Consider the following 243,639-nt stretch of genomic DNA (forward strand, 5'->3'; position numbering starts at 1 on the left):
AAAGATAAATAAGTGAAAAATGCATACTGTATCAAGTTGTGATAACTGCTATGAAGAAAAATAAATCTGGAAAAAGGATTAGAGAGTATTGGGGGGCAAGGAATTTGCCATTTTCATTAGGTGAGTAAAGGACAGTTTCACTGAGAAGGTGACTGGATTCAAGAACTGAGAAATTGAGGAAGTGATATATCCATAGATATGGGGGGAGGGGGAGAGATCTTCCAGGCAAAAGAAAAGAATGCAAAAGCCCTGAGATGGGCTGTGCCTGGCCTGTTTGAGGAACCACCTGGAGGCCTTTGTGGCTAGAGCAGAGTTAGGGAGAGGAAGATATGGAGGTAATGTTGGCATATCAAGCGGGGCTTTGTGTGCCACTGTAAGGACATCAGCCTCTCCTCTGAAGTAGATGGGAGCTATTCTGGGGTTCTGAGCAGGGGATTGACATAGTCCAATAGAATCCCTCTTTCTGCGGGTTGAGAATAGACTACGAAGCAGGGAGCCTTGAGGAGGCTAAAGGTCATGGTCAGAGATGCTGGACTGCATCAGAGCACAGCACAGCAGGTGGTGAGATGTGTTTGGATTCTGGATCTATTCTGAAGGAAAAACCTAAAGGAATTGTTTTTTGTGGTTTTTTAAAATTTACTTTTACTTATTTATTTTTAGATGTGTTGGGTCTTCGTTGCAGTGCACGGGCTTCTCATAGTGGTGGCTTCTCTTGTTGTGGAGCACGGGCTCTAGGAGCGCGGGCTTCAGTAGTTGTGGCTCGCGGGCTGTAGAGCGCAGGCTCAGTAGATGTGGCGCATGGGCTTAGTTGCTCTGCGGCATGTGGGATCTTCCTGGACCAGGGCTCGAACCCATGTCCCCTGCATTGGCAGGCGGATTCTTAACCACTGCGTCACCAGGGAAGCCCAGGAATTGTTCATGAACAGAATATAAGGTACATAAGAGAGGAGTTAAGGATGATGCTAATGTTGTTGACTTATTGACTCTAGGTGGACGGTATTCAGGTATTCACTATATTACTCTTTCATCATTTCTGTATGTTTGTAATTTATCAAATTAAAAAGCTGTGAACAGGGCTTCCCTGGTGGTGCAGTGGTTGGGAATCCGCCTGCCAATGCAGGGGACACGGGTTCGAGCCCTGGTCCAGGAAGATCCCACATACCGTGGAGCAACTAAACCTGTGCGCCACAACTACTGAGCCTGCACTCTAGAGCCCGAGAGCCACAACTACTGAGCCCACATGCCACAACTGCTGAAGCCTGCGCGCCTAGAGCCCATGCTCCCCAACAAGAGAAGCCACCGCAATGAGAAGCCCGCACACCACAATGAAGAGTAGCCTCCACTCGCTGCAACTAGAGAAAGCCCATGGCCAGCAACGAAGACCCAACACAGCCAAAAATAAATAAATAAATAAATTTATAAAAAAAAAAAAAGCTGTGAACAATAAACATACCCCTATCTACAGCAGGAACCTCACTGCCAAGCTAACCTAACAACAGTCCTCCTCTGTAGGCACTCCCAGGCTAGCAGGAAGCCTAGAATAGGGAGAATGGACCATGTATGCTAGGGGTGGAAAGATTAGTGACAGGATCAGGATTGGGATCAGGAAGTGAGTGGGCCTGACTGGTGCAGAAGGCGCCAGGGGAGTGGAAGGGGAGTGGAAGGGGAGTGGAAGGCAAGGAGGCTGGGGCAAGGCCCAAAAGCCTGTTTACTCTGTGTTACAGGCTTTTTCTAGATGGGGATGGGGAACCATGGAAGAATTTTAAGCACAGTGTTGACATGATCAGGTTTGTTTTAGAAAATCTATTTTGGATGGATGAATTTGTCTTGGGAGAGAATGGAAGCAGGGAGACCAGTTAAGGGAAAATTACAGTGGTGCAACGAGAGGCAGTAAAGGCATTAACTGAGCCTGGTGCTCATCGCTGGATTGGTGATGGTAATGGGACCATGTTTATTTCACTTGTGACTTGTAGCACTCCAGCTGCAGAAGAGGATCTAATTTAGAGTCAATCTGCAGCTTCAGGAAGAGATGGTGTTTGTTATAGAACCGCCCTCCTGATAAACACTCCTGGTAAACCTGGTAAATCCTCCTGGTAAACCTCGACAGACCTGAATGTGGACTCCACTGAAGCTCACCAGCTTCTATTAAATCCTCATAGGATAACTGATAATCCACTAAACAAATGGTCTTCCTGCTTCTTCATCTGATAAGCCTTACACACAGCTAGAAAACTCATCTGAAATTTAATTTGACTGTGTCATTCCCTGGCCAAAAAACCTCTTCAGCTCCTCATTGCATCAGAATAAAATATAAGTGGTTCAGGGGCAGTCAAGGTTTTTCACAATTTCATGCTAGCTTACTTCTTCAACCTTATTTTTCCCTAGACTGTATCTTCCTCTCTGAGCAAACTGAGCTTCTACTGGTTTACCACACAGACCTGTTACTTAACTGACCTCATCTCCCACCGCCGACAGCCAGGCTTTTACATATCTTGTCTCCTTCAGCACAGAGTATCCTTCCTCTCCCCACTCCATAACACACTGATGCAGGAGATGGATACCAAGTTGCCCATATGCTAGACATTGTCCAACCTGTGGTTCTTAGCAATTTTGGGGGTGGAGAATTCCTGGCACCCTCTCCCCAGAAAAATGTACACATGCATATGCACCTCCAGGTTTGCTATCAATTTCATGAGAACTTGAAGCTATCCTTGGACCTCATATGAGAAGCCTTGTTCCTAGACCCTGGGAATCAAACATGAATGAGAGGGGCCTCCCCTTAGGTCACACCCTTCCCAAGACAGGCCACACCCAGTGACTGAGCAAGGTAGGGATTTAATGCCTGACCAGTCTGGTCTGGCATCAGATACTCTGACAGGCAATATTCACTCCAGTGTTCTCTGCTAGGTTGGCGGCAGTTTCATTGGGCCTGCAACACAGTTTAACTTCTGCCTTTGCCTAATTCTGCTTCCCGGGCTACCCCGGTGGTGCAGTGGTTAAGAATCCGCCTGCCAGTGCAGGGGACACGTGTTCGAGCCCTGGTCTGGGAAGATCCCACATGCCGCGGAGCAACTAAGCCTATGCGCCACAACTACTGAGCCTGCACTCTAGAGCCTGTGAGCCACAACTACTGAAGCCCATGTGCCACAACTACTGAAGCCCGTGTGCCTAGAGCCTGTGCTCTGCAACAAGAGAAGCCACCACAATGAGAAGCCCGCGCACCACAACAAAGAGTAGCCCCCTCTCATCACAACTAAAGAAAGCCCGCACGCAGCAACGAAGATCCAACACAGCCAAAAAATAAATAAACAAAATAAATATATAATTCTGCTTCGCTTTACATATGTTGGTCCCTAATAAATATCTTGCTCCCCAAACTCCATCTCAATATTTGCTTCCAGAGAGTCCAACCTGCAACAGTAGTGTTCCACATCATTCCTTAACAAAAACAAAATAAAACCAAAAGCAAAAGAACATAAAACTGTAAACTTAAGATTTGAAATAGTCCGCTCGGCTGCCTACAGCAGAGAATTGAAGAGAAAACTCCCGAGGGCACTCCGTTGTCTTCTCCTGGAGTGACAACGCTGCTTTCCTAGTTGAACCCCGTCCTCCTTTGCGATCCGCTGAGGGCTGCAGTGAGCATCGCTTATCCTTTGGAGCCCTCTGCCAGGAAGAGCCAGTTGTGTGTGGCCCCTGGTGCCTGGCCATTCCCATCCAGGCTGGATTCTCCAGAGTTCCCCAACCAGGGATCAAACCTGGGCCCTCAACAGTGAAAGCGCAGAGTCCTAACCATTGGACTGCCAGGGAATTCCCCACACATGCACAGATTCTTGTAAGCTCCACACAAACAGGATATAGAACAATCCCCAAACTCTTGCCAAATTCCTTCTTACTGCGCAGGAGATAGTCACTCTCCTCTCACAAGTAAGCCTGAGTAAGTACCTAGGAACCAGATGTGATAGGTGTATGTTTAACTGCCAGATGTTTCCAGAAGAGCTGTTCTAGTCTGCATTACCACCAGATATAATGTTAGAGCCGTGTGGCTGACAGGGTCTTGGTGCTCCGGCCGGGTGTCAGGCCTGAGCCTTGGAGGTGGGAGAGCTGAGTTCAGGACACTGGACCACCAGAGACCTCCCGGCCCCATGTAATATCAATTGGCGAGAGCTCCCCCAGGGATCTCCGTTTCAATGCTAAGACCCAGCTCCACTCAACGACCAGCAAGCTCTAGTGCTGGACACCCCATGCCAAACAACTAGCAAGACAGGAACACAACCCCACCCATTAGCAGAGAGGCGCCTAAAATCATAAGCTTACAGACACCCCAAAACTCACCACCGGACTCAATCCTGGCCACCAGAAAGACAAGATCCAGCCTCATCCACCAGAACATAGGCACCAGTCTCCTCCACCAGGAAGCCTACACAAGCCACTGAACCAAACTCACCCACTGCGGGAAGATACCAAAAACAATGGGAACTACAAACCAGCAGCCTGAGAAAAGGAGACCCCAAACACAGTAAGTTACGCAGCAGATGAAGGAGCAAGGTAAAAACCCACCAGACCAAACAAATGAAGAGGAAATAGGCAGTCTACCTGAAGAAGAATTCAGAGTAATGATAGTAAAGACGATCCAAAATCTTGGAAATAGAATGGAGAAAATACAAGAAATGTTTAACAAAGACCGAGAAGAACTAAAGAGCAAACAAACAATGATGAACAACACAATAAATGAAATTAAAAGTTCTCTAGAAGGAATCAATAGCAGAATAACTGAGGCAGAAGAATGGGTAAGTGACCTGGAAGATAAAATAGTGGAAATAACTACTGCAGAGCAAAATAAAGAAAAAAGAATGAAAAGAATTGAGGACAGTCTCAGAGACCTCTGGGACAACATTAAGCCCACCAATATTCAAATTATAGGGATCCCAGAAGAAGAAGAGAAAAAGAAAGGGATTGAGAGAATATTTGAAGAGATTATAGTTGAAAACTTCCGTAATATGGGAAAGGAAATAGTCAATCAAATCCAAGAAGTACAGAGAGTCCCATACAGGATAAATCCAAGGAGAAAAATGCCAAGACACATATTAATCAAACTATCAAAAATTAAATTCAAAGAAAAAATATTAAAAGCAGCAAGGGAAAAACAACAAATAACATACAAGGGAATACCCATAAGGTTAACAGCTGATCTTTCAGCAGAAACTCTGCAAGCCAGAAGGGAGTGGCAGGACATATTTATTTATTTATTATTTATTTTTTATTTTTATTGGCAATTTCTTTCTTTTTTTTTGAATTTTTGAATTTTCTTTGTTTTTTTATACAGCAGGTTCTTATTAGGTATCCATTTTATACATATTAGTGTATACATGTCAATCCCAATCTCCCAATTCATCACATCACCACCCCCACCCCCCCACCACTTTCCCCACTTGGTGTCCATACGTTTGTTCTCTACATCTGTGTCTCTATTTCTGCCCTGCAAACCAGTTCATCTGTACCATTTTTCTAGGTTCCACATATATGCGTTAATATACGATGTTTTTCTCTTTCTGACTTACTTCACTCTGTATGACAGCCTCTAGATCCATCCACGTCTCTACAAATGACCCAATTTTGTTCCTTTTTATGGCTGAGCAATATTCCATTGTATATATGTACCACATCTTCTTTATCAATTCATCTGTCAATGGGCATTTAGGTTGCTTCCATGACCTGGCTATTGTGAATAGTGATGCAATGAACGTTGGGGTGCACGTGTCTTTTTGAATTATGGTTTGCTCTGGGTAGATGCCCAGTAGTGGGATTGCTGGGTCCTATGATAATATTATTTTTAGTTTTTTAAGGAACCTCCATACTGCTCTCCATAGTGGTTGTACCAATTTACATTCCCACCAACAGTGCAAGAGGGTTCCCTTTTCTCCACACCCTCTCCAGCATTTGTAGATTTTCTGATGATGCCCATTCTAACTGGTGTGAGGTGATACCTCATTGTAGTTTTGATTTGCATTTCTCTAATAATTAATGACACTGAGCAGCTTTTCATGTGTGTCTTAGCCATCTGTATGTCTTCTTTGGAGAAATGTCTATTTAGGCCTTCTGCCCATTTTTGGATTGGGTTGTTTGTTTTTTTAATATTGAGCTGCATGAGCTGTTTATATATTTTGGAGATTAATCGTTTGTCTGTTGATTCATTTGCAAATATCTTCTCCCATTCTGAGAGTTGTCTTTTCATTTTGTTTGTAGTTTCCTTTGCTTTGCAAAAGCTTTTAAGTTTCATTAGGTCCCATTTTTAAATTTTTATTTCCATTACTCTAGGAGGTGGATCAAAAAGATCTTGCTTTGATTTATGTCAGAGTGTTCTTCCTATGTTTTCCTCTAAGAGTTTTATAGTGTCCGGTCTTACATTTAGGTCTCTAATCCATTTTGAGTTTATTTTTGTGTATGGTGTTAGGGAGTGTTCTAATTTCATTCTTTTACATGTAGCTGTCCAGTTTTCCCAGCACCACTTATTGAAGAGACTGTCATTTCTCCATTGTGTATCCTTGCCTCCTTTGTCATAGATTAGTTGACCATAGGTGCGTGGGTTAATCTCTGGGCTTTCTATCTTGTTCCATTGATCTATGTTTCTGTTTTTGTGCCAGTAGCATATTGTCTTGATTACTGTAGCTTTGTAGTATAGTCTGAAGTCAGGGAGTCTGATTCCTCCAGCTCCGTTTTTTTTTCCCTCAAGACTGCTTTGGCTATTTGGGGTCTTTTTTGTCTCCATACAAATTTTAATATTTTTTGTTCTAGTTCTGTAAAAAATGCTACTGGTAATTTGATAGGGATGGCATTGAATCAGTAGATTGCTTTGGGTAGTATAGTCATTTTCACAATATTGAGTCTCCCAATAGTGGCAGGACATATTTAAAGTGATGAAAGGGACGAAACTACAACCAAGATTACTCTACCCAGCAAGGATCTCATTCAGATTTGACGGAGAAATTAAAACCTTTACAGACAAGCAAAAGCTATGAGAATTCAGCACCACCAAACCAGCTTTACAACAAATGCTAAAGGAACTTCTCTAGGCAGGAAACACAAGAGAAGGAAAAGACCTACAATAACAAACCCAAAACAATTAAGAAGATGGTAATAGGAACATACATATTGATAACTACCTTAAGTGTGAATGGATTAAATGCTCCAACCAAAGACATAGGCTCACTGAATGGATACAAAAACAAGACCCATATATATGCTGTCTACAAGAGACCCACTTCAGACCTAGGGACACATACAGACTGAAAGTGAGGGGATGGAAAAAGATATTCCATGCAAATGGAAATCAAAAGAAAGCTGGAGTAGCAATACTCATATCAGATAAAATAGACTTTGAAATAAAGAATGTTACAAGAGGAGCCTCCCATCAAGCCTCTTAGATAGCCTCAACCACCAGAGGGCAGACAGCAGAAGCAAGAAAAACTACAATCCTGCAGCCTGTGGACCAAAAACCACAGTTACAGAAAGATAGACAAGATGAAAAGGCAGAGGGCTATGTACCAGATGAAGGAACAAGAAAAAACCCCAGAAAAACAACTGAATGAAGTGGAGATAGGCAACCTTCCAGAAAAAGAATTCAGAATAATGATAGTAAAGATGATCCAGGACCTCAGGAAAAGAATGGAGGCAAGGATCGAGAAGATGCAAGAAACGTTTAACAAAGATCTAGAAGAATTAAAGAACAAACACCTAGAAGAATTAAAGAACAAACAAACAGAGATGAACAATACAATAACTGAAATGAAAAATACACTAGAGGGAATCAATAGCAGAATAACTGAGGCAGAAGAACGGATAAGTGACCTGGAAGACAGAATGGTGGAATTCACTGCTGCGGAACAGACTAAAGAAAAAAGAATGAAAAGAAATGAAGACAGCCTAAGAGACCTCTGGGACAACATTAAATGCAACAACATTCGCATTATAGGGGTCCCAGAAGGAGAAGAGAGAGAGAAAGGACCAGAGAAAATATTTGAAGAGATTATAGTCGAAAACTTCCCTAACATGGGAAAGGAAATAGCCACCCAAGTCCAGGAAGCGCAGAGAGTCCCATACAGAATAAACCCAAGGAGAAACACGCCGAGACACATAGTAATCAAAGTGGCAAAAATTAAAGACAAAGAAAAATTATTGAAAGCAGCAAGGGAAAAACGACAAATAACATACAAGGGAACTCCCGTAAGGTTAACAGCTGACTTCTCAGCAGAAACTCTGCAAGCCAGAAGGGAGTGGCATGATATACTTAAAGTGATGAAAGGGAAGAACCTACAACCAAGATTACTCTACCCATCAAGGATCTCATTTAGATTTGATGGAGAAATCAAAAGCTTTACAGACAAGCAAAAGCTAAGAGAATTCAGCACCACCAAACCAACTCTACAACAAATGCTAAAGGAACTTCTCTAAGTGGGAAACACAAGAGAAGAAAAGGACCTACAAAAACAAACCCAAAACAATTAAGAAAATGGTCATAGGAACATACATATCGATAATTACCTTAAACGTGAATGGATTAAATGCCCCAACCAAAAGACATAGGCTGGCTGAATGGATACAAAAACAAGACCCATATATATGCTGTCTACAAGAGACCCACTTTAGACCTAGGGACACATACAGACTGAAAGTGAGGGGATGGAAAAAGATATTCCATACAAATGGAAATCAAAAGAAAGCTGGAGTAGCTATACTCATATCAGATAAAATAGACTTTAAAATAAAGAATGTTACAAGAGACAAGGAAGGACACTACATAATGATCCAGGGATCAATCCAAGAAGAAGATATAACAATTATAAATAAATATGCACCCAACATAGGAGCACCTCAATACATAAGGCAACTGCTAACAGTTATAAAAGAGGAAATCGACAGTAACACAATAATAGTGGGGGACTTTAACACCTCACTTACACCAATGGACAGATCATCCAAAATGAAAATAAATAAGGAAACAGAAGCTTTAAATGACACAATAGACCAGATAGATTTAATTGATATATATAGGTCATTCCATCCAAAAACAGCAGATTACACGTTCTTCTCAAGTGCGCACGGAACATTCTCCAGGATAGATCACATCTTGGGTCACAAATCAAGCCTCAGTAAATTTAAGAAAATTGAAATCATATCAAGCATCTTTTCTGACCACAACGCTATGAGATTAGAAATGAATTACAGGGAAAAAAACGTAAAAAAGACAAACACATGGAGGCTAAACAATACGTTACTAAATAACCAAGAGATCACTGAAGAAATCAAAGAGGAAATAAAAAAATACCTACAGACAAATGACAATGAAAACACGACGACCCAAAACCTATGGGATGCAGCAAAAGCGGTTCTAAGAGGGAAGTTTATAGCTATACAAGCCTACCTAAAGAAACAAGAAAAATCTCAAGTAAACAATCTAACCTTACACCTAAAGAAACTAGAGAAAGAAGAACAAACAAAACCCAAAGTTAGCAGAAGGAAAGAAATCATAAAGATCAGAGCAGAAATAAATGAAACAGAAACAAAGAAAACAATAGCAAAGATCAATAAAACTAAAAGTTGGTTCTTTGAGAAGATAAACAAAATTGATAAGCCATTAGCCAGACTCATCAAGAAAAAGAGGGAGAGGACTCAAATCAATAAAATCAGAAATGAAAAAGGAGAAGTTACAACAGACACCGCAGAAATACAAAGCATCCTAAGAGACTACTACAAGCAACTTTTTGCCAATAAAATGGACAACCTGGAAGAAATGGACAAATTCTTAGAAAGGTATAACCTTCCAAGACTGAACCAGGAAGAAACAGAAAATATGAACAGACCAATCACAAGTAATGAAATTGAAACTGTGATTAAAAATCTTCCAACAAACAAAAGTCCAGGACCAGATGGCTTCACAGGTGAATTCTATCAAACATTTAGAGAAGAGCTAACACCCATCCTTCTCAAACTCTTCCAAACAATTGCAGAGGAAGGAACACTCCCAAACTCATTCTATGAGGCCACTATCACCCTGATACCAAAACCAGACAAAGACACTACAAAAAAAGAAAATTACAGACGAATATCACTGATGAATATAGATGCAAAAATCCTCAACAAAATACTAGCAAACAGAATCCAACAACACATTAAAAGGATCATACACCACAATCAAGTGGGATTTATCCCAGGGATGCAAGGATTCTTCAATGTACGCAAATCAATCAATGGGATACACCATATTAACAAATTGAAGAATAAAAACCATATGATCATCTCAATAGATGCAGAAAAAGCTTTTGACAAAATTCAACACCCATTTCTGATAAAAACTCTCCAGAAAGTGGGCATAGAGGGAACCTACCTCAACATAATAAAGGCCATATATGACAAACCCACAGCAAACATCATTCTCAATGGTGAAAAACTGAAAGCATTTCCTCTAAGATCAGGAAAGAGACAAGGATGTCCACTCTCACCACTATTATTCAACATAGTTCTGGAAGTCCTAGCCACGGCAATCAGAGAAGAAAAAGAAATAAAAGGAATACAAATTGGAAAAGAAGAAGTAAAACTGTCACTGTTTGCGGATGACATGATACTATACATAGAGAATCCTAAAACTGCCACCAGAAAACTGCTAGAGCTAATTAATGAATATGGTAAAGTTGCAGGATACAAAATTAATGCACAGAAATCTCTTGCATTCCTATACACTAATGATGAAAAATCTGAAAGAGAAATTATGGAAACACTCCCATTTACCACTGCAACAAAAAGAATAAAATACCTAGGAATAAACCTACCTAGGGAGACAAAAGACCTGTATGCAGAAAACTATAAGACACTGATGAAAGAAATTAAAGATGATACCAACAGATGGAGAGATATACCATGTTCTTGGATTGGAAGAATCAACATTGTGAAAATGAGTATACTACCCAAAGCAATCTACAGATTCAATGCAATCCCTATCAAATTACCAATGGCATTTTTTACGGAGCTAGAACAAATCATCTTAAAATTTGTATGGAGACACAAAAGACCCCGAATAGCCAAAGCAGTCTTGAGGCAAAAAAATGGAGCTGGAGGAATCAGACTCCCTGACTTCAGACTATACTACAAAGCTACAGTAATCAAGACAATATGGTACTGGCACAAAAACAGAAACATAGATCAATGGAACAAGATAGAAAGCCCAGAGATTAACCCACGCACCTATGGTCAACTAATCTATGACAAAGGAGGCAAAGATATACAATGGAGAAAAGACAGTCTCTTCAATAAGTGGTGCTGGGAAAACTGGACAGCTACATGTAAAAGAATGAAATTAGAATATTCCCTAACACCATACACAAAAATAAACTCAAAATGGATTAGAGACCTAAATATAAGACTGGATACTATAAAACTCTTAGAGGAAAACATAGGAAGAACACTCTTTGACATAAATCACAGCAAGATCTTTTTTGATCCACCTCCTAGAGTAATGGAAATAAAAACAAAAATAAACAAGTGGGAACTAATGAAACTTCAAAGCTTTTGCACAGCAAAGGAAACCATAAAGAAGACGAAAAGACAACCCTCAGAATGGGAGAAAATATTTGCAAATGAATCAACGGACAAAGGATTAATCTCCAAAATATACAAACAGCTCATTCAGCTCAATATCAAAGAAACAAACACCCCAATCCAAAAATGGGCAGAAGACCTAAATAGACATTTCTCCAAAGAAGACATACAGACGGCCACGAAGCACATGAAAAGATGCTCAACATCACTAATTATTAGAGAAATGCAAATCAAAACTACAATGAGGTATCACCTCACTCCTGTTAGAATGGGCATCATCAGAAAATCTACAAACAACAAATGCTGGAGAGGGTGTGGAGAAAAGGGAACCCTCTTGCACTGTTGGTGGGAATGTAAATTGATACAGCCACTATGGAGAACAATATGGAGGTTCCTTAAAAAACTAAAAATAGAATTACCATATGACCCAGCAATCCCACTACTGGGCATATACCCAGAGAAAACCGTAATTCAAAAAGACACATGCACCCGAATGTTCATTGCAGCACTATTTACAATAGCCAGGTCATGGAAGCAACCTAAATGCCCATCAACAGAGGAATGGATAAAGAAGTTGTGGTATATATATACAATGGAATATTACTCAGCCATAAAAAGGAACAAAATTGAGTCATTTGTTGAGACGTGGATGGATCTAGAGACTGTCATACAGAGTGAAGTAAGTCAGAAAGAGAAAAACAAATACAGTATGCTAACACATATATACGGAATCTAAGGAAAAAAAAAAAAAAGGCCATGAAGAACCTAGTGGCAAGACGGGAATAAAGACACAGACCTACTAGAGAATGGACTTGAGGATATGGGGAGGGGGTGGGGTGAGATGTGACAGGGTAAGAGAGTGTCATGGACATATATACACTACCAAATGTAAAATAGATAGCTAGTGGGAAGCAGCCGCATAGCACAGGGAGATCAGCTCGGTGCTTTGTGACCACCTAGAGGGGTGGGATGGGGAGGGTGGGAGGGAGGGAGATGCAAGAGGGAAGAGAGATGGGAACATATTGTATATGTATAACTGATTCACTTTGTTATAAAGCAGAAGCTAACACACTATTGTAAGGCAATTATACTTCAATAAAGATGTTTAAAAAAAAAAAAAAAAAGAAGTTGTGGTATATATATACAATGGAATATTACTCAGCCATAAAAAGGAACAAAATTGAGTCATTTGTTGAGACGTGGATGGATCTAGAGACTGTCATACAGAGTGAAGTAAGTCAGAAAGAGAAAAACAAATATCGTATATTAATGCATGTATGTGGAACCTAGAAAAATGGTACAGATGAGCCAGTTTGCAGGGCAGAAGTTGAGACACAGTTGTAGAGAATGGACATATGGACACCAAGGGGAGAAAACTGTGGTGAGGTGGGGATGGTGGTGTGCTGAATTGGGCGATTGGGATTGACATGTATACACTGATGTGTATAAAATTGATGCCTAATAAGAACCTGCAGTATAAAAAAACAAACAAAACAACTAATACTAAACTTTCATTGGGTTATTTGTATGGAAATATGTTAATATAAATGTTTCAGACATTACATGAAATTTCTAAAAATCTTATATTTGTATTTGTATGGAAATATGTATGGAAATATGTTAATATAAATGTTTCAGACATTACATGAAATTTCTAAAAATCTTATATGTTCTGGTATAATGTTATAAGTAATAATCCTAGTTATTACCTTAAAATGTATATCTCAGAAATAACTAATTTTCTTGTCAACTGCATTATTATGAACTTTCATCAAATCTTTAACCATGGTCATTTTTAAGTCTTTTGTCATTTACAGACAGTTCTGGGTGTACTCTGATGATTTTGCAAATATGTTCCTATAAAAGGGTTTCATCTTCAAGAAATTCATGGAAAAGACTCTGACAAGTACAGGTTTCTGGTAACTGACTGTACTGCTGAACTGAATGAATAAGCATTTTCAGAACTCTAATGAAAAACTGATGAACTCATAAAAGTGCTAACAAAAGATCAAAAAAAAAAAAAAGATTTGAAGTAAACACCCTTGTAATAGACAAAAAGTAACTACATTTTTTTTTTTTTTTTTAATTTATTTATCAGTAATAGTGGCTCACGGGCTTAGTTGCTCCGTGGCATGTGGGATCTTCCCAGACCAGGGCCCGAACCCGTGTCTCCTGCATTGGCAGGCAGATTCTCAACCACTGCGCCACCAGGGAAGCCCTACATTTTTTTTTAAAGCAAACTAGTAACTACCATATTTTTCTTAGCAAAATTATTTAATGGTGAAATATTAGAAACTTTCCTATTAATGACAGGAACAAAGGTAAAGATGTTTTTTAATCATGATTACTGCTTAACGTTTTACTGGACATGGTAGCTAATGCAAAAATACCAATAGGAAGGGAGGGAGGGAAGAAAGTAGGAAAGCAAGGAAGAAAGAAAGGAGAAAAGAGGGAGGTGGAAAAAGAGGGAGAAAAGAAAAGGAAGAAAATAAATTAAAAAATTAAAAATTAATAGTCCAAAATATCCCTATTTTCAAATGATCCAAATGCTCACTTTGAAAATTGAAGAGAATCAGTTGAAAATCCACTAAAACTAATAAGCAAGCTAAGTAAGGAGACAGACACAAGAACAATGTTGGAAAGCAATAACGTTTTGATACTTTAACAATAACTAATTAGAAAACATGAAGAAAGAATCCTGTTCAGAATAATAGCAAAACCCACAATGTATGCAAGACTAAACCAAAGATCCATGTGACTAAAACTATAACAATTCAAATACATAAAAGAAAAACAAAATAACTGTAAAGAAATACTATATTCCTTGGATGCAAAGACTCAATATTGATACTACCCTTAAGTTATTCTTAGAAATTCAATGCTCTCCAGTGAATTTTCAAAAGTGAAAACACATCATTCTGAATCTAAGGTTTATACAAAAGAAAAATTGTATGATATTAGCTAAGAAATTTTAGTCTTCTAGCTGAGGCCCCAGACATCAAGGGGCTAAAACAAATCATTCCTACTGTAGCCTGTCCAGATTCCTGTGCCACAGAAACCAAGAGAGACATTATATTTTATATTTATATATCTTATGTGCAAATTTATTTTGAAAACAGAATACTACACACATCATTTCATATCCTATTCATATCACAGATACCTTTCCTTGTTAATAGATGCCTCAGTACAGCCTAATTGTTAATGGTTTTCTTTATTGTATATTTTACTATAATTTAACAAACCTTTACTTTTGGACACATGGGATGCTGCAAACTTTTTCCTATGGAATCACCATTCTAAAGCACATATATGTGCACATAATTTTGTCTGTATCTTTAAATGTTTTGGCCTAATTTTTAAATCTTTATTTCCTGGGGAGAAATTGTCACTAGTTAAAAATAATGGTATTAGCATCAGCCCAATAAACGGCTATTTAATAGAGTAATATTGAAAACAAGGTTGGATCTGTGCCCTTAAGAAACTCAGCTTTAAGAGGGGCAAGACAGGAGAACAAGTAAGGATTGTACATTGGATTCCAATATATTGTACATACACCTGTGTACTTGATATGTGAATGACCTCATTCTCTATTTTGCAAATGCAATAATTATACAGAAAAACTGATTGTTCCCTTTTATTCACTGGAGAGGATTTATTACCAGTGACCCAAAGTGAAGGCTTCTAATTAAAGAGATTTCATTAGCAGAAAATATATTTTGGGTCCTTAGCTAGTGTCATGATGTAAAGGGATTATATGTTTTGTTATAACAAATAAGTACACTGGATTATAGATAGACTTTTACATTGTTAATGCATAAAACTCACAACCCTACAATATGTTACTCATTACTATTAATTTTCACTCCAAATTAATGTGGGGCTTTCTAGTATTTGAATGCACCTGACTTGGGTACAGGCTCTGAATTAAACAGGAAGCTGAAAATCATGTATAAGAAATACACGAATACATGCAAGAAGCAAGAACTAAAAATAAGAGAGCCCATTACACAACGATATCTTGAATATCTTGAATATCAGTGTATACACGACTCATGTATGGGTGGAAATGGTTTGGGTTATCTACGGACTTGCACAGCGAGGAGGCTCCCTAACATCACTGGCTTCACACAGGCGTTTCCACGTTGTGCAGCAGCAACTTGAGTGGGGCTTCACGGCTCTATCTATTCACAATACTTGACAAAAGCCCTAGAAGGTACTTAAAGTCATAATGGCACTTCCTATACTGTTTGAAGAAACTGTGCAACAAGGCAGTTAAGATTCAATCTTGGATGAATGGGAAGGCAAAGAATTAGGCAGCGAACTAGGCCGCGGAGAGGGAAGCGGAAGCCTGGCGTGGTCCTGTGAATCGGCGGCCACCAGGCGACGGCCTCAGAACGTACGCAGAAATTCCCGGCCCTGTGCGCTGACCCGAAGACCCAGCTCTCCTTCGACTAGATAGCGGCAGGGAAACAACAGGCCTTTATCCACTCCACGAACGTCTGGATGTCTTTTCGGTGCCGGACACCGATTACAAACAGAGAAGTGAGGAGTCCGACAGAAAAACCCTGGTTTAAAGTATCCCGGCGGGAGGCGCTGGTAGGCAAAAGCCGGAAGAGATGCCGTGACCACTCTCCAATAAGCCGAATCCTCTCCTCTGCTGCCTCTCGCAGCCGTCGGCACCGGCTGTGCTCTCGGCCCACTCTGGGTCGCAGCGCTGGGCTGTAGTGAAGTGTCCGCAGAGAGGCGTTACTGCCCAGCGCCTGCCGCGACCCCGGCGACCGCGGGTCGACCCCGGGCCGGAAGTGACGGAACTGCTCTGAGCACTTCCGGAGCTGCTGAGACGGCTTCGCCGGAGGAAGCAGTGCGGGTCTTGACCGGCGTTGGCCCGCCGCCTCCGCCGCCGCCGCGCCTGGACCCGGTTCTTCTGGCCCGGCTCGACACGGTCTGGCCCGCCCGGGCTCAGCGGCCGCGGGGCCACGGCTCCCGGTAAGTGCGCGGTGCGAGTCTAGGCCTTGTTTACCCCGGCGGGCCGGGGGAGGGGGTGGGCTCTCCGCGCGCCTCCCTAGCCCGGCCGGGGCTCCGCCTTCGTCGCTGCCCGCGAGGTCCCGGCGCCCTTGGCAGCTCTTCCACTGTTTCAGCGCACTCCGCCACCCGCCGAGGGGCGGCTGAAGGCTGAGGCCAGGGCGAACTGGCGCCTGGCGTCTCTCCGTTATTCCTCCTCCCGCCGCCTGCTCAGCTCGCAGTGAGGTCGGAGGCCAGCGCCTCTGACCGACTGGCGCCGGCGCATCTGGGCCCTCCCCGCCGGGCGCGCCGGCAGACGCGCTGCCTCCGGGGCTCCCCACTCGAGTCATCGTTGGGAGCTCTAGCAATGCAGCCCGCGCGGTTAGTTAACGCCCGTTGGTGAAGGGTCCCGCAGCGCGTGGGCTCCGTGTCCTCGCGGATATCCCGGAGCCTCGGACGGGACAGGCGGCCCAGGAGCTGCGTCGACCTCGCCCGACGCTGCTATGCTAGCGGCGGCAGAGGCGACCGTGTTCTGGGATGACTTCACCTCAGTACTGATTGTTACCCTGTCCCATAGAACTTTCTGCCGCAATGGTCATCTTCTGTATCTTTGCTGTTTAAGTAGGGTAACCACTATCCACATGTGGCCATTGAGCATTTGACTTATGGCTCGTGCAACTGAAAAAGCAAATGTTAAATTTTACTTAATTTTTAAGTTAAGTTAAATTTAAATAATCACATGTGGTTAGTGGCTACCGTATTAGACAGGGTTCATATTTTTGTATCAAGTAATTTTCTTCGGATTTGTAGACTTAGTAAATGACCCTACAGTGCTAAATATTACGTCTGGAGTAAACGTTGTCAGACCCACCAAAAAGTCCGTGTTTTGTTCTTGTCATCTTTAAACTGAGAAGTCTTCCGTTTGAATTCTTTAGCCCAGGGTGGGCGGCAGGTCTTCTGAACACGTGACTTTGATTGGGGGAAGGGGGAGGAGTAATTTCTGTTACTCCTTTTCTGTTTGGGATGTAAGGATAATATTTAATATCCAAAGGAAATCAGAGCGTTATCATCAGTTCTGTTAATAAAGTAATAACATACTGGCCCCTTTAAGCAATGTCAGCATTCTTTCAAATAGAGTATGGATAATTAACTTGGAAAAGATTAAAAACTAAGGTTTTATTTAAATTTGGACCTAGAACAGCCAGTAAGCATGAAATGACATTCTCTTTTTTGGAAGGCAGCTTGAAATTTTCCCCTGTTTCTTGAATATTTAGTTGGTGAGAAGGCTATGGGCAACCTGTAAGCCCAAATCCTGGAGAAAAATGCAGAGAAAGTGAAAACGGTGCTTTTTTTGTTGTGATTCTGGAGGTAGCTTTGTGGATAGTATGAGGCTCTCTGGGAGGGTGATGGGGCATTATGAGTCCTCATAGGCCCTGGATCTGGTGAAAGTATTATGCTGGACTCTACTGGTTGGCAGCAGTGTGGTCCTGGGCAAGTTGCTTAATCTTTTTGAACTCTAGTTTCCTCATTTGTAAGAAGGGGATGATAGCCACTTTGTAGGGTTTATAAACATTTAATGAGAATGAGTCTGACCTGAAATTGGCTCTCATTAAATGAAAGCTATTATTGGTAGTGGTATTTTGTAGATGGGAGCAATATTTATAATGCTCTTTATGCAAATTTGCCTAATAAGCAGTATCATACATAAAAATGCAGATAAAAGAAAAAGAATAAAAAAATCAATTATTCGTCTTCTATTTTGGAAATTATCTTCCACAATCATTGTTCGGACTTTGATTTTCATTTAGTTTAAATTTGCCTGTTTGTGTTTGAAGTATTTCTTTGAAAGTTATAAGCTCTGGTTTTCCAAGAAATTCAAAAGGATAAAGAAATGGACATAAAATTTCTAATTAAGTAAGCAAATAGTACTTATTTAGTCTTGGATAGCGGGATCTGTAGTTCTGAGACAGTCAGGTAGCCCTTGAGCATGTCAGAAGAGAGGTGGGAAATGGGTGTTAATATTGCCTAGTGGGCATTCTACTGGAGACATTGTTTTTTGCTTTTTGAGCCGAAACCACTGGACCGCCAGGGAATTCCCTCTGTTTTCTCTCTCTCTCTTTTTTTTGTTTTGTTTTTTGTTTTCTTTTCTTTTGGGGACTTTTTTATTTGAAAATATTTTTTCATGAATAAAGTGAGATCTGAAATATTGGCAGTATTCTATAAGTGTTAGTGGAGATGACTTCATGGCAAAAGTCCAGTTTAAGTCAGTTATGATTTGCTTTGTCAACCTCTGTGTAACATTTAAGATTGAAATTGTGGTAGTTAATTTAGGAAATCTTAACAATAAGAGTGAGGTGTTGCCCAACATTGTAAATCAACTGTACTCCAATAAAAATTTAAAAAAAGTGAGGTGTGGTGGGCTTTCAAACTGAGGGAGAGAACTGGGTATCCATTTCTCTCACCAGTACCCCAGGTTAAATTATTGTTAGCTGTTTATTTATTTAAGTCTATTTATTTATTTATTTATTTATTTAAGTCTATTTATTTATTTATTTATTTATTTATTTATTTATTTATTTATTTATTTATTTATTTATTTATTTATTTATGGCTCTGTTGGGTCTTCATTGCTGCGCTCAGGCTTTTCTCTAGTTGCGGTGAGCAGAGGCCACTCTTCGTTGCGGTGCACGGGCTTCTCATTGCAGTGGCTTCTCCTGTTGCAGAGCACGGGCTCTAGGCACGCGGGCCTCAGTAGTTGTGGCACATGGGCTCAGTAACTGTGGCATGTGGGCTCTAGGGTGCAGGCTCAGTAGCTATGGCGCTCGGGCTTAGTTGCTCTGTGGCGTGTGGGATCTTCCTGGACCAGGGATTGAATCCGTGTCCCCTGCATTGGCAGGTGGATTCTTAACCACTGTGCCACCAGGGAAGTCCTGCTGTTTACTTTCAATACTTTCTTTTTTTAGAAGGCCATGTAACTCTTGTCAGTATGTAATTATGACATATAGATTTCTATGGGACTTAAAATAAGAAAATAATTTTCTGGTCCCTTGCTGCTTGTCCTTTTAAATGTCTTTACTTTTTAAAAAATAAATTTGCAAACTCAGGGTACCAATTTTAAAATATATAAATAGAACTATCTCTTTTCATTTTAGATGGAAATTATATGATATAGACTATTTGGGTGACATCTTCCTGAAAGATCTTCAAGAATTACAGGTATTTTTAATTTAATCTAAAGATTAATTTTTTCTCCTAAAGGAAAAATACCATAGTTACGTTCAGTTGTGATGAGGTGGTTCTAGCATACAAAACAATTTGTTAAAAGTCAAACTGCAAGTATTACATTACTGCCCTCTCATTAATGTGACCTTTTTTTTTTAATTTGAGCATTTATAGGTAACATATCAGAGGTAGAGTCACTGATATTTTTATGATATCATTAAAATGTGGCTGTATAATCCCTTAGACTGGTTACATATTCAGCACACATTGATTTTTTTTAAATATTTATTGATTTTATTTTTGGCTGCACTGGGTCTTTGTTGCTGCGCGCGGGCTTCTCATTGCGGTGGCTTCTCTTGTTGCAGAGCACGGGCTCTAGGCGCGGGCTTCAGTAGTTGTGGCTCGCTGGCTTCAGTAGTTGTGGCTCGCTGGCTTCACTAGTTGTGGCACACGGGCTTAGTTGCTCCGTGGCATGTGGGATCTTCCCAGACCAGGGATCGAACCCGTGTCCCCTGCATTGGCAGGCGGATTCTTAACCACTGCGCCACCAGGGAAACCCCCACACACATTGATTTTTAATCTTTGTTTTAATTTTTTTTTTTTTGGAGAGATTATCTACTTCAAATAGGTTTTAAATTTACTTTAGTATTTAATCCAGATTTGGTTATGTAAATTATTTATGTACTATTCAATCCAAATGCTCTTGCATTTTAAGGTCCTATTAGTTTTAGATTTAAATCACTATTTGATACTGTTCCTTGGAAATGATCACTTGAAATAGTTCTTGTGCAGAGAAGTTAATGGGTATTTGCCAAAGCCCTCTCTGAGAAGAAGTTAAGACTGTGACTGTTTTGCTTTCTCAACTAGTATTCTCTTTTCATTTATATGTAATTGAGTAACATTTTGATCTGTGAGGATTTTTCAGTAGCTGGTTATATTTGATCTCTTGTTTCTTTACCCTAAGTAGATTCTAGCCTTGATCCTGCTAAGGCAGAATATCTATAGTTTTCCTTCACTATTGGGTCAGTTTCTTTGCCTTTTAAGTACCTCTTTTAAAGGATTAGTAGAACCCTTTAAAATGGAAAAATCAGTTAACTTTGCAGACTAGAGGAGGATGTTGAAGAGCTATGTGGTTTTTATTTTTTCTTTACTATGCACCTTTTTTTCCATTTATCTGAGAGTGATGTCTGTAAAACAATGGTATTCTTTCCCTAGATATTATAGTGGGAAGGAACTGTGTCCCTATTTATGTACTGTCTGTGTCACCACTCAGTGGAGCATGATTAGCTAAGAGATTTTAAACTTTGGTTGTTTAGCCTTTAGGATGCTTCTTCTATGGGCAGCCAGCTGTGGTAATGTGCTTCTCTCTTAAGGACCCTGGCAGGAAGGACAAATCTATGGGAATTTAACTCCGTGACATAGAGCAGATAGCCTTACTCTTTCATGCCAGACCCTTCATGTGAAGTTACCATTGTTAACTGCTTCTGCCCCTCCAGGAAAGGGTTTCCCTTTGAAAGGCCTGGGCATAGAGATGATGGTGATGTTTCTTGTATGAGGGGAGAGTTGGAATAGGCCATAGTGGAGGTAGGACCAGGGCTATGCCATTTTGACTCTTGAATGGTTTTTGTTACAACTTCTCATATTGAAAGTAAGTAACACTTATTTTTTTCTTTTCTTCCCTTAGAAGACAAAAACACTAATGCATCTGAGAAAGTGGTAAAGTTTGTGGGGAGGGGAAAAAAACTGCTTTCCTGATCTACAACTCGTCTGGATGTTAAGATGTCTGTGGACATGAATAGCCAGGGGTCTGACAGCAATGAAGAGGACTATGACCCAAATTGTGAGGAAGAGGAAGAGGACGAGGACCCTGGGGACATAGAGGACTATTACGTAGGCGTAGCAAGCGATGTGGAGCAGCAGGGGGCCGATGCCTTTGATCCTGAGGAGTACCAGTTCACCTGCTTGACCTACAAGGAGTCCGAGGGTGCCCTCAATGAGCATATGACCAGCTTAGCCTCTGTCTTAAAGGTGAGCAGTATTGTCAATTCCCAAGTGTAATTCCTGCAATTAAATCTAAATAGGAGCTGTTGCTAACGTCTCCTCCAGACTGATCGAATGGCCTGTAGCTTGAAACCAAATATAAGTGTATGTTGCATCATCCGGACACATTTGATGCATTTACTTTGTTTGCTAATATGTGCATATCTAAGGTCCTCAGCTTCCCAGACTACTAGGAATTAGAAAGGAAGGGTGGGGTGGATTCAGGAAAAATAGACCAGAAGTACACAGAAAGCAGAACTGCATAGATTAACACTTGTTTCAGAAAGTCTTATGAAACTTTATGAGGTAAGATAGGATAAGCATCAGAATCACCATCTTCAACACAACAATGTGTGGGTGACTGATAAATGTCTTAAGAGAGGTACCTAGATCTCCTGGTTTGCTGTGAATCATCAGTGCTTCTGGGCTGATGAGCTCATTTGTTTCATATACTGATGACTAATGTCTGATGTTCAAAGAGATTTTAGCAATAACTAAGAATAAAGCAAGTTCTCATAGCTTGTATTTCATTGATTTTGGGGGGTGTTAAATTGAAATTTTAAGTAATTAACAAAATTGGTTATTCTAGCAAGCACCTTATTTTTAACACTTAAACTAGCATACTTTTCAATATTTTGCCCCTCAGGCCAGTTACTGTCCTCACTATGTACCTTTTGTACTATGTAATATTACACTAGTACATAGCATAGCCACATAGAACACCATGTACTGTGAATGTGAATATTATTATAGTCATTTAGACAATTTCCCAGCATGTTTCTTTCTCCTCTAACATTGGCCATTATGTGAAAATGGGGAAATTTCTCCTACTTTACTGTTTTCCCTGACCTTCCTTTCAGGAACTGTTACATGGATTTTGTTGTTTGCTAAAATTGAAGATCAAGAGCACATTGGAATGATTTCAACCGAATAATTTTCATGTTGGTATTTAAATGGAAATAACTAAGGTGTGCCATGGGTCATTACTATAAAAGTTGCTTTATCTACTAGTTCAGGCAATTTTTTTTTCCAGGTGATCGGCAAAGGCTAACTAATACGTTGGATTTGGACACTCAGGGCTTTATTAGCAACTAGCTGGAAGCTGAAAGCTAAAGCTTTTTGTGTGACTCACTCCTAGAAGTGTGCACATTTCCTCTCTTGTGCTCAGCAGAAAACTCTGAAGAATGGAGACCCATTGGAACCTCTGGGTTTGGGATTTCTCCACCATAACGATAACAAAGCTGCTGGGACCTCTGCTTTCCGAGGGCATTTCCCTGGTAGAAGAGAGGCATCAGATCTTTTCCTTCCTCGTTATTCACACCTCTCCCTATCTGGTCAACTAGTTTCTTTTACTTTAACCATATTATACATAGTCTTGGTATTTAAAATTACAAAAAAAATTGTCAGGTGTGTGGTTCTGGACGGTATCAATTGACTAAGTTCATCAGGATGTTCCCATGTGTGCGTAGGAATTCTCAGTTTGTCCAGCCCCTTGTGCTGACTTCCTGACCTGCTAGAGCGGGGCACAGCTGAGGGGCACAGGCCCTTTCCTCCTTTTTTTTTTTTTTTTTTGTAGTAAAATCCATAAAATTTACCATTTTACGTCCTTCCTTTTTATTAGGCTGTCATATTGTCGGCCCCCTGGAAAGCCTTCCCTTCATCTCCTCACCTTTTAGTACCCTCAGGGCTCCTTCAGAGTCTACCTTGTGATTTCCCTGAGTGAGCCTCCTCAAGACCCTCTAGAACACAGTGGTTGTCTCTTTTGGTCCCAGTGTCCAAATGTTACAGCCCATGTTTATTACATCGTATAGTGCAGTCTTCTGACTGCTCCATGTTGTTTTACCTTTTCACGTGTTTTTGCATGTTCTCTCCAACTAGATTGTTACTTCCTGGAGGGCAGAAACTACATTTTACCTTATCTCTCCCATCATCCCTATCACAGTGTTTCATCCATAATAGGTATTGAATAATTTTGAGATACTTGTGGATTTTGTCAACTTTTGATGATGTAGCTGATGTTACTGGTCTGAGCTAGATTCCCTAGTCCCTGCTGTACATTCTCTACTGTCGTAAAAGGGCATTATTCTGTCCTTCAAGATCATGAAGAGTAGAACAAAAAGAACTTGGAACAGAGATGAAGGAACAAAGAGAGATGGAAGAAAGTTGAAACCCCAGGAAAGGGTTAGAGAGAAAATGAAACAAAGAGGAAAATAATCCATGAAATTTTAGATGATGGTAGAAGTAGAAGATGGATTTCTTTTCCCTCCCTCACTGAGGAGCATGTTAACACCATTTCCTTTCTGGGGCTGGGCAGCAAAGGTCCTGGCTCATTTGGTGGCTTGGCTGCACATAAAGGGACTCAGTGGTGTTTTAAGTGGTTCAGGAATTTGACCAAAGACGACAGGCAGAAGTAGCTTGGTTAAGAGTAAGGGAGAAGGAATCACACACAATCTTCCTCTCTCAGGCTGGCTAAAAACTAGCATTGGTTTTATTTTGTATTTAAAAGTTCTTTGAGACAGGAGGAAATAATTTAAGTGCTAAGTTTACAGAATGGTGTTCACAGGTGCTTTGGCTACTCTCACTCCCCTGTTGCATGTGTCTCTGAGAATGGAGCTCAGTAGTCATCACCCAGGTCAGTACTGATTTCCCTCATTGGTCATGGTGCTGTTTGCACAACTCTGTGACTTATTGAGATATTTAATTCTTTCATATGATTTAGGTGTTATTCAGCTAGTAGGAAATGTGATATGTACGTAGTTTAAAATTAGAGCCTTATGAGCAGCTGTCCATGAACAAAAGCTAAGTTTGAGGAGTGGCATCAATTTTCCACTGATCTGTGTTACTCATTTTGTTGTGTTCTGGCAGTTGCCTATGGGTGAGCCGTAGCCTAACAAAATTAAGCCTTCTGTTACCTTTTGGGATTTGAAGTCTCTTAAGTAGAAAATTGCCATTGCCTGGGACACTGGGCTTTTGGTTTAGTGAGGGCCCTTGGTGTCAGAGAGTCTTCCTGTATGTATTCTGGGACCAGTCCTTGAGTAAGATCATTAATTGAGAAAGGAAAGTGCCCAGAAAATCAGATCCCGGGCTGAGGATAGACAACAGAGAAAATGCTTATCTGTTATAGGGTCGTGGGGGGGGGGGACTGCTGATGTTCAAATAATGGCAAAACAGAAGCATTGTTAGAGAATGAGCTATCATCCTATACAAATGGAATAGTCGTGAAAGATGAAATGATTGCCAAGTGAGGTGGATTGTGTTGTAAGAGAGGGAAAATCTCTGACGAATATTTCAGATATTTTAGTGATATTTCAGTCTTTAAAGAAAACAAAGTTACCTCTTTAAAAAAAATTTTTTTTAATTTAATTTTATTTATTTTTGGCTGTGTTGGGTCTTCGTTGCTGCGCACAGGCTTTCTCTAGTTGCGGCGAGTGGGGGCTACTCTTCGGTGTGGTGTGCGGGATTCTCACTGTGGTGGCTTCTGTTGTTGCGGAGCATGTGCTCTAGGTGTGTGGGCTTCAGTAGTTGTGGCTCACAGGCTCTAGAGCGCAGGCTCAGTAGTTGTGGCGCATGGGCTTAGTTGCTCCACGGCATGTGGTATCTTCCTGGACCAGGGCTCGAACCCATATCCCCTGCATTGGCAGGTGGTTTCTTAACCACTGTGCCACCAGGGAAACCCTACATGCTGTATTTTTATATGAAACTTACACAAAGATTATTATTGCTGTTATAGATGAGGGGGGGCCTTTTCTAGTAATAACAGGCATTTTTATTGCAAAATGTGCTATGATTAACTTAGAATAATTTTGTCATTCAGTGAATCCTGTTGGTACTGTTCCCTGAATTGCATGAGGCATTTGCTGTCAGGCTGCCTAAGAAGGGGATTAGGCATGGTTAAGCCCCAGAGAGAGCCCAGGCTGGCTTTCATTGGTGATGGGCTGGAAGCGTCTCCCACGTTGTGTGCTCTTTCTCTCAGCAGCATGTCAGGGCTGTGGGCGGGAGAGGCAGAGTGTTGCTGCTCAGAGCCCTGCCCATGCTTCAGAAAGGAGAAGAAATAGTACATTTTGGGCTAGATCTAGTCCATGGAGCTACTGTGATCCATCTGAGCTTTCTGTTGATAGGATAAACTTCAAGATAGGGTGCAACAGCAGTGCAAGTAACCGAAGTCCACAGGTCGATTAAGCATGGGGATGGGGAAGTTACCTTCTGGGCTGGAGTGGGAGACTAAGATGTATAGGTAAAAAGGAATAAAATGTAGAGGATCATGAATGAAGCCTAAGGTGTCTTTACTGTTGGAGGGAAGAATTTGATTTTTTAAACTTCAGTGCTGAACTGTGCTGCTCATTTTCTCAAGCCTGGTTTTCCTCAAATAGGGTTAGAGAAGTAAACTGGTTATTAATGAGTGTTTTTACTACAGTTCTTGCTTTACGAATTGCTGTATTAACTGTAGTAGAGCTGGGAAAATGTTCCCTAGAACACTCTATTCTGCCACCCTCTTGCTTGAATTTGTTTTAAGATCTAGTGCTTGCTATTCAGCAAAATATGGCTGGAAAATCTCTCAAAGTTCTTTTGCTGTGGATCATTTTTCCCTTTCGTGGATGAATCATGAGTTTTCAGGACTTCTGACTTTAAATGCAGAAGTCTTTGTAGTCCCTTGTTCAAAACAACCTGGTTTCTATGCATTGTCATTTGTAACATAAGCAGTTAATATTCTTAAGAACAAATACCTTATATTTATTCTTTCTCTCAAGTGGCACTAAGGTTTTGTATAATATCTGGAAAAGACTAACTTTATTTATTAAATCAACTTTCTTGTGTTCTGGTATAGCTGAATTTTAAGAACATTTTACTTTTATTTATACATTCATTAATTAACCAAGTAATGGTTGTTTTCTTGTTACTACTCATGGAAAAGTATCTTTAAGCTGGGCCTAGTAACACTGAATGTTTGTGTGCTGAACAGCCATCTGATTTCTATTTTTATGATCTGATGTCAGGTTTCTTTGCATGCCTGTATCTCAGAATCTAGATTAAATTCCTGTGTTTCAAATAGTTGGTTGTTAGTGGGTGTGTTGACGTACTTCACCATGCTTTAGTCTGGAAGTCTGATTTGTGTTTTACTGGTATATAAATTTATTTTTTAAAGGGAGATGAGAAATGTCCAGAGTGACATTGAGAATTGCCTAAGTACAGCTAGTGCTAGAGTTGTCCCTGTCTTGCCAGTTTAGAAAGGTTATTGTTATCATTGGCTTTGTGTCCTCACTGTGTACCTGGCATCACACACAACATGCTCACTGCCTTCCAGAAAAGAAGCTCTTCATCACATTCAAGGCCAGCTTTCATTCTGGTCTTTTCTTGTACTTTCACACTACCTTAGGAACCGTGTAAACCATTTGTAAGGGCAGGAAGAGAGAGATTATTAAAGAGCATGAGGTAAATATGGAGGCGCTCCTCCATTTTTAAATAACCATGAAAATGAAAGTAAAGGCATATATATGTTATAAACACAGATGAACAAAGAGAACATGTGGGGGGAGCATGTGGGACATCATTGCACGTGGGAGCCAGTTTGTCCAACATGTCTTTGAAGAGGTTGTGGGCTCTGATTTGACTGACAAAGACTGGGAAAGATAAGTGTGCTGCAGATGGGGGGATTAATTAAAGGTCTGTATGGAGAACAGTCAGCCCTGCTCTCACTTGGTCTCTCGGCAAAATAATCAAGGGGTGATTCTAATTCCACAGTTGTCCTAAACCTGAACTTATTTATATTTAAATGTTTATTGTTGAGATGTTACTACAGTTGAAGAATATCATTCATAATTGATGACTGATTAAAAAAATTAAAAAAAAAAGAATGTCATTCATAATTCCATTAACGTAAAATAAAAGTTTTCTTCCTTGCTTATTATCCTTAGGTCTTGTCCGTATTCATAGATAATGTTACTGTGCTGCAATTCATTCATTCATTCAACCAATATTTATTGAGCACCTACTATGTTCCAGGCACTGGGAAAATAGCTGTGAACAAAATAGACAAAAATCTTTGATCTGGGCAACAGTACATTCTATTAATCATTATGTACATGTATTTATATATTCTATTTTTTAATGTAAATTTCAAACATTTCCTCTTGTTTATACTTCATCCTCATTAGTTATTTTAGGGATAACATACCATCTTGTTCTTGAACCATAATTTGCTCAAGCTTTCCCCATTGGGCATTTAGGTGAGTACTTATGTGTTACAGTTATGGGGACTGGTTATATTGCTGTGAGTATTTTCATGGATGTGGCCTTTGTGTTGTTGAGCCTGGGCTAGTGGTCAGATAACTAGGTTCCAGTTCCTTTTTTGCCATTTAATGTAACATGACCATGGGCAAGTTTCTCAACATCTCTAAGCTTCAATTTTCTCATCTATAAAATAATGACAATTAATACCTTCTTCACCGCATTAAGTGAGATGATGCATATAAAGTGCCTGGCACATGAGTGTTCAAACATGGTCATGGTAGAAGCAGGGCAAGAGTTGAATAAGGAGAATATTGCTTTCACTTGTTTGCTGTGGTTCCTTAAAACATTCTCAGGATTGTGCATTTTAAGTCATAGGGTAGGAGCCACATTGTGGAAGGTTCTGGGTGACATATTACCGACCTCTGCTTCTGAGTGTGCGTGTGGTAGTTGGATCATGTACCTTGGACTCTTTTGCCTTCGTCAAAGCCTCTAGTGTCCTTCTCCTGGGGCCTACTGATAAGAAAAGTAAAAAGAACACAAGTTGAATTTTGAATTGGGACTAGGAAAAGATTATAGGGGAATGTAGCCTGTCTTTTGTTCCTACATTTCTTTTTTTTTTTTTTAACTGAAAAACATTATTGTTCCTACATTTCTGATGAACTGCAGCGGTTGGTCTTGTGCCTGCATTGACAGCACTCCTTAATGAAGTGCTTAGCTTAGTTGATTTTGGGATCCTTGTTACTAAGGCACCTCCTTACCTTTTTTTATTTTTTCCCCCATGCCACATGGCATGTGGGAATCTTAGTTCCCCAACCAGGGATCGTACCTGTGCCTGCTGCAGTGGAAGTGCGGAGCCTTAACGACTGGACTGCCAGGGAATTCCCAAGCACCTCCTTACTTTAACTTTTGCTCTGTTCCAATATCACTCCCCTACTGCTCTAGGAAAAATTTAAAGGATTAGAGTTCTCTGCTCGAAAGAGTGAAGAGTTGTAGGAAAGATTTGAGAAAGGTGCAGACTGAGACAGCAGGAAGCTTCTCATCTTGCTCGTCCTGAAATGTGTCTGCCTGTGGCTTGATTAATTAAACTGTCATGAATTGTCAGCATTTGAAGCTTATGTTGTGTTCTCTTTTCTTTAAACTATCACAAGCTTTTATAAACATGAAATGGTTTTACTGTGATAACCACAAGTTATCAATCATAAATAGAGGAAAGTACAGGCAGGAAGAGTGAGAGGTTTGTTTGGAGATTTTAACAGGAGAACAGAGCTGTTCTTAAAATCATGAACAAAGAGTGGTCTCTATCTGAGAATGTTGCTCTCTGTGACTAGCAGTTTCTTTCCTGGCCAGTACATGCTCTACCCACTCATTTCCTTTTTCCGTTGTTTTAGGCTTTTACTGGTTTCTTCAATGCTCTCACTATCATTTTCCAGTCTGTATATAGCCTTGCCACTTTTTACAAGAAATATTCCAATGCCATCAAACGTGGCTTTCTGGATTCTGTATCTTAATTGGTGATACCACCATCTACCAAGCTGGAAACTGAGGATTTACCCTTGACTCCCTTCTCCCATGAAGCCCTCTCTGATCTCCAGACAGAGTCAGACACTCTTGCCTCTATACCACTTTGTGGTACATGTTTCTTTCTTTGTTCTTTTTTAAGTTTATTTATTTATTTTTGGCTGCATTGGGTCTTCGTCATTGAGTCTTTGTTGCTGCGCGTGGGCTTTCTCTAGTTGCGGCGAGCAGGGGCTACTCTTCATTGTGGTGTGCAGGCTTCTCATTGCAATGGCTTCTCGTTGCAGAGCACAGGCTCTAGGCGTGCAGGTTTCAGTAGTTGTGGCATGCGGGCTCTAGAGCGCAGGCTCAGTAGTTGTGTCGCACGGGCTTAGGTGTTCCATGGCATGTGGGATCTTCCTGGACCAGGGCTCGAACCCGTGTCCCCTGCATTGGCAGGCGGATTCTTAACCACTGCGCCACCAGGGAAGTCCCTGTACATGTTTCTTGGTATGTACTTATGCTATTTGGAAAATTAGTTGTTTGTAAGCCAGGGATTGAACTCTTTGAGATAGAGGTCCATGTTTTCTCTTTGTATAACAGCATCTAGCAAAAATGCCAGGTTATGTTTTGTTCTCATTAAGTGTTGCTTGTTGTTGATCTGACTGTCTATGCCCAGGCCAATAATTGCAAAAGTTGAGAATCTAACCCCAAGGCTCTACTCTGTGTGCTCATGTTTGTAAATAGAAGACATGCTTGTTGAAGAGCTTCCGTGAAGCCAGCTGACTTTTAAGTACAGATATATATATCTAGTGGACGTGTGGTTCCCAGCTTGGTGTGCATGTCAGAATTAGTTTTGGCAGTTCTCATACAGAAGACTGAACTTCGTGCAGATGTAATAAAACAGAATCTTCAGAGGTGAGGTGAGGTATTTTACATTATATTCATGTGGAAGTACAAAAAAATTATGAAATTATTCAGGTTATCAAAATGAAGAGAGAGGAGTGCATCCTTTCTTTGGCTGCTGAAAAGATATGTCCAACATTGAGTGTACTGGTTTTTTAACCAGAATGGGAGTAGGATGTAAACTGCCCACCTATACTTATAAATTGGGTAGGTTTCCTGTAATATTTTTGATGTCTAAACATTACTTCATATTTCCTTATCAAAATAAAAGTGGGTCCTTATGTCCATGTTGATGATGAGTAGCTGTAAAACTGACTAATAGTATCTGCAATCATAAATACAATGTGAATGTTTTAAAGGGTTTTTATTTTATGACACTAGTAGAACACCTGAAGTCTTCGCTTCAAGATGGTTGGCTGCCCTCACATATGTTTGTCCCTTCTGCATTTGTTTTTGTTTGTTTGGTATTCAGATGTCTGTAACAGTTTTATTTGCAATAGCCAAAAACTGGAAACAACCCAAGTATCCACAAACAGATGAATGAACAAATAGTGGCATACCCATAGAACAGCGTACTGTCATCAATATAAAAAGAGTGGGCTGCTCATATAAACATCATTGATAAATCTCAAAATATGCTGCATGAGGAAGCTCAGGGGGAAAAATAAACAATTTATTATTTCAATCATATACAATGCTAGAAAATGCAAACTTATCTGTTGTAAAGGAAAGTGAATTAATGGTTGCCTGGAGAGCTGGGGGGAGGGCAGGAAGAGAGAGATTATTAAAGAGCATGAGGTAAATATGGAGGCGCTCCTCCATTTTTAAATAACCATGAAAATGAAAGTAAAGGCATATATATGTTATAAACACAGATGAACAAAGAGAACATGTGGGGGGAGCATGTGGGACATCATTGCACGTGGGAGCCAGTTTGTCCAACATGTCTTTGAAGAGGTTGTGGGCTCTGATTTGACTGACAAAGATTGGGAAAGATAAGTGTGCTGCAGATGGGGGGATTAATTAAAGGTCTGTATGGAGAACAGTCAGCCCTGCTCTCACTTGGTCTCTCGGCAAAATAATCAGGATAATCTGGGGAGATATAGGGCACTTAGAGAATGTAAGATTTGGTTCTCTTCATTTGTCATTTTGGGAGCCCTTGAGTCTTGAATAATTGCTGCCCCTGATCAGTCACCCTAAAGAAAAGCCTGTCATTTGGCGGGTCTGTTCATGTACACAGAGCTAGCATTCATTTCCTGAAGCCCCCTTTTTGAAAATTGTAACATTCACATAAAATTCACCATTTTAAAGTATACAATTCAGTGGCATTTAGTACGCTCATAGTGTTGTGCAACCATCTTCTCCATCTAGTTCCAAAACATTTTCATCACCCCAAAAGGAAACTTGGTACCCATTAAGCAGTTACTTTCCACTCCCCCCATCTCTGGCAGCCACTAACCTGCTTTCTGTGTCTCTGGATTTACCTATATATGCTATATAAATGGAATCATGCAATATGTGACCTTTTGTGTTGTTTTCTCTTAGCATAATGTTTTTGAGGTTCATCCAAGCTGTAGCATGTATCAGTACTTCATCCCCCTTTTTGGGTGACTCTTTATTTTTTAATGTGAATGGCTAACCAAGAATTACCAGACATTTCAGGAAAACATGCAAAATGAAAGAGAAACAGAAAAATTGACCTTAGCTGAAACAGACCAGTAGGTAATTTTGCTTGTTTTTAAAAGTGCACTATTTAGTATTTGCCAAGATACTCAAGAAGATGTGGCATCTATAAAACAATCAGAGATGCCATCAGGAAGAAAATCAAAACAAAAAGAACTTGTGGAGATGAATTATGGGTTTGTCAAGTTAAAAAATATTCCGTAGATAGGTCAGAAGATAAAATCAAGAAAATCTCTCAATGTAAAGCCAACATGCAGGCAAAAAATGTATGTGAAAAAACAGAGATATGGAGGTTCAATCCAGAGATCCAGCGTTTACTAGGATTTGTGGGAAGTGAGAACAAAAAATTGAAGGAAAGAAAATATTAAAAAGTATAGGAAGGAAATTTCCAGGAGCCAAAGGGAGGAGAGTCTTCATATTGAAAAGGTCTATTCTTTGCCCAGAAGAATAAGGAAAGACCCATTGCCAGAACTGTCCCTGTGAAATTTCAGAAAAACAAGGATAGGCAGAAAACTCTAAAAGTTTCCATAAAGATATACCAGGTGTTCTAAAAGAAATGGGAATCAGATGTCTCAGCAGCAGCAGTGACAACCAGAAGACAGTGGAGCAATGGCCTTCAAAGTCCTGAGGGAAAATAGTTTTGAATCTAGAATTCTGTCCTTGAAAAATAAACTCGTTTTCAGATGTGCAAGGACTCCCAAAATTTACTTCCCTTGTACCTTTTCTGAAGTAGTTACTTCAAGATGAAAATCAAAAAAGAGAAAAATAAAATTCAAGAAATGATTGAGGACTTACCTGGTGGTGCAGTGGTTAAGAATCCACCTGCCAATGCAGGGGACACAGGTTCGAACCCTGGTCTGGGAAGATCCCACATGCCGCAGAGCTACTAAGCCTGTGTGCCAGAACTACTGAGCCTGCGCTCTAGAGCCCACGAGCCACAACTACTGAGTCCACTTGCCACAACTACTGAAGCCCGTGCTCCTAGAGCCTGTGCTCCACAACAAAGAGAAGCCACCGCAATGAGAAGCCTGTGGGCCGCAAAGAAGAGTAGCCCCAGCCTGCCTCAACTAGAGAAAGCCTGCGTGCAGCAACGACAACCCAAAGCAGCCAAAAATTAATTAATTAATTAATTAATTTTAAAAAAGAAAAGAAATGATTGAACTAACCTAGTAGTCCAGTGAAAAGTCTCATGTTCAGCTGTGTAACAGGCCTGGAAAATGGTCAGCCCAGATTGGAACAGAAACTTGGTGGGATCCAAGAAAAATTTCTTCAGGAATGGGAGTGAGGTGGATTCCAGCAATAGATAGAATGAAGAAACTGGAAGATGGTTGGGATGTGGTGAAGAAGCCATAGGTCTCTTCACAAGAGGCAAGGGAATTAGAATTCCCATGCAAAGCGGAAAAACTACGCACAAAAAATCACAAGCCAAATAAATATAAAGCAAACCCTCCATATGGCACAAGTATGAGTGATTGGCAGCGACTAATAATGATAATTTATTTGTGCCTGATGTACGAACATTCTTCTTTGAGTGGGCCAAGGATCGTGACATTGGAAGCTCAGGGTAGAAAATGCAATTGTGGTCCTGTAAACAATGTCTTAAAATTACAAAGGCTGCAGATAGAGGAACTGAAAATAGTGATTTTAATATCAGAAAGTTGGGGCTTGGATGGGAGTGGGTAGGGAGTGGTATAAGTAAGCTAAGTCTGGTAGAGAATTACAGGCCCACTCAGCGATGTTGGTAACAACCAGAAGAACCCAGACGAATGACTGGGAGAGATTTTTCCTGGATGGGAAGACTGGGAGGATGGGGGTGGGGCAGGACAGAGGGGCAGGTGTTGTTCCTTTTCATCAAAGTGCTTTTTATGAACCATTTGATTTATTTTTTGTTCAGTGGTAATTGGGATAGGTAAAGAATTTGTTGATTCCCAATAAAAGAAATGTTTCTGAGTGTCTTCTGTTGTCTTAACTTTTAGATAGATGCTAGGAAAGATGGGGAAAAAATAGTTTAACCTCTACCATAAAATAACTTAAAGATCTCTTTGCCTTTAGTTTCTGCCCCCTCCTTTTTTAGAATGGTGAGAAAGAAAGGAGGTATAAATAAATAAAACCTTTTCTACTTCTATTTCATATTTTCTGATATACCCACTAAAAGCACCATTTTATTTTGCTCTCTTGAAAAACTTGAAGTGGTTTCTCCAGATTCCAGCCTGAACTCTTCTTTCCTGTTGCTCCTCTCCCTAATGTTTGATTTTTGCTTCCTCAAACCTCCTGTCAGCATCTCTGCCATTCCTGTCACCCTCAGAAGGCTTCTCAGCCCGCCATTCTTTTTCTTTTTTTTTTAAATCCTCCCTTCTGGAGCTGTATCTGGCCTCTCCTGGTAGATTGTGCACCCCCTGAGGGCTTGGAAGGCTTTGGTGCCTGCCTGGGCTCTGGAGGAGGCTGTGGATTTGCAGTGGTTTGAGATTAGACCATAGGAGACGGGCAGAGGGTAGCGTTAGCATATAGCACCTAGTACTGGCACAGGCATTGTTCTAGGTGCTTAGGTATGACAGAGAAGGAAAGTGTTCTTAAAAACCTCTTCCCTCAGAGAGGAGCTTCTATTCTGATGGAGGTTTACATAAATATAAAAGTTATAAAAATGTGATATATGTTTTGAGCATAGCTAACAACAGCAGTCAGTGGCTCTGTCTTTGAAACATGCTGTTGGAGTTTGTGGCTTTGTCACTAAGGTATGCTAGCCTATGAGATGTCCTCTGGAGAAGAGAGGTGACCTAGCTGGAACTGCCTAGAGGTATTTGGTATTCCCTCTACTTTGTCTCCTCACAGTAGCAGTAGCTGGAGAAGACAGCATTGTTTGAAATCACTTATGGACAAGATGGGCTTATAGCTGCGGGAATATGGTAGGAGACTTGGCTTTTAGTCCTACTATGTGTAGTTCATTGGCTATCAGCTCCTATCTGCATTTCTTTTGGTTGTGGTTACTGGATATGACCTTGGTTCACTGAAGTTGTAATCATCCTGCCTATATATGGCATCCCCCTAGAAAACTGTTAGAATTCTAGAAGGGGCTGTAATCAGCCTTTTGTACTGAGTATTTCCCAGAAGATTTTCATTGAAATGCAAACCTAAAAGATATGCTGGCTGGGATTTACTTCACAATAATCTAGAGGGTAGGGGATAGGTAGGGTGCAGATACAGTGGACCTGGCCATGAGTTGATGTTGGAGCTGGGTGATGGGTACATGGGTTTCATTATAGTCTTCACTTATGTAGATGCTTGGAATTTTTCATAATAAAAAAAGTACCCTCATGGTCAAGAAATGGATGACTTTCGTATTTTTGCTTTATTGTATTTTTCATAAATAACTTTAGTAAGGTCTTTAGGTGTTTTTGGTATTGATTTTAATGATCAGAGACCATAACAGGACTAAATTAAGGATAGACTGGAGAGAAATCTTCAAATTTGTGTTTATTAATCAGATTTTTTAAAGCACTTGTAATACATGGGTGCCTCAGTTACAAGTCAGCCCTCCCTCTGTGGAGAGAAAGTAAAGGAAGCAAAGTTACAATCAGGTGCCTGAGAGCTGACCTTTTAGAGGCTGAGAGTATGAAGGTGTGAAGTATGGGAGAAGTGAAGGCCCACCACTTAAATTCGACTTTAGGGGTGGGTCTTGCCTAAGGTCAGAGGCACTCTGGGACCCTACTACCACCACCACCACTGCTGATTTTGCCCCATTCTAAGCTGGTGTTCACCTACTCCTTTGTCTCTGTGCTTTAACCTTACTTCTTTCTCTTATTCCTTCGGTACTTTCTTGCCTCACCCTCTACCCTCCAAGACCAAAATCCATCCATCTTGATCTCCTTAGGCTAGTTTTCCTGTATCATGTCCCTTTCTACCCCAGGCCCAGAAGCTGGCCAACAATTCACTCTTCCTTCATCTCTGCTTTTTAGTGAATGACCACTAGTGTTTGTTAACAAATGTGATTGGACCATGAAGTGGCTTAACGACAGGCTGAGGCATGGAGACCCATTCATGTAGCCTTAAAAGATTTCAGGCAGTTGGCAAGTAAGAATTCTAAATAAAAATTGAAACTACCACCTGTATTTTTTCAGGCCGTTGATGCTCACTGCCATCAGCTGCATCCTCCCTATGGCACTGGTAAGTGTGGGAAGGGCTGGTGACAATTTTGGTGGGCTGCTGAATTTCTTTTTTCTGGGGGAAAAAAGTCTATCTGCAAGCTGTGTTATTAACTTGTCCCCAAGGGCTGGACAGCTTGAACCAGCTATAGGAGACTAAAACGATGAAGAAGCAACTGACCATGCTCAGGGGTTTCCTTGGGGAACTGTTGTCAGGAATGGAGGCTATTCAGTATGTGCTTTGATCCTTACATAAAATTAGCATGTTCTGTGCATTATTTTGAATAATAAACATACTATCCAGGTTCTCTGGCATGTCAAGTAATGACTGTTAAATTTCCTGAAATTCTGAAGACATTTTTCCCAAAGATAGATGTCGGCGATGTATTGAAAGAGTACAGAATATTGTATGTACTTATCGTTTCCTTCAGTAGTAGGATTTATCTCCCTCTGGTATTTTAAGTTCTTTGTGGTCAGGGGATCAAAAATGTTTGTTCCAATGATTAAGTTATAAAATTCTGATAGAGACTTAACTTGAATTTTTATCGGGGAAGGGTTTGGTAGAAACCAGAAAAGAAATTTGTGGCTCTCATTTACTAACAGACTTCAGGTGGACTTGGGGTCCTGTGATTTGAAAAATAATTTCACCACAGTCAGCTTTCTGCTCAGGGACCTAATAGGGAAAATACATACAATGAAATTGAAACATAGAGTGGGGCAGCAAGTCATAGGAATGCTAAAAGAATGCTAAAATATAACACAATGACCAGATTGCTGCTGGAGTTGCCTTATCTAAGCTCCTGTAATCCTGCATCTGTCTCCTTGTAATGAGTGGGTCAGAGGCCACATAGATCCAGAAGTTTTATCTTATCAAGGTAGTCTTCATTCCAAGTTGACAGGCTGATGCTTATACTATTTCATTTCTCTAGTCTCTGAAGCCCTTAGATCATGGAGTAAAAGTGCCTCCAGACAGAATATCTAACGAAATGCTGAGGTTGTAGACTTGTGTGCTGTTAACCATGTCAGGAACTGCTTGCTGATAACAGCAGTTAAAATATTCATGTACACTTCATTACATCTGTGAGAAAATCTTAGCATCATTGGCTCATATCCTGGATTTTCCCTCTCAGGTCCAACTCCTACCCACCCACCCCCCAAAGCCCTGCTTGTGAAGCCAGGATAGAATTGTGTGCACACTTTATATATTCTTTGTTAAAAAACAGAAAGGAGAACTTAACTCCCCAGCAGCTGTCTACTCCTTTAGGTATCTGTGAACAGGTGGTAACTACTGAACATGTTTTGAGGGCCTCTATCTGGGAAATACCTTCTTAAGTGTCTCTCCCAAACATTATGGAGGATGACAGAAGAAGTTTGCCTGCAACCTTTGGGAAATAGTGATGTCCAGCAGCAAAGTCCTTTTTGACATGCATGTAGCCAAGTGCTTCCTGAAATAAAGATCAGAAAACCATCTAACGGTGTTGAGATTGTAAATGTAATGGCAAAACAAAGCCAAATTGGATTGGCAATACAGAACAATGTCCAGGGTGGATGACAACAGAGGTGACCCCACAGTCCTTTCAAGCTAGAGGGAAAGCTCTACAGAGTCTTCTGACCCATTGTGGGTCAGGTTTGAGGGTACAGGGAATGAGGGAAAAAAGGCAGGGAAGATGGGCTACACTTGGCCTCTCTTCTGACCCCATCTTTGACTCTGTGAAAACCTTCTCTAGACCACCCAGGGACGTGAGGGCACCCTTCAGTCTTGGATGAACTTTATACCACTACTTGCCCTCTCTTCCCCACTTTGATCAGTCACACTCCCTTCCCCAGTTCCCTGGAGAAAATGAGAGAGAAGTTCTTATCTTTGGGGCTTATGTTCACACTGACCAAGGCTTAGGCACAAATGCAGTTGCTCAGAGACAGGCCAAGGAGTGAGAGGAAGGCAGGCCTGAGAGCTGTGCCCTGTGGAACAGCAACAGTTTGAGCTGACAGACCGGGAGAAGAGCATCTAATGGAACACTAAGAAGGCTGGGTGTGGGAGGTTTAGAGGGAGCCAGAGTGTTGTGATGTTATTGCCATTACAGACCTATTTATGCTAAAATTCACACTGCCTAATCGGTTAACCTTTGGTCAGAACTATGTTAAAAACTCTGAAGGGAAATTTTTCATTTCGAAGAGTAAGTAAAAGATCAAAATGAACTATTTGATGCAGTAGTGTAAGGGTCAACCCTCCGTTTACTGTGACATTTGTTTATGCAGATGATTGCCATTGAATTAAATTTGGCAAACTTTCCCTCCAACTTCATGAAAAATTTAAAATATACAAAGAAGTGTAAAGAATTATACAGTGGGCATCCATTTACATACCATCTAGATTATATAGTTGCTAACTTTTTGCTGCATTTACTTTATCATATATCTGTCCATCAATTTTATTTTTAAACAGCTTTATTGAAGTATTACTGACATTCCATTAAATTCATCCATTTTAAAGGGTACCATTAGAAGAGTTTTAGTAAATGTAAACAAATATACAACCATCACCACAATCCAAGTTATAGAACATTTTCATCACCCAGAAAGTTCCCTTGTATCCATTTGTAGTTGGTCCCCACTCCCAGTCCCACCAAACTGCTGATCATCTTACTGTCTGCATAGTTTTGCCTTTTCTAGAAATTTAATATAAACTGAATCATACAATATTGTAGTCTTTTGTGTCTGGCTTCTTTCACTTAGCGTAGTGTTTTCAAGGTTCATCCATGTTGTATCACATGTCAGTATTGCTTTCCTTTTATTGCCCAATGATGATTTTCCATTGCATAGATATATACCACATTTTGTTTATCCATTCATTCATCAGTTGATGAACATTTGGGTTGATTCCAGTTTTTGGCTATTATGAAATATGATGCTATGATTGTTTATATCCAGGGTTTTATGTGGACATGTTCTCATTTCTCTTGGATAGATATCTAGCAGTGGGATTGCTAGGTCATATGGTAAATGTATGTTTAACATTTTAAGAAAATGCCAAACTGTTTTCTGAGGTTACTCTACTATTTTACATTCCCACCAGCATTATATAAGTGTTCCAGGTTCTCCACATGCTTGCTAGCACTTAGTCAGTCTTCTGGATTATAATCATTCTAGTGAGTGTGAAGTAGTATCTTGTAGTTTTAATTTGCATTTCATTTCCCTAATGACTAATAATATTGAGGATCTCTTCTTGTGTGTATCTGCTATTCATACTTTTTTTTGTGAAGTGTCTGTTCAAATCTTTTGCCCATTTAAAAAAATTGAGGTGTTTGTCTTATTATTGAGTTGTATGAGTTCTTTATATGTTCCGAAATAAGTTCTTTATCAGGTACATGATTTGCAATTATTTTTTCTCCCATTTTGTGGCCTGTCTCTTCCATTTTCTTAATAACGTCCTTTGAAGAGTAAGCATTTAATTTTGATGAAGTCCAGTTTATCAGATTTTTCTTTTAAGGATTGTGCTTTCAGTATCATATCTAAGAAATCTTTGCCTAAAACTAAGGTTGCAAAGATTTTCTTCTGTGTTTTCTTGTAGAAGTTTTATAGTTTTCAGTTTCATTTAAATCTGAACTATTTTGAGTTAATTTTTGTGTGACATGAACAAAACATCTAAGTTCTGTGTTTGTTTGTTTTGTATAATGATATTCAGTTACTCCGGAATCGTTTGTTGAAGACTATCCTATCCTCCAATGAATTACATTGTGGAAATTAACCATAAGTGTATGAGTTTACTTCTGGACTTTATTCTGTTCCATTGATCTATATGTCTGTCCTTAAGCCAGTACCCCACTGTCTTGATTACTGTAGCTTTATAGTAAGTCTTGAAGTCAGATGGTATAAGTCCTCCAACTTTGCTCTTTCAAGATTGCTTTGGGGACTTCCCTGGCTGTCCAGTGGTTAAAACCCTTGCTTTGATTTTGATTAATTTTTAAAAATAAATTTATTTATTTTATTTCTTTTTGGCTGTGTTGGGTCTTCGTTGCTGTATGTGGGCCTTCTCTATTTGTGGTGAGCGAGGGCTACTCTTCATTGCGGTGCACGTGCTTCTCATTGCGGTGGCTTCTCTTGTTGCGAAGCACAGGCCCTAGAGCGCGTGGGCTTCAGTAGTTGTGGCGTGCGGGCTCTAGAGCACAGGCTCAGTAGTTGTGGCACACGGGCTTAGTTGCTCCGCGGCATGTGGGATCTTCCTGAACCAGGGCTCGAACCTGTGTCCCCTGCATTGGCAGGCAGATCCTTAACCACTGTGCCACCAGGGAAGTCCCTGATTTTGATTAATTTTGATTGCTGTGTTCAGTCTATAGCTATGTTGTCCAGTATGGTAGCTGTGACCACATGTAGCCATTGGGTATTGGAAATATGGCTAGTTTGGATTGGTATGTGCTATAATTCTGAATACAATGGACTTTGAAGATTTAGATGGAAAAAAGATGTAAAATATAGTTTATTAGTTTCTATGGATTAACATGTTGAAATAATATTTTAGATATATTGGGTTAAATAAAATATATTTATAAATAAACTTTAGTTTTCATTTGTTTGCTGCAAATGAAAACTAAAATTTATATATTTTATATAAATTTATATATTATATAAATTTATATAAAATTTGTATTTTATATAAATTTATAAAATTTACATATTTTTATATATTGGCATTCTATTTTTTTATCTTACTAAATTTATTAGTTCTACTAGTAGTTTTGTAGATTCTTTTAGGATTTTCTGTGTAAATAGTCATTTTATTTAGGAATAGAGACAGATTTGCTTCTTCTTATTTTAATCTTTTATGTCTTTTTTGTGTCTTTTTTTTTTTTTTTTTTCCTTTCCTTATTGCCCTGGGTAGGGCTTTCATAATGTTAAGTGACATGATGAGAGTGGTCATCCCTGCGATGTTCCTGATCTTAGCATTCACTATTTCATTATTGAGTATAATGTTTTCCGTAGATGCCCTATATTCGATTTAGGCAGTTCCATTTTTCTTCCTAATTTGCCAGGAATTTTTGTCTTGAATGATTATTGAATTTTATCAAATGAGTTTTCTTGCATCTACTGAAATGGTCATTTGGGTTTTTTCTGCCTTTATTTTGTTAATTCAGTGAATTGTCTTAGGAGTTTTCACATGTTAAATCAGCCTTTTCTATATTGCTGGATTTAATTTGCTAAAATATTTGGATTGATTTTTGTGTTTTTGTTCATAAGGCTTATTTGTAATTTTATTTTTATATTTTTGTTAGGTTTTTATATCAGGGTTATGTTAGTCTCATAAAGCGAGTTTGGAAGAAGTATTCCTTCCTGCTCTAGTTTCTGAAAATGTTTATTTAAGATTAGTTTTGATAGAATTCACCAGTAAAAACTTCTGGGTCTAGCATTTTGTGAGAAAATTTTTTATCATGAATTCAATGTCTTTAATAGATATAGAGCTATTCAGTTTTTCTTTTGTGTCAGTTTTGGTAAGTGTTTTTCAAGGAACTTGTCAATCTCTTCTAAGATACCAAATTTATTAGCATTTGATTATTCATATTTTCTTATTTTCCTTTTAATACCTGCAAGATTTATAGGGATAGTCCGTCTTATCACCCTTGTTATTGGCAATTTGTATTCTCTTTTTTTTCTTAATTGTTCTAGCTAAAGTTTTTATCAACTTTATTGATTTTTTTAAAGAATCAACTTTTGGACTTTATTGATTTTCACTATTTGTTTTGGATTTTATTTCTGTTTTTATCTATTTTCTTCTTTTAACTGAGTTTTGTCATCTTTTTCTAGCTTCTTAAGGTAGGCCCTTATGTCATTGATTTTTGGACCTTTCTTCTATAGTATAAATATTTACATTTGTAAATTTCCCTCTTGGCATTATATTAGCTGCATCTCACAACTTTTATTATGTGGTATTTTCATTATCATTCAGTTCAAAACATTTTCTAATTTTTCTTGTGATTTCTTCCTTGACACACAGGTTTTATAGAGGTATGTTCTTTAATTTCCAAATATTTGCTATATAAGAAGGGCATGCTTGGCAGAGAACAGTCAGGGAGCCTCTTGGGGTTACTGGAATCATTTGGTCTATTGCTGGACTCCTCAGGGCAGTGGTTCTGCAGTGGGTCCTGATGACTCTTGACTAACACTTAAGGTTCATCTTGTCAGTACTAGAGAGCAATGATGGGTTTTAAACAGGTTGGGACTGATCCTGGTAAGACGTGAAAGCTCTAAGAATAGTCTGTTATTGTAATTGTTACATGGAGGCTTTAGGAAACTCATCCTGGGGGGCTATGGGCGGTGGGGGGTGGGGGGGGGCGGGCAGACGATAGACACTGGCATATCAGTATATAAGATACCTTTCCTTTGTCCAGGTGTTAGCGAAGCCCTTCTGATGGAAGTGTTTAGGAGAGGCAGGAATAGAGATTGTGCAGTGGAATGGTGGTGATGGAAGAGGGTGGAGTGGTAAGGAAGAGCGAGACATAGAGGAAAATGCTGATGCAGGTGTAGGAGTGTGATGTCTCCAGTGACAAGATGGGCATTCAGGAGGAAGAGCACATTTAGTGTACCTGAACAGGTTCTGCGAGACTCATCACAGAGACCAAGAGGGGTGTTAAGGCAGAGGAAATTTAAGTGTCAAATTCTACCAACAAGATAAGAAATGTTTGTTGAATTTGGCAACAAGGGAGTTTATATTGCCTGGTACATGTGTGTAAAGAATAGTATATCCACTATCGGCAGTTCCAAATAGATTGAAATTCAGCAATTAAAATCAACATTTTGTCAAACTATGAACCAAAATTGAATTCATATTGGCAGCTATACCCACTAAACTTTCAAAGTATTATATATATTTTCAAGCATGATTCTTGAGAATAGCTCTAACGTTTTGGGGAGGAGGTGGGGGGATAGGAAAACATCTTATTTCTGCTCTTGAGAGTCTTTGTTTAAATTCATCCTAACTGTTCTTGCCTCATGGTCTTGTGAGTATCTAAAGTGGACACATTCCACCAGCTAAGGGTTTGCAGTTTAGACAGGGGTAATACTCCCAGGCATGCTGGAAATAGTGACCTATTACTATCGAGAAGGGCCCTCTTTGACCCCTGAGATGGAGAGAATGGTGGACTCTGTCTCTGTGGGGAGAAGCTCAGATTAATCTGTAATTACCTTGGGGTTCCACATTTTTGGGCAAGAACTTCCTAGTTCTTAGTTTCTAGTCTTTTCCTCGATTAGACTCATAAATAAATAAGACTTTTAATCTTCTTATTACATATTGATCTAATAGAACCGCAAATTTGTCTTGAACATGACATGGTCATGTGTTCCTTCCTAAGTCATTAGTTTTTTTGGCTGTCAGTGGTTATCACCTTGGACCCATTTTCCTTTTGGAAAAGGTTTGACCTTCTCATTGTGAGTCCTTCTTGGGAGAGTTCCCTGGTGGCCTAGTGGTTAGGATTTTGGGCTTTCACCACCATGGCCCGGGTTCAGTCCCTGGTTGGGGAACTGAGATCTCGCAAGCTGCGCGGTACAGCCAAAAATAAATAAATAAATCAATAAAAGAAAGCTTTAAGTCGTTCTTGATAATACGTAATCCTAACTACTAACAGGTTGTTAGTTGCTTGTCAAAACGGTCCAGCAAGAGTTCGTCTTGGTTCTGCTGGAAGATTTTTGTTCTCCACAATTGGACATATAAGAAGAGTGGAAGACTTTCCCCAGTTGTTAAGTGTTTTTTTTATATATATAAATTTATTTATTTTATTTATTTTTATTTGTGGCTGTGTTGTGTCTTCGTTTCTGCGTGAAGGCTTTCTCTAGTTGCGGCTAGCGGGGGCTACTCTTCGTTGCAGTGCGCAGGTTTCTCTTGTTGCGGACACGGGCTCTAGGTGCGCAGGCTCAGTAGTTGAGACGCATGGGCTTAGTTGCTCCGTGGCATGTGGGGTCTTCCCAAACCAGGGCTCGAACCCATGTGCCCTGCATTGGCAGGTGGATTCTTAACCACTGCGCCACCAGGGAAGTCCCCAGTTGTTAAGTGTTGACTTTAATAGATTCAGGATGGATTGCCAAGCTCTTCGAGCATAACTCAGTAATGCTGTGAATGCTCAGGTAGTTCGTTCCTGAGAAAGCTCAGCTGTTTGCACTCTGAGAATGACAGATTTTTATCTTTAATGTTTTAATATCATACATGAGGTTTGTCTTGGCCCTCTTGCTGAGGGTGGCTTAAGTATTGCCCCACCCCCCTACAATCACCTGCCGTCTCTTCCTCTGGGAGACTGCTGAGGGGGCAATGGTGAAGTCAGTTCTCTCTTGTGACCCAAATCAGGGAGGATGGGGCCTCTCTTCCGAGACTACCTTTTAGCATAAATTCTAGGTACTCTTCCTTTAACCCTGTGCTGCTCTTGCTCAGAGGGCCCTTTGGAACCTGATTTTCCTGTAGATCTTACCTGGTGTTCATTACTGGGCAAGGTGCCGTCATTCTGCATTTTCCTTCAGGTTCATAATGGATTAATTGAGAAAGAGTCCCTAATAGTTTATGATATACTATGAACATGATATGGGCAATCACAGCGCCTCCTGCAGAAGGCTGGTGGGAGGTGCATATAGCTGATGCACGTGCCTACTGCCTTGTATATATTGATGTATTCTTGGCTGTTGGCTTTGAAAGAATAGATTCACATCTATTCAGTTTTATAAAGTACTAGATGCATCCTCTCTTCACATTATTAGTCCTCACCAGAACTCAACTCTGCTGGAATATTCTGAGTTGGTCATTAGTGGACTTGTAGTCATCAGTAAAATTTTCAGTTTCAGCAGATAGCTGTGTTGTTTTCATAGATAGATGGGCTGCATCTGGTGTGCTAATTCTGAGACTTTGTTGTTGCTGTTAGTGCTGTTGAGATCAAGGGATCAGACCAGATATGGTGTTAAAATTCTATTTCTTCAGGAAGATCAAGAAATTTCATTTTGGGAATTCCCTGGTTGTCCAGTGGTTAGGACTCTGTGTTTCCACTGCAGGCGGCACGGGTTCGATCCCTGGTCAGGGAACTAAGATCCCGCATGCTGTGCGGCCAAAAAAAAAGAAAAGAAATTTCATTTTGAAAATCCATAAACTAAAGACATAATGTCATTTAATGATCAGCATGTGTCCAGTCCAGTTCTGGGCTCTGTGGATCTGTGAGAGGCAGCCTGACCCCTGTTCTTAGCCAACAGTTTCCTCTAAGCCATCTGTGGTGATAAGGGAAGGTGGCTGCTGGACATAGCCAGGACTCCTCTGTGTTTCCTGAGTGGCTCAGTGCCTTTGAGATGACTTGGTAGCCACTTCACAATGAGACATTTAGAAGTCAGGACAGAAAACAGTTGGGTGCATGGCCGACTGGGCCCCACTGTATAAGAGACGATGGAAAAGGTTCCAGCAAGGAGCTCATTTAAACCAGTATCATTTTGTGAATTCCCTGGCAGTCCAGTGGTTAAGACTCAGTGCTCTCCTGCAGTTCTTATCTGTGCACCAGGCATGTACCACCTTATAGGTCCTTGGTTGCTCCTGTATGAAAACTCAGTCCAGTGAGCAGAGTACCAAGGTTCTGTGTGTTCTCTTGGCTCCCTAGGTTGAAGTGTGCTCCTTGTTTTTCCTTGATTGAGTAGCACCCTTGTGTTTTGCAGTGCTCTCTCTGGGTAGCCTTATCTAGGCCTCCAAACACATCCTAATCTTCTGACCCCCCAGCCGGATTAGAAGATTAGGCCCCCTGGTGGTCCAGTGGTTAGGATTCTGTGTTTCACTGCTGGGGGCCTGAGTCCAATTCCTGGTCAGGGAACTAAGATCTCACAAGCCTCACGGCCAAAAAAAAAAAAAGATTAGGCCCCCACCCAAGTCTTGATGTTCAGGGTTCTGTTTTGTAACTAGCTTACTTTCTTATTAACATTAAAATTAATATATGAACTACTTTCTGCGTCAGTAAACTTAGCTATGCAACATCCTTTTCAGGGACTGCATATCCTGTATCATTTCCTCAGAAAAAATTTTACAGAGGTAGAATTGCTAGCTCAGTGCACCTTCTGAGGCTCTTTGATAGCCATAACCGCTGTGCTTTAAAGGAGAATGTAGGGGCCAGAAAGGCTGCCCATGGACTTCTAAATTCTCCTTGCAATTAGGGCTCATTAGTTGCCGGGAATTCAGAGATTTTAAACAGGGGTGTTTTTTGTTTGTTTTGTTTTTCTGGGTTTATACAAGAAGTCCAAGCCTGAGGTTTTCTGCAAGTAACAGGCCTAACTAGAGGTGCACTTACCATGTATGGCCTCCTACAGCAGCTTGAGGAAACAAATCACATTAGGGAACCTAACAGCTCTTTTGCTTAAATTGGATGCTGGGTCGTTATATACTGTAGATAGGATGGTTTCGCATAAGTTTCAAATCAAACTAATTTCTTTGAAGGGTCATTAATGAAAACAAAGATCGAAAAATCAAGAGATCCAGGAAATCACTAAGACTATAAGAGTCTGAACTTAAAAGATGAAACAGGGAACCAAGAGGAAGAATTTGAAAATCAAGCCTGGGCCTGCAATAGAGATGAATGTATGCATTTCTCAAAATGCAGAGCACTCTGAAAGAAACTACGTTATAATTTGATTTCTTTTTTTTTTCTTTCTAGGTATCTCATTCAGTTGCTAAACTTATATTAGTTAATTTCCACTGGCAAGTCGCAGAGATAATGGACAGGTAAGGTGTTTGGGGGAGGAAGAGATGGCATCGCCCATAGCTCCTCTCTCTGCCTACCCGCCCAGTGATGATTATTGTTTATGTTTTGGAGCATATCCTTACAGGGTGCAGATTATATTTTTAAAACACTGGATCATAGTGTATAACCTTTTTTCTCTCAGTGTATGGTGAACATTTTCCCATGTTTTCAGCATATTCTTTCTACCCCAGTTTTAATGCTGGCACAGTATTTTATTATATAGATGTTCCATACTTTTCCAAACCCCTGTTGTTGTACAGTGAAGTTAGGTCAAATTTTTTATGCCATTGTTAATTTTTAATCAGTGCCCTTCTAGATAACACTTGACAGTATCTCCAGTTATTTCTTTCAGACACATCAAGTGAGGAATACATCATGACATAGTGCGTGTTACCTTCAGAGAAAAGGTCAGCTAGTTTACCCTGCACCTCCAGAACCAGAGCCCTTGAGGCACACAGCTTGGAGTCTCAGGTGTCCTGGAAGTTGTCAGGAGGAGGGGTTCCTCCTCCTCATGCATCCTCTAGGGGGATTCCTCTAAGAGGCATGTGCTTCTGTCTAGCTCAGGGTTTCTCATCCTAAGCACTGTTGATGTGTTGGGCTAGATAACTCTTTGTTGTGAAGGGACTGTTCTGTGAATTGTAGGAGGTTTGGAAGAATCTCCGGGGTCTACCTACTAGAAGTCCTTAAATCAAAAATGCCTCCGGACTGCCAGATAACTCCTGGAGAACAAAATTGCCCCTGCTGAGCAGTGCACTGGTCACTACCCCTGCTCTTTCACACCACAGTGAGTCTTCTTTCTCTGTATGGTGTGATTCTGTTCATTGGCAGAGGAAGATCATTATGCCTTTCCTTCTCTAGGCTAAGAAGACCAAACTAGCTGGAGCAGCTCAGCCTGATCAGGAAAGAGCAAATGCATTCCTGGTTCACTAACTGCACTCTCACTCTCTATACTGAAGAGCTGAATACATTTAGGTAGACTTCCAGATGAACTTCCCTGTCTGCACTGCTATCCAAAACTCTGGAACCACATAGGTTCCGGTAATGGGTATCTAGCACTGTCCAAACTCTCTAGCCTAACTTGGGGATGGAGACAATTTGGATAGCTATAAAGATATTAAGAATAGTAGTGTGAGAACTAGGAATAAAAATTGAAGTAGGCATTCTGACTAGGCGGAGTAAGGAAATCATGTATATGAGATGTAGTTCTTCCCTGCTCAGATTCCTGGTGTCTTGGTAATGTGATTACCTGGACTTTGTGTGACACTTTTATTGCCACATGATAACTGTTTTTATTTTTAAAAGTATTTATGCCATAGCTCAATCCAGAAAGGAATTAAATTTTTATTATGAAATTTTTTTTTCCAAAAATGTGTGAGTGCGCACTCACATGCATATGTGTGATGTATATAGGTTTTAAAGACAAATAAAGCAAACAAGAAACTCTCTGACCTTTACTCAGAGGCCTCTGATGGCAATCCCTGCCTGGCTACAATCCCTTCCTTCTCCAGGGTGACCAGTACCTTGAATTCAGTATTGATCATTTTCTTATTTATTCTTAAATTATATATCTTTTAGTTTTGTATGTTTTTAGAACTTTACAGACATGGAATCATATCATATGTATTCTTCAACTTTTTAAATAAACAAGGTTGAACATCATGACATCTTATCCATCCTCCTGTCAAAAACTATTTGTGAGTTTTTAGTTTTTCGCTGTTAAAAATAATGCAACTCTGAAAACTCTTGTACATGACTTACAGTGTCACATAATTTTTCTAGGGTTAAGTACAGAAAGTGAATTGCTGGGCTGTAGGGTATGTGTTACTTCAGCTTTACTAGATAACGCCAAAATGTTTTCCAAAGTGATTGTACCATGTTATATACCCACTAGTGGTGTATGAGTGTCAGAATTAAAGTTTTACAGTCTGGTGGGTGTAAATGGCATCTGGTTGTTTTTAATTTCAATGTCCAGATTATTAAGGAGGTTGATCATTTTTTCCTATGTGATTTGTGCTTCCTCTTCTGTGAAATACCTATTAGGTCTTTTGCCCATTTTTCTAATTGTTGTTTTTCATTTCAAAGGGACGTTTAGGAGTTTTTGTTTTGTTTATTCTGAATATCAGTTCTTTACCAGTTGTATATGTATTGAATTATCTTTCAGTTTATAGCTTGGCTTTTCACTTTATCTTGTCTTCTGATGAACTGAAGTTCTTTTGGCTTGCGGGATCTCAGTTCCCTGACCAGGGATTGAACCTGGGCTATAGCAGTGAAAGCCCAGAATCCTGACCACTAGGCCACCAGGGAATTCCCTGAACTGAAGTTCTTAAATGTAGCATACAGAGTTTTCCTTTATGCTTTGCTTTTTCTGTGTCTTTAAGATGTCCTTTCCTATTCTGAAAACATAGAGATATTTGCTTGTAATTCCAGAAAGGGACTTAAAGCAGATATGGTCCTTCATAAGTATTTTTCTTATAGTTCAGTGCCTTTAAGACAGAGTTGTTATTCTTATACCAATTGAGAGCTAAAAAAATTGAAAAAGCAGAAAGTATTTGTAGTAAGGTAAAAAGCAAGCTTGGTTTTGCGAGAAGATAGTTAAAAGACAAAGATACTTTAGTGTGACTGCAACACATGTTGGTCTATCCTGTTTTTGTTCAGAAGTAAAACTATTTGTCTTCAGGTTCTGATTCCCTTTATTTCTGCTTTTTGTTTTGTAGATACAAGTCTAATTCTGCTCAACTGCTCGTTGAGGCTCGAGTTCAGCCCAATCCGTCGAAACATGTGAGTGTCTCCTCCTTGAATAAGGCTTCTCCTGTTGCCCGTGGCTCTTTCTGTGGCTCACATTGTTATTGAGAACCATCTTGCCTTGTTTATAGTGCAATATGCCCATGATATTTGTTCCAGCATAGGCCTAAATCTTCCATTTCCATTATAGTTTGGAAATTTTCCTCATAGATGAGGAGTGAATCATTGCCTGCCCTCTCCAGCCTCACCTTTTTCCTTGCACTTACATACAGCCTGTACTCTATTCCTGCTGTGTTCTTGGTGTTCCCACTCACCACATGCCTCTTTGACTCTGCTTGTGCCTTCCCTGGCCTGGAATGTCCAGATTCTGTCCCCATCTCTGCTTGTGGAAATGGAACTCATCTTTAGAGACCCACATCCAAGCCATCTCTCACAAAACCTATCTCCTGGGACCACTCCCCTCCAAACTCCTCTAATTATATCTTTAAACCTTTACGTGTATGTTGTAGTAATTCACTCATATCTTTTCAGCTCCCCTACTAGACTGTAAGTGCTTTTTAAGTTTAGGAATCAATGTATAGCAATTTCCTCTGTATCTGTGAGTTCAGTCAGCATTTGTCAAATGAATGAGGGCCATGTTAAAAGCACTCTCAGGAGGGAGAATTGGGGCTCAGATCACCACATAACTTCTGCAGTCTCTTAGGAGAAAATTTCTAGGAGCATACTGGACAAACATAAGAATACGGTCCTTTTCCTCAAGTTATTTTTTGTATTCCCAGTAAACTAACAAGAACCTAATGTTAAACATGTAGTAGACTTTTTCATTGGTTAGTGTTTTTGGCTGGGGTCCCCAGATTGTCTTTGCCAGTTTGTGTAGCATGGTATATGGATTCTGGAGTTTAAGCTTTACAGTTATTTGCCCACAAACTAGAAGAGTTTCTTCCCTTGTAGAAGCCTTCCTCATCTCTCTAAATTAATTGTATGTGACATCTCTTTGGTATGTTAAGGATGAGTTGTAACTTGGTAAAAACTGTAATACTGTGTGTTTTGGACATATTGATATGGGAAAACCACTGTCTTTGACAAGTAAAACTGCATTGTGGGCTGTTAGAGGCTCACACTCAGCCTCTAAGCACCTATATGGCTGGGTTTGTAGTACTTGTTGAGGAGTAACTCTGTGCTGTGCTGAATGAGGGCAGTTTACAAAAGAAACCCAGTAGCCTCTGAAAGAAGGTGGATTGAATGACCTCTAAGGACCTTGACAATTCTGAAATCCTGGTCTTTTCAGCCTGACATTATAAACTACTGTTAGTTCTCATTTCCATCTTCTCTCTGCCTCTCTAAATCCTAGTGATTCATCAAGCCTAGTTCAGTTACCACCTCCTTCAGAAAGCCTTCCTGATAATATGCTTTCTGCTCAAAACTGGAACTCGCAGAGTGCACACATTGCAGTTGAGTTCTGACACTTGTTGCAGGGTCAGAATTGCCTTCCATGGCTCATATCACTCTGCCTCTCCCCAGGTCCCCACAACCCATCCCCCTCACCACTGCGCAGTGTGTATGCAGTTTGTGCGGAAGGAAAACCTACTGTCTCTGGCCTGTCAGCACCAGTTTTGCCGCAGCTGCTGGGAGCAACACTGCTCAGTACTTGTCAAGGACGGCGTGGGTGTGGGTGAGTCTGCCATAGGATTTATAAAAGGCTGGCATGAAGTATTTAGCTTCAGCTCTGCCCTTTCAGGTTCTCAGGTCAACTGAGTGTTTTCTTGTGAGCCTAATTGAAGTTTTTATTGTCAGAACCATTGGTTTCCAAACACATCTGTCTGAACAATGGCAAAGTTTAAACCTGAGCAAAATGAGAGAGTTAAGGCTAATGTTTGGGCATATATGTAAATGTTGGTGTGAATGCAAGGCTACCTTCTCTTGCCTTTTGGGAGAACTGTCCTTTAAGCTGCCTACCGTATCTATCTTGATTCTCAGAGTGGCAGCCATAACTCAGAAACACCTAGAGAGTTTGCTGTTATTTAGGAAATACAAGCACAAATCAAACTTGATGATCAGTTAAAGGAATATTTAACTATGACTTGATATTTGAAACTAAATTAGCATTACTTTAATTGTGTCTGCAAAATCTCATTGTATTGACGGTAATCACATGCACGTAATATTAAACATCACAAAACTAAATTGTTAGTTAATAACCCTATAGGATTTTTTAAACAGTTTTGTTTTTTATCGGTGCTATTTGTGATATATATGATTTAATTTGTTTTGTTTTTGTTGTTTTGTTTTTTTTGGTGGCTCTGTGCGGCTTACGGGATCTTAGTTCCCCGACCAGGGATCGAACCCGGGGCTCTGGCAGTGAGAATGCCGAGTCCTGACCACTGGACCATCAGGGAATTCCCTATCCTATTTAATTTGGAATAATATTTTAGTTGCATCACTGTGCAAATATATTAATTTCTCTCTTCTTTGAATAAATTCTGATGCTTTAGGGGTTCCTTACGTAGAATCTGAATTTGTTGGTTGAACTCAGCAAATATATTATCGTTGTGTCTTCTGCAATACAGTTGTCCATCAGGTTGTCTTTGTTCAACAGGTGTCTCTTGCATGGCTCAGGACTGCCCGCTTCGAACACCAGAGGACTTCGTGTTTCCGTTGCTGCCCAATGAAGAATTGAGAGACAAATACAGACGCTACCTCTTCAGGGACTATGTGGAGGTATGCCCAGCCCCCGTTGTGCCCTCTGTCTTCCTGGGCCTGCTTTTCATCAGATGCTCACCAGTTACTTTATAGAGTAGGCTGCCAGTAGATGCTTTCATTTGAAGAAAGAGCTCCACGGCTTTAAAACAGGTTGAAAACTACTAGAGTGCTAGTGAATCCCAGGTCTGTTGCTTCCTTATTATGTATCCCTTGACCCATTATTTTACCTCTCTGAGCCTTGGTTTTCTCTTGTAGAATGGTCAGGCATCCCCACCTTATACAAAGCTGCTTAAACAAGCTATTGTATGTCAGGGGATAAACATGAGTCAGGCATATCTCAGGAGTTGCTCTTCTGTTCAGTTCACTGTGTGATTCAGCACAAAGAAGAGGTGTTGCTTTTTGGGCAATTTGAAAACTTGTTCAGGTTTTCAGCATGGTCAGTTTTGGAGTCCTTCCCCTCTATTGCACTACCTGTTCAGGCTTGTTGGGTCCATGCAGCATAATTTTCATCTTTGTCTTTCATGCCTAAGTTTATTGGATTGATTAATGGTCTGGGTCGTCTCATGCACATGCCACAGGAAAAGCAATGCCTTGTTCCTTGTGCTGTTTGCTGCCTTTGGTAGATGCCTGAGGGTCGTTGAGCCCCTCAGAGTCTTATGCACAGCTGAGTGGTCTGTGTTCCTTTCCAGCCCTGGTCCCTATGCCCTTTCATTTCAGAGACACACTTCTGTATTCCATTTTGTCATCTAATCTTAGAGCACTCTAGTGAGTTGCTTGCTACCTAGTTTAAGCTAAGCATTCAAAGGTCATTTTCAGGGATCTCCCTGGTGGTCCAGTGGTTAAGAATCTGCCTTCCAATGCAGGGGATTCGGGTTCGATCCCTGGTTAGGGAACTAAGATCCCACATGCCGCGGGGCAACTAAGCCTGCGTGCTCTGGAGCCTGTGTGCCACAACTAGAGAGAAGCCCACACGCCGCAACGAAGAGCCCACGCACCACAATGAAAGATCCCACGTGCCACAGCGAAGATCCCATGTGCCGCAACTAAGACCCAACTCAGCCAAATAAATAAATATTAAAAACAAGCAAACAAACAGAGGTCATTTGCACTACCTGCCTAATGTCTGGTCTTCACGACATCCATCTTGAATTCCTGTAGCCCCTTGATATAGGTCATCAGCTGGAAGAACAGAAGGCGTTTGAGTACTCAGGGAGGTCTAATTTGGAGGCACCAACTAGGGGATGTCCTCATTACTCCCCCCCCCTTGGTGTTTTCACAGAGTCACTACCAGCTCCAGCTGTGCCCTGGTGCAGACTGCCCCATGGTTATCCGGGTACAGGAGCCCAGAGCTCGCCGAGTACAGTGCAATCGGTGCAACGAGGTCTTCTGGTAAGAGTGAGTGTGGGTGCTGAGCAGCCCTGGGCTTGTGCCTTCTCCTGCTCTAAAGCATCACTGCTGTTGCTCTTGTGAGGGTGGGGCTGGGAGAGGCAGGGTTGTTGAGCCAGAAGAGCAGCTGTGTTCCACGTGGGCAGGGTTTGTACCTAGCATCTCATGTTCCGTGAGATGTTTGATAATAGTCAGTCTGGAGACAAGAAAGGGGCACAGATTCTTGGGGAATGTGCTGTGGTTTATGCTGCTGAGACTCATGGCCCAGAGACTGCGTGTCTGTATGGGTGTGTACTACCTGCACAGATAATTCACATACTGCTGTATTTGAAAGCAACAACCATCAACGTTTTAATCTTTCTCTCTCTTGGCCTTTCTGCTAATTTTATAACACTATAATCCATAAATGTGTTTATATTTACCTGGGGTTTACTCTATTCAGTAGACATGATGGGAATAGCTAAAGTATACTGAAGGCTTACCAGAGGAAATGGTCTGTTCTGATGATTTTACCTTCATTATCACAACAACTGTGTATGATTGTACTGTTGTTACTCTTATGTTATAGGTGAGGAAATTGAGGTGCAAGGTAATGGCAGAGCCATAATTTAGGTCCAGACCTGTCCCCAATTCACGCCTCCCTGGAAAATTCATGGTGGGGCTTCAGAGAAAATATGTAGAAAATGTGGTATGTGTGCATATGTGCCTGCCTTTCAAGATGTTATTGAGGGAGTCTGTGATTCACCAAAGGTTAAGAACCACTAATGTGGTTGCTTTCCATCCTTTGTGTCCTGCGTTATGAACTTCTTTTCCCTGGGACATGTGTTAGGCTACCTGCCTGAGAGCCTTTATCCATAAAGTTGTGTTGGCTTGGACAAAAGGGAAATTAAAAACATGGGAGCCTGGCCTGATGAATGTTGGAGTGTTTTTCTTTTCTGATTTTAAGTTTCAAGCATTGTCAGATGTATCATGCCCCCTACAGATTGCACAAGTGCTGGCCTTGTGCATCCTGTGTGCACATCTGACTTGGAGATAAGCCAAGGCTCCCAGAACTGGATCTCATTCCTGCCTTGGGCCTGAGTTGAGGTATCTTCTCAGAATGCATCCCCGTGCCCTTTGGGAAGCTGAATTCTGAATTTGATATCCTGTCAGGAAGGATTAACACCACATAAGATATTTAAAACAAACATTTCATTTGGGTTGATTGAGAGAAATTCACACAGTACTTCAGTATAATCCTGGGTAAGAAAAGGTCTCAGATGCCTTGATAGGTGACGTTACCTCTTTGAAAAGCTCTAATTCAGGATCTGTTGGCTTGGACAGAAGGAAAATGAAAAACACAGGATCTGACCTAACGATTATCTTTTCTGGTTTTAAGTTTCAAGTGTCGTCAGATGTATCACGCCCCCACAGACTGCGCCACAATTCGGAAATGGCTCACGAAGTGTGCAGACGACTCTGAAACAGCCAACTACATTAGTGCTCACACTAAAGACGTAAGGACTGTATCTTACCTGTCATGGATCTGCCCTCCTTAGTGCTGCCCAGGGCCTTGCCCAGGAGATGTACCATCCGAGAGCAGAACAGGGCTCTTGATGGAGGCTGCCCAGACCTGGCAGAGTTTGTAGCAATTTATCATAGTATGCACCGAGTGCATTTATTTTAATAAATTGCTGAAATGCTTGGAGAAGTTTGACCCTTAGGAAAACTAATTAGAAGAAGACTAGGTTTTATTGAATGCCTCCCAAGCTTTAACAGCCCTGGGAGGGAGGTAGTTGATAGCCACACGTAATAAATAGCAGAACTCTAATGCAAGCCCAGGCCTGCCCAGTTCTCATTCTGGAAACTTCCCATGGGAAAGCATGGCCTGTAGCCCCTTGAGTTCTGCATGACTCAGCACTCAAGGCTGTACCCTGTGCCAGTCACACGCTGAGTTGTTGCACCCACAAGCACAGCTGTGACCATGACATCATTAAGCATAGTCCTTTTCATGGCGGTGGAAGAGCACAGCATCAGACTGATCTCTGCATTGCTGCCTGGGGTTGCTGGCATCTCTCAAATGAGAGCAAGCTTTAGAGGTTATTTCCTTGGCCTCTCCGGGAAGCAGAAGTTCAGGCAAGCTGATGAGAACTTAGTCCAGTGTGGCAGCTCTTATGCTGCTTTGGCATTCCTCCCAAGCAGGCAAGCTCTCTACTGACTCAGCTTGTGCTTAATCTGAGCGGCCTCGTGGCAGGGACAGATGGTGCTTGGAGTGTTTCAGAGCCAAACATGCTGACCTCATTTCCTTGAATTGCTGTTCCAGCCTCAGCGACCCGCCACATTTAAGTGAGATGCTCCTCCCCAGAAGTGCTCGCACGATGAGCTACTGGGCACGGGTGCCGGGAGCTTTGTGTAATTTGTCTTAGAACCGGCCTGATGGTGCGTGAGCCTAATGGCACCCTTCTGTCTCCTCAGTGTCCCAAGTGCAACATCTGCATTGAGAAGAACGGAGGCTGCAATCACATGGTGAGCAGACGCCTGTACGTTTTGCTTATGTGACGTGGAGCCTTTGGTCAGCGTGCCCTTAACATGTTCTCTTCTGTTTCCCTCTGACAGCAATGCTCCAAGTGTAAACACGGTGAGTCCCAGGCTTGATGTACAAGGCCCAGTGGCACAGTCTCTGTTTCTTGTGCACGGGTCTCCACTGCTTGTTTAGTGAGTGCTTTTGTGGTGAAGTGATAAAACAGAGGGCAGCCTCAGTCACTTATAGTCATGATAACCAGAATAAAGCATTTCTTGATTTCTTGATTTATTATTTTTCGGTCCCTTTTATAATCCCACTGCCGTCTCGCTGACACATGTAGTCAGAAGTCAAGTTTGGGGTGACTATTAGACCCTCATGAATCCTCAGTCATCCAAGAAGAAGGTTTTAGTGTGTTCATTTTATTTTTGCCAAGGCAGGTAAGTAGCATGGGGCTTATCTGTGCTGCCTTACAGATACCTTTTAAGCAGGCTGTACATGGTTTTACTGGAGGCAGTAAAATAATAGTTTTCCTCTAAGGTTTTTTTTTTAATATATATATAAATTTTTTAATTTATTTATTTTTGGCTGCGTTGGGTCTTCATTGCTGTACGCGTGCTTTCTCGAGTTGTGGCGAGTGGGGGCTACTCTTCGTTGCGGTGCGCGAGCTTCTCATTGCAGTGGCTTCTCTTGTGGAGCACAGCCTCTAGGCGCGCAGGCCTCAGTAGTTGTGGCTCGCGGGTTCTAGAGCGCAGGCTCAGTAGTTGTGGTGCATGGACTTAGTTGCTCCACGTCATGTGGGAACTTCCTGGACCAGGGCTCGAACCCATGTCCCCCTGCGTTGGCAGGCGGATTCTTAACCACTGTGCCACCAGGGAAGTCCTCCTCTGAGGTTTTATAAAGTTTGCAGAGGGGGTTTTGGCCTTTCAGGCCTCCGTCATCTATCAGGTGTAGGTTACATACAACCTGTTGGTTTTGCTTTCCTTTCCTGCTGGATCAAGTACAGAAATAAAATTCCTTCAGGTAGAAAATATGTCCAGATAGGTTTCTTTTTTTTTTTTTTTTAATTTTTTATTATTTATTTATTATTTTTATTTTTGGCTGTGTTGGGTCTTCGTTTCTGTGCGAGGGCTTTCTCCAGTTGCGGCGAGTGGGGGCCACTCTTCATCGCGGTGCGCGGGCCTCTCACTATTGCGGCCTCTCTTGTTGCGGAGCAGAGGCTCCAGACGCTCAGGCTCAGTAGTTGTGGCTCACGGGCCCAGTTGCTCCGCGGCATGTGGGATCTTCCCAGACCAGGGCTCAAACCCATGTCCCCTGCATTGGCAGGCAGATTCTCAACCACTGCACCACCAGGGAAGCCCCAGATAGGCTTCTTACACAGCTGCTTAGAGGCCGACCAGGAGGCCATGAGAGTTTCTCTTTGTATGAGCCTGACTAATGCTAATCCTGTGTTCTCCCAGGAGCACACTGTAATCAGAGTAGACGAGGCAAGGTTTTAGACTGGAGTGGTGACCCTGAAGTGTAGAATGAAGATAGGCCGAGGGTAGTGGCATATTTCCTCAGTGATATCCCACCCTAGCTTTTCTGCATGTTTGAATGAGAGAGGGACATGTATGATCCACTTAGAACAGTGCACAAGACATACGTACCGTTTAAAGAGAAATGACAAAATGAACACCCGAGTACCCACCACGTTCCTAGTACTGAGGAAGTCCTCTGTGTGTCCCTCCTCAGTCATAGTCTCCCGCATCCCTTACTGCCCAGAGTTAACTTCCATCCCTCGCATTGCTGTATAGTTGTACTACCTGTACAGGCAACCCTGAGCAATGTAGTAGTATTTAAAACAGTAGCAAACACAACCTAGCTGACTGAGGAGAAAGCAATATTGCCACTGTTCAATGAAGCCTCCTAGGAGAAGAGAAGTGAACGACCTCTGGGTCTCTTGATTTGGCTTTAGCTTTAGCTTCTCCAGACTTTACAGAAGTCCCTTTTGGGAAGTCATTGAGCCAACTTATGGAGTGATTCCTGGGAAACAGCGTTTACCACTGTCGGGGTCTCTGGCAGAGACAGAACATAGAACCGTGGTTGGCTCCTCTCCGTTAAGCCACAATAGTTGTTCGGATGTATAGCATCCATAGGGGATCTTTATTTTTCCCTCTTTGCTTCCTCAGTATGGAAACAGAGTCATAATTCTGGGTATGCACTATTGGGTGGGTTTTATGAAAATGTGCGTTTTATTTTTTTCTTTTTTTTGGCCACACTGCGTGGCTTGTGGAATCTTAGATCCCCCACCAGGGACTGAACCCGGACCACGGCAGTGAAAGCACCGAGTCCTAACCATTGGACCGCCAGGGAATTCCCATAAAAATGTGCTGTTTAAGACAGAAGAAAAGGGGGAAAAGTCTATCTTTCCAGTTTCATGTACAACACCTAGGACAGGTGTTGAGAGTGGGAGATAGTCAGGAGGACAAATGTGTTTTCTGAATGACCAGGTGGGCTTCAGTTGGACAAGCTTCTGCTTGTCACAGAGGCATTGACACAGCAGACCAGTGGCCTTGTACAGTCAGCATCTGCTTGTGTTGGATTAAACGGCACAAAGCATATGTGTTCATGAAACTGAGACTATCCGTAGGCTGTTGTTCAGATCAGCAAGGACAGGCTTACAGGGACAGTGGGATGTGACAGGGATGAGAGGTATACATTCCCTCTGTAAAGAGGCACCCTTGGAGAGTTCTGGATAGGTGACCCGTCCCCCCCACCCCCCATCCCGGGGCAGGATCGGTCTATTTTCCTGCTTTGCCTATGACTTTGGAGGAATGTGGGCTTGTCTTGTGTGTGTAAATACTTCTTTCTCTGTTCTGTGTAGACTTCTGCTGGATGTGTCTAGGAGATTGGAAGACCCACGGCAGCGAGTACTATGAGTGCAGTCGGTACAAGGAGAACCCTGACATTGTCAATCAGAGCCAGCAAGCCCAGGCCAGGGAGGCCCTCAAGAAGTACTTGTTCTACTTTGAGAGGGTAGGCATCCAGAAGCCTGGAGGGTGGGCTTCTTCCATTTGGCCTGCTGGGTGAAATTCCCAGTGACTGGTAGCTACAGCCAGCATGCGCACACAGAAGTCAGGAAGTGGAACTCCTGCAGTGGCCTGAGTGGTGCCTCCACAGATATGGCTTTCAGGCTCCACAGGGCAGCCACAGCCAACAAGGAAGGACATGCTGACCTTGTTTGAATGATGAATTGAAGGATAATGAAGGATCATCAGACAGTCTTTTCCATCCAGTGCCATGTTTGTTGTTTGTTTTTAAATGAGGTATAACTGACTGACAGTATTATATAGTTTTCAGGTGTACAACATAGTGATTCATAATTTTTAAGGGTTATACTCCATTTATAGTTATTATAAAATGTTGGTTATCTTCCCTGTGCTGTACAGTATATCCTTGTAGCTTATTTTACACATAGTAGTTTGTATCTCTTAATCCCCTACCCCTATCTTGCCCCTCCCCCTAATCCAGTGCCATCTTAATAGTCAGATTCAGAGCGCAGTTCTTCCCAGGAAGACCCTTCAGAAGTCCACAGAGCATGCGACATTTGGTTTCTAAGCACAAGAGATCTGTAGTTACCTAGCTTTGCTTCATCCTCAGGGCTCAAGTCCTATTGCCGCAGTGGGGTAGAGTGATTTGGCAGGCAGACAGCTGCTCTGGACAGGGTTGGTAGTGTGGACTGAGGAAGGCCCCCTCCTGCAATCCCAAGGACACACAGTCCCCATCAGCTAGATGAGGATGTGGCCATTCTGAACTCCTTTTGGATCTCCACCTTCCTGGGACTCCTGCAGCTTTCTCCCCCCTCTGAACCCTGTAGTGGGAAAACCACAACAAGAGCTTGCAGCTGGAGGCACAGACATACCAGCGGATTCACGAGAAGATTCAGGAGAGGGTCATGAATAATCTGGGGACGTGGATCGACTGGCAGTACCTACAAAATGCTGCCAAGCTCTTGGCCAAGGTTTGTACCCCCTCACTCTTCCAGTCCTTGGTTTGATGCCCAGCCCTGTCAGACCCAGACCTCTGAGGGTGGGAGGCACTGTAGGGGGCAGGGGGCTCAGCACCCTGTACAGTCCTGCATGCTCCTGCTTATGGGTCCACATTTTGCTGGGCTGTGCCCACTGAGGACCCAGCCCTCTGTGGATGTTCAGGGGATTTTAAGAAGAGTATTCCAGTGCCTCTGCCTGCAGGGAAAGAACTGCAGGGAAAACTAGAGCCCTTTTTTTCTTTTGTCCCATCCATGCATCACTCAAAGGAAAATAAGAGATTGTCTTTGGACAAGTATTGAGATAGATGTGTGGACTCTGATGTCCGACTCCAGAGGGAAGAGCCGTTGAGGGAGCTGCTGGTAATAAATCACAGTGTGAAAAAGGAACTGTGGGTGTTCTGTGACCATTTCTGTTTCAGTTTTTGCCATGTTGTCCCGCAATTCATCTTTTATTTGCCTTGGCCTCATTTCTTTCAGGCCCATACCCGTTGAGCCAGGCTAATTTGCATGGTGGGGTAAGAACTGTAAAAGCCACTTGAGATCCATGTAGTTAGGGTCATAGATACAGGTCCCTTCTCTTCTCTCTATTGCAGTGTCGATACACCCTGCAGTACACGTACCCATATGCATACTACATGGAGTCTGGACCCAGGAAGAAGCTGGTAAGGCAAAGCGATTCTTCTTCTCTGTTCTCTTAGCTTCAGAGGTGCCCTTCTCTACCTGCACTTTGCAGGAGAGCAAGGACCAGACGCCTGGTTATTGGGAGGGCAAAATCAAAACTGGGAATTGTAAAATTTTGTTTCTCCCCTAGGCATTTCCAAAGTAGATCTCAGGTGCTGGTATTTTGTGTAATAGGAAGGCAGATATACTGAAGCCCGTGAATAACTATATTTTTGGGGTGACTGGCTGAAAATGTCTGTTGCCACTTGGGAGCAAGTGCCCATGCTTTGGGAGGATATGCAGCTTGCATGTTCCTAAATATAGTGGACTTTTTTTGCATTTTGGTTTAATTTTCATCTTAGATGTTGGGTTGTTTCCCCCCAATTATAAAGTAATTCACAGTTACTGTTTAAATGTTGAAAAACTTAGAAAAACATTTACATCATTCATCATCCCACCAGAAAGAAATGACCACTGTTAGCGTTTTCCAGCCTTTTAAAATTAATATTATTTCTATAATCAAGGTTATATATATAACATTTTTTTGTTACAACTAATTGTTTTTGCAGCTGTCGTTATTTACCAGGCTGGAAAATGCCATTCTGTAATAGTTGCATAAATGTTCCAGTATATGGTTGTACCAACATTTGGGGCATTTATTGTTTCTGTTTTTCACTATCATAAATAAGACATTGGGAAACCTCTTTGTGCAACTGATTTGTGCAGTGGGTATATAATTACTAAGTCAAATGGTTTGAAAATTTTTAAGACTCTTGATTTTCAGAAGGGCTGAAAAAACGAAGTATTCAGTGAATACAGTGTCTGTGAATATCCACTTTGACTTGTTTTTGCAGCATCCATTTCCCTGTATGTTGGGAGGATTCTCTTCAGTGGCTTAAGTTCTTCCCTTTTCTTTGGGGGCGGAGGGTGAGTGTGGCCTTGCCACATGGCTGTACTCCATAGGTAGCCTTTTGATTGGATTCTGGCTCTGGGTACAGGAAGTAGCACTGCTCTCTGAGGACAGTATCAGGGTTGTCTATAGCTCATGCGAGCCTGAGGTGCTGCATCTGCCCCTCCCATCTGCAGGCCCTGCCCCGGCTACAGCCCCCTCTCCTTTTGACCCTCCTGCTCTACCCATACAGTTTGAATACCAGCAGGCTCAGCTGGAGGCTGAGATCGAAAACCTGTCGTGGAAGGTGGAGCGTGCAGACAGCTATGACAGAGGGGTAAGTGCTGTCCTCTTGAATCCTCTGGCAGGCAAGGGAGGGCTGGTGTGGTAATAGGTAACATAGTAGTTGGCATGTGGACTGGAGGCTGCTGCTGAGAAGGGTGGGAAGGTCAGTGCTTTTGACTTCTTGGAGTCTGTGGCAGGGGGGGCAGGGGTGGGGTGGCTTTAGCTGCTCCCTGCTCACGGGACTGGGCCATGCAAGCACCTATCTTGCTTCCTTGGTGCAGGACTTAGAGAACCAGATGCACATAGCAGAGCAGCGGAGGAGAACCCTGCTGAAGGATTTCCATGACACCTAGGTTGGGACATGAACGTGCCAGAGTGAGGAAGATGTGGCTGCGAGGTCTCCCGGCTGCTGTACTGCATGCTGCAGGCTCTGCCTTTCACAACCCCAGGCAACAGCCAGGGCCCCACTCCTGAGAGACACTGGCCACACACCTCTTAGTCGATTTCTGTTTTTTTTTTTTTCCCTCATCTTTTCGCTTTTTGTTTTTCCCAGGGTAGAGGCCACGTTGAATTGGCCTCTTCTCAGGACCTTTAATTCCCCCTGGATGGTTGTTGGGAGGGAGGGAAAGTTTTTTCTGAATGACTATTAATAGGATTAGATCATTACAACTTATAATTTTCAAAGGTTGTACAATTATACAAAAAAGAGGGGGCAGACAAACCATAGAATTACACAGAACCCTTTTTAAAAATAAATTGGCATTGGAGTGTTTTAACCTCTAGCTATTTTACTTAGAATGTAACATATGCTGCCCGCTCACCTTGCCTCAGAATCTCTACTGCAAGAGGGCCCCGGTGGTCTTTGCTTGCCAGATTCATATGTGTTTGGCCACAGCTAGAGTCCCAAGGGAAGAGCATGGGTGGCAGATGGTGGGAAATTGAGGTGGCCTGAGTTATAGGCATGGAGCGCAGGGAATCACATCATGCCTCCTGCCTGGTCCTTGTAGACCCTTTTGTGGTCAGGTGCACTGCCTTACGCTGGCAGTGAGGAGACAGTACAGAACAGAGTCTTGCCATGGGGTGTCATCCTGTCTGATGGCACTGTGTGTCTGTGGACTCATCTTAATTCTTGAAAGTGAGCTTTACCTGGGTCTGGCTACTCAGGCCAGAGCCCACAGCCGAACACGTAGGTGGGCTTGCGGCCCTCCAGACCAGGGGATGTGAGTTCAGCACAGTTTTCTTTTGTTTTCTAAAAATAGAGATCCACTTTTAAAGGGAATTGTTCCCCCAAATAAATTTGTTTTACCTTGGTTCCTTCTTTTGTGCCAGTGTTCCCGTGGTGTGACTCTGACCAGGTTCACACACAGCCATACCTGACACTGTCCTGCTACACTTTCCTCTGGTGAACGTCAGGGTCAGAGTTCAGCATGGTCCTCCCAAGGACTCTGGTCTGCCTGGCTCAGGGACCTTGTTTGCACAAATTGTTTTTATGTTAACCTGGAGTGTATATCTCCATTACCCACTCTAGGGGTTGGTGGCACTCCCCCTTGCCTGGTTTCAGCTATTGGAGGACAGTACCTCTAGAGTCTGGGAGTCTGAGGCCAGCACGGTTCTTGATTTGTGGTCCCAGCTCCTGTACCACAAGGGGCGGGCCAGGGAAAAGGGCCAGCTTTTTCACAGTGCAGAGGAACAAGTGGTTTGCATGGTGTCCTACCTGTCCTGAACCTAGTCCTGTGGGCCTTTCAGAAGTTACATCTGTGATTCCTGGGGTTTCTATGGCTTTTTTCAGTGCCTCCACTCTGAGGCTGGCAGAGTTGTCCATACTCGATAGGGCCTTCTTGACCTCCTGGAAGAGTTGCTTGGGAGATCTGTGAATAAATATTTGTTGGAAATTCTTTGATATTCAAACATTTTCACCTCAGTCGGTAATTTCCCAGGTACCATGTAAGCTGTAAACTGAATCACTCTTGAAGGCAGAGGACAGCTGTAACTCTTGGAGTCATGGGGTACATAGCCGGCTGCAGGCTCCCTTTCTCCCCGGTCAGGTTTTGCCTCTTCCTGTCATCTCCTGCAAGGAAGGGACCACGGGGTGGAGCGGTAGGACAAGTTACGAGTATAGCAGATGAACCCAGAGTTGGACAGTGCTGAGCTAACTGAAGGAGGAGAGTGCCTGCTGTGGGACCTAGGGGTGGGGTGTGACTGCTGCACTGGCCCATGGAAGATCCTGGTGTCTGGAGCTTTTACCTCTGCATTGACTCCTTTCTGTGTCACCGCCATGGCAGTGGCAGGAGCTGAGTTGCAACTCTGCACCTTAAGTCACACCCTTGGCGCCCTGGGCATTTTTTGGACTGCACAGCTACCACATAGTGCATTTGCATCCAGCTGTGGCCCCAACCACTGGAGCTGCAGGAGGTTCTGTGCCCAGACTGTAGCCTGCAGCCCTTGATCTGTGGAGAGCTTTCTTTTGTGCCTCAAGTGGCTGTCTCTTGTTAACATCAGGAAGATGGAAAAGGTCAGGCAGATTTTTTCTGCCCTGCAAAGGAAGGCACAGTGTTTTCATGAATTTACCATATATCTTTGTTTTCTTCAAAGAAAAAGTTGAGGTGATGTCATCTGCTCAACCTTGAGTGGTTTATTCAAAATAAACTGCAAGTTTCTGATTATAAAAGTGTGTGCAGAGTCATTCTTCAAAGGATCCAAGTAGCCTTCTGAGCCAATGCCCCCGGGGGTTCAGGCCAGTGAGCACCAAATAGGGGCCTTCCTGTTGGCCAGTCCCCTCTTCCAGAGGGCTGTGAAGGCCCCACTGGCCTGACTGTTCTGCCTTTCTTCCCTTCTTGGGGAGAGGTCACCTGTGGAGGGAAGTGGAATATCCTGGTATTTTTGGCTTTCCTTTCCCTCCTTGGGTGCAGGCCAAACCATTCCCCACCAAACACAGATCCCAGGATGTGGTAATGTACTGATTCTAATGCCCTACAGCCCTGCTGAGTCCCTGAGCTGCTTATTTAGAAGATCCTTGGGTCTGTCCAAAGCAGATGTGGGAGCAAAGGGCCATGGAGTATGGAAGCGGGACTTGTGGCTTCACAGGGGCCCTGAGCTTAGGAAGAGAAGACTCTCGACAGGAGCTGGAAATGTTTGGAGTTTAATCCCAAAGGCTGAGGACAGGAAACAGAACTTGGATTCTGAACAAGGGGGTCCGCATTTGTGGTGTCGGGAGTGGCGGCAACTTCACTGATAGGGGTGAAGGCTCCAGCGCTGTGGGCAGCACAGCATGCACAGGGCAGCCAAGGCCAGGGAGGTCCCAGACACTGCTAGTCAGTTCCACAACTGCTCTTCTTTGGACCTCAGATGTGCCAAGCCCCATGCTCAGCACCTGGGCATACAATAGTGTGCAAAAGATACATGGTCTCTACCCTCTAGGAGCCTCCAGAACATGGAGGACACAGAACTGGTCACTAGTGAATGTTTTCACTGAGGCAGCAAGGCCAGGGGCTGAAGAGCTACTCCTGCAGATCAGTGGGCAGGATACCAATGGCCTTGGCACCATACCCTTGGTGATCTTAGAACAAGAGAAGATAGCACATTCTAGCAAAATCTGGAGGAGGGATTTTCCACATACTTTTCAGGGCTTCCTGCAACAATCTGAGCATTGCCTATATACTGAGCTCTATTTTGGGCACGGAGGACATAGCCATTGAATTTGTTAGACCAGTTCCTGTCCCCACAAGATAATCACACTAATGGTCACTGAGCACATATCCACTTAGTCGCCACAGCAACCCTGTGAGGTAGGTGCTGTCACCGTCCAAAATGAGTAATTTGCCCAAGGTCATCATTCTAGTAAATGGCAAAACAAAAAACGTTCGCTGTTAGAAATTGGAAAGTAAATCCAACTTTTGTAATAGAGATTAAAACACAGCTCAGCACAAGACCCAGATTTGACTATGTATCATGATTGAGATGGGACTGCCACCCCCATGAGGTGAGCCAGCCTGGGTGGTGAGAGGTTTAGGTATCAAAAAGGCCATAGCTTTTAAAAGGCCAAGAAATTATAGTTTATGCTGTGGTTGTGAAATTCTCTTAGCCAACAGCAGGCAGAGCAGAAATAGGGGGTGAGGCGCCCCCCACTTCCCATCCAACCTGCTTGCCCTCTGGTGATGAGTTAGCTGTGCATAGCAGTAAGCATAACAATTGGATACAGGTAATAGGAACTTAGGAGAATGGAGTTCAGGAAGATAGTTTAAGGAACATGAGCATTTTGTGGTGATCCAATTATAGGTTTTAAAAAGCTAAAAAGGAAATGGTCTCAACATTCATTCATGGATACCAGAAAACCATGACATCTGGAATTCATTTCAGGAAGAAGGGCCAGGTCCTCGCTGCCTCTGTCTTTCCCTCCATGTTGGGAGAGTCCAGACTTGCCAGTTGCCTACAGAGCTCAGTTCCTACTCCATCTGAAGCAGGATGCTGGACCACTGGAGGTGTTTGGTCAGCATCCCAGCTTTGGCTGAGCCCCAAAGGCTCCCATTGCCACCTGCCCCGCCCCCCCCAAAAAACATCCAGAACTTCTCCTTTTATTGGACAGTGCTTCTCTAGTTTCCTAAGGAGATTGACAAGATAGTCCCTAAAGGTGACTGGATGAACACATATATTGGGTTGGCCAAAAAGTTCAGCAACATCTTATGGAAAAACCTGAACAAACTTTTTGGCCAATCCAATACTTGGGCACTGATGAAACCTGCCATTGTGTGTAGAATCTCCAAGAGAAGAAGGTGGGGCTGCCCTACTGAGACCAGAAAATGCACACTCTACTTGTCTGGAAGGAAGTTGGAGGGGGAGGGGGTCTTAACAGTGTAAAGACAAACCACCGGTGGGACCTGCCTCAATGATGTTGATCTTGTCTGCATGTCCACCTCGGGGGTGGGGGGTGGGGCGAGCAGAGAACGAAAAAGACCAAGTTTTGGCACTTGGCCACTGGTATGTCCTCCCACCTCCATATTTGGGGATAATCTAGGTTTAACTTTCCTCTGAGGCGTTGGTGTCTCAGTTATGGAAAAGTCCCTTTCTCCCTCTTCATATGTGCCAGCGCTGAGGCAAGGAGTGTTCCTGTGAACCTGAGCACCTGCAGCATTCCTGCAGGTTACTGTTAGGGTGCAAGGGCTCCTCCAGGAAGCCCTCTCTGACCACTCCAGACTGGGTCCCCCGTCTATGCGACCCCGCACATCAGGCAGTTGCTTCCTAAGACCTGACTCCTGCAGCCCTCCCCGGGAGGTTCAGACCGACCGCAGAGCAGACCTCCAAGGCGTTTCCTGGCCGCCTACAGTGGCGAGTGTCAGTGCCGAATGCCTTGGATCCGACGCCACCACAATGTGCGCAGTCATCGGATTCCGCGGTGCCCCAACCCGCCGCAGTATTGAATCATCTTTTGGCACTGCCTCCTCCTTGTTGCCACCCCACTCCTGGGAGCGAGAAAATGCAGACCATACTTTTCCGGGAAGAGGGAAGTGCGTCTCAACCGGGGAACGGAGGAACTGCCAGTGGGGTTTCCTGTAACTGTGCTGCTCTTGTCTGCATCTACATTTGGGGGCGGCTTCTGCCCTGGGGAGTGTGCATCTCCTCCTAACGATAACCCAGCTCGGGAAGAGAAACTTCAGTGTGGGCCGGGGTTCAAGGCGCGGAGATCTTGAGTGCAGCGCGAGCGCGGGATCCCCAGGAACCCCCTGCTAGAGACCGCCGCACGCGCGGGCCCGGCGTTCGTTGTTTTGGCTACGGCGCGGCGCGGCGCTGGCAACCCCGCGGCCCCTCCCCTGGGTGCGCGCGCAACCTGGGCGCCATGGCGGCGGCGGCGGCGGCAGGCCGGCGGTCTGAGGCTGTGAGTCCGCAGTGGGCGCCGCCCCAGCACGACCCGGCCGGGGCAGCGGCGGGGCTGGGCGATTGTGAGGACACACCGGTCCGGCCGCTGTGCAACCCCCGCGGCATCTGCTCGCGCGCTTACTTCCTGGTGCTGATGGTGTTCGTGCACCTGTACCTGGGCAACGTGCTGGCGCTGCTGCTCTTCGTACACTACAGCAACGGCGACGACAGCAGCGACCCCGGGCCCCAGCGCCGGGCCCAGGGCCCCGGGCCCGCGCCAACCTTAGCTCCCCTCACGCGGCTGGAGGGCATCAAGGTGAGGCCCCCGCCGCGGCGCGCTCCAGGCCCTGCACCGCCGAGCCCGAGACGGCCAGCAGTCAGCCCGGGGCTCCACGCTGCTCCCTGCGCCGTCCCGGCCTGCCGCGCGCACCCCCTCACTCGCCCGCCGCCGCCTCCCACCGGGCCGGGGCGCCTTTTCCTTTCTCGCACGTAGGGGCCTGGCGCCCGAGCTGCCCGCTGTGCCGCTTTCCCTTAGGTGGGGTATGAGCGCAAGGTCCAGCTGGTCGCCGACAGGGATCACTTCATCCGAACCCTCAGCCTCAAGCCTCTGCTCTTCGGTAAGTTCGCTGGGCACCCCCAGGAAGGGTCAGCGGCTACGATTTGGTGGTTGCCTTGAGGCTCATTTGACCACGTGACTTCTGTTTTGAAAATGGCTGCTTCAAAGTAGCCCTTTCTTTTCCACCCAGAGGTTGCCCCACGTGAGGTACCCGCCCCCATCTCCAATATAGGGTGACAGGCTGACCTTTCCACACTCCCCTCTGTGACCCCTACCCTCTGCAGCTGATCCTTCCATCACAGGGCTGGGCAATGTGATCTAGAAGCTAGTGTCTAGACATTTCATTGAAACTGTCTTTGGACGCTCCCTGCCATGGTTAATTCTGTCACATTCTAGAATGGGGGGAGGGTCGGACAGACTGATAACCAGGTCCTAGCTGATCTCAGGGCCTGTGAGGGGAAATTCCACTCCCAAAGTGGGTCTGATAAGCAGGCTGTCCAAATGTGGGTAAGCTGGTGCCCCCAAACCTGCCCCACAAGGGCACCAGCCTTTGCTACCGGCACTCTGGGATTCTTCTTAGGATGGAGTTTTGTGTTCAGCCATTACAGTAGGCAGAGCCTTCCAGGGTGACCTCATTTGGAACCAGCCTCATAGCTCACATTTTCTGAGCTCTTGTTATGTGCTAGACTTCACGTGATCGTTCCATTTAATTCTCACAACCCCTCTATGAGGTGGGTGTAGATCCCACTGTCAGGCTAGTGGGTGAGAAAGTGAGGCACAGAGAGCCCCCGTTGCTTGGCCAGGCTCACACAGCTATTTCAGGGTGAAGCTAGGATTAGAACAAGGCAGCCTTTCTCTACAGCCTGCACTCTAAAGCCAACGCGCTAGTTGTGAAGACCCTGAAGTCCTTCAAAGACTACCAGTACCAACAATATGGGGGTCCCCAGACTCATGACCTTGCCCAGGATAGGTTTTCCCACCCCAGTCCTGGGTACCCAGCCTCAGTGACACACTTACCTGCAGACCTGAGGTGTTCCTGGGTGCTGGGGGATGGAAGGGGTAAGGGGCTTTCAGGAGGGGACTGGGAACCAAAGCAGAGCATCTGAGTGCATGCTGTTAACTGTAGGGCGGAGGGCCCTGGTTGGGGATTATGCCTAGACCTGTGAGAATGATTTCACATAGGTCAGGATGTCAGTCCTGTTGTGGGAAGGCACTAAAAGATTATTATTATTATTGCATAATGTTGAAGTCTGAGCAAAGCACTAGTTCAGGTGCTGGGAATACAGAACTGGACAAAATAGGAAAACAAAAAACACCTGAAGCTGACAGTCGAATGAGGTTACAGACAAATAAACACACATGGTGTGTCAGATGGTGATAAGTGATCACAGACAAGTAAGGCAGAATTTCAACGGGGGTTGAAACTGAGTAAGGTGGTCAGGGTGGGCTTCCCTGAGAAGGATATTTGAGCAAAGACCCGCAGGAGCTGTGGGATGAAGCCAGGTGGCTGTCAAGGAACAGGTGATCCAGGCAAGGGAACAACTGTCCCCATTACTACTCCACTGTTCTGAGACGGACACATTGAGGTGGGTGTACTTTCTCTCATCAGCCTTTTTTGGACCCGTATATACTTAATTCAGACATATGTTAGGTTAAGTGAGCCATGAGGCATAACCCCTAACCCTAACCCCCTAACATGCAGCTTGTTGCGTCAAAGTCCTACAAAGCAGAGAATGAGAAACCCAGACCCGAAGTCACCAAGAGTACATTACGGGAAGCAGAAGAGATTTGACAAAAGGTAAACTGATTCTGGTTAAGCCATCAGATGGGTTTCTGTTTGTGCAGGTAAATTACAAAGGGCATGATTAGGAGAACTGGGCAGCTGCAGCAAGACCTTCCTGCTTGTGGTTCTCATTTCCTCCAAAACTCTTACACTACCTTTGAGTCTGTTGGTGAAAGATGTCCCAGGTTTTACTCAGAAAGTCCTGGGGCTTGCTGCTTGGTGAAATGAGGTGAGACAAATGAGGAAGAGGTCAGTGATTATAAGAAGTCCAGTTGTGAGACAGGCTAACCACAGGGGAGAGGGTGTCTAAGGAGGGGCAGTTCCTAAATGTAGTGTTGGATGAATCCAGAGAAGGAAGCCTCACGCCAAGAAGGAGCAGTGTCTGTCTGTTTTTCTGTGCCTGCCTGTCCATCCACCTACTGTCGCCCTAAAGAGGCAGGCAGGGCCCAAGGAGAATGGGCCCGCTATGGGCTCTGCCACCTTGCCCTACTGTGACCCACCATCGGGGACCCAAGATGCCAGGGCTCAAGGGGTAGGTGTTCAGGGTGTCAGCTGGGGCAAGGGGACTGGGTTTTACCCTAGGGTGCCTCCATCTCTGTGGAAGGGAACCCCACCACTTCACAGGGAAATCCGCACGTAACCTTCAGCCTCTCCCTTTGGGGGAAATTTCCTGTTTCCCACCTTTGTTCCTAGAGACATTTGGTAAGTGGGACCTGGGCCACAAAAGCCCCACCCTGAGTTCCTGGCGGGTACCTGCTTGACTGTGGTAGGCATTTCCCAAGGATTTGGACCGTTGTCCTATTCAGTTCAGAAGGGAGGTGTTCCAGTCCTGACTCACTGTCGCCTCTCTAGGGACATTGCTTTCTCTCATGTGGCTCACTTCTCCCTCCACCTCACACTCATTCTGTATTTAAACAGCAGATCAGATCTCATCACTCCCTTCCTTAAAGGCCTCCATGATTTCCCATTCCACTTCTACGTCTCATTTGGTGCCCCAAGGCCCTCTCACTTCTCAGACCTCATCTCCCACCACCCTTCCCTCACTCACCCCCTGTTGATTCTCAGACACCAAGCTCCTTGCTGCCTTGGCGCCTTTTTTTTTTTTTTTTTAGTTAATTTATTTATTTTTGGCTGTGTTGGGTCTTCGTTGCTGCGTGTGGGCTTTCTCTAGTTGTGGCGAGCGGGGGCTACCCCTCAGGGTGCACGGGCTTCTCATTGCGGTGGCCTCTCGCTGCGGAGCACGGGCTCTAGGCGTGTGGGCTTCAGTAGTTGCAGCACGCGGGCTCAGTCATTGTGGCTTGCAGGCTCAGTAGTTGTGGCACACGGGCCCAGTTGCTCCGCGGCATGTGGAGTCCTCCCGGACCAGGGCTCGAACCCGTGTCCCCTGCATTGGCAGGCGGACTCTTAACCACTGCGCCATCAGGGAAGTCCTGCCTTGGCGCCTTTGTATGCACAGTTCCCTCCACCAGAAGGCTCAGACTTGGCTCTCACCGAGGATGCCTTCCCCCGCATCAGGCCTCTGCTCAGACCTCCCCTCCTCAGAGACCTCTCTCCACCTCAGACTGGTCTTAAGAGGTTTCCAGGCTCTCTGTTGCGTCAGCCTGCTTGGTTTTCTTCTCAGCGCTTAGCATCATTGGAAACTATCTTCTGTATTTATTTGGCAGTTGTGTCTTTGCCCCTAAAGTTTAGCTGCGTGTGTGGGAGGCCTGATTTGATATGGCTGTGTGTCCAGCGGCCAGAGTCTACTGCTGACCATTATTGGCCAGCTGAAGGGGTTTACTAGATACTCTCAGCCAGTCCAGCACCTGTCTTTTTGTGCAGAGTGGCCTCCACCATCACCCTGGGCAGGTGCCTCCTGATTTGGCACCCTCTTCAGGAGCAGCAGGGGGCACTTCCAGTGGGCCAGCAAGAGTTTTAGTCCACTTGCTTAACTATTTAAGGTAAATGAGTAATTGATACCAGTACACAAAACAATGTATGTTAAAACCATAACTGCTTTATTATAGAATTTCCAGACCTATTCTTTTTCAGCTTAAAAAAAAACAATAAAGCAGTTACATAAGACCACTGTGCTCTCTTGACAAACACTGGAAGCGCAGAAGTAGGGAAAGAATTGTAGTATGCATATTAGGTCAGGTTTGTAAGCAGCTTAATGCAGTTTTCTGTATGAATCCCCCTGCTGTTCCACAGGCCCGCTGCTTGGCAGAATTGTGGACTCAGTAAAGGTCAGGAAGATATAATTGAGTCTGTCTGGGGCTTGACAAGCAGCATAGTGCCTGGGTGAGCATAGCCTGAGGCTTTGTGCCTGCCCTGAGGCTCAGCTTGGGATGCTGGGGCTTGTGGGCAGGAGCAGGGCATCAGCCAGGCTGGCATCCCAGGTCTGGGAAGTTCAGAAAGGTAGTCTTGCCTGCCCAGCACACAAGGCTAGCTGCCTTTTTCCAGGAGAAAGGACCACAGAAGTGGACTTCTGCCCTGCTCGTGCTGGTCCTGGGTGAGCCTTGGAGTTACTCTGGACTCTGGTCTGCAAATATCCATGGAGGGCAGCAGAAAGAGGGTTTTATGTGTGTCCAGGGGAGCACATGGTTTGCGTGGCCACTGCAGAGGCTGTGGCTATAAAGTCCCAGGCTCTCCCCACCTGGGTTGACTCTATTCTGGGCACTGGTGACGATGCCACCTGCGCATGGCCAGCTGCAGATTTCGGTGGCCCTGGCTCCAGCTATAGGCCGTGGTTACCAGCAGACGGTGACCCTGCACCTCCCCACTGAGCACGTAGGTCCCAGCATGCCTTCTGCGCAGGAGGTTGTACACACACGTGGCATCCAGCTGCAGCCAGCGTCGCAGAGTAGGCGCCAGCTCCCCAGGGGGCAGTGGGCTCGCCTTCAGCACCTCTAGCTGTGAGTCCAGGTCGCAGTCTGAGGGTCCGGAGGATGACCCATTGCGCCAGGAGAGCCTAACCTTCACTGCTGAATGGGATCAGAGGGCCGAGATGATGAGCCTGGCCCCTCTGAGTATCCCCATCCTCCCCTCCACCTGGTAAACCAAACCCTCTTGTCTGATGCTCTGCTCTTGGAATCAGGGTCCTAGAGAAGACCTGTCCTCCTGGGATGTTGTTTTTTTAGCAATTATTAAAAGAACTTATTTTTTAGTTCTAATCAGGCATAACGTTTGGGTATCCCCTCTTTCTTTTTTTTTTTTTTTTTTTTTTTTTTTTCTTTTTTCTTTTTTTTTTTCCCCTTTCTTTTGTCTTAGCACCAAGCCAGGAGTTGTAATGAACCCACTTGTAAGGGGGTGTAACGGGTGCTGGGCACCAGGGGCTCACCAAAATCGCTAGCGCAGAGCGTGTCCAGGACCTCCTTGGACGAGCTGGTGTCCTGCAACTCACAGTCCCTGCAGCTGGCACGCGGCACTGGGGGGAGGAGCTGAGTGAGGCTCCCCCTGGGCCCCGGGTGGAGGAGGGGAGCCATCAGCAGGGGTTTCTCCCACTTTCCCCTTGTTCTTTACCCTTTTTGAGATGGATGGCCGCTGTGGGTTGTCCCTCTTCTTTCCCACCAGAGAGACCCAGTTACCTGATCCCCGAGAGCTGTGATTTGAAAGGGTGGGGTGCAGCCTGTGGGGCTGAGAAAGGCTTAGACCAGCCTAGAAGCTGTGCAGAGACTCACGTGGGTGGCTCGGGCGGGAGCCGTTGGAGATGGCAGCCACGCAGAGGCCGTGGCTGGCGGGGAAGCGTCCGCAGTGCAGGATGGCTGGCCAGGGGTAGCCGTAGCAGGCCATGATGGGGGCGCAGCTGGCCTGCACGGCCTTGCACAGGCTGCGGCACGGGTAGATGACCCTGCAGGGCAGGGAAAGGGTCAGGGGCAGCGGGTGCTCAGGGCCAGGGTTCCTGGATTCCAGGCTGGGGCCTCTGGGTGCTCCTAGCTCGAGGCCTGGCCAGAAACCCCACGGTTGCTGGGCAACGACACCCTGGTCACCTAGCAACAGCCCTGCAGCTGGGCTTCTTGCTCCTTTGCTTGCTGAAATCTTAGCCCTCAGCCCTGCGTCTCCCAGCCCTTCTGTCTTGTATCCCTAGCCCCACCCCTGCCCTGGCCCAGGCTGCTTTCTACCTTTCCAGTGCACCTCCCCCTGCAGCTCCGGTGGATGCCTCGTGCCTGGCAGAGGGCTGTGGGAGGGGCCCTGCACTCTGGGCCTTCACTCCCCATCTTGGAGGGAGAAAGCAGGGCCCTCCCTCTTGTCCTGAAAGGCCTGCAGGACACTGCAGTTTCTAGCCAGGACTGGGGTTGGCCAAGAGCAAAGGGGCCCGATCCTCAGTTTCTGAAAGAGCCCATTCTTGCTGCTACAGGCATGGTCACCCTGAGGCTTTAGGAAGGGCCCTGGCTCTGCAAAGAAGAAACTGAGGGAGCTGTTGTTCACCGGGTAGGTTAGGCTGGGGAAGAGGAATCAGCCTTGCAATCTCTGGACTCTGAGAGAAAAAGCCACCAGATGAGCCGTGGCTCCATCTCTGGCCAGGATCCTTTGGGCAGACAGAGTTGCCACACCTCAGTGGAGAGGGGTTCTCAGCCCCTAGCCTAGAGCAGGCTGCTCACTTGCCCTACCTTGACATTTAAGAGCCCTTGTTGATTTGTGGATCCAAACCAAGGGTGCGCACCATTGATAGTCCCCTGCCTATGTCTCCTGTGTCCCATGGGCATCTGCGCTCTCTGCCAGCAACACCCTGACAAAACAATCCTTCATCCTCCTGTCACTGATAGGTACGCAGCAATGATTAGTGAAGAGCTTCCAGAGCAGGCCCTGGCTGAGGAGAGCCCCCCGCACCCTTACCTGGGAGCCCCTGCCCTACCTGTCGAGGCACACCGGGGCAAAGAGGGAGCAGAGGAAGTGGCGTGCATCAGGGTGGCACTCCCTGGCCAGCAGGGGCAGCCAGCTGACTGACTGCTGGATGGCCTCGGCTGCTGTGTCATGGTCCAGCAAGTTGGGTAGCCGCATCTCTGTGTAGCCAATGTCGTGGCACAGCGCCATGGCTTGGGGAATGGGTATGCACCGCGTGGGGCCCCAGGGAGCCCCTGCCCCGACGTCACCCGACAGCACCACCAGTGCCACCAGCAGCCACAGCCCTTGATCCATCACCTGCTTTCTCTGCCTTGGTCTCAGTGGACTGAGGTTGGGGGCTTTATAGGGCTATACCCACACCCCAGGAGCCAATGTTTGCCCAGCTCCCATGTGCTCAGACCCACCTGGTTAGGCCCCAGTGTGCTGGCCTGGGCTGTTTGCATTTGATTAGCACATGGCAGGGAGCTGTATAGAGGGTGGCATCTCCTTTGGGCCTGTGAATGACTGGTACCTAATAAACTGAAGAAACCTGGGCCTGTGTTTTCTTTTTCTGGTTTACTTTTCTTGTTTTTTTATCTTTTTAAACGATCAGGAGGTGACTGGTGATTAGCAATTTGGTCTAACCCATTGTCCAGCAGCGCTGACCCCCCAGTGGATGGCTCACACCCTTTCTGGGTTTGACAGGTTGAGGGGATCAGGCAGGCCGGAGGTGGGGGTGCGGTGGGGTGGCTTTTGTCCTGTCCTCAGTGTCGTCACATCTGGGTCACCTACCTGTGGAAGCTGAATCTGGCTGTGAGCATGGGTTCTGGAGTACAACAGCCTATGTGGCCCTGGCCAAGTTGCTGATGTCTCTGTGCTTGGGGGCTCCTCAGGGAGAGGAAGGGTGAATTAATGGGGCCTGGTTTTCTAGGACGAGTATACGGATTACGGAGTTGATGACATGCTTAGGACAGGACACAGAGTCTGTGCTCCCTAAGTGTGATCTGCTGTGATTACTATTAAAAACTGCTCCAATCCTGGCTCCTAGTGGCCATTTTCCTTCCTCTTGGCAATGACTGGAACTTCATGCTGAGAGAATAACCCAGAAAAGTGGCAGACCACTCTGCAGGAGTTCTGAGGGGTCACGGTGGTGGCATGGCCCTTCCTCCAGTCAATTCCTGTGTGGGCCTCTTGTGCCCCGTCAAAGGAAGTCCTCTCTCCCAGGAACAAGAGAATGAAGCAAGGCCCAGGCTCCAGCCCTGGCAGTGCCTGGAGTCACTAGGATGTGGGCTCGCCAGGTGTGAGCTTCGCGTTCCAGCTCCACTGAGCTGCTTGTGGAGCTGGTGTGGGGTCATCCAGCCACTGGAGCTAAGCCCCAGGCCTGACTGGCCTTTACTTGGGCTTAGAGGCATGGAGTAGGCGTTCAGTGTACATTTGTTCCCAAAGCAAAGGACACTAGGGCATCTTCTCAGAGCATCTGCTAAAAACCTGAGTGACCCCCACTGACCTCCCAGCGCTGGGCAACTCAGTAGTGGACGGATGACCAGCACCCACTTGTGCAGGAGAATGGAGGGCAAGGCCTAGAATGCTGGATGTATTCACTTTGTTTTAATTTGAACAATGCTGAAAAGCAATAATGAAAGCAAAAACCTGCCAACATCCCCTCGCCCTTTTAAAATATATACCCAGTAAGGAGTGGAGGTCAACCCTCCACCCCTCAGGTCCACCCTCTGGCCTTTGGTCCCACTCCAAGGTGGGTTAGCCCATCCCCAGCTTTGCTCTGGCTCACCTCCCAGGACTCCCCTGGAAATTGTGTGCTCTCAGCGTCAAAAAGAGAGGCCCCATGTTCCAAACGCTGGCTAACCTTTGCAGGACAACTTGACCTTGGGGTCACAGCCCAGAGCAGATGTAAAGGGGTGTGTGAAGTCCTTCTGACTTGGTGACCAGCAGGGGACAGGGGCTACCCCAAGCACCCTGCAGAGAGGAAGGTATTTATTTGGTGCATCAGCGTCCTGGCCCGGTCCTTGGCCTTACCCCCCTCCCTCTTCTGGCAGAAATCCCTGGCTTCCTGAGTGATGAGGAGTGTCGGCTCATCATCCACCTGGCACAGATGAAGGGGTTACAACGCAGCCAGATCCTGCCCACCGAAGAGTATGAGGAAGCAATGGGCACAATGCAAATCAGCCAGCTGGACCTCTTCCAGCTGCTGGACCAAAACCATGATGGTCGCCTGCAGCTCCATGAGGTTGGGATCCTGGGGCCTGGAGTAGGCACCAGGGTGGGAATGCTCAAAATTGTTTCTGGTGGCCAGGTCACTTGTGCTGCTCAGCCTTGGCCCCAAGAGTCAGATGCCACCTCAGATCAACTTGAGCATGCCCAGGGTCCACCTTCCTTCCTAGAGAGCCCCTTGCTGCCCTGGGAACCCCAGAGGATGGCAGGAGAATCTACCTGGAGGTGGTGGCATTTATTGCCACAGTTCCCAGGTGGTGTGCTGTCTGTGGTCTGGATTCCTTGCTGCCGTTGCTGGGAGCCCCACAGAATTCATGGTGGATGGGGTGGCAGCTCAGAGGAAGCCAGAAGTCTGCATCTCTCTCTGCATGCCCCTCACACCCAGGCTTCTGAGAGAGGTCTTGGTGGGGTGCAGGGTTCCTTCCCTATATAGAGTGCCTCACTGAGCCCGATCTTCCTAAGGGACCTGGTGGTCATTCACTGGCCAGGCCTCCCCATGGTGCCTCTTCCTTTTTTGCACCCAGGCCCTGGCCTCCCCCACCTCACCTGGGGTATCTGGTTGGGACACAGGCCTGTCCTTTGCTCTGCCTCCAATTGGCTGACAGTGCTCCCTGTGGAAGCCACAGTCCCACTAGGGCTAAGAATGGTCATGGCCCACAGGTCTTTAGACTGTCTTTCTGGCCTCCTCCCCAGATGCCTCTAGACCTCTCTGCCTACCCTCACTTCAGCTCAGGGAACTTGGGCTCTGTCCTTTGTCCTCACCCATGCCCTATCACCTGAACCCTCAGCCCTACAGAAGGAACTAGGCAGCTGTCTGTGCTCTGGTGACTCTCCATCACTGGGGCCACTCCACTGAGGCACCATCTTGTGCTTTAGGTCCTGGCCCAGACTCGCCTGGGAAATGGACGGTGGATGACTCCAGAGAACATTCAGGAGATGTACTCTGCGATCAAGGCTGACCCTGATGGTGATGGTGAGCTCATACCTTGCCACAGTTCTGTCGCTGTGAGCCTCCTGCCCCCCAAGCCAGGTAGCCTCTATGCTCAGCTTCTAGAGTAGCCAGAGATGAGGAGGTGAGGATCCAGCCTTGCCCTTACCCCTGGGAAGTAGGCAGGAGCTAGACTCTCCCATTCCCTTTGGTGACACTCTAGAGGGCAGTTCTTGGAGGCTCTTTTGACCTCACCAGGCAGCATCTGGGGTACAGGAGGTATGGTTGCTGGCTGGCAGAGGGCAGAGTGGTACAGCGGGAGCAAAGGAACAGTGAGGTCAGCTTGGCATCTGCTTCTCTCCAGCCAGGCACACGGTCTGCCCCAGCAGTCGGCCTCTCTGGTCTAACCAAGGTCCCCCTTGCCTTTCTCTTGCCCACCTGGAGTCATGCTAACTGCTGGGGGTCATGTGGGCAGGAGTGCTGTCCTGTAAGCACCCTCACCTTTGGTAATAACCCCCAGGAAGTTTCTGAGGTGTAGTCATTACCCTCATGCCCAAGTTCTGGACCAGTTGAGGAAATAGGACTTGGAAGAATGGCTTTGTGGCTGGTGAACCCACAGTGAAGAATCTGACTGGGACCTGTGGCTGGAGGGGCATCATGCTGCTACTGCCCCTGTGTGCAGAGCTCGTGACAGACTCACAGCCCTTGAGTGCCCCCACCCTCAGAGAAGTCTGGGCCAAAGCATGGAAGTGTGTCAGTTGGGTCAGCCAGGATAACATGTAGCAAAGACACCAGCTATTTTTCCAGAACCCTAAGAGAATACACCCCAGCTTTGTGGGTTGAGCAGGAACAGGGGAGAGTGTTCTCATTTGGAAGAGTGGCCTGGCTTTCTCTGCTGAGGTAGACTGGTTTACCCAGCGGGCAGGACTGGCCAGGTGTATTCCACCCAGGATGAGACCCGAGATCACGAGGGAATTCCTGGGGACCGATCCCAGCTTACACCCTACAGTGTGAAAGGCCCTGGACAAAACCCAACACTGAATGATCTCTTTCTTCACCCTCTACAGGACCAGAGGGTGGCCATCATGCTCTACAGAGCCAGGCTGGAGGGCCAAGGGCAGTCCTTGGCCTAGGGTCCTGGCCATATGGCTTAAGCTTCCTTTGGAGACCCTGCTCTCTGGCCTAATAGGGGTTGGGCTTCATCCTTTTGGGGGCCAAATCAGGGCTTAAACTGAGGAAATGAGCTTCTCTGGGTCTTCCCGTAGGGCCTAATGTGACAGAAACCAACTTCATCTGACCCGAGTCCAGGTTGAGGGACAGGTGCACATGGCCCCCCAGTGCCTGAGGCCACGGGTAGGTAGGAAGGTGCAGCCTCCCCACTATGCCCTCCCCACATGGGCTTGGTGGGCATTAATGGTGGGTGCCCTGTGCAGGAGTGCTGAGCCGGCAGGAGTTCTCCAACATGGACCTTCGTGACTTTCACAAGTATATGAGGAGCCACAAGGCAGAGTCCAGCCAGCTGGTGCGGAACAGCCACCACACGTGGCTCTACCAGGGCGAAGGTGCCCACCACGTTATGCGCACCATCCGCCAGAGGTGAGCACCTGAGGCTGTCCTCCCTGGTGCAGGGCCCCCACAGAAGTCCTTGGCTGAGACCGAGAAAACGGAATTGATGAGCCAACTCAGGATTAAGTTCCACTTGTTAGACCAGGATTGGGACTCATTTGGAGACAGACAATTAACAAAAGCAAATTAGCCCTGATTGTGGGAAACAGTAGACGTTTGGGATTAGAAACAGAGTGAATGTTTGTTTTCTGCTAATTAGAGAAGTGATCTCTTATCTCTGTCCACAGGACCCCCTGCCCCTGAGCAGCCAGGGGTTTTAGATAAACAGCCTCCTTCCTGGAGGGAGTGTCCCCCCCTCCCCCAACTTAATGAAGATTTCATCTTTCCCACCCAGTGATGTCTCTGGCATCCAGGGAGAAGGGCTCATCATGAGTAACCCCTTCGGGCTCTTACAGGGCCAGTCTGGGGTGGCTTAAGGAGCTTTCAGGGGAAATAGGGGCAGAGTTTGTGGCAGGCCCAGGGTCCACCTTGCCAGCTCCCTCAGGGTGCCACCTGGCATGGGGCTGCCCAGCTGAATGCCTGCTGCCCACCAGGGTACTGCGCCTCACCCGCCTGTCACCTGAGATCGTGGAGCTCAGCGAGCCGCTGCAGGTCGTGCGGTATGGTGAGGGAGGCCACTACCATGCCCATGTGGACAGCGGGCCTGTGTACCCAGAGACCATCTGCTCCCATACCAAGCTGGTAGCCAATGAGTCTGTACCCTTCGAGACCTCCTGCCGGCAAGTACCTCCCACCTGGGGGCTGCCTTCAACTCCCAGACCAGGCACCCCGATGACACAAGCACAGCCATGCCCTGTGGGCGTGCCCCTTGGTATGGGGCCAGGAGAGTGCTGGGCCATCCTGGTCGAGGATACCCCCATCTCTCCCCTCAGGTTGTTTACCAAGTGGCCCAAAAGGGGTGGTCATCTTGTCTCAGTGGCCAGACTGAGGTACCCACAGACACTGAAACCCACCCCCAGAGCTCTCAGGCAAGGGGCAAGTTTGGACCCCTGATTCTTTCCGCTCCCTCCCTGGTTGTTGATCCTGCCGGCACTGCTGGAGACCTCAGCTTCTCCCTTTGAAGCTATGTCCCCCTCCCTTGCCAAGGCATGGTGGCAGGTCTCTCCTCTTCATGTGGCTGCTCTGGCTCAGCCCCTTCTAGTCACAACCAGCCCTCTGCATGATCTTGCTGCTTCTGCTAGCCTACCTTTCCCAGCTGGCCCTTGGTCAGGACCATGTAATTCAGCTAAGTGCACCTGTGATCTTGGCCATAAAAAAACATTGTGACTGACAGAAAGAGACTGGGTTTGTGGGAAGAAGAATGGGCTAGGGACATCTTGGTACTGACCTGCCCTGTTGTCACTGATCCCAGCCTGCCCCTCTGGCCCTTGGGGACCTGGGCAGCTTATCCTGCCCACAGGTAAGCCCCTGGGAAGTATCCACAGCTGGGAACCTGCTCAACAGCTCCCCCTGCCTTACAGCTACATGACAGTGCTGTTTTATTTGAACAACGTCACCGGTGGGGGCGAGACTGTCTTTCCTGTAGCAGACAACAGAACCTATGACGAAATGGTAAGGGCCAACCGGGCTGTTACTCTGGTGGGATGACAGGGCCTTGGGCAAACAGTACATACCCCTCCAGACCTGGGATGAGGCCTAAACAGTCCCCTGGGGACATCTGACTGGTTTCCCTCTGGCCACCTTTGACTGCCTGTCCTTAGGCTCCTGGCCATACAGTCAGGGCAGCTTGAAAACCCCACCACTCTGCTGCCCACAGAGTCTGATTCAGGACGATGTTGACCTCCGTGACACTCGGAGGCACTGTGACAAGGGGAACCTGCGTGTCAAGCCCCGCCAGGGCACAGCAGTCTTCTGGTACAACTACCTGCCTGATGGGCAAGGTGAGGACCTGTGGCCAGGCCAGGGCTGCCTTGAGGGAAGCTTCCCTTTACCCAGCCCTGATTGCCACCCTGGTGAGCTGTTTCTGGCTGCCCTTCAAATGGTTTGTTTGCCCCTAGTGCCTCCCAAAGACCATCCTCAGTGACTTCAGCAGCCTGCACCTGTGCAGCCTCCTGGGCTCTCTGGAACCCTGTCATTCCTTGATGCCCCAGCCTTCCAGCTGACTGGGCTGGGGACACGTGCACCTTGGTAGCCCAGACTGGGAAGGGCTGCAGACAGGCCTGGCAGCAAGAAAGCTGATTTCAGAGAGCCAGTGGTGTTGATAAGGCATTCGCTGGAGAAAGATGCTGAGCCCCCAAGGAGGCCTTGTGGCCAGATGTCTGCCACTGAAGGTGTGCACAGCTGGGCCTACCCTTGCCATGCACTTGGGCAATATGAGGACAAGCTCAGGTCAGCCCACAAGCTCAGCTCAGTCCAGCCTAGATTCCCTCTGGTCCCCTCCCTTGCTCACACCATCCTCCTCTCCTAGGTTGGGTGGGCGACGTGGACGACTACTCGCTGCACGGGGGCTGCCTGGTCACGCGCGGCACTAAGTGGATCGCCAACAACTGGATCAACGTGGACCCCAGCCGGGCGCGGCAGGCGCTGTTCCAGCAGGAGATGGCGCGCCTGGCCCGCGAAGGTGGCGCCGACTCGCAGACGGAGTGGGCCCTGGACCGGGCCTACCGCGACACTCGCGTGGAACTCTGAGGGGATTGTCCGTCGCGGTACCCAGCCGCAGGTCCTCTGCTGCCCGAGGTTGGGGGCCCTACTCCTGTCCAGCTGCAGGCCAAAGGCCTGGCCGACGTCTTGCCCCATCCCCACCTCCAGCCGCGATTAGGGCACAGTTCCTATATCCATGTTATTTATTGTGTACAGCCCCCTGCTTCCCAACAAATAAAACTACGCGGCTTGGAGCTGCAGGGCCAAGAACCTCGGAATAGGCTGTAGGCATAATGGGCGGGGCGGGGCGCCGCGGCCGGGGGTATGCTGCGACGTCACGTGAGGGGGTGGGCGATTCGGCCCCGCCAATCCCAGCCTGACGGCGTGGGGCGGAGGGCGGTCATCATTGGGTCTCGGCGGCAGGCGCTCCTGCTTCTGCTACCTGTTGCTACGGGCGCTGTAGAGCTGCAGCGAGGCGCGCGGGAAGGCTCGTCTCGCGAGAACTCGGCTCCCTTCATGACCGTGGCAGCTGCAGCGGTTCTGGGACTGACATGGACGCTCACGAGGACTACGTTTGGCCGAGGGCAACCTCGGAGCTCATTCTCCTCCCGGTCACGGGTCTGGAGTGCGTGGGGGAGCGGCTTTTGGCGGGTGAGTTTTGGTTTGAGGCGCGCGCTAGCGGAGAAGAAACTGAACGCTCGCCTGGGGAGCGGCCTTAAGAACAAAGGGATGCCGCGAGGAGGAGGACGGGCGGCGGGCGGGAGCCCGGAGATGGCGGGGCTGAAGCGCGGCCCGAGGAGCCCAGGAAACAAAGAACTGAGGTGGCTCCCGAGGCCTTTCATAAACTGCAGGTGACGCGGAGAGGGCGGGTGGGATGGCATAAAGGAGCAGGGAAACGCGGTCGGCGGGGGCGGGGGAAGGGAATGAGAGACGCCTGTGGCCGCTTGGATGAGTTGGGCGGGGCCTTGGCCTCTCCTGAGGGGGCTCGGCGAGTAGGTCGGCGATGGGTCCCCCCCGTGGGCGGGTCCAGAGCCCGGGGCGTGGCCTTTCGGGCGTGGGCAAGGCCCAGAAGGGGGTGTGGCCTCTCCGGTGTGAGGGTGCGGCGGGTGAGGCTCTTACCTAGAAGGTGGGGATGAAGAGCCTCTGGCCAGGATGGGGTCGCGGGAAGCCAAGGACGAGACCTTTCTGAGTAGGCCAGTGCTCGGGGAGGCGGAGGGCGAGGTCTCTCCTGAGGTGGTTGGGTTCCAGGAAGTCCGATGTCGATGCCCCTCCGAGGAAGGTCGGCTCGGGTAGCAGAGGCCAGGGATCTGAGGCGGCAGAGACCTGGGGAGCGGTGAGGCTCGACTGGAAGGCACTAGTGACCGATGATGGTGCTGCGGAGTTTGATAAGGGTCCCAAGGCAGAGCACTGGCTGTCAAGCCTTGAGTGAGCTGCTAGCAATCCTAACGGGGATGGATGTATGGGGGTGGGGGATGGGGCGAAGGATGGCCCAATTTTGGTGTGGTGTGGGGGCTCTGGGAGCCCAGGGTTCCTACACTGAGCTAAACTCCTAAGGCTCCTGGAGGAGAGGATAGCTAAGCAGAAAACTGAAGAACCGCAAAAGTAAACTAGAAGAGAAGGTTCCTGGCAGAGGGTGAGCAAGCCAAAGGCCTTAAGACTGAGTTTGTCACTTTGTGTGAAAGAGGGAATTCTTATGAGGCTTCAGTAGGAGGGGAGGGTGGTCTAGGAGAAGAGGCTGGAGAAATGAGCAGAGGCCAGACCATTTAAGGCCTAGATTTGACTTTATCCTTAAGGGCGTAAGGTCGCAGTGGCGAAGCCCCATTGAAAGGTATTAAGCGTGGGAATGGCTTGGGAAGTTCAGATCAGAAAGCTTTTAAAGTGAATTCACCTATTCCTGTGACTTCCAAAGTGACTTTTATATTGACAGTTCTCAGATCCCACCCATGTGTACTGATGATCTAAATGTGTATCTACAATCTGAATTCCCAGCCCTTGTTGTCAAGTGCACAGGTGCCTACAAATTGAAATACTCCTGCTCAGCAGAGGGAACACCAGCCACTCAGGTGCCCAAGCCCAAGAATCTACCTTGTTCCCTAGGCCAGTCTGGTTGATTTTCACTTCATACATGTGGCATCTGTCTATTTTTTCTACCTTTATTGCCATCAAATTTGAGGCCATGCACCTATGCCTCCCTGACCCTCTCAGTAATGTTCTCTCTAGCCCATCCTTGAGCCCTTTGTTTCCTGTTCTAGCCACACTACCCAAAGCTCTTGCTCACCTCAGGGCCATCAGATTTGCTGTTTCCTCTGCTAGGAAAGGTTCACCCCCTCTCACTCCTGCCTGCTCTTCCTTTGGCTTACTGCTGCTGATCCCTGATTCCTCAGCCTAAATGTTTTGTCCTCCAGTTGGCCTCCCCAGACACTCACCCAGTCTGGTTAGATCAGACCAGGGTTTCTTAGTCTCAGCACTATTGATATATTGGAACAGATCATTCTTTGTGTGAGGGGCTGTCTAAATTGTAGGATGTATAGCAGCATCATTTAGCCTCCACTCCTAGATGCAAGTAGCACACACAACTCCCGGTTGTGGCAACCAAAAATGTCTTCAGACATTACCAAATGTTTCTGGGGGGAAAATTTCCCCTCTGTTGAGAACCACTGGAGTAGACTTTCCCATTTTATATCCTTTTTTTTTCCCCCTCATTTTATATTTTTAAATCAACCTATATAGTTCTTTCTTGGAACTTACCAAAATTATAACTATGTAGTTTACTTGTGTGATATTGTTTGTTTGTTTTTAATATTATTTGGCCGTTCCGGGTCTTCATTGCTGCATGTGGGATCTTCAGTTGCGGCATGCAGGATCTTTTAGTTGTGGCATGCAAACTCTTAGTTGCTGCATGTGGGATCTAGTTCCCTGACCAGGGATGGAACCCGGGACCCCGGATTGGGAGCGTGGAGTCTTAGCCACTGGACCACCAGGGAAGTCTCTACTTATCTTTTAATTTTTATTTTATGTTAGAGTATAGTTGATTAACAGTGTTGTGTTAGTTTCAGGTGTACAGCAGAGTGATTCAGTTATACATATACATGTATGTATTCTTTTTCAAATTCTTTTCCCATTTAGGTTATTACAGAGTACTGAGCAGAGTTACCTGTGCTATACAGTAGGTCCTTGTTGGTTATTCTATTACTTTTTAGAATATTTATTTATATATTTTTTGGTTATCTGTTTTATTTTTATTTGTTTGGTTTTTAAAAAATATTTATTTATTTGGTTGCGTTGGGTCTTAGTTGCAGCTCCAGGACTCCTTAGTTGTGGCTTGCCAGCTCCTTAGTTGTGGCATGTGAACTCTTAGTTGCGGCATGCATGTGGGATCCAGTTCCCTGACCAGGGATCAAACCCGGGTCCCCTGCTTTGGGAGTGTGCAATCTTATCCACTGCGCCACCAGGGAAGTCCCCTGGTTATCTATTTTATTTATTTATTTAAAGTATTTTATTTATTTATTTATTGGCTGTGTTGGGTCTTTGTTGCTGCGCGCGGGCTTTCTCTAGTTGCGGTGAGTGGGGGCTACTCTTTGTTGTGGTGCGAGGGCTTCTCATTGCGGTGGCTTCTCTTGTTGCGTAGCAAGGGCTCTAGGTGTGCGGGCTTCAGTAGTTGTAGCACATGGGCTCAGTAGTTGTGGCTCGCGGGCTCTAGAGCGCAGGCTCAGTAGTTGTTGCGCACAGGATTAGTTGCTCCGTGGCACGTGGGATCTTCCTGGACCAGGGCTCAAACCCGTGTCCCCTGCATTGGCAGGCAGACTCTTAACCACTGCGCCACCAGGGAAGCCCCTGGTTATCTACTTTAAATATGTGTGTGTACATTGTCAATCCCAGATTCCCAGTCTATCCCTCCCCCCACTCTTTCCCCCACCCTGTAACCGTAGTTTTGTTTTGTTTTGTTTTTTTAAATTTTATTGGAGTATAGTTGATTTACAATGTTGTGTTAGTTTCAGGTGTACAGCAAAGTGATTAGGTTGTATGTATACATATATTCATTCTTTCTCAGATTCTTTACCGATATAGGTGATTACAGAATATTGAGTAGAGTTCCCTGTGCTATACAGTAGGTCCTTGTTGGTTATCTGTTTTTTATATAGTAATGTGTGTATGTTAATCCCAAACTCCTAATTTATCCCTCCCTGCCACGTTTCCCCTTTGGTAACCATAAGTTTGTTTTTGAAATCTGTGAGTCTGTTTCTGTTTTGTAAATACGTTCATTTGTATCTTTTTTTTTTTTCTGGCTGTGCCTCGCAGCTTGTGGGATCTTAGTTCCCCCACCAGGGATCAAACCCGGGCCCTCGGCAGTGAGAGCGTGGAGTCATAACCACTGGACCAACAGGGAATTCCCTGTTGTAGACTTTTTGATGATGGCCATTCTGACCGGCGTGAGGTGATACCTCATTGTAGTTTTGATTTGCATTTCTCTGATAATTAGTGACGTTAAGCATCTTTTCATGTATTTTTTGGCCATCTGTTGCGTGATATTGTTTAATGTCTTCCTAATCCACAGGAGCAGGGTCTTATTCATTACTCCAGCATATAGTTCATTGTCTGGTTTATAATCGATGTTCTGCAGTTTTTTGTTTTTGTTGTTTTTTGTTTTTTGACCGCACTACAGGGCTTTCGGGATCTTAGTTCCCCAACCAGGGTTCGAACCCGAGCCCCAGCAGTGAAAGCCGAGTCCTAACCACTGGACCGCCAGGGAATTCCCAAATAAGTGTTTATTGAATGTCAAAAGATTGAGATCACAGGCTGGGAATAGCATGAGGGATTGCTGTTGTCATCTCAGGTTAAGAGGTGATGTCCTGGATCAAAGTCACTGTGGGGGATTGGATTTACAAATTCTTTAGAAAATGAAATCTGCAGAACTTGGAGACAAGATGTGGGAAGTTAAAAGGAATGGGCTTCCCAGTTTGGGGCTGGGGTTGGGCAAAAGATGGTATGGTCATTGGGGTGAGGACATGGAGCAAACTTGAGGATGAGCTAGTAGAGTAGGACGTGCCTGCAGGGCAGCCAGGGGGCAGCTGAGGGTCACAGCAGCATCTGCTGCCAAAGTGTGGGCTGCTTTCCCCATTGATATTGAACATACTCACATCTTCTGAGATACAGAGAAGAAGCTCCTGGAAATCAGGAGGGGTTCTGCTGTGGACCCAAGGTGGAAAGATTGACTTACTGGGTCTGCCTCTCCCCTGGGGGAGGTGGGAGTGGGAAGAATGCATGTAGCGGTAAATGAGGCCAAGGATTTGGGGACTAAAGCTGAGAGGGTTCCTGTCTGAAGCATGAGAAGTTAGGTGGGGTGAGGAGGAGACTGAGTTTGAGGAATTCATGGTTGAATTGAATGTGATGGGTGACTGATGAGGGGATCAGAAAGTCAGCACTGAAGGTACAGCTGAAGGTGAGACCAAGGATTTTCCAAGGTTCAAGCCTGCAGGACTGAGTGACCTAATATATTCATAAGCTACTTACTGAGAATTTTCCCTGCTCCCTGTCTCTTCTTCATGGCTCATCAGAGTTAGGTGAGGGGTTCTGATGTGGCTCTTTGCCTCTGTCCAGGTGAGGGGCCAGATGTCCTGGTGTACACCTTGGATTTTGGTGGACATCTGCGGATGATGAAACGAGTGCAGAACCTGCTTGGCCACTATCTTATCCATGGGTTCCGAGTGCGACCAGAACCCAACGGAGACCTTGACTCGGAGGCCATGGTGGCGGTGTTTGGGAGCAAGGGACTCCGAATTGTGAAAATTGGCTGGGGACAGGGCCGCTTCCGGGAGCTCTGGCGCTCTGGCCTGTGGAACATGTCTGACTGGATCTGGGATGCCCGTTGGCTTGAGGGGAACATGGCCTTGGCCCTGGGCCACAATTCAGTGGTGCTGTATGACCCTGTGGTAGGGTGCATCCTGCAGGACGTGCCCTGCACGGACAGGTGCACCCTCTCCTCAGCCTGTCTGATTGGAGATACCTGGAAGGAGCTGACCATAGTGGCGGGTGCCGTTTCCAACCAGCTCCTGGTCTGGTACCCAGCAGCTGCTTTAATAGACAATAAGCCAGTAGCCCCCGACCGACGGGTTAGTGGGCACGTGGGTGTCATCTTCAGCATGTCGTACCTGGAAAGCAAGGGCTTGTTGGCCACAGCTTCAGAAGACCGAAGTGTTCGCATCTGGAAGGTGGGTGACCTGCGGGTGCCTGGGGGTCGGGTGCAGAATATTGGGCACTGCTTCGGGCACAGTGCCCGTGTATGGCAGGTTAAGCTCCTAGAAAATTACCTTATCAGTGCAGGAGAAGACTGCGTCTGCTTGGTATGGAGCCACGAAGGCGAAATCCTCCAGGCCTTTCGGGGCCACCAGGGCCGTGGGATCCGGGCCATAGCTGCTCATGAGAGACAGGCCTGGGTGATCACTGGGGGCGATGACTCAGGCATCCGGCTATGGCACCTGTTGGGGCGTGGGTACCCGGGTTCGGGGGTCTCCGCCCTCTGCTTCAAGTCCCGTAGCAGGCCAGGTGCCCTCAAGGCTGTGACGCTGGCTGGCTCATGGCGAGTACTGGCAGTGACTGATACAGGGGCCCTGTACCTTTATGACCTCGAGGTCAAGTGCTGGGAGCAGCTGCTGGAGGACAAGTGCTTCCAGTCCTACTGCCTGCTGGAGGCAGCCCCTGGTCCTGAGGGCTTCGGACTGTGTGCCATGGCCAATGGGGAAGGTCATGTCAAGGTTGTCCCCATCAGCACTCCAACTGCAGCTGTGGATCTGACCCTGTTCCATGGGAAGGTGCACAGCCTGAGCTGGGCCTTGCGTGGCTACGAGGAGCTTCTGTTGCTAGCATCGGGCCCTGGTGGTGTGGTGGCTTGCCTAGAGATCTCTGCTGCGCCCTCTGGCAAGGCCATCTTCGTCAAGGAACGTTGCCGGTACCTCCTACCTCCAAGCAAGCAGAGGTGGCACACATGCAGTGCCTTCCTACCCCCGGGTGACTTCCTGGTGTGCGGGGACCGCCGGGGCTCCGTGTTGCTGTTCCCCTCCCGACCAGATCTGCTCAAGGATCTTGGGGTCAGAGGCAAAGTTGGGGCTGGTACTGGAGCACTTGGAACGGGTAGTGGCAGTGGTGGGAGTGAGAACGCCTTGGCTGAGTGGGGCCCTGTGTCCACCCTCCCTTCTCTGCATGGGAAACAGGGTGTGACCTCGGTCACCTGCCATGGTGGCTACGTGTACACTACAGGGCGTGATGGTGCCTACTACCAGCTCTTGGTGCGAGGTGGCCAACTCCAGCCAGTCCTAAGGCAAAAATCCTGTCGAGGTATGAACTGGGTGGCTGGGCTCCGAATGGTGGCTGATGGGAGCATGGTCATCCTGGGTTTCCACGCCAACGAGTTTGTGGTGTGGAGCCCCCGGTCACATGAGAAGCTGCACATTATCAACTGTGGTGGGGGGCATCGCTCTTGGGCCTTCTCTGATACTGAGGCAGCTATGGCCTTTGCCTACCTCAAGGATGGGGATGTCATGCTGTACCGGGCTCTTGGTGGCTGCACGCGGCCACATGTGATTCTCCGGGAGAGCCTGCATGGCCGTGAGATCACTTGTGTAAAGCGTGTGGGCACCATCACCCTGGGGCCTGAATTTGGGGTGCCCAGCTTCATGCAGCCTGACCACCTGGAGCCCACCAGTGAGGGCCCTGGCCTGATAGACATTGTGATAACGTGCAGCGAGGACACCACCGTCTGTATCCTGGCACTCCCCACAGCCACAGGCTCAGCCCATGCGCTTACAGCTGTCTGTAACCACATCTCCTCGGTGCGTGCAGTGGCTGTGTGGGGCACTGGCACCCCAGGTGGCCCTCAGGATCCTCGGCCAGGCCTGACTGCCCATGTGGTGTCTGCGGGGGGCAGGGCTGAGATGCACTGCTTCACAATCATGGTCACCCCAGACCCCAGCACCCCAAGCCGCCTTGCCTGCCACGTCATGCACCTTTCGTCTCACCGGCTGGATGAGTACTGGGACCGGCAGCGCAATCGGCACCGGATGATCAAGGTGGACCCAGAGACCAGGTGAGGTGCACTGTCAGACAGGAGCACGGGGTGGGGGGCATGCAGGGCAAGCCCTGTGCCGCTGCTCCCAGGCTCTGCCTGATGGCTGTGTACTGTCCTTGCAGGTACATGTCCCTAGCTGTGTGTGAGCTCGACCGGCCTGGCCTTGGCCCCCTTGTGGCTGCAGCCTGTAGCGATGGGGCAGTGAGGTGAGCATATAGGACCCAGGGGGCCTGGAGACAAAAGAAAAGAATGTAAGGATGTTTAGAATGGGTTCTGAGCTGGGCCATTCTCTGCACCCCCCAGGCTCTTTCTCTTGCAGGACTCTGGGCAGCAGCTACAGCTCCTGGCTGAAACCTTCCACCACAAGCGCTGTGTCCTCAAGGTCCACTCCTTCACACACGAGGCAACAAATCAGCGGCGGTGAGAGGGGCTGCATGGTGGTCCTGCATGGGTTTGGTGGGGGCTTCTATTGCTTTCCATCCCCCTCACTGACCCAGCTGCCTTTTCCTGGCTACCAGGAGGCTGTTCCTGTGCAGTGCAGCCACGGATGGCAGCCTGGCCTTCTGGGATCTCACCACTGTGCTGGACCATGGCTCCCCTGCCCTGGAGCCTCCAGCGGACCCTGGGCTTCCCTACCGTGAGTAGCTAGAGTGCCACTATGGCTGTCCCCCCACCTCCCAGTGCACCTAGCCAAGTGTTGAGCTGGGTCGTGACAACCATCTTCTTCCTCCAGGGCTGGGCAGCCCCTGCCTGACCCTCCAGGCTCACAGCTGTGGTGTCAACAGCCTGCACACCTTGCCCACACGTGAGGGCCATCTTGTGGCCAGTGGCAGTGAGGATGGCTCCCTCCATGTCTTTGTGCTTACTGTGGAGGTGCCAGAGCTGGAAGAGGCTGTGGGGGGCGCTGAGCTGGTGCCCCAGCTGCAAGTGCTGGAAGAATACTCTCTCCCCTGTGCACATGCTGCCCATGTGACAGGCCTCAAGATCTTAAGCCCAAGCCTCATGGTCTCAGCCTCCATCGACCAACGGCTTACCTTCTGGCGTCTGGGGCATGGTGAGCCCGCCTTTATCAACAGTACAGTGTACCACGTAGCAGATGTGGCCGACATGGACTGCTGGCCTGTGAGCCCTGAGTTTGGCCACCGCTGTGCTCTTGGGGGCCAGGGCCTTGAGGTTTACAACTGGTATGACTGAGATGTCCCGCGGTGGCCGGCATGCTGGGCATGGGGCCTGCTCACAGACAGAGTGACTGTCTGTGCCCATGCCCAGTGTGCCTTGAGGGGAGGAAGAGGCAGCCGCGGGTTCCTGACTCAAGAGCAGGAGCTGGAGGTGAGTTGAAAGCCACCTGGGCAGACCAAGAATATGCCCCACTCCCCACAATGGGACAAAACTTTGTCACAGAAGCAATTTATTTTGGTTCTGGGTCTCTAACAAAACCTGTGGGTTTTTTCCCTTTCAGTTGATGACTTTGCGGACATTCCCAGATATTGGGGCCTCTGTGGCCTTAGATGTGACTCAGTGGAGGGAGACCCAGCATGGCCAGCCCGGTGTGGAGCACTTCACGCACAGCCCGCAGAAGCTGCAGACGGGCAAACATTTGACCAAACAAGTGTGGTCGAGGCTCCTGGAGGAGAGAAAGGGGCCTGCTGGTCTCATCCTTTGCTTCCCCTGCACCCCCCACATATGCCCTTTTGCTGTGCACTTACCCCTAGGATGTGTACCCGGTTATAGTATGAGCTGAAATCCATGCTGAGCTGTACCAGGAACTTGCACACCTAGAGACAAGAGACTGAGTCACTGGCCTGTCTCTCTTTATGCCCCAGAATAAAGAATAGTGTGTGCAGTCCATCCCAGTCTCCTCTGCCTTACCATCTCTGTGCGTGCAGTGATGTGGAGCCCTGGGGCTGTGCGGGGCAGGGCTGCTGTGTGGCCCAGCAGGTCTGGGAAGGGGAGGACGCTGTTGAAGAGCAGCAACCACTCACCCTGTGGGGGAGAAGGGTGCTGGGAGGGAAAGGCCTGTGCTTCCCACACGTGACAGCTACCCAAGAGGGGCACTCACCTCATCATGTAGCAGGGAGAAATCCAGACTGCTCACAGGTGGGAAAGTGGGGTACAGACCTTGTTCCACGCTGCACTTGTAACTCTCAAAGAGTGTGGCAAGACGTGCACAATTATACATGACAAAGGTGCCACTTTTGGTGCCCTTTGTGGAAATGCTGCTGTCGGCCAGGGCCAAGAGAAGCTGAGGAATGAGGGCACAGCTGCAGAGGGAGGACAGCCACTGCACACCCTGTTCCCCCCAGCCCTGGCCCAGCAGGGCGCCCAGGCTCACCTGACTTTGTGGGGCTGTGCTGAGCATCTCAAACTTAATGGTTGCCACAGAGAGAACCCTGAAGATTTCCATCCAGGCTGGGTCTGAAGGAGTACGGATCAGTTATGTCTCTACAGGCAGGGAACAAGGGGGGCAGGGGTGCAAATGACCTTCCCCTACCCAAAGCACAGCCAGGGTCTCCCAGGCGCACCTTGTGCCAGGTCCCTACCGTGCTTCAGTGCTGAGGCCTTGCACACCTGGGCATGCCGGAGCCTGCATTTTGAAAAGAGTGAGAGGAGGACCAGTGGGCAGAGTCCCCCACCGCAACTACCCTGGCTTGGTGGCCTTCCTTCCAGCCTCACTCACTCGTAGTACTCGGGGGCAGTCAGGGTGCCAGGTGCACCAGCTACTTTCACTGGGCCACAGACCAGGTGCTTCTGTCAGGAAGATAGCAGGGGCTCAGCCAGCTGGCGATACCCTCCAGGAACCTAAATTTGGTTCCTGGACTCCCCCCCCGCCCCCCAGCTTTTTACCTTAGGACCTCCATCCCCTCAGGGTAGCCTCCTCAACCTATTCTTCAATATTCTCTGGGCTATGATGCCTCCAGAGACCTCTCCCAGCACCTGCTGCACGTGCCCATTTACCAAGCCTAACATCTCCCCAAGGTCAAGTATCACCTTCTGGACCCATCAACTAACAAGTGGGTTTCAAGGGCCCTCTGAGGTTGGTGTAGGGAGCCACCATCACTAACCTACCTGTCTGAGAGGAGCCTGGTCATCCAACTTCCACCAAAGCAGGTCCAACTTCTGTTGCTGGAAATCCTCCTCACAGCTCACCACGTGTACAACCATGCAGCTATCTGTGCCAGCATCTGGGGCCGCGGCCTATAGGGTAGGACAGTCACTGCTGGGGACACGAGACACCTGGTTTGCCAGAGGCCTGCAGGGTGGGGTGTCAGTCACTAACCAGGCCTAGGGAGCTGTCCTCAGCCCAATCCTGCACAGCCTGCTGCAGCTCCGCCAACACAGCGAGCAGATCCTCCGTCACTGCGAAGAGAACACACAGGGCTGAGGCCGGCGGGGATTGCAGGGCCCAACTACTTTCTTTTTTTTTTTAAACATGGATTTAATAATTTATTTTTGGCTGTGTTGGGTCTTCGTTTCTGTGTGAGGGCTTTCTCTAGTTGTGGCAAGCGGGGGCCACTCTTCATCGCGATGCGCGGGCCTCTCGTTGCGGAGCACAGGCTCCAAACGCGCAGGCTCAGTAGTTGTGGCTCACGGGCCTAGTTGCTCCGCGGCATGTGGGATCTTCCCAGACCAGGGCTCGAACCCGTGTCCCCTGCATTAGCAGGCAGATTCTCAACCACTGCGCCACCAGAGAAGCCCCCCGACTACTTTCTGGCCCTGCTAGGCTCCAGGTCCTACCCAGACAGCTGTCCAGGTTGGGGTCATAGCCAGTTGTGCGTCCCCGTTCGTCCACCAGCTCCTTCAGGCACACTCGGCCCAGGGCGCCAGAGGGCAGGGCTTCCGCGTTACGAGCAGGGGTGAGCTCTGCAAGCGCGCGGCTCCTCAGGGCTTCGGTCGCGGCTCTCTCTGAGGCCGCGGGCCAGTCCACCCGCAGCTGCTGCAGGAAGGTCGGCATGTGCGGGTCCCGCACGGCGGGCACTAGGCGCACACTCACCCTGCGAAGCGAGGCGGCCGCCTCAGCCCGAGCACCGGGCTCAGCTATCCCCCACTTTCCACCCGCAGCGGCTCTCGGGCCCCCATCGCGCGCTTTCTCCTTTGTGGGCCCGCGCCCCAGCTCACCTGTGAGCGTGCAAAGCTCGCGCCAGGTGGTCGGCCACGAGCACGGCACGCAGCTGGCTCAGGCGGAGGGCGCAGGGGCTGCCGCGCAGCGCCGGGCAGTGCAGGACGACGCGCGGGCCCGGGGCGGCGGGGACGGTGGGCGCGGCATAGGCGGCCACGGCGCCGAGGACGCGCTCGAAGACGGCGGACCGCCGCAGCTGGAGAGCCAGCCCCGCGGGGGTTGGCGCGCAGCTCAGTACCGGGGCCACGCCAGGACCCTGCAGGCCTACGATGGCGTGAACCACGCGCTCGGGCACCTGCGGAAAGACAAGCTGGTGAGCGGGTCGCGGCGCTCCCAGCTACCTCGGGCCGCACGTCCCCGCCCTGCTCGCGCCCACCTGGTCGTCCCCGAAGCGCGCCTGCAGCGCGCGCCGCGGTGCCAAGAAGTCTCGGACACGCAGGTGGCGGGCGCGTGTCTCCTTGAACCACACTGGGCCGCCCGGCCCCAGGGCCGCGTTGAGAGCTCCCAGCGTCTCCTCTACCCCAAGGCGCATGGCGACCGGAAGGAGTAGGCAGAACCGGAAGCAAGGAACCGGAAGCAAAATTTCGAGGTCGAACTTCCAGGAGGGCCAATTGGTTGGGGCAGGGATCTGGCTGCGGCCCGTGAGTGGACAGGTGCGCTCGACCTACGACTCCAGTGCTACCTCCGCGTGGCCCACCAGCTTGGCTCGGCTACGGGTCCGAAATCTCTGGGTACGCTACGGGCCTAGGATTCTCTCGCCGTCGCCCGCAGTAGCAAGCAGGGAAAAAACCTAAGTCTTACATTTATGTATTTGTGATAACGTTTCATTTCCTCCATTTACACATGATCAAAACGGCAAAAGTCCCAAGTGGAGTCTCACTGAAATAGGGCGGCTAACATTAAAGCCACTTTCATGACCTACTGAAAAAAGTCACATTTTTAAGAGAATTTGTGTTCTCCAGTTTCGGGTTATTTGCAAGCATTCCCTCCTTTGACATATGGGTTGTCTTTATTCCTAATAAATGCCCACTGATAGAATTGCCGGTTTTCTCCTCTTGAATCTTGAGTAATTAGAACCATCATGATGGTTTCCAGAAGCTCTTAATACTTCTCCTTGAACCTGGTGTACTTTAACAAGGATCCTCCCACTTCCTGGTTTAGGCAACCAGCCATTGTGGGTCAAATAAACAATGTGACCATGAGAAGACCCAGCTTAAGAACAGTTCACTGAGCACCCCACTCCTCTACCAGTGAGAATGCTCTTTCCTCTGTCCCACCAGGGCTCCTGAATGTCTTCACTTTACTGTAACTTAGATAACCCTTTCCTCTTTTCTTTAATGGGGATTGAACCTAACGCAGTAGAGCGCTGTGCAGCAGATCACTGGCAAACCCCTGATCTCCGCCCTGGAGCAGTGAGAATAACCAGAGCTCAGAAAGGAGAGAAGCCTCGGCGCAGGAAAAGCTTGGCAAGGCCCCTTTCTGGGCTAGGGCTGCAAGGCCCTGCTGGGAAGCGCCGAAAGAGCACTGGGCGGACACGACATTCCCGATGGCTTCTTGGGTGCCCACTCAACGGGAGTGATCGTGTCATTCCAAAGCGCTTTCCATGCGTCACGCGCACGACCCGGGGACTGCTGCTAACAAGGTTGGGGGCCCGGAGGCGGAGCTGGGGACGTCAGCTACTCTGGGTGCATGAAGACGGTTGGGGGTGGTTTTACCCCAGGAAGTGAAAGGCTATCTTTAGCGAGCTGCGGGCTGGGGCTGCCCTGTGGGACTCACCGCCATTTGCAGCCCTATCCGGAGGCCCTGGGTCCTCCCTCCCTTGCCAATGGTACCTCGGGCTCCAGAGATGGCCACCGCCTCGGCTCTCCGACGTCTACGCCTGTCACTTCTAGCCTGAGGGCGCACCTGAGAGGGGACGGAAACCAGAGCGACCCAATAAAGTATGTCTGGGGATCAGGGGCTAGCCCATTCCATCTGGGTCAGGACGCTGCTCAGGCAGGAGAGCAGGGAACGAAATCCAAGTGCAGCTGGAATGCTCTGGAGACAACAGCTGCTTTTGGGATTCCGTTGCCCGCTGTCCAGCCGGGGAGGGGGGCGGTTTGAGGGGGTTATCCCTCGCCCTAGGGCCAGATCAAAACCCCCCACTCCCAGTCGCCGGACTCAGGAGCTGAAACCAAGTCTAGTGGGAACGAGCCGCTCACCTAGGCCCCCAAACAATATGGGTGGTGGGGGCCTTCCCCGGGACCAGGTCCCGATCCGGATTAGATCCGCGGGGTAGGTAGGATTAGTCCTGTTGGTCTCACGCAGTCAGGGCCACTGCAGTGACGGTGGCGGGGCGGGCTTCGGGATCAACCAAGAGGGAAGCGCGCCCGTGGGGTCGGAGGGGAAGTAAACCCTCCTCGGGGACACCCCGGCACCCGGGACCCTTTGTCCGGTGACGCTGCCAGTGCCCAGAGCGCTAGGGGCCCAATGGGCCCGCACGGCAGCGACGGGACTCCCGGAAATCCATTGCGACCGTCCTCGGTTGTGTCAAGCCTCCCGCCAGCCCGGCCCCGAGGGTGGCAGACGCGGCAACGTGCCCCTGAGGCCAACACCACGGTGGGCGCGCGGAGATGCCAGAACCTGCGCGGGCGCCAGCGATTCTCACGCCAGTAGGCCTTCTGATTCGGCTCAAGACGGGGCGCAAGGAATTCTCGGGACGCAAGCGAAGTGAGCGAGGACAGGGCGATGCTCCAGCCGCTGTCTAGTTCAACGTCGGGTCCGGTTTAGGCCCGGTCGACCGCCGAGCACCTAGAAGTACCCTACCAAGGCGTCCCCTTCCGCTTGCTCTGGCCGCAGATTTGGAGCCATTTTAAGGCGAAACCAACCAGCCACGCCCCCTCGCGCTCTGGAGAGGCCAATCCATGCTCAACCACGCCCCGTGCGACTCGCGGCCGCGGCGCCAACGGTCGCGCTTGTGACGGTTAGGGAGGGGCGGGACTCGGGGGACAACGGAGGGAAACCTGAGCTGCCCATCTCGCCCTCGGAACCCGACTCTCCAAAGACGGGATTAGAGGCTTGGGGGCTGACGCCACGCCCTGGCCAGGTGTGCTGGAGTCGAACAGGTGCTCGGCCGCCCCGCCCCGGGCCCCGGGAGGCCGGCGTAATGGCTGAGAGCCGGGGGCCAGGCCGCGGCTGGGGCCCAGGCAGTGCCCTGAGGCCAGCCACGCCACCAGGTGTCCGGCTCCCGCAGGACGGCCTGCGGAGATCTGGGGAGGGGCGGACGGCAGGTGCTGACACCGGAGCCGCGCTGGGGGACGCGCCTTCATGGGACCGAGGCCCCTGGCCCGCTCCTTCCTCTCTCCCGCGCTGGGCCGGCCGAGTTGCGCGGTGCCCTCCGCGACGTTGGGGGCGCTGTAGCCGCGCTAGGCTTGGTGACGCCACGACCCCGCTGTGCTTGCGCCAGCCTCCCTGCACGCCGGTCCGCCATGGCCGCCGCGTTCGTGCTTCGGAGCCAGTACCGAGCGCGGCTCGCCCTTCGCTGTCCGCCTGCGCAGCTGCCATGGTGAGCCCGGACCCAGCGTCCCTGACCACCCGCTCCTACGGCCGGCGATTCCCGGCCCCCTAGACCCTGATCATACCTCTCCGCAGGGCCCCGCGGCGTGGGCATCGGCTCACGCCGGCGGATGACGAACTGTATCAGCGGACGCGCATCTCTCTGCTGCAGCGCGAGTCCCCGCACGATATGTACATCGACAGCTACAACAGCCGCGGCTTCACGGTCAACGGAAATCGCGTACTTGGGCCCTGTGCGCTACTCCCACACTCGGTGGTGCAGTGGAACGTGAGCCCTTCCCTGCAGTGAGGAAACCGAGGGCCAGAGTCACAGGCCTGCCCCCTGATTCTGTCCCTGGCACACCTGGCTTTTCTTTTGCCCCGCACTGGAGCAAGTAGAGGGCCTCTGGGGAAACCTAGGTGGACTTGTATTTAACTTGTCTCCTCCCCACACAGGTAGGTTCCCACCAGGACATCACCGAGGAAAGCTTCTCTCTCTTTTGGATGCTGGAGCCCCGAATAGGTATTGGAGGAGGGGAGGGCTGAAGTGCTGAGCCCCAGAAAGCCACCCTCTAGACAGACCTGGTTGTAGACTAGCCGTGCCCATCCTTCCCTAGAGATTGTTGTGGTGGGCACTGGAGACCGGACTGAGCGGCTGCAGTCCCACTTGCTGCGAGCCATGAGGCAGCGGGGCATCGCTGTGGAAGTGCAGGACACAGTATGTCTGGGACTTGGGAATGCGGAGGGGAGCCCAAGCTTAGCACTAGCCCAGCTGATGCTGGCTTTCTCTTTGCAGCCCAATGCCTGTGCCACTTTCAACTTCCTGTGTCACGAAGGCCGAGTGACAGGAGCTGCTCTCATTCCCCCACCTGGCGGGGCTGCACTCACATCTCTGGCCCAAGCTGCAGAATGAACCACCAGGAACTTACCTTACCCGTCCAGGAGGGCCCTGGCACCTTTTGCAGAATGCAGGGGTTTCCAAAGCTTTCACTAGCCCCTCCCCCTTTGTCACTGTAACACTTGTCTTGTTTGCCAGCAAATTAATAATTTAACCCACTTCTCTGATTTTGTATTAGGTGTGTTGCTGGCCAGGCGCTGCTGGCTCAGTGAGTTCTTGGAGGGGGTTGTGAAGGAACCAAGGGGTCATCTATTTGTCTACACTGCTTGGCCTCTCAGAGGCCAGGAGACAGTATAGGCACCTGTTCTAAGCTGTATATCTATCTACTTGCTGACATGCAGATTTGAGGGGACCTCTGTGTTTTCTCCACGAGGTCCTTTTAGAGATTCAAGTTAGAGAATATGTATGTGGGTCTCAACCTGATCCCATGTGGCCAAACTTTGGGCTAGCAGGAGGCCCCGTGGATGCGAGTCCAAAGCCCCATGGACTGTTCTGTGACCCTTCCTAAGCAGCCACAGGCAATTTCTGAGACCAAACCCTTGGGGGCCAGAGCTTGTCTGAGCTGCCTTTTGAGATGCCTCAGGAGGGGCTTTTTGAATCTAGTACTACCCCCCACTTCCAGTTCCTTGAAGCACCCTTATCTGGGGGCATGAGGCTTTCTCTGGAAATGAAGGTGCTTTATTTTTGTGTATCTGTGATGGTGGCAGCTGCAGAGCCCCACCTGCTTGTTGACCTCAAAGATCAGGCATCACTTTTTTTCAAACTTTTATTGAAAAACCGAGGGTGTGCTGTATCCCTTTTCAGAAAAGACGCTTCTCATACCTGTTGGCAGAAGGACCGGCTGTGAGGTGAGGGCAGGAGCATGGAGGCATGGAAGAGACCTCCACCCCAAGGACAGAGGAGTGGAGAGGGTTGGTCACTTACGAATGGAGGCTGTGGACACCACCTTCCACCTGAGCTGAGGATGTTCTCTTCTCAAACTTGAGCTCTCCAGAATACATCATGGCTCTGAAGAGAGGCAGAAGTCAGATGTGGGTAGCTGGCCCTGGACCAGCCCCTCTACCCAATGTCCCAGCTCCCTAAGCTTACCGGACTTGGGTCAAACTCTTGGCACCAATGTCCTGGCAGGAGTGCTGGATGCCGGCAATCAGGTAGGGCACAAATTTGTGTATGGATCCTTTATCCTGCACAGCCCCAGACACCCCCTGGGCCACCTTGATTTTGTCAGCTTCACTGCAGGGAGAGGCAGGAAACAGGCAAAGTCGAAACATGGATGATGCTGCCACTGCAGGGTTAGCATAGGGCAACCGACCTGCCTGTCCCACCTGAAATATCGGTTCTGGCTGCTGAGATGCTTGTCCATGGCATCGAGAGAACCCATACCACGATATTTCTTTAGCCGGATCCCATCAGAGAAGAAATACTCGCCAGGGGCTTCAGTGGTAGCAGCCAGGAGGGAGCCCATCATAACTATGGACAGAAGGAATGCTGGGGGAAGACCCTGAAAGGCATTAGGGAAGGAGACCCACTAGGCTCCCTGAATGTTGGGCCTCACCTGTGGAGGCCCCAAGGGCCAAAGCTTTGGCAATATGGCCCACATTTTGGATTCCTCCATCAGCGATGACAGGAACACCAAAGCGCCGTGCATATTCTGACACCTTGTACACTGCTGTTGCTTGGGGCCGCCCACAGGCCAGCACTGTTGAGACATGGAGGAACAAATGGGGGTGGCGTTAGTGGGAACAGGCAAGAGGCTCTGTGGCCACAAATCAGCACCCAGGAGCTCTCAGTTACACCTGCACCAGGACTGCAGCCTGGTAGAGGAAGAGTCTTGTCTGGGATGGCTGCTGCCCCATCAGCCTTAAACAGTACAAATAGCTGTGATGGCTTCCATTCACCCTTGGCATGTGTGCGTGCATATGTGCATGGCCCAGGGCAGCCTCAGGCACGTGCAGTCAGCAGCCGGGAAAGCCCCGCCCAATTGATATCAGGTGGGGTAGGGGGTCACCGTGCAGTTAGTACCCAGAGACCCACCCCTTGCTCCCTGCATGGTGGGTAGCTCAGGCAAGATCAGGGCAGTGGTCGTGTGGAAGGAAGAGTGGACCCCGGAGTTGGTCCTTAAGCTGTGCCTACTGAGGAGATGTGGGCAGAGCAGGGCCTACCTGGTGGAGGTCCTGCCCTACAAACACCCCAGGAAGAGAAGGGAGCTGTGTTCTTGAGCAGCTCCCAAAACCATGGTCTGTCATTCAGTTTGCCCTGCCCACCCGTCAGCACCACAAACCCCGGGAGCTACAGCTACAGTCAACCAAGCAGCCGGGCAGTGGGCAGCTGGGCCGGGCCAGTGGACCGGGCCGGACTTACTATAGCAGCCCGTGACAGTAGAAGGGCATTTGGGGCTGTGGGACTTTATGTCTGGAGGGATCTTGGGAGCCGCTAAATAAAACAAACAGACCAGAGTTTAGAGAGGGCACGGAGCAGGAGCGGGGAGGCCAAGGCTAGGTGGGGGAGGAAGTGGCAGGTGAAGAATGACGAGAGCTCGTCTTACTTCCAGCATGTTACCCATCCAAGGGGCCTGTTTGGCCCTGGGGCTGCCCCTACTGGAGGACTCAATGTAGTTCCCGTAAGAGCGCATGGCTCCAGGGCATGTGGGGCTAAGGGCCCTGCTAAAGCCAGGTCTCTGAGGGCCTCGCCAAAACGTGTTCTTACCTTCTTGAGTGATGCAGATGGAGCCACTGCCCATTCCCACCCGCAGGGCATCTACACCAGCATCAATGAGGTTCTTGGCCTGAGCAGCTGTGACCACTGCAAGGAGGAACAGGGAAAGGCTCACATGAAGGTCTATGTGGGAGCCTAGCTCCCCCACTCTCGCCCCACATCCTTCAGTGCCCAGTCTTGTCTCACCATTGCCTCCAATGACTTGGAGACTGGGGTATTTCTCTTTGATGTACTTGATCATGTTGATCTGGAAGATGGAGTTTCCCTGGGAAGAGTCCTGAGACAGGAAGGTAGTCCCAATGAGACTGTGGTATGACAGCTGCTCCTACCACCCCACCTTGCCTGTGCAGCAGCTCACCAAAACTACCACGTCCACACCAGCCTGGGCTAGCAAGTCCAGCCGATACTTGTCATCCTCATGAGTGCCAATGGCTGCTCCACACAGCAGCTGCTTCTTGGCATCTTTGGAGGCCAGTGGGTAATCTCGGTTTTTCTTCAGGTCTGTCCGGGCAATGATGGCCACCAGCTCATCATCTTCATTTACAATAGGTAACTTTCCTGGGGGCAGGGCAGGACATAAATCAGGACCTTGGTCTTTGGTTCCAGAACCCTTCCTACCTCTAGGACTCACCCTTCTTGCTGCGCTGCAGAATTTCATTTGCTTCCTTCAGTGTGATGCCTGCAGGGGCTACCACCAAGTCTTCCCTCTTTGTCATGATCTATAAGAGAGGGGAGTTGTGAGGAATGGCAATAGGAGATCAGGCCTCCCAACAGACCCTGCCCTAACTCAGGGGTGAGGTTCCAAAGACCACCATGTTTACACACCTGCACCCAGACTACCCTCAAGTAAACCCAACAGTCTGCAGCAATCTAGTGGCAAGAGTGAGAATTTAGTAGAAAGGGCATCAGGTACATGGAGCACATTGTGGAGAAAGAGCCACACCAGAGAAATGACAAGAGGAGGCTGAAGTTGGTCCTTGAGCACAGCCCCCACTCTGGGTGTGGCAAAAAATTTGGGTATGCTGGCGAACATTTGGGCAGATTGAAAGCCTTTGGTGGGGAAGGGATGCAGGAACCCCAAGAAAGGGTCAGAAACTTAGCCGGGTGTTCATCTTTCCTGGACAGCAGAAGCCCTCAGAGTTGCCATTCAGACAACAGAACAGAATCCTTTATCTTTAGCCTGGGCTGTCAGAGTTTGCCTGTGCTCTGTCAGTGACACCCACCTCTCCCAAAAACCGGTCATGCTCCTCCTCCTTGAGAAAATCAATGTCCCTCGAGGAGATGATGCCCACCAGGCGGCTCCCCATCCGGCCTGTGTCAGTGATGGGGATACCACAGAAGCCATGCCGGGCCTTGGCTTCAAAGACATCCCGCACTCGATCCTTGGGACTGAGGACCACAGGGTCCGTGATGAATCCCTGCTCGTATTTCTGGAAGGGATGGTGAAAAAGGGCACTTCTGAACCACTTTCATCAGACTTTTGGTCTGAAGCCTGGGATCTGTGCCAGCTCCCCTTTTGGCAGTGCCACAGGATCAAATCACACAAACACTTCAAACCCAGAGCTAGGAGACATGAGTGAACTGCAGGCACTGTCCACCTGGCCCTCTTCTGTTGCTTTAAGACACAGGGTCTCAGGCTCTTCTCCTCAGGAATTGAACCCCCACAGTGGGAAAGAAAGGATCCCAAATCAGGAGAATAATTCCCCCACTCCCACCCCACTCCACCTCAGTGCAATTCCCAGGAGCTCTTGACCGTGATCTTTTCCCTTCTGACCTTCACTTTACGAACTTCATTGGCCTGGAATTCTGGTGTACAGTTGTGGTGGATGAAGCCAATACCACCTGTAAGCTGCAGGATACACAAAAAGAAAACGGGAAAAGTGACAAAGAAGAAGAGTGGCATGATTGTATGCCTTTGGGAAAGAGAGATGGGGCCCCTGCTTCTGCCCTCACATGCCACAGTGCTCACCGCCATTGCTATGGCCATCCCAGCCTCTGTGACTGTGTCCATGGGTGAGGAAACAAGTGGGGTCTTCAGAGTGATCTTTTTAGTCAGAGCAGAGGTCAGGTCCTAAAGAAATAAGGCCAACTAATGTGCAAAAGCACCTCATATACCTCAGGGTGGTGCCATGTTCCCCGCAAAACAGGTGCTCTGTATGACCTGCATGCCAGTAAGACCATTCCATAGCATCCACCCCCAAAAGCAATCTACTGAGGTAGTCGAGAGGGGACAGCAGCACTTTTATCCAACCTTGATACTTAGGATCCAATTCCTGTCCATACTCACCACTTGGTCTGCAGTGAAATCGATGTACCCGGGGAGAATGAGAAAGTCACTAGAGGGGAGGGGAATTGGGAGTAAGGGTCAGGCTTATGGCAGCCTGAGACGCCATCCTCATAAATCATCTCTTAAGGCATTCCGGCAGAGAGGGAAATGACCTAGCCCGAGTATCACAGACAAGGCAGAGAACAAGGTAGAGATGGAGACAGCGGACCTTTTCTGCCACCTAGCTGTCATCAGCGCCTCTGGCATCCTGACAACTCCATGTGCCCAGAGAACGGAGTTTCTAACCTGGAAATCTCAGGCACTACCAAGATGCCTCCTCCATCCCGCCCGCTTCAGACCTGTCAAACTGAACCTGAGATGGGTGGGGAGTTTCCGGAACCTGTCCCCCACGCCCGAGCCAAGCGGGCTCAATGGAAGCCCCACCCGGCCTCCCAACCCTGCGCGCCGCTCCTCTCCTGGCCCAGGTGAGCCCGCTAGGCCCGCACTTGTAGGTGAGGCCGTCCCCGCAGTTGAACAGCTGCTGTGCCGTGAGCCCGTCGTCCGGCACGTAGGACGTGCCCCCGCTAATCAGGTAGTCGGCCATGGCTAGCGCGGGGCAAGGCCGCGCGTCTCCGAGGACGGCGCCGCAGAGGCCTCCGCCTTCTGGGCCGCGCCAATATAAACCCGCCGATATCGTCACTGCGCCCAGCACGTCGCCGACGTCAGGACGCAGCACGCACGTACAGAACTCGTACGCCTCTAGGGCGGGGCTGGCGGTAAGGAACGCAAGCGCATAGCACACCCTAGGGCTGTTTCCTGTTGCTACCCCCTCCCGCAGGACCTCGCCCGTCCAACGAACAGGCAAGGCTTTGCTGCCACTGTCCCGCCTGGCTCCTCCCAAATGAAGAGGCGTTGTTCACTAACATGTTGAAAAGACGTGCTTGTCATTCTTAATAAACAACTAGATTAAGAATACATAAGAGAAACAGAGTGGTATCTTTATATGATACACAAGTGTATGTTACAAGAATTCCATCAGGCACAGAAGCCTCAGGTTTAAGGCCTCAATGTTAGGCCAAAAAAAAAAAAAAAAAAGACATGGTAAAGTTTTTACTTTAACATCTAAAATGTCACTTGTCATAAAGGAGGGTGTAATAGAAATTGTCTTTAATAAATCATAATTGAAGTTCCCCTCATTTTCCTTCCATTAAGATGCTAGGTTTATGTCTGAGCATGAAGAAAGAAAAGACCATGGCTCCCCTGTGGTCAGCGAAGTCTGCCAGTCAGAGTGGAAGCCAGCTGGGGAGATTCCCTGGAGGGTCCATCCATCATTAATTCCATCTTTCTGGAGGAAGGGAAGGGGCGACATTTCTCCTAACAGTCCAAGCCCTTTCCTCAGGCCCCCCACAAAAAAGTCAGCCAGCAACTGTCTAGGACATCTGGCTCTCAGGAAACCCAGAGCCCCCATGGGCTGAGAAGTCTGCCACAGCAGGTTTATGAAGATGCACAGGGGGCAAAGTTTCCTTTTACATTTGAAATAGAAGCAGTCTGAAAGGGTTCATAACTACACCAATAAAAAAAGAAAAGAAAAAAAAATGGAGGCCTCTTCTTTAGTGTGAAAGTGTCCGTTTTTTCCTGGATGGTCTCCCTTGCACCATGGCTGAGGGATCTCAGTGCATGGTGCTTGCGTTGGCCACCGCAATGGCCTCCTGAATTTCTCTTATCACCAGGATCCGAGTCAGCATCTGTCCCATCTGCTCTCTGCTGATAGGCTGGACTGAGTACCAGATTGGGCTGTTGGGGGCCACCACCGGCTCGGGCGTCAGGTAAAAGGTGTCATTCCGGCCTTTCACACTCTGGGGGCTGAAGAATACATGGGTAAAAGCTGGGTAAAACCACCATGATCTCAACCCTCCCACCATGAACCTCCTAAACAGATGCTATCTGCAAAAGATGGGAAGCTCTGGAAAGCATGGTGGCACAGCTCCTAAATTCCATGCAGCCAACACGCACTACCTCTAGGACGTCCCTTTGGAGTTACTGCAAATGCCAGTGTTAGGCTGCCCATCTTCTGCTCCTCCCTCACACACTGCCAGGTGTGATTCCTCTGACTAGGGCTCCCAGGGCTCATCTACTTGAGTCCAACCATATCCCACTCTGAACCAATTTCAGCACCCAGAAGGTCCATCTCCAAGTCTTTGCTTATGTTGTTTCCTCTACTCCATCCACTGATAATTCCTCAACTTGATCTGAGGGACTCTGACTTCTCAGCTTGGCTATGATGCTGGGGCCTTTACCTGGACTCACACCCCCTCAACGTTGTGCTGTACTTCTCTTAAGTACTTAGCACATGCCATCCTCTAACAGTTATTCATCCACTGATTCAAGATTTATCAAAGGGCTGCTGTGTGCCAGGCCTGCACTAGGTGCTGATATTAAAAGAAATGAGTAAGACCCAAGAGTCCCTATATTATGGAGTTTACAGGTAAGAGGGGAGACAGACAGCAGTTAAACAGTTACATAAAGACAAAGAAAATAACAAACAGTGGTAAGGGTTACAGAAGAAACAGCCGGAGGGAACAGGCAGGGAATTTGGAAATGCTTCCCTAATAAAGCTCTTTTAAGGATGGATAGGAGCTAACTAGCTAAACAGGCAGGGGGTGGCAGGGTCTGCCCAACAGGGAAAAGTTCTGTGCAGAGGTCTTGAGGAAGGGAGAGCATGATGCCCTTCAGTGGAGAAGAGCCAGTGTGGCTAGAGAGCCAAGAGCTACACGGACATGAGGTTAACAAGGGAGAGTACATGAAAGGCCCTGCTGGCCACATTAGGATTACTGTCTTTCTCTGTAGAGTAAAAGGAAACCACTAAAGGTTTTAATCTAAGTAACACGGTAAGACCTACAATGTAGAAAGATCTTCTGGCATTGCTGTTAAGATGATATACCAAACTGCAGGGGCAGGAGAGAACGAAAGCCAAGGAAAGGAGTTCCCCTTAGATTGACAGTGGTGGTGAGAAAAGGTCAAGGCCAGGAAGATGAAGGGCTATGCTCACTATGTGACAGAGGCAGCCTCTCTGTACCGTCCTCCCTTTACCTTCATCCTCTCTCCAAGAAAGTGGACCATCAGGGAGCAGTGCTGGGCACATGCTTTGGGAAAACCAATAAGGTTGCTTCTATATTTAGCTTTTCGGAAGTGTGTTTTTACTCTGCCTGGGACTAGAGAATGCTTTTGTGCGCACGCGCACACACACAGGTCACCCAGTCACGATAAAGCCTCCTCACCATTTAAAGAGGTAGAAATCGTAGAGCTTGATAGGACATCTCAGTGGATTCTCTGGATTTTCCGTCTGTTCTGCATACATGTCATCTGTAACTATAAAACATACCCCACCACCACCACAGACATGGCATCAGACTGCCTTTACTCAGGCTCAGATTAGAAACCTTAGGCTTCCAGCCATCCCAACCAGGAAATACTGGGAAGGAAAAGGGTGTGAGGCATGGGCAGTGAGTATGAAAGGAAAAGGCAGCTATCATTTCTGGGGTGTCTCTCCTTCTACAAGAGTTTGAAGTTTCTGGCTGGGGAGAAGGGAATGGAAAATTCCTATCCAGCAAATCCCAATCTTCACACTCATTACTAGCCCCCCAGGCACAAGGGCAGGGCAGGACCAGTAGCACCTGTTTCTGCAACCCCTACCTCTTTCCCCTACCTTTCTGGCCAGTCTGGTGTATCCCAAGTGCCTTCAGGTACCGAATACTCGTGCTTTTATCCTTAGGATTAGAGGGGTTCTTCTTTGTCTGTCGTAAGACCTTGGAGAAGGCCAGCTTCATGTGCTGGTCCACTGTCTTCAACAGGAAGTATCTGCACCACAAGTGAAAGCAAGGCAAAGGGAGGGGTGCCAGGAGGAGACCGTGACTTACCCTCCGCCATCAGGGCTTCAGAGGAGCCGCTGCCCACACTCCCAGAATCTGGGCAGGCCCACACCCAAACACACTGTCTAGTGGAGGAATCTCATCAAGACTGATGGTAGGGATCTGGCAAGGCTGTCTGCCTCACTGGTCAGCACACAAAATGTAGCCAAGTGGGGCTGAAGGCTTTCAGTAGCTCAAAGGCTCTCAAGTATATGTCAAAGGTATTCAGAAGTCCATCTGGATAGTTTCTACCCTCTTCACTGGGCAGATGCCAGCAGTGGCTAAGCATGGAGCCTCTAGAACACTTACTTGGTGTTAAAGAACATGAGAGTGGTCAGCAGGGTGGAAGGGGAGTGAGCGCCGAGCTGCTTGCACTCCCACAGCATCTCCTCAGTCACGTGGCTGGGCAGGACATAGCCTAGGAGGAACAGAGTACTGCTACAACAAAAGGATGGCAGGCGGTCCCTCAAAGGTGCAGGATGGGAGGTGTGAAGCACAACAAGGACCACACAGGAGTACAAGCTTAACTGGAGAAGTCTTCCTGGGATATGGCAGAATCATCTGGAAAGCTTGTTAAAACATAAACAGCTGAGTCCCAACCCAAGTTTCTGGGCAGGACCCGAAAATGTGTGTTTTCAAGAAGTTCCTAACACCACACCTTAAGAACCACTGCCCTACATGATCACTCTCACCTGATGTTAATTCTTCCTCTAATTGAAGATTAATATGGGGTAGAAGGACATCCCTCAGAGAAACACCCAAAAGTATAAGCCAACCTCTCTGCATATATGCAAACTTCTCTGAAAAGAGGGTACAGGGCTTTCATCATACTTTCAAAGGTATCCAGGCCAGGGCCCAAAGAACTGGTATACACGCCCGTTTGCCCTTGTTAAACTTCTCATGTCTTCCATCTCTAGAAAGCAAACCCATTCTCATCCCCTTTGGAAAAAGGGGAGAATGATATTCAGATCTATTATAGGTTTCCTCCATAGGGCAAGTTTTACTGTAAGACCCTGGTTCATAAGCTAACTGAAAGCTGGACAGGGGCTAAGGCAGTGGTTTGATCAAGAGCCCTGGGCAGGCAGGCCTACACCAAAGGAAGATGACACTTCGGCTGATCATCAAGCCCCCTTCATATGTTCATTCAACAGTCAATGTCCAAGTGTATGTGTGCCAGGGACTGAGGGCATGGTGAAACAGCAACAGACACCAGCATTCTCCTGCAGGAGTTTCAGGATTCTCCAGGCAGGGAGTGAGGGTGGCACTTCTTAGAAGCAGGGGAATGTTCTGCCCAATACATTCCTTTTCTCTGTTCTTGCCAAAGCTGGCCCTCTGACTCCATTAGTGCACTTCCATCTCTTTAGGGAATGTCTGCCTCTACTATTCTATTTTGTGGCCCAATGGCAATGAGATAAACTTCCTTGCTCTCAGACAAATCTTAAGCAGGATGAGTGACAGAAGATAGCCCTCCTCAGGGAAGGCCAGCCCTAGGAGTGGCCCCAGGCATACCTTGGCATGCCCTATTTTCCCTGGGTTCACTCTGCCACCTGGTGTCACTTCCCTATAACCACTTCTTAACAATACAAAGTGAACTTTAATGCCTGAAAACCAGAACTCCTGGCACGGGCAACAGGAGATACAGATGGAAACAACATATAAAAGTCTCATAGTTCTGAATCTGAACTGTAAAGCATCAAAATGATCTATTTTATATTAATTTTTTTAGTTAGGCCTAGAAACCCAAGGAGCAATGAGCACCCCTACCATCCAGACTGTGATAATGAAATACCATTTAACACTGAAAAGTACCAGGCTCCATGGAGAACTGATCAATTCCACAATGGGAGACAGAAAATGTCCAGGATAAGCCTGGAACATTCTGGCAAACCAGAAATCAAGGAAGTAGGATCATGTCAAATGAACTTAAGAGCCAATTTAAAGAGGCTCCAAATGGCCAAAGATGGGACAATTTGTGCATCATTAAAGATAACAAGTGCAATGAATTGAATCATATTAAATATGTTTAAATTAATTAGCTCACAATGATTCTTTAAACAAACAAACAAAAAAACCCCAGCTGGAGGAAGCTGGTGAACCAACTCATTACTGTGAAAACTGCTAAACAAAGAAGAAGAAACAAGCCCTTATCCTGTCTCTTCTATACAATCTATACTGCTAGGAATTCAAAGAGTTGATGAGGGAAAGTTTCTCTTTGTATTTCAGCTAATAATGAAGTAATAACATTAGAATACCACTGCTTGCAACTCGTCACGAATTAACGGATCCAGACATTATGGGCACCTGATGGAAGTAAGCAACCCATCTATGATGTAACCTTGCCAAAAAGAAAACACACAAAAAAAACAAAACTTGATTAATCAAGTCTTTATATGCAACTACCAATTAACTGTAAATACAGGGGACAGAAGAATATGTTAAATTACAGCATGGAGATATAATAGTAAAAATTAGACTTTTTAAAAGGCTAGTTTCTTCCATAAATAAATTGCAAGAAAAATAATCAAGGGGGAAATTAAAGATTAAAGCTAAACATTAAAAGGTATAACAGCAATTTCAATGTGTGGACCTTATCTGCAACTTGACTCAAACAAATAAAATTCTGATATTTATGGGGCAATTAGAAATTCGAACAAAGAGTAGAATTTGATGACATTATGGACTTATCTTTTTTTAAAAAAGTATAATAATGGCATTGTGGAATGTCAATAACACATATTAAAATATTTACGGATAAAGTGTCTGGGATTTACTTCAAAATAACATGGTTGGGGGAACAGGCAGTGTATATATGGGACAAGATTTGCCATGGGTACATGGGAGTGCCATTAATTTATTCTGTTTATTTTATATGTGCTTGAAATTTCCATAATAAAAAGTTTTAAAAAGCAAACTTTATATAGCCACACTTGGTTTGAAATTTTGCAAATCATGTACAGTGATTCACTTACTCAGGTGTCTGTTCTAATGACATCCCCTCAGAGAGGCCTCCCTCCTAATGTACCCGTAACACTTTCCATTCTCTGTGCTTTGTTCTTCAAAGCACTTATCATAAATTAATGTGATTATTTATACAGTCTCCCCCGTTAGACTGTAAGCTTCATTTTGTTCACTACTGAATTATATTATGTACACCTGGAACTGTCTGGCACATAGTAGGCACTCAAAAAAATATTTGTTTAAACAATATTTTTTTTAAAAGGTTAAGCATGTAACTATGACGACAAATGTTAACTAGACTAAATCATTTTGCAATATATACATACTGTATCAAATCACTGTTGTACACCTGAAACTAATATAATGTTATATGTCAATTATATCTCAATTTTAAAAAAAGATTAAGAAAAAGTTAAACAACATACATTTTATTAAATCCAGAGCCAGGATTAAAACTCCGATATTCGTGTGGACATAAGGTTTTCAACTCATTTGGGTAAATACAAAGAAGCATGACTGCTGGATCCTAAGGTAAGAGAATGCTTGGGAATTCAGCCATTCTAATAGGTATATAGTGGTACATCACTGTATGTATGTATGTACGTATTTATGCCTGCTGTGCCACGTGGCTTGCGGAATCTCAGTTCCCCGACCAGGCACTGAACCTGAGGCACAGCAATGAAAGCACCAAATCCTAATCAGTAGGCCACCAGGGAACTCCCATCACTGTTGTTTTAATTTGCCATTTCCTGATGATATATGATAAATATCTTTTCATATACTTATCTGCCAGCTTCTTTGGTGAGGCATCTGTTCAGATCCTTGACCCATTTTTTAACTGGGTTCTTTGTTTTGTTATTGTTGACTGTTAAGAGTTTTTTATATATTTTGGATCCCAGTCCTTTATCAGATATGTGTTTTGCAAAGATTTCCTCCCAGTCTGTGGCTTGTCTTTTCATTCTCTTAACAATGTGTTTCACAGAGAATAAGTTTTTGTTTGCTTGTTTTTTAAATTTTAATAAAGTCCAACTTACCAATTTTTTCGTTTCACAGATTGTGCTTTTTGTGTTGTACCTAAAAAGTTACCAACAAACCTGAGGTCACCTAGATTTTCTCCTATTTTATCTTCTAGGAGCTTTATAGCTTTACATTTAGGTCTATGATTCATTTTTTTAAAAAAATATGTGGATGTCCAGTTGTTCCAGCAGTGTTAGTTGAAAAGACTATCCTGGGAATCCCTGGCGGTCCAGTGGTTAGGACTTGGTGCTTTTCACTGCATGGCCCAGGTTCAATCCGTGGTCAGGGAACTAAAATCCCACAAGCCACATGGCGAGGCCAAAAAAATAAAAGAAAAGAAAACAAAAGACTATCCTTTCTCCATTTAACTGCCTTTGCCCCTTGGTCAAAGATAAACTGGTTATATTCATGTGGTTCTATTTCTGGACTCTCTATTCTGTTCCATGGATCTATTCTTTCACCAAAGACCTGCACACAATGTTTACAGCAGCTTTATTCATAATTACTGAAACATGGAAACAACCAAAATGTCCTTTAATAGGTGAATGGATAAACAAACTGTGGCACATTCATAAAATGGAATATTATTCAGCAAAAAAAAAAAGAAATGAGCTATCAAGCAAGCCATGAAAAGACATGCAAGAACATTAAATGAAGTTATTGAAAGAAATTAACACTAAATTATTCTAACTATATGACATTCTGGAAAAGGCAAGATTATGGAGACAGTAAAAAAGATCAGAGGTTGCCAGAGAGTCAGGGGAATGGAGGGAGGGATGAATAAGTGGAACACGGGGGATTTCAGGGCAGTGAAACTTCTGTATGATGCTGAATTGTAGACACATGTCATTATACATTTGTCAAAACCCACAGAATATACAACCCAAGGAGTGAACTCCAATGTAAACTTCAGGCTTTAGTTAATAATAATGTACCAAACATGGGCTCATCAATTTTAACGAATACACTACACTAATACAAGATACTAATAATAGGGGAAACGCTGTGTGAGGGAGTATATGGGATTCTCTGTATCTCCTGCTCAGTTTTCCTGTAAACCTAAAACTGCTCTTAAAAATAGTTTATTTTTTAAAAAAAAAACAAACACCTCAAACATTCTACTGCGAAACTCATGTTCTTTCCAACACAACATGCTGCCCAGGTTATCCATGGGTAAAGCAAAAATTATGTTCTATATATGTAGAACGTATGTTTAAACATAAGGGGAAAAAAACTCAATATGTAATATAATTAACCTACAGATGAAATAGTTCATAATTCTTAATTTTTGCAAGGATTCTAATTTGAATCAATAAATTTTAATAGGGAAAAAAAATGGAGTAACTACCCCACACTCTGCATGCCCCTGTGTCCTTGCCACACTGGAACCAGCCAGATTCTCTGTCTGGTGAGCCGTGCCCCTTCCACATCAGGCCAAGCAGCACAGAGACTGATGTTTGGGGCCTGGGATTTATAGCCTCCTCACCCACATGCTATATCACAGCTAGCCACACAAGTAGCTGATCTTTTTTTTTTTTCCTCCCCAGCTGATCTTTTTAAAACCCAGGTGCTAAAGACATCCAAGGACTAGGAAGATTCTTACCAAGTGGAGTGACTCGGGGCTGAACGTCCTTCAGAACTTCATGCAACCACTCCGTGAATCGAACATAATAAAGATCGGAGAAAATGTCATCAACCCGTCCATTTTCAAAAAGATACTAAAAGAAAAATAATCAATAAAAGTTGTCGGTAGTCTCTTGGGCAAGTTGTCGAGGGGAAGCAAACATTTTTCTACCAGTACCCTCACCTCTCCCTACCCATTCCTCCCCCATTAACAAAACAACACACCAAGTCAAAACTGTCCAGCGGGGACCTCCCTGGTGGTCCAGTGGTTAAGAATCTGCCTTCCAATGCAGGGGACTCGGGTTCGATCCCTGGTTGGGGAACTAAGATCCCACATGCTGCGGGGCTACTGAGCCCATGCACCACTACTAGAGGGAAGCCCACACGCCGCAACGAAAGATTCTACGTGCTGCGACAAAGAGCCAACGCAGCCAAATAAATAAATTTAAAAAAAACTGTCCACTGTGTGGCACTTTCACAGTATACTTCAGCATGTGAACTGACTCTCACAACACTCTTGAGAGTTGGGTCAATGGAGCAGATTTTGTGAATGCTATTTCACCCAAGCAAGGCATTGTCTTGTGGTAGCAAAAATCACGATGTGGGCTCCAGGGCCAGCCTCTTATTAGCTATGGTATAAGTTTAGTAACTCATGCGAGTCTTTTAACTTTGGGGGCTCAGTTTCCTTGTTTGTAAATGGAGATGACTGTGCCTGCCTTCCAGGAGTGAGAGAGCATGGAATGAGACAAAGCATGTAGAGCAATTCACCCAGTGCTCTGGGTGACTGGTTAAGAAAGAGGAACAAAGTGGAAGATGGGCTTTTCTCAGGCCTAAGCAACAGGGTGAGTCCTAGTTAGCAACTGTTCTTCCATCATACTGTGGACTTCTCCACAATAGCATTCAAACACTAAGAAATCCACCTCTGCTCTCCTAAACTGCCAGTCCTAAAATGAATTTCTCTGTTAATCTTCATCTTAGATGTCCTGAAAACCTAACTACAGTTGTATATTCTAGCTAGACACTTCCAAATAACTATTTTGCATTAATGCGGGAAACAATGAGAAGACAAGCTACATGTCAGCACGAGACTTTTTTCTGGATAAATTGCTTTTCTGCAAACTACATGTTTACTTTAATGAAAAGTGTTATATAAATGTTCCATGATAAAAAAAGCCTCTAAGGTAATATAGCAAATTTTTTTAAGAAAATTATTTGTTTATTTATTTATTTATTTATGGCTGTGTTGGGTCTTCATTTCTGTGCGAGGGCTTTCTCCAGTTGTGGCAAGCGGGGGCCACTCTTCATCGCGGTGCGCAGGCCTCTCACTATCGCGGCCTCTCTTGTTGCGGAGCACAGGCTCCAGACGCGCAGGCTCAGTAACTGTGGCTCACGGGCCTAGCTGCTCCGCGGCATGTGGGATCTTCCCAGACCAGGGCTCGAACCCGTGTCCCCTGCATTAGCAGGCAGATTCTCAACCACTGAGCCACCAGGGAAGCCCATATCAAATATTTTAATAGATGTTTCTCTAGATAGTGGGATTATGATGATGTTTATTTTATTTTTTAAAGTGAATATGTAGATCTTTTCCAATTTTAAAAAATTCATTATATAATTGAAAGAGAATGTCTTTACTGTAACCACTTGCTTGTCATTTTACTAATTTGACTACCCAGCAAATACCCAATGGGAACACAGCTCAAACATGTTCCTGTGAAGTTCTGTTTCCTACCTTTTGAATACACAGGAAAATATAGTACAGCACATCTGGGTCGTAGGGTTCACCTTCTCCATTTCGAGCTTCCCGTGTCATTAGACAGAGCCCATAATTCAACTCGGCCACAGCAGAAGAGATGAGATCTTCCTGGAATCGCAGCAATTGACGCCCTGCAACACAAGCCCCAGAGGTTAGTGAGGGTCCTGGCAACAGCCGTCTCTTTACTGGTTGCTCATATCCCTGGAAGGAGGTTTCAGAGCAGACACCACCCATGAAGGTGCTGGGATGAAAATGGTCACCTGTATCTACGATCAGAACTAGCCTACAAAGACAATAATCCTGTTTGCCCTATTACACAAAGGGTTTCCTTCCCACAATCCTTCCTACCTCACGTATCCCCCCAATTATTATTAGGACCAAGACACGAAAGCAAAAACACAAAATCCACCCTCTGTAATATGAGGAAGTATGTGAGGATAATGCTAAGGAAGAGGGCCCCTGAGTGCACTCACTGATTCATATCTCCTCCCAGAAGTCTCTCTGTCCCAGAAATCCACGTGTACAAAAATGCCTGATCTTGGGCAAACCCCACAAATTCTGCTCATTTACAGTAGGTCCGGCCTGCTTGTTGCTTGTCTTGAATTCAGCATACTATTTCAGATGGTGCTCCCTAGTGGCCCAGAGAGCCAAGGGACACCACTTTCCTGCCATTCTGTCCTCCTGCTGCTTAAGTACCATTGCATTTTTGAAAGAGTCCAACCCCCTTTCCCTCCCAGACACTTACTCCCAATGGGTGCCAGTCTGTTCTGAGCATCCTTCTCTAGCTCAGCGTTCTTGGTCTGTGCCCAGTTTTTCCATACTTCAAGCCCTTCTTCTGGCTTCAGAGAATTTGGAAGCAGAAGTTCTGGGGAAGGCTGTGGCTGTGACTGTGGTTCAACTTCAGCAACTTGGACAGTTTGAGCCTATGAGAGAGAAACCATCAAAATGTGTCCAAAGGCCTTTTGGCAAAACTGCCGGAAAAATGTTACTTATAGTAAAAAACAAAAACAAAAAACAAATGTTACCATACTAATGTTAGATGTTAATAACTGCAGAAATTGGGTGTGGGGTTTATGGAAATTCTGCGATTTTCCTATAAGTCTAAAACTGTTCTAAAAAATAAAAAAAAAATCTCAAAAAAAAATGTTACTTATAGTTCTTTTAATTAAAAAACCTCTCTTCTCCTTGCTGTCCTACTTTCAAGAACCTCTGGAGTTCTGTTCTTTACTCCAGAGACAGCAAAGGCTAGTGCAAAGCTCCTCAGTCTTGGTTGTACTTCTGAATCTCTGATTTAAAAACACCAATACCTGAGCTCCACCCCAGAATCTCTTTTTAAAGAGGTATCAGTCTTTTTAAAACCTTCCCATGTAAAAAGGCAATTCTAACGTTTAGTCACTGCTCAGAACTACTGGCACAAAGCACTGCTCATCAAACTACAATGCACAAATAAACCCTTTGGGGATTTTATTTTTTTTATTTTTTTATTTTTTTTAACACATCTTTATTGAAGTATAATTGCTTTACAATGCTGTGTTAGTTTCTGCTTTATAACAAAGTGAATCAGTTATGGGGATTCTATTAAAATGCAGATTCTGATTAGAAAGACCTCAGGTGGGACCTGAGATTCTGGCATTTCTAACAAGCTCCCAAATAAGGAAGCTGGTCTGCAAACTATACTTTGAGTACCAAGTGTCCAGACTGTTAAACTTGGCTGCACCTTAAAATCATCTGGCTGATTTTAAAAAACACCCATGCCTGGGCCTTATCCACAGAGATTCTGATTTAATTGGTCGAAGGTGGAAGCCTGCCAGCAGTAGTTTTAAAAGCTCTCCAGGTGATTCTAATGTCCAGTCATGGTTGAGAATCATCCTTCATGTTCCTTCTCAATAATACTGTTTTGGCTCATAAGGACATTTTCTAGAGACAGAAGGCACTGTTTTGTCTTCCTGCCTCCAAAGGAAGAGTAGTCCCATCCTCAATGGTCTGACAGCCAAACCATGCAGCCAAAGGGGCAGAGAATGTCCATGACCTTCAATCACAATCCCCATCAGGCAGGATAGACACCAACACAGATACAAAGCACAGGTTCTTGGGTCTCACACATCTATCTACATTGTGAACAAATTCCCTTGAGCAGTTTTCCATGCCAGGGCCTACTAAAGGGCTGAAGAATGCCAAATCATTCAAATTGAAGGCAAAATAATTTATTCATGACACAAATTTGCTTATCAATAAATAAAAATAAAAACTACCTTACTAGCTTTGATATAAGATACATGATCAAACAAGGAGATAAAAGAAATACCAGTGCTAGGCCCTTAAATGTCTGTCAACCCTGGAGCTCCCCTCTAGACACACTTCTCAGTTCAACTACCATTCTCCTTGGTGAGTCTCAACCACCTTCCCAGTTTAGATCTCCATGTTTGTGGAAATGATTGCTAACTCTGTGACTCTATGCTAGACAGTCCCTTAATATACCCAGTGGGTACTGTACATCTCCAGCTGAACATCTGAAAGCCACCTCACATTAACATCTATGGAGAGAATTCATCACTTTGCCCATCCAGAAGTATTCTCCTCAGAGTTCCCTCTCTTACCTTGTTCAATGGCAACACCATCTACCCAAGCTAGAAATCTAGGAGTCTGACTGGGTAAGCAGGTGGGGGCCAGAGGATGTGGGGCAGTGCTTCTCTGTCTTATTAGCCAGGGTCCCTTCACTGTGTGCCTCCACCCACTACATGTAACACTCCTAATCATCCTGACAACCAAAATTCTTCTACACATGTTCAAATGTCTATCAGTGGGTAGGGGAAGTAGAAGTCTCATCCAGGTTGAAAACTACTGATGCAAGTAAGGCCTTCCACACTTGGTGTAGAGTTTTTCCTATTTGTGATGGAGACCTGAAAAGAGTTTTAAGTTGGGAAGTGACATAATCTTACATTTTAAGGAAATTATTCTTGAGCTGTAGAAAATGGATTAAAGAGCAAAAGTGGAAGTAGGTGCTGGTGGCCAAGACCAGGATGGTGGCAGTGAAATGATTTAAGAGATTCTGAGAAGTTTGGTGGTAGAATCAATGTGGCTTGTTGATGAATTGACTGTGAGGAGTAAGGTAAAGCAGACTCAAGGATCTCAAGGATGACTCCTGGGTTTCTGGCTTAAACAAATGGGTGGATGATGGTATCACTTTTTGAGATGGGATAGTTTTTGATAGTAGTAGAGGGGATGCTAATGAAGCGCTGAGATATCTTTAACAAATGCAAGTAAATAAATAAGTAGGCTGGGGCTTCCCTGGTGGCGCAGTGGTTGAGAGTCTGCCTGCCAATGCAGGGGACACGGGTTCGAGCTCTGGTCTGGGAAGATCCCACATGCCGCGGAGCAACTGGGCCCGTGAGCCACGGCTGCTGAGCCTGCGTGTCTGGAGCCTGTGCTCCGCAATAAGAGAGGCCGCGATAGTGAGAGGCCCGCGTACCGCGATGAAGAGTGGCCCCCGCTCGCCACAACTAGAGAAAGCCCTGGCACAGAAACGAAGACCCAACACAGCAATCAATCAATCAATCAATCAATCAATCAATAAGTAGGCTGCTGAATGTATGGGAAAGGTCCTAAGGGGAAAGGTACAGTCTAGGGATAAAGATCTGTGTGTCAATGCAGTACATGGGTTAAGACATGGGCTCTAGAGCCAGCCTGTCCAAAGTTGAATGCCAACTCTGCTACTTACTAAAAGGTGGCTTTGGCCCTGTTGTTTAATCTCTCTGTGCCTCAGTTTCTTCATTTGTAAAATGGAGATAGTAGTACACACCTCTTAAGGTTGGTGTGAGAATTAAATGAGTTAATATATGCAACACTAAGGACAGTGCCTGGCAGACAGTGTCAGTGATTATCACCTTCTGCAGCAGACATCTAGAGGATTCTGAAAATCATGACAATGGAGAGAAATCCCTTGGGGAGAAGAGAGGGTTAGTACAGAGCTTTGAGAAACAACATGTATGGCTCAGACAGAAGAGAAGGAGGCTTCAGCAAAGTCTCCTGAGAAGGAAAAATAACCAGTGGGGTAGGAGGAAGACCAGGAGTGCATAATAACATGGAAGTCCAAAGGAGAGTTTCAAGAAGACAGGCATAGTCTGTTGTGCTGTGTGTTGCTATAATTGAGATAAAAACAGACACGTCTGTTGGATCTGGCCACAGGGAGGTAGGTCACTGATGACCTTGACAAGAGCAGACCCAGTCATGAGTTGAAGGGAAAACTGGTTAGCAAGTAGAGTCAGCCTGTGCAGATAATCCTTTTGAGAACTCTGGGAATAAAGTAAAGTGGAGAAATAGGGGAACAGATGGAGGTGGGTGTGAGGTCAAGGGAGGGAGGTTTAGCCACAAATCTGGTTTTAAACACAGGATATAAAAGAGCTTTCAAAAAGGGTATGCCAGGTGAAGGAACACATCAGCTCTCCTTAGGGTTCAACTCACATCACAGCACTATTATCTTCCCATGGGCTACGAGGGCTCCAAGGGCGGACTGTTTTATTCACCTCTGTTTCCCAGCACCTAGAACAGAGCCTGATAAGGAGGGCAGAGGGATATTTGTGGTGTAAATTGACAAACTCATCTTTCCTGCATGATGGGTATTCTTCCCAATTTTTCTTTTTCTGGTAATAACCCTTGACATACGTCGCTATAAGACTTTGCCAAAGGAGACAAAGCCTCTGAAGAACATGAAGAACACTAAAATGAACTTACTAAAATGAACTCTAGAAAAGATTTTCCTGCTGAAGGGCCCAGATGTGCAAATTACAAGCAGAGCCCCATGAGCAACAAGAGTCCTGAATTGCAAATTGGAACATCAGGCCCAGGAGAGCAGAGGAGAGGCCTGATGCGCTCCATCCCTGTGAGCAAAAGCTCAGCACAGAGCACCATTACAAGTCTCCTGTCTGGTCTCTCCTACATGCAATCAATTCTACACACCAGTAATTGATTCTTCTTATTACCATGACTCTTAGGATTCTGGAAAATTTTCCTACCACAGATCATGTCAACTCTTCACTTTGGGAAGATAGCCCCTTTGCCCCCTGTACTAACTCCTCTCCCATGGTTCTCCTCCTCTCATGTTAATCTAGGCCATATCACTTGTGTCCACCCTTGGCTCTTATTCATCCTGCTCCATCCTTCTGTCAATCTAAGCTATAAACTAGAGATCAAATGCCATTTTTTCCACAAAGATGCCTCTGCTGACATTTAACCTAGATTGATTTCTGAATTCCCACAGCTTGACTTTGTGTGTGTAGCACACGTTGTCACACTTGATTATGCTGCTTTATAAATACTTTACAGAAACAAATCATATGTTCTCACTTCCACTAGACTATAAGCTACCCGAAGCAATGACACTGTCTTGTTCTACTTCTAGGCCTGACAACTGGATATTTAATAGGTCCTTAACAAAGTCACCTAAGATTAACATACTGTTGCCTCTATGAAACCACTCGGTCAGCTTTTGCTTACCCAATCATTTACATCTTGAGTTTCTGAGTGTGGTCCCTGGTCTAACAGTGCTTTGTTTGTGCCAGCTCCCTCACATGCATTCCCAGAGCTCCTGTGCTGAGGCACACTACCTTCACCAGTCCCATGAGACCAGAGGCCCTACATCCACTCTAAATGTCTGCCAGACAAGGGACCAGAAACTTTACTAACAGTCTTAAAAGGTGGATCTGTGATAGCCTTAAGAAGATTAACAGTTAGAAAAGATAAAAGAGCCAAGCAATTTTAAAGTTAAAATTTCAACAGTTCTGGGCTTTCCTGGTGGCACAGTGGTTGAAAATCCACCTGCCAATGCAGGGGACATGGGTTTGATCCCTGGTCCGGGAAGATTCCCACATGCCGCAGAGCAACTAAGCCTGTGCGTCACAACTACTGAGCCTGTGTTCTAGAGCCCACGAGCCACAACTCCTGAGCCCACGTGCCACAACTACTGAAGCCCGTGTGCCTAGAGCCAGTGCTTCGCAACAAGAGAAGCCACCACAATGAGCAGCCCCCGCTCACTCCAACTAGAGAAAGCCCGTGCGCAGCAATGAAGACCCAACGCAGCCAAAAATAAATTTTTAAAAAGTGCCTCTTTAAAAAAAAAAATTTCGGGCTTCCCTGGTGGCGCAGTGGTTGAGAATCCGCCTGCCAATGCAGGGGACACAGGTTCGAGCCCTGGTCTGGGAGGATCCCACATGCCGCAGAGCAACTAGGCCCATGAGCCACAACTACTGAGCCTGCGCGTCTGGAGCCTCTGCTCCGCAACGAGAGGCCGCGATAGTGAGAGGCCCGCGCACTGCGATGAAGAGTGGCCCCCACTTGCCACAGCTAGAGAAAGCCCTCGCACAGAAACGAAGACCCAACACAGCCAAAAATAAATATAAAAAAAAATTAATTAACTTAAAAAAAAAAAATTCAACAGTTCTATTTTTGCAACGTTTCTATAAATCTAAAATCATTTCAAAATAAAAAGTTAAAAAATTTAGCTCAGGGCTTCCCTCGTGGCACAGTGGCTGGGAGTCCGCCTGCCAAAGTAGGGGACACGGGTCCAAGCCCTCGTCCGGGAGGATGCCACATGCCACGGAGCGGCTGAGCCCGTGTACCACAACTACTGAGTCTGCGCTCTAGAGCCCGCGAGCCACAACTGCTGGGCCTGCGAGCCACAGCTGCTGAGCCCACGTGCCACAACTGCTGAGGCCTGCGCGCCTAGAGCCTGTGCTCCGCAACAGGAGAAGCCACCACAATGAGAGGCATACGCACCGCAATGAAGAGTAGCCCCTGCTCGCCACAACTAGAGAAAGCCCGCGTGCAGCAACGAAGACCCAACGCAGCCAAAAATAAAATAATTAAAAAAAAAAAAAAAAAAAAAAAACAACTTAGCTCAACATAGCTGCCATGACAGAAAACTCAATTAACCATGGCTTATCTTAACTATTTTTTAAGGAACATAAAAACACGGTTGGAAAGTCCCACTGCATAGGGGGCTTATTCAAGACTCCCAAGATGATCACTGTTTTTTTTTTTTTTGGGCCACGTTACATGCCTTGAGGGAATCTTAATTCCCCGACCAGGGATCGAATCCGTGCCCCCTGCAGTGGCAGTGTGGAGTCCTAACCACTGGATCACCAGGGAATTCCCCAAAGATGATCACTTTTAACAGGCCCACTGGAAGGTATTTTAGATCTCATAATTCACCTATACTGTGTCCAGTGTAGTCCACCTTTAGATGACAACTAAAGGAGGAACAATTTAACACCCTCTCAACTGTGATAAGTTTAGAGCCTGTGTGCTAAACTACAGGGGTTCCACTAGATCTGTTCATCTGTGATGCAGAAAGCAGCTTCTGGGACAGAGATAACACTTGGGGTGACCCACTAGTCTCTACCTAGAAGTTTACCACTCCTAAAGAGATCACAAAAAAGCACTCCAGGCATCTACCCCCAAAGCAGTTACTGGTCATTTCATTTACCTCCAGGTACCAGGCTAGAACTCCTGCCTGTTGCATAGCTTCACTTGCCATTCCTGTCCCCCTCTCCCCAACCCTAATTAAAATACTAAATACTGTATTACTGCAAGACCAACATCATTCCTGTAAACAAGCCAGAGGCGCCAGAGGTTACCAGGCAAGTTCTGTGTTGCACTGGGCCCTGAGGGAGCAGGCTGCCCTACAGATAAGTCTCACTTACTGAACAAGTAACCTGGAGCTGCTGCTGCTGCTGCTGCTGCTGTGGTGGCGGTGGCGTCTGTTCCTGGGGGGTTTGTTGTTGTGGCTGCTGCTGAGGGTCCCATATATGGACAGTCTGAGCTGTATTCTGGTATGTGCCTGCCACGGCCTGCACAGCCACTGGAATGTGGATGTTGCCATTCATGAACTGTGCTGGAAAGAGAGAGTTTGCAAGGGTCTGCACTACCTCTTCATGGGAGTTTTTCACTACAGACGTGGTGCCCACCATCTTCTCCTTGTCATCCTCCAGCTTTACAGCTGCCAGGGCTGTGGGTGAGCCACTGACGTGAACTGCGTTGTAGGCTTCCTGGGGAATGGCAATGTGAGTAATGCTCTGCTGCTGAGGGTCCCCCCGGGGCTGGGCAGAGTAAACAGGTATGGTCCAAGTTTCTCCTGTAGGGCTAGTAATGGTCCCAGTGGCACTGTACAGGTGGGCACTGTCTACTGTTAGTAAGTCGGGCCTCAAAGACACATAACTCTGCTGCTGGCCCTGTGGAATGGCCAGCACGGTGGCCACCGGCTGCCCTGAGATGGCGTAGGACACAGTGATGGGCATGTCCACTTTGCGCTTCTTCACTGGCTGGAGGACACTGGCCGTGCCAACCCGCCGCTCCCCTTCCCGAGGTGAGCCCTGCTGGGACGGTGGTGGGGAAAGGGCACCCACAGTCTGGATTTGGATCTGCTGACCCCCAGCAAGAGACTGGCCAGCCACCAGCTGAGCCTGGATCTGTTGATGTGGGATGTGCTCCTCTGGGATCTCTGCAGCCTGGATCTGCTGGGCCGCCTGCATGTGCTGCACCTGGATCTGGGCCGCCTGCAGCTGCGAAGGGCTGGGGCTCTGCAGAGATGGGGTCTGGATGGAGGGGGCTGTCGGCTGTGCTGCTTGGCCTTGGATCTGCACCTGGACATGGATGGGCTGCTCAGCAGGCTGGTGAACGGTGAGCTGCGGGGAGAGCTGCTGAGCCGAGACCTGCTGCGGAGACTGCTGTACCTGCACCTGTACCTGCAGCGACAAGATTCACCAGTGAGTGAATAGGGCAACATTGAGAATCCAGCCCCAAAGGGAAGAAGAGACCTCAGATGGGAACCCTGGGTAATGTGAAGAGGAGGGGCCACCATACCCAAGGCTTCTGAGGAGGCCACAATCTCCAAAACCATAGGCAAAATTCTCCAGCATCACACTCTGAATGTGTTGCATTCAGAGCAACACATATCCACCTGAGAGCAAGCAAGACTATCAAGTGGGAAATATCAAAACTTTTGCTCATTTCTTGACTTCCTTTTTAAAAGTAACCCCTTTTGTTTTTGCATACTGACATAGTAGTACAAGTATATAATTTATAAATATATACTTATTAGGTGTATGTTCAAAAAATAGTTTATCCATGTGGTTAGTAATAAAAGTGTGGGGACATTGTTCTAAAAGGTGAGAAGGCATTCAACTCCCAACTCAGAATCAGAACTACCCCCACCACAGACAAATAGTAAACAAACACAGTAGAGACAAAATGTTTGAAATCTCTTTTGGAGATATCTCCAAATTTGCTGCTAAAATATGGGCACTGGGGCTTCCCTGGTGGCGCAGTGGTTGAGAATCTGCCTGCCAATGCAGGGGACACGGGTTCAAGCCCTGGTCTGGGAAGATCCCACATGCCGTGGACCAACTAGGCCCGTGAGCCACAATTGCTGAGCCTGCGCATCTGGAGCCTGTGCTCCGCAGCAAGAGAGGCTGCGATAGCGAGAGGCCGGTGCGCCACAATGAAGAGTGGCCCCCGCTTGCCGCAACTAGAGGAAGCCCTTGCACAGAAATGAAGACCCAACACAGCCATAAATAAATAAATAAATAAATAAATAAATTAATTAATTAATTAATTAAAAAAATATATATATATGGGCACTGTTGAATGATTCTTTAGAGTGCTTATTTAAGATAGCATTGTTTTAATAGAGAAGCCACAGATTCCTGATAATTTAATCTAAGGTTACTATATCCTGGACCATGCATTTCTGATAATAATGCAGCTCATGTCTTATTGCTGTTACTTCAGCATACAAAACAGCATGAAAAGATGCTATGTATAGTATGTAATTTTAAAAAAGAAAAGATTTTTCCATCAGACACACATACCTAAATTATTCTGAACTCGGACTTCCCTGGTGGTCCAGTGGGTAAGAATCCACGCTCCCAATACGGGAGGCCTGGGTTCAATCCCTGGTTAGGGAACTAGATCCCATATGCATGTCGCAACTGAGTCTGCATGCCGCAACTAAGAAGCCCACATGTCGCAACTAAAAGTCCGCATGCCGCAACTAAAAACATGCCACAACGAAGATCCCATGTGCAGCAACTAAGACCCAGTGTGGCCTACATAAATAAATTAAAAAAAAAAATTACTCTGAACTCATGTCAGAATGAGGAAGGTATAAAATGAGAAGGTAGATCAGTGATTATATACATCACAAAAGATAACCAAAGATGGTGCTGGTACAACTGGCTATCTATGTAAAAAGAATGAAGTTGGACCTCATCCTCACATTATACACAAAAAATGGGAGAGGATCTGAACAGACACTTCTCCCAAGAAGATAAGCAAATGGCCGGTAAGCACATGAAAAGTTGCTCAACATCGTTAGCCGTCAGGGAAATGCAAATCAAAAGCAAAATGAGATACCATTTAAACCCAGGAGGACGACTATAATAAAAGATAATAGGGACTTCCCTGGAAGTCCAGTGGTTAAGACTCCGCGCTTCCAATGCAGGGGCATGGGTTCCATCCCTGCTCGGAGAACCAAGACCCCACAGGCCGTGGGGCACGGCCAAAAAATACAATTAAAAAAATAATTTTTTTTTTAAAAATAATGAAAGATAACAGGGACTTCCCTGGTGGCACAGTGGGTAACAAGCCACCTGCCAATGCAGAGGACACGGGTTCGAGCTCTGGTCCGGGAAGATCCCACATGCCGCGGAGCAACTAAGCCCACGTGCCACAACTGCTGAGCCTGCGCTCTACAGCCTGTGAGCCACAACGACAGAAGCCCGCACAACTACCGTCCAAGCTATGCTCTGCAACAAGAGAAGTCACCCCAATGAGAAACCCGCACACCGCAACAAAGAGTAGCCCCCGCTCACTGCAACTAGAGAAAGTCCACACACAGCAACGAAGACCCAACACAACCAAAAATAAATAAATTTAAAAAAAAAAAGATAACAAATGTTGGCAAGGATGTGAAAAAATTGGAATTCTCATACACTGCTGGTGGCAATGTAAAATGGTGTAGGCTGCTTTGGAAAAAAGTCTGGCAGGGACTTCCCTGGTGGCGCAGTGGTTAAGAATCTGCCTGCCAATGCAGGGGACACAGGTTCAAGCCCTGGTCCGGGAAGATCCCACATGCCGTGGAGCAACTAAGCCCATGCGCCACAACTACTGAGCCCGCGAGCCACAACTAGAGAATGCCCGCACGCAGCAACAAAGACCCAATTCAGCCAAAAATAAAAATAAATAAATTTATAAAATACTTTAAAAAACAAACAAACAAAAGTCTGGCAGATCATCAAAAGATTAAACATAGCATATGACAAAGATATGAAAACCACACCACATGACCCAGCAGTTTCACTCTTAGTTACATACTCAAGAGAAATAGAAACTATACTCACATAAAAACTTGGACATGAGGGACTTCCCTGATGGTCCAGTGGTTAAGAATCTGCCTTCCAATGCAGGGGACGTGGGTTCGATCCCTGGTCAGGGAACTAAGACCCCACATGTGGTGAGGCAACCAAGCCCATGAGCTCGAGATCCCACGTGCTGCAACTACTGAGCCCAGGTGCCACGATGAAGAGCTCGCACGCCGCAATGAAAGATACCATATGCACAACTAAGACCCGACGTGGCCAAATAAATAAATTAATAGATAAATATTAAAAAAAAGAACTTGGACATGAATGTTAATAACAGCATTATTTAAAATAACCAAAAAGTGGAAACAACCCAAATATCCATCAACTGATGGATAAGTAAAATGTAGTACTTCCATACAACAGAATGTTTAGTAAGAAAAACATAAAATTTTGATAAAATGCTACAACACAGATGAACCCTGAAAACATTATGCTAAATGAAGTCAGTCACAAAAGACTACATATTATATGATTCCATTAATATGAATGTCCAAAATAGGCAAATCTATAGAAATAGAAAGTAGATTAGTGGGTTGTCCAGGAGACAGGGATTGGGGGAAATATGAAGTAACTGCTAATGGCTACAGGGTTTCTTTCTGGAGGTGATGAGAATGTTCTAAAATTGATGTGGTAATGGTTGCACAACTCTGTGAATAGACTAAAAACTACTAAGTTGTACACTTTACATGGAAAGGAGTGAATTATTTGATATGAGAATTATATCTCATTAAAGCCACTACTGATTTAAAAAAAAAAAAAAAAAAAGCAAGGAGGAGGCTATGTAAAGAGCATAGGCCTTGGGACTTCCCTGGTGGTCCAGTGGCTAAGACTCCACGCTCCCAATGCAGGGGGTCTGGGCTCATTCCCTGGTCAGGGAACTAGATACCACATGCCGAGACAAAGAGTTCGCATGCCGCAACTAAAGAGCCTGCATGCCACAACTAAAAGATTCTGCATGCTGCAATGAAGATCCCACATGGAGCAATGAAGATCCCGCGTGCTGCAACTAAGACCCGGCGCAGCCAAATAAACAAATAAATAAATATTAAAAAAAAAAAAAAAGAGCATAGGCCTTAAGAACAGACTTTAAGTGAACAGACTTGAAGGGATGATGTACTTTCCTAGCTGTGACTCCTCTAAGTTTCAGTTTCCTGAGGCACAATAAAAAGGGGGAGAAGGCCTACCTCCTTACAGAGTTGTCATGAGCATAAAATAATATTTACTGACACACAGTAGATGTTCAAAAAGTACGTTTTCTTCCTCATAAGCAGTATTTCTTTACACCAGTGAGTCTCAAAATGTAGTTTCCAGGCCAACATCATCATCACATGGGCAATTATCAGATATACAAACTTTCAGGTCCCAGCTCAGAACTATTAAACCAGAAACTCTAGGGAATGGGCCCAGAAATCTGTATCTTAACAAGTCTTCCAGGTGACTGATGCATGCTCAAGTTTGAGAATCAGTGCTTTACACCAAAGACTAAAGCAGACAACGAAGCCAATTACTACAGAACAGCAGTTTTCAAGCTCTTTGGTCTCAGCACCCTTTCAAAAAATGATTGAGGACCAACCCCAAAGAGCTTTTCTTTCCACGAGCATAGATAACAATTCTTACTGTATTAGAAAATCAAACTAGGAAACTTAGAAAAATATTAATTCATTAAAAATCACCACATAGAGCAGAAGCAAGAAGAACTACAATTCTGCAGCCCGTGGAAGGAAAACCACATTCACAGAAAGACAGACAAAATGAAAAGGCAGAGGACTTTGTACCAGATGAAGGAACAAGATAAAACCCCAGAAAAACAACTAAATGAAGTGGAGATAGGAAACCTTCCAGAGAAAGAATTCAGAATAATGATAGTGAACATGATCCCGGACCTTGGAAAAAGAATGGAGGCAAACATCGAGAAGATAGAAGAAATGTTCAACAAAGACCTAGAAGAATTAAAGAACAAACAAACAGAGATGAACAATACAATAACTGAAGTGAAAAATACACTAAAAGGAATCAATAGCAAAATAACTGAGGCAGAACAACAGATAAGTGACCTGGAAGACAGAATGGTGGAATTCACTGCCACAGAACAGAATAAAGAAAAAAGAAGGAGAAAAAATGAAGACAGCCTAAGAGACCTTTGGGACAACATTAAACACAATAACATTCGCATTATAGGGGTCCCAGAAGGAGAAGTGAGAGAGAAAGGACCTGAGAAAATATTTGAAGAGATTATAGTCGAAAACTTCCCTAACATAGGAAAGGAAATATCCACCCAAGTCTAGGAAGTGCAGAGAGTCTCAGGCAGGATAAACCCAAAGAGAAACACGCCAAGATACATAGTAATCAAATTGATAAAAATTAAAGACAAAGAAAAATTACTGAAACCAACAAGGCAAAAACGACAAATAACATACAAGGGAACTTCCATAAGGTTAACAGCTGATTTCTCAGCAGAAACTCTACAAGCCAGAAGGGAGTGGCATGACACATTTAAAGTGATGAAAGAGAAAAACCTACAACCAAGATTACTCCACCCGGCAAGGATCTCACTCAGATTCGATGGAGAAAGCAAAAGCTTTACACACAAGCAAAACCTACGAGAATTCAGCACCATCAAACCAGCTCTACAGCAAATGCTAAAGGAACTTCTCTAAGCAGGAAACACAACAGAAGAAAAGGACCTACAAAAACAAACCCAAAACAATTAAGAAAATGGTAACAGGAACATACATATCGATAATTACCTTAAATGTGAATGGATTAAATGCTCCAACCAAAAGACACAGGCTCGCTGAATGGCTGCAAAAACAAGACCCATATATATGCTGTCTACAAAAGACCCACTTCAGACCTAGGGACACATACAGACTGAAAGCGAGGGGATGGAAAAAGATATTCCATGCAAATGGAAATCAAGAGAAAGCTGGAGTAGCAATACTCATATCAGATAAAAGAAACTTTAAAATAAAGAATGTTACAAGAGACAAGGAAGGACACTACATAATGATCCAAGGGATCAATCCAAGAAGACGACGTAACAATTATAAATATATATGCACCCAACATAGTAGCACCTCAATACATAAGGCAACTGCTAACAGCTACAAAAGAGGAAATCGACAGTAACACAATAATAGTGGGGGACTTTAACACCTCACTTACACCAATGGACAGATCATCCAGACAGAAAATTAATAAGGAAACATAAGCTTTTAAATGACAAAATAGAGCAGATAGATTTAATTGATATTCATAGGACATTCCATCCCAAAACAGCAGATTACACTTTCTTCTCAAGTGCACACGGAACATTCTCCAGGACAGATCACATCTTGGGTCACAAGTCAAGCCTTGGTAAATTTAAGAAAATTGAAATCATATCAAGCATCTTTTCTGACCACAACGCTACGAGATTAGAAATTAGTTGCAGGGGAAAAAACATAAAAAACACAAACACATGGAGGCTAAACAATACATTACTAAATAACCAAGAGATCACTGAAGAAATCAATGAGGAAATAAAAAAATACCTAGACACAAATTACAACGAAAACACGATGATCCAAAACCTATGGGATGCAGCAAAAGCAGTTCTAAGGGGAAGTTTAGAGCAATACAAGCCTACCTCAAGAAACAAGAAAGGGCTTCCCTGGTGGCACAGTGGTTGAGAATCTGCCTGCCAATGCAGGGGACACGGGTTCCAGCCCTGGTCTGGGAAGATCCCGCGTGCTGCGGAGCAACTAAGCCCGTGCGCCACAACTACTGAGCCTGCGCTGTAGAGCCCGCAAGCCACAACTACTGAAGCCTGTGTGCCAAAACTACAGAAGCTCGTGCGCCTACAGCCCGTGCTCCACAACAAGAGAAGCCTGCACACTGCAACGAAGAGCAGCCCCCTGCTCACCACAACTAGAGAAAGCCTGCTCACAGCAATGAAAACCCAATGCAGCCATAAATAAATAAATAAATAAATTTATTAAAAAAAAAAAAAGCTACTACAAGATTCCTCTTTAAAAAAAAAAAAAGAAAAGACAAAAATCTAAGGAAGGTATTCAGAGGTTGGTATTGTGCTTTATTAATTTTCAAGGTTAAAATACCTAGGTAAATTGTCACAGAAAACAAACTGATAACTAAACAAAAAATTAAAGAAAAAAAGGCAGTTTGAAACTTAAGCCTAGATTTAAAAGGATTCTAAAGAAATACAAAAAGGAAAAAGATCATCCCAAAGACATGTATGTGCTAGAAAAGTGATACAACAATGAAGGAGGGGGACATTTCTGGGGGAATGAATTTGGTTTCACTGTTTCCAAAATCACTGTTTCTTACCTTCTATCAATCCCTCATAAATCACATTATATTTCAAGTTCCCTTCACATTTGAATCGTTACTTCTCATTCAGCTCTCCCCACCACCTTTTCCAGAGTTTTTAATTGCTTTTTTTCCCCCCGTTGATCAGAAGAGATATACTTTAAATAACTATACTTCTGCGTTCTTGATCACATAGTATGTACAGTGCTAATTACTTTCTTCTTGAGCATTCTAACTTCCTATTTCAACCTGGACAGACTGCATTCTGGGTCTTCTGTACAGACTGGGATTTAGATCTCAACTCTGAGCTGGTTCTGTTTCTTTCGTTCTCATGACTTCTTTCCTAGATTCTTTATTTGACTGAGTAGAGAAGTTTTTCAGAAAGTATGTCTGAACATGGTCCACAGCTCAGCAGCGTCAGCATCAACCTGGAATTTGTTAAAAATGCACATTCTCTGGAAACGAAAAGACTGTTGAAGAGATATCTGCATCCCCATATTCACAGCAGCATTATTTACAATGGCCAAGACATGGGAACAATCTAAGCGTCCATCAATGGATGAATGGATAAAAAAGTTCTGGAATATATATATACCATGGATATTTTTCAGCCATAAAAAGGGAGGAAATTCTGCCATTTGTGACAACGTGGATGGATGCTGAGGGCATTATGTTAAGTGAAATAAATCAGACAGAGAAAGACAAGTACCACATGATCTCGTTTACAATATATGTAAAATCTAAAAAACAAACAAAACCCCAACCAAACTCAGAAAAAGAGATCAGATTTGTGGCTACAAGAGGCAGGGGGCAGAGGGAGGAGGAACTGGATGAAGGTGGTCAAAAGGTACAAACTTCCAGTCATAAGATAACTAAGTACTAGGGATATAAAGCACAACATGATAACTATAGTTAAGATTGCTATATGGTGAACATGAAAGTTAAGAGAGTAAATCCGTGAGTTCTCATCACAAAGGAAAAAATATTCTTTTCTTTTTCTGTATATGAGATGACAGATATTAACTAAACTTGCTGTGGTTACCATTTCACAATATATATAAATCAAATCGTTGAGCTCTACACCTTAAACTTACACAGTGCTGCACGTCAATTATATCTCAATAAAACTGGGGGGGCAGGGGGGATGCAAATTCTCAGGAGTGACCCCAGACCTACTGAATTAGAATTGGGAGGGGGGGTAGACATTTTTGTTTTAAGAAACCTTCAAGGTGATTCTAATGTACCCTAAAGTTTGATAACCATTAGTGTATAAGTTTTATTGGATCTCACTTGTCTAGGTTCTTAACCTGTTTGCAGATGAATAATCTATTTCCTTTTCCTCTGTCATTCAGAACCTAAGCAATACAGAGCTCAACACAACAGAAGGACTAAGTACTCCAACTAAGGAACAATGAGAAACCATGAAGTAATATATATATTACCCCTCTTAGGAATCTTTTCTTCCAAACAATCACTGACACTAAAAAAAAATACATATCTAATACCATTTTTGGATTTTTTTGTTGTTTTATTTTGTTTTTGGCTACTTTGAGTATAAAACCAGTATTTTATTTAAACAAGAATAAACTGGGTGAGTGTGTTGGGTCAACTTCTGAATTCCACCTCATAAACAATTTTGGTCCAATATCCATTAGTTACATGTACTTAGCAATCACTTAAAATGTGGTTAGTCCAAATTACAATGTGCTTACAAGTTCAAAGCACAATCAGATTTCAAAGATTTGTGCCAAAAAAAATGGTAAAATAGTTCATCAATAATATAAGACTGAGTACATGTTGAAATAATGTTAGTTTAAATAAAATGTGATCTTAAAAAGTCAGTTTCACCTCATTCTTTTCCCCCTTTTATAAAAGAGGCTACTAGAAAATTTAGAATAACATATGTAGCTTACATTCTATTTCATATTCTGAGTCTCATGAGGAGGGACTACTGAGAACAGTGCTCAATGTGCCAGAAGACCCCACTAAGTGAGGAATCACAGCACTTGGGATCCAAACATATCTGTGCCTTTTAACAACTAGTCAGCAAAACCCTGGTAGAATTTCACTGTTCAAAAAATGCTCTTCTGAAAGTGGTAAAATCTTTATCCAACTATCATACATTTACCACTCTTACTATACAAATGAATGTAGATATGGTGAGGGAAGAGATTTAAACATGGGTAGAAGACTGGACGTGTCTACTGACAGATAAATGGATAAAAAAGATGTGGTGTGTATACACACACACACACACACACACACACACACACACACACACACAAAATGGAGTACTACTCAGCCATTAAAAAGAATGAGGGGCTTCCCTGGTGGCGCAGTGGTTGAGAATCTGCCTGCCAATGCAGGGGACACGGGTTCGAGCCCTGGTCTGGGAAGATCCCACATGCCGCGGAGCAACTGGGCCCGTGAGCCACAACTACTGAGCCTGTGCGTCTGGAGCCTGTGCTCCGCAACAAGAGAGGCCGCAATAGTGAGAGGCCTGCGCACCGCGATGAAGAGTGGCCCCCGCTCGCCGCAACTAGAGAAAGCCCTCGCACAGAAACGAAGACCCAACACAGCCAAAAATAAATAAATAAATTTATTTTTAAAAATTAAAAAAAAAAAAAAGAATGAAATAATGCCATTTGCAGCAACATGGATGGACCCAGAGATTATCATACCAAGGGAAATAAATCAAGAAAGAGGAAGACAAATACAACATATAGCACTTATATGTGGAATCTTAAGTATGACACAAATGAACCTATCTACGAAACAGAAACAGACTCACAGACATAGAGAACAGACTGTGGTTGCCAAGGGGGAGGAGGGGTGGGAGAGGGAAGTATTGGGAGTTTGGGATTAGCAGATATAAACTATTATATATAGGACGGGTAAACAACAAGGTCCTACTGTACAGCACAGGGAACTATATTCAATATTCTGTGACAAACCATAATGGAAAAAAAATATGGGAACTTCCCTGGTGGCGCAGTGGTTAAGAATCCGCCTGCCAATGCAGGGGACACGGGTTCGATCCCTGGTCCGGGAAGATCCCACATGCTGCGGAGCAACTAAGCCTGTGCCGCCACAACTACTGAGCCTGCATTCTAGAGCCCGCAAGCCACAACTACTGAGCACACGCGTCTAGAGCCCATGCTCCGCAACAAGAGAAGCCACCAGAATGAGAAGCCTGTGCACTGCAATGAAGAGTAGCCCCCGCTCACTGTAACTAGAGAAAGCCAGCACACGGCAACAAAGACCCAACGCAGCCACAAAAAAAGAATATGAAAAAGAATATATATATGTATAACTGAGTCACTCTGCTGTATAGCAGAAATTAACACATTGTAAATTAACTATACTTCAATAAAATTAAAAAAAAAAAAAAAAAAGACTGGACATGAAGGGCCAGAAAAGGCAGCAATAAACAGCCTACCAATCTGAAGTGATGATCAGGACCCCAATCAGCCCACAAAGTGCCAGTGAGAGAATAGCTGATTTCAGTCCTGTTTTTGGCTGCAAACCCTTGTTTGCAGAATACACCACATTATGACTTCTGCCTCCCCAAGGCAGAAGCTGGAATCACTGTCCCAACCTCTCCTGCAGCTAGAGTGCAGGCGTGTGACCAAGGCTTCCCAAATTAGACACACTGCATGAAATCTGGACTCAAAACAGAGCAACATGAGGCAGCAGGAACCACAACCTCCATTTTCTGGTGAGAGTGGAAGATTGTGGCAGAAATGGAACAGGATGGCATAAATCCCAATGAGAGACTATGGTAGGACAAGGACCTGTGCCCAGGGGTGTGGCTGAAGGTCTTTGCCAAGGCAGGCTAGCAATGTGACCTGAGTCCTGTTCCTGGCTGTGCAGCCTCCAAGACACATTCTCTAAAAACCAAAACTCAGATAGATACAAAAGATATCAAAACAAGTTGAGAACTTTAAAATAGTATTTACCTTGGGAGAGAAAGATGTACAGAGGGGTATTAGAGATCTGAACTGCATCTGTAACGTTATGTTTTTTAAAAAAAAAACAAAAAAAAGCAAAAATGGCAAACTGCCAACACAGTAGGAATACTTGTTCTAAATATTTGTCTGGATACTTACTTTTCAAATGTTTGAAAAGCAACTGGGGCCCTAGGTAGGAATGGCACTAATGAGGAGAAGGAGAGGAAGAAGAAAACAACAGTGGCTATTATTTATTTGAGGGCTTACTACGTTCCAGGCAGTGTACTTAGGACTTAGCATTTTATGGAATCCTCAAAGTAACTACAACATAAATTCTTTTATTTCCATGATGTAGCTAAGGAAACGGACTCAAAGTGGTTAAGTCACTTGTCTATAACCATATATCTAAAGAATCAGAGGCAGATCGAACTCATGTTTGTTTAAGGGCAGTCTGGCTCTTGATTACCTCCTTCCTCACTCTCAGCAATTCTACACTGAGGTGAGGGGTTAGGGACTGACTGCCCCAGCACAGAGGGAATGTGCAACAGCAAAAAGAGGAAGAGGGACAGAAGTTGGGATGACAAATGAGGAAGAATTGTACTTTGATCCACTGAAGGCTTGAGATCTTTACTTCTAGCAACAAAAGAATCAAGTGCTGAGAAATCTCCTTCCCCAAAGCATCCTTCACTTAGCAGGACCAGACTGACCAACCAGCCTTGTATGAAGCCTCAGTTCCTGCCCTATAGAAGTACAGAGAAGAAACAAGAAATTCTATGGGTGCTAAGTGAAACCGGACTCCTAGAATTCACCATCAGAGGGTCTTCTCTCTGGCATACACATTTAACTCCATGTGGATACTTTAGGAAGTACCCAACTCAAGAGGGCTCTTGAAAGTGAAGTTCCAAATGAACCACCTTCACCTAGCTCAGGCAGACCTATCAACAACAGGAAACTTAGGCCTTCCTGGTATTGTACAAACTGTGAAGGTATTTACATGACAGCTCTTCCTTTTGCCTCAAGAAAGTGCCTCCCTATCTTAAGTAAACATATGCTACTGTGATATTGTAATATAATTTTTGGTCTTTTCTCTGATTCTTGATCTGAGCTCTTAAGACCTTTGTAATTTCCTAAGTGATAATATAAATGCTAGGATCATATTATTTTCTGAGGCAACTTTGGTGGGCTCCTGGATGAGGGCTGGTCACCTCAAAGGCCAAGCCATAATTAGAAACTTGGTACTTTCAGCCCCACCCTCCATTCTCTGGAGAGGGAAGAGGGGCTAGAAATTGAGTTACTAATCGATCATACCTATATGATGTAGCCTCCTCAAAAATCCCGAAAGTTTGGGGTTTAGAGAGTTCCTGGATTGGTGAATACATTCACGTGCTGGAAGGGTGGTACACCCCAACTCCATGAGGACAGAGGCTCCTGTGTTCACGACCCTTCAGAACCTCGCCCCATGTATCTCTTTATTTGGTTGTTGAACCGTATCCTTTATCATTTCCTTAATTATATAATAAACTGGTAAATGTGTTTCCCTGAGTTCTGTGAGCTGTTCTGGCAAATCATCATACCCAAGGAGGGGTAGTGAGAATCGCAATTTATAGCCAGTTAGTCAAAAGTACAGGTGAGATAACCTGGGACTTGCAACTAGTGTCGGAAGTGGGGGGCAGTCTTGTGAAACTGATCCCTTAACTTGCGGGGATCTGACGCTAACTCCAAGCAGATAGTGTCAGAACTGAATTGAATTATAGGCCAGCCAGCTGGTGTGAAGAATTGGTCATTGTGGGGGAAAAAACACACATTTCGGGGCCAAAAGTGTGAGTGTGGTAGTAGCAGAGAGTAAACGGACACAGTGAGTTTTATTCAGACAGCTACTCTAATTAACTTTTGACACAGACCTTTGTCTCCCATCAATTCACTAACACTGTTCTAAGGATATGATTACTCTGTCAAATCTAACAAGCTATGTGGCCGCTTCTAGGCTGGAAAGATGAGAAATTCTTGGGGACAGAACAAACTCTCTGGGATGGCGACAGATGGTTTTAAAAAAGCAATCTAATTTTACCGCAATTTTTAAAAAAAGCAACTTAGAAAACTCTCTGCCCTCAAGGTAATGAATTGTTTTGAAATTTCAAATAACATTAATATAGGCATAATTTTACATTCATATCAAAAGGGTTAGGTTGAGACACAATACTATGGGCCAAAGAGCCTTTTAACATTTGAACTGAGAAGGCAGGTCTGTTCAGCTCCATATTTCAGTGTACACGTCACCTCTCTAGTCTCATCCTTTCACTCAGTGCACTCCAGTTACACAGCCATTCTGCCATTTTTCAAATAAGCAGGCTCCCACCTTAGGGCTTTCTGATTTGGAATGCTCTTTCCTCAGATAACCATATGGCTCACTCACCAGCTCTCTTTGGTCTTAACTCAAAAGTCACCAGGATATTAAGGCTTACCCTGGCCACCCCCATCTGCTTTGTTTTTCTCCTCTGCATTTATCACTATATAACAAGATTTTTAAAAATCTTATATATCATCTAACCCCTCCCAGCTATAATGTATGTTCCACAAGGTCAGGAAGCTTTCTGTCTTGTTCAGTGCTGTACCTAAACATCTAGCAAAGGGCTTCATACATAAACACAAACATATGGAGATGTCTGGGATAGGGGAAAAAAGGTTAAGAATCATTGTCCTATACAAGTTCAAAGCAAAATATTCGCAAGCAACACTTTTTTTTTTTTTTTATTACAAAAGTAGTTCATGTTTAAAAAAAAAAAAATTCAAGCACTCCTCCTTAGTACCCCACTACCCCACCCAATTACTGTTTTGGGCTTTATTACTACTATTTAAGGACCACTACATTCTACATATGCTAAAAGCCAGTGATATTAAACTGGTTCTGACACTCTGTAACCTGTTAAACATCCTGCTCTGTCAATATACATAGATCTACCTCATTCTTCTGGCTGCACAGGACAATATAGTACAGTTGTATCATTATTTGCCATTTCCCTTACTGAAAGAGTGACTTGTTTCCAGTGTTACTACTATAAGCAATGTGGCAGTGAATATCCTTATATACACATTTATCTGTGAACACAAATGCAAGGCCAAAGGTACGCATATTTAAACATTTGACAAGTATTGCCAAATTCACTCTCAAGAAAATCACACTAATTTATCCTCTTATACACTTGCTACCCTGGGTGAAATCTTTATAACTGTTTTCCTATCTAATAAATAAAACATATTTCATTTTAAAAACTTACACTTCCATAATCACCAGAAGCATGAAGCATCTTTTGACATACTTACTAGCACAATCTGTATTTCCTCCCCCATGAACTATCTATTTATATCCTTTGTTCATTTTTCCACTAGATCATTTTTCTTTCCTATTTTGTAAGTTTCTTGTGTATTAGAAACACTAGTTAGGAGCACAGGCTCGAGTTAAAACAGCTTGGGTGCAAACGCTAGCTATCAGAAGATGAGTTAACCTCCCTATACCTCATGTGCTATTTTTAGTTTCAAAAATTATACTTTTAGGGCTTCCCTGGTGGCGCAGTGGTTAAGAATCCGTCTGCCAATGCAGGGGACAAGGGTTCGAGCCCTGGTCCAGGAAGATCCCACATGCCACGGAGCAACTAAGCCCGTGCGCCACAACTACTGAGCCTGCGCTCTAGAGCCCGCGCACCGTAACTACTGAAGCCTGCATGCCCTAGAGCCCGTGCTCCACAAGACAAGCCACCGCAATGAGAAGCCCGCGCACCGCAACGAAGAGTAGCCCCCACTCACTGCAACTAGAGAAAGCCTGCGCACAGCAACGAAGACCCAATGCAGCCAAAAATAAATTAATTAAATAAAAAATTTTTAAAAATTATACCTTTAAAGAAAGAATATACAGACCTATAAAACAGATCAAGAAACAACATGTGTATAAAATAATTTTGTAACTGCTAGGCCCATATTTTCTGTCACTCAGAAAATGTTTTTCCGAAGTCTTATATAAAGTTGTATCTTTAGCCATATATTTATTGATATTGTCTGGCTTATGATTTTTTTTAAAACAAGTTTTTATTGTATTTAAGACACTTAGGTTTTTTTTGGACACGCTGCGCAACTTGCAGGATCCCCACCAGGGACTGAACCTGGGTCCCCTGCACTGGAAGCGCCGAGTCCGAACCACTGGACTGCCAGGGAATTTCCTGGCTTATGATTTTGATAGCTTTAGATTTATTAACATTGTCAACTTTCATATAACATTAATAACAACTTACAATCTTTATTTAAATTAAATCTACAAAGCCAACTTTTAGAAAAATTAAATTCCATTTGGCTTAAGACAGTTATTAATGAAAATATATTTGTCTTAAAAATTTTTTTAATTTATGAAAAGGAAAGAAAGATTAGTCTCAAGAAAGGTAAACTAGGCTTAACTAAACTTTGGTCCAAGAATGCTTGGCTAAAAGGTCTTTTTTTTTTTTTTTTCCAGCCATGCTACGCGGCTTGTGGGAGCTTAGTTCCCTGACCAGGGATCAAACCTGGGCCCTTGGCAGTGAAAGTGTGGAGTCCTAACCACTGGACCGCCAGGGAATTCCCTAAAAGGTCATTTTTAATTTTAAATAAAGGGGATAAAAACTACTTTTGCACATATCATATACCACAAACCATATCTTGGCAACTTGTACGGTAGAAATTTGTGGTAAGATTTTTTAGAACTACTTGAATAAAGCAAAAAAAAAACCCTCACCTAGGAAATTTTTTTTTAAAGGAAAAAATGAGGTTTCCTCTACCTACACAAATAACTTGAATTAAAATTGATAACCTGTGTGGGAAAGGGAACCACACATAAATAGCCGCCTAACAGGCTGGCTAAAATGTGACCCGTAGAAAAAAATATGATTCTTACCAAAAGAGCACTGATAATTATTATTGAATTATTATATCACTTGCTGATCAAGCTAACATTCCATGGGCTGTAAATATAGTAATTTTTATGCAGGGGTCCCCTGAGGTCTGAAAATTAGTTCAAAGATTCTTTCAGGGTAAAAAAAGATTGGGAAAAGCTATCTCAGAGTTTACTTCTTTCCTTAGGAAGGCTTTCCACAACCTAAAATTACAGAAACTTTCTATACTGCCTTTTCATAGTTCATTGTTTTCTTGTTATCTGACTCTTCAACCCATCTGGACCTTATTTTAATTATGAGAGGTATCTGACTATTTCCAAAAGAGGAGTAGACTGCCTTACTCCACTAATGGAATATATCCTTTCCTCACTGATCAGCAGAGCCACTTTCATCCTATACCTGGTATCTACTCATAATGTATGCAGACACGAGTGTGTATATGTTTTAAAGTCCTTGGTCAACTCCCAACACGTGGGTCCCCAAAGGAGCCTTCTACTCTTTGTATTCTTTACTTCTTGGATTAGGGGACCCTGAGAACTGCTCCATCTTTCCTAAAAGTTTCTCTCTTAGATGAATTCCTCTATCACCTGATTCTGTTTGTTTCCTCTCTTGCAGCAATTCCTCAGATTTAGTGGGTTTAAAAAAAAAAAATCATTCCCTATTTATTATTTTTAGTGAAGTTTAGTTGCTGTACAATTTTATAAGTTACAGGTGTACAATATAGTGATTCACAATTTTTAAAGGTTAAGATTTAGTGGGTTTTTTGATGGCACTTTTTTTCCCCCAGCACTGCTAGAAAAAAAAACTTTTAAGTATCTTTTCAGTCACTGAGGATGGGAAAATATGTGTTCTTATGAGTCCACCATATTGAACCTATCTCATGGATTTATTATTTTATTTCTTCTTCCATTTACAAGGGGTTTGGGAAAAATGATGATACTAATAGGTGATCTCAATTAGCTATCTTGAACGTAAAGTCTCAAAAAACACTTTAAACTCAAATCCCAAACTATTTTAATCTTACGAAAAAGAAGATCCAAGCAGTAAAAAACAGAATAATTTCTTCAACCGAAAAGTCAGGCCTTCCCTTTTTACCTTTCCTGTACCTTTCCTTCCTTATAGAGACTGGAATAAACAACTGCATCCCTCCATGTGCCAGATGCTTTCTTGTTATCTCATTCAGTCTCACTAAATAGTATTATCCCTACTGACAGATGAAAAAACTAGCACTAAAAAGATTAAGAAAATATCAACAAATAAGAAGTCAGGTCAAATTTAAACCCAGGAATGCAACTCCAAAGCCCAGGTCCTTCCAATATACTCACCTACATTGCTAAGGGGCAAAACCTTCTATCTCACCAAACACACCTCTTCACACTCTTGCCTCTCCATCATGTTCTACTCCCTTTCCTATTCTCTTGGTGGAAGTCATGGAGGGCAAAGTGAAATGCAACCACAATAGACAATAGCAAGAAAGCAGCATTTGTAACTGTAGGAGAGTTTTAGTTTCACATAAGGACCCCTAAAGAGGAAAACTTACCTTCTCGGCAAATGTATTAAGTTTCTCATCTTTCAGTAAGCATATTATCAATTAGCATTATTTCTTGAGGTTTATAAATATCAAATGCAGGCCTAGAAATTTACAGGTGACATTGAGTCATGGAATCATACAACTACATGAATAAGAGCCTTTCCATTTAAAAAAAAAGTTCCAAATATCATGCTTTTAGTAATGAGCTAAGACTAGCCCTCCTATGTTCTTGATCTGCTCAGGGTGACACAGACAGAAGGGGAGCTTCAGTCACACACAGTGTGACACATCCAAATCCAGTTCCAAAAGACCTCTTAATTTCTATACTGTTCAGTTCTCCAAAGCAAATGGCAAGTATCTGTAGCCTCTTAAGTTTACAGTAGTTGTAAATATTTTTAGTCTATGTTAACTATGAAAGCCCTTGTGTAAGATAAAATGTTTTAAAAAAACCAGAATATTCCCCTTGGTGAAAATAATCTCTGACATCTGTATATAGACGTGATGCTCTACTAACCAAAACCCTGATGGCAAATAAAGTCTATTCAATAGGATGCACCTCAACATTTATTTCCCTTTTACCTGAACCTGCTGTGGCTGTTGAACCTGGATCTGCTGTTCTTGCTGGGTTTGTGGCTGAACACTGGTGGTGACTGGACAGGCAAGTTCAAGCAAAGACCCGGCCACTTCGGTGCTGTCTGTGTAAATGCAGTTCCCACCCTGTTGGTACACCATGGTAGTGGTGGCCGTCTGCTGGAACTCCTGAAGGGCTTCTGGCCCCTTAGAGGCTAGCGAGTCCAGAAATTCCTTCATCCTGTGTTGCGGGACAGACCGCGCCTTCACTCTGATGTACTCTTCAAAGGAGATGGTGTTCTCCAGAGAATTATTCATATTGCAGAGTCCTTAGGGTTCCTAGAAATAAAATAAATGGACAGAAGTCAAAACTATGTCACTGTTTTAACATACTGAAATGCACAGAGCAATCACTCTTGCATCAGTGTGGACTATTCAGGGCAGCTGTATATATCTGGAATCCAAAGTAAGATTTTATTAAATAACCTTATTTTTTTTTCAGTTAATGGCATCTGAAAATTGTTTCCATAAACATTTCTTAAATCAAACTATCACACTGAAAACAAAAAACAAAAGCATGTGTCACAGTACTGGATGAAACGGGCTGCAAATACACTCTCCACCCAGCACTAGGCCAATCCCATCTTCTCTGCAGAGCCAAGCACTGGACAAGAAAAGTCACATGCAACACTGCTCTGTGACCATCAGAGAGGACTACCAAGGAAGGTAGGAGCCAGGATTCCTACCAACATGTTCTATTTCCACTGCCAACTATGTTTTACAGTGAAGGGACACCTATGCCACCTAGCTGTGGCAAGACCCTGGAGACAAGGGATGTGTTCATTTCCCACCAGAAACACCAAAATCCCATTTTGCTGTATTACTGCTCACATTCTTTGCTGCATAGCTTACTGGTTAAAAGCATGGATTTTGGAGCCAGCCTTTCCTGGGTTTAAAATCCAGCTCGAGGGCTTCCCTGGTGGCACAGTGGTTAAGAATCTGCCTGCCAATGCAGGAGACACAGGTTCGAGCCCTGGTCTGGGAAGATCCCACATGCCGCGGAGCAACTAAGCCCGTGTGCCACAGCTGCTGAGCCTGCACTCTAGAGCGCGTGAGCCACAACTACTGAAGCCCGCGTGCCACAACTACTGAGGCCCGCGCGCCTGGAGCCTGTGCTCCGCAACAAGGGAAGCCACCGCAATGAGAAGCCCGCCAACAAAGAGTAGCCCCCACTTGCCGCAACTAGAGAAAGCTGGCACGCAGCAACAAAGACCCAACGCAGCCAAAAATAAAAATAAATAAAATAAATTTATTAAAAAAAAAAACCCAGCTGGAACTCTCCTTGCTGTGTTACCCTGGACAAGTCAGTTAACTTTAGTTTTGTCTATAAATCGGAATATTAAAATAGCATGTACGTCAAAAAGTTGACTTGAGAATTAAATATATGTAAAGCACTTAGAAAAGTACCTGACATATATCAGTGCCACATAATTATTAACTATTCTATTAAAGTAAGTGGGGGGAGAAAATTGAATAGTACCTTAAATAACTAGGTCACTTCAGAAATCAATTCTGCAAGTTTTTCATCAGGGTATTTACCTTAAGAATTAATCTGGAGACTTCCCTGGTGGCACAGTGGTTAAGGATCCACCTGTTAATGCAGGGGACAGGGGTTCGAGCCCTGGTCCGGGAAGATCCCACATGCCTTGGAGCAAATAAGCCCATGCGCCACAACTACTGAGCCTGCGCTCTAGAGCCTGAGAGCTACAACTACTGAGCCCACGTGCTGCAACTACTGAAACCCCTGTGCCTAGAGCCCGTGCTCCTCAACAAGAGAAGCCATCGCAATGAGAAGCCCACGCACTGCAACGAAGAATAGCCCTCGCTAGCCGCAACTAGAGAAAGCCCACGCACAGCAATGAAGACGCAACGCGGCCGAAAAAAGATAAATAAAATTAAAATTTTAAAAAATTAAAAAAAAAAGAATTAATCTGCAAGGGTGGATAGTAGCTCTCAATCACCTGGGAGACAACCATGCAATCTATCCATGAACTGCTGAGGGCCCTGTCACTGCTGCTTTCATACCATACTCATACTGACCAGTACCACCTCCAGGACAAAAGCAATGGCAGGATATGAAAGTTACACAAACCAAGTGAATCTCTTTGCCAAAAAAACACTCTCAGTCAATCTCAAATGTCTAGAAAAGTGATTTGTTTCCTTGAGCCAACCGACTAGAAATATGAGTCTCTCTTTCACTGCCCAGATGTTGTCTTCTGTTAACAGATATAAGGTGTGTGGGTAATCATATATCTTCCACCTGGCTCTAAACTCTAGTAGACAGGACTGTGTCCTGGTCCTCTCTGAATGGCTGATACGTGTAGGTACTTTGTATATATCTGTTGCACTTGGAATTCAATGTGGAACAAAAAGGATTATGACTCTGTTCCTGTAACATCTATAACTTACAACCATAAAATGTTATGCTTTTCTCTAGTAAATGGTTAATCTATACCTTGGGGGGAAAAAAAGCCCTATATATCCAGGGCAAGAGACTAAAGGAAAAATATGATCCTTACTGCTATTAATTTACTGACACCGGCAATATTCCTGTGGGAAGCTGTTTAAGTATAGTATACAAATTATATTCAGGTACTTTCAAACAGAATAGACCCAGCAATAAACCTTTTATTATGATGCCCATCATATATTGTAAATATATTTCTCCATAAATAAAGAATACTACATATACCTTATCCTGTCTAAAATGCCTAGACCCCTACTCTCAGGAAAGCCTCCACCTCTTAGGAAACCCCAAGCACAAGAGAGTACAGAGAACGGCAAGTACAGGTCAGGGGAGTGAGTGCAAGGTGAAGCTGTTGCTGATGGCCTCTTGTCTTTGGAAATTTAACACTTGTTTGTCCCTTTGTCACCTCTCTTCTAACCATCTCCCTTGCCCAGTTCTCCCTTCTCTCCGTTGCAGAGGCTCTCAGTTATCTTTCTCAGGACAGAAAATTAGAAGGTCTTCTATGAGACTTCAAGATTAAGCTATCAATGATATCCATGGCACATAGAGTAGGAGGGGCATCAAGGACAAGCACTTCATACTCAGAGCAGGCCACTCCAGCATAGGTGACCCACAAACAGTCACTAACCACATTGGCACAGAATGTGTCAAAGCTTCCCTCTGATAACAGCATCACAATTGAAATTTCCCTCTTAAGGAAGCATCTCTCATAATATAGACCCACTAATATTACAAAGTTCACAATATGTGATTCTAATATCCAATTACATACACCCTTCTGCTCATAAGGGACAAAGGAGAGAGTGTGAACAACCATTAACCAGTTCTCTACCATGTTGGCACATATTTCAGTTTTTCACCTCCATTATAGAAAAAAAGCAGAGGGCAACTGAAATTTACACTTCCCCAAATTAATTTTCTTCAATAATTAGTTGCATTCATGTAAAATACTTAGAGATTGCTTGAATTTTGTCTGTGCTAGAATCGTAGCTACTGTATCAAAGCAATTTTTTAAAAAGTATAGAGAATCATGCAAATCATGCAAAAAAAAAAAAAAAACTTTTTCTGCTTCAAATCTGGGAGAATATAAATATGACCAAGCACAAATACAAAGAAACACTGAAAGTTAAGTTTACAGAACCAGAAAACCTTCACACAAATATTGCTCGGTAAAGGCAGTCCACAGAATCTTCCTAGTGACCTTATTTCCCTTCACTCTTTTAAGTTTCAGTAATCAAGGAGGCTTAAGCCTCATTTGAAGTCTGATATTAAGTACAAAGCAGAATTATACCAATTTTTCTTCCTAGACACAAGCTTTCTTCAGTTTTCAGTGTAGAATTCCACCTGGTTTTTTTTTGCGGGGGGGGGTTGTCTTTGTTTTTTTTTGGTGGGGAGGGTAAAAGTAACACATCTACTTTCTTAGAAAAACTGTTCAAATAATATAGCAAGGTATAAAATGAAAAGTAAAAACAGCTAAGTAGGGGCTTCCCTGGTGGCGCAGTGGTTAATAATCTGCCTAGGGACACAGGTTCGAGCCCTGGCCAGGGAAGATCCCACATGCCGTGCAGCAACTAAGCCCGTGCGCCACAACTACTGAGCCTGAGCTCTAGAGCCCGCAAGTCACAACTACTGAGCCCATGTGCCACAACTACTGAAGCCTGCGCGCCTAGGAGCCCGTGCTCCACAACAAGACAAGGACACGGCAATGAGAAGCCCCCACGCACCGCAACGAAGAGTAGCCCCGCTCACCGCAACTAGAGAAAGCCTGCGCACAGCAACAAAGACCCAACACAGCCAAAAATAAATAAATTAATTAATTAAAAAACAAAACAAAACAAAACAGCTAAGTATGCTGTGACCTCTGGTTCTTTTTTTTTTTTAAGGAAGGAGGGGGTTTTATAAGTGGCCAAAAATTGTGAAAGACTGCAAGACAACTCATTTTTTTTCTCATAGCACAGTTCAGACTGTTAATGTTTAAATTAAATGTTAAATGTTTAAAATTACTCTCTAAAATTTTAAACCGCTTTCTCCAAATTAAGAATGTAAGTGAACCATAAATAGAGGGAAAATCCTGCTCTATTAAAAGAAGGCTTCATATGTTCTAATAGAAAAACCACAATTTAATTGATTTTTAAAAATCTACCTAAATATTTCAAAATAACTGTTTAGCTTCCTGAATTACTAACTCCCCAGTTTTAAGTACACTTTTATTTATTTTATTTTATTTTAACATCTTTATTGGAGTATAACTGCTTACAATGGTGTGTTAGTTTCTGCTTTATAACAAAGTGATCAGTTATACATTATACATATGTCCCCACATCTCTTCCCTCTTGCATCTCCCTCCCTCCCACCCTCCTTACCCACCCCTCTAGTGGTCACAAAAGCACCGAGCTGATCTCCCTGTGCTATGCGGCTGCTTCCACTAGCTATCTATTTTACATTTGGTAGTGTATATACGACCATGCCACTCTCTCATTTTGTCCCAGCTTACCCTTCCCCCTCCCTGTATCCTCAAGTCCATTCTCTAGTAGGTCTGTCTGCATCTTTATTCCCGTCTTGCCCCTAGGTTCTTCTGACCATTTTTTTTTCTTTTTTTTTAGATTCCATATATATGTGTTAGCATAAGGTATTTGTTTTTCTCTTTCTGATCTACCAATTTTAAATATTGGTCTGTCCTCTAGGAAAGGTGTTAGGGCATTTAAATCACCTTCCTCTCACTAACCCCTGCCAATCATATTTTAATTTTTGTCATGATCAGTTTCATAGCTTTAAACCTCTAGTTGTAGGCACACTAATTTTATAGTATCTCTGGACTTCCCATCATGTAAGATAAGGAAATTAAAGTTCCATGCCCTCTATTTTTGACAAGCATTTAGCTAAGTGAGTATAGCTTCTGTTTAATCAATCTTTTAGTTTTAACAACACAGCATTTCATACCAAATCAAACTCAGAACATTTTTTTTTTTTTTTAAATCAAGGTTCCAGGACTTCCCTGGTAAGTCCAGTGGGTAAGACTCCGCGCTCCCAATGCAGGGGGCCGGGGATCGACCCCTGGTCGGGGAACTAGATCTCACATGCATGCCGCAACTAAACAACTAAGAGTCCGCGTGCTGCAACTAAGACCTGACGCAGCCAAAAAAATAATAATAATCTTTAAAAAATCAAGGTTCCAAAGATGATAAAAACCATTCTGCTCCAAATAAATCCTACCTGTCAGTACTTCTAGAATACTACATTCAAAACAGTCACTACAAGAATAGTCCAAATGTAAATTTATTTCCTGAGCAGAATGGCAAATAAGATGGATATTCAGTTCTCAGAAAGAATGGAATAAAAGCTTGGAAAAGTATCTGCTATAAAGCCCCAAAGTTCATTCTTTAAGTTTTCATCAAAAAAAGAAAAGACCACACACCTTTAAGCAGGGAAGATTCTATAAAACTTAGAAAACGTTGATAAAGGTTCATACACAGGTTCACTATATTCTCCTCTGTTCTTATGAAAATATTTGAAATATCCTATGACAAAACCACCTTTTGGTTTATAGCTAGCCATGTATTTTAAGTAGTTGAGACTCCAAAGTTATAAAACCTTCTGCAGTGCTCCAACCTTACAGTCTACTGTTGGCTCTAAGCAGAAGCTACTACTTCCTAATTCCCATTGCTTTTTCCTTTCACTAAGCCCCCAAGAGGTTCTTCACTGACTGTACAAGTCCACAGAATCATCTGAGAACCACTAAATCAGAGAAAGCTAAATATTAACAAATAATGAATTCAATGGAGAACTTAAAAAAATATGTAACGGAAAAGGCCAATTTGAAAGAATATTCCAATCTGCTCATTTATACACAAGGTTTCATTTCTTGTCCTTTTAACGTGCTCACTTGGCAGTATCTACCAGACTGACACATTCCAATAATGAAAGTACACTAAGTCAGCATTTGACCAGACACAAAAGTGCTGCTTGGGGCGGGGGATGGGGGGGTTGGGGTGGCTTCAGAAATACATTTAAATATTTGAGACCAGTCAGTGAGTAAAAAACAACACTGAGAAAAATTAAACATATTCTCAATAGTGGTGATAGGTTCTTCCTTTGCTTTTATGCTCAGAAAAAGTCTGCCTTTACCATAAACTCATTCACTTACAATTTTTAAATTTACAGTATAATTATTTATACAATGCTTTGATCCATTTAGAGTTTATTTTGCATAGTGTGAAGTAAAAGCCTAATTTTATTTCCAAAGACCCAACAACCCTGTATCATTTACTGAATTACTGAAATTTATTTGCCCGCTGATTTAAAATGCCACTGTGATTATATATCAAATTCATATAAAGAAGGTCTGCTTCCAAGCTTTTTGTGTGATTCCACAGATCCTTCTGTAACATAGTAACTTAAAAAAAAAAAAGCATGTTAATACCTAGAAGATCCACCTTCCCCCAACAAAACGTTTGGTTTTAAAATAAAAAAATTTAGTGACACAGAAGACACATTACGTGGGAAAAAGGAGGCCAATACAATTGTATTTATATATCCCAGTATGGTTTAATTATGTACCCAAGAAGAAAAACTGGCATAACAGCAGTTATGCCTGGGTAGTGTGGAATAACAGAGGACTTAAATTTCTTCCTGTTTAATACACTCCTGTATTTTCCGCAATTTGTATTAAACCAAAAAGACAGTTAAAAAGTAATCCTTTCTGCATAGTGGTTATACCACAATAACAATCAGTAACAGACAAACAAACAATTCTGGTTGTTCATAGTTTGATTTTTCCCTCAAAATCTGAAACTCTGAAAGACAAAACCATCAAGCAACAGAAGCTTGCATAATAATGAAGACTGTTAAATTCAAGACGTTGCTCACCAGATACATAAGGCTGAGCCTTGGTAACAGAGAAAGAAAAATGGATAAACTTAATGAAACTACACTCTATAACCCCAAAAGAAAGAAGATCCTTAATTAGCCCCAAGTCAAAGACTCAGTGAGGAGCATTAAGTAAACTGATGAACTAAAACACTTCTGAAAAACATGAAGCTGGAGGGATAGTTGAGTACTCCCAATTTCTGGGAATCAGAAATGGAGGGGAAAACACTCTGGGGCTCTTTGGGGTGGAGTCTGTAGCCAAGCATTTGCTTCTGAATACTTTAAGCATAGCTGCTTTGCAAAACAATAGACAAACCAACCCCCCCACCAACAGACCCAGGAAATTTTCACTACAACCGCACACATTTTTACTGGTTATTTCCCCTGTACTTCCTTCTACTGGGGCTTAGCACAGTGCCTGACAAAGAGCAGGCCCTCAGTATACCACAGTTATCATTATTCTAATTATTTTATCTCTAGTACACAAGAGGAAAAGGTTACTCCAAAGCAACAATCTATTACATTTCTGTTTGCTAATTTTTTTCTATTTCAGTACTAAGGGAAGGCCTAAGTACTCAGGGGAGTCATCCCTTCTTGGGTCCCCTCGAATCTGGTACCTCTTCCAGGCCCCCATGCAGCTCTGCAGGGTGGGTCTTGAATATGTGATGAACTAAGAGAAGACACTCGGAGCTGCCTCAGAGCCCTGCCTCTTCCTGTTTACCCAATGGTCATGCTCTTGGGCCCCTCTTAAGGCTCGCATCTACTAGCAATGGTTCCTCATAGCTTAGTTCTGGTTTGAAGAACACATTCACATGAAAAAAACATCAATTTCCATTTTAAGGAGTCACAGTCACATTTGTCCTAATTAACATAAGGAGTCATTTCAAAGAAGCAGATGGGGAGACACAGTTCTATTCTTAAAGATACTAACCCACCACACGGTTTGTGATAGAAATTATCCCATTAGGATAATTTCATCTGCCCCATGTCTTCACCAGATAGAGAAGTCCCTGATATAGGGGCATTTTCACCATGGTTCTAGTTCTGGACAACACACTTTCAACCAGAAACTTAAACTCATATTCCTACCAACGACTGATGAGCTGTAACCTGGCACAACTGTTTGCGTTAAGTAGTGAAGTTTGAAAACGTCCATTCCACATGATCCAGCAAATTCTATCCCTAGATGTACATGACACACACCTATACAAATGTACTTAACCAAGAATGTTCATAGTAGCATTGTTAATAGCCCCAAACTGGAAGGAATCTAGATGTCTATCAATAATAGAGTGAATAAATTATGGTTTGTTCAAACAGCAGACTACTATACAGAAATTGGAATGAATGAACTACAGCTGCACACAACGTGGATGAACGTCACAGGCACAATGCTAGAATAAGATACAAAACAGCATGACTCCATTTATATAAAATTCAAAATTAAATAAAACTAGGTTGTTGAGGGATACGAAGGTAGTAAAAAGAAAAACAAAGAACATGATTATCACAGAATTCAGAATAGTCATTGTCTCTAGGGAATGAGAAGCTGCAACCAGGAAGGGACTCATGAAGGGTTCAGAAGTGCTGGCACTGTTCTATTTCTTGAAGAGGTGCTAGTTACACAGTGGTTCACTTTATAATTTTTCATTAAATTGTATACAGATCTACTGAATTAATATGTATAGACAGATACTTCAAACGCACATGCAAAAAAGAGCTTTCTGACACAGTCCACCAGCTCTACCTACAGTTTTGCCCTAGCCTAAAGTGTGACAATAAAGGACCATTCTTTTCCCCTTTTCAGCAAAGCAAGGGGTTAATCTATCATTTCTTCATGCAGCTACAATTAGAAATCACAATCCAATGTGACAATTAGGAAAAAACTAGTGGAGCATTTAAGTGAAGCCTGGAAAGGACTTAAAACCTCTGGAACAAAATTCAGGGCAACTACCTACAAAGAAATTGAAAAGAACAGGTGTTCATATAACACTTCATTCTGAGGCTGAGAAATAAAAGACCATTACAGATAAAGGGTGGCCATTTAAAAAGTACGCTAGCAGGCTCCCCTGGTGGCGCAGTGGTTAAGAATCCGCCTGCCAACGCAGGGGACACGGGTTCGAGCCCTGGTCCGGGAAGATTCCCACATGCCGCGGAGCAACTAAGCCTGTGCGCCACAACTACTGAGCCTGCGCTCTAGAGCCCGCGAACCACAACTACTGAAGCCCGCACGCCTAGAGCCCGTGCTCCGCAACAAGAGAACACACTGCAATGAGAAGCCCGCGCACCACAACGAAGAGTAGCCCCAACTAGAGAAAGCCCGCGCAACAAAGACCCAACTCAGCCAAAAATAAATAAATTAATAAATTAATAAAAAAATATAAATAAATAAATTAAATAAAAATTAAAAGTACACAAGCAAGAAGCATGACATATCAAAGACAAACTTGTACTTGATTAAATTAAAAGAAGGCATGCAAGCTTGAAGGAAGAAATCCCTGATTCTGAAGCTGTCATGATGGAGCACAGCCACACCCAGAGCCCTTAACTTTGGTTACCTTTTGGAGCAATTCAAATTTACATGAAACTTCAACCACAATTTGATCTTTCCTTTAAAATGGCAACATAAGTGGAAAGGGGTTGTGGAAAGGCAGACGTTCATGGAGAGGTACACAAATTATTCATCACAGAAGACTGGAAGCAGGACATCTTTTAATAAGGAAATCTTAGTTAATGAGCTTATGAAAAAATATTACCTACAAACACCAATTTAAAAGGCAGACCTCAAACGTAATGGTTAAAAATTCCAGAAAAAGCAGGCCTAAATGGTGTATTAATATTTTAAGTGTATCCTAGATAAACTTGACTGCTTGTCTTTGAACCATTTGGATCCTTAGAAAAGCTGATGCCTTGTCATGCTAAAACCTGAAAGTTGCACTGACTTACATTTTAAGAGGAAAACACTGTTCAAGCAGCAAACTGGCTGGCTTCAAAGATGCCAGTTCTCCCACATATTCAATTTTCCAGCACCTACTAATTTCTGGCAGACAGCACCCAGAATGACTGGCAGGATTTCTAACGTTTCAATATTACCAGGAAAAAAACTGCACACATATTTCCAGCATATGAATAATTCTAACTCACCAGTCACCATGTTGCATGCATTTCTGCTGCTTGTCCTGAGTTCTTAAGACCTGTAACATTCTAAAGAAGACAGAACAAAGAAGTTCCTTCCATCCTCAGCCTCTTTTAAAATTTTAACCTTGTTCTTAAAATAATACAGTATATTAAGAGCTTTCTAATAATACAGTATTTAGGTAGTTTTCTACCCCCACCATTTTCAAATTTAATTGCTAATTTTAGTTCCACTTAGTTTCTTTTTCCTTAAATTTAATGAAGCAAAACTGTAAAACGTAAACTAGCACATATTTTGTCTTAGAAAAAAGAAGTACCTATTTCTCTGGACAAACCTAGAACTCCCCTGGCACCAGAACACAGTGCTGGGATTTAAAAAAATAAAAAAGCTGAAAAGGATTGAAATCCTGTATCAAAAGTGACCTTTGCCGGCAGATTTCAGATCTGCTGCGGATCTTCGGACTTACAAAAGACGGCAAAGCACTGATTATCAGATTGTTCAATTTCGTTCTGAGCAACTTTTTGGCTGAGCAATAGCGGGCCCTTTAACCTAACAGAGTACAAGTAAGCCCCTCCCAACCAAACAGAGGAAAAGGCTGCATTTCAGGATTTAAAGTGGCAATTTAGAGCTTGGGTAGTTTCACAGTGTCCATAGAAGTGGATCCCCTTCCGGAGCGCACAGAGGTGACGTCTAAGAATTGCGCTTTAATGAAGAATTACTTTCTAATGACAAGAAAACAAATACCACTGAAGGGCCTTTTAGGATTTGCCTTCCCTCTCCAGCACAAAGCATCAAAACAAGGTGAGGAAAGTCGACGGGGTTCGCTGCCCTCACAGACGAACAGAGCTCGGTTTCAGAATCAGGGTAGCACCCTCCCAAGTACCCACCCTGCACATGGGCCTCGGGACACCTCATTCTTAGAGAACCAGCAATCTCGCCCACTTCGCAGAGGAGCGGGGCCGCAAGCCAGACCGCAAAGCAGGTTGGTTTCTCCTCAGGCCTAGGCCCCGTTGGTCCGGGGACGTCACCTGAGCAGGAAGGGTCCAACCCACAACCTTCTCCAAACTGCAAGCTGCCCGCCCGCCGCCCCTCCCCGCAGCAGGGGTGTCCTGCGCGCCCGCGCAGCGGTGCCGCCACCCAACAGCAGGCCGCGCGCCTGCCCGCGACCCCCGACTTCGGGGCGCGCGCCCCAGAAAGCCGCTCTGGCCGACGGGCTGCAGCTCCAAAAGCCGAGATATCCGGGTCGGGAACGCGCACGTCAGCGGCCACGCGCACCGGGAAGGCCGCACAGCGCGCGCGCCCCCGAGCATATAAACAGCCCCAGCCGCGCGCGCCCACCAAAGCGCATTCGCGCGCCGTGCCCACCCGAATCCCCGAACCGCCCCTCCCCCACCCAGGGGGCGGGGGCGTGCGAGCCCTGGGTCGTTCTCGGCTCCGGAGCCGCCCCGAGGTCTCCTGGGCCCAGCGGCAGCGGCCCGCCCGCCCCCGCCCGCCGTTGTGTGGGGTGGGCCCGCTGTCTCAGGCCCGCAACCCCGCCACATCCCTGCCCCAACTGGAGCCCTCACCCGGCGACGTCGCCGCCGCCGCCGCCGCCGCCGTTCTACCCGCCGGCCCCGCCGCACCGCTCGGGGCCCCGGTTCTGCCGTCGCCGCTCCAAGACCGACAGAATTTTCCCCTCACAGCTCCCTGGGCGCCATCTTACATTCAACCCTCACAGCCAATGAGTGCCGAAAGCCTCTCTCGCGATGATTGGGGCGTCGAATCCCGCGAGAACTAAGGCTGCCTCCTGGCCAGCCTTAAAGGGAACGCTTCTGCAGAGGAGAGAGGCCGAGCCTAGGGCTGCAGGAGCGGCAGGAGCCCGGGGTGTAGGGCGGAGCGTACCGCCCTCAGACGCCCCTCCATGTGGGGCGGAGCCAGGGCCGAAGATCGGCCTAGCCCTGGAGCCTGGGCAGGCCTGGGCTTGAAGCTCACTCTCAGGACCCTTATGCCGCCTGCCGGGGCCTCCTTCTCTGCAGCCTCACGCGGTGCGGAGACCAGCCTCTTACTTAAGGTGGGCCCCACAGCCTCTGACCTAGGCCCGGCGCCTCCAGCCGCACCCCACCTGGGAAGCCCCGGGTCACTCTCCTCCAGGAATCCCTACCATCTGGGACCCACCCCTCACCCTCTATCTGCTGTCATCCTAATTCAGTCTTCCGCAGTCCAGTCCACCTTAAAGCGGGCCTCGGGTAGCCTGGTGTTTGTATACAGGGAAAATGTGGAGGGTGTTAAAGCTGCAGGCACACGCGGACTTCACCAGTAGCCCACACTGCCCCAGAGAGGCACAGACTACCATACTGTTTCTTAAAAAGGCCTCTGGACCTTTGCACTTGTTCATCCTTCCCTGGCAAACTCCTAGTTCTTTGGGGTTCCCCTCAGGAGTCACTTCCTGAGAGTAGTCTTCAGAGGCCCAGGCTGGGTCAGAAACCTCCTCCAGCCTCACACAGGCCCCAGGGAGACATCTGCACAATACCTGGTCGCCCTCTGTCTCCCCAACTAGGTAGTGGACTTAGAAGGCCACCACACAGGTCTTCCTCATCTCACTGTGCCTGGCACATAGTAGGTACTCAATAATTATTTTTTAATGACTGGACTAGGAGCCAGGCCTCTCCATCTGCCTAGGCATGCAGGCAGACACAAACCTTCCAGGTCCCTCTGACACAGGGCTCCTAACAGTGGAGCAGCATCCCAGGACCCACCATTCCCTCAGACCAGGTGCAGAAGATAACGAATCAGGCCCAGGCCTCAGCCCTCGAGCATCAAGAAGTGCACCAGTGGTTTCAAAGCTGTCAGTACTGCTCTGTGTGTAGCGTACCTTCCCCCTCCCCCAGCATGACTCTAAGGCCCTCGGGTGCTAGGAGACCAGAGAGATAACACAGACCCCAGGGGGATTTAGCTGTTCTTTATTGACATGGAGTCTGGGTACCCCTCGCCTCCAGAAGGATGAGGTAGGTCCACAGGACTTCCAGTTCACACTTTTCCTGGGTCCTCCTTCAGTGTGACGGTCCGGTTGAAGACAAGCTGGAGGGCAGAGGGGGAGAAATGACCACCAAGCCAGAACCAGGCCAGAAGGCCTAAGTGGGTCTCACCAGACACCCCACTCCAACCCTCACTTCATCCCAGAGGAGCTGAGGGCCAAGAAACTCTAGTTCTCAATAACTTTTTGACTTTGGCTAAAGGACTGGATGGCTCTGGGTCTCCATTTTATAAGAATTATAACAATCCCTATGCCTGGCCCCAACCTTGAGGAATAAGAAAGGAAGGGTTCATACAAAATTTTGTGCATGGACTTAACCTCTGAGCCTGTTTCCTCATCGGTAGAACATGAACCCCACCTCAGGTGGTGAAGATTAAGTAAGGAAATGTCAGCAAAGTGCTTAGCACAGAGAATGGCAGCCACCACCATCATTGTTGCGGAAAGGTAAATTCAAGCACCTGTCCCTGGCGGCTGTCTGGATCCACAGAAAAGTAACCAAGCCGCTCAAACTGGAACTTGTCGAAGGGCTTTGCCAGGGCCACAGAACAGTCCACTAATGCTGCCTCGACCACTTGTAGTGATGCCTGTGGGCAGAGAACTCAGGTGGCCATCCAGCCAGAAAGGCCCACCACCCTCACCCCATACCCCATGAGCCTACCGGGTTCAAGTCACTTAAGAATCCACCAGGCACCTCAGCAGGATCCTCAGGGTTCTTGTGCTGAAATCTGCAGCCAGAGTGAAGGTCAGACTCCAGCTGGGCAGCCACAGCAAGCAATGCCCATCTTGTACCTGCCCCAACACCAGCTCTGTTCACTCACAGTCGCTCGTAGAGGCGAATCTCACACGTCAGAGGCTGTGATACCCAGTGAATAAATGCCTTGGGCTTTTCTCCAGCATCTGCCCGTCTGCAGGTCACCTCAAGCCTTTCCACACAGCCACTGGGGCCCTGGAAGTCAAGGGGCCTGCAATCAGACTTGGACACCACTACCAGGACTGCAAGCTGCACCCAGATCCTCACCCCAGCAGGCACTGTGGTAGGAAGGCTGCAGCTGGCTCTCACCTTGACAACATGCTGCAGCTCGATGATGTAGCCTGTATGCCTCAGGCCCACAGGCTGGCCCCATGCCAGGCGCTTATAGCCTGGCTCTGGCTCCTAGAGGTAGGAAGTGGGGTGGACACAAGAGGCTGCAAGGGTCGGGCAGGTACAAGAGGCTTCTCCCACCCCTATGTCTGGCAAGGATTGGTTTGACTGAAGCAGGGAGTAGATGGACTGATAGAAGAAGAGATGAAGGGCTCTCAGGACTGGGCCCAGGAACAAATAGGACCCTTCACCACCCCCAATCACCTCTCTGAAGTCAGTCCTTTCAATGAAGACAATGGGTCCAAAGGGAATCTGATGGAAGCCCTTGGTCTCATCAGCTGGGAAGCTGGGTACCTGAATGTCCAAGGACTGCAGTAGGAGATAAGTGTCTGAGTCACACTAGGCACTGGGATTCCCACACCCAAACCCAGGTGCACCCCCCAACACACACACACACACACACACACACACACACACACACACACACACACACACACACTGAAGGAGACTTACCTTGGCAGCAGGAAAATTGGTGATGACCACCTGTAATGGCTCTAGCACAGCCATGGCCCGAGGGGCTGTGTCATTCAGCACATCACGCACACAGGCTTCTAGCAGATGTGGTTCCATTGTGGTCTGTGCCACTGTCACTCCCACCTAGCAGGAAAGGACAGCATCAGTCACAGCCACAACCACATACTACTGTGCTCAGCCCCTACCTGCCCACTCAGCCCACTCGTCTATACCCGAGCACAGAAGTTGTTGATGGCCTCAGGCGGGAAGCCCCGCCGACGTAAGGCTGTGAGCGTGAAGAGCCGTGGGTCATCCCAATCCCTGTGGGCGAGGTGGTGGTGAGAAGACCTTTGGCAGCACATGCTACTAGTACCACCAACCTTCATTAGCCAAAAAGCCACACCTACCGCACAGCGCCAGCTGCCACAAGCTGGAGAATCTTCCTCTTAGAGACAACAGCATAGTGCAGATTGAGGCGGCCGTACTCCCACTGCACAGGACAATAGACGTCCAGTGCATTGCACAGCCAGAAGTAGGAAGAGCGTCTGGGGTGGGAGGGCAGAGTCAGGACTGGCCACCTCCAACCAGGGAGAGACCGGCAGGAAGGGCTGCTGGAATCCCACTGGCCCTCCCCTCCCCACGGGCCCAGCTCCCTCACCGGGCCTGGAATTCCTTGGTGCAGAGTGAGTGGGTGATATGCTCGATGGAGTCACAGAGGCAGTGTGTGTAGTCATAGGTGGGGTAGATGCACCTGCAGGGCATAGGCAGTGGGCCCCACCATCCGGCCCCACTCTGCCCTACCCATGGCCCACCCGCCACTCTACAACTCCACAACCCCACCCCAAGCTCACACCCACCAGGTGTCCCCTGTGCGGTGGTGCGGTGTATACTTGACTCGATAGGCCACAGGGTCCATCTTGCCATCCTCCATCACCAGCTTCATCCGCAGTGTGGCCTCACCCTCTGCAAACTTGCCCTTGCGCATTGCCTGAGAGGGAGCAAGGGCTCAGGCTGCCACTCAGCACAAGGGCATCTCATTCTCAGTACCTTGGCCCACCTAGACCCAATTGCACCCCCAGAGCCCCACCTCGAAGAGCAGCAGCGACTCCTCTGCGGGACGGTCTCTCCAGGGTGAGGGCAGTGGGTTGTGGCCTTTGAGCTCCTCTCCTCGCTGGTGGCACACATAGGCCTGACCCCTATGAGGAAGGGGTGTGAATGCCCAGCATGGCTGTGCCCTGGTCAGCCTGGCTGGCTCCACATCATGGCCTTGGCCTCACCTGCGGATAAGCTCCTCAGCCCACACATACAGCTGGTCAAAATAGTTGGAGGCATATGTCACCTTGTAAGGTGTGTAACCTGGGGCAGAATGAGACAGTATTAGCAACCAATCAGGGACACCCAATGGCAGGCCATGGCCCAGGGAGAGGCCCACTGATAAGCAGTTCTGCCCAGGCCTTCCCCAACCCATACCCAGCCAGGCCACCATGTCGCAGATGGCAGTGAAGAACTTTGCTTCCTCCTTCTCAGGGTTGGTGTCATCAAAGCGCAGGAAACAGATCCCATTGTTGGCCTAGGAGAGTTGCAGTATCTGTGAGCTCCCACATCGTCAGCTCCTACAATCCATCTCATCAAACTGGGACATTCTCAGAGCTCTCCCACGTCAGAATTGAAAATATCTTTCACTCACCTTCCTGTATCTAAATGCCCTAAACAAGGCATCTCATACTAACGTGGGACACAGCATAGCCTCTTCCTAAGCCCAAGAGGTTGCACTGGGAATTTCCCCAAATGTGAACTCACTGCCTCACCAAGAGTTTTTCCTCAATGAGCCCAATTGGATGGATTCCTAGGTATCTGTCACACATTTCTAGGTATCCCCTCCAAGGCCTCTGTCTGCTCTGGGACACTTTATGGGAGCAGCAGGAAAAGTAGGGATACCTCTCTGGTACCTAGTCATGGGAGCAGCAAGCAGTTACCCTGCTTGCCAAGTCCCCAGACACACTCACCTTGGCATAGCCAAAGTTGAAGTTGATGGCTTTGGCATGTCCAATGTGCAGGATTCCATTGGGTTCTGGCGGGAACCGGGTACGTACCTGAGATAAGAGGAATGGGAGCAGAGGAATCAGGTCAGAGCTCAGACTACACTAAAGGATGACCCTTCCCAGGGAGGCCATGGTGATAGGTAAGGTGGGGTAGTATGAAGGCAGCCCCAGGCAAGTGATGATGGCACTAGCTAGCCTGGCAATACTCCCACACACCTGTCCTCCAGTGATTTCCAGGTGCTGCTTCAGTAGATCCATGGTATGTGGAGTGGTCACATAGCCCGGGGTCTTATAGTTCTCACCTGCCAGGGCCAGAACAAGCCTGATGATACCAGGCTGCAGCCCAGGGCTCCCTATCCCAGGGACCTGACTACAAGAATTGCTATTAAGATCCAGCCCTCCACAAGAAAAGGAAACCCTCTTACACTGTTGGTGGGAATGTAAATTGGTGAAGCCATACGAAAAACAGTATGGAGTTTCATCCAAAAACTAAAAATAGAGTTGCCATATGATCTAGCAATCCCACTAATGGGCATATACCCAGACAAAACTATAATTCAAGAAGATACATGCACCACTACGTTCACAGCAGCACTATTTACAATAGCCAAGACATGGAAACAACCTAAATGTCCACCGTTAGATGAATGGATAAAGAAGATGTGGAACATATATATAATGGAATATTACTTAGCCATTAAAAAGAATGAAATAATGCCATGTGCAGCATCATGGATGGACCCAGAGATTATCACACTAAGCAAAGTAAGTCAGAAAGACAAATACAGTATAATATTACTTATAGGTGGAATCTAAAATATGACATAAATGAACATATCTACAAAACAGACAGACTCACTGACATAGAGAACAGACTTGTGGTTGCCAAGGTGGGGAGCAGGGATAAGGGAGGAAAGTACTGGGAGTTTGGGATTAGCAAATGTAATCTATTATATATAGGATGAATAAACAAGTTCCTACTGTATAGCACAGGGAACTATATTCAGTATCCTGTGATAAACCATAATGGAAAAAAATACATACATATGTATAACTGAGTCACTTTGCTGTACAGCAGAAATTAAACACAACATAACAAATCAATTATACTTCAATAAAATTAAAAAAAAAAAAAAAAATCCAGCCCTCCACAGAGTTTCAACCTGCCTGCTCACCAGGCTTGTGGAACTTAAGCGCCTCGCCTCGGAGCTGCTCCATCAGAGACAGGGTCTGAACAACAGCCTCACCTGCAGAGAATAGACCAAGGAAACTTATTCTCTGGATACAGCTACCACATCCAGCTCAGGGAGGTGCCTGTCGATACTACCCATATTCTGCAACCGGAATAGAACCAAGCAGTCCCCTCTTCCCCCAACCCCAGAGACAAGAGATACAGAGCCAGACTTCTCAGGCTTCCTCTGACTAGTTTCTGGGTGAAGGAAACACCAGAAATTCCAGTCTTGCAGCAGAAGACAGAGTGCTGACTAAGCCAATGGCCTGAGGAGTCTGGGCTATAAGGACCCATCAGGTGGAAAACCCAGAAATCAGGGAGTTGAATGTGACAGGAGCCTCAAGCCTCTCACCATTCTCCACCACATCCTTTGCTGTCCTTCGGTCTGTTTCTTCTGGCCGAGTCTTTGCCACCTGAGAGAAGTTCAAAAGTTGGGTCAAGGTCTCGGGATCACTGGGGTCAGATACTCCCTTCCCCAGCCTGAAGTTTCACCCTACCCCACCTCATCCCCAGGACCCAAGACCATGCTCAGTCCCACCTTGGGCTTCTTCTCCAGATCAGTCTCCGTCTTGGGACCCAGGAGGTGGAGGACCTGAGCAGAGACCAGAGTCAGAGCTGGGACAGGAGCCCATGACTGACCCCATCCACCCATCCAGCTAAGGGCTTCTTGGTTCTGTCTACTGGCACCACCTTGAAAAACCTACCTAGCCCATCCCACCTCTGCTCCTCACATGATTCTGCGGCCTCAAATGCTTTTTCCCTCCTGAGGGTCCTGGGCTCAGGTAACAAAAACAGCCATTTACAGAAAGGAACTGTGGGCCCAGCATCAAGATATGCCATCGACCTCAACCATCACCCTCTTGTGATTCTCTGCCAGCATGCTGAGATGAAGGCCACATCACCCTTATTTACAAGATGAGGAAACTTAGGTTCAGAGTAAAGCAACTCACCCCAAATTAGGCAGAACCCAGAGGCCCAAGTCTTTCACTGTCCAACTGGGTGCTGCCCCCTCTACCCCAAGCTCTACTATCCACCATCCGAATAGGAATAGGCTCTCTTCCCCTCCCACCACCATTTATCCCTCAGTGGACTCTAGACACTGTCTCTGGCAGGGTCTTTGCCTGCTTCAGCTCCAGGAGGCACCCACCTGCATGTCTACTTCGTGCTTGATCATTTTGCCATCTGCCCACTTGAGCGCAGCCCGAGCCTCTCCTAGAAATATGGGCAGAGGGAGCTGCAGAAAAGCAAAGCAGGACATTGCCCACCCTCTTTCCCAAAAAAAGAACCTGGCTGACCTCAAAAACCACAGCCAGACCACTTTTAAGGTGTTCCTATTCCTCTTCCCACCTCCCTCTCACCCATGCAGAAGAGAAGCCATGACTAGAGAGAATAACATAGTCCCCTGCCCCAGGCCCTGCTCACCCATCAGCAGCCCCATATTGAAATGGTAACGCTCTACTAGGAGCTGGGGTCGGTGGCGATTTATGGCAGCCTCCACCTACAGAAAGCCAAACCATGTGGTTCAGGAAAGTGTTCTTCAGAAATGCTCTAGGAACACACACCCTCACCCTGGGTCTTCCTGGTTGGAAAAGCTGAGCCACTCCTTTTCAGGGTCAGTACTAAGGAGGCAACCGATGCCTGGGGAAAGACTCACAGCCTCCTCAATCTGCTCTGGGGTCACCACAATGCCCACACCACATTCCTGCTCAAAGTCCATGGTGTTGATGGGGTCCAGGGGATGACTCCGCACATACTCAAGGGCAGCTGAAAAAGGAGAGCCAATGAATTTGTCGCATCTCAGCTCCAAGCAGTAGGAAGACAAAGCCCTAATCCGATCCATGAAACCCCAATTAGTTTGGCCTCCTGGGAAATTAAGTCTTGCACCTCTAGAAAAGCCCTGAGGTCACAGGAAAGAAGCATGTGTTCTAAGGGAAACTCTCCCTCAGACCTACAGTTCTCTAGTCAGTCTCACCAGCGGTGGCCCTCTCCATCCCTCAGTGCCAGGGCCTGGGTTTAGAGGGGAATGCAGAACTAGTAATGCAGAGAGACGCTGAGGGACTTCGCAGAATGGGTAGATAGGGATCTTGGCTGAGAGGAGGAGTTGGAGGTGGAAGCGGCAGGACAGGCAGGTGTCTCACCGCTCAGCTGGGTCTCCGTATGGATCTTCCTATTGGCTATGTAGCTCACGAGGAAAGAGAGACGCCGCGGATCCCGGAGTCGGGAGGCCAAGCCATAGAGCAGGGTCCCGGTAGCCTTGTCGATGGTGCAGCCCAGAGTCTGTTGCGCCTGAGGTCAGAGGGATCAGGAGATAAACCCCATGCCCAGTAAGAAAGGCCTGAACAAGACAAGCTAGGTTGGCTGGGGTCAGGACCGAGTCTGGCGCTGCGTTGGGGAACAGTCGGCAGCCCGGGCCAGGGACTTGGGTTCGCACCTGGGTCGCCGCCTCGCGCAGCTGCGCGCTCAGAGCCGTGTTCTTGAGCGTCTCGCGGGCCTTGTGTTCGCTCAGGCCGAGGCCGGTGAAGAGCGACAGGGAGTCCAGAGCTGCCATTGCTGGGACGCCGGAAACCGAAAGAAAACTTTGGGGCCAATCTGCACATTGGCATTAGCCCACTGGCCAATAGGAGAGCGACGCCGTCAGGGAGAGCCAATGGTGTCCTTCCTTGGCGGGAGGGGGCGGGGATCTCCAAGGTTGTCAGCGTCATTGAAAGGGCAGAGGGCGGCCTTTCCTGCCTTTCACGGCGCTTCACTTCCGCCTTCGTGCTCCAGGTCACTGGAAGGGGTACTGGCCACGGGACTTCAGGGGATGATTTGCCGCGGACCTGGAGGGAAGGTGTTCAGCACCAAGGCAGGAGGCAAACATGGGCATAGCCCTTTGCTCTTCGACTTTTCTCCTTCAGCCCTGGAAACCTCGGGACCATCCCAATTCTGTTCTTGGGAACAAATGTGAGTCCCTATCGCGTTTCTGACGTCAAAGCTTTGGAGTTGTCACGGAAACATTTGAACAAAATGAAGCCCGGGAAATTCTGTCAAGACTCGAGCACAGAGAATGTCTGAAATGGCCCATCGATGGGCCCCAAAAGTCTGGCACTTTTTGAGCACCCACCTGGACACACACCTGGCCAGGAAGGGCCTCGCATAAATTCTGTGATGATTTGGTTTAAACTCTCCTGTCTGGGAATTCCCTGGTGGTCCAGTGGTTAGGACTGTGCGCTCTCACTGCTGAGGGCCTGGGTTCAATCCCTGGTCAGGGAACTAAGATCCCACAAGCCACGTGGTGTGGCCAAAAAAAAAAACAAAACATCTCCTGTCATTCTTACCCCCCTTATCAACGCATGCATATGTCAGGAAAACCACAAGCAGATTAGACCTTGAAATCCACACGCAGGTGTTTGACAGGATATTTTATTGAAGTTGGGATAGGGTGGGACAGAGGAGGTAGAATAATTATGATGATGTTCTTGGGGGTCTCCCCAGTCTCATTGGACTTCCAGGACCTGCTGAGAATCATTAGGCTGAAACTGAACATACAACCTGTTTTCTTTATGGAACTGGAGCTGCTGGTGGTGACATGATGAGGAGATGCCCAAATTTGGGATGGGAACTCAGGCTCTTAGAGGCCTTGTCATCACTGATACTACCGGACCTTCAAGCACTGGTCAGGATCCTGACTGCAGTCTGTATCCATAGTGTGTCCTTGTTTGTTACTATACCCTACTAATGAGCAAGTCCATTTCTGGGCCCCACACGATGACCACACGCCAGGTTCTGCCCAGTGCCACACTCCGTATCAGTATCCAGAGCCAGTCCTGTGTCTTGGCTCCCCATGGCGCCTTGGCCCCAGCCTGATGCCCAGCCCAGCCAAGGCCAGGAGCAGGCATTAAGCAGGAGTTGCAGTGCAGTGGTGCCACAGACAGGCACTAAGAAGCAGAACCATAGCCACGCCAGCCCTGTGCTGAGTCCACAGCTGCAGGTGTCTAGCTCACCATAAAGATGCCTAAGATGAGCAGAGTACCTGATGCCACCCAAGGATTCATTACAGCACCATGACCACCAACACTAAGTCCTGCAGGTCTAGCGATGGCCCCCTCAGTGGGGTCAGGGCCTGTACCCTCTTCCCTGGTTCCCTCGTAGTGCTGACCCTGTGGCTCCATGTCACAGGATGAGGCAGTTGCCCCTACCAAGAATGCCACAAGTAGCAGTGGCAAGCCAGCCAGCCCTCTGGAGCCCTTTGACTTGCACAGAGCAGAGCCATGAAGTTGGATGGGTGCATCCCTGGGGGACTGGCTTGCTTGCATAAGCCTCTGGCACTACTTCAAGGAAAATCAAGAAAACAATGAACAAGGAGAAAAGCCAGGGAGCAGCCAGGAAGGCCCAGCTGTGGCATGGGAAGAGGCAGGGTCCAATAGCCAGACCTACGGACAAGTCCCTGTGGCACAGGCTGACGCACAGAAGCAGCAGTGGCCACAGTGCTGAGGGCCATGGCAGCCTTGTGCAAATGCCCCAGAAGCGTAATATGGCAGGCTCAGCAGCAGCAGGGCTATGGTCAGAGGTGGACAGAGCCCCTTGAGTAGTGCATCCAGCACATGTAGATCACCAGTGGCCAGACACTTGGGGCTGCACACAGTGAAGGCCCAGCACAATCCTGTTGCAGCCCATGCCTAGCAGCCCCTCCAGCAGTGTGCCAGCACCAACACCCAGCTTGGCAATTCCACCATTACTGCAGGGCCTCACAGCCAGCAGTCCAGGCCCCTCTCCATGGCCAGCAACCCCACATGGCCCTTGTGCTGTTGTCCCAATAGAAAAAACCGACACTGGTCACAAGGCTAGCTCTCTCCAGGAGCTCCTTCTGCTCTCCACCACCCCTAACTCCCTAACTCCAGCCAAGGAGTACTAGCAGGGCCCACAGGCTGAGCTTTTTGTAATACTGACCCCTCAGGCTTGGGGGCAAGATGGACCTGCCAGAATCCTGCCCCACCCCTGCCTGCCTTACACTCTTTCTGGCTTACCTGAACACCTGCCTCAGGAGTACCTTTGCTCCCCATCTCCCCCCAGCTGGAGATGCCCAATCCTAACCCCAAGCAGTTGAAGAGAAGAGGCAGCGTTATCCATGAAGAGAGGCACGGAGGCTTCTCACAAGACTTGCCCTTGCGGTATGTGTACACAAGGCAAGCCTGCTGGGACAAGCCTGCAAACCCACTGTGGGTAAACAGCCTGGGGCAGTTGCCAGAAGCCAAAGTTTCAGGGAATCAAGGGAAGAAATGGCCTGGCAGGACCCCACACCCTCCCTCCGACAGGAAGCCAGCTAAGATTAGCTCTGGTCCTCTCTGCCTGTCCTTTTGGAGCAGGGTCTCCTTTCCCACAGCAGTTTTTTCCTGCTCTGTTCTCCCAAGGGATCCAGCTGGTTTTCAAACTACAGCAAAGAAAGACCTGAGAAGAGAAAAGGAGAAAAGAGACTTCTCTCCACCCCCAAGTACTTCCTATTCCCCAAAAAGTCCTTCCTGACCTGCTGTTTGGTTGTCAGCCCCAGGCTGCTCCAATGCCTGCACCTTTTACCCCACGCTGTCAGCTTCTGGAGCTTCACTGGGTACACTCCACCCCTTGGGTGTGAGGTACCAACAATGTTACCAACCATAGCTGCCTCCATGTGGGACCCAGAACCAGTGGGATCAAAGGGCAGGGGTCAGGCCCCAAAGAGCTGATGGCAGTGGGGGCTTCACGACCCAAAGGGCCTGAACTGGAACCTCATCATCTCTCCTCAGACCAGAGCACTTCCAGGATCTTTAACACACTGACACACACACACTGACACACACACACACACACACACATACACAAACACAGATGTTGGGAAGGGGAGGTAGTCACAGCACCTGGTGTATCACAGTGACTAAGTCTGCTTATTTGTCATTTATTTTTAAAATATATTTAAACAGCAGCAATCACTTCCAAAATGCAAAAAAAAAAAATTACAATTTTTAGAATAAAATTATAATGTTTATAATGCGAGTCAGAAAGAATTGAAGGTACAACTGAGAATCAAATCACGCAGCACTGGGCATGGCAGGAGAAGCCAAGGCCCACTGGCTGGGGGGTCAAGTTGACAAGAGGTCCCAACCAGTGAGGTTTCCACCCTCAAATTATACCCCCCCAACTCCCCATTGACGAAGCCAGTGTTCTCTAGGTTAGAGAAGGAGAAGCGTCAAAGAGCTGGCCCTCTGTGGGGGAATCCCCCAAACCCAGTCCCCCCACCAGCCAGGGACCTGCTAATCGACCTCCTCCATGTTGCTGTAGGTGGGGGCTGGGCGGTCCACAGGGGGGGCGAAGCGTTCAGGGGCTGTCCGCGTGGGGGCCACCTCGGGGGCCTGGCCAGGGCCTAGTCCCTGCAACAGAATATGAGGACAGGGGTTGGGGGCTGCCCAGTATGCCGCCTGGCATCCCGGGGGTGCTGGCTTGGAGCCCTGGCACCCAAGGGAGGGCCCCAAGGCAGGCGCAGACAGCAGCGGCATTGAGACAGAGAGACGAGATTGGCCTGAACAGTCTCGCTTTATTAACACTTTAAATACAGGAAGCTGCTTGGGCAGGGCTAAGCCCCAGGCCAAGGGTAGGAGCAGTAGGACAAACGGACAGACAGCTGGACGGGATACCCACCCTAGGATGCTCTGCCCCTGCAGGAGCCACAGTCCCCACCCTCTCCCCTCAGATGCACACACTGAGGCCCAAGCACAGAGCTGGTCCCCACCACAGAGGCAGGCATGGCCTGGTGGGCAGGTAGGTAGGCCAGCTCACAGCAGCTGCCTGCAGGTGAGCTCATCTCCAGGGACTCTGGGATACCAGAGGATAGAACACGTTGAGCACGAGGGCCACCAAAGCTGCCACGGTGCCCAGAACAAAGTATCGGAGACAGCCCTCGTCTGGTGTGGTAGGGCCACGTGGCGGGGGGCCCACCCAATCCTGGGGCCCCCAGGGACCCAGGGGCGCAGGCCCCTCGGGTACCGGCTCCTCCTCGGCCTCCAGCTCCTGCCAAATCCGGGAAGCCTACGGTGTGCGGAAACGGCCATCAGCACCCAGGGCGGGGGTGAGGGGATAGGGGGACCCAGTGTCCCCAAGACCCCTGGCCATGACAGTCCCGCCCAAGGTAACCGGCGCTAACCCCCTACATCCCAGGTCAAGCGGCAGAGAGGTGGGCAGGCAGGAGCCAAGTGGGCCATTTGCAGGGTTGTCTAGATGGAGAGCACCACAGTGGGCGAATCTTGATAGCATTTTGGCCTCAAGAAGCTCCCCAATCGACATGCAACTTCCCCACGGGGGTGGGGTGGGGGTGGGGGTGGGGGTGAGGGTTAGCTGGTCAGTTTTTTAGCCCAGGCTTCCCACAGAGGAGACTGGCTCATGGAGGACAGAGCTGCCAACCCCAGAGTCATCTCCTGGCTCCCTCCCACCTACATCCAGATCCTGATCACTGTCTGAGTCTGAGCATAGAGGGCTCAAGGGAGGAGAGGACAGCAAGGAGACCAGTCCAGAAAACAGCTGCGGATGTGCCCACCAACCAGGCCTATGGCATCCCATGTCAGTAAGAGAGACAGAAGATCCCGAAGGCACAGTGGGGACAAAAGCTCACCTCAGAGAGGGTGACGGCCACAGTAGGCTATGGCCTGCTGGATAGGCCCTGTCCTGAGTGCACATCAGAACACAGGGACGATCACAAGTGAGGGTCTGTGGGCTAGCATGTGGGAAGTGTGCAGAGGGAAAGTTGGGAGGTGTTAGGTACAGTCTGTTCACACCACTGTACCCAGTGAAATTTGGAGCAGCTACTTGGCCCGTAGCCTATGCACACACCAATGGCAGCGTGTTGCTCTGTGTGTACCTCTGTAAGTGTCCCTGCAGCCTGGGAATCGCTCTGGCTAAGGCTTTGATGTAAAGGAACCCTGTCTGTGACTCTTAAAAATCCCAAGGTTCCAGGGGCCTAGGGCTGTAGGAGAGGAAGCTGTGCCCTACCCCCGCCCATCTGTGAGTTGGGCCCCACTAGCCTGAGCAGCCTCCCCGTGCCTCACCTGGCTGGCAGCAGACTCAGCTGCAGGGCCTAGGTCTGGGTGGTGTTCAGAGTGACCTGCCCGGGGGGGCCTCTCCACAGGAGAGTTCCGCCGGCGGTAGAAGAGTACATAGGCATAACGCGTCACGACCTGGCTCTCGTCTACCGTTGTCACCGTGCTGTCATCAAACAAGCGCCAGCCTATAGCAAGGTGGGAAGAGTGTGAACATACCCTGCACCAACACCCCTACCATCTATCCTGCTGGCTGCGTGTGCCCTCACCCACGTCGCTGCGCTGGCTGCTGCGATCATTGGGCAGGCGCGCACAGGCAGTGTAGTGGCCACCGATCATGCCTCCATAGTGGTTGATGACAGCATACAGGTCATAGCTGGGCAGCTGCTCCTCTTTCTGACCGATACAGAACTTGCTCAGGTCCAGGTTCCTGTGGTACCAGCCAGAGAGAGGTGAGACAGTCAACAGGTGCCCTGGATGCCGACCTTGGCCCCCATGCCCTGACTACAGTCACAAGGGCCCACTGCTCACCGAACAGGGAACTCCACCAAGTCATTGATCTTGTCACGCCAGATGAAACTGCGAAAGGAGAAGCGCTTGAGCTGCACGATGAGCACATTCGGCAGGCGCCACAGCAACAGCTGCTTGGAGGCCTCGCGGTGTTGTTTGCACTGCGGGCAGTACCTGACAGGGGACAGAGGCGGAGTCAAGACCAACAGACCTCCACTCCACTCTTCCCCACTACCTGCCTGCTGCCCTGTCCTCACCAAGCCTCCTCAGGTGCCAGCACCTCAGGCCGCGTGAAGAGGTTCAGACACTGGTCCAGAGTGAAGTGGCCAGCACGGGCAGCCTCACCAGCAGAGCCTGGATCCTCAGCATATTCCAGCTCCTTGGAGGCTACCAACACAAACTCCTGCAGGCGCTCGTTGTTCCGCCAGACTAGAGCCAGGCTGCAGTCATCACCCAGCTCTAGTGGGGTGTCTCCTGGAAACGGGCAGGGAAGGGAATCATGCAGCTGTGGAGAGCAGCCAGCCCAACCCACGCCAGGGGTCCCTCCCACGGCCTCAGACACCTTTGTCCTCTAGCCGCTGCTCTCGGTTGGATGCATCAATTCTATAGATAAAGAACTGGGGTGTGTGGGAATTCATGGCTTCACTTGGGTGTTGGTACCCAGGCACAGCAGCTGTGAAAGAACATGATAATCAGAGCTTTCCTGTCTACCAGAGCCTAAACAAGCTTCCCCCAACCTCCCCTACCCCAGCTCCAGAGCCCTTCACCAGACTTTTACCTTCAGGCCGGGACACCCTCTCACCAGCAGGCAAGGAGCCAACTTCAATAGGCCCACTGGCCAGCATCTCAGAAGAAACTCCACTGGTGCTGGGCACAGGGCCCCGATCAGGGGATGCCCAGTCCCGGGGGACCCCTGTGTCCCCCTCAGCCACAGGGGTCACCAACTGGAGCTCCGGTGGCTGAACAGGGTCCCTGTCATTGTCCCCAGCCTCCAGGGAGCTAGTGGACAGCAGTGTGGCACAGCCAGGGCCCTGGGACTCCAAGGCCATGCGGCCAGGCTGGAAGGGTGGCTGGAACACACTCACAGAGTACCTGGTAACAGGCAGCAAAAGCAAGTAAGAATCCAGACCAACGTGTCCGGCACCTCTGCACTCCACCCCCACCCCCCACCTACCCCACCTTAATCCAAACACTGGGCACTTACCGGGCATAGCCCTCTAGCAGCTGAGCAAGACGGGCATAAGTGAGGCGTGAGGCAGGTACACTGACCAGGAAGGGGTAGCCAATGTTCTCAGGGCGGCAGAGGCCCTTATGGTCAGGCCAATGGGTTTTCTGACAGAGCCTGGAGAGAAAGAGGAGGTAAGACTAGGGCCTTAGCCCCACCTCTACACTAGGGCTAGACCAAGGAACTGGGTATGCCAGCCCTGCCTCCCCCAGGGTCTGGTAGAGTGGGGTGGCAGGTAGAGGGCTTAAAATATATGTGCCTTTATGTGGAGAAGAGGTAGGGCAGCAAGTGGAAGGTGGAGAGGAGGGACGGGGGGGAGACCACGGGAGTCCTCACTGGTTGCAGTAGCCCACGCGGTAGCAACGGGTACAGCGCTTCAGCTTCTCATCCTCTGACTGCTGCTTCCGCTGGCAGGCTGCACACTTGGAGATGGGGATGCTGGGCACCTGGGGGCGCTAGGGTGGGTCGTCTGCCTCAGTGAGGCCAGGCCAGGCAGGAACGCCCCCCTCCCCCATCAGGGCCCTGTGCCATCAGGTTGGCCCCCACTCACCTGCTGCACCTCTAGCACCACCACCCGCTCCTTAGCCAACTCTGGGGATAGCAGCTCGAAGCAGAGGAGCGTGTCGGAAGGTGACACAGTGTCCAGTGAGTGGGAGGGCAAAAACACACGGTGGAAGCGATTCTTAATCACCTGGGGACAGAGGACACACAGATCCTATGTGAGGACAAGCCCTTTCCCTGGCCCTGCCCCAAAGCACAAGAAGAAGACCTGACCTTGATCTTGGGTCAATGGGGGCAGGGTTGGGGATTGTGGCCCAAAAGAAGTATATGCCTCTGCTGGCCCCAGCCTCAGTGCCCAATGGAATAAGGAGCCTGGTGCATCACAGAGCATGAAAAGACCAGGATTGGGGCAGGTATCAACCATACCAGCTCTCCACACCAAGGGCCTCTACCCTGCTGTCAACCAGTGGGCCCTGTTGAGACTGCGCCATGGTTACTATGGAGGGGCCACATTCAAGGAGGCATCTCCCTACCTCTACCCCCATGAGGTAAAGGACACTACCAGGCAGCAGGCTAGGAACCTTTGGGGAAAACCGGCACACAGATCTGGGAAAACAGGAGGGAGAAGCAGAATGGATGGAGAACGTCTATAGCTGGTGGATGGCTAGTCCTGCAGCTCAAGCTCCTTGTCTGAAGAAGGAAGAGCAGCTGGGGGCCAACAACAAAAGGGGGAATAAATCCAGATGATGGCTGGGAACTGAGGACACCTCAGTTACATAGCCCAAATGCCTGGTTTCAACCATGCCTCAACCAATAGCACCCCACCTGTCTCTGTGCAGTCACATGCACGTTTGTGTGTACACGTACAGATGCTAATGATCGTACACACGTATCTGCGCGCTGCAAACACAGACACGTGTCCATGCGCGTAAGAGCCTTGGAAAGACAGACACACCTCAGCCAGACGCAGGTTTTCAGGCTTCACGTGGACACTCTGAGACAGGGAGTCCAACACTTCACTTGCACTGGAGTTCTCCTTGCTGATGCTCACCAGAAACTGTGGTGACAAGAGTACAGGGTCCATGGTGGGAGGTAGGCCAGGGTCTCTGCGAGAGCCCAGCAATACGGGCTGACTCCTCACCTTGACGGGCTTGCTGTGGGGCTCCCGGGCAAAATAGAAGATAGGGAGAACCTTTTGCTTCTGTGGCAAAGGCACCGGCAGGTACAGGAACGGGTCAAAAGTGATGGAGACCTGCAAATGTACAGTTGCCACTGGGTGGCCACAGAGGGAGTGGGGGGCAGGATGCTTGTGCCCTGAGAGCCCAATCCACGCCCTTGGATGGCTCTCAGGGTCTCACAGCCAACCAGCAAATTCTCAGGCTTGACAACACTAGATGCACCAGGAGAACCATTAGGAGAGAACAATCCCTGTTTCTGGTAGTTGAGGCCTTCCTCAGCCAAGCCACTTTAACCATCTGCCCCTCATTTGCACACCTTGTGCCTTTCCAATCTTACCCATCCCCACCCCACCTTACATCACCCAAACATCACTTTTACCTCAGTCAGGAAGCCTACCAAGCCTGACCTCTGCAGCCCACACAGGGCCTAAGGCCTCCCCCTCACCTTCTTTGCCCAAATGTTGCCCTGCAACACCTAAAGATGCACATGCCTCTGACCCCATTCTGACCAGGCTAGATAGGACAAGCTGGGGGTGTCTTTCTAGGAGAGTCCGTCACACCTTTGCGCACACGGGGCACACCAGCTTCGACTTGTACTGGCCCTGGAATAGGTCCACGATGAAAGAGTCATTCCTCATCTTGTGCCGCTGCCAGGCTTCCTCAGCTACCACCTGAAGAGCAGAGTGGTGAGAACAGAAGAGACCTGGGGACTGGGACGTGCATGAGACATGCCCACCTCCGCCCCCAACTCCGACCTCATCAGGTCGCCCATCTGAGTCCACGGTCTCCGTGTAGGGCTTATTCTGAATACGGTTCAAGTCCTCGTGCAGCCCATCCAGCAGGAAAGCCATGAACTCCTGGGCATCGTGCTGTGCGTAGCCTGTGAACTGGCTGGCCTTGCTCGCCACAATGGCCTGGAAGCAGGAGCAAGATGTGAGAATGGAGCCCCAGCACCTACCATGCACCCAGCTGGCTGGCCCTTCCCACGCTCTCCAGCCAAGGGTAGGAGTGGCCACAGATCACCTTCAACTTGGAGGGCTGGAAGGCATGATGGGTTCCCTTCCACAGTGCCCGGAGCAGCACAGCAAAGCCGATGGCCAGACGCCCACCAGTCCCCAGTGGGTTGTTGTAGTTGATCTCGGCCTCAAAGGAGCGGTCTAGGGACAGCAACCAAGTAGAGGTGTGAGCAGAGGAAGATATCCCCCATCCCCGGGGCTCCAAGCCCCCGTTCTCACCGTGGAAGAAGTCCCGCAGCTCCCGAGTATTGGATAGAGACTGAATGACGCTGTTCATGAAACAGGTGTTGCCTAGATTGACAAGGCCAGTGAAGCCCGGCAGACACACCTTCTTCTCTTCCTCCTCCTCTTCCTCCACGCTGTCTCCACTCACCGGGCTGTGGGGCATTGGAGGCACCATACATGTGGGCTTGGGCTGTGGGAGTAAGAGCGGCATGAGAGAGCAGCCCTGGGCTCTCCAGCCTTCATCCTTGGCCCTCCCCACCCAGGATTCTCACCGATGCCAGGTGTGGCTCTGGCTTTGGGGCTGCATGCTCCATGGGGGTGCGGGCTACCACACCATCTAGGCCTGTGTCCTCAGATCGAGCCTTGGGTTTCTCCTTCTCCACAGCCCGGGCTTCCTCCTGGCCTGTCAGGGGGTGGGGGGTACCTCCCGGTGGGGTTGAATCCAGAGGGGTTGGACCTGTCGGCACGGCTACCTTTGCACCACCCACTGCACCTTAAAAAGGGGGAATGGTGGGGCTGGTGGTTAGCAGCATGTGGCACGGGGTGGGGGTCTGGGTCATGAGGACTGGGCAATGAAGGGAGCTCGTGTGCAGACCTCGTGCAGCTGGGGCCTCCAGGCCCCCCCAGCGCTGACTCTGCCGCTTACGGAGGCAGATGTCGATACGAGAGGCCGTGAAGCAGAAGGTGCACTGCTCTGGCTCGATCAGGTTCCTGCAGGAAGAGGCTAAACTCAGAAACTTAGGTGGGAGGGGATGCAGGGCTAGATGGGTCAGGGGGATGGAGCCCGGGGTGGGACAGGCACAGTGGCGGGGCCGGACACCACCCACCTGAGCTTCACCTGCCAACGGAAGATGGCGTGGGGCCCACAGCCCGGGTGCAGTCTCAGGAAGTTTCCGTCCCTGCAGAGGCAGAGCAGGGGCAGAAGCCAGGAGAAGAGGCATGAGAAAGAACATGAGACGCAATGTCCTGCCTGAAGCACACTGTCTGCCCTGTGTGTCTGCCCGCCCACCCACCCACCTGGTCTGGAAGATAAGCGTGAAGTCCCTGCTCGCGGAAAAGCACTCGAGATGTGTCCCTGCAGATTTCCTTCACGTACACGTGCACCACCACTGAGTCCGGCCCCTTCTCATACGAGTCATTCTTGACAAATGCCAGGTTCACCATGGACTCGGGCTCTACATTGAGACCACATCTCAGCACCACCCAGGACAGGTTCCAGCCTGTTCCTACTCTACTTCCTACCCATCCACCAACCTTGCAACTCAACCTAGAGCTCTGCCTGCCCACCCCCAGCCCCACCTTTACCATCCACCAAGGCTGCAGCATCTGCTGCCACTGCCATCTCCTCTTTGGAACGATCATCTTTCTCAGGGTCTCTGCTCCGAGCCATGACTGGGGACACTGGGTCATTCCTGGGGGCTACTGCCTTCTTTCCTGTCAAAAGTGCTAGATTCTCCTCTGAGCCCAGGAGGCAGGTCTGGGGGTTCAGTGGTGGTACACGGAGCTGTTCCTCAGCCTCAGCCTGTTCATAGCGAGATTATGGGCAGGATCAGCCCTGGGTCTGGCAGGAGGCCCCCCACTGCAGTCCACACCCTTCCCCCTCACCTCCCAACTCCCAAGCAGGCACCCCACTCTCACCTGGGTGGCCGGCTCAGCCAGGAACTGGGGGGCCTCACCTCGGGGTCCAGGGCCATCTCTGGACCCTTCCCCCTCCGGCCCTCTGTGGAGATGCACAGCCCTCTTGGCGCTGGGCCCTGCCTGGGCCCCAGGGCCAGCCCCTGCGCCTACCTCACCACGGCCCTGGGCCCGCTTCTGGTTCCGGGCCTCCTGCTTAGCCCGGCGGGGCTCAGGGCCTGGCTCCAGGGCAACAGGAGACGGCTCCTGCCCATTCTCCTGGCACCGCAGCCCTGGCACCAACTCCTGGGTCCCTAGAGGTTTCTTCTGCCAAAGATACAGCAGTCAGGCCCTGTTAACTACACTGAGTATCCCTACCCTACTCTGCTCTGGAACTTACCAGGAGAGAGGGCCATGTGAGCAGAGGCACCTTCTTGGGCAGTGACAGCTGCAGGAGGCCACCTTTGCGAGCCTGCACTTTGGTGCAAGAACTTTCTATCTCAGCATAGAAAACACCACCCCACTGCCGACCACCTGGCAACAGAGTGGGAGGAGTGAGCTGGGGTAGGGGATATCAAAGGATTCAAGTATACTGCTGGGCTCAAAGCAGATGGACATACCTGGAAGCCGCACCACACAGTCTGTGTCTGTGAAAGCAGCATCTACCTCCTCCAGCCGCAGGGGACCAGCTCCCACACGCAGCTTGACAATCACCTCATCAGCACTCTGCCTCCAATCGAGCAACAACTCTACAGAGGGAGTGTCAAAAAGATTGTGAGGGTCTCCATGAAATTTTGATGGGCGTAAGCAGGTACCAGACACCCAGCCCTAATGCAACTGCTCTAGATAAGGGCTATATGCCCAGTGCCCCCTCCTCTCCCCTAGCACTCTATCATCCAAAAGCCTTATTCATTACTCACCATCTTTGGTCGGCTCCTCCCGAGGAGTGAATGCTGACCCTGACAACAAAGGAAAGAACAGGGAAAGGATGATGGACAGGCAGCCTCCAAGACTCTAACATCCCACCAAACACCATCTTTAGGACTTCAGCCAAGTACCCCAACTTCAAAGCTGAGGCTCTACCCAGCCTGCCATTGATCCTTCTCTCAGCATCAGACCAGGATGGAAAGAACAGCAAAAAAGTCATCTCCCAATCCCCAATCTGTATGCTCAACAGGAAGGGAGGAGGGGAAGGCCACAAGCACTCCGGGAATGCCACTACCACCTCTCCTAGGATCTCCATCCTTGCTCTCCTGGTTTGCTCGATCCTTCTGCTTCTTCTTACTGGTGGCCTCCTCCAGTCCTGGCGGCCCTCTCCTTGGGCCTGTGGTGCTGGCCCCGCCAGACATCTTGAGCCGCTTGGGTGACAGCCAGAGTGCCCCGGGGTCGGCAACGGTGTCTGGGTCAGGGCTACGGCGCTTTCTTCCTGGCCCAGCTATCTTGGCAACTCTTTGTGGACAAATTCTCCAGCAAGGAACTGACAGCCTAACGAGAAGGGGACAAGTGATTACTACCAAGGCCCAAAATTTGCTCCTTGGTTAGACCCAGGGCTCAGCAACCTGGGACACCTCTAAGCCTACGGAGCAATCTCTCTCTACTACCTGACGTAGCCCTGGATACTCTCAGACTATTCCTAAGGGGAAATAAATAATGCAAGTAGAGGCAACCACTTCTGGCTGAGCCTCCTAGATGCCTGCCATACAGACACACAAAGAGAGAAGCCTCACTGAGGAGGTGTCAGTTCAAGGCAGCCACGGCCTGGGACCAGGCTCCTCCAATCTGGAGAGGAGCCATAGCTCCAGCCCACAGGGCTGGCGCTCTGAGCAGGGTGCTCACTTTTCCTTCACTCTCACTGGCTGCTTAGTCACCACCCGAGAAGTAGGAGGAAGGCAGGAAAGGAGGAGACAGACAATTAAACAGCAGGAGGACCAGGCTCTGTGGCTGAAAACAGGCCCAGCCCAGGTGCTACCACTGCCCAGGCATCATCTTGAGGTTAAGGAGCCCCACCTGCCACCTGCCAGTTCCCACCTTCCTCTGAACCTGCTTCTGTGCACTGCTTGGTTTCTGTTTTTGTTTTTGTTTTCTTACATCTGGAGAGATTCCTCTCTCCAGCTGCTCTCCTATGCAAAGAGGGGCCTGCAAAAGCTAAGGTGAAAAGGGTATTCAGATGTCACATTTCCCTTTCAGCAGCATCTCTGCCTCAGGGTGGGCATGCAGTCTGAGACTGAAACAGACATTATCCCCTTCCTTCCCATGTCCACCCCCTCATCAGCTCTTAGCCAGTTTCTCACAGACCCACCAGTGGATTCTGGGCTGTTTCTCCATCCAAAATAAAGTTCTCAAAACTGAGATAAGGGTGGGGATGAACGAACCATGGATCCAGGACCCCTGGCAGCCTCAGGCATGGCCTGAGACAGTAGTAGGACAGATAGTGACTAGTCTGTGTTCCCCAGAGTGTGAGTGTGTGGGTGTGGGGAGCGGAGGTTTGGCGGGGGACGGGGGGATTCTTCTACGGGTCAGATGTGGGACTGGTGCGCTGGATCTTCAGTGACGACAGGTCCAGAATCGAGGGGTGGACATCTGCCGCCTCTTTGCTCCCAGGCCCCAGCTGAAGGTCGCGTCCCTACCCTCTCCTCCTGGGACGTTGAGGGAAAGGGGCTGCCTAGAGACCCAAGGTGGCCTAATACGGCCGCGCGGGGTTACTGACCACAGACCAGCACCCCGGCCGGGCTGCGACCCAGCTCCAGCCTCCGAACCCTGGGCCCGCCACCACCTCCTCCAGGAAGCCGCCCTCGCTCGCCGCCAGCCCTCTCCGAGACGGCAGGCCGGCCACAGGCTTTAGTGTAACGGCCCCGCCTGCATCAGTGGGCCCGGCACGCCGCAGGGCTCGAGGGGTGGACACTGGTACGGCCCGTGACCTTGAACAGGTCGCCCCAGGCCCGCGTCTCGGCCTCCCCGCTCCGGCGAGACAGGCGAGCAGCAGCCAGCCCCACTCACCGAGCGAGGCCGCTTCAGCCAGCCCTCTTCGGGCCCTGGCAACCCGCTCTCGGTTCCGGTTCCGGCGTCAGGTCGGTTCCGGTTCCGGCGCGCCCCTCCCCCGTCCCGGCGCCGCCACCACCGCCTCAGCTGCTTGTTTTGTTTCCACTTCCAGTTACGGCCGCGGGTGCCTGAACGCAGAGCTGGTGACGCACTTCCGTTGGGAGCAGGTCCGGGGCGGGCCGAACGGAGGAGGCGGGGCTATGGTGCCTCGGCCTCGGTGGGGCCCTGCTGGTGGCAGCTTCTAGGTTCCGCCCAGAGACTCCGCCCTCCCCAAATCAGAGTCGAGACCACACAGGGGGCATTCACACTGGTTTATTGGGGGACTTGTCAGGCTGGGGACTGTTCCATGCACAGGCAGTAATGTGTGCGGGGCGAGGCTGGGGACTGGGGTAGGCCTCGGGTAGGGGTCACTGGCAGGTGTTGTAGATCTGGACCTGCAAGTTGATGGCTTGAAGCACACTGCGCATCCTGGCCTCCAGCCCGTCCAGCTGAGCCGCTTTGCCTTCCAGCGCCCGCTCGTTCTCCTCATAAGTGCCTTCCAGCTCTAGGAGAGACAGGTCTCAGATGAAGGGTCCTTCTCCCAGAGTCCCACATCTCTGGCGTCCCATCCTCACCTTGCAGCCGCTGCAGCTTGTCTTGAGCAGCCTGCAACAAGCCGCGAGCCTCATCCCGCAGTTGTTCTGCCCGTGCCTGCGCAGCCAGCACACCCTGGGCCTTGCGCTCAGCCAGGGCCCTCACTGTCTGGTACTGGTCACCTAGTGGGCCCTTCAGCAGCTGCGGATATAGAGGTCCGGGGCAGGGTGGTGGCCCAGTGGAGGCCCAGCCTCTACCCCCACCCCTTCCAACTGGCTCTGCTTCAACCCACCTGTTCAGCTTCCCGGGCACGACCCTGGGCACTGCCAGCTGTTTCTTCAGCACTAGAGGCTGCCAGGCTAGTCCCTGCTCGCTTCAATTTCAGAGCCTCCAGGAGACCATCCAATTGCTGAGCCCGCTCACCTGCAGAGCTCAATGCCTTCTCTGTACCTGCCATCCTCTCCTGCACCTGCCATGGGTGGGCCTAGGGTTAAACAGGTTTATGCAGCATGCTCATAACCTTGCCCCACTGATGTCCCAGGGAGACCACACCTGGTGCAGGGTCTGCTCTGTGTCCTGTGTGTCAACCACTGCCCCCTGGATGGCACCCTGAGCAGCACCCTGTGCCCGCTGGGCCTCCTCCAGCGCTGCCTGTACTGTCTCTGCCTTCTGTTTCTCACCCTCAGCCCGGCTCCTGGAGAAGAGAGGGAATCAGGGCCTGCAAGTATCAGAACCAGGTGTCAAGGATGGGGTCCAAGGTTGGGGTCAGACCGTGCCCGCTGTGCATCCTTCAGTAGCTGCTCTGCCCGATGCACGTCTCCCACAGTACGCGCCAGGATCGTGTCCACGTCTGCCAGGCTCCGGACCCGCTCTGCAATCTCGCCCGCCAAGTGTCGGATCTGCTCAGGTGACGCTGGGATGGAGAGCTCTAGCACCCGGGTGGCCACCATCTCAATGCTATCAGGGTCAGCCCCCTCCTCTATGGGGACACAGGCAAGGGCTTAAGGACACAGATTCCCCAGCACGGGCATGGGGACACAGTCTTGGGGTATGGACTCAGGGACCACACATGGGGTATGGATTTGCTAATAGGCATAAGGATGTAACCACAATGACAGGGACTATACATGGGACATAGATTCAGGGTCGTGGACTTGGGGACTACATATGGGCACGGGCTCAGGGTCCAGACACCCTGAGCCCTTGCCCATCTGTGGTCACAAACACAGGTACAGTGCAGGCCCTGACCCAAGTATGAACACAGACACAGGGGAAACACCACATGGCCTGGGCCACAAGGGAGGCTCACGGCTGAGGAAGTCCTTCACACTCTGGATAAGTTCCCGCAGTTCCTGGTTGGCCTGTTCCACCTGTCCCCTGGAAGCATTAGCCTTGTCCAGGGCTGCCTGGGCCCGCTGCTGTGCCTCGCCTGCCTGCCGACGGGTCTCGGCTACCTGGCTGAGGATGCCACCACCTTCTGCCAATGCCCGCTGCAGTTCTGCCTGTGTGTGGCGGGCCCGACCCAGCGCCAGATCCGCCATGGCTGCTGCCCCACTGCAGCTGAGGCCCCCACAACGGGGCTGCCCATCCTCGTCCCGACAGCTGGCACCCCCGCAAGGGCTTGTAGCACAGGGTGCATCTCCCGGGGACCCACACACCTGCCAGGCACAGAACAAGTCAGGGCCTGGGGGAAGGAACAGCCACACCCATATGTCCCACCCGACACTTGTGCCTCACCAGTTCATTTATGCCTGTCAGGCTCAGGGCATGGGTACGGGCAGAGAGCTCGCCCAGTGCCTGCTGGTTGGCCATGTGCTTGCGGTTGAAGTCCTTCCTCCGGGCACCCATCAGCACCTCTGTCCGGTGCCGTGTGCCTGCTGAGTTGCTCACAGGGCTGGGCACTGTTAGGGCTGACATGTTGGCACGACGTTCTGCCTCTGCAGACAGGCTGTGGGCATGGCGGATGCTGTCATAGGCGCCTAAGTCGGGCAAAGGCAGGCAGTCAGCTGAAGATCAACCCTGATCCACACGCCTAGTTGGCCAACAACTCACCCAGGAAGTTTGAATGCTTGAGCAGGTCCAGATGCTGGTCAAGCTGCCGCAGTGTGAGATTAAGTGCAAGCCCGTCTCGCTCTAGACTGCTTAGTGCATGGTTGGCATTGAAATTCTTGTCCTGCACATCTGTGAGCTCTGCTTCCAGCTGGGTCAGGTGCTCAGTGGCCTCCCCAATTTCATGCCTGCATGAGGTGATGGAGAGATGTTATTTATAGAGACTTCAGCCCTAATGCATCGGGCCTCTGCCCCATCCCACCATGTATCCTCAGGCCCGTCCGCACCGCAACTCCTCTGTGGCCTCCACGAGCTGTGCAGTGGAGGCAGCTGAGGCGTTACGGGCACCCACAATCCCCTGCACAGTGCCCAGCTTCTCCTGCATTTGCCAGAAGCTGCTCTCAAAGGCACCCAGCACACCCGTCTGCTGCAGCTCCTGCGCCCACTGCTCCAGGCGCCGTGTACGAGCAGCCAGGTCCTGTACCACACGGTCCCAGTCTCCGAAGCATGCGTGGCAGGGGTGGCAGGCAGGAAAGACACCCGAGAAGCCACGGGCACACTGGTCACAGCGCACGCCAGACATGCCCAGGCGGCAGCTGCAGTGGCCTGTGGAACGGTGACACTGAGGTGTGTCTATCCCACGAGAGTCACAATCACAGGCTGCAGGAAAAGGGCAGACCACAGAGTTAGGGTGCCAGTGGGGCATCCTGGGAAGTCCCCCATCCACCCTGGCCCCACGAGCCCCCTTACCGCGGCACTGCAACCCAGGGTCTCCCCAGTGGAGCTCCTGGCACTCAGAACAGGTTCGCCCACCGAAGCCAGCACGGCAGTGGCACTGTCCTGTGAACTAGAGTGGGAACAGGGCAGAAGTCAGTCAGAGGCTGAACCCTCAAGACGTGAGGCAGGCAGCTGGCCCCATCTCCCCAGGGATCCACAGGAAGGTCCCATACCTCGTTGCAGGTGGGGCCTCTGGCTCGGCTTGGGTGGCAGGCACAGGGCTGGCAGCCATGGCCACTGGTAAGGTTCCAGAAGTTGGGGGCACAGCGGTCACAGCTAGGGCCCTGGACATTGGGGAGGCATGGGCACTGCCCACTGCTTGGGTCACAGTTGCACCGGTCAGTGGATGGGCACTGCTGGGGATCTGTGCCCAGCAGGTTGCAGGTGCAGCCTATGCCAGCCAAGATGAGCACACTGGTTAAGGGGAGCTGGAGCAGGGAGCCCCACCTCAGCCATCCCCTCCATACCCACACTCACGGTGACAGCTCTGTCGGGCAGCCTGCCCATGGAAGCCAGGCTTGCAGTGGGCACAGTGCGGCCCCTCTGTGTGGTGTAAGCAGCGCAGGCATTGCCCCGAGTGGGGGTCACAGGCATCAGGGTCCATGGGGTCAATGTTACCACTGCATTCACATGGTTGGCACTGGCCGCCTGGCCTTGATGGGTCCCCAAAGTGCCCAGGGGCACAAGCTTCGCACCGCAGCCCTGCCCACGGTCAGGGGAAGGCGTGAGTGCTCAGCCTAGCTGCCCCACCCTGATCCCACGCCTGTACCTTACCCGCTCACCTGTATAGCCTGCCCTGCAGTGGCACACGATCTGCTGGGAGTACCCATCCCGATGGCAAGAAGTAGCAAAGTGCCGCCGGCTCCCGGGGCCTTCAGGGCAGGGACAGGGCCGGCACTGGCCCCCATATGGCAGCCGTGGGTCCCCGTGGAAGCCAGCAATGCACCTGCAGGGAGAAGGAGGAAGAGCTGTGTCATCCCTGAGCAGCCCGCCCACCCACCAGCTCACTCATAGCTGCTTCAGGCTCACCTTTCACAGTGCTCACCCCCTGTGTGGTCACGGCAGCCCAGGCAAGCGCCTGTGTGAGGGTCACATTCGTCTGCATGCCCGTTGCAGACACACGGCCGGCAGTTAGGGAATCCCCACTGGCCACGCTGGCAGCGGTCGCAGCGAAGCCCAAATGCACCAGTTCGGCAGGGGCATTGCCCATTGGTTGCTTCACACAGGCCGCTGAGTGCCCCCTCAGGGCTGCACTGGCAGGCTGGGGGCAAGGCAGAGGCTGAGCCAGGGAGAGGGTTTGAGGGGAGTTTGGGTGAGGTCACGGTAGAAGGTCAGGGAATGGAAGAGAACTGCAAGTGACCAGGGCTGAGAGTATGGGGTCCAAAGCAGAGTTGGAAGAAGGAAGAAGCAGAGCCAGAGGAAGGAGGGAGAACAGTAGTGGCAGCGGGGCAGAGGTGGGGGCGATGTGTAGAGAGAAGAACAGGGGGACAAAAGGGCAGGTGAATACCTTGACAGCCTGTGGGGCCAAAGCCATAGTAGCCAGGGGCACAGAGGTCACAGTGGCGCCCAACCACTGCAGATTTGCACAGGCACTGACCGCCATGGGGGTTGCACTCAGAGCTCAGTGAGCCCTGGGGGTCACACTGACAGGCTGTGGGGAGAGGGGACAGGGCAGGTCAAGCTGAGCCCACACACCTCCGCCCCACCAGCCAAACCACAGACACTCACGCAGGCCTCCATTGTAGACCAGTGTGGACAGGCTGATGAGGAGGGGGGCGCAGGCCTCAGAGGGAGGGGTCTTGCTGGGCACCAGACCCTCCTCATGGCAGCGGTAGTGTTCAAAGGTGGCACGGCGCTCCAGAGAAGCTGCATCACCCCCACTAAACATCTCCAGCACCAGGACACGGGGCAGCAGCACCAGCTTAAGAGATGAGCAAGGAAGAATGAAGTTCAGACCCAGGACCATGTTGGAACTGCCAGGACACTAAGCTTAGCACTGCCACCACTACAGGACCCATCCCACAGGCCCTGCCATCTTGGTTGGTGTGGGAAGAGGGAACTGTTCACCGAGTCAATGAGTAGGCTGGGTCCAGAATAGGGGGCCTCAGGCTGGGCACCTCCTCCTGTTCGCACCAGCTTGAGATGCAGCTTGTAGGAGATGCCAGGCTCAAGGCAGACAGGTCTGGGAAACACCATGTACCTGAGGTAGGCGAGGACAGGTATGGGGTCACCCAGGGTTCGCGTATCCATCATCTTGGACCTCCCCACCCCACACACAGCAACCAAATCATTGGCCAAGAAAGATACTAGGGCTGGGCCAGGCCAAAAACAGCTGGACAGCCTGACGGAGAATCTCTACAGAAGATTCCCATAAATGTGCCTTCACTGGAATCATCACCTGTGCAGACAGTCTTGCTGAAAACACTCCATACAGCCTTGCAACCCCAGAGCATTTCGCTGGCACAAATGCTTCCCAATTTTCCCTCAATGCCCTTTTTATGCTTCCTCCAACCTCGACATCCAGCCTCCAATCGCGGCTCCTCTTCACCAAGACTGCATCACCTCCCCTCACCCCAGGTCATTCCCATCAGCCTGCAAACCCATACTAGGGTTCTTTTATCCCCACTGAAAAAAATCTTTGCTCAAGATTCGAGTCTCTCCCTGGCTGCTGCTTTGTCTTTGCTCTCCTGACCAATAAACCCCTAAAATTTAACTGTAGTCACTGCCTCCACTCTCTAGCCTCCCACTCCAGAGGAGCTTTTGCCCCCGCCAGCATGCCATATAGTCAGCCTGTTCTAAGGTCACCAGTGACCTCCATTTAGCCAAACCCAGCGGCCACTCCTGTATTCTTATCTGCTCCAGCGTCCAGCAGCATGCAGTGAGATCAGTGCGCCTTCCTTCCTGAGATGCTCTTCTCTTGGCTTCTGGGACCTTGTCCAGACTCCTGATTTCTCCCCATCCCCCAGCTACTCCCTCTCTACTGGGCTCTAACACTAGAGTACCCCAAAGCTTGGTTCTGCTCCTCCTTCCTTTCTCTGGTCATTTAATCTAGATCCACCTCTTTAGGGACAAGTCCCAAACTTACATCTCCAAGCTGAGCCCTCCAGTAATTCCAGACACAGAAATCCAGCCACCCACTGGCCTTGTCCCCCATGTCTAAGCATCTCAGAACTGCTCCTTCCTATGTCGCCGTCTCAGCGAAGAGCACATGCCATCCAGATGCCCAAGCCCAAAACCCTAGAGTCACCTTTCCACTTTTTCTCCCTTTCCTAAGCCATCAGCTCCTCCACTGGAACCCTCTGGAAACTTCTTTTTCTCGCCACCTCAACTGCTACACCTGTGTCCAGCCCACTGTCACTCAGCTAACTCAACAGCTGCCAGCAGATCTCCCAGCTTCCACCTTGGCCCTTTAGGTCTATTCTCCTCTCAGAAACTAGAGGAATCTTTGCTAAACATAAGTCACAGTTGGCAAAATGTCTATTATGGGTACAGCCAGGTTCATTATGCTATTCTCTGCCACTATGTATTTTTATTTTTACATGATAAAAAGTTAAGAAGAAAGTGATGAAAAAAGATACATGAAACAAATACTACCCAAAATATAATAAAGCCTTAGACCAGTTACATCCCCACTCAGAGTACTCTGACACCCTCCCTTCCCCCCAAGGGCACTACCTATCCTGACAATCAATGGACTCCCCTTATTTCCTGCCTTGGCCTCTGGAACTTAGACCCCTGAAGGAGCAGGTCTTGTTCTGTCTACTTCCTTCCTCTGACCAGTGCCATGCCCAGCAGCAGCTGGCAAACAGTACCCAGGAGGAGGAGGCACTTGAAGGAAGGAACAGATGAATGAGCAGAGGGGTCTTCAAAGTGCCCTGCAGGGAGCTTAGGGCTGACCCACAACCCCCCACAGCTGTAGGTGCTACCATTAGTGTCCTCACCTGGTGCCTGGTCGCAGAGTCCCTGGGATGTGATCATCCTTGGGCAGCACGTGCCCACATGGGCTGTGGGCAGATACAGGCCCTGGGCGCTGCACAGTCAGTTCCATCTCTGCCCATTGCTCAGGTACCTGGGGGAATGGGGTGATGGAGGAGATGCTCCCACACCCAGAGGGTCAGCTCTGGGTTAGGTGTCACAAGGTCTGACCTGGGGCTCCAAGCGCAGTAGCAGGTCATAGTCCATGGCTCTTGGTACAGAGGCCACCAGGAACTCCAGTGCCTGGCCTTCCCGCAGCCTAACAAAGCCTGGGCCAGTCCAAGATGGAATCCCCCCAGGGGTCACCAGGCGCGCCACCACATCAGGTACCTGGGAAGCAATGCAGCTGGGGGTGCGGGCTCAGGCAAGGCACTGCCTCTTTTGCCACGGCCTGTCCCCAAACCCCAGCTCTCTGTTGAGGCCCTGCCCGAGGCGGACACCCTCCCTACACCAGGCACCACCCATAACCCTGCCTCTCCAGCCATAGTACCACCCATGCCCTGTCCTTCAACAGTGCCCCCCTACCTGCCCCTGGGCTTCCTCAGCCTCCCAAGTTAGGTGGTCAAGGAAGGGCCGGAAGTAACCAGGCTGCACCTGCTCACAGCGTCGCCCCACCATGTTCTGGCGGCAGCGGCACTGACCTGTGGCCTCGTTGCACCTGGGGAACACATGGTTACTCAAGAAGGATCCCCTTTCCCGCCCAGGATCTTTTCCCACCCCTCCCAGGGCCCCTTATACAGTACTCACTGGGGATCCAGGGCACCACCGACATCGCAGGCACATGGACGGCAGCCAAGTAGGTCGTGGCTCAGGCCCCAGTGGCCAGGCTGGGGGAGAAGAGGTTGCTGAGGGCCAGAAATAGACCCCCCTCTCTGCCCAACAGGGAATCCAATGATGGCTCTCAGCCTCTACCACCCCTTGGGGAAAGCATGGCCCCCGACCACTGGCTCCCACCCTTGACCTCCCAGACCTGAGGCCTCTCAACCAGGATCGGACCCAAAGCCCTCAGCGCCCACCAAGTGGGGCAGGGACACCACTCCCAGCCTTATCCTCTGAGGATAAGTGCAGAACTCCAGCCCCTCCAGTCGCACCAGGCAGCGGTTGCAGCCACGTCCAGTCACTAGACGCTTGCAGAAACAGGCTCCACTGTTGCGGTCACAAGGGGTGCCCCCCGGCACTGTGCCCCGTGTATCACACTGACATTCTGCAGAGAAGGAGACCCATCAGCACTTTGGGGAGCTGGGGCAGTGCTCGTGTCCAGTTGGGTCCAGAGTAAGAGGTCAAGGGTTAAGGTCAACACAGGAGTTAGGACAGGAAGCACATACGCTGGCAGCCTAGAGGGTCACTGGCACTGAGCCCAAAGAAGCCATCACGGCACCGCTGGCAGCGAGAGCCCACCACATGTTCTTTGCAGCGACACTGGCCCGAGACCAGCCCCAGTGCAGGATCATCATGGGGATCACAGCGACCACCGTCTTGGGAACCCATGGGGTCACAGTCACAGGCTGAGAGCACAAAGAAGTGCAGGGTTACCCTATGCCAACTAGCCCAGCACCAGTCATCTCTCAAGCCCCCACCCTAGATTCCCAGTCTGGCTCCACCCTCCATCCCCCCACCCCAAATCCCTGCAACCTGGACAGCAGTCTGGCACTTCAGCTCATACCCCAGGATCAGCCTTCCCTCTCCCATGTCCAATTCCAGCCTTACAGCGGCACACGGCTGGGTCTCGCAGGTCCTTGGTTGGGTCACGGTAGAAGAAGGGTCGGCAGAGCTCACACTGGCGCCCAGCTGTGTTGTGCTGACACCCATCACACACACCTCCACTCACGTTGCCAGATGCCAGGTATATGGCCATGTCGAAGTGGCAGCTGTAGGTATGCCCGTAGCACTCACACTCTTGGGAGAGGGGAGGGAAGAGCAGGGCAAAGGCCACTTGAGGGACCATGTCCTGAGGATAAGGGGCTTAGGGGCCCCCAGTGCCACCTTAGGTCCCTGCCACAGGCCAGAATTTGTGGGTGGGGGTTCAGGGACTTTAAGGCTTCAGCATCATACTGGGCCCCTAACCAGAGCAGACTGTGGCAGAGGGTTGAGGGAGTCCCCAGGGGCATCAAGACCAGGATACCCTTCAGGCACAGCCTAGGTGTTAGGGGCTTAACCAACCAGCTCTAGGTTCTGCCCAAGGCACAGCCAGGCCACAGAGTCCTGGGGCTATGAGGGCCGGGGTCTCACTCACTCCTGCAGGCATGACTGTGGCCGTCCTCAGCCGGATGCCAGGGCAGATCATGATAGAAATCCTGACACTGCTCACAGTTGAAGCCACGAGTGTTGTGTTTGCAGATGCAGGCCCCATGAACCTAGCAGGGTGGGTAGGCAAGTGGTCAGCACTGTCCAGCCATGCCTGCCCCTTCCACCAGCCCTACTCCAGCCAGCTGAAGACCCTCACCATGCCCTCAGCATGGGCTGGTGCCCCTGGGGCGGGTGCACACTGTGAGGCGTGTCCATAGCAGAAGCAGTTGCCACGCACAACCAGCTCGTACAGGGCATAATAGTACTTCTCGCGGATCTCCCGCCGTGGGTCAAGCAGGTTGTCCCCAAGCGTGTGTAGCCGTGTCAGGTTCACCCGTAGGTTGGTGATCTTTAGCAAATCTAAGTGGGGGAAAGGGGTTGGGGGCCAGCTGTCCAGGCAGGCTCTTGCTGCCCCATGCCCACCCAGGAGTTGAAGCTGCCAAGGTCACCTTGGGAGACCTCCTGTCTACAGCTGTATGAGCTAAATTGGACTTGGCACCTGCCCTAGGAAGCACCCAGAATAGCTACTGAGGCCCCAGATAGTCACCAGCCGGACGCTGGGACTGCGCCAGCCTCAAAGAATGGAACACTCACTCTGGATCCATGGGCTATAGGGGTCTGGAATAGGGATTGCAGGGTCCAGCACACGATAGATGACCTGGGAGGGCATAGAGTCATTAGAGACACTGGACCTGCCTTATGCCCATCGTGCCCCCTTTCTGCCCCAAGCCCAGATCCCAGCCCTCACCTCGCCTTCAGTGGATGGCTCAATCTCCGAATAGCGTGACTCACAGACTACGTCATCCCAGTGCCGTGGTGGGGCCAGTGGGACTCCTGGGAAGTCAGCCCCACAGTCATAGGAGAAATATCTGTACACGTGCCAGGTGCGTCCAAAGTCTGCTGAGCGCTCCACCAGCATGGCAGCAGGGCGAAACGTCTGGGTGGGGAGCATGGCTGATCAGTGGGCACTAGGACCCAAGTCCAGCCCAGGCCCATCAAGAGCCCTGCCCAGCTGGGGCCTGCCCTCAAGCAGCTCACAGACAGGTGGAGGTGACCAGGGGAAGCCAAGCAAGGATCAGGAAGGGAAGCCACCTCTAGTGGGGAGACTCAGCGGTCACGGGGCCCAGGGAGGCAGCGCCTGACCCAGCCTGGGATTGAGGCAGCGTGTACAAAGGCCTGGAGGGGGGAGGCAACAGAAGGTGTGGGAGGTGAAAGAGCCTCCCATCCAGCCAGGGCACAGCATAGGAGCACAGGGAGGCTGGGCTGAAGAGCTGGGACTCTGTTCAGGGGCAATGGGGAGCCAAGCAGGGTGCTTCAAGCAGGCTCCCAGACACACGGGCACCTTGAAGGTCATAATGAGGTGCGTGAAATGGAACTCAGCCTCCAAGTCCAGCTGGATGGTGACCACGGGGACACCTGGGGCAGGAGTCGGAGGTCAGGGACTTGAGGCTACTTGATAGACAGCCCTGCTCACCCATACCTCACCCACAGCCTCACCATTCTCTGACTGCCACCAGGCTGCCCGGCGCTGTGGTGCGAAGCTGGTAACTACGTTCTGGATGCGATGGCTGTTTGGGTTGTCTCTAGCAGAGAAGGGGCGCCGGGAGTCACACAGGAAGCATTTCTTCTCGTCCTGGGTCGGGTCAGGGTCAGGGTCAGGATCAGCGTTAGTGCCTCAGCCAGTGCCGGCACCACCCTGACTCAACCCCCCACCTCAACTCCAACCACACCTGCAGGTGACTGACGATGCAGTAGGGCTGGGGCCCATGCAAGCCACAGGTGGATGAGGCGGTCAGTCTGTCAGCACGGCCCACCAGCAGGTCCCCTGTGGCGGGGTAGCAGCTTCCCCGCGAACAGCCTGGCACATCCGGGGCCGGGGCCTGGGCCAGGGCGGTGGCCAGCACTGGGAACAGGGCGTCAGCTGGTTCTGCTGCGCTCCCACCCCGTAGCCCCAGAGCCAGCTACCCCAGGACCCACCATCACATCCCGCAACCCCCAGGCCTTCACCAGGCCCTCTCACCGCTCAGCAGCAGGCCCAGTAGAAGCTGCCAGGACCCAGGCTGTCCCCGCAGGTCCCTCCCTTGTTCCCCTGCGGCCCGCTCCATCCTGAAGAGGAGAGGAATCAGGATGAGGGGGGGATGAGAGGTCTGGGGCCCATGCCCATCTATCTCCTCCCTTGGGGTCCCGTGTTGACTCTGCCTGTGTGGGTCGTTGGCCGATTCCCCACTCGGTCCTCTGTCTGTCCAGCGGTCCCTCCACTAGCTCGGAGTCCGGCGACTTTGAGCAAAGTTGGGAAGTATGGCAGGAAGCAAAGCACGGAGCGGATCTCGGGCAGGAGCACAACATCGTGCAGAAACCCCCACCTCTCTGGAAACGACCCTCACTCTAGAAACTAGACACAGGCTGGCTCACCTGCAAATCTTTATTGTGCCCCCATGCCCAGGTCTGCACAGAGCCAGGGGAACACAGGGTTTTGGGCCCTTAGGCCACTATAGTTAGGGGACACACCAAGCAGGGGCTATGACACCAGCAAAGGAGAGGAGTCTGATCTTTGAGACCTCAAGTGGCCCATGGAAACTAGCCTTTGTCCCCGGTGTCGTTGGTGCTGTGGAAGTCACCATCAATTAGGCTTTTCAGTCCCAGGGCTCCAGCATCAGTGGGGAGGTGGAAGGGTGCACTCAGGGTGTCAAGCTCCCCTATTCAGGGTTGTGGGATGGACAGCCTGGCCGGAAGGACAGGACAACATAGGGGTAGGGGGGGAGATGGAGAAAGGCCATCTCCTGCCCAGGGTCTCCGCTTCCCCCAATCGCTACAACAAGTAGGCATGAGAAGAGCTCAGTTTCCCACTATGAAAATTAGTGCTGGTCACCGACAACAGACCAGAGCAGTACCGACCAAATCCAGATCTTATGGCTCTTCATCCACTCCGGGCCTTCTGGCCCACCGAGAGCGCCTGAGCCCGGGCTTGGAATGCGCGCTGCCTAGAGCCCATGCCCCACCCAGGCCCCTGGGACTGCGGTAGGGACCACGGATTCTGGGGGTCTGTTAGGGCCCTGTCGGGGTGACTTTGAGCTGCCACAGCTGCGCCCACTGTCTGGGGTCAGGTGGAGAGTACCCCAGAGGTGTAGGCCCAGGAGAGAAAGCTGGGGTTCTTCAGGGGAATCATTAGGCTTCACAGGGAGAGTCTGGGCAGGGGGGCAGTCAATCTGCTGGACTTTAAGGGTTGCTGGGAGTTGCACCAGTTATGTGGAGTAGGGGTCTCCAGACACCTGGGGGGTCATGTAGTCAATCTGAGGGGCTCAGGGATACTAGAAGGGGCTCAGAATTTGAGCTCATTCAGAGATAAGGATCTATCAGGATCTCAGGGGCACTTGATGGTCTCAGGGAGTTTTACTTGACGCCCTCCCCCAGACACCGGCCGCCTCCCGGTTTCTCAAGGTCAGAGGGCCACTGGAAAACAACATGGTGTCACATAGAGGTCACTCAGGATCAACAGGCACTCAGTGGTGCCTCTGGTCTCTCAAGATCAGGAGATTCCTGTGTCACTCTGGGGTCACTCTGAGTCACCCAGGTAGTCCCAGAGTCCCTCTTACTGGCATCCACAGACAGCAGTCAGCAGGTGGTGTACACAATGGCTCACAGCTGCATGTGATCAAGCAGCTCTGATGCCTGCTGCTCCAGGGCCCACAGGGTGGTCACTTTCTTGCCCAGTGCCTGCGCATTCTGAGCCAGGTGGCGCTCCAACCCTGGGGATCAGGGTCATCTGAGCCAGGCTCTGACTTCTGGTCCTAATCTCTGACCCTGACTCTGACCCCAGCCCTAAATAAGCTCTAACCCTAATTAACATTTGACCTCCTGTTCTGGACTTTGACCCCAGCCTGAGCCCTATATGAATCTGGACCTGACCCCTATATGAATCTGGACCTGACCTGCACCCTGCCCTGACCCTCCCACACCATCCCTATAACTCTGACCCTCCCTTCTGACCCTGACCACCCCCCATACCCACCCCACCATGGCCCAGCCACGTACCCTCTAGGCAGCTCCAGCTGTTCTGTGCCAGCTTTAGAAATTCTTGGGCCTCAGCTCATGCCCACTGTACCCGCTCTTCTGCATCTTGCACCGTGGCCACTGGGCTATGCGTGCCCTCCTGCAACTCCACCACACCTAACTGGGCCACCTGCAATTCCTAGAGCAGGACTAGATCTGAAACCCCACCCCACGTATACTCTACAGTCCCAAACACATTGCTACCCAAAGTTCCTGGGTTGGGGGGCAGGGGGTTTTAGAACTGAGACCCTGCCTCAGCCCAGCATAGCCCAGTCCCAGCCTAAACCCCATTTCACGCTATTCCAGAGGTGTCCCTGAGACCCTAATGTCCACTTTTCCCATCTCACCTTGCCCAGGCTCCCAGCCACACCCAAGGCATGTGCTGCTCACTCTTATGCCTCCTGGGCCTGCTGCTGTCTCAGGGCCAAACAGGTCCTGAGAGCCATAGCTGCACTGGACAGATGCCCCAGGACCAGGGTCACATCCACTGCCAGTGCCACCCAGGCCAGGCGGCCTGCCACCTGAGGCAAAGATTGGGGAATCACAGAGAGGTCACAGCAGGGTAGAGCATTACATGGTCAGGGTATTTAGCACCGTGGTATCACAATTGGTCAAGGATCTCAGGGAAAGAATGGGGATCACAGCAGCCTCTGAGCAAGAGGTGTGAGGGAGCTGAGGGGTATGTGTGGGGTATCACCTCCTGTACACTGGCCTCCAGACGTCGAAGTCTCTGTTTCACCACCTGCATCCCTTACTCTGCAGCCCTTGCACGAGTTCCTGCCTCAGCCAGCACTCCCTAAACATCCAGCGCTTGGTCCAGGGCCCTGGCTATACCCTCCCTGAAGGACACAGATGATCAGTCAGCCCAGCATTCCTTTCCTCCCCAACCTCTGACCTCTACCTCCAGCCTCCTGGCCCTTCACCTGGTCTGCTGTGCCTGATGGAGAACACCTTCAGCTTTGGGCAGCTCCTGGCCTACGGCATCTGGCACAGGGAGGGCACCCTGGATCTGATCCAGCAGGAGGGCAATGCCCGCTGCCCCACCTTGGGGGAGGGGCACCGCCAGCGCATGGCAAGCCACCAGCTCCACACTCACAGCATCTGTGGGGATGGAGGTAGGGATCCTGGATGTGAACTCTGATCCCTGACCCAACGAACTTTGACCCTAATCTCTCACTCACCCTGCCTCTGACATGACTACACGGTGTGCTAGAGGCTTCCAAGAGCCAATTGTTAAATTTTCAGGAATTCTGTGAATCAGTTGTTAAATGACAGGAAGACTGAAATCAGTCACGGTGGCGATTACTGACGCCATAGAAATTGACAAACACTACAAATCAGTTCCTCCTGACCCCCAGGCCCCACTTGTAAAACATTTACGAGCACACTAGTGCTCCCACCTGACCCCTGGTCAGCCCTGATGAGTATTCCTCATTCTAGAAGGAGTATCATAGCAGTGTCCTGGATGCCCACCTGCCCCTGCCCCTGACCTCAGCTGTGAACAGACACACAACAAGCAGACATGTACCCAAGAGGAAATGCTGGATGGGCTGCACAGCTGCTTGCATGTGAGCCATGGTGGCCACACCCCAGACCCCCCTGCATGACGCCACATCTCCCAGGCCTGGACTCCCGTGGAGCTTGCAGTGGCCTGGATTTGCTGTTGCTGGTAGGGGTGGGTCAGATGTGGAATATGTCTCTTGCAACCCCATGGCCAAGTCATGGTACCCTGTGACTCCCACCATGCTCTCCTCCACAGCCCCCATGGCTCTGTACCAGTCGCTGACACTGCTCCAAGGCTGTGACCGCCATGTCCAGGCTATAGGAGGAGTTATGGGAGGTAACCAGAGCCCACTGGGAGGTAGGCAGAGTTCCAGCACAAGAGGGAACACCACAGGGCACAGGAACATAGACCAACCGAGGTCCCCGACCCCTACATTCCTAAGGGATCCAGTGAGGAATGCATGTCCCAGCTCTCCCATTGCCCTACACCCAGTTTACCCCTAGGAGAGAGTCCTCGCCTTGGCAAAGCCTCCCACAGTGACCCATATCTCCACCTACCACTCCAGCTTTGACTAGGAGCTGCAGAAGCTGAGGGTGCAGCCTCTGGGCCCTGTGGACCAGCCCCTTCAATTTCAGCTGCCACACAGCTGTCCCTCTGGGCCAGCCCATCCCCCACAGCAGCTTCTCTGTCCACCACCAGGCCTCCTGGGCCTGTCCCAGGATGCTGTCTTGTCCTCCAACTGTGGCCACGACCTGGGCTGTAAGCATGGCCTCTTGAGAAAGCAGGGCAGCTGAGGAGGCCTGGGCCTCAGCACCTGCAGGGGATAGGAACGATAGACACAGGGTTGGCTCAGGGCTCCATTGGCAGGGTCAGTCAGACTCCTGGGTCCCTCAGATATGTAAGCAAAGGCACCTGGTCCCTTCCTCCTGCCCCAGCCTAGACCCCACCGTCACCTGCGGCCCACCTACCTGCCTACTTGGCCTCACCTTGGGCTCCTGTGGCCTTCTTGAGCCAGGCCGAGCCCTTGACACAGTCTAGCTCCCAGGATAATTCTTCCAGATGTTCACACTGCCCCCTAACCCATGGCTCTCTTTCTGCTACAACCTGTCCTTTGGCCCACAGTGTCTGGGCCAATGTGGTTGTTTCCGGCCTGTGGGAGGATGGAGTATCAGTCTGGCCAGAGATGCCCTTTCCTCCCTGATTCCTCACTCAAGAAAACTCACCTCACTCCCAGACCCAGGACTCAGACAGGCCAACCCAAGACCCTCTGAATCCCTGACCCTGGGAGGCTAGCTGGAGACCTCCTTCCTACTGACCCCAGACCCCTTGCCTGAGTCCAGCTATCCATTCCGTAGGTTGTCGTAGGGGCCCCACAGCAGGGGAAGGAGATTTCAGGAGTGTCTGGGCCTGCTGGAGTACCCCCTCCAGGCCTGCAGGTGCCCCCAGCACCCCAGCCAGGCATCCCCTGGCATAAGGCGGCCACCTCGTGGGCCACAGAGTCCAGCTGCAGCTGGAGCAGAGCCAGGTGTTGGTCCCAGGAGGTGAAACAGGGAGGGCAGGACGTGCAGTGTGGGAAGCCACCTCTGGAACCACGGGCGCATGCCTGGCACCTCAGCCCTGAGATGCCCTCTCTGCAGCAGCAGGTGCCTGTGTGTGGGTCACAGCTGGGCGAGATGGAGCCCTGGGCGTCACAGGCACAGGCTGTGGGGGAGAGAGAGAGTCAGGGTAGGGAGCAAGCAGCACTCACCCTAGCCTTGCCGCCAAGAAGCCTGAGGAGGAGAATGACCCTGTGTGAGTATGAGAGCCTCACCTAAGCCACTGCTCAGAGCAGTCATGGGGGAACTTCCCTGGTGGTCCAGTGGGTAAGACTCCGCGCTCCCAATGCAGGGAGCCCGGATTCGATCCCTGGTTGGGGAACTAGATCTCGCATGCATGCCACAACTAAGATGCCGCACACCACAACTAAAAAGATCCCACGTGCCGCAGCTAAGACTCAGCACGGCCAAAATAAATAAATAAATTTTTTTTAAAAAAAGAGAACGGTCATGGGTACTGGCATCTACCCCAGCCAGAGAGGCCATACTGCATGGCAGCCTTTGGGCAGGAAAACGGCACAGGGCTCCAGGTGCTCTACAGCCCAGGCAGGGGTCAGTTAGGGTCAAGACTGGCAGGCGGGGTCAGGAAAGAACCACCCAATGTGTCTGCTCCGCAGGCCTACCCGACCTGGCCTTGCCAACACTCTTTCCCCACAGCTGTTTTCACGAGTATTTCGTTAAGTTTTGGAGAAAACAGCAATAAACACGTGTTCTCGCTCAGGACAACCCGGTGGCTCCCCCGCCACCCCACAGGGAGGATCCCGTCAGGACAGCCTCACCCCTGGTGGTGGATTGTGTGAATGCCCTGCTCACCTCTGCACTCCCGCTCTGGGTCACCCCAGTACCCATCCTGATACCAGGAGCAGTGCGGCCCCCAAATCCTGCCTGGCAGGGGCACTGACCCGTGACCTGAAGGAGGAGTGTGTGGCCAGTCCGCAGAAACGAAGAGCCTCCTCTGGGGGAGGGAGAAGGAAAGGAGAGCTCAGAGGCAGCACGCTGTCGCCTCCTCTCAGCCCTGTTCCTGCCCAGGCAGCACTCGTACCTGTGCTTGGCTGAGGGCTTCTCCTCTCCTGCTTCCTCTGGTCTGACCCTCTTGGCCGGCCCCCACCTTGTCCCCACATTGCCAGCCTTGCCTCCCACACACCGGCCCTCTGGGTTCTCAACTCCTGACCTGCTCCTCTGTGTCCTGAGTGGAGCACCCCACTGTTTCCACACCCTCACCCCCCGACTCCCACCCTCTCCTCACCAAGGACTCGAGAACACACTTCAGACCTCATCTCATTCAGTCCCTGACGTCTCTCCTCCTGGAAACGCTCACTTCCTGCGGCCATCCATCTCTGCCTGCATCTCCCAATCCTCCCCCTCTGCCCATGTCTCCTCTGCCTCCTTCCCAGCTGCACCCGGCCCCACCCGTGCCACACTCGTTCTGCTTGCCATGACCAACTCACAGTGCTTCACCTACACGCCGACACATGGCGGCATACGGGGTCGGGCCCATGTGGTCTCATGTCTGCTCATAGCTAATGTTGCACAAGAGCACACACAGCTGCTTGCAGCCACACACACCACTGCTGGTAGTCACATTAACACTCACACTCACACCAGCCATAAATCACACCACAGGCACACACATTCACTCACACCTGGCCACTGCCACATGCTATGTGCGACAAGGGCTCACTCACCGGGTGATACACTGGCTGCAAAGTGTGTTGGGCACGGCGGTTGCAGGGCTCACAGCCTCGGGCCCCCCCCCAGGTTCCAGAAGAGGGGGGCACAGCGGCTATAGTCCCGCCCCAGCGTGTGGGGGTAGCAGGGGCACTGCCCGCTGACCTGGTTGCAGAAGCAGGCTTCAGCCCCAGACAGGCACCTCGCAGGTATGGTGCCCCAGCGGTCACAGCCACAGCCCGGGGAGAGGAAGGGCTTGACGGGGTCTGAGGAAAGAGAACGCACCGCCTACCTTGGGATACCCTCACCCATCCCACTCACACACTCATGCCGGCAGCCCCCTTGGTGCAGGGCACTGCCTTGGAAGCCAGACTCGCAGTGGGCACAGCTAGGGCCATGGCTGTGGTGCAGACAGCATTGGCAGTGTCCACTGTGGGGGTCACAGGCGGCTGGATCACGGGATCAATATTGTTGTTGCACTGGCAGGGCTGGCACGGACTCCTTCTGGGGTCATCTCCTGGCCAAGGGTGCCCAAAGTAGCCCGAGGAGCAGCGGTCGCAGCGGGGGCCTGGAGTGGATTGGGGTCTGTGTGGGTTGTCTCAGTAGTCTTCCTGTACCTTTGGGGCCTCTGGGTCCCACTTAAGCAGCCAAAAGGTCTGAGGTCCGGCCAGGAGGGCAGAGGACACAATAGCTATATTATGACCCATCTTCTTGGCTTACAAGTTCCATGACTATAATTCCTCAAGAATGGGAACTTCTTGAGGAGAGGAGCGCACCCTGCAGCTCAAACACACAGGTGACACTGGCAAAGATTTGCCTCGTGGACCTGATGGGATTGTGAACAAGTGAGCAGGGCCATGGGTTTGTCGCTGCCAACCATGCCTCACCTGCATAGCCAGGTGCACAGAGACACAGGACACGTCCACTGGTGCTGTCCACATGGCCGGAAGTCCCATGATAGATGTCTGAGCCAGGGTGCCCAGGACAGAGGCAGGGCCGGCACTGCTGGCCTGAGCCCAGGGTGGGGTCTCCGTAGTAGCCATCCAAGCACCTGGGGGCAGTAGCACATGGAATGGGGCCTAGCCCACTCATCATGATCCCTCCCCAACCCTTCCAGTGGCAGCCTCACCTCTCACAGTGCTGGCCCATTGTGGCCCCGTGGCAGTCCTGGTAGACTCCTTTGAGTGGATGGCACAACTCAGCATAACAACCCAAGAGGCAAAGGTTGGAGGGGGGGGAAGAGGTGGGTGCAGTCCGCATATAACATAAGTATAAATGCCATATGATTCACTTGCTCAGGACCGCCTCCCCAGAAGGCAAGCACAAGGACCCATTTTAAGAGGATGTTTTCCCCCCAAACATCTGAGAATGTTTCAACTTAAAGCTTAAGGTTATAAAAAGCAGCAGCTCCATTGCAGGCACAGGGTTGGCAGCGTAGGAAGCTCCACCAGCCATAGAGGCAGCGGTCCCAGCAGCGACCAGCAAGGCACTGCCCGTTCACAGGGTTACAAATGGCATTGGTGGCACCCTTGGTGTGGCAGCGGCACTCTGTGGGAAATGACAGGGCAATCAAGCCCTAGAGAAAGGAGATGGCTGGTCCCAGACACCACACCCACTGGCCCTGAAGGCTCACCACGGCAGCCAGTGGGCCGGAAGCCATATGTTCCAGGCCTGCAGTGGTCACAGGTATGACCAACGATGTTAGGGTGGCAGCGGCACTGCCCACCCAGCAGGGCACACTCGGTGCTCAGTGAACCCTGTGGGTGGCACTCACACGCTGCCAGGAGAAAGGGTAAGATCAGATGAACCTCGTGGAGCCTCCTGCAACCCCTATCCTTCAGCCCCCTCAAGCCAGGGCCACACACTCACCAAGGCCACCCCCCTGGAACAGGGCAGAGATGCTGCAGGCAAGGTGGGCACAGGCCTCAGGCATAGTGCTGGAAAGGCTCGTCCTCGCTGCCTCCATGCAGCCCACCTTGTGGAGCTCCTGCAAGTGCCCCGTGGCCCCAGGGTCCACAGATCTCAGTCCAGGCAACCCTTTCACCTGTGGCAGGAGCACAGCCTAGTAGGAAGGTAGAGGGTGGAGGGCAGGGGGTAGTGAACCCAGCCCCACTCACTAACACCTACAATGGAACTTCTGTACGTTGGCCCTCACAGCCCCTTCCCGCCCCTTTCCTGTTTCTCTTTTGATTCTGTTTCTCCTTCCTCTCCAATAGCCCTGATCTAGTCCAGGCAATGCCACCTCTCACTCAGAATCATTGAAGTATCTTCCCCCTAACAATCCACCCTCCCCATGTCTCTTCCCTGCTCAAATCCCTTCCAGGGCTCCCCATTTCCCCAGGATAAGCCCTTCGCCTGGCCCACAAGTTCCTGTGAGGTCTGGCACCTGCCAGTCTCACCTTCTATCCTTGGCATGTGCTTTTCGCTGCCTGACTCCCCTTCCCTACACTCTCCACCTGTCTCAATCCTCTTGGTGCAACTCTAGGTCTCCACAAGCCCCTGTCCCCTGAGCCCACTGCATCCATATTGTCCTGCTAATTTGTGTCTCCACCCAGATGTAGGGTGGAATCTCTAGGATCTCACCGAATCCAGAAGGATGGTGCCCCCTGTCCAGGTCTCCGCACCCCCTTGGTCCGCCATAGCCGCAGGGTCATGGAGTAGCGTGTTCCAGGTTCAAAGCAGAAAAGTCTGGATAGAAACACAGCTCCGCAGGGACTGGGGAGAGGAGTCAGGGTTGGGTAAGGAGGTCATGATCATGTGGTCCCAGGAATGCCCCATTTCCACTGTGCAGATATGGGGTCCAACATTTCATCATACAACCAATGGAAAAAGACCAACTTCTTAAGCCCCGCCCTGTTTTAAATTAGGTTCCTGTTTTGATTGTTCTATGACATGATGGTATTCCATATTGGGAGGTTTCTACTTTGTTTGGGTATTGCTTTGAATGTGTTGGCTACATAATAGGGTCTTGGTATTTTGGGGGTCATGGGGTCTAGCCTACCTGTGTACCTGGGTCAAGGCCACCTGGAACAGCTGCTCTGAGGGCAGCAGATGGGCACAGCGGGTACTGCTGGGCTGGGATTGAGCACGGACCCTGACTAATGCCTGCCACTCTTCAGGTGCCTAGGGTTAGGGGCCAGTGGTCATAGAGCTGCCCCTACCCACCACCCGGCACCACCCATCCACCTGCCTGGCACCCATGCTACTGACCTGGGTCTCATAGTGTAGGACAATGTCACACTCCAGGGCAGGAGGCACTATGGGTGCCAGAAGAGAGAGGCCAGCCCCATCAACCACACGTGCAAAGTCTGAGCCAGTCCACAGTGTACAGCCAGCTCCCTGATGCAGGGGCAGGGGCTCCTTTGGGGTCTGGATGTGAGACACTGACTCCCAGGTCCAGACCACTCCAGGACCTAGGACCCTCAGGATTTAGGTTCCCATTCCTCTAAGACCCCAGGGACTCATAGCCCCGGGGCTTGGGCCCATCCCTACTAAGACCTAGCGGCCTGTGACCCAACCCTGTTCCTCACACTCCTCACCTTGGGCAGCTGGTATTTGTAACAGGCTCACCTGGCAGGGTGGAGGGCACACCGAGGGACACGCTGTCTCTTAAGTCGGGGCCTGAGCCAACCAGGGGAGGTCCCTGCGGCTTGTGTACGTACAGTGGGGAGGAGCAGGCTCGGGGGCTCCCTGGGGGCAAGTCAGGTGTCAGTGTCCTCCCACACTGTCCTGGGTGAGGATTTTTTTTGTCCGTGCCGTGCAGCTTGTGGGATCCTACTTCCCCGAGCAGGGATCAAACCCTCGCCCGAGGCAGTGAGAGCTGGGAGTCCTAACCACAGGACTGCCAGGGAATTCCCTGTCCTGGGACTATGGACTCCATCCAAGACACCAAACTTCTGACCATGCTGATGCTGCCTCACTTGGACCTGCCTCACCTTCCTAACCCTGTCTGGCCTCTTCTTCCAACTAGCTCTCTCTGGACACTCTCTCCCTCCCCTGAGCACCAAGGTGTGAGCCTTGACTTCCTCCTGCCCCTGCCCTTCCTGGACACTCACAGGCAGCTGGGGGTCAGCAGGCTGGAGGCCCAGACCAAGCTCAGCTTCAGCAGTGGCCTGGTCGAGGGCAGCACAGAAGTACCCAGACCGGCGTTCACAGCAGTGGCGGCCACGGAGGTGGGGCCGGCAGAGGCAGAGGCAGAGGCCCTCCCCTGCAGAACACCTGAGCCAGCATAGGGGTGGGGACGGGACAGAGTCAACTCCCAATTCTTGTCCCTTGACCTGGACCCCCAGTCCTTGCCTTGTACCTGTTGCTGTAGGCACCCCCCAAAGTCACAGTCACAGGGCCGACAGCCTAGAGAGTCACTACTCAGACCCCAGAAGCTGGGCTATAAGAGAGAGTAGGTGGGTGGAGGAGGGAAAGGAAGACCTGGGCAAGGAGAGGAGGGTCAGGAGCCTGGAAGGCCATATGCTGGGACTGCTCGTTGCAGGAAGAAGCAAGGGTGAGCCCAGGGCTGGAATGCTCTTCTGCCTCTGGCTGAGAAGTGGAGAGGAGACCCTGGTGTACTCCTGCACGGCTTCATGGAGGTGAGGTAAGAGGTAAGAAGATGAGGTCACAGCCAGGGGTAAAATAAAAGTTAAACAAAGGATTTGTAATGTTCAAGGAGAGGCAAGAAGGGGATACACTGAGTGTCCCTTCAAACACTTTTGCTGTGAAACACCTTTAAATTCAGTGCATAATACTGTTGTAACTCCTTCAAATGTTTTTCTTTCTTTTGTTCCCAAAGCTCCCACCTGAGGGTATGTGTTGGTTCAGCTAGCCAAGGTGGCGCTGACTCTAGTGACCAGGTCAGGAAGTGGCACCAACCCACCAGCAAGGCTTAGTCTACAGTCACAGATTACAACCTTGTACTTGTCAGCTTCTAGAAGCTCAGCACCCAAAATCAAGGTCAAATCAGAAGGTGAGTCAAGCCTCACCAGACAACGGCTGCAGTCCCATCCAGAGACAAAGCGTTTGCAGTGACAGGCACCACTGGAGAGATCACAGGCATGAGTGCCAGGGACGCAGCTCCGGGGATTGCATCTGCAGGCTAAGGCATAGGGCTGTCAGGGTGCTAATTAGACTGCTGCAGGGGTAGGTAGGCGCATGCATTATTAGGGTAGTAATTGGGGGCAGAGCAAGGAGGACATGGGGGTGGGGGTCCACTCTGAGGGTCACTCACACTGGCAGCCCTTTGACTGCGAGAGGCTCAGGCCATAGCGACCAGGCCAGAGGAGTCACAGCGCTGGCCCCACACGTGAACTTTGCAGCGCTACTGCCCAGAGAGGAGGCCCGAGGTTTCATCTGTGTGGGCATCACACAAACCCCCTTCCAGGGCACCCAAAGGGTTGCAGTCACAGGCTAGATCAGGGGTCAGAAGTGCAGACAGAGTCAGGTCAGAGGTCACCATTGAAACTGAAGGAACAGGGTCAGAATTAGGATTGGGGGTTGGAGGGCTCACGTTTGCAGGAGTGAAGGGAGCAGGGAGCCTCCCTGGGATCTTGGTGGAAGAAGGGCTGGCAGAGCTCACAGCGGCACCCAGCTGTGCTGTGTTGACGTGCATCACACACACTTCCACTCACGTTGCCAGATGCGAGATACAGGGCCACGTCAAAGTGACAACTGCGGGCATGCCCATGACACTCACATTCTGGAGCAGAACAAGGAAGGTGGCTATGGAGTGGGCTGGCCTGGTAGGCATGGGGGTGCCCAGGCTCTGCTGCCTGCCATGGGTGGTCCTGGTGCAGGTCCTGGCAGCGCTCAGTGGGTACCAGCTCTGTGGTGGCAGGAGACACAAAGGCCATGCACCTGGCAGGGAGGATGGCAAGACGAGTCTGCCCCGGTCCCCCAGCTTGCCCTCCCACCAGCCACAGGATGCCCCTCCTACGGTACTCACCATGCCTTCCACGTTGTGTGGGACCCTGGGTGCAGGCCTGCACTCAGCGGCATGGCCATGGCACAGGCAGCTGCCTTGGACCACAAGCTCAGAGGGCATAGTAGTAGAAGGGGTGTCCCTTGAGGCCCCCTGGGGCCTGTCACCCAGTGTGTGCAGTTTGAAGTTCACACGGAGGTTAGTGACATGCAGGAGCTCTGGAGACAGATCGAGAGCCCTCAGGTACACTGGTTGTTACCCCTCTATGGCTGAGATAGAGAAGGAACTGGGGTGGGGTGGTCTCTCCCCTCTCTACATCATTGCAGCCACCTCCTCCAGCACCCATGCTGTAGAACTCCCCCATCCCTGCTCCCCTGATTATACCATTCTAGGATGACCACAGCCTAATGGTGATTATCCCACCTCTGCACTGTTCCAGACCTGATATCACTCCTGAGCTGAGACCTGCACATCCCATTGCTTCCTGGACACCCCTTTCTGGTGTCTCTATAGATGTTAGAAACCTGCTTCCCCAAGGTAGTAAAGGATTCCAGTCCCCAGCCCGTCATTAGAAATCAGCTTATCATCCAGCCAAACCACATAAGGTATGTTTATTTATTGACTGCCTTTCTCATTTTTATGTCAGCTCCAAGACAGATAACTTGTCTATCTGCTCCCCACTGAGCAAGGCCCAGAAGATGCCTGGCACACAGTGGGGCTCCATGGGCACTTGTTAAATGTACACATGGATGGAAAGATGGGTCCATGGCTCCTCTTGCTCCTCACAGCTTAAGTCAGCTACCAAGCCGAGGCCACCTCCTGTATCTCTTTGCCAGAGCTCCCCTTTCTCTTGATCAGAGGAACACACAACAGCTGCTCTAGGCCCTAGTAGGGCGGGGTGTGTGTGTGCGTGTGTGTGCGCGTGCTCAGGGTAAGTAGTTGGTAATAATCGAAGTCAAGGTGGGTGGAGAACGTAGAATGTAGAGAAAAAGCTACTTCGGGGTTTGTCCTCCTGCTCTGGTACTCTCCTGGCCTGGCTCTGGGCTGCCCTGCTGGGTTATGATTATGTCTCTCTTGTCCTTTAACAAGACTTCTGTTTTACAAGGAAGAGGTCAAACCCAGAGACGCCCTGGCGCCACCTGGAGGCAGCTTCAGGAACGCAGGGTACCAATTAGGGCCAGGGTGATGAATCAAAGTGGGAGGGCAGACAGGGGACCGTGATGGGGAACAGTGACGGTGGCTCACAAAGGGAAGAGTTATGAGGTACAGTGTGATAGGAGCAGAGGTGGGGGACAAAGATTGGGCTGGCATGGCCAGCAGTGATGAGGATCACAATGGGGCCTCACAAAGGAATTCAGTGATGGGGCAGAGATAAGGGACAGAGATGAAAACTGCTACCCATGCCAGTCCCTATGCACTGGGCACAGGTATGGGGAACATGGGACAGGAATGGGGAGCCATAACAGGGACCATAATGCAGCAGAGCTGGGAAACAATCCTTGGGGGACTGGGCTGGCTTGCCCGCTACCCTGCCCCACGGGTGTGCATACCCAGGTAGGACCTCACCTTCCACCAGTGAGTATCTGGTTTTCCCAACAAAGGAGTACAAGACTGGCTGTGGGGATAATTACCCTGAACCTTGGTATTATTTGGGTTCTCCACCAGAATGGCTGGATCCGGAACTTTGAAATTACCTAAGCAGCAAGCCTGAGCCTCTGGCTTCATCCCAGGGCCCAACCCCCCTTCCTCTGGGCCTGACCTCTCCCTCAGTGGAAGGCTCAATGTCTTGAGTAACGCTGCTCACAGATGAGGTCACTGACTCTGTGGCCAGGGGAAAGAGAAATCCCAGGAAAGAGGCCTAAGCAGTTGTGGGCAAAGTAGCGGTACATGTGCCAGAAGTGGCCATGGTCCACTGAGCGCTCAAGGAGCAGAGCCAGAATGTCTGGGGACAGGAGGGGGTCCTTGGGTCATCAGGGGCAAACATCACCGGTGGCCATCAGGTCAGGAGGCAGAGAATAAGCTTTCAGTCTCGGGCACTGGGTCACCCTGAAAGTCATGATGAGGTGGGTAAAGTAAAAGGCATCTTCTAGGTCCAGCTGGTGACATTCTCAACACCTGTAACCACAAGGGCTGGTCAGTGGCCAGGCCTTGACCCTGATCCCAGCCCTGCACACATGGGCACACAAGAACCCCCACCACGCTCTGCTTGCCACCAGGACCACTCTGGGAGATCACATTCTCAATGCCATGGCTTTTCCAGTCCTGAGAGTCACAAAAGAAGCAATTCTCAGCATCCTGGAGTGCCCAATGAGACTGACTAGTCAGGAGGTGCTTGGTTGGCTACAACCCCCTCCAAAATTTCACAGCACAGGCCTCTCCCTCTGGCTCTCGTCAATGACCTGAACTCCCACAGGTGCTGAACCTGCCCAAGAAAATCCAAGATACCATCTCCAGAGCCCATACCCTCCTCCCTACCTGTAGGTTACTGACAATGCAGTACAGTTCAGGGCCATGGAGGCCACAGGTGGATGAGGTTCGAAGGACCTGGCCACAGCCAATAATCAGGTTGCTGGTAGGTGGGTAGCAGCTGCCGCCTGAGCAGCCGGGTGGAGGAAGTTTGTCTGGCACCTCCTGGGCAATTGTTCTGGGAGCCTGGACTGGGAGGGGCAGGGTCTGAGTATACAGATCCTAGGGGTACGCCCCCCACCTCACCCCATCCCACAGCGTGGCCCGATGATTTCTTCTCCCCCTCCACATGGCTCTCAGGTAAAAAGACCACCTCTCACCCATCGGTGGCAGCAGCAGCAGAGCTGAAAGGAGGGGCTAGCCCGGCTGGGGGTCCTGGGCAGTTGGAGCTAGAATCAGGCCCGAGAGAGAGAGAATACAGAGTGTGCCCCTAGCTGGGCTGCCCTTGAGGATCTGAGTGTGGCCCTCAGGTCCTTCCCCATACTCACATGGTAGATGAACTCAAGGCTGCCAGAGGCAAGGAGCATGCAGGGTTGTGGAGTCATGGTGCAGCTGGGAGAAGGGGGGGGGGAGTCCCCAGAGCCTGGGAAACCAAGAGAGGCCGTGCCCAGGGAAAGGATATTAATAGCAGTCACCAGATGCAGAAGAAAGGTGGGGAGGGGGGCACCAAGAAGCAGAGTTTCTCTACAGGTCTGCCATCCAACGCAGCTGGTGCTCCTGCAGCCAGGGTTCAGACTAACCCTCAGAGACAGAAAGGATCCAATTCTCATTCAAATGAGGCTTCCACCCCTAGCTCTGAAAGGCTGTTCGTCTCCAGGAGCCTCTGGGGAATGTATCCCCCTCCCCGCCAGCCCCAGCCACTGCCTTTCAGGCTGGGCAGACAGTGAAGGACTGGCAGATGGGCAGGGAGCTAGTTTTGTTCAGGGCTCAGGGCCCTGTCCCCTCTCCAAAGCAGGAAGAACCAATAATGTCTGAACATACAGGCCCCTGTTGGAAGACATGCTGAGGCTGGACCTGGGAATAGAGCACTTGGAACCCAGGCAGAAAGCACTGAGAGGCAGTGTGGAAACTCTCCAGGCTCAGAGACCGCAGCACTCCACCCATCCAAGATAATTCCTTGGTCAGTGAGGGGACTCTGTGGCCCTACAACCCAGAGCCACCCTGGCCCCTGACTCAAGCCCCAACCCCTTGCCACCAACTGGGGAAGTCGAGGATAGTCCCTCTCCAGAAAGAAGCAGAGGAAAGAATAGGCAGAAGTACTTCAGCCGATTTAGGCCCCGCCCTACCCCAGACAAGCCCACACAAAGCGCCAAGGTTTCAGCCAGAGTAGACAGGAAGACAAGGCCAGGCTGTCTGCACCGCCCCTTCCCTGGCCTAAAAACCTGCAGGCTGCAAGGTTCCCCACAGAGCCACCTATTGTCCTCCTCCAAGGGAGCTATCTGGATAACAAACCAGGGCAGCCCCAAGCGGAGGTGTCCCACCTTAGAGTGGCTCTGCCCCTGCCCTCAGGGGCCCGGAGGCTGCCCTTCACTCACATCCATGACCTTCCCTGGGCTACCAGGACCCTCTCTGGCATTCCTGTTCCTGGGGCTACCTTTCCTAAACACTCAAGCTGGCTTACCAGCAGTCACACACACAAAAAAAGACCATGGAGTGCGGGCAGGGAGACTGGAAGGTGGAAAGGTATAAAACGTGATAGATGGAATAGTGGACATACAACTTGAAGAGTAACAAGTCACAGTGCGTCGCGCCATGAGACCACCCCTCCCACCCGCCCACCCCACCCCACATCCTCCGGTCTCTGAAAGGAGGCTGGTGGCTCTCAGGGCCCTGGAGAGGCACCCAGAGTCCTTAGGGTTGTGGAATCCATGGGCATTGCACACTGTGCCACTGGCCACAGACAACTGGGCTCAGTTTCCCCGAACATTGCTACGTGAAGGAATCAGGGTGCTGAGTATGGCAGCAATGGCTGAAGTCGTATTACAGGGGAAAGGTTCACACGGAGGATCCGCTGAGCCTGCTGCCGCACCTCATGGTCTGAGGACTGCCTGTCCACCTTGATGGCCCGGAATTTCAGCAGCTTTGCCGTTCCAGATCCTAGCCATACCTTAGGGGATTGGGGCCCAAGCCGTGTTCTCTTCTGGGGAGGAAGATCCTTTGCCTCCTCAGTCCTTTTCCTCTTCTGTCCCACAGTCTCAGGGCAGCTTTTCCGGCCCCTCCTTGCAGTCCTGGCCTGAACAGACCTTTTTGGCCTGCCCCTGCCCCTGGGCTGGGTCCGAGCCACCTTGGCCTTAGCCCGCACTGCCTTGGCCCTGGCCCTGGCCCGCACTGCCTTGGCCCTGGCCCTGGCCCGCACTGCCTTGGCCTTGGCCCTGGCCCGCACTGCCTTGGCCCTGGCCCTGGCCCGCACTGCCTTGGCCTTAGCCTTGGCCCGTACTGCCTTGGCCTTGGCCTTGGCCTTGATCCGTGCTGCCTTGGCTTTTGCCCGGGCCTTGGCAGCTTTGGCTTGTGTTCGAGCCACCTTGGCCTGGGCACGGGCAACTTTGGCCTGGGTTGTTTTGGTGCCCAGAGCACAGCCACCTTTCATTTGTGGGCCACTGAGGGAACCAGAGGCTTTGTAGGTCTTGCTCTGGGGCCCAGTGCCTTGTCGGGGTCCAGCCCTGGGGCCTCTTCGAGTCAGACACTTGGGGTCCTTGCTTGTGGCTTTTCTGGGAGCTTTGGGCTGGGAATTCCCCAGCCTCTTCCCTGGACCTTTCCGCAGCTTCAGGGGAGAGTCTGCAAGTGAGAGCTGCAGTGACTGTGCCTTGTGCTTGGCACCCAAGCAGGGCATGGGAGTCTTGAGTGGAACCAGGGCCTCAAGGACAACAGAGAGCCTCATGGCAGGGTAGACACCTGGATAGAGGTGAGCGGGAAAGCCCACTGCTGCACCCCGGGCACGGCTGGCATTTGACTGCTTCAGGGAGCTCAGTAGCAGGTTGGTGGTGGCATGCTTGGCGAGGGCTGGTGTGGATGCTTTGGCCAGCCTGCCAGACAGTGGCATGGGGAGCAGCGTGGCCCGGCCTGCAGGCAGCCGCATGGCAGTTCGGGGAGCACTGGCTGGAGGTGATGTGGCAGCTGGGGTGGGGGCACGAGCCTGAAGCTTTGTCTGGCTTGGGGGGTTGGCTGTGCACGAACTATAGCCATAGACGTCACCGCTGCGCAGGATGGTTGGTTGGAAACCATCATCCCGCAGGCCCTGCAGGAAGGCCACAAGCTGGGCCTCAGTGGCACTGAGATCCTGGCTCATGGGGTTAAAGACAAGCAGCGCTTCCTCCAGGGCCTTCTTCCCTGCCGTGGAGATCCGCGACCAGGAGTGCACAGCTTTCTCCTCCACATGCTGCACCACCACGCTCATGGCATTAGGCACTGCAGATCTGCCTGGGTATCTGCAAACCAGCGCTTGGCACCTCCAAGGCAAGAGGAAAAGAGTCAATAAGAACGGCACCGAGATAGGGGACAGGACCAGTAGATAGGTCCATCAGGGCCAGCATTCTTCACAATAACATCTATTGACACAGAGGGGTCTGGCCAGAGTGAGCCACTCCTTGGGGCAAAACCCTGGTCTTCTCCACCTATCACGGTGGAGGGTGGGGGGTAGAGGTGGGGGACTCATATGGGTCAGAGGCAGCTTCTTCAGGATACATGCCCATAAGCTCATCAGAGCCGTCCAACCTGCTGACGGGCCCCTGGAAAGATCTCGGCCTGGCCAAATTCCTAGTATTAGACTCAACACTGGGAATACAGGCAAATATCTCTGTCTTCCAGGAGCCCTGTACAGAAGGCAAGATAGAGATACCCTCAAGGTTCTTGGGAATGCACACTGGCACACAGCTCAGCTTGCCGATGGGTAAGGGAAGGATTCCCGGGAGAGGAATACTCAAGTGGGACATGAATGATGAATAGGAAAGGACCACATGGAGATGGAGCAAAAAGGGCAACAGCCAATGCAATGGCTCCGAAGTGAGAAAAAGTAAGGCAAACTTGGTGTGATTGGAATCTGTGGTCAGGGCTGGGAGGTCTAGCTGGAAAAACAGGGGACAGCAGGGCAATACAAGCTTTGAATGTTCCTTGAATGCTGGCCAAAGGGCCCAGACTTACATCCAAAGTCCATGACCATCTCTGTTCCTACAGCTGCTGCTGTTCAGGTGCCCAGGGGTGGACCTCCCTGCCCACCAGAAGTTCTGCTTTCAGAGTTCCCAGACAGTCCACTCAGAGGTTCAATTCCTAGCACTAGAGCCACGGAGACCAACCCCAGAGAAAAAGCCAGACTCTCCTTCAACATAAACTAAAAAGATGATGAGTAGCAGGTACTAATAACATATCTCTAGGCAATCAGGCAGCCTGGGGCCAGGCAGCCAGACCAAGAGCCCAAGGTCTGGGAGCCAATGACTCCGAGTAAGATGATTAATAAAGTGGACCCTAGAGATTTGAACTGTCCTAATTAGGGCTTGGAAGCAGACTTTGGTACAGCCCATTTAGAGCTGTCTGGGAAGACCCAAGTTGTCCCAGGCTTCTCCTTAAAAGCTGGAGGCCGTCAATCATGACTAACATCTAGTCTAACCCATCACTGAGGGGTCCCAGAGACAGCTCCGTAGCTGCACAGAATTAAAAGATCAGCTGGGATCAAGCAAGTCCCTGGGGCCAAGAGGTGAGTCTGTGCAGCTTCTTCCTCCCCCTAGTGGAGCAGAAGTTTTCAGAATTCCCTGGAGGAAGTGCCCTGGGGCTCTTTGTTTGGAAACATTCTTGGATTCTCAGGTGTCTCGGGCACTTCCCCTCTCCAGAGGCCATTCTCCAAGTACAGTCCTTACACATGACTTTAGTTCTTTTATTTTTTTCCCAAGGGATGTAGTTCCCAGGGCTGTGAACTGTACAATAAGGAAGGGCCTGTTACCTCCAGGCACAGATACTGGGGGTAAACCAGGGTCCCTTCCGCCCAGGTCGGCCTGGGCCCTTGGGAGGGGTCTCCTGGGCTTTCCAAGAGGCTCCGGAAAACAGAGACTGCAGCCCGACCCCTGACTTCCCTTCACAAGTGTCCCCGGGGCCGGCCGGGGAAGCTGATGAAAGATGCGGGACGGGAGCGGCCCTGTCCAAGCGGAACTGGGGTGGGGGCAGATCAGGGCCCTCAGGCTGGGGGTCCGCGTCCCTGGGACCGAAGCCGACGGTAGGAGCGGGGGGCCTCAGAGGAAGCGAAATGCACGGGGCAGGCGGTGGGAGCGCGACCGGGTCGCACAGCCCCAGGGTGGGGGTCTTTGGGCACGGGGTGGGGGTGGGGGTTGGGGGTCTCGGCCGGGCCGGCGGAGGGCGCTGGTCCCGAAGGAGCCGGCCGCCCGGCCCATCCGCCCTGCCGCCTCGCGGACGACCCCTCCGCGGCGTGGCTAGGCCCACGGCCCCAACCTACCGGCGCCGCCGCGGGGACCCAGGACGCGCCTCTGCGCCGCCTCCGCTGCTCCAACATGGCCGCCTGCTGCGCACCGGAAGTGCGCCGCGCTTCCGCTTCCGGGACCTGGCCCGCCCTAGTGACCCTTGACCCCCCGAGACCCCGTTTCCCCCAAAGTCTGGGGGCGGGACAAGCGGGAACCAGAGAAGACTTCCTGGAGGAGGTGGCAGAGGGGACCGCTCTAATCCCTTGCGGGCCTGTGCAGGAGTGTGAGGGGCAGAGGCGCTTTCGGCCGCTGCCCCAGGCAGGACTGCACCAGACTAGCATTGGATTAGGGGCCTGTCTGACACCTTCTCTGAGGGGCTTGATGGTGGAACGACATGTGGGAGGGATCTTTGGCAAGGTCCAAGCTATCCTTCACCCTTTTAGTCCTCCCGCAGCCACTGACAAGGCCCGCCTCTGTCCCAGGTGCCTGAACGGAGGGTGAAAGAGCAGTGCGCCCTGCCTGAGAGTGTCCCTCTGGAGCCTCTTTGTACCTCCTCTGAGGGCAGCAGCCCTTGCCCTATTCCTGAGAGTGGGCCCACTGCATGTGGTATGAAAGGCTGGTTTGCACACATTTGTTGCAAATAAGCCCAAAACTGGGCATGTCCAATCTGAGAGTCCCAGCATACCAGTGTGGGCCTGAGTGTACTTGCTTAGGAGCATGCCCACAGGTGTGGTGGGAGGACCCTGGTCCAGCCTCAGCTCCCTCAGTGGCAGGAAGCCCTCCCTAAAGTCTTAACTCTTCCCCAAATCCCTGCTCTTTGGCCTAAGAGATTGGGACCTCTTTCTACCTGTATAGTCTTTCCACATGTACCCTGGGGCCAGCAGAGGGGTGGTGGTTACAGGGCTCACTACCCAAGCAGCATCAGATGAGAGGACACAGGTAAAAATTAACCCTAGGAGTCTAAAGGGTCAGAATGGTCTCTATTGCTCTGACCAAAGGCACTTCTTGGTCAAGGGCCCCCAACTCCAGGTTGGGAGTCAACCTGGAAGTCCTGGTTTCATGGATGAGATGGTGGGGGCATCTGTACTTGGGTCAGAGCCTGAGCTAAGAGGCAAAAATATTGTCATAACTCTTGGACCTGACATGTACAGTGGTGCAAATTTGGTAGCTGGGGGGCAGGTGGAAGCCTATGGGCAGTCACAGAGTGTGACTGGATGCTTCATTTGGGGACTGGTTGATAGCCCTCCTCACTCCCCATAAAATCCCAGGATCCTCTACCTGATCTATGTTTCCCTGCCTATACAGAGGGGTCTGGGCACCTCTAGAGAGAAACACTCACCCCACCCTAGGCCTCACCTTGTGCACCTGAGCTTCTCAGGGCCTCAGCCCTGATGGTGGGGTCCTCAGTGCCTTTAAGCATAGCCAAGATGTCCAGCAGGAAATGCAAACTCTCCTGCTCCTCTGGGGTCAATGCTTCTGGCCCCTTGTATTGGTAGAGAGAAGGGAAGGATGGGGTTTCAAGGGCCAGGGTCTCGGGGGTTGCAATCAGGAAGTCCCACCTTAGCACTCCCAGTCCCCAACTGTGGGTGAGCCCCATCTCTGCCCCATCCATGGTTGAAGATTAGTTGTTCACTCTTAGGACCAATCCAGCCTCATCTTCTGCCCAAGTTGTCTTCTATAGCTTCTCTAAAGCCAGCAGTGTTGGCCCCCTGTGTGCAGGTGGGGCCAGGCCTTTGTAAACAGAAGCCACTTCCACGAAGAAGCAGAGCCCAGCCTGTAGGGATGACACGGGCCTAGGTGTGTCCTGGAAAGAGGATACGTCTCTGGTGATGTCCAGCCTAGAGGTCAGCGCAAAGTGGAGGACAAAAAAAGGTAGGTTCATCCCTAGTCTGTGTCCCTTCCACACATTAGAACTGTGGGGATGATATGGGTTCAGGGAAATGGTCTGGGGTACCTAGCTTCCTGAGGGGAGGCTGATACTTTTGCCTCTTGGTACCCAGTATGTCCCAGATGGAACTCTCTGGGATCATTCATCAGGGCCAAGTCTGACTTGACCTGGACTTTGGTGGATGCTGACCATCCCAGGCATCACTGGGATCAGATGAGATGAGGTTGGAGAGACCACAGGGCCGTCCCAGGATCCAGCCCTTCCTCTCCATTTGGCATCTTTTATATCCCTTAGTGATGGACCTTAGACCCATATCCACCTGAGCAGAGAGATCTGGTGAAGATCTAGATGTGAGTGAGGCCAGTGGCCTTGGAGGGATCACCCCAGGAGGGAGTCTATGTGCCAGGGAGAAGAGCCAAGGCTGGGTCTTGAGGAGCCACTTCCTGGGGAGGGAGAGGAAGTAGGGCCTGTTAAAGCCTCCGAGGGGCAGGACAAGCAGCAGGAGGAAGCCAAGGTCACAAGGGTGGGTGAGGCTTTGAAGAGGCCAGCAAGATTTCAGTTGAGAAAAAGACCATAGCCCCCCCCCACCCCGTTTTAGCTATATGGTGTTCCATGGTGACTTTGGCAATACCAAGTTTTGGGGAGCAGTGGTAGCGGATATAAGATGGCCAACACTAAGGCAGTGGAAACTGTGAGAGAAGATGACTTCAAGAGTTTGACTGGAAGGAATGGGACAATGGAAGGACTTGGGGTGCTGGGAGGTATCTAAAGGCAGGAGGCTTTTATGTGCTTAATTACTGGAAAGGAGAGGGGAAGGGGCCTGGAAAGGGAATAGTGGGAAGTGTGAGGGGGTCTGCAGGACAGTGTGAATACCCCATGGAGGAAGGTACCAGTGACTGGCCTAAGTGAGGAGCATTTTGGGGGCAGAGTGGAGTGGGAGGATGGAAGCCTTCTAGCCAGGACCTGCAACCAGCCTTGGCACCATTTCCATGTGGGCCGTCCAACTCCATCTGCCAGCCCCTGAAAGGCACTGAAGACTCTCTCTCTGGTCAGAAGGCTCTGCCCAACTGTCTCCAAGTTGCTCTCAACCCATGACTGATGGAGATTTGAGAATGAATACCTTAGCATTCCCTTGCTCTGATGGGAACAATAATGTGAGGCCCATGTTCTACAATGGCTCCCAGAGTCCCCAGCAGGATTTGGTCCTTGTTGCCCACAGTGGGAACTTGTTTGATGACACACCCCTTTACTGGCTGCTTTCCCTGTCTCCTTGCCACTCCTCTACTGGTGCTTCCTGTCCTCATCTCCCACATTAACTATATGTACTTGTATCTCAGTCTCCAGGTGTGCTTCTGGAGAAAGTGAGGCAGACGCTGTCCATGAAAGAGGGACAAATGGTAGCAAGCACAAACAATCACGAGGACTTCTTCTCATAGGTGACCACTGACCTGTACGAATGGGCCCCTAGCTCACAGACTTAGCCAGTACTCTTTAATGCTCAGAAGATAGGATGGGCCAGGGTCTGGGTCTGAGGTAGGTCTGCCTCTGTCACACCAACTTGTTCTCGCCTGAGCCCGGAGTTGGCTAGAGGCAGGCCCAGGACCCTGAAGATGGACAGTCACAAAGTGCCTTGGGTCCCAGAGTAGCCCAGGCCTCAGGCCCTGCAGAATAAGCCCAGAGTGACCTGCCTGGGAGGTCCCCTGGCCTCTGACTCTTCATCACCTGCTCTGTTACCCTCCCCCACAAAAATTGCCCCCACCCATGCCTGAGGAAGGGCCTGTCAAGTACGGAGGCTGGCACTTTCTGCTCCTCCACCCCCTGCTATCCTCAATGTGCACCACAGAACCTGTTCTGTGCCCTCATCCGTTCTTGGGGCAGGGCGACTGAGCCATTGCCCCCACCAAAGGCCCAGGACATTCCCTAAGAGGCCTCCAGGGGGCGCCGCCGCGAAGCCTGTCGTGGGCTCTTCGAAGCGCTGCGGTGGTGGGCAGGCGCCCGCTTCTCAAGCCCCCAGGTTCTGCTGGCCCGCCCCTTCGCCGGTGCTCCCAGGCTGGGTCCTGCTGAGAACGGCCCCCACCATACACGTGTCGTGCGGCCCACCGCTGCTTCCTTTCTCCCCCAGTCCGAGGTCGGACCCCAAATCCTGGGCAGGCCCAGTGTTCACATGTCCGTATGTCTGTTCACCGGTTTGCGTGCGACCATGGGTCGGCGCGCCCTGCTCCGGCCACGGCAGGTGCGGGGTTAAAGCAGAGGGGAGGTTTTCCCGAGTCGGGAGGGGGGACGAGGGGCGGACCCTGTCCAGCCCCGCCCCGCGCCGGAGCAGAGCCGGAGCCCCGCCGGAGCCCCGCCGGAGCCCGGCCTCAGACCCAGCCAGAGCAGGCACCAGCGGAACCGGAACCGCGGACCCTGCGCCCCGGCGGCGCCGGAGCCCCGGCCGGTGAGTCCCGCGGGAGCCGCGCTCAGGGGAAGTTTAGGGCGCGGGGTGTAGAGCCCCAAGCGCGCTCGCCCGGACCCGCCCCCCATTCCGCGAGCTGGAAGTTTGGGGCCAGGAGGCCCTCGCGCCAGTGGTTCCAGGAGCGTGGCCCCCCGCGGGAAAGGAGAAGCCAGGGAACTTGGGATCTGTGAAGTCCAGCTGCCCATTCCTGCTGGCAACGCCCTGGACTCTGGGAACCTAGAGTCCAGTGCTCGTGGGTTCCCAAAAATCATCCCCCTCCCCGTTCCAGACACCAAGAAGGCAGGCCTCTGGGGACTTGGCATGGGCAAACCCCTGAAGGTAGATCTTGAGGGGAAATGTGGGACTCTGGCCTCCAGCCCCTCCCCTCCCAGTCTCAAACACCCTGATCTTGGCCTTTGCTGGTGGGAATGGATGCACTCTATGGAATGGCTCCCAAAGGGGTTTTAAGAATACCCTGGACTCTGATCCCTGGCAGCAGGTTGGAGACCCTGGTGGCTGCCCAGAGCACACTGGAAGCCAGTAAGGGGGAGGGTACAGTAAAACTCCACTGATGCAGAGCACCAGGGTGAGAATTGTTGAGGGAAAGGGAAGGGGGCTAGGGTGGAAAGTCCTATCCTAGTCACCTTACCTCTCACCTAGACCTAGATTCAACTGGGGAGCAACTAGGTGAGGGCAAGGTATGGGAGGAGAATCCCTCAAGCCCCATAGGAAGTCGGGAAGTTGCCTGGGTAACTGGGAGACTGCCCTCCTTCCCACTCCAGGAGGGCCTCCACATCAGTGTGCTAGGCAGTGGAGGTGTGTCCTCCCTCTGCTTTTCCCACCAGCAATTTTGGGCCAGGCTGCTCATCTGTGCCCTGAGGGGCTGGTCAGTGGCTCTGACCCTTTGTTTTCCCTCTTTTCTCTAGGTGAAAGCAAAGTCCTTGGACTGGCCCCACACTCCCTTGTAGCCCCGGTAGAGTCAAGATGTGGCCCCATCATGCCCTTCAGTGAGGCCTGCAGCCTGAGCAGATAGCATGGCCTGCCACTGGAGGTGAACACCATGGCTACAGGAGGTGGCCGGGCCTTTGCTTGGCAGGTGTTCCCACCCATGCCCACCTGCCGGGTATATGGTACAGTGGCATACCAGGATGGGCACCTGCTAGTGTTGGGGGGCTGTGGCCGGGCTGGACTGCCTCTGGACACTGCCGAGACATTGGACATGGCCTCACATACGTGGCTGGCACTGGCGCCCCTGCCCACTGCCCGGGCTGGTGCGGCTGCTGTGGTACTGGGCAAGCAGGTGCTAGTGGTGGGCGGTGTGGATGAGGGCCAGAGCCCGGTAGCTGCTGTGGAGGCCTTCCTGGCTGACGAGGGCCGCTGGGAGCGTCGGGCCACCCTCCCTCAGGCAGCCATGGGGGTTGCAACTGTGGAGAGAGGTGAGTGGCCTCCCAAGGAAGGTCCCTCAGGTGCCCCAACACCCTCCATTCTTTCCTGACTTGGTCCCTTACCTTCAGAGATTGGGCAAGAGCTGTAAATTTTGCCTGGGTGCCCTGGACATGGCTTTGTTTCTTGTACCCTTCCCTACCTAGCTCTGAGCTGGGCTAGCAGCAGCCTAAACTGCCTTTTCCAGCTGTGAGGTGGGAGTCAGAGCCGAGGCTAGCCTCCAGCATGATGGGAGGCCCAAGCCACCTCCCTGCCCCATTCCTCCTTTCTAAGAGACAAGGAGGGGTGGCCCAATGACTCCCACAGTTATAAATAGTCTGGGAGAGGGGGATGGGAGCAGGGCCTTGGCTCAGAGCCTGGCAAGTGCTTAAATTCCTCGCACCACACAAACAAACCAGGGAGACTGAGATGGACAAAAGCCAAGCTGGCCTGGAGGCAGTTGCCATGGAAGCCCCTAGCTGACTGGCTGTCTGCCCAAGGCCCCCAGACATGCCCCCAGCTGACCCTGAGGGTGTAACAGGGCAAGAACCTACTCTAGTGAAAGGGCAGGGTACAGAAGTGCTGGCAGAAGGCTTGTGGACAGCACCCCCATCCTGCAGGCCCAAGCTCCTCTCTCAGCCCCCCAGCTGATCCCCAGAGCCCCCTCCCCAGTCTGAGCTCCATGCTGAACAGATCTTCATATGGCCCCCACCCCTGGCTTAAACCACCCCCCACCCTCCTTCCCCCATGAGAGTCCCCACATTGTGGCCTCCAGGTCTGACCACTGGTCCTGCTTGGATGCCAGACTTGGTTGCCATAGCGTCTCCAGGGAGACAGAGACGGCTTATAATTAGATTGGCTGCCTCCTGCTCTTCACTTGAAGGGGCCCTGGCCAGAGTGGGAATCCTAGCTCTCCCAGCCCCCACTCCAGGCAGGCAGGAGGGTTTCTGCTGCCAGGGAGGGGTACCATAAATAGGTGTGTCCTAAGCCACCTCCAGGCCTGACCAGGGCAGTTGTCAGGGTGGAGTGCTGGGGCCAGGCCCAGGGATAGTCTGTATTACTCTTTTCTCTGCAGATGGTATGGTGTATGCACTGGGGGGAATGGGCCCTGACACAACCCCCCAGGCCCAGGTTCGGGTGTATGAACCCCGCCGGGACTGCTGGCTTTCACTGCCCTCGATGCCCACACCCTGCTACGGGGCCTCCACCTTCCTGAAAGGGAACAAGATCTATGTCCTGGGTAAGGACCTGGGGATGTGGAAAATTGGCTTGAAGTCCAAAAGCACTTATCCCTATAGGTTGGCTGGGATCAAGCTTAGTCTGGGATGGTGGGACAAGAGAAGTTTTGTTGGTTTGAGTCAGGGTTGCTCTGAGGCTCTGACCTCTGGTGGTCCTGCTGAGGCTGGAAAACCAAACCCCAGTGCCTAAGGATCTTTGGGGTTGATCTGTGCTCTGGTGTGCAGACAGCTGGGTATGGGTAGCTGGGGTGGGCAGTGGTAAAGGCTCAGCAACCTGGAAAAGGAAGAGCCTGCCAGGCCCCCTGGGCTGCCTCCCAGGTGCCCCAATTCCATTGGCAGGGGGCCGCCAGGGCAAGCTCCCAGTGACTGCTTTTGAGGCCTTTGATCTGGAGGCCCGTACCTGGACCCGACACCCAAGCCTGCCCAGCCGCCGGGCCTTTGCTGGCTGCGCGATGGCCGAAGGCAGCGTCTTTAGCCTGGGTGGCCTGCAGCAGCCCGGGCCCCACAATTTCTACTCCCGCCCACACTTTGTCAACACTGTGGAGATGTTCGACCTGGAGCATGGTGAGCAGTGGCTGGTCTGGGCTATTCTCCCACTCTCCATGGGATGGAGGGGTGCAGTGTGTGTGAGGGGGCTAGATCTGACCTCCCCTCCCCTGCAGGGTCCTGGACCAAGCTGCCCCGCAGCCTGCGCATGAGGGATAAGAGGGCCGACTTTGTGGTTGGCTCACTTGGGGATCACATCGTGGCCATTGGGGGCCTTGGTGAGTCTCTGTGGGGCTAGGGATAGGAGGGGAGCCCAAGACAGGAAAGAGTAGCCCCCCGCGTGAGCACCACCTCCTGCCCTTCTCTAGGTACTCCAGGGGTCAGGGCTTTGTGAGCTTCCCTTTCCCAATCTGTAAAACAGTCAGTGGGTGGTCTACCTGGCTCAGCTTTTGGGGTGTCTCTCAGCACCTAACTGTGGGTTCTGTACCAGCAGGGGCCTAGGAGATAAAAACAGGACAAATGACCACTGAATGAATGGAGAAATAGAAATGTGAATGAATAAATGAATGAGTGATGAAATGGGGGCAATGAGTAGCAAGGCATGGATAGCCCATCCTGGGGTAATGCATGCTGGGCCATGCTCTGGGCTCAGGGAGCAAAAGAGCTGGAGCCCCTGCAGCCTGTGCCCTTTACAACATCTGTCTTCTTCCTGCAGGAAACCAGCCGTGCCCTCTGGGCTCTGTGGAGGGCTTCAGCCTTGCACGGCGGCGCTGGGAGGCACTGCCTGCCATGCCCACGGCCCGCTGCTCCTGTTCTAGTCTGCAGGCTGGGCCCCGGCTGTTTGCCATCGGGGGTGTGGCCCAGGGTCCCAGTCAAGCTGTGGAGGCACTGTGTCTGTGTGATGGGGTCTGAATGCCTGATGGGACCTGTCCACTGGAGCAGTTCAGTGCCAGAAGCAGATGTCTGTGGTTCCTTTCGCTGCTGAGAAAGCTCACTGTGGCTCTGTGGGATGAGGGAGGCACAGGGTGGGGCACTTGAGACACTGTGTCTGGGACTTGGGGGTGGCCTTCATCTTTAGCACAGGACACACATACCTTTATACCCACCTTTACTCCCATTCATTCACGGACCATGCCCAGCTCTACCCTTGCTCTGGAACCTACTGGGCCCTCTGTCCAACTGGAAAGTGGGGGAGGGCAGAGCTGGCCTCCTGCCCCACAGGTCAGTGCCTACCTGGAGTTGATCAGGCCCTCCCCAATGGCTGTTCCTGAAAAATCCTAGCTGTCAGCCTGCCTTGAAGGCCCTTGTGGACTCAGAAGAGGTCAGAGAGGGTGGGAACACAGAGGGGTACAGGAGTGGATGTGGGGACCTCCAGAGGGCCAGAAGAATGTTGGCTTTGGGCCCTTTACACTGCTGGCTGTGTGACCTTGGGCAAGTCATTTCACCTCTCTGTGCCTCAGCATCCTCATCTATAAATGGGGATCTCTGAAACCTTTCTGCCCTACCTACCTCACAGGGCTGTTGTGAGGACCCAGGGAGTTCAGATCTGGAAGTAAAAGTGCTGCTAAATCTGGCTTATGGGCTGTGGTGTGGACTCCTGTGTTGCCCCTGCGCCCCTGGCCCTCAACTTTCTCAGGGGATGAGGGTCTAGAGGAGCCTTTAGGATCTGGCCTCTGCCCCCAAAGTGTTCTGGTGTCTTAGCCCCACTTAAGCCTCAGTTCTCTGTTGGTGACGTAGGATGACCCCCATCCCCTATTGCCCTGGCTGTTAGAGGGCACTCACAGCAAGACCATAGAAGAGCTCAGAAAACTGCAACAAAATACCATAGGATCAGGATGACCTCAAGATTCACATCACACAGCATCCTCAAAGCCTCTGCTCACCTCCGGCGGTGGGGGGGGGGGTCCAGTGGGGGCTGTTCCCTCTGTCCCAGCTGTGGTGAAGCTGTCTCTTAGGCATGACTGTGTTGCCACTCACCAGACCCCTAGAGGCAGTAGCCTCCCAGAGAAAGCAAAGCTGCCAGCCCTTGCCTCCTCCTCCAGTCTTTGCTGCCCACTAGTAGGGGCCATTGACTCTGCTTTCCCTGCAGCTGTACTGATTGCAAGGGGTTCACAGTTGAGTTTGTGGCAAGAACGGATTTGGGGTCCTGTAACCCACCTGCTGTGGCCAAGGTAACCCTCCTGGACCATTAGCCTCCTGCAGGCCTTACCTCTTCTCACTCACTGGCAGGACTCCCCAGGCAGCACCTCCCCAAACCAGCACAAGGCTCCATGGCACAAGCAACATAGGAGCCAGGCGCAGGGCCTGGCTGTGCCTTACTGTTCTCCAGCCTCTGAGATCTCTTGGCTGCAAGCACAGACAGGCCACTGAGTTAGCTGTCCTTGTTTAATGTTCTGGACCAATTTAGACACTCAGAGACCCCAGCATGAAGGTAATGCTGCAGCAGCTTGGGTCTTGTGATCCCTGGAAGATCAGGCAGTGTGTCGGTGACTGGGGCCTGGGGCCCCATGTTGTCACTGCCACAATGGCCACCACGGGATGGCTGGCAGAAGTTCTGCTGGTAGGTGGTGCTGGCACGGGGAGGCTGGATCTGCACAAAGTGGACAAGGCTCTGGGGGACGTCACTGAGTCCTGGCCCTGACCGGAAATCAGCCTGGTAGGAGGATTCAAGGGGCCGCGGCTGGCGCAACTCCAGTTCACAGGGTGCCCAGCGCAGGAAGGTGTGCTGCTGCCACAGGCGCTCCAGGTCTTTCCGCCTTCCGATTCCCTGTAGCAGGCAGTAGGGGCCCTCCTCAACGGTACAGGCCCTTGGCCCACAGTCCTGGCACCAGGCAATTCCTTGGGCCCCTCCTATACCCAAGCCTGCCTGGTGATGCCTGGCCTGTGCCTGGCCTCCCTGGCCTGTACCCCAGCCTCTTTGGCCTGCATCCCCAGTCATGCCTTCCATTCCAGAGTGAATGAAGCCCCCAGAAAGTCAGTGGCTCCTAAGATATTTGCACATTGTCAGGCAAGCTGGTGGGGGAAACCAAAACAGAGGTACATCTGTTTGTAAAATGGGCTGTTTCCCAGAAGAAAGAGGTTGTCAGGAAGACAGACACTCCTCTGTCTGTATAAAGAGCCCTCTCTCCCTGCAATGTCTTATCCCCTCCACCCTACCTCAACTTCAACCTAGGCTGGGAGTCTGCCCATTTTCCCTCCTCTCTCTAGCACTCACTTTGTCAAAGGAAGTGCGGTTGTCATGCTTGGAGAAGAAATGTTGCCGCGCTGGCTCCTTGAAAGACAGTGAAAAAGAAGGTGAATGGGGAAAGATGATGCTTACCTGTCCCCAAGATGCTAACTCAGGGCCCCATAATGGAGGGAAGTTGCCAGGAGCCACAACCCTTAAACTGCTAAACTGCCAACACACTGAAAGGGCAGATACAAATTAAAGCAACACCTCATTCCTGGGACATCTCATCCCAGCACTTGCTCTCAAAGCAGAAGCCTCTGGGGCCACTGATTGAGAAAGGGGCTGAGGCATTTTCCAGGACATCCTGCCGTTAGTGGGGCAGTGGTTTAAGTTTCACATTGGGTCCTTTAGATCATCCAGGACTAGGCTCCAGCTCTCTCCTCCTCTCTTTCACTCTCTCATCAGCAACCCAGCCTCTTGGCCCTAAATACCACCTGGAAACTGAAATTTCTCTTTAGAGCTTGAGCTCTCTCCCGAACTCCAGACTGACTAGCCAACCACCTGCTCCATATTCCCATGTAAATGTCTAACGGGCATCTCCAAACACATGGCTGAGCTCTGGATCATTCCCCAAAACCACCCCACCTATAGCCTCCCCCAGCTCAGGTCATGGCAGCTAGATCTTGCCAAACACCTTGGAGTCCCCTTGATTCTTTTCTTTCACACCCTACATCCAGCGTGCCAGGAAATCCTGTTGATACTTCCTTCAATATGTACCCAGGATCAGACCACTTCTCAGCATGGCCGCTCCTTTCTCTGGTCTAAGCCACCTTCCCCTCATGCCTCAATTACTGCAAGAGCTTCCCACTTGGTGTCCCTACTTCCAAGCTTGCCTCTCCAGTCTATTGTCCTCTTAGCAGGCAGAACAACTCTTACTATGTAAATCAGATCACACTCCTTGTTTGCCAAAAATCCACAACAGTTCCTCATGTTTATAAAAGTCAAAGTCATCAGAGTGGTCCATGAGACCCACATGATATTGATTCCTCCATTACCTCCAGCCACACTGGCATCCTCACTGTTCCTCAAATACACTAGCTACTTCCACCTTGGACCTTTGTACTACCAGTTACTTCCGCCTGGGACTCTTCTCCCAGCTGGCCATGACTCCCTCTCACCTACCTCTTGGGAGGCCTTCCTTGACCACTACTACACCAGCAGTCCCATCACCCCAACCCAGTATTTTTCACCTTCTAACATACTGTATGACTATGTATTATGTTGTTGTTTACCATCCGATGCCCCTGACTAGGACACAAGCACCTCATGGGCAAGGTTACTGTCTGTTTTACTCACATCTATAACTCCAACACTGAGCCTGGCACTGTGCTCAATACATATTTGCTGTTAAATCAATGAACAGGGACAGAAGGTCCCCAGGGCATTTGCTTTAGCCCAGTTGGGGCCAGAGAACCATGCCCCATCCCCAGGCAGAGAGAGACCACCTCTCAGGCCCCTAGACCTCAGCAGGAATCTCTCCCAAGACCGTCCACCTTGCCTTTGTGCCTGGTCTCTGCCCCCAGGGTCCCTCCACCTCAGCCACTCAGCTTCTCCTGCTGCAGACCAGAATGAAGTACCTGATCTGCTGAGTCCAATCTTGGCTGGGTTGGGGTATGAGCAATGGCTGACAATAGGTTCCTAGATAAAAGTCAGGGGCTAGCTCCATCCCAGATCCCTGAACCAGAATCTTCGGGGTGGAGCCTTTAACAAGCTCCCCTATTGGGACCTCCTGCCTTAGACAGCCGGTGTTCTCCAAATCGAATGAAAGCTCCATGAAGGTAGGAAGCCAGCTGGCCTTACCTTTCATTCCTCATAAAGCAAACTGACACAAGAGATTAAAAACCCAGAGCCCTTTTAGGAAAAAATAGAAAATCTTCAGAATCTAGAGCTAGGCAAAGAGTTCTTAGATGTGACACCAAAAGCAAGAGCCATAAAAGAAAAAAAAATCAATAGGGCTTCCCTGGTGGTGCAGTGGTTAGGAATCTGCCTGCCAATGCAGGGGACACGGGTTCGAGCCCTGGTCTGGGAAGATCCCACATGCCGCGGAGCAACTAAGCCCGTGAGGCACAACTACTGAGCCTGCGCGTCTGGAGCCTGTGCTCCGCAACAAGAGAAGCCACGACAATGAGAAGCCTGCGCACCGCGATGAAGAGTGGCCCCCGCTCGCCGCAACTAGAGAAAGCCCACGCACAGAAACGAAAACCCAACACAGCCAAAAATAAATAAATAAATTAATTAATTAAAAATAATCAATAAATTAGACCTCATCAAAATTTTTTTAAAAGTTTTTCTCTGTGAAAGTCCATGTGAAGAGGATGAAAAGACAAGTTACAGACTGAGACAAAATATTTGCAAATCACATATCCAATAAAGGACTAGTATCTAGAATGTATAAAGAACCCTCACAACTGAACAGCAAAATAAACAATCCAATTAGAAAATGGGCAAACGACATGAAGACATTTCTTCAAAGAGGATATACAGATGGCAAATAACACATGAAAAGATGTTCACCATCACTGAACATTAGGGAAATGCAAATTAAAACCACAGTGAGAGGGCTTCCCTGGTGGTGCAGTGCTTAGGAGTCTGCCTGCCAATGCAGGGGACACGGGTTTGAGCCCTGGCCCCGGAGGATCCCACATGCCATGGAGCAACTAGGCCCGTGTGCCACAACTACTGAGACTGCGCTCTAGAGCCTGCAAGCCACAACTACTGAGCCCACGTGCCACAACTACTGAAGCCTGCGTGCCTAGAGCCTGTGCTCCGCGCACCACAACGAAGAGTAGCCCCTGCTCACCACAACTAGCGAAAACCTGCGCACAGCAATGACGACCCAACACAGCCAAAAAAAAAAAAAAAAAAACCCCACAGTGAGCTATCATGACACATCAATCAGAATGGCTAAAATAAAAAATAGAGACAACACCAAATTTTGGTGAGAATGCAGAGAAATACAATCATTTGCTCATTGCAGGTGGGAATGTAAAATGTAAAACAGCCACTCTGGAAAACAGTTTGACAGTTAAAAAAAAAAAAAACCTAACATGCAAGAGGTACAATATAGGGGTAGGGGAAAAAAAGAGTTATTATGGGATTATATGAAATCATGTGTGTGAAACTTTTGAAAATTGTAAAGTGCTATAGAATTTAAAGAATCTTTCCTTCAATTAAAAAAAATTTCCATCCACATTAAAAAACCAAACAAACAACTTAAATGCAACTACAGGGACTTCTCTGGTGGTTCAATGGCTAAGACTCTGAGCTCCCATTGCAGGGGGCCAGGTTCTATCCCTGGTCGGGGAACAAGATCCTACATGCCACAACTAAGAGTCCGCATGCCCGCAACTAAAAGATTCTGCATGTTGCAACTACAAAAAGATCCCGCATGCCACAACTAAAAAAAGATCCTGCACGCTGCAACTAAAGATCCCTCACGCGGCAACGAAGATCCTGTGTGCCACGACTAAGACCCGGTGCAGACAAATAAATAAATAAATAAAATATTAAAAATAAATAAATAAATGCAACTATCATATGACCAAGCAATTGCACTCCTAGGTATTTATTCCAAAGAAATGAAAACTTATGTTCACCCAAAAACCTGTACACAAATGTTCATAGCAACTTTATTTGTAAGAGGTAAAAACTGGAATCAGCCCAGATACATTTTAATAGATGGATGGTTAAGTAAACTGCTATATACATACCACAGAATACTACTCAGTAATGGAAACTGAACCGTTGATACAACTTGGAGGAATCTTCAGGCAATTATGCTGAGCAAGAAAAGCCATTCCCCAAAGGTTGCATGCTGTATCATTCCATTTACATAACGTTTTTGAAGTCACAAAATTTTAGAAATGGAGGAAAAATAGCAGTTAGGGACAGGGGAAGGGTGGAGGAATGGGAGGCTGATGGGTATAAAAGGGCAGGACCAGGGATCCCTGTGATGTTGGTCAGTATCTTGACTGTGGTGGAGGATGCACAAACCTACACGGGTGATAAGATTTTATAGATCTTTTTTTTTTCTTTTGCAAATGAAGTGACCAACAAGGGATTAAACTCCAAAATATACAAACAGCTCATGCAGCTCAATATCAAAAAAACAAACAACCCAATCAAAAAATGGGCAGAAGATCTAAATAGACATTTCTCCAAAGAAGACATACAGATGGCCAGGAGGCACATGAAAAGATGCTCAACATCATTAATTGTTAGAGAAATGCAAATCACAACTACAATGAGGTATCACCTCACACCAGTCAGAATGGCCATCATGAAAAAATCTATAAACAATAAATGCTGGAGAGGATGTGGAGAAAAAAAGGGAACCCTCCTACATTGCTGGTGGGAATTTAAATTGGTAACAGCCACTATGGAGAACAGTATGGAGATTACTTAAAAAGCTAAAAATAGAGCTAGCATATGATGCAACAAGCCCACTCCTGGGCATATATCTGGAGAAAACCATAATTCATAAAGATACGTGTACCCCAATGTTCATTGCAGTACTATTTATAATAGCCAGGACATGGAAGCAACCTAAATACCCATCAATGGAGGAATGGATAAAGAAGATGTGGTACATACATACAATGGAATACTACTCAGCCATAAAAAAGAAAGAAATAATGCCATTTGCAGCAACATGGATGGACCTAGAACTTGTCATACTGAGTGAAGTAAGTCAGATAGAGAACAACAAATATCATATGATATCACTTATATGTGGAATCTAAAAAAATGGTACAAATGAACCTATTTACAGAACAGAAATAGAGTCACAGATATAGAAAGCAAACTTATGGTTACCAAGGGGGAAAGCGGGGGGATGGATAAATTGGGAGATTGGGATTGACATATACACACTACTATATATAAAATAGATAACTAATAAGAACCTACTGTATAGAACAGGGAACTCTACTCAATACTCTTTAACGACCTCTATGGGAGTAGAATCTAAAAAAGAGTGGATATATGTATATGTATAATTGATTCACTTTGCTATACAGCAGAAACTAACACAACATTGTAAATCAGCTATACTGTTATTAAAATTAATTTTAAAAAGATTTTACAGACTTTTATGGGTTTTTTTGCCCATGCCGTGTGGCTTGTGGGGTCTTAGTTCCCTGACCAGGGATCGAACACAGGCCCTCAGCAGCGAGAGTGTGGAGTCCTAACCACTGGACCACCAGAGAATTCCAAGATTTTATAGATCTTAATACACACACACACAAATGAGGAAATCTGAATGAAATAAGTGGATTGCAGCAATGTCAACGTCCTGGTCGTGATATTTTACTATAGATATGCAAAATGTTACCATTGGGGGAAACTGGGCAAAGCGTAAAAGGGATCTCTTTACTAATTCTTACAACTGTTTCTGAATCTACAACCATCTCAATAAAAATTTCAATTAAAAAATCTGGAGGTCTGGGGCATGTTCCAGTTGCCCCCCCAATCCCTCCCCCATCTCTACCCTTAGCTATAAAATTGTACACAGCCCTAGAATGTGGATGCCTCTGCTGTTGGAGGCAGGTCTGAATTTGGAAACTCACCATTCTTACAGTGACAGGATAATCTACCGACTCCCACTGACTTGAGTTTTATTCTCACAACTGTGGGAGTCTAGTGAAAAGTGCAGTCATTTCCTCTCCACCCAGGCAGTTCTAAGTATTCTTGTCCCTGAGGAGAATTTCACCTGCATCTTTGCTTCTAAACCATTTAAGGCTCCTTTTCCACTCAGGTGGTAACACTCGTGGTCTCTGAGCAGGTAGGGCTTGGGCTAGGGTTCGAGCTAAAGAAGCCTTGGAGGAGAAGTAGGTTTCCTGGAATGGGTCAGTGTTCGCCTGTGGGAGGACTAAGGGCCTCTGTGGAGGCTGGGCAGTGTGCAATTAGTGGGGTACTGAGCGAGGAGTCCCTGTGGCAGACTGAGGCATGGTGTGGGAGTGGGGCAGAGGCAGAGACACAGCAATCACGGCACCACCAACGAAGGACCTGCCTCCAACCATGAGCCCCGGCACTCTAGTCTGACCTTAAGAACAAACAAGATCAGGATTACATTTCCCAAGAGTCAGACGGGTGAAGGCTAGAAATAAACTAATCTGGTTTAGAAGAAAAAAAGAAAAAGAAGAATAAAAGAAATAGAAGAATAAAAAGAAAAAAGAATCTTCTTGCATCTGAATGACAAAATTTCTACCTGCCCCAAACTAAAGGTAAGTGGCTGCCACATCTTGGAAGGGTTTTCAACAAGAATAGCTGCAATCAGCCAGCTGACACTTGGTATCTCTCAGCAAATAAGAAAAAAGAATGTGCACCTTCCCTGAGCAGTCCCACTAATTAAAACAGCTTTAGATCTAGAAAGAGTCAGGAGACTTGGCATTTGTACAGCCTAAGCCCAAGATACACAGACCATGCTATTTTGGGGTTGCTGATAATGCCAACATGTAACAAGACTTCACTTCAATCAAAACATGTCCCCAAATATGTCCTCTACTCTGTTCCTGGGGGACAGACTGAGAGGACATTCAGGTCTTTGGGATGAGAGCTGCCACTGAGGACTACTACAGACACCCAGCAGGAAGTGCCCAGGTTACCTCTGTCCCTGCACTACGCAGACCTCATCACTCTCTCAAGGGAGGTGGCCCCAGACGAGCAGTCTGGAGTTGCATTTGGGCCTGGCTCAGTAGGCAGTGCCAGGCAGCCGTTCCAACTGGGCATGCTAAGGAAGTTCAGGCTCTGCAGCATGGCAGACTCCAAGACCCTGCTCTTGGCCTGGGAAAGCAATTTGTAGAGAATCCAGATGGCCAGTCAAGTAGGACCTGGCTAGAGGCTGGGAAACAAGAAGCTGCAGTGGGGGGAGCATCTTCCAGGCACACCTCCAGGTCCCTCTCAGCCCTCCTCCACCCTGATCTTTCCCAGGAGTCTGATGTGAGCACACTTCTCACCAGGTTGACTTCCCTCTGACCTGAAAGGAAGCCTGGAAAGGAGATGGAGGGAAGGAGGGAGGAGGTGTTTCTTCTCCTGGCTCCCTTCCAGGCCCGCCCCTACCTGCTACCTGGCTGTGTCTCTCCACCCGAAATCACCACTTCTCTCAGGAAAGCCCTCTCCACACCACTCTCTCCTTCTGGGTTCTAGGAGCCATGCCCTCCCCTTGTTCCTTCAGGCCCAGCAGTACTGACCACTTGGTTGTTACCATCCTGTGAGAATGCCTTTCTCTGAAGCTCCCACACCTACTCCTTTATATGTATACCCTCCTGAGTTCTCCTGTTTTGAGTGGGCTTTTTACTTTTGGGACCCTGACTATGCTCAGTGTCCCCTCCTTGTCTCCAGGCCTGGAAGCAGTGGAGGGCCTGCAGCCCTGCATCCCTCTCCTGTTATCTGGAAGCCTTTTCCAGCCACCTTAGGCCGATTCTGCCATCACTCCTTTCCAGTCCTCCTTGGCTAGGCATGGGGGTGGATACCTGCCACCTTCTATGCTGTTTTACTGACCAGAGGAGGCCTCCTACTCACTCCTGAGCCCCTGGACTACAAGGCTGACTGTGAGCTAGACCATTGACTTTCATGGCGTCAAGGAATCTGTGCTGAAGGACAGCAGTCTGCGAAACTCAAGGCTTACTTCTTGGGTTCTGGAGGCTCTCTCTCCATGGCCACCCACCCCACCTGGGCCCTGACTCTTCCTCCATCTAGAAGGAGCAGTGACCAAAACTGTCCAGCCTGGTACTGGCTCTTCTCCCCCCATGTATCTATAGGGGGAGGACCTGACATTTCAGGGAAGAGGGGCCAGGCCTCATGCAAGTCCTGGGGATAGGCTGGCCTCAAGTGTCAGTCCAGTTGTGGTAGAGTCAAGGATATTGCTCTTGGGTCCTAAGAGAAGCAGAATCTGGCCCAGCGTGGCAGCTGCAGCCAGGGCTGCCTCGTACCTGACAGCGCTGCAGGAACACTGCTGGGGGCTGGGGCTTGGCTGCAAGGCGATACTCTCGAGCACTTTCACTCTTGAATTGGCCTCTGTAGTGCCCATAGAAGCCACTGTTGTGCTGTAACAAGGCAGGCTTGAGGGTGAATCCCACCCCAACCCCCACCCTGAGTCCTAGACCTCAGAGCCCCCAGGCTAGAAGCCTCTCCTGGGAGTTCCTGACAGAATAAAAAGAATCAGAGGAGGAGTGACACCCTGGAGAGGGGCCAACAGAGAGGTGTCTCCATCCATCATTAGAACAGTTGGCCTCAGCTGGGAGGGTTATGTCTGTAAGGAAAGGGTGCGTTCCTTCCTTCCTCCCCTGCTTCCTCTCACCCTCCCTCCCCTTCCTTCCTTCCTTCCTTCCTCCCTCCCTCCCTCCCCCCCTTCCTTCCTTTCTCTCTCTCTCTCTCTTTCTTTCTTCATAGGATCCTAATATGGGCTGGGGACACACACAGCAGTGAAAAGACAGAAAGACCCTGCTCCTATCAACCTTCCTTCTGGTGAGGGAGTAAGACAAGTGAATAGAGTCAGAAAAGAAAGAACCTGATGACTAGATCAAGAGTGACAGGGAGTAGGGACAGCATCTCATGACAATGGGCGTGGTACTTGAAGGAGTCAGCCATGTGAGGGGCAGCAGAAGAGCATTCTACATGGTGAGAACTGCAAGTGCAAAGATTCAGAGGCCAGAGAGAGAGTTGTGTTGGAAGAACCGAAAAAAAAAAAAAAAGAGGCCTCATTGACTAAAAGACTGTGAGCAAGACGAGGAGAAGTAAGGTGAGGTCAGGGAGGGACAGGGCCTAGACTGGGTTAGGAATATGGATTCTCTTCCAAGAGCAAGGGAAGACTTCAGCAGGGAAGGGGACCAGACAGGTTCTGAGTTGGGGTGACTTAGGAAGCACTAAGCAGAGTTTTGAGAACAGGGACACCATCTAGTAGCGTGGTCCTTCCCTGGAGGATCTGAGAGGAAGTCCCCTTCATTGTCTTCCCTGCATTGTTAATAGAGGTCAAAGGTCACTGAAAAGCCAGGACGAAATGGATACATATTCTGCATCTATTGACAAAGTCATGAACACCTGTTTGCTACACACTTTGTTATGCTGGGGCAAGTAGGGCACCCTCTGAAACTGGAGCACATAAACAAAGGATGAACTTTCCCAAAGAAGTACTTCAACAGTGGATACCTTCTGGAGAGAATTTCAGAGACAAGGACTGGCAGAAGACAGAAATGAGCACCTATTGGGGGTATAAGAAGCTGTACTGTGCTGATGTCATTAGGCAGACAACATGGATGACCATGTCTGGCCAGGGAACTCCTATGGCCCAACCTCACCGTCCTGAATACCCCCTGGAGAGGACAGTGTGTCTAGTACACGCCATGATCATAGTCCTGAGCAGAAAGAACCTGTTCCCAGCTGGCCTCTGGCCATCAAAGTGGGCTCCTAAGCGTGCCTGGGAAGCCCTTTATCTTTTCATCCCACTGAGGGCTTGGGTCATCCAACTCATCTGTCCATCCTTCTACTACTGTCAAACACTCCTTTCTCTCTATTCAGTTTATTTCAACAGTATTTACTGGGCCTTTACTGTATGCCAGGCATGGGACATACAGATAGAAGAAAGCAGTCTTTAGCCTCAAGATGTTCCCAGTCTAGAGAGCAGTCAAACTACAGAAGTTTGGGGGGATCAAACAAAGGACTGGGTATAAATGGGGTGGCTAGAGGACTAAGAGGATCAGCTAATCCAGGCATGAGACCAGGACACATGGAAGAGGGCACGGTGTCAGGAAGACTAGAAAAGCTGTAGGGGGACCTCAGAATGGCAGAGGGGGAGTGGGCAGTTTGGGGCCCTCCTTTAGCCTGGATGCTGGATGAAACCATTCTCACTTTACTCTCATGAGTCATTCATATTTCAGGTACTACCCCAGGGCCAGGGGCTAGGATTAATGTAAAGTACACTCTTACCCAGGAGCCTACTAAAGCACTTTGCATCTTTCTGGGAAAGGAGCAGAAAAGGCAAATTTTCCTCTTGTCTTTTTGAGGCTACTTCTGGAGAAAGAGCATCTCAGCAGGTCAACTTCTTGTTGCTTAGTGACAAAGGGATGTTGTGACTACACAATGCTCCTGATTGTTGAGGCAGTGCCCAGCCTGCTACCCCTTTGTGCTTCCTGCTCTGTTCTTACTTCTCTCTGAGAGAAATCTGTCCCTCAGCATTAACAGCTTGGGAGAGTTCTTATATAAACATATAAGGCTCCACAGTGGAGTCTGATGAACTCACAGTCAATGAAATAGCAAACATTTTAAAGGCAAATCCTGCATTTTTAAAACTGCAACCATACTGCCAGGGATATAAATTTATAACACATTTCATGGAGTTAGAAGAAATGCTAAAGGGGCTGGTAGCTCTTAGGATAAAAATGCTGCTTCAGAATAAGGCTCTGTCAACTTCTCAGGAGTTTGTGGTGACTGGGAACACTAATTGGTGGCAAATGTTGGTGAATGTTACAAGGGCCCAAGTGAAGGAGGAGAGAGCATAACAGAGGAGCAAAAGAAGCAGCATGAAAATATCTGACACCATGGTTCCATCCCAAGCTAGCCTTGGGCAGATTATTGTCTCTCTCATTTATAACACAGGGACATGAACAGTTCACTCCTTTTACTAACCCAGAGAAGCTGGCAATTAGCCTCTAAAACTGTGCCAATGAAAAGTTCAACAACAGGAAACACTCAGTAGGGCTTTGTCACTGGCACAAGCCCTACTAGCCAGAAAGTCCACCCTATTAGTATAGTAACCCTGGAGATCCCCTCTCACATGTATTCACAACTACAAAAATGTTCATTGCTGTATCTGTATAGGGGAAAAACTATAAACAGGCTGAATGTTTATCAAGACGACAATGAGAAAATTGGCCTATAATCAAACAATGAAATACTGGAGTTACTATAAATTGGCTACAGATACTTGAATCCACAGAGATAAATCTTAAAAATGGCAAGTCAAAAAGTTGTAGAGGGAATTACCTGGCTGTCCAGTGGTTAGGCCTCTGTACTTCCATTGCCGAGGGCCCAAGTTCAATCCCTGGTCAGGGAACTAAGATCCCACAAGCTGCGGGGCACTGCCAAAAAACAAAAAAAAATTGTACAACTTGACACATTTTGATCTATGTATACATCTATGAAACATAACCACAATCTAGGTAGCAAACATATCCATCACCTCGAAGTTTCTTTCTGCCCATTAGTATTCCTTCTCTATGGCACTCATTGGCCTCAGGCAACTGCTGTTTGGCTTTCTGTCACTATAATTTGCGTTTTCTAGAACTTTATGTAAGTGGAATCATTCAGTATGTATTCTTTTGTGTGTCTGTCTTCTCTCACTCAGCATAATTATTTTGAGAATTATCCATGTCACTGTGCCTATCAGTTGTTCATTCCTTTTTATTGCTTAGTAGTTTTCCATTGTATGGATATGCCAAATCTCTACTCTTGCTCTCTTTTTTTTTTAAATTTATTTTTTTAATAGACTTTTTTTTTATAGTTTTTGGTTCAAAGCAAATTAGAGTGGAAGGTCCATAGATTTCTTATATACCTCCTGCTCCCACACATACAGAATATTACATTTATTATAAATGCTGACCCTAAATCGACACAGAATTATCACCCAAAGTCTATAGATTACCTTAGAGTTCACTCTTGGTGTTATTCCTTCTATGGGATTGGACAAATGTAAAATGACATGTATGCACCATTATAGTATCAAAAAGAATAGTTTCACTGCCCTAAAAATCCTCTGTGCTCCACTTATTCAGCCCACCCTCCCCCTCTAACCCCTGGCAACTACTGATCTTTTTACTATCTCCATAGTTTTTTTTTTTTTCTCCATAGTTTTGCCTTTTCCAGAATGTCATACTGTTTAGAATCCTGCAGTATGTAGCCTTTTCAAGATTGGTTTCTTTCACTTAGTAAAATGCATTTAAGTTCCCTCCATGTCTTTTCATAGCTTGATAGATATTTTAGTCCTGAATAATAGTCCATTGTATGGATGTACCACAGTTTATTTATCCATTCACCTACTGAAGATGACATCTTGGTTGCTTCCAAGTTTTGGCAATTATGAATAAAGCTGCTATAAACATCCATGTGCAGGTTTTTGTGTGGGCATAAGTTTTCAACTCCTTTGGGTAAATACCAAAGAGCATGATTGCTGGATCATATGGTAAGAGTATATTTAATTTTATAAGAAACTGCCAGAACATCTTCCAAAGTGGCTGTACCATTCAGCTTTCCCATCAGCAACGAATGAGAGTTCCTGTTGCTCCACAGCCTCACCAGCATTTTGTGTTGCCAGCATTCTGGGATTTTGGCAATTCTTAAAGTTGCATAGTGGTATCTGTTTTATTTTGCATTTCCCTAATGCATATAATGTTGAGCATTTTTCATATGTTTATTTGCCATCTGTGTATCTTCTCTGGGGAGGTGTCTAGATCTTCGGCCAACTTAATTTTTTTATTGTCGAGTTTTTTAATACATTTTGGATACCAGTCCTTTATCAGTGATGTCTTTTGAAACCACACACCAATCAGGTTTTTGTCCCCACTACATCACTAAAACTGCTCCCTTCAAAGTCACCAATAATTAATTCTCACTCCTCATTTTCCTTGACTCATCAGCAGCATTTGACACAGCTAACCTCCTCCTCTTTGAAGGATGGTCCAAGTGGCTTCCACAGCACCTCACTCTCCTGGGGTTCCTCCCCTTTCCCTAACCACTCCCACTCTGGCTCCTTTGCTGCTTTTTCCTCATCTAAGCCTCTAAACGTTGTGTGTCCTAGGACTCAATACAATCTGTTTTCCATCCATACTCCTTCATTGGTGATCTCATCCCATTTCATGACTTAGCCAGCCATCTATAACTACTGTGCGTTAAGTTGACTACTGAGAGGGTCTGCATCGGCTAAAGATGCCTGGTGAGGTGTGGGTGGACTGCAGGGTGTGAGTGTGGAGGTGTGAGGGTCCATCTCGTGAGGTGCGCGTGGGTGGGTGTGTTGCACACCGGTGCCTGGCGAAATGTAGGTCAGCAGGCCAGGCCCACGATTAAATGGTTAACGGTTGAAACCGTTAGGACCGTTAAAACCGTTAGTAGCGTGCCGTAGCGGGGGCGGGGCCCAGGGGGCGAGGAGTAACTCTCATTGGTCAGAGCGCGCCCTGGGGGCGTGGCCACGCAGCTTAGGCTGCCTCCGCGGGACCAAGTGGCCTCGAGGCAGATCCCCGCAACCCCAGGTCGGGCGCGAGCCGGCCCTCAGAGGTGGAGGCCGGAGGGGTTTGGACAGGGCCGGCTGGAGCGGGGTAGGGTGAAGGTGGGGGGGGTGGGGGGGGTGGGGGGGGAGCCGTCGGGTCCTCGCGGATGGGTTCGGGATTCCCGGGGATCTCAAGGAGTTTCCCAGGGCGCTGGCTTCTTCACTTGTCTTACCTTTGAGTGCCTAGTCGCCCTTCCTTTCCCTGTGATGAAAGACCACCCTGGCTCTTCAAGGAACTTGACTTCAGTGCTTATCCTTGGAGAGCTGTTTTCGCCAGATGCGCTGGGGACCACAGCCTCCTGGTCTGCCTCAGAGACTAGAGAAAGAGAGTACGCTCCGGAAGTCAGGGTGAACCGGAACCCAGGGAAACCCACTGGGATTGGTCTTTGATTATTATGACGGAAAATCCCTTGGAGGTCTCTGGAAACAAGGAATGATTTACTCTGGGAGCCCAGAGCTTGTCTCCTGGTAGAAAAGAAGAGACTGAAAATGAGAGAGAGTGACTGTACGAGGTTGAGGCGGGCCTGGTGGAGGCCAGAGGGGCCACAAAGTCTGAGGGAGAGACTAGTTTAACCTGTAGCCAAATGGAGGAGCCGTAGGGGCCCTTGGAAGGCCTCACACCGTGGCCTCAGGATTCTCAGAGTTGAAGACCGGGTCAGATGGGAGGGCTCTGTGCCCCTTAGGACACAGGACACCCTCTTCGGCCCACGTACTCCTCCCTGCCCATCACCGTGCCAAGGCCCTTCTTGTGGAAATAGTCGCGTGCGCTGAAACCTTTCTCTTCCTTTTATGCTTCCTTTAATGGGATTGGGGGATAAGAGAGAGAGGGAACTCTGCCCTTGAAAGTTTTTAATATGTGCATTTCAGTTTTTATTTACCTTAGAATGGCTAAGGTCCTACCTAAGAATGACTACCTCTTCATTACTCGTGTTGTACTAGCATCTGCAAGGAGCGCTGCCCTCTGAGAATATAAAAGCATGTATACAGATAGCATGGTGACAGGTGAATGCAGAGAGGACAGGTAAACCTGAGACTGAGCACATCAAGCCCCAGGTGGTCGTTAAGCATAGTCGCTGTAACCATGGAATTTCTTCAACCACATTTAAGAAACCTCTTAAGAGTAAGTTAGGTCTGGAACCTGGGGAGTAGTCATTCTAAACCCCAAACCACACGCTATATAAATTACTCTCCTCTGTCAGCATAAACAGAAATGGAAGACAATAGAGGATTTATTATCTATACGTAGTTATAATGGCCTTAAATAATGGCCTTATAGTGGTATGTATAAAATTGTCTAGATTCTTTTCTTTTTTTTAATAAATTTATTTATTTATTTATTTTTGGCTGCGTTGGGTCATCACTGTGCACGGGTCTTCTCTGGTTGCGTCAGGCGGGGGCTATACTTTGTTGCTGTGCACTGGCTTCTCATTGCAGTGGCTTCTCTTGTCGCGGAGCACAAGCTCTAGGCGTGTGGGCTTCAGTAGTTGTGGCGCGCGGGCTTCAGTAGTTGTGGATCCTGGGCTCTAGAGTGCAGGTTCAGTAGTTGTGGCACATGGGCTTAGTTGCTCCCCGGCATGTGGGATCTTCCCAGACCAGGGCTCAAACCCGTGTCCCCTGCATTGGCAGGCGGATTCTTAACCACTGCGCCACCAGGGAAGTCCAAAAATTGTCTGGATTCTAAATCTAGACTTTAGATGGAGGAAATTCTGCTAGTGTGAATGGAAGAAAAAAACTCGACTATCAAAGAAATAAGTAAACATGAGACTCAGGAATCCCATATTTACTTCATCTCCTTTATTAAAATATATAATAAAATTTGTGATGATCTAGAGACTTGAAATGCAATAACTGAAAAGAAATCATAAATATTTTTTGAATTATTTATTTATTTATTTATTTTGATTGTGCCGGGTGTTAGTTACGGCATGAGGAATCTTCAGTTGCGGCATGCAGACTTCTTAGTTGCAGCACGCATGCGGGATCTAGTTCTCCGACCAGGGATCGAACAGGGGACCCCTGCATTGGGAGCGCAGAGTCTTACCTACTGGACCACCAGGGAAGTCTCCATATATTTTAAATTTGTGGATACTTGGAAAGTTTTGCTCCATTGCTGTAATTTAGTTCCTATTTAGTTACTCATTTAACAATAAATATTTTCTGAGCACCTATTATTTGCCAGCACAATTTCTAGATTTTGAGGATATAGCAGTGTACAAAAATTCCTATCCTCAAAGAGCTTAAAATTACATTCTGGTAGGCATGGGTGTGCATGCTGAGACAGGCAAAATAAGATAAATTCATAAAATATGTAGTGTATTAGAATGATAGGGTGGAGAAAAAGCAGGGGAGAGACATAGTGATTATTATTTTTATTTATTTATTTATTTATTTTTTGCCGCGCCACGTGGCATGCAGGATCCTAGTTCCCTGACCAGGGATCCAACCCATGCCCCCCTGCAGTGGAAGTGCGGAGTGCTAACCACTGGACTGCCAGGGTATTCCCCATAGTGATTATTGAGGTTTTACATTTTTGAATAAATAATTTGAGAGAATACCTGAAGGAGGTGGGGTAGCCTATTATGCTGATATCTGAGGAAGGAGTAAACCAAGAAGGAACAGAATGGGCAAGGGATCTGAAGCTGGTGTGTATCAAGTAAGGGAGAGCAATAGTGAGGAGCCCCATAAAGGTATGGAATGGAGTGTAAGTGGGAGAGAGGCAAGGTTAAGGGAAGATTGCAGAGGACACAGAAGAAAACCATGAGAACTCTGGCTGCAGTGAAGAGTTTGAACAAAGGGGTAATATGATCTGACTTATGGTTGGAGTAACTTCCACCCTTTCCTAGAGAAGAGACTATAACTTGGAACAAGGGTGAAATCAGGGAGACCAGTTTGGATTGCGGTAATCCAAGCTTGTGGCAGTGGAATGAGGTTGTCAGATATAGCAAAGAAAAATACAGGATGGGCTTCCCTGGTGGCGCAGTGGTTGAGAGTCTGCCTGCCAATGCAGGTGACGCGGGTTCGAGCCCTGGTCTGGGAAGATCCCACATGCCGCAGAGCAACTGGGCCCATGAGCCACAATTACTGAGCCTGCGCGTCTGGAGCTTGTGCTCCGCAGCAAGAGAGGCCGCGATAGTGAGAGGCCCGCGCACCGCGATGAAGAGTGGCCCCCACTTGCCGCAACTAGAGAAAGCCCTCGCACAGGAACGAGGACCCAACACAGCCATAAATAAATAAATAAATAAATAATTAATTAAAAAAAAAACCAGGATACCCAGTTAAACTTCTGGATATGTTTTGTAGGAATTACCTTAGTATTTGCTTAAAGATTGGATTTGAGAAAGAGGAGTCAAGGAGGACTCTTAGGTCTTGGCCTGAGCAACTGGAAAGATGAAGTTGCCATTAACTAGAATGGGAAGACTAGATGGGGAATGTTTGAGAGGAAAGATAATGATCTCGGTTTTGGACATGTTAAGTTTTAGGTGCATATTAGTCATCCAAGTAGAGATGTCAAGTCAGCAGTTGAATATAGGAGTCTGAATTTCAGGAGTAGGGTCTGGGCTAGAGGTAGCAACTTTGGGAGTTGTCAGCTAATACAAGGTATTTACTCATTTATTCACTTTTTATTGTGGGAAATTTCAAATATATAAAAGTAGAGATTGTTGATGAATGAACTCCAATGTACCTGTCACCTAGCTTCAACAATTATCAACCCAAGGCCAGTCTGTACCCTTCCCCAGCTGCCCAAGCTCATCTCCATTGTTTTAAAGCAAAGCACAAAAAAATTAGATTATTTCATCCATTTAAAACTTAGGTATATATAAAGATAAAGACTCCGTTTTTATCATAACCAAAATATCATGATCATACTTAAAATGACAATTTCTTAATATCATTAAGTAACTAGTCAATGTTTAAATTTCCTTGATTGTTTTCCTACAATTCAGGATCCAGAATAAGTGGACCTGTACAGTTGACCCTTGAACAACACAGGTTTGAACATCACAGGTCCACTTATACATGGATTTTTTTCAATAGTAAATACTACAGTACTACACAAGCAGTTGGTTGAGTCCTGGGATGTGGAACTGCAGATGTGGAGGAACCACATATACGGAGAGCCAGTTATAAGTTATACCTGGATTTTCAACTGCACTGAGGGTTGGTGCCCTTAACCCCTGCATTGTTCAAGGTCAAGTGTACTTGGTTGATGTGACTTATACATCTCTTCTTTTTAATTAAAAAAAAAATTTTTTTTTTTTGGGTTTTTTTTGGCTGCGTTGGGTCTTTGTTACTGCATGCGGGCTTTCTCTAGTTGCAGCAAGCAGGGACTACTCTTTGTTGTGGTGAGCAGGCTTCTCATTGCGGTGGCTTCTCTTGCTGTGCAGCACAGGCTCTAGGCGCACGGGCTTTAGTAGTTGCAGCACATGGGCTCAGTAGTTGAGGCACGTGGGCCCTAGAACGCGTGGGCTCAGTAGTTGCGGCTGGGCTGCGGGCTCTAGGGCATGTGGGCTTCAGTAGTTGTAGCTCGGGGGCTCTAGAGTGCAGGCTCAGTAGTTGTCGTGCACGGGCTTAGTTGCTTCACGGCATGTGGGATCTTCCCAGACCAGGGATCGAACCCATGTCCCCTGCATTGGCAGGCGGATTCTTAACCACTGTGCAACCAAGGAAGTCCCTATACAACTCTTTAAATCTATAGTCTTCCACACCTTCTTTCCTCTTGCCTTTTATGGGTTGAAAGAATAGGGTCATTTAAACTGTAGAATTTCCCACTCTCTGGATTTTGCTAATTGCATTCATTTTGTGCCATTTAACCCCTGTATTTTCCGTAAACTAATCCTTACATCTGGAAGCTTAATCAAATTAAGGCTCAATATTTTTGGTATGTATACTTCTTTGATAATGCTGGGAACCTCCTGTTGAACCTTATCAGGAGGTGCATACTAAGTCTGGGTCTTTCTTTGTGATGAAAAGATCAATCCAGAGGTTTAGGTGTTGCCAGCCTGATCTATCCATTATCAAGTACCCTTATCAGCCCTTCACGTCTTGGTTTTAGCAGCCATTAATGATCATTTACTAGATCCTTTATTTTCATTAGGGCTCCAAAATGATGATGATCTAATTCTACCATTTATTCTATGTTTACTAGCAGGAATACTTCTATAAAGAAGACCTTTTTCTCATCTATATATTGGTTACCCCAAGATACAGTTTAGAAAGGTAAGGTAATTATAGATTCTTTCCCTACCAGTTTTCAGAATAATGAGTTGGTTACCTATCCTCCAAAGTGACTGATGAGGGTTTTTAAAAATATAATTATAAATTTAACAGAGAAAGCCCCTTTAAGTTAGCTCTCTTGTAGTCTTTGGTCCTAGTAATCTTTGATAACTTCCTTGTTGTCTGGTACAACGCGATGTCTAAGACTCATCTTGCACATTTCCTGCCCCAGACCTGGTTCCTTTTAGTGAGGAATGGTATTTCAAGACCCAAATCTGGGTAATAAGGTTGGTCATTATTTCCTGGCATTTTCAGTGGACGGAGCTATGAAACATATTTTTAAAGAGAATAATACATCAGGAGTTAATGATTTTTCAATTTATTTCAAACATAGGATGATAGGGTTTTTGTTTAACTTTGTCATTGATTTTATATTTGTATCTCTTTTATCATACACTGAAAATTTTGATTCCCAATGACATTAATATAATTATTTATTTGCAATATATATATATATATGAAAACAGATTCCTGTGTTGCTCATTTTTTCCTTAGGATACGCTCCACCAGGGATGTGGAGTCACATCACCATATTTAGAGGCATAAGAAATAAACTCTCTCTGTGGGGCTCAATCACCACCTTGCTTGTTTCACTTTGCTTCTTTGCTGGGATTACTTTTTTCCCTCATTTTGATTTAATTTTAATTGTGTGACTGCATGTAACGATACTTACATAATTCTAAAGTTGAAACTGAAAGCTGCTACATTTGGAGAGGTCTAGCTTAGCTTCCATCTCTAGCCTCTCTACCCCCTAAAGATAAACATTTTTATTGGTTTTCAGTTTATCTATCTTCTCTATATGTCCCTCCCTCACTCCCTCCCTTCTTTCCTCCCTTTTTAAGAAAAATATGAGCACATTTGTGTGTGCGTATGTATTTATATTCATATTACCCTGCCTTTTCTTGGATGAAATAACTGCATACCACACACACTGTTCTTCACCTTGCTGTTTTTAACTTAGCAATATATCCTGGAGGTCACTGCCAGAGTATATAGAAGAAATCTTCCTTACTCCTTTTAACAGCTCCATAAAACTCCATTGTGTGAGTGTACCGTAGTTTGTTCAACTATTCCCCAGTTGATGGATATTGGGTTGTTTCTCATCTTGCTATAATAAGATAGTGTTGCACTGAAAAGGCATGTGTATATACAATTTTGTGTTTTTGCCATAGTATTATTGGGATAGATCTCTAGAGGTAGGATTGCTGGATTAAATGCTGAATACATATATATGTCCTAGATAATGCCAAATTCTCCTCCACAGAGAAATACCATTTGGCCTTCCCACCAGAGGTGCATGACAGTGCTTCTGTCCTCACAGCCTCAGTAACAGAATACATCATCATACTTGGATTTCTACCAATTTCATAGGAAAGAAAATAGTCTCAGTATGATTTAATTTGTATCTCGCTTAATGTGAGTGAGACTGCCCATATTTTCACATATATATATAAAGGCTTTTGTGGGTTGTTTTGTTTTGTTTCTTTCTTTGTTTGGCTGTGCCACTCGGCTGCAGGGTCTTAGTTTCCCAACCAGGGATTGAACCCTCACCCACAGCAGTGAAAGCAAGGAGTTCTATCCACTGGACCGCCAGGGAATTCCCATATAAGGGCCTTTGTGTTTCTTTTACTGTGAACTGTTGGCTCCTATGTCCTGACCATTTTCTATAACTTTTATGTGACACAAAATTTTCTTTTTAAAATTTTTATGTAGTCAAATTTGTCAGTGATTTTTTTGTTCTGGACTTTGAGTCAAAGTTTTCCCCACTTCCAGGCTATAGAGGAATTTACCAGTTCCCCCACCCCAGTGCTTTTATGGTTTCATTATTATTTTATCTTTGATCCATTGGGAATATTTTGTAGTATATGGTGAAAGGACTAGATCCGATTATTTTTTCATATAGCCATTCAGTTATCCCAACTCTACTTTTTAAAATGTTTATCTCTCCCCAATATATCTGAGATACTACCTTTATCATATGCATACTACATTTCCATTTTCAAATAGATCTATTGCTATATTATAATAGACTATTACATTTTCAAATAGATCTATTGCTGTTCTACTGGTTTGTCTAACTGATCATGTGCCAATATGATGTGTTGAGAGGTGAGGAGACATCCTTGCCTTGCCTTGTTCCTGATCTTAATGGGAAAGCTTTTAGTTTCTCACCATTAAGTATGATGTTAACACAACATTGTAAATTAACTATACTCCAATGAAAATGAAAAAAAAAAGTATGATGTTAGCTTTGGGTTTTGGGATAGATGTTTTCTATCAAGTTGAGGAAGTTCCCCTCTAGTTTTTACTTTGTTGAGAGTTTTTATCATGAATGGGTGTTGGATTTTATCAAACGCTTTTTTTGTATTTATTGATATGGTTATATGATTTTTCTTCTTTAGCCTGTTGATGTGATGGATTATATTAATTGATTTTTCAAATGTTGAACTAGCCTTGCATGACTTGGTTGTTGTGTATAATTCTTCCTATACATTGTTGGATTCAATTTGCTAATAATTTGTTGAGGACTTTGCATCTATGTTCATGAGACATACTGGTCTGTAGTTTTTTTTGTAATGTCTTTGTCTGGTTATATTATTAGGGTAATGCTGGGCTCATAGAATGAGCTAGAAAGTGTTCCCTCTGCTTCTATCTCTTGGACGAGATTATAGAGAATTAGTATAATTTCTTCCATAAATGTTTGGTAAAATTTACCTGTGAACCAAGCTGGACGATATTGCCAGTTTTTTTTTCTTACTGCCAGTTTTTTTAAAAAAAATAAATTTATTTATTTATTTTTGGCTGTGTTGGGTCTTCATTGCAGTGCGTGGGCTTTTTATTGTGGTGGCTTCTCTCGTTGTGGAGCACAGGCTGTAGGCGCGCGAGCTTCAGTAGTTGTGGCTCACGGGCTCCAGAGCACAGGCTCAGTAGTTGTGGTGCACGGGCTTAGTTGCTCCGCAGCATGTGGGATCTTCCCGGACCAGGGATCAAACCCGTATCCCCTGCATTGGCAGGCGGATTCTCAACCACTGCGCCACCAGGGAAGCCCTATTGCCAGTTTTTTAAATGAATTTTCTTCAGTTTTCATCTCAATGAGGTATTTTATTAATTTATTTGCATCATGGGAAAGTAATATTGCACTGAACTTCTTTGAAGGTAGTCTACAAAGAGGAAATTATCTAAACTGTGTTCAGTAAGGTTGAGACAAAAAATTAACTGTGATATTTAGTCCCAACCCTGTAGCAACTTTATTCTCAGCGAGGGTGAATGTGAGACACTTGGTGTATTATGAATGAGAGTCCTTTGAACAACTGAGAGCAGGTGCATATGAAAGGCCCCAGGAAACCATGGATTTGTTTGAAAATGGTGAAGCCACAGTCTCTGAGAAAGTAATTAAGAAGAACTTAATAAGTGCCAGTGTCCATATCCAGGCAATATATATTCATGATCTTGAATCCCTACCCCCACACTTAAAGGTAGGTGTTATCTTTATTTAACTGATGAGGAAACAGATTCAAAGAAGTTAACTAATTTGCCCAAGTTCACACCATTTATAAATACAAGAGTCAGGATCTGAACCTTGATCTAGTTCCTCTAAAGCCATAACCTTTCAAGTCATTACCCTGCTGCTCATCAAGGAAGAAATCCAGAGCTTCTGTTTCTAGAAAGTACCTAAAACAGAGGCAGTGTTGAGAAACAAAAGTCTGGTGTGCTTGAAACAGCATGGACTTTGGTACTGGGATGACCTAGCATAGAACCTACTTACCTCTAATTATTGGAGAGAACTTGAGCTAATTATTTAGCCTATCTGAGTCTTCACAAACTTTTAATGGGGATAACAACACCTGCCTCACAAAATCATTAACCTTGCATCCTGCAGTGTATCTAGCACTGTGCCTGGCACATAGTAGATGCTGCGTAAATAGTACTACCTTTAGCCCCTTGATTCTGTGGCCTATACACTTAACATTCTTGTAAAATAAGTGGTTATAAACACACAAATGCATCTATTTTTCTAGAAAATTAGAAAACTTCAATGTAACAAATTTCTCTAAACAAGGTTAAAGTATATGAAAAGTATACTAAAATATCTATATTTGTTAAGAACTTATGTTTCATTTTATCTTGATCTATACTGGGGATCTCATATGTGTGGGAATCATTTTCTGATGCCTTCAATGGTAATATACAATCTAATAGATGTGAATGTTCTGTGGGATCAGGGAGACAAAATTTAGAAATTGGGCTTGTTTCATAAAATCCAGGCTCAATGATC

At 48.5% G+C, this 243,639-nt stretch overlaps 13 protein-coding genes and 1 pseudogene across 28 annotated transcripts; 5 read left to right on the forward strand and 9 right to left on the reverse strand.

The window, feature by feature from the left end:
* The first annotated feature begins 14,134 nt into the window (after positions 1-14,134).
* ARIH2 (ariadne RBR E3 ubiquitin protein ligase 2) lies at positions 14,135-63,565 on the forward strand. Of its 4 annotated transcripts, none has more exons than XM_036868380.1 (16): positions 14,135-16,578; positions 19,746-19,809; positions 21,500-21,843; positions 46,955-47,022; positions 49,756-49,819; positions 51,305-51,455; positions 52,380-52,501; positions 53,763-53,872; positions 55,248-55,365; positions 56,324-56,374; positions 56,465-56,486; positions 59,236-59,387; positions 60,229-60,372; positions 60,993-61,061; positions 62,146-62,285; positions 62,515-63,565. In XM_036868380.1, the coding sequence occupies exons 3-16, from the start codon at positions 21,595-21,597 to the stop codon at positions 62,519-62,521; spliced, it is 1,467 nt and encodes a 488-aa protein (XP_036724275.1). In that variant the 5' UTR covers positions 14,135-16,578; positions 19,746-19,809; positions 21,500-21,594; the 3' UTR covers positions 62,522-63,565. The 4 variants fall into 4 exon arrangements, with proteins under 4 accessions (XP_036724275.1, XP_036724272.1, XP_036724274.1 ...); XM_036868377.1 differs by having other exon boundaries at positions 14,702-16,578; positions 62,202-62,285; XM_036868379.1 differs by lacking the exon at positions 19,746-19,809 and having other exon boundaries at positions 14,702-16,578; positions 62,202-62,285.
* A 4,182-nt stretch (positions 63,566-67,747) lies between these two features.
* On the forward strand, positions 67,748-82,858 carry P4HTM (prolyl 4-hydroxylase, transmembrane). 2 transcript variants are annotated; one of them, XR_005021755.1, is made up of 10 exons: positions 67,748-68,399; positions 68,619-68,700; positions 77,280-77,470; positions 78,331-78,427; positions 79,816-79,978; positions 80,542-80,727; positions 81,469-81,559; positions 81,765-81,888; positions 82,006-82,336; positions 82,416-82,557. XR_005021755.1 is itself a non-coding variant. In XM_036868084.1 (9 exons), the coding sequence occupies exons 1-9, from the start codon at positions 68,064-68,066 to the stop codon at positions 82,634-82,636; spliced, it is 1,491 nt and encodes a 496-aa protein (XP_036723979.1). In that variant the 5' UTR covers positions 67,752-68,063; the 3' UTR covers positions 82,637-82,858. The 2 variants fall into 2 exon arrangements, 1 of the variants encoding a protein (XP_036723979.1); XM_036868084.1 differs by lacking the exon at positions 82,006-82,336 and having other exon boundaries at positions 67,752-68,399; positions 82,416-82,858.
* Positions 82,859-83,013: 155 nt separating this feature from the next.
* On the forward strand, positions 83,014-92,498 carry WDR6 (WD repeat domain 6). The gene is made up of 7 exons (XM_036868079.1): positions 83,014-83,239; positions 88,187-90,668; positions 90,773-90,856; positions 90,954-91,070; positions 91,169-91,287; positions 91,384-91,979; positions 92,110-92,498. The coding sequence occupies exons 1-6, from the start codon at positions 83,140-83,142 to the stop codon at positions 91,842-91,844; spliced, it is 3,363 nt and encodes a 1,120-aa protein (XP_036723974.1). The 5' UTR covers positions 83,014-83,139; the 3' UTR covers positions 91,845-91,979; positions 92,110-92,498.
* Positions 92,043-95,541, reverse strand: DALRD3 (DALR anticodon binding domain containing 3). 4 transcript variants are annotated; one of them, XM_036868081.1, is made up of 12 exons: positions 95,144-95,402; positions 94,767-95,062; positions 94,386-94,642; positions 93,928-94,007; positions 93,717-93,845; positions 93,328-93,398; positions 93,173-93,234; positions 92,983-93,065; positions 92,710-92,892; positions 92,520-92,633; positions 92,357-92,425; positions 92,043-92,274 (listed from the first exon to the last, which is right to left on the reverse strand). In XM_036868081.1, the coding sequence occupies exons 1-12, from the start codon at positions 95,297-95,299 to the stop codon at positions 92,155-92,157; spliced, it is 1,620 nt and encodes a 539-aa protein (XP_036723976.1). In that variant the 5' UTR covers positions 95,300-95,402; the 3' UTR covers positions 92,043-92,154. The 4 variants fall into 4 exon arrangements, with proteins under 4 accessions (XP_036723976.1, XP_036723975.1, XP_036723977.1 ...); XM_036868080.1 differs by having other exon boundaries at positions 92,046-92,274; positions 92,520-92,651; positions 95,144-95,541; XM_036868082.1 differs by having other exon boundaries at positions 92,046-92,274; positions 92,520-92,651; positions 93,191-93,234.
* A 2,206-nt stretch (positions 95,542-97,747) lies between these two features.
* NDUFAF3 (NADH:ubiquinone oxidoreductase complex assembly factor 3) lies at positions 97,748-99,373 on the forward strand. 2 transcript variants are annotated; one of them, XM_036868136.1, is made up of 5 exons: positions 97,748-97,871; positions 98,398-98,590; positions 98,758-98,824; positions 98,919-99,019; positions 99,098-99,373. In XM_036868136.1, exons 2-5 carry the CDS (start codon positions 98,492-98,494, stop codon positions 99,212-99,214), a joined length of 384 nt encoding a protein of 127 aa, XP_036724031.1. In that variant the 5' UTR covers positions 97,748-97,871; positions 98,398-98,491; the 3' UTR covers positions 99,215-99,373. The 2 variants fall into 2 exon arrangements, with proteins under 2 accessions (XP_036724031.1, XP_036724030.1); XM_036868135.1 differs by lacking the exon at positions 97,748-97,871 and adding an exon at positions 97,878-98,311 and having other exon boundaries at positions 99,098-99,371.
* Positions 99,374-99,951: 578 nt separating this feature from the next.
* IMPDH2 (inosine monophosphate dehydrogenase 2) lies at positions 99,952-104,841 on the reverse strand. Of its 2 annotated transcripts, XM_036868132.1 has the most exons (15): positions 104,687-104,829; positions 104,202-104,250; positions 103,884-103,985; positions 103,689-103,763; positions 103,138-103,344; positions 102,546-102,633; positions 102,273-102,472; positions 102,101-102,191; positions 101,906-102,001; positions 101,561-101,632; positions 100,755-100,898; positions 100,525-100,669; positions 100,289-100,432; positions 100,124-100,207; positions 99,952-100,021 (listed from the first exon to the last, which is right to left on the reverse strand). In XM_036868132.1, exons 1-15 carry the CDS (start codon positions 104,782-104,784, stop codon positions 100,000-100,002), a joined length of 1,617 nt encoding a protein of 538 aa, XP_036724027.1. In that variant the 5' UTR covers positions 104,785-104,829; the 3' UTR covers positions 99,952-99,999. The 2 variants fall into 2 exon arrangements, with proteins under 2 accessions (XP_036724027.1, XP_036724028.1); XM_036868133.1 differs by lacking the exon at positions 101,561-101,632 and having other exon boundaries at positions 104,687-104,841.
* Positions 104,842-105,107: 266 nt separating this feature from the next.
* Positions 105,108-154,378, reverse strand: QRICH1 (glutamine rich 1). Of its 3 annotated transcripts, XM_036868130.1 has the most exons (11): positions 153,545-153,870; positions 152,666-152,725; positions 142,138-142,467; positions 123,137-124,177; positions 116,185-116,362; positions 115,416-115,570; positions 113,667-113,781; positions 108,398-108,506; positions 107,887-108,038; positions 107,459-107,549; positions 105,108-106,043 (listed from the first exon to the last, which is right to left on the reverse strand). In XM_036868130.1, the coding sequence occupies exons 3-11, from the start codon at positions 142,444-142,446 to the stop codon at positions 105,851-105,853; spliced, it is 2,343 nt and encodes a 780-aa protein (XP_036724025.1). In that variant the 5' UTR covers positions 142,447-142,467; positions 152,666-152,725; positions 153,545-153,870; the 3' UTR covers positions 105,108-105,850. The 3 variants fall into 3 exon arrangements, with proteins under 3 accessions (XP_036724025.1, XP_036724024.1, XP_036724026.1); XM_036868129.1 differs by lacking the exons at positions 152,666-152,725; positions 153,545-153,870 and adding an exon at positions 154,223-154,378; XM_036868131.1 differs by lacking the exon at positions 152,666-152,725.
* A 1,197-nt stretch (positions 154,379-155,575) lies between these two features.
* Positions 155,576-163,107, reverse strand: QARS1 (glutaminyl-tRNA synthetase 1). Of its 2 annotated transcripts, XM_036870443.1 has the most exons (24): positions 162,969-163,107; positions 162,676-162,823; positions 162,192-162,301; positions 161,960-162,035; positions 161,685-161,749; positions 161,076-161,129; positions 160,890-160,950; positions 160,482-160,553; positions 159,523-159,608; positions 159,271-159,357; positions 158,735-158,834; positions 158,542-158,620; positions 158,352-158,460; positions 158,122-158,252; positions 157,923-158,015; positions 157,672-157,809; positions 157,498-157,585; positions 157,265-157,408; positions 157,016-157,120; positions 156,731-156,823; positions 156,489-156,616; positions 156,329-156,395; positions 156,129-156,254; positions 155,580-155,714 (listed from the first exon to the last, which is right to left on the reverse strand). In XM_036870443.1, exons 1-24 carry the CDS (start codon positions 163,083-163,085, stop codon positions 155,664-155,666), a joined length of 2,328 nt encoding a protein of 775 aa, XP_036726338.1. In that variant the 5' UTR covers positions 163,086-163,107; the 3' UTR covers positions 155,580-155,663. The 2 variants fall into 2 exon arrangements, with proteins under 2 accessions (XP_036726339.1, XP_036726338.1); XM_036870444.1 differs by lacking the exons at positions 161,960-162,035; positions 162,192-162,301 and having other exon boundaries at positions 155,576-155,714; positions 162,969-163,104.
* A 3,342-nt stretch (positions 163,108-166,449) lies between these two features.
* Positions 166,450-177,990, reverse strand: USP19 (ubiquitin specific peptidase 19). Its single transcript, XM_036869337.1, is given in 28 exon segments — positions 166,450-166,917; positions 168,586-168,764; positions 168,846-169,006; positions 169,108-169,260; positions 169,344-169,560; positions 169,649-169,759; positions 169,865-170,178; positions 170,291-170,428; positions 170,648-170,766; positions 170,862-171,002; positions 171,768-171,869; positions 171,954-172,064; positions 172,551-172,661; positions 172,746-172,904; positions 173,014-173,147; positions 173,226-173,421; positions 173,504-173,724; positions 173,827-173,942; positions 174,059-174,130; positions 174,249-174,274; positions 174,276-174,406; positions 174,537-174,753; positions 174,870-175,172; positions 175,246-175,379; positions 175,466-175,594; positions 175,766-175,804; positions 176,068-176,330; positions 177,843-177,990. Coding segments are annotated over 27 exon segments (3,978 nt in total). The 5' UTR covers positions 176,195-176,330; positions 177,843-177,990; the 3' UTR covers positions 166,450-166,800.
* Positions 177,991-178,180: 190 nt separating this feature from the next.
* On the reverse strand, positions 178,181-189,856 carry LAMB2 (laminin subunit beta 2). 4 transcript variants are annotated; one of them, XM_036869095.1, is made up of 33 exons: positions 189,744-189,856; positions 189,565-189,650; positions 189,275-189,447; positions 189,042-189,177; positions 188,887-188,960; positions 188,293-188,481; positions 188,139-188,202; positions 187,702-187,904; positions 187,492-187,612; positions 186,966-187,154; positions 186,584-186,763; positions 186,350-186,462; positions 186,006-186,085; positions 185,784-185,916; positions 185,430-185,588; positions 185,225-185,352; positions 183,351-183,483; positions 183,012-183,204; positions 182,791-182,934; positions 182,313-182,562; positions 182,066-182,229; positions 181,761-181,985; positions 181,457-181,674; positions 181,257-181,353; positions 180,794-181,166; positions 180,510-180,694; positions 180,195-180,436; positions 179,767-180,115; positions 179,229-179,436; positions 179,010-179,151; positions 178,750-178,920; positions 178,499-178,658; positions 178,181-178,428 (listed from the first exon to the last, which is right to left on the reverse strand). In XM_036869095.1, exons 2-33 carry the CDS (start codon positions 189,647-189,649, stop codon positions 178,292-178,294), a joined length of 5,418 nt encoding a protein of 1,805 aa, XP_036724990.1. In that variant the 5' UTR covers position 189,650; positions 189,744-189,856; the 3' UTR covers positions 178,181-178,291. The 4 variants fall into 4 exon arrangements, with proteins under 4 accessions (XP_036724990.1, XP_036724989.1, XP_036724991.1 ...); XM_036869094.1 differs by having other exon boundaries at positions 178,750-178,926; XM_036869096.1 differs by having other exon boundaries at positions 178,750-178,926; positions 182,313-182,544; positions 189,744-189,855.
* Positions 189,857-201,606: 11,750 nt separating this feature from the next.
* LOC118904278 lies at positions 201,607-205,059 on the reverse strand (annotated as a pseudogene).
* A 1,461-nt stretch (positions 205,060-206,520) lies between these two features.
* CCDC71 (coiled-coil domain containing 71) lies at positions 206,521-210,255 on the reverse strand. Its single transcript, XM_036870390.1, has 2 exons — positions 210,173-210,255; positions 206,521-208,181 (listed from the first exon to the last, which is right to left on the reverse strand). Exon 2 carries the CDS (start codon positions 208,127-208,129, stop codon positions 206,678-206,680), a length of 1,452 nt encoding a protein of 483 aa, XP_036726285.1. The 5' UTR covers positions 208,130-208,181; positions 210,173-210,255; the 3' UTR covers positions 206,521-206,677.
* A 4,055-nt stretch (positions 210,256-214,310) lies between these two features.
* On the forward strand, positions 214,311-219,180 carry KLHDC8B (kelch domain containing 8B). Its single transcript, XM_036870686.1, has 6 exons — positions 214,311-214,462; positions 215,386-215,895; positions 216,957-217,121; positions 217,459-217,683; positions 217,782-217,883; positions 218,321-219,180. The coding sequence occupies exons 2-6, from the start codon at positions 215,520-215,522 to the stop codon at positions 218,515-218,517; spliced, it is 1,065 nt and encodes a 354-aa protein (XP_036726581.1). The 5' UTR covers positions 214,311-214,462; positions 215,386-215,519; the 3' UTR covers positions 218,518-219,180.
* A 795-nt stretch (positions 219,181-219,975) lies between these two features.
* Positions 219,976-230,874, reverse strand: C11H3orf84 (chromosome 11 C3orf84 homolog). Its single transcript, XM_036870757.1, has 4 exons — positions 230,759-230,874; positions 228,766-228,879; positions 220,820-220,876; positions 219,976-220,393 (listed from the first exon to the last, which is right to left on the reverse strand). The coding sequence occupies exons 1-4, from the start codon at positions 230,783-230,785 to the stop codon at positions 219,977-219,979; spliced, it is 615 nt and encodes a 204-aa protein (XP_036726652.1). The 5' UTR covers positions 230,786-230,874; the 3' UTR covers position 219,976.
* Between the last annotated feature and the right edge of the window lie 12,765 nt (positions 230,875-243,639).

Source organism: Balaenoptera musculus, chromosome 11 (genome assembly GCF_009873245.2).
Source record: "Balaenoptera musculus isolate JJ_BM4_2016_0621 chromosome 11, mBalMus1.pri.v3, whole genome shotgun sequence".
NCBI lineage: Eukaryota > Metazoa > Chordata > Mammalia > Artiodactyla > Balaenopteridae > Balaenoptera > Balaenoptera musculus.

What these genes read in the sequence shown, in the direction of transcription:
- IMPDH2 (XM_036868132.1), bottom strand. Translation starts at nt 104,784, where the DNA reads ATGGCCGACTACCTGATTAGCGGGGGCACGTCCTACGTGCCGGACGAC. An exon ending in TCTGCAGCGCAGCAAGAAGG is followed by an intron (nt 102,473 to 102,545) that starts GTGAGTCCTAGA and finishes CCCTGCCCCCAG; the next exon opens with GAAAGTTACCTATTGTAAAT. An exon ending in GTGTGGACGTGGTAGTTTTG is followed by an intron (nt 102,192 to 102,272) that starts GTGAGCTGCTGC and finishes TTCCTGTCTCAG; the next exon opens with GACTCTTCCCAGGGAAACTC.
- KLHDC8B (XM_036870686.1), top strand. Translation starts at nt 215,520, where the DNA reads ATGGCTACAGGAGGTGGCCGGGCCTTTGCTTGGCAGGTGTTCCCACCC. An exon ending in GATGTTCGACCTGGAGCATG is followed by an intron (nt 217,684 to 217,781) that starts GTGAGCAGTGGC and finishes CCTCCCCTGCAG; the next exon opens with GGTCCTGGACCAAGCTGCCC. An exon ending in CGTGGCCATTGGGGGCCTTG is followed by an intron (nt 217,884 to 218,320) that starts GTGAGTCTCTGT and finishes TTCTTCCTGCAG; the next exon opens with GAAACCAGCCGTGCCCTCTG.
- WDR6 (XM_036868079.1), top strand. Translation starts at nt 83,140, where the DNA reads ATGGACGCTCACGAGGACTACGTTTGGCCGAGGGCAACCTCGGAGCTC. An exon ending in GGGGGAGCGGCTTTTGGCGG is followed by an intron (nt 83,240 to 88,186) that starts GTGAGTTTTGGT and finishes GCCTCTGTCCAG; the next exon opens with GTGAGGGGCCAGATGTCCTG. An exon ending in TGTAGCGATGGGGCAGTGAG is followed by an intron (nt 90,857 to 90,953) that starts GTGAGCATATAG and finishes TGCACCCCCCAG; the next exon opens with GCTCTTTCTCTTGCAGGACT.
- QARS1 (XM_036870443.1), bottom strand. Translation starts at nt 163,085, where the DNA reads ATGGCAGCTCTGGACTCCCTGTCGCTCTTCACCGGCCTCGGCCTGAGC. An exon ending in TACGGAGACCCAGCTGAGCG is followed by an intron (nt 162,302 to 162,675) that starts GTGAGACACCTG and finishes CTCCTTTTTCAG; the next exon opens with CTGCCCTTGAGTATGTGCGG. An exon ending in CAATATGGGGCTGCTGATGG is followed by an intron (nt 161,750 to 161,959) that starts GTGAGCAGGGCC and finishes CCATATTTCTAG; the next exon opens with GAGAGGCTCGGGCTGCGCTC.
- QRICH1 (XM_036868129.1), bottom strand. Translation starts at nt 142,446, where the DNA reads ATGAATAATTCTCTGGAGAACACCATCTCCTTTGAAGAGTACATCAGA. An exon ending in AGCTCCAGGTTACTTGTTCA is followed by an intron (nt 116,363 to 123,136) that starts GTAAGTGAGACT and finishes TCTCTCTCATAG; the next exon opens with GCTCAAACTGTCCAAGTTGC. An exon ending in TTTTCCTGTGTATTCAAAAG is followed by an intron (nt 113,782 to 115,415) that starts GTAGGAAACAGA and finishes TTTTTCTTTTAG; the next exon opens with TATCTTTTTGAAAATGGACG.
- P4HTM (XM_036868084.1), top strand. Translation starts at nt 68,064, where the DNA reads ATGGCGGCGGCGGCGGCGGCAGGCCGGCGGTCTGAGGCTGTGAGTCCG. An exon ending in CCTCAAGCCTCTGCTCTTCG is followed by an intron (nt 68,701 to 77,279) that starts GTAAGTTCGCTG and finishes CTCTTCTGGCAG; the next exon opens with AAATCCCTGGCTTCCTGAGT. An exon ending in ACAGAACCTATGACGAAATG is followed by an intron (nt 81,560 to 81,764) that starts GTAAGGGCCAAC and finishes TGCTGCCCACAG; the next exon opens with AGTCTGATTCAGGACGATGT.
- DALRD3 (XM_036868080.1), bottom strand. Translation starts at nt 95,299, where the DNA reads ATGCGCCTTGGGGTAGAGGAGACGCTGGGAGCTCTCAACGCGGCCCTG. An exon ending in CGCGCTTCGGGGACGACCAG is followed by an intron (nt 95,063 to 95,143) that starts GTGGGCGCGAGC and finishes GTCTTTCCGCAG; the next exon opens with GTGCCCGAGCGCGTGGTTCA. An exon ending in AGGACAGCTCCCTAGGCCTG is followed by an intron (nt 93,846 to 93,927) that starts GTTAGTGACTGA and finishes CCTACCCTATAG; the next exon opens with GCCGCGGCCCCAGATGCTGG.
- C11H3orf84 (XM_036870757.1), bottom strand. Translation starts at nt 230,785, where the DNA reads ATGCAAAGTGCTTTAGTAGGCTCCTGG. An exon ending in GTGCTTTAGTAGGCTCCTGG is followed by an intron (nt 228,880 to 230,758) that starts GTAAGAGTGTAC and finishes GCCTTGTTACAG; the next exon opens with CACAACAGTGGCTTCTATGG. An exon ending in ACCGCACTTCCTTTGACAAA is followed by an intron (nt 220,394 to 220,819) that starts GTGAGTGCTAGA and finishes ACCGTTGAGGAG; the next exon opens with GGCCCCTACTGCCTGCTACA.
- NDUFAF3 (XM_036868135.1), top strand. Translation starts at nt 98,235, where the DNA reads ATGGCCGCCGCGTTCGTGCTTCGGAGCCAGTACCGAGCGCGGCTCGCC. An exon ending in CCGCCTGCGCAGCTGCCATG is followed by an intron (nt 98,312 to 98,397) that starts GTGAGCCCGGAC and finishes ACCTCTCCGCAG; the next exon opens with GGCCCCGCGGCGTGGGCATC. An exon ending in GATGCTGGAGCCCCGAATAG is followed by an intron (nt 98,825 to 98,918) that starts GTATTGGAGGAG and finishes ATCCTTCCCTAG; the next exon opens with AGATTGTTGTGGTGGGCACT.
- CCDC71 (XM_036870390.1), bottom strand. Translation starts at nt 208,129, where the DNA reads ATGAGCGTGGTGGTGCAGCATGTGGAGGAGAAAGCTGTGCACTCCTGG.
- LAMB2 (XM_036869094.1), bottom strand. Translation starts at nt 189,649, where the DNA reads ATGGAGCGGGCCGCAGGGGAACAAGGGAGGGACCTGCGGGGACAGCCT. An exon ending in CTATAGCCCATGGATCCAGA is followed by an intron (nt 187,905 to 188,138) that starts GTGAGTGTTCCA and finishes TCCCCCACTTAG; the next exon opens with ATTTGCTAAAGATCACCAAC. An exon ending in ACTCTGCGACCAGGCACCAG is followed by an intron (nt 183,484 to 185,224) that starts GTGAGGACACTA and finishes CGCCTACCTCAG; the next exon opens with GTACATGGTGTTTCCCAGAC.
- ARIH2 (XM_036868377.1), top strand. Translation starts at nt 21,595, where the DNA reads ATGTCTGTGGACATGAATAGCCAGGGGTCTGACAGCAATGAAGAGGAC. An exon ending in GTCGCAGAGATAATGGACAG is followed by an intron (nt 47,023 to 49,755) that starts GTAAGGTGTTTG and finishes TTTGTTTTGTAG; the next exon opens with ATACAAGTCTAATTCTGCTC. An exon ending in ACGGAGGCTGCAATCACATG is followed by an intron (nt 56,375 to 56,464) that starts GTGAGCAGACGC and finishes TCCCTCTGACAG; the next exon opens with CAATGCTCCAAGTGTAAACA.